This window comes from Scardinius erythrophthalmus, assembly GCF_964197995.2.
Source record: "Scardinius erythrophthalmus genome assembly, chromosome: 21".
Taxonomy (NCBI): domain Eukaryota; kingdom Metazoa; phylum Chordata; class Actinopteri; order Cypriniformes; family Leuciscidae; genus Scardinius; species Scardinius erythrophthalmus.
Window position 1 is genome coordinate 24,406,544 of NC_138241.1, and position 213,302 is coordinate 24,619,845.

General features: G+C 37.8%; 5 protein-coding genes across 14 annotated transcripts in view; 2 read left to right on the top strand and 3 right to left on the bottom strand.

Annotated features, from left to right (window-relative positions):
• Positions 1-17,485, top strand: part of prim2 (DNA primase subunit 2) — a 66,129-nt gene extending 48,644 nt beyond the window's left edge. For both annotated transcript variants that reach the window (XM_081350694.1, XM_081350693.1), the window contains exons 11-14: positions 6,024-6,150; positions 7,237-7,319; positions 12,947-13,015; positions 17,099-17,485. In XM_081350694.1, the coding sequence (XP_081206820.1) occupies positions 6,024-6,150; positions 7,237-7,319; positions 12,947-13,015; positions 17,099-17,311 (492 nt within the window). In that variant the 3' untranslated portion in view covers positions 17,312-17,485. The remainder of the gene's footprint in view (positions 1-6,023; positions 6,151-7,236; positions 7,320-12,946; positions 13,016-17,098) is intronic.
• A 36,140-nt stretch (positions 17,486-53,625) lies between these two features.
• Positions 53,626-123,349, bottom strand: khdrbs2 (KH domain containing, RNA binding, signal transduction associated 2). 4 transcript variants are annotated; one of them, XM_081350700.1, is made up of 13 exons: positions 123,078-123,326; positions 109,292-109,419; positions 95,300-95,416; positions 90,306-90,452; positions 83,362-83,489; positions 81,646-81,844; positions 73,504-73,586; positions 73,351-73,409; positions 70,794-70,893; positions 68,880-68,927; positions 63,494-63,615; positions 55,272-55,376; positions 53,626-55,040 (listed from the first exon to the last, which is right to left on the bottom strand). In XM_081350700.1, the coding sequence occupies exons 1-9, from the start codon at positions 123,166-123,168 to the stop codon at positions 70,796-70,798; spliced, it is 1,050 nt and encodes a 349-aa protein (XP_081206826.1). In that variant the 5' UTR covers positions 123,169-123,326; the 3' UTR covers positions 53,626-55,040; positions 55,272-55,376; positions 63,494-63,615; positions 68,880-68,927; positions 70,794-70,795. The 4 variants fall into 4 exon arrangements, with proteins under 4 accessions (XP_081206826.1, XP_081206825.1, XP_081206824.1 ...); XM_081350699.1 differs by having other exon boundaries at positions 53,627-55,040; positions 70,807-70,890; positions 123,078-123,349; XM_081350698.1 differs by having other exon boundaries at positions 53,627-55,040; positions 70,807-70,893; positions 123,078-123,345.
• Positions 123,350-134,859: 11,510 nt separating this feature from the next.
• On the top strand, positions 134,860-152,501 carry LOC308681784 (isoaspartyl peptidase/L-asparaginase; the record flags this gene model as incomplete). Its single annotated transcript, XM_081350900.1, has 6 exons — positions 134,860-135,046; positions 137,686-137,828; positions 141,551-141,708; positions 148,827-148,945; positions 149,150-149,260; positions 152,296-152,501. 6 exons carry the CDS (start codon positions 134,860-134,862, stop codon positions 152,499-152,501), a joined length of 924 nt encoding a protein of 307 aa, XP_081207026.1.
• A 1,068-nt stretch (positions 152,502-153,569) lies between these two features.
• LOC308682124 (zinc finger BED domain-containing protein 5-like) lies at positions 153,570-154,958 on the bottom strand (the record flags this gene model as incomplete). Its single annotated transcript, XM_081351614.1, has 1 exon — positions 153,570-154,958. One exon carries the CDS (start codon positions 154,956-154,958, stop codon positions 153,570-153,572), a length of 1,389 nt encoding a protein of 462 aa, XP_081207740.1.
• Positions 154,959-165,422: 10,464 nt separating this feature from the next.
• Positions 165,423-208,353, bottom strand: sorbs1 (sorbin and SH3 domain containing 1). Of its 6 annotated transcripts, XR_014029046.1 has the most exons (27): positions 208,330-208,353; positions 206,946-206,988; positions 206,222-206,308; positions 205,973-206,089; positions 204,996-205,114; positions 203,930-204,077; positions 202,508-202,656; positions 202,334-202,394; positions 202,097-202,171; positions 200,581-200,610; positions 200,231-200,327; positions 199,090-199,204; positions 197,157-197,240; positions 188,140-188,189; positions 185,271-185,443; positions 179,699-179,784; positions 179,017-179,181; positions 178,834-178,880; positions 178,588-178,702; positions 178,363-178,488; positions 177,600-177,794; positions 176,854-177,402; positions 175,485-175,583; positions 174,934-174,980; positions 174,796-174,848; positions 167,363-167,469; positions 167,171-167,205 (listed from the first exon to the last, which is right to left on the bottom strand). XR_014029046.1 is itself a non-coding variant. In XM_081350639.1 (26 exons), exons 1-26 carry the CDS (start codon positions 208,336-208,338, stop codon positions 167,138-167,140), a joined length of 2,967 nt encoding a protein of 988 aa, XP_081206765.1. In that variant the 5' UTR covers positions 208,339-208,353; the 3' UTR covers positions 165,423-167,137. The 6 variants fall into 6 exon arrangements, 5 of the variants coding, with proteins under 5 accessions (XP_081206765.1, XP_081206763.1, XP_081206764.1 ...); XM_081350639.1 differs by lacking the exon at positions 174,934-174,980 and having other exon boundaries at positions 165,423-167,205; XM_081350637.1 differs by having other exon boundaries at positions 167,004-167,205; positions 174,796-174,980.
• Between the last annotated feature and the right edge of the window lie 4,949 nt (positions 208,354-213,302).

Here is a 213,302-nt window from a genome sequence, read left to right on the forward strand (position 1 = left end):
ATTATTAACGCACCCGATTCAGATCATGAGGTCATTAGAAGAGAGCTCCATGAACTGCCTTACAATTGACAGGGACCCTATGCAGTGTTCACTACTCCCTATTCACTGAGCATGAGATATTAGTTGAAGTTTACTTCTCTTCACTTTACATTCACAGATTTGTGCTACAACACTGCCTGCAATATTATATTAGTAGTGTTTTTTTTAATCTTATTTAACTGTAATCATAAGATTTGCACTAGTAACTGTCACGTCTTGCACACTTTATATCCGCAAACAGGTTTTTTTCCTCCTTTATTTTATTCAAACTTCGAGTGCTGGAGTGATGCACAGTGACTGGTGTGTAAATGTCCCTCTCCACTACTTGATGTATCAATGTTCCCTATGCCATTTGCAATGCACTTTGAGCTGTCACATTCTGTTATTGTTTCAGTTCCGTTTTCATGGACATTTAGTTTGTTTCTCATTGCACTCGGTCTCCCTTTTTTGGATTATTCTGCCAGATTTTGTCAGCTATAGCACATTGTTCCTATCAAGATAATGCTTCTTAGAAATCCATCTACTAGATGGGAGCAAACTACTATGGGAAATTTAACTTGGAGAGAAGCCATTCGCATTTGTTTAGAATGTGCATATCCCTTATTGATGTCCTCAACAATGACTACCTCTGTGGCCCACTGCAGAATGAGCCTGAGCTAATGCCCACCATCCTCATCTTCCAGCATCGACAATAACTCTTCCCCAGTCTGGAATGAACGATTTCTTGATGACTTCCTCTGCCCAAGCCCTGTCTCCTCTGCTGGTTTTGTCCAGCCCCAGGTCGTCTTCATCTTCTCCATTTCTGCCAGTCCTGCCCAGCTCCAAGTCGTCTTCATCGCCACTGGCGACACTACTTTCTTTGTCGCTGATGGTCCCACCCAGCCTCCCACTCTCCTCCTCCAAGAAAGCCATGGAGTGTCTGCTCCGCTGGTCCCATCCAGCCCCTCTGCTCCTCCGCCGACTCAGCCCAGCAATGCTTCAATGCCTCGGTCCTCCTGGCCCCCAGCTCCACCTTGGTGTTTGGATCCCATGGCTCTGCCTCAGGCCTCCGAGCCCACTACTCCACCTTGTCCATCGACTAGTTGCCTCAACCTTGGCTCCTCGTTCCTTCTGCCCCACCTGGGACCGTCGTCCTTCCGGCTCTAACAGGCTCCCTGGTCCCTCCGGTTCCACCTTCGTCATTTGCCTGTCTACCTCTGCTATGGACTTATTCCTCCACACCTTCAGCTCCATCGGGCTCCTCCCTGGCTTGCAGCAGATCTTGGATTGTGTGCAGCGGAGGAATTCCTGCCTCTGTTTTGACTCCTTTACACATTTGATAAACTCTTCACGAGTTCTCAGCTGGTGAAAATACCATTATACAACGAGTGCATTTAGCCCAGAAAGTTCCGTCACAAAATGTTTTTTTTTTTTTTGTGTATCTTTAGATTCGGCCTTAAAAATGACAGTGAAGTACATTTTTATTGTAAATGAAGTACTCTAATTATAGGCTATATTAATGAAAAAAAGTTGCGTATGTCTGTCTTAAGCAAAGCGCTTGAGTCTAATGTTTTGGTTTTGGACATGCATCAATGAGAAAATAGTGCGGGATGTGCTTGATGCTTGCGCAGTGCGAACAGTTGGATTATGTTACCCAATAGTCAAAGAGCTGTTCAGACTCCCATTTAGCCCAATTTCTGTATATAGCCCACTTCCTGTATGTGCACTCTTAAACAAACAAACATTGCAAAAATATACCTTTAGGGGTACTAATGCACCTTTTAAGGGTAGATAAGGTGCAAAGTTTTCTCTTTAAGGGTACTGCACCAGTGATGAGCTATTGTATAAAGGTACAATTTCCACAAAAAAATTACTGACAGTATAACTGCCACTTTTCATCATCCAAATCCGTTCCTGACAGATAAAATCAAGTCCCGCTCTACTCATTTTCCCCCCCCATCAAATATCCTGTTTCACTCAGAAATACGTCTCATTATATAAGCAGGTTTCAAACTGCAATTCATGTTGATTTTTTTTTTTTTTTTGTAAAAAATATATGAATAGGTCATTTACTATTTAAATTTAAGTGCAAATGGGGAGTTTTTCTGCTCTGTAAAGGCAGATTAGATTTAGAGCTCACATTCAGCACAGATCAAGCATGGCTCAAACTGTAGTAATATTGAAATGTAAACCTGGATGGAATCTCAGTCAACCAAGACAAAATGTTCAGGTTAAAAATAAATTTAATTTGGACAAAACAGATCACAAGAAGAGTTGTGGGCTATGGATATATCATCAAAACCAGAGGGGCTGCCTGAATCTATAGACCCATCATGTCATTAATTTGTGATAGGGTAAGTTGATTTTATGGCCTGTTTAATTGCAGCCTTGTAGATAGTCACCTTGTCAAGTTCACAGGTTTTATTACCATGGTAATGGCATCTTAGTGCTGTGGATGATTATTACTTGCTATTTCTTTGTCTCCCCTCTTTGCTGTCTTTACTCTATCTCTCTCCATCTCTTAGCTGAGACATAACCAGCTCAGGGGGCTAGGTTACCCTTTTGGATAGTTACCAGAGTGTACATGATTGGTGTATTGAGTTCAGCCCTGAGATTGAATGCACTGACCCTCATCAAATGCAAGCAGTGTAATGGTTTCCTAAGCATACAGCATATTTCTCAAGGTGGACAGTGATGTACACAGCAGCTCTCACACAGAAAGAGCTGCGCAAAGCACAAATAAGACCCGGTAATGCTCAAAGGAGATTTCACGTCACTTTTAATTTGTATGATAATAGCCACATGAGATGTTCATATGTTTTTTTTTCTTTTCTTTTTTTTCTTGTCCTACTCAAGCATTTGTTTATGCACAGCTCTCTTAAGGTCCTGCTGCAACATTTCAGTCAGGTTGAGGTATAGACTTTGACCGGGCCAATGCATTCTGTTATAGATTTGCTGGTGTTCTTGGGATCATTGTCCTGTGGCATAACCGAATTTCTGCCAAGCTTTAGCTGTCGGACAGATGGCCTCACATTTGACTCTAGAATACCGTGGTATACAAAGGAGTTTGTGGTTGACTCAATGACTGCAAGGTGCCCAGGTCCTGTGGCAGCAAAACAAACCCAAATCATCACCCCTTCACCACCGTGCTTGACAGTTGGTATAAGGTGTTTGTGCATTATGCTGTGTTTGGTTTTCGCCAAACATGGCACTGTGGTTCAGATGCAACTTTGCAAACCTAAGCCGTGCTAACTTGTTCTTTTTAGAGAAGCTTTCTCCTGGCAACCCTTCCGAACATGCCATAATTGTCCTGTATTTTTCTAATTGAACTGCCATGAACTTTAACATTTAACATGTCAACTGAGGCCTGTAGAGTCTGAGGTGAGTCTTGGGTGTTTTGCGATTTCTCTGAGCAGTGCACGGTCTGACCTTGGGGTGAATTTGCTGGGATGTTCACTCCTGGGAAGATTGGCAACTCTCTGAATGTTTTGTTAACTTGTGAATAATCTTCCATTCTGTAGAATGATGGACTTCAAATTCTTGGCCATATAATGGGCGTACAACCCTTCTCAGATTGATGGCAGCAGTTGATTGCTCCTCAAGATCATTGCTGATGTCTTTCCTCCTTGGCATTGTGTTAACACACATCTGAATGCTCCAGACCAGCAAACTGCCAAAACATCTGCTTTTATAGACATGATCACACTCTATAAGCAGTGCCTGACTGCTACTTACCCTCTTAAATCCTATGGAATCAGTAAGGGTGTACTTAGTTTGTCACCCATGGCTTTTCCGTTTTGGCCTAGTTTTTGTTTAATAAATAATGGCATGGTGTAATATGTCATGTGTATATATGTGTGTGTGTGTGTGTGTGTGTGTGTGTGTGTGTGTGTGTGTGTGTGTGTGTGTGTAAATACTTGGGGACAATTTGGTACAATATCAGAAAGTGGTGAAAATAGCAAAGTTTAAGTATTTTTCAGATCTGATTGAAAAGAATTATCACAATCCAAGAGCATTTCTTTTTATAAATGCTGCTGTTAACCCCTCTGTTGGTCTTTTCCCAACAGAGTCTCTGGCTATGTGTGACAGATTTATAATTTTTTTGTGGATAAGATGAGGCATATTAGGCTAAATATCTCCTCTTCATCTCATGATTCTCCACTTCTCAAAAAGTCAAATTTAGACCTGATAGTTCTGGCAAATTTTAGGCAAAATAGTGTTTCACCAACTACAGAGCTTTCTGAATAAAAACAAAAATTTTGAAGTGTTCCAATCAGGTTTCAGGAAAAACCATTCCACTGAAACAGCATTGGTAAAAGTTTTAAACAATATTTTACTGACTCTCAACTCTGGCAAGTCTGCTGTGTTAGTGCTGCTAGATTTGAGTGCGGCATTTGACATGATTGACCACTCTTTCTCATTTGAGGCACTGGATGAGCATTCAGGACTTTTAAGGACTTTGAAAGGGTGATTCATGCTTTTATTTCAACTAGGCTTGACTATTGTAATTCTCGTTTGGGGCACTGGATGAGCATTCAGGGAAATGCTCTTAAATGGTTTCAATCCTATTTTAATAGTAGAAGGTTCTCTGTTAATATCGGTGAATTTACTTCGGATGCAGCTTCTTTTAAGTGTGGGGTCCCTCAAGGTTCTATTCTTGCTCCGATTTTATTCTCCTTGTAAATGCTTCCCCTGGGGTTGTTTTCCCACGTTGTGTTGTGTTTGACACGGCATCTCATTTCACTGTTACACTGATGATACCCAAATATATTTGCCCCTGGGATCAAACAACATGTTTTTTGTATTTTTTTGCCTTGTCTGGCGGATGTAAAGGTCTGGATGTCCCTAAATTTACTTCACCTCAATGAAGGCAAAACTGAGATTATAGTTTTTGAATCTTCAGAAGCTGCTATCTGTCCTTGCTTAAATTTTGGCCATTTGTCTCCATGTGTGAAACCCCTAGTGAAGAATTTGGTCGATAGTGGTCTCAAATTTGACAAACCGATTAGTACGGTAGTCAAAACCAGTTTTTTTCATCTCAGAGTCCTAGCTAAAGTAAAATAATTTCTTTCTTTTAAGGACTTTGAAAGGGTGATTCCTTTATATGGGTATTAACCAAGCATCTCTTAACCGTCTGCAGATGGTACAAAACGCAGCTGTTAGGCTCCTTACTGGTGTGTGTAAATGAGAGCACATCACTCCAGTTCTGATATCTCTGCATTGGCTCCCAATTCGTTACAGAATTGATTTTAAAGTCTTGTTGCTGGTTTTTAAATCTGTGAATGGATTATTGGTGTTAAATGTTGATGATATTTGATATAGTGTACAGCACCTTCGTCAATAATTGTTGTTTTTAGTGGTGCTATATAAATAAAGATGAGTTGAGTATATATATTTCATGATACTACTGTATTTAATAAATTCAGCCTGGGTGAGCATAAGAGATTTCTTTCAAAAACATGAAAATTCTTCCTGACCCCACACATTTAAACGGTAGTTTATTTGTAATAAAAAATGTATATACAGTATTGAAAATTGCACATTAGTATGTTATTATAAATGTTAATTCCTTTGCTCTCTAAACCTTTTACACTGTTATTTTATATTTCTGCTTGAGGTAGTAGCTCTTCAACAGAATGGCTTTCCTTTGCATGCATTAATTTGTTTAATTTGGTTTGATGGCGATGCCTCAGAGACACGAGATTTGTGTGTAGAGAGTGAAATAGAGATGGGGGATGGGAAAGATAGAGAGAGCAGCCACATTATCCATAATCCAGTCACAGCTGTCTGCGGTTTGGCGACACTGCTACAGCAGGTCCTTGCTAATAGCTCTATATTTCATAGCGGAAAACACCCTGCCACAACCCACTTGATGTACGACAATGTCTTAGTTTCACCCACAACCTCCCCACCATTCCTACCCCTCTTCTTGCATGCTTTACTGTCCTCTCTCTCAAACTCACAGTCTCTCTCTTTTTCTCTCTTGTCTTTGTCTTGCTCTGCAGTTTGATAAAGCATATGCCTACAGCGTCCGCCACATGTTTGGGAAGGAAGGCAAGCGCACTGACTACACCCCCTACAGTTGCATGAAGGTGATTTTGTCAAACCCACCCAGCCAAGGCGACTACCACGGTGAGTCATACTGAGCCAGACTGTTGGTTTTATATGCGATCGTTCCCCCGAGGCCCATGTTTAGTCCTGTAGTGAAGAGAATTAAAAGACTGTTTAGTATGCAGGTGGTCTTGAATTAGTTATTAAAAAATACCCAAGTCCACGCTGCCTAATTGATAACACCTGCTTTTCACAATGCACATAATAGGTGAAATCCATTAAAAATTGAGCATCACTATTCTGCTTACTATGAAGGCCGAAGTAACTTAATGTTGAGTACGCCAAATTGTGGATGGCATTCATTTCTAGAATACACTGTCACAAAGCTATACATCACTGGCACCTTGTTTAAAAGTGAAATGTTCCATTGATAATGTAGCATCAATTTATTTTTGTTCATAACAAAAAAAAAAATTCTAGCTGTTAAGACTGATGGAATTGTATTATTTTTTAACGTCAAATATCTTATTTCTACTTGTGTACTTCCATATGATGTTTAAAAATTATAAGCAATTATTTAAATAAAACTCAACTTTTTCCTCTATATATATTTGTGTATGTAATGTATATTTGTGTGTATGTATGTGTGTCTGTATATGTATATATATAATATAAAGATGTTAATACTTTTATTCAGCAAGGATGCGTTCATTTGATTTAAAAATGACAGGAAATACATTAAACATTTATAATTTTACAAAATATTTCTATCTCAAATAAATGTTGTTCATTGAAACTTCTATTCATGTGTGTGTATATTTCCTGCTTGTAGTCTTTGGGTGCATGAATTCAATTGAGGGTTATCAATCCCTGGAAAGATCTTACATTTTCTCAATTTTCAAAGTCAATTGCTTGGAATCTCCACCTGGGATTACATGATCATAACTGCAAAAATACTTATTTGAACCATCATACAGTATGGATAATTTACAGTATGGCTCCCTTTTTTTTGGAAACAACCCCACAAGTAGTACCCCATTTAGCAGTGGCCTTCAAGGGCACAAAAAACATGTGGGTCGTGTTCCTACTTTCCAATAGAACATATTGGTTTGGAGTGTTTGTGATGCTTGTAAACCCATTTTCTCCATCTTTTCTCCTTCCTCACAGGGTGTCCATTCCGCCACAGCGACCCTGAGCTACTGAAACAGAAGTTGCAGTCCTATAAAATCTCCCCTAGTGGGATCAGTCAGGTTTGTCCGACACCTAAAACACACTATTTAACAGGCTCAGCACAATGTGCAAAGACAGAGGGGTGTCCACTGGGTCAAGGGGGGGTCTGTTTTAAATCATAACTCTCGCCAAAATTGAACCTAGGCTCTTTTTGTTCATCTACCCGAGTCAAATTTTTTTGTAAAAGCATAATTAGTATGGAAACGCCACTTTTAAGTTTGACCGTATTTTAGTTTTAGGTCAAAATGCCTTTTGAATGGGAGTGCATGGGGCCACTTCTATGATAGCATCAAAATCGCTATTTTTAAAACACTAAGAAGGCTCGACACAACATAAAACTGTGCTCGAAGTATCACCAGGGGCTCTACACATGAACCTTGAGCATTGACTACATTGTTTGTGTACACAAAGTTTACTAAAAAGAAATGTTTTGTGCGACTCACTTTATCAGTTAGTGTTTCCGGTGGCTGGAATTTTGTCAGTCAAAAGTAGTCGATCTCCGAATGCAACGTAATGAACTGACTCCATATGAGGAAATGTCATGATAACTTAGATAAAAAAATTATCTGTGAATTTATATGGAAACGAGCTTTAGGAGCTTTCCATCTTTACTCCCCTCATGTTACGTTACACGAAAGTTTGACTCGAGTAGATTAACAAAAAGAGCTTAGGCTCAATTTTGGCGAGAGTTACCCTTTAAGCGAGGTGTCAGTGTGAGTGTAAAGGGCTTTTTAAAACAACTTGGCATTCAAAATTATTTGTGTAAATTAACCTCAACATAACCACAGACCAAACAAAATCTACCAAATATTGTGTAGAAAGGACATTACCTTGACAATTAAAATGATACGATTGTATAATAATCATAGAAAAATGGTGCAATTAATTTTTAACAAGGCATCCCTGAAAACCCCATCCTGCAGTACTTTTGGAATATTAATGAATCTGCTGTACTTCTGGAATATTAATGACGAAAAGAAATAACGCTCTGGATTCTCCAGTGTAATGACAGCTTCAGCTCTCTGTGTTGATTACTTTGACCTTTGCTGTATCCAGTGATTTGATGCGTTCTTTAAAGTACTCTTAAAAGTCATTTCAGCTGACTTTTTTTTTTTACACATTAAAGCAGCTGCAACAGGCCAGGCAGTGAAATGAGATGGACCAGCCTTGCTGTAATGTTCTCATGGAGTTATAATCCTTTGACGCTAATGTAATTAACGAGCTGGTTTTAATAAGGCCATTAAGTTCAATGTTAAAAGGCTCTTAAAAAGAATATATTCATGAAGTCAAATGTTGCGTACTATCTCTGGTTGTGCTCTTAAGATTTCTAGTGGATGACTGAAGGTAGCTATCATATTAATATGATATCAATATAAATACAATCAAAATATTCTATTTTTATATTACATATTTATTATTATTATTTTGGGGGGTGGGGTGCGTTTGAACTGAAAATTATAAAAAAATAATTGGTACTTAACATAATGTTGATGTGCTATTATATATTTTGAACTTCAGTTATATGAAGCATATAGTTTGAAGTGCATGAAAATCGTTCTTAGCTATTTGAGAATCGTTTGCATGTTTCCACTGTAAGGTGTGCTCAGTTTTTTTCTCACATGGCTCATCCACTACCACCCATCGTGCGGTTGAGGGAAATGGCTGATGGCTGCCTAATGCAGTCCGACATGCCAGCCCAAGGGTAGCACATTTCCAATCCAATTAAATTCATAATTTCATTGGAGACCCCAAGCAGTGTCCTTATACACTCTCAGTGTTCATAGTCTTAGACCTGTGGGCGTGTGAAGCAACAGCTTGATGTTCACCCCAAGAGCTCTCGCAGCACGTGGCCCTCTCGCTGCCCAGTGCGCTGGATAATTAAAAACCTCAGAAAATGTGAAAAGCCTGGGCAGTAGGGTGATTAAAATGCAGAACGTCAACCTTCTCAGTCAACCTGTCTATTGACAAAGTGACATTACAGTCAAAAGGGCGAGACTCCAGTCTGGAGGAGAGCTACTTTAGAAAACTCAGCTCTCCTCTCTCACTCTCAGTTAGCGCCCTTCACAGCGTGGCTCCTACCTCAGGAAGTGCAGATTAAAGGATCGCATGTTTGGTTCACAGTTCAAACAGTGCAAGAAGCAGTGAGAACATGTAGAGTTCACATGTAGCATGCATGTTATGAATTTAATCCCAGCATTTTTCATGCCACTTCGTAATACTTAAAAATCCCCAGAAATTATAGCCTTATGTTGTGGCTGTGTGATTGTTTGCTGTGATGTTGCTAAGTGTAATGTATGATAAAGCAGTCAGAACAAAGTCCATCTGTGTACGGTGCAGCTTTGAGTTCCAAGGTTTACATTAAGGAATTGCATTTTAAGTGTGATGATTACTTGCGTAGGTTTTTGGATGATATATTGGCTATGTGTTGAATATTCACGTTATATTAACAATGGTTTTATTAGCTATAATAAATTTAAGTAATCCTGAATATTGCCATTTTAATGTGCTTTTTTTAACATTGAAAAGCCTTTTTTGATCCACACATATAAAGTGTTGAAATGTTTTCGTATTGTTTCTGATTTAAACTTCTGTTTCAAAGAGGGTGATATGTTCAAGTCATTTATGTGAATCAGTTCAATGAAATGATTCAAAACTCTGGTTCATTTTTCTTATATTATAATGTTTGAGTTATGTTGATAAATGTTCCTGATAATAGTGGAAAACCTTGTGGGAAACAAGTTTAGTTCTTTGGTCAATCATTTTCAATCTAATTGGCAACAAGCTCTGTTTTTTAAATGTTTATTCTGATAAAGAATTAGATTTTTTTTATTTATTTTTTTATTAATTAGTTAGTTAATACTTTAATTAGATTTAAAAGTCCGAAAATCAGCTACCTTAAAAAATATACACTCACCTAAAGGATTATTAGGAACACCTGTTCAATTTCTCATTAATGCAATTATCTAATCAACCAATCACATGGCAGTTGCTTCAATACATTTAGGGGTGTGGTCCTGGTCAAGACAATCTCCTGAACTCCAAACTGAATGTCAGAATGGGAAAGAAACGTGATTTAAGCAATTTTGAGCGTGGCATGGTTGTTGGTGCCAGACGGGCCGGTCTGAGTATTTCACAATCTGCTCAGTTACTGGGATTTTCACGCACAACCATTTCTAGGGTTTACAAATAATGGTGTGAAAAGGGAAAAACATCCAGTATGCGGCAGTCCTGTGGGCGAAAATGCCTTGTTGATGCTAGAGGTCAGAGGAGAATGGGCCGACTGATTCAAGCTGATAGAAGAGCAACTTTGACTGAAATAACCACTCGTTACAATCGAGGTATGCAGCAAAGCATTTGTGAAGCCACAACACGCACAACCTTGAGGCGGATGGGCTACAACAGCAGATGACCCCACCGGGTACCACTCATCTCCACTACAAATAGGAAAAAGAGGCTACAATTTGCACGAGCTCACCAAAATTGGACAGTTGAAGACTGGAAAAATGTTGCCTGGTCTGATGAGTCTTGATTTCTGTTGAGGCATTCAGATGGTAGAGTCAGAATTTGGCGTAAACAGAATGAGAACATGGATCCATCATGCCTTGTTACCACTGTGCAGGCTGGTGGTGGTGGTGTAATGGTGTGGGGGATGTTTTCTTGGCACACTTTAGGCCCCTTAGTGCCAATTGGGCATCGTTTAAATGCCACGGCCTACCTGAGCATTGTTTCTGACCATGTCCATTCCTTTATGACCACCATGTACCCATCCTCTGATGGCTACTTCCAGCAGGATAATGCACCATGTCACAAAGCTTGAATCATTTCAAATTGGTTTCTTGAACATGACAATGAGTTCACTGTACTAAAATGGCCCCCACAGTCACCAGATCTCAACCCAATAGAGAATCTTTGGGATGTGGTGGAACGGGAGCTTCGTGCCCTGGATGTGCATCCCACAAATCTCCATCAACTGCATGATGCTATCCTATCAATATGGGCCAACATTTCTAAAGAATGCTTTCAGCACCTTGTTGAATCAATGCCACGTAGAATTAAGGCAGTTCTGAAGGCGAAAGGGGGTCAAACACAGTATTAGTATGGTGTTCCTAATAATCCTTTAGGTGAGTGTATTTTAAGACAAACTCACATATTTCCACAAGTCAAAAGAGTGCAGTTTAAAATGTGTAATGCATGTTATTAGCTATTCTTGGCTATGTTATCCGCAAGCAATATGTAAACCAGTGATTTTATCTTGTTTTTCACAGCATATGTCGAACCCCTAGCTGGTGTCTTGCTGTATATGTTACCATTGCTTCCCAGTAGTGATCGTCTCCAGAGCTTCGAGTTAGGTGTTGGATGGTGTTGTCTCTCACCTTTAAATCCATGTATTATGCATTTCTGCTCTTGCCGATTTTAGCTAAGGTGGAATGGCATACTTTACCACAGGGAATACATGGTGTTAAAAGCATCACCTGAGGGGAGGTCTGAGCAAAAAAGAAAGGAAAGAGAAGCAGATTGTATCCACTTTTCCATCTCTCTTTGATGCCATTTTGCCTCTGTTCCTCACCTGAAACCTCATAAACTTGTGCTGTCTCAGCAAAAATAGCACAATGCGTTGTTAATGGTGTTCATCTTTATTGCTCATCAAAGACTTCTTAGATATTGATTTGACATTTTGGCCAACAAAATGTAAACACTAATGTTATCTAACTACACAAGTAATATGTAATACAGACACTGTTTGTGCCACAAATAACCATTATCGCTCACTTTGATGGGCTTAGTTAAACATTTTCTGTCAGGCTGAATTTTTGTGTTATTTTAATTCTTATTAATATACCATTGATATATATTTTTTAGCATGTTTACTTTGGGGATGTTTCTGAAGTATGGAAGCACATTAGATCAGATACATTTTTTATCTGTCAGAATGGCAAAACTCATTTCGAGTTCTCCGTCATTATTTTGGTTTACACAACCTGTAGTGCAATATGTAAGTGGCTTTTTCCATTTTGTGCTGATCTCCATCTAATCATGCTAGAGACACATTAGAATGAAGGTGTAAATAAAAATCTCAGCTAAAGGATATCCAGGTATTCTCTGGATATGAAACGCATGTTAATACAGTAGCACATGTTCAATGTGCTTTTGACATTTGATGCTATTCACTGTTTGTTTGTTCTATTCTTAATATTTTGTCTTTAATAATGTAAGCAGATACCTTTTTGGAGCATACATGTAAATGTATTATAAATAATTAAGACTCTTTTTTTTCTTTAACACTGTGCTCTCGGGCCCTCAACCACTCTCTCTCTCTCTCTCTCTCTCTCTCTCTCTCTCTCTCTCTCTCTCTCTCTCTCTCTCTCTCTCTCTCTCTCTCTCTCTCTCTCTCTCTCTCTCTCTCTCTCTCTCTCTCTCTCTCTCTCTCTCTCTCTCTCTCTCTCTCTCTCTCTCTCTCTCTCTCTCTCTCTCTCTCTCTCTCTCTCTCTCTCTCTCTCTCTCTCTCTCTCTCTCTCTCTCTCTCTCTCTCTCTCTCTCTCTCTCTCTCTCTCTCTCTCTCTCTCTCTCTCTCTCTCTCTCTCTCTCTCTCTCTCTCTCTCTCTCTCTCTCTCTCTCTCTCTCTCTCTCTCTCTCTGTTTTTTCACAGGTTCTGGAGCTGGTCAAGGGAATGCACTATCAGCTGGCCTGCCAGAAGTACTTTGAGCTGACACACAGTGTAAGGATGCTTTTCATTTTGGCCTGCTGTAATTGGACCTGCTTTTGTCAGCTTAGGGATAGCCCTGAGAAGTCTTTACAGAGCCTGACCATTGTAGTCACATCTGCCTTTAGCTGACCTCTAATAAAATCTTAATTTGTAGTGTTTTGCAAAGCAATTTTAAGATTAATTTTCCCTCTGATACGTGGTGTCCACTACAATGCACAGATCTCTCTTTTTTTAAAACTATTTATGAGCAACATGGGTGATTACATTTGATACTTAGCCATAAATCTGTATGATGTCGTTTTTGGCTCTGTCCCAAATGCCGCACTTGATGTGAATTTGCAGATTTGCGGTGACCGCTGCTTGTGTCAGTGAAGTCCACAGTCCCGTAGGGTGTCCCATTTGACATTTGAGGGCTTAGGGTGGCATTTGGGACAGGGCCTTTATGTCATAGTGTTCCTTTATTTATAACATCAATTCAGCATGGCTGATGGAAATGGTAATGCACCAACAAGACTCGAAATTGCAACCATTTTGGTTGCATATGCTCTCGAAATTGAGTCTGTGCGACCTCAAAATATATTTGGGAGCATATGTGTGAGTGCAAATAATTCTTATGGTGTTTTCTAGAGATGCACCGGTCGACCCGCCATAAATCAAAACCAGCTGTTTTTTTCTCCAAACACCACTGGCAATTGGTTTTTAGTTTTATTTTGACCAATCTCTGTTCCGGAATATGTACAGTATATATATAAATACATATATTATATTATCTACATTGGACAGATGTGTAATTCTCTCAGAAACCAGACGAATTGGAATTAATTTATATTTTTTGTTGAAGTAAGAAGATACATATACAAATTGTATCATCTAAAGCTTTTTGGTGAAGACTAGAAACACATTGTCTATTCAGGGTCTTTAACATTTTCTCAGCATGTTTAAAGCTGATATTATAGTCATGTTTTCAAGGTAATGGACAGAAACTCGTTTTTAAAATCAAATGATAAATGTGCTGAATCTTTGCTTTTTCTATTTGGATTGCCCTTTCAGATTGGACTTTGGGCTTTGCAGTTTCAATATGCTTTCTTTGACAGGGGCATAATTGTGTGTCAGAGCTGAAAGCAACCAGAAAGCAAATGATTACAGCTCTATTTAAATGGTTATCTAATAGATTTCTTCTTATTTCTTCTTCCTAGTTTTAAATTGGAGGGGGTGGATAGGACTCTGGCAGCAACCTTTCTGTATTTTATTTTTGTTTATTTTTTGCCAAGCAGAGAGAAATATTTCAGAGCTATGTCAGTCAAGATTACCTGTGTGACACCTATGCCCTGTCCCTCGACTAAAAAAGCAGCCCAGCTGTCAGGTTGAGAATGAAAATGTGCACACACCAACGCCACGCAAACAGACGCTATCTGCTAGGTGACAGGTTAATGTGAAGAGGGGGAAGAGACCGTCTTGGATATGAGAGAGCTTGGTAAACCTTTCAGATGTTTGTCAGCAATGTGTAACAAGATGGATTTTAAATGGGGAAGCTTTAGTAACAGGTAAAGTCATGATGAAGCCATTTCTCAACATCTACCAGAAGCAATTTTATAGGTGTATATATATAAACACCTATAAAAATGCTTCTATATTTGTTGTTGTTGTTGTTTTACTTTTTCACTAATGTAGTTGTTAGTTTATTTAATTTCATTAATTTGTTTTTCACTTTAGTTTCATTTTCAGTAGTTTTTAATTGATCATTGTTGATTTTAGTTGTTTTTTTTTAATTAGTTTTCTAGCTCTAGTTTTAAGTTTTATTTTGTTTTTAGTATCAGTATTTTAGGTCTGTCAAAGTTAATGCGCTGGATGGTATCATAAAAAAAAAAGAATGACGTTACATTTCACGTCACACTCCAGTGTCATCTATGCCTTTTTTTTTTTTTAGATATATAATATAACATGTTTTTAATTAATTTGGGACCACATTAAATATAGACTACCATTCAAAAATTAGTGTTTGGTATGATTTTTTGTGTTTTAAAAGCATTTCTGCATCTCTGCATTTATTTGATCAAAAAACGTTAAAAACCGTAAGATTATAGATCATTTGGGAGCAGACGTCACATCATAGTTACGTCTCTTGCGGCTGTGCATTGTGGTGGCAGAAAAACAGTGGTAACAAGTGTGGGAAAACAGGCAAAATCCGTGGAATAAAATAACAAGCTTATATACATCGCAATTCTGAAAAAAATCAGAACTGTGAGATATAAGATATAAATTACCTTTTTTTTTTTTGTGGCTTCCATGCAGAACTGTCATTTTCTGCCACTAGGCTCTGCTCACAAAACACCCGAATGGTCTATTATGATTTAAAATAACGGTTTTCTATTTTAATATATTACTTCAGTCTTCAGTGTCACATGATCCTTCAGAAATCCTTCTAATATGCTGATTTCTTCTTCTTATTATTATTATTATTAACGTTGAAAACAGTCGTACTGCTTAATATTTATTTTTACAGTTTTTGTGATGAATAAAATGTTCAAAATAACAGCATTTATCTTTGTAACATTATGAATTTCTTTATTGACACTTCTGATACATTTAATGCATCCTTGCTGAATTATAGATTTATTTCAAAAAACGGTAGTAAACTGTAGTTCATTTGAGTCAGTTGTTAGATTTCATTATTTTAGTTTTTGTCTTAGTTTTCATTAATAATAACACTTTTGAGTAAAAGTCAAGTCTTCACATATGCGTAAGCACTTCAAATCTGCTGATGTTCTTGTTGTTGTTGAAGCTTTAGCTCAATGCCGAGATGAGTAAATCAAAGAGCGTGTATAAATTTCTAATCTCTTGCACGTCTAGATTTATTCCCTCAATAAGAAAGCTTTATGACAGTGTTTGTGCCTGCGCCACCCCTCTTTTAATGCAGTAATGCACTCAAAGTGTCATTGATAGGATATAATGGCTTTTAATGGCTCCCGGTGAAACGGCAGCGCCTTTGCAGTCCAAGGGCATCATTTAGCTCCTGGCCCCGGGGCGCTTGGGACTAGGGTCATTGCTGATGACTAATAGCCCCAAGCCAAACAGTGCGAACGGTTTATGATGCAGGAAAATGAATAAGATGGCTTCCTTGATGAACAGCCTGCAATAACAGGATTTGAAAGATAAACTGAAATTCATGACTCTTATTTTAGGGTCGCTGAATGATGAAACCTCTGACGTTAATAGGCACAATAAAACATTCTTGTTGGGGCATCAGTGGATCCGCACCACCTCGCCTTCCTTGCATCTGATACGCGATGGCGCAACCATCTTGGCTGCAAAAACACGCTTGTTGAACTCCAGCGTAAGAGACTTTAATCACTGCCATATGTGCCCTCCGCTTTCACATCCGCGACACATAACAAATAGACGCTCGCATTCCTCCCTCCCTGGCAGCATTTATTTAAAGGTCAAAATGTAATACTTCTCTGATGAAATATTTACACAACCGCAATAAATCAAACAATAGAGAAAAGGAAACAATAATGAAAAAGAGGAGGGGGGGCAAGAGAGGTGGACTTTAGAAGGAGAGCTTGTTGCGCATCCGCCGAATTGATCCGTCTCTAGGCCTCGGCTGGGACTGTTTCATGTTTATGCATATTTCATTTGGCACGGAGTCGCTGGGCGAGGGTAGTCCACTGTAATGTGTTAACTCTGAGATGGATCCGTGTAATGTATCTTTCTGTCCACAGCTTAACTACCGCAGAGACCCCTGTGCACTCGATTCAGAGAGATGGGTTTGAAACTTTGATTCATGAGGAGTATCAGGGGTGTGCTGTGATTGAAGCATAATTAAACAGCCATATCCTCTGCACTTAGAAACAAATGGATTGTGCAGCGTTTGAGTGCAATGCAGCTTTCAGGGATCCATCAGTGAGAGGCTTTGCCATAAACAAGGCTGAAAGAGAGGAGAGATTAAATAGAAGCTACTTAAATTTCCCTGTGTACCCTTTTAATGTTCCAGGTTCAATGCAGTTATTTAAACGTGGCTTACAAAATAAATACACATTATTACACAAATGTAACTATAGTAATTTGCATACTAAACACTGTTGCTTGTTACAGGTTGAGGATGCTGGGTTTTCTCTTAATCACCCTAACCAGTACTTCACTGAGAGTCAGAAGCTTCTGGGTGGAGGCCGGGACATCAAGAAGGAAGTTGAGATGTCACAAAGAAGCCAAGAAAATCCATCAAACATGTCCCGTCCATCTCAGGAAAGCTCCAAACAGGCCCACGAGGAGATGGGGGATTTAGATTCCTTCTTCCAGGATGAATGATTTAGTAGAACTTAAAATCTGGGATGAATACACCATAGGGCTCTTACTAGTATTCACTATATTTGACATAAATTGTTTCCAATGTTCAAAAACTTTGATCTGGTTGTATTTTCCCTATCTTTGTGGTTTTTTTAAAAATGAAGAAAATAAATAAAAGTAATTTTCATTTTTCATAAAAGCATTTTCTGTTTTTACTTTTCATTTTAATTATAACCAGCACTGATGACTCACCTCAACCTATTTAGTAATCAGTAATTATCATCTGCTCAGTCTCTTTCTTCCCGCTGGTGTCTTCATACATTATCCTTCAAAAGTTTGGGAGTCAGTTTAAAGGGACACTTCACCCATTTGCATTAAGCTTTGCATTGTTAGAAACCCAGTCATACTATTGAATGGTCGTGCAACACTCTCTCATTTTCCCCTGAGACGGGAGAAATCTGTTATTTACCTCTTACACTTCCTCCTACAATGACGCAAAAATCGTCATTTTGCGTCATTGTAGGAGGAAGTGTTAGAGGGGGGGATTTCTGTTAAGACTACAGACACTAGTTTCTCATCTTTCCCAGGGTGGGGCGCGCTCACGCTACAGACCTATTACAGATCAGTGGGTGGGACTTTACTCTCTGAAACTGAAAGCAATATCCTCCATCTTGTTTGAAGCTAAGCTAACAGGCGCTGTGGAGACAGATGTAAAGTTATGACAATAGCGGAGGAGAGTGCTCAATATGATATAGAAGAAGAGGATTTCGGAAGTCTGATGCTTGAATCAGGTGTTTGTGGCTACCTTTACAAGCCGCATTATAGCGAAGAGCAGCCGAGGCAGAAGACCTGCCTGCCGCGGACGAGGAGCCCGGACTGGCTCGAGTTAGGGCGGACTGGTGGCGCCGGTGATCTCACTATGCAATTACGAACCGCTACGAACACAGAGATAGAGTCCGTCTGCGGCAAAGAATTTCAACGATGACAATTTCTCCTGGACGAAATCTCTGAATCAGACGAGGACACGGACGTTTGTGTTGAGAACTATCCTAGTTTCGCACCGCATATGTTCTGACTGAACATCCAGGTACCATGCAATAATTCACCTTTTCGAAAGAAATACAAACGAGGAGTAATGCACTATATGAGTTCGCCAACTAACTAGACATTTTGTGTGAATGTGAAATGAATTTCAAGCTATGGTAGTAGCTAGCCTTGTAGACGGAAGAGTGATTTCTCTTATAGGCAGATATGCGCTTTCTGGATTAGTGGGAGTGGCTTGCGGAGCTGTGCAATGTGGTGCATTGTGGGAGTTGTTGTCTTTCATACAAATGCGTTCTGAAGTTATTTTTTGTCTTTTCTCGGTCACGAAGGCACCAAATTCAAAAATTATTTTACATTTCGACTACATATATGACCCACTTTAAATAAAAAACAATGTTCAAATGGGTGAAATGACCCTTTAAGAAGTTTTAAGTTTTAAAGTAATACTTTTATTTATCAAGAAAGTATTATATTAATTAAAAGTGATAGTAAATGCTGTTATAATAAGAAATGTTTCTTCAGCAGCAAACCTAAAATATTGTGATATGACACTAAATACTGGAGTAATGATGCTAAAAAAAAAATTTGCTTTGCCATAACAAGAAAAATTTACATTTTTAAAAAATACATTAAAATAGATAAGTTATTTTACATTGTAATATTTCACAATATTGCTGTTCTACTGTATTTTTGATCAAATAAATGCAACCTTGGTAAGCATAATTGACTTTTTTTTATAATTTTTTATATATATATATATATGTGCAGATTCCAAACTTTTGAACAGTAGTTTATTTCTCCAAAAGAGAATCTAAGAATTTATTTTGCAGATGTTTTGATCAGTACATTTTATCAGGATGCATTCCCTGAGAATCAAATCTTGGTGTTGTTAGGGCTATGCCGTACCAGTTAAACTACAGAGACAAAAATTGATCTACAGTGTCAAAAGTATGCAGTCACTCATATGGCCACAAGCTACTGCTTTATTTGATCGTCCGTGTAGAAAATAAAAACAATACAGTAGGCGGATGAGATGAGGTGGGCGAAATTTAGGTGCCAAATACTTTGGGTTTTTCAGACTGAACCAGCTGCACTTTTCTCATTTAAATGACAAATCTGAATGTAAAATGAAAAACCTTGATTCCTCTTCCTTGCTCATGCTGGAGGAAGAAGTACTGCAAAGTGGAGTTATATTCTATTACAGCAAATCCTCAAGGACATGAAGGATGTTGATTTTGGCCTCACAGGAGGTGCTTTCCATTCAGCGCTCACATTAAAGCTATCTGTAAATCCTTCATCCTAACTTCTGACTCTTAAACATAATTGCGCTTGAAATGAACATTTATTTTGAATGTCAAGCATCATTAAGTGGAGCAGCATTTGTTCTTTGCATGCCACAAACGATGTTTCTAAATGTCTGTTGTGGCGGTACCATTGCTATGCAGTGTCACATTGTTTTCTTCTGAAAACGTCCTTGAACATTGAAATATGTCCTTCGCATGATCAAAACCCTCCTCCTCGTATTGCCTTACTTCTCGCTCCCTCCGTAATGGGTAATTGTTCTTGCCTTCTCTTTCTTACTGTGTGCCCTGGACAAGCCAACATGCTAAATTTAGAGGCAATTAGATGCACCGTGGAGTTAGACCTGCATTGTGAATGCAAATGCGTCCCCTTGGTAGGGCAAAGACAAGTAATAGTACCATTAAGGGACAAATTTAATGAATGCTCTTACCTTTGAGTGTGCATATGGTTTCAGCCCAATTGTTATTCCCCAAATGTGTGTGCACTTCTTTGTTATTCTGGGTTGTTAATATAAAAAAATAAAAATATATATCACTAAAATGTCGCTTGGTCTCTCTATCTTGACGTAATCGTCTATTATATGAGACCAACAATCTGCTTTCAAAAAAATAACTCCCCTCCAGTTCAATGCATGTCGAACCATAATGATTAATGGTGTAACATCTTAACCCCTTTCATTTTGAATTGCAGGCAATACAAAAGCTCAAGCATTGAAAACATTGTATTGCTGCATTCACAGTCTTAAACAACAATAATGACGTTGAATGGAGGAAGCAAAAGAAATTTCATTCCCATGCTTTATGACAGACTGATTAGATATGAGGTTTATTTTATCCGACCTCGGGCCATAGTGTTGGGCTGTGAAGCATGTAGTGACAGTGGAGCTGCACTGCCGGCTTTGCTTCAATCCTTCACCACGGCACACTAGCGGAATTAAATTAGCTTTGGAGTTTAAAAATGGAGCCTGACAGACAAGGGATTAGTGCAAAATAATATGCATCTGGATATAAGCAGTGCACATCTGGGGTATTGACAGCAAGAGACCTTCATGTTTTATATTTGGTAGAGCTTGACTGCATTTGACAAAGCTATATACCCTCTTACACCAGTGCACTGGTGCTGCTTTCACTATAGCCGATGAGATTGCGGTCATTAGCCGTATTACAGCAAATTTGACCTAAATTCAAAATGTAAAAATGTATTTCCTGTTCATTGATATGCTGGAATTTGCCACGGGATGTTGAATTCAACAGTCACACAACAGAAGAATCTAATTAAAACAGGTTTTGTAAGAAGAAGAAAAAAAAGCTATTTATTTCTAATTATTAGATGCATTAATACTGACAAAACCATCCATTAAAACAAAAATATTTTCATTTTGCTACAAAACTGTCCACCATATTGTATTTAGATAAATATTGACATTGAAATGTTATCAGTTTATTGTCATAATTTACTCGCCCTCAAGTTGCCACACATTGACTTGCATAGCATTTTTGTTTCTCTGTACTATGGAAGCCAATGAGTCAATCAACTGGTTACTCACATTCTTCAAAATATCATCTTTTGTGTTCAGCAGAAGAAAGAAATTCATACAGGTTTGGAACAACCTGAGGGGGAATAAATTATGACCATTTTCATGGGTGAACTATCCCTTCAATGCATATTTGCTGTATAAAAGATAAATCTTGCTGACCCCAAACTTTTGAATATAACATGTTTGAATATGCTGTCTATAGAAAAAGAAAATAGTTACAGCAATGTATATGAATACATTTTTACATCCTGTTTGCAACCTCATTTCAACTTAATTCAAACTTAAAAGGCATTTTTAGTTTTAATTCTGAATGGTGAATGTACCCTGAACCCTGCATTATTAAGCATATATTCTGCACATAATATGCTTTGTGGAAGCGAGGCCATTTGAGGATACTGCATTTGATGGAGGAAAAGAAAGCCTAATGTATTCAATGACGTGCCTGTCCGTGCTTAGAAGCGGTGATGCTTTTTACCTGCCTGCGTATAGGGATCATTTCTGTCCATTTATCTTGGGAAAGTGAGATAAATGGGTTTCGTTGGTTTACATGTATTTAGTGTAGTGTATAGAGTGAAATGTAGCCTGCTTTTTATGCAAATTTTTTAGAAGCACATTCTTTCTCCTATGCTTTCGCATTTTTTAAGTAGGTATTTAAGTCAGTTGCCACTCATTTGGGTGCATTAGCGACGGACTTGCTGTATTTGATAGGGAACTTTCTGTAATGAACCCTGCCCAGTGGTTTATATAAAACATGACCTTGATGAGTTGAAGGGTGCAGAGCATGCGGTCCTTCTCTGTGGACACCAAATGGTCTCCTGCCACAGGATGGTAATTAGTTCCATTTGTCAGTCTTTCATGAGGTTAATATCTGAGAATGGTCAGCCTGAGACTGGGACAGATGCAACTGGCTACATGAGGTAACAGAAGTAGCCTACTTACACTAGCTCTACACATTTGGAACATGAAATGTTTCTTTAACCTTTATCTCAATAGCTTTAAAGAGATAATTTACCCCAAAATAAAAATGCTGTCATCATTTACTCACCCTCATGTCATTCCAAACCTGTATGACTTACTTCTCCAGTAGAAAGCAGAAACAAAATTCTGTAAATGATAACAGATTTTTGGGTGCAGCTGCAGCTGTCCCATTAAATATCGAAATGTATGTAGTACAAATAGTATGTAGGCTACTTACCAAGAATTTTGTTCGAAATCGTTCGAAAAACGTACGTACCTGTTGCAACATTTTTTCAAAACGCTAAATACGTTGCGTCGTGCACGTTTCGCGACAGTTTAAAAGTGAAATGTCCAGTGAGTGGCGCTAAAAGCGTGTTTAGTTTTTTTCCGGAACAGATGAGCGTGAATATGGCAAAGTTTTATTACGTCGGAGTTTGTACATTACTGCAGTTCTGAATTGAAATGCCCGGTCAGTGGCGCTAAAAGATTAATGCTCCATAACGTTTTAAAATAACATACACTACACACCCCAAAACCTACCCGATAGTGGTAACAAAAGCAAATGCGACATCATAACGTAATAGTACCATGGCATTTTAGCTTGTTTTTGAACTTTGAGCTCACATTTCACATTCTCAATTCACATTTTCAATTCTAGGCTACCAGCTGCAGCTGAGCTGGCTACTGAACAAGCTTAAGAAGTAGGCTACAACTGAACATATGGAGATGCTTAAGTGATGTAAATCCAAAATATATTCGTTTACAAATCATGCACTATATGGTAAAAAGTGTTTTGAGGTCATAACATAATTGTGATAAGAGCCGCGTGAAAAATCTGCCCCTGTAGACTAATAATTGTGTGTGAAAACGATTAAAAGTGCTTGCTGTTTTACTGACTTTAGTGTTAATTTCTTTTAGAAACTGCAGTGATATGTAGCCTATGTACTGGTACGTTGGCCTATTTTGCATTTTGCAAAAATGTAGCTACAGGAACGTTTCTCCAATGAGCCTGTGTTGCAAAATTAACTGTTAGGCCTAGGTCTCGTCTTTCTGTAAAAAGTATCTCTGCATCCAAAACTGTTAAAACTTGTGATTAGACAAAATAGTTCTGGTGTCCGTGTCTAAAAGGGAAGGAATGTACTAGCTGTGCTTGCTTTATAATCTTGTGCATGATATCAGTTAGACATTTCTGTTGACCACTGGGGTGAACATGATTTCACGAAGTACCACATGTTCCTGGATCAACATCTTTGTTGATCCTGGAACAACTTTCCAATCAACCAATCAGATTTGAGGGACAAGTTTACAGTTTATGTCAAGTTTAGGCTTAGAACCAGGGTGAGGTGCTTCAACATCAGTGTTATTCACCTATCATTTCCTCTGATTTTAGGGGAAAGTTATGGGTAGTGTTAGGTTTAGGGGTAGGGATAGGGTAAGGACTAAATTTTGGGACAGGAATGTTATTCCAGGATCAACAAAATATGTTGATCCAGGAACGTGTCTTACTTGGCAAAATCACTGTGACCTGATGACTGGGTACTTGAGCCATATAGCCTACTGACAGGACTGCGTGTTACATGAGACAAAAAGGTGACTGTTTAAGCCTAAGGGGTTTTGTCAAGTTTGGAAATGTTTAAATATTAATTTAGGTTTAGTGGAATCTCATGTTGTATTATATCATTTGAAAATACTTTTTTCTTTTCTCCAGCTCAAGAAGGGGTGTAACACTATAATGATTAAACCCGTCTGTGCATTTGTTTACTTTGACCTCATGACCACAAAGCCTCTAACTGTGGCTCCATTATTTAAAATATTATTTAGCATTCTGTTGTGTTCATGGACAAAGCCCTCAATGGTTTCCTGTGCTCTGCCAGCAGCAACCTCCCTTATCTTGATGTGTAGGACTCTTTGTGGTAGCTTTTATCGACTCGAAGTGCAATTTCTCCACCTCTAATCTTGCAGAAAGTAAGCTTGAAATGTCATAGATAAGCACTTTTTGGAAGTTGTTTGTGGCCTTGAGGGAATAATTTGGTATTCTCAGGCATTCCACCTTGGTGTTAGCGATGAAGTATAGAGACCGGCATTTGTACTGAAGTGTTTTGATTTTCTGTGCTTTAGACGTGCTCAGGTATAGGATATTCGGAAAAGGGTACAGCAGTTTATCATGTAGGTTTTTGTGTTTTTGTCTTTTGAAACAAACCGTCCTATCTATGAATAATAAATATGGGTGTGTAAACATTTCCAAATTGGAATGGGCTGGGATGTATTTGGCCCTGTTTTTCTTATCTACAGTTTCTGGGTATGGAAGGAGCAAGAAAAAAAAAACTGAACAAACAAAGACATTTTCAGATGACAGATTCAGGCCCATTTTTTGTCCTCATTACATTGGTGTATTTTCACAGCTAAATTGCTTTTACTGGTGCATGAAATTTATAGACGAATCCTGCCTTGTCAGATATGAGGCCAAATGTATCCATATATGCTGTATAGTGTTAGATTGTGGGGTGGGGGAGTCTATTAAACTGATGTGAAATATCCTGCAGCCACTTCTACACTCCACCTTGTGCCTAATCTGTCTGGACATTGACTAATTAGCACGGGCCTCCGGTGCATTTTCCAGTCTTGAATGAATTGTACGCATCACGCTGATGTTCTTTCTCTTCCTGTGGTTCCTCATAAATGTATTCACCTTTTCTCTGCTCAGAATCCATGCATAACAATAAGTGTGCTGTGAGTTGCATCTACTAATCTTTGGTTCTTTGACAGTTTCAATGTATGTGGGTGCTGGGAAGAGAAGTGTGTGTGTGTGTGTGTTTCAGGCAGCAGAGTGGAAGAGTATTTGATCATGTCTTTGACAATGCCTGTGACAGTGACAGCCTGCACTGCTGGTAGAAAAGCCAGTCAGACTAGAGCCTCTGCCAACAGTTGTCGTTGCCTGGCGTTGGGGGTGGTTGGTTAGGCGTGATGCTCTGATCTGCACGGCAGATGGATGATGAGTCTAAATCTTTGGAACGAGCTTAAATGTATTGTTGCGCATTTCCTCAGCCACACACTGAAGTCCTAACCATCCATAGAGTCTAGGTATTTAAAGTCCCCTGTAGTCAATAATTGTATCCCTTAAAACTCATCTTTGATCACCAAAATTAAATATTTAAAAAAAAAAATTACCTTAAAAAAAAAGTATTTATGCCTTAAAATTTAACTCTACACCCTTGTCTCATTTAGTATACACGGTTCTATGAATACGCAAATTAGCCCCGCCTCAACTCACTCACACCAGCTCAGAGATCCACTCGTTGACGATCACACGTTGATCTGATTGGTTACAAGGTAGTTTGTTGACGTCAGAAACACCAGCAGTTTCTGGTTCTGGTCTTTGGTTCACTGCAGTTTTAAGGAGAAAATACTCAGCAATGGTGCTGACTTATGAATTTGCACATGGTTTGTCTTAAAGCATATAAAAAACACCACATAGACATATAGACAACATTAAAAGCTTGATTTTCACCACGGGGGACTTTAAAGTGCTGGAGGTTACATCTGAACCACTATAGAGGCACTACTGAGCAAGTTACAGCTACTGCAAGTAATACAATCCAATATGTATAAGAACTTATTGTGCTGCAGTCCAATTGTTCATCTTTTCTAACTTTAGAACATCTTATTTACGAGTATGACCAAATTTTGTATTTTTGCATGCTATATAGCAATGAAATGTAATTATTGCAAAAGAAAAACAGACCCTAAAATACAGAGAAATACAAAAGAAATACAGCGATTCTCACTTAATATGTCTACTTACCAAAAAAATAAATGAATGGACATGAAATATTAATGTAACTGTTTTTTAATTTGACCTGTTTGATATCTTAAAGGTTCCAGAAAAATATAATCCGTTATGTACAAAATTGACTTTGCAACAATATTACAGTAATATTAACACTGCAGTCATTTTCACTACAATCGATAACTGGGGCACAAGATGGTGCCAGCTTCGTTTCTGAAGGTCATGCCCTGCTTTAAGGGTTAGTTCACCCAAAAATTAAAATTCTGTCAGTAATTACTCACCCTCATGTTGTTCCAACCGCGTAAGACCTTCGTTCATCTTCAGAACACAAATTAAGATATTTTTGATGAAATCTGAGCCATGTTTCACTCCTCCATAGGCTTCCAGTGTGACCGAAACTTGCTGGCCCAGAAAAGTTATTAAAGAGATCGTTAATATAGTCCAAGTGACTCCAGTGGCTCAATCTTAAGTATATCAAGCGACGAGAATACTTTTTGTGCGCAAAAACAAACAAAAATAACGACTTTATTCCACTATTCATTTCCTTCTCTCTGGATGTCTAGTTGGTTCGCGTAGTGTTTTTGCGCAGCGCGTCTGTGTTACACGTCACCACGTAGGCTCACTATTGGCCGACGCCGGTCATGTGTGTGTTGCGTGATGACGTGCAACACAGACGCGCAGCGCAAAAACACTATGAGGCCCAGAGAGAAGGAAATGAAAAGTGGAATAAAGTCGTTATTTTTGTTTGTTTTTGCGCACAAAAAGTATTCTCGTCGCATGATAAACTTAATGTAGTGCCACTGTAGTTACTTGGACTATTTTAACGATGTTTTAATAACTATTCTGGGTCGGTGAGTTTCGGTCACACTGGAAGCCTATGGAGGAGTCAAAATTCTGTCAGATTTCATCAAAAATATCTTAATTTGTGTTCTGAAGATGAACGAAAGACTTACATGGTTGGAACAACATGAGGGTGAGTAATTACTGACAGAATTTTCATTTTTGGGTGAACTAACCCTTTAAGCATGAAGGTCCACCCTTAAACCTAACCCTCAGTGGGGTGTAAGCAGATCTTTTGAAAACGTACTAATGAGATTGTACCAATTCACCAAAATGTCTAAGTTATCAACTGCCGTGAGTGTCAGCACCTGACTGCGAATGTCACACTTGGTCAATCAGTATTCCAGAGAGCTGTGGAAAAAACAAGTGATATCAAGCAATTAGAGGAATCCAGCTTCGTTTAATGTGACTACAATGGAGCAGTTTAAATGACATGCTCATACTAAGCTGCATATTACACACTTCTCTCTAATCTGTTTCCTCCTGAAGAGTGATCAGTCCTCTTCAGATCCTCCTCATTCTTTCAATAGCAGCAGCATCATCTCTCTGCCTCAAAACAAATACATGCCCAAAGAATATCCATTTACTTCGATCTACTGTATGAAGCGCATAATGAATTTTATTGTTTGGTGTGATTATCCATGGATGCACACGTATTTTTATTACCATAGTTATTGGGAGGAGATGCAGGGATTGTAATAAGCAGCTGTGTACAGTAACTGAAAAACAGAATGTGTACGTGTGAAATAATAATGCCCATTGAGAGACTGAATAGAACTGAATGAAATGCAAGCATGGCAACCGTGTCATTTTAGGATCCTTTCCGTCATTACTCATTCGTTCCTGATTCCTGAGTTCTGTCCTACTATATAAAGCAGATTGTACATTAAATTAATTTAAATAAACACTGTAAATTAATGTCAAAGGGGATCAACTGGTTCTCTACCTAATCATATCAGCTTATTCCATCGGCGGTCCTAAAGAAACGAAGTTAGATTGCAAAATCCATGCAAGGAGATTAATGGGTTCCTTCAAGCACACAATGTGTGATCTTCCCATTAGAAAACTGGGCAAGTGATAACATTCTATTTACAAGCATGCAGATTTCAGAGGGTATTGTTCTGCTTAACAAAAATCCAAGCAGAAGGTGAATTTGTTTTACCCCATTTCTTCATTTCTAAGTCTCAGTCTTCCACGAAGACAAGCAGGTGTAGTGATTTCCTTTGGATTTCTTATGTTTATGTTTCTTATCATTTTTCATCAAGTCTATAATATGGACAAGGCTTTACTGCGGCTTCTGAAAATTTCTGCTTTCGACCGTACGTATTGGTTTCATTTTGTTGTGCGTCGTTTTAAAATTGCATTGACTGACTGACTAGTCCTACATAAATTGAATGGTCCCTGAAGTTTGCTTGATGTCTTAGACCCCCATATCACATGGGAAATGGTCAACTAAATATAGTGCATTCACTCTTCATGAATTGAATTTGTCAGGGCTAGAGCTTTGGGACTTGATTCTCTTGCATGCCAACTAGCTCTCAAACATGCTTTGCAATTAAGTCCCTGTCCAAGTATGTCAACAAATGCGTGATTGCGTTTACCCCGTATTTAAACATTCCATTTAAAATGAGCTCCAAGATGTTGGTGAAAGGTTTTATTTCCCTCTCAAAAGCCATGTCTCTCAAAACCACAGTGCCGTAGCCATCCATACTCATTAATCACACTAGCTCGTGCTAATGTGGCGCCATCCCACCGGATGGGCAGTTCAAACTCTCATGAGGGAGAAAAGTGCAAATTTGCAGTCGCCCCAATTTATTAATTGTACAATGTCATGACCTTTTCCCTTTAAAGCACACTTCAGCTCAACGGACAAATGGCAGCCAAACTTTAGCGCTGCACGGACAGATTATGCGTCTCTATTTGGAGCCCAACTGTTTCTGAAAATTCGTTTTTGACCTTGTCATGTGTTTCTTTTTTAATCTAGGCCTGGACTGATAGATTATTGCACTGCCTGCCAAGAAAGGGGGTAGTGTGTTTGTTTAGAAGGGCTGAGATACGTGCCAATAGCAAAGTTCACCATCTCCCATGGCACTCCTTGTCTTTGAAAAATATGGCTGAAATTATAATGAATTATGGAATAAAGGAGGAGTAGATTTCACAAGGCCAGACTTCAAGATATGTGACCTCCATCAAACGAAGCGCAACTGAAGGTTTTATACAAAACCAACCATCCTTAGATGCATCTCTTTTTCCTCGTGTGATTTGAAGTGCATTTTTTACATGTACTGTAAAAGAATATCTGGGTGTTTTTTCAACTTTGTGCACTTTTATGTATCAGGAGTTGATTTTTACTTAAGCAAAAAGATTTCAGATTTTTTTATTTTGTTGTATGATCACATAAAATCTGTCTTAGAAATGTTTTACCATACCATTATTGGTTACCATACTTTTCAAATGCCTTTTATGTATATACTTTTTTTTACCCTATGCCAGACCCAGAATATTAACTTACTTGATTATATTATATTATATTCAGATACTTAAAATGGGTATGAATGTAGTCTTGGCAAGAGAAAACTCTGTCCTTTTATTCCAAAAATTTAACAGTGCTTGATTTCAGATGTTGTAGAAAGACTTTCAGAAAAATGTACAATCGCAACTACAGTACATTATGGTCATGCAAACTTCAGCAAAATACTTCTCCAACTACGAACAATTGTACTAAACAAAACTAAATGACTTTACAAGAGACCAGCCATTCTGGTCATTGTGAACCTGAGCATTTCTTGACTCTCAGCTGCACTTGTTTCTACTTTGTGAAGTGAATGAACGGCATGCACTCATGTAGGAAGTAGGCCATTATGGTGGATAGCTTTTTTCCCTGACAAAAAAAGCCAGTGGGAGTTTGAAGCCTTGGTAATACTTCAGTCCTCTTTGTGTATTTTTCGTTCCAAAAATGCAAATGAACTTGGGAGACAGGGGCATTGGGAACTTATTAACGCCCTGGATCCCCCCCCCCCTCTTTATGTCTCAGAGGATACAAATGAGTGGTCCAGACAGAAGAGTAGAGTGTCAGTAACCTGTACTGGTGTAAATGAGTCACTTATACGTCTAATGGGAGAGCTCTGAGCTACTGCCTCGTTCCTTCCAACTCCCTCCCGGCACCTCCAAGTAACACACTCAATTTTTCATGACATCCGGGACGATGAGTTCATCAGTTTTAAATGGGACATTTCCTCAATATTACCTAGTATATTAATATATAATATAACCGGGCTGTTTTTGGCACTCTCGCCTTTTGTGAAGAGAATGTTTGAAGAAAAAAGTTGAATCAATGAATATTCATTTTTGTAATAACTTGTGCTAAGAATGCTAATGGTAAGATTCACTGTGTTTCAGAAATAAGAAACACTGCTTAACAATTTCCAAACAAGAAAATACCAGTTTGAGAAGGCAATCTCTTACCTTTCCTGTTCAGACCGTTAAGAAATGGTGCCATTGTGATTGTCCTGTTCAGCAGGGGGTCATGGGCTTCTGGGCTAGTGTGATTTTTTTTTTTTTTTTTTAGACTAGTTTGATGACTGTGTTCACAGTGTCTTTTCTGTATGTCTATATCATTATTCCTGATTCAATTTATTTTTACTATGGAGAACTTTGCAATTACCTTTATTGCATGTAGCCTCTGCTGTCAATATGAAAATGTATTTATCTGAATAAACAACACTAAGTGTGTCATTACATGCATTAGCTTGCATACTAAACATAATGTCTTGTTGATGTATGTCATATTGCTTTAATTTTGGGCAGAATATAAGGTTAATTTGAAATCCAAAAGGTTATCTGATAGGCTAGTTTTAAAATAACATGTCACAAATACATATGTAAAATGTACTTTTATATAATGTGGCATTTAGGTCTGAAAATTTCTGCAGTGTTATGATGTACGGTGACAAATTTACTTTCTATAGCTTGTGTTTATAATTGTTAATTGCATTAATTAGCATTGTAATTTATTTATTGTTGTTCTGAACAGGCATTCATGAAGACAAACAGCATAACAATTTTATATTTTGTGTGATGAGTGACAAAAGATATATAGCAGTTATTTTTCATCACAGATAATGTTCATGTGCAACATTTAATAGGCAGCTAACACCCAATTATAAGCTCAGATATGCTAATGATGAAATAATTAGTTCCAAAATGACAGGGAGGAAGTCGTAAATTCACAGGACCAGTTGAATGGAACGATTCAGATTCTGACGGTAGTTTGTTACTTTATGATAGTGCAGATTTCAGGCACATAAAAGACTCTCATTTCATCCTCAGAGGTATATTTCAAAGTTTTCCAATAAGATTTATGTCTGAAATTACTGCTGCAATAAAATAATCAAGGGATGTAATTAGATTTCCTCATCCATAAGCCTTTATTTTCTGCATATTTTGTGCAGAGTGGCATGAGCAGAGGTCAATAGGGCACAGCGTGTATTCCTAGGAAAGAAAACAAACAGCCACAGATCCACCTACCCCCTGGCACCCACGATGCATCAGGCTGGCAGTGGTCTCCTCTCTCTATCCTCCCACTCGTTTCTTTCTAAAACTGTCTTGCAGGCTCCGAGATAGACACTGGCAATTCATTGCAGACTGGCATCATTATGCCAGTTGCATATGCCTCGAATACCTCTAATAAGTTTTGTACCAGTATCACTGTGATGTTACGTTGAGAGTTGGGGGTTTCTGTGACGGGCCTGAATCCCCAAAGATGCCCTGCTGTTGCTGCAGGAACAAGAAAACAAATGAGCTACTCAGTGTTTCCCCATTCATCAGGAGCGTGTGCTTTTCCTTTCTCTCTCTGTGTTTGTCTTTCTTTCCCTCATCTTTCTTTCTCATGAGGTTCGGTTTATGTGTCATCTCAAAACCAGGCCTGCATAGACACACTTCTCCCATGGGAGTCTTGGTTTTAACTATTTTTCATTCAGTGTGGCACAAACAAACAGGTTTTTGCATGTTTCCTGCAGTTCTAGTCTAATAAACTAAACAAACATTAGCTTGCTTTAAATGACTGAAATTACAATCACACAACCTGAACCTACAGTGTATATGCTTTAAAGTGCCTCCATTATGCTATTTTATTGCCTCCTAATTTTGTTTTAGATGCCTCCTACAATTGGTTTACATGAATCCAAGGTAAAAAAAAAACAATTGATTTTATCATAATATACATTGCAGCATCACCTCTTTTCTCACAGTGTCTGAAACGGTTCGATAAAAGATTCGGTCTCTCTAACCCCCTCCTTTCCGAGAGCCTACTCTGCTCTGATTGGCCAGACAGCCCAGTCTGTTGTGATTGGATTCCGTGTCGGAAACAAAACTCCTATTACCATATCTGAATTTCATCTACTCACCACTTGTATGTAACCAGGGCAAAAGTAGACTGTAGTCGTGCCTACTCGCCTCTGGATGGCGCCCTTGCACATATGTGTTTGCAGTTGTGAAAGGAAGAATAACTGAATATTGTTACGATAGAAATCCCCGAGCGCCCGTGAGCTGCAGTGTGTGAGTTCAGAAATAATGCAGTTTTCTGAAAGAAAAGAGTAAAGCCTCATTCAGGTGTTTGAGTCTGTTTGTGGAGCAGTTCGATCGCACGATTTTCTATTTCTCTCGAATGCAAGAGATTTCGATGTGACGAAATCGTACAGGCTGCTAGCCTGGAAATCCAGACCTAAATCTGAAAGATTAAACTCGCTGAGCAAATTCAACTAGTGCTCTCACGAGAACTCTGGATTTCCTGGGTAACAGGCAGCAGTGACAGATTGTAATTGTTCCGTGTGATCATTGAATGTTGTTTGAATCTTTGTATCGCAGTTCATGTGGTGTTGTTAAGGAGAAAATAAACAATACTTCTTTCTATTTTGATAAAATAATATCAGAGGGGAGAATGATGACACGTGAGTGCACACGTGAGTTGACAGCGTGAGAGCGCTTCATAGAGTGAGTGTCATTTATTTTATTCTTGATTGTTAATTTGTTTATATTCACTCAAAAAAATAGATTAAAGGGATAGTTCACTTTGAAATAAAATTTTGTTATGTTTTAGCTTACCTCAAGGGTATATCGTTTTTACCTCTACACAACCACGTCCAAGTGATCTGAGGGCGCGCGCGCTTCCTGGTGTGTGACGTACACACGCATTCTGGCTTAGTCTGCGCAAGCGCCGGAAAGTGTACAAGAGGTAAAAACTATATAAATACTGTTCGTTTTCTCACACAAACCGCTCGTTTCGTGTCTAAGGCCATCAATGTGTACTTACGATGGGGAATTGTTTAATTTGGACTCTGTGCATGCTCTTTGAGACAGTGACCATAGACCTGCATGATATGACTGTCAGACAAGAACGGTTTGACCGAAAAATATCTAAATTGAAACTACTGCGGAAACAAAGACACCTACATCTTGGATGCCCTTGAGGTAAGCTAAAACATACCAAAATTTAATTTCATAGTGAACTATCCCTTTAACAGCTATGTACCGTTTTTAATGTCTGTGTTCATTCAAGTTTATTAATACTCTGTCTTAAGAGATGGAAATTAATATACAGTAGTAAAATCACTGGTAATGTGAAGAGTGTAAAATGTGTTTACTTCTGATCTTACAAGTGTGTGTGGCTTATGAGAATGTATCTTTAATAATGTTTCTGCGTTTTGTCCTTTATCCAGAAAGCATAAAAAGCCACTGCCGTTGTTAATTCAGGATTTAAGTATTCTTACAGGTAGCCTAGTTTTGTATACTTTGGTTTATTTTTGTGAACATTTCTGTACATTTATTGGCAACATGTTTTCGTTTTGTGTTTTTTCGCTGTCTAAATTTTGTTCATACACCTACCCACAAACGGAAACCTCAGGTGTTAACGGCGCGTCTTTCTTATACGCTGTCGGAAATAAAGAATCCCTTTTTTAGATGTCTGGCTGTGTTTGAGTTTTTTATAGTGAACATGTTTACACGGCCACATATACACAGTGATACAAACAGTAACAATTATGTTTTACTGTATCAGTTTCAGCATGAGTCCTCATCCTTTGGAAGTGCATACAAAGCGGATTTGCTTTCAGAGCACAGAAAATAGCAACAACACAAACCAAACTCCTCCATGCCTCTGCTACAACAACAGTGTTTGACGGTGAGTCAAAGTAGACATTGTTCATGAGCAGCCAATGAAGACGATAGGATGCCATTATGCAAATGTGTAACAAACCTATATAGGTTTGTAACAGGAAGTGAGACTGGAATTACTTACGACTTGTTTCAGCAGTTCAGAATTGATTCTTTCATTTGGGAGACAATAACTTTATATACAGTATCTTTAAAACTTTGCATACCTTTTAAATGCACAAACAGCTATATTACACACTGAATGAAAGGTAATTTTTAGCATTTTAGGTGCTCTTTAAATTTTTATCCAACTTTAGGTTTTGCATGCATTAATGTGACAATGCCTTGTCTGCATTGTTCTCTGCATCAAATCAAAGTTTGCCCTCAGGTGAAGGTGTAATGTCTGGGGAAAAAAGTATTTTTAATAGAGTTCTCTGTAATACCAGAGACAGTAATCCACCAAGGTTGTGCTTATCACTTACAAATTACAACAAGGACATTCCAGGTGAAATCAGACCCAGCTACCAACAATGTCATTTTTGAAACAACAATAAAAAGGCCACTTTAATTCAGAACTCAAAGAAGCATATTTTTTAAGCTTTAGTTTTAATTGAAACAATATGTTAAAACTCAGTAATTGTGGTGCAACTGCTAAAAAAATGGCTAGCTGAATCGCATGTTGCGTGGCCTAAAATGTGATTTAAATATGCAATAACAGTATGCAGAATTGCATTTCAAATTTGAATGTAGCCAAATTAAAATTAATTGAAATTCATGACTGTAATCTTGAGTGTGAAAAGCAAATTTGAATGTTTACAGATGTCATTTAAATTCCAATTTTAATTCAGCTTGTGGTTTGGGGCCAGTTCAGTTGAAATGGGGCTGCCGATTTTAATTTAATTTTGATAATATATATAAAAAATATTTCCCAACTCTACTCAGGATGCTCAAAAGCATGCATCTACAATTAAGTACAGTTGACTAAAATACAATAGCTTTTTCAATGCCAAAATGTGACCCTGGATCACAAAACCAGTCTTATGTTGCACGGGTATATTTGTGGCAATAGCCAACAAAACATTGTATGGGTCAAAATTATAGATTTTTCTTTTATGCCAAAAATCATTAGGATATTAAGTAAACATCATGTTCCATGAAGATATTTAGTAAATTTCCCACCTTAAATATATAAAACATTTATTTTTGTGAATGGATGCAGCACAATCGCCAATAGAAATAGACAATTTTAAAGGCGATTTTCTCAATGTTTCGATTTTTCTGCACTCTCAGATTCCAGATTTTCAAATAGTTGTATCTCTGCCAAATATTGTCCTATCCTAACAAACCATACATCAATGGAAAGATTATGTATTCAGCTTTCAGATGATGTATAAATCTCAATTTTTAAAAAAAATTACACATAAGACTGGTTTTGTGGTCCAGGGTCACAAATGAGGAAATCATTTTTACAGTTGAAAAAGCCCATAGTAGTGGCATATTTCAACTTGAGGCTGTTCCTCTTGTATTATGAATAGAGTGCATTGAATGGTTATTTCAGTACAGGAGCAGAGGTCTGTTATTAATCTATTCCATCTAAAAACACAGTTTTTTGCTGAGCTTTACTGTATTCCATATCTAAAGGTTAATTATCTCTGCCCTTGATTTGATGTGCTAAAGTATGCTCGCTCATGCTGATTTATGTATGATTGTCTGCTAATCGACATCTCTGTATCGTTCATTATAGGAGCTGGTGGTGCTGTTTTAAACAGCTCTCATTTGACAGCACAATTTCCAGTCTGTGGCCTGTGGTTTAAGGAAATTTTACGCGTGTTGCAAAAATAGATCAAGCTGTCAGTATACGGCAAAGAATATACTGCATGTCAGTCGTTGTGAAACACAATAAGAGCTCATGAAGGGAGATCGTAAAGCATTTTTGGAAAACTAATAAAAGCAAAAATTATTAAATTAGGTTTTGATTTTTTTGCTAATACTTAACAGCAATTAGCAAAGAGTTTTAAAACCCAAGTAATGAACACAGCAATATAGTGTTTTAGTAAAACAAAGTGTTTTACTAGCATCAGCAACTGTGCATGCATATAACTAAGGCAGTGAAACCCTTCAGTGACCCCGAGTAAACAGTGCCTGTGAGCCGCTCTGAAGATGATCACTTCAAGCCCAACGGACCAGTAACATTGCTCATCCATTCTGCTCACCTTTAGACACTGCTCTGTGCTGTAGAGACAGACTGCTGTGATTTAACACAAAGGATAAAGGAATGAATAACTGCTCCAGCCAAAGAGCACAGCCATAATCCTCACTAGCAAAACAGATGTTTGTGCTGCATTCAGATTAATGACTGTTACTGTGTGTCCTCCTGCAAGATCACCTGCTTTTACAGTTCACCTGAGTAATCAACCTTGTTTCTTTCTTTCTTTCAAAGTTTTCGTTTATTTATTCCATTTAATTCTATCGTTTCTTTTTTGTTCTCTATAAATTTGCTGTTTTCTATCATTTTCTTTCTTTCAATCATTTTACACTTTCTAAAGTGGCTTTCTTCCTTCCTTTTAATTTCTATACTTTCGTTTCATACTTACAGTAAATTAATTCTATAATTTCTTTCTTTTGTTCTATAAATCCTGTGTATTTTCTGTCATTGTTTTTCTTTCAATTATTAAATAAATTTCAATTAGTCTCTTTCTCTCTCTCTCTCTTTCTTTCAATTATTTTGCACACGTCTTCTTTCTTTCTTTCTTTCTTTCTTTCTTTCTTTCTTTCTTTCTTTCTTTCTTTCTTTCTTTCTTTCTTTCTTTCTTTCTTTCTTTCTTTCTTTCTTTCTTTCTTTCTTTCTTTCTTTCTTTCTTTCTTTTAATATTCATTCATTCGTTCCATCCGTTCTATAAAGTCTTTCTGTTTTCTATAATTGTCTTTCTCTCAATTATTTTACACTTTCTAAAATGTCTCTTTCTTACTTTCATTTTACACTTTCTAAAATGTATTCCTTCCTTCCTTCCTTCCTTCCTTCCTTCCTCCCACATTACCGTTCAACTGGAATCTGTAAGATTTATAAAGATGTATGTATCAATGTCTGATCAACTGAATGTGTCCTTGCTGAATAAAAGTGTTCATTTCTTTCACATATGGCCTCTGTACAGGACTGCAGGAGCATCTTCATGTAGCACAGGTTTGTCCACATGTCTTCTTCCTCTTCTGTGGAATGGAAGTGCTAATTGATTGATAACAGTCCAAGGACTAAAAATCCCATTGTCACTCTCAAATTGCATGAAACGCTCATAGCACTGAAGTCCACTTGACATAATTAGAGAGGGCAGCCCGGCACTTATATCGTTTTTTATAAAAAACCCTGCTGGTAGTAAAAGTGGGAGTGGACTTCTTGAGGCTGTATGTAAACTGTTCATTATTCCGCAGGGGTTCGCTTCATTAACCTCTCAACCATATGACCTACCCGGCACATTTGATTAACTTCACTCCCTCACTCTCTCATTTCAGTGAGCCTCACCTGGAGCGCTGCTGTCAGAACCCATTAAACCTGCAGGAGGAGAAGACATCTGGAACAGAGATTTGAGAGGAATCAAACTTAAAGGAAAGGTTCAGTTTGTTTTCATAATTGGGGAAATCACAACAGTATATATCCACCTTATTATTTATGCAAGAGTGGACACGGCTAATTGTATCTTGAAAGTGCAAGGCTTCCGATGTCATTGCTTCCAGTTATCTTACCTGTACAAAACAGCTTGTTATGCTGTTAATTCTTATCATATTTTAATGTATATGTAATGTAATCATAACACTATAGAAAACATGGATATCAGTTTACATTTTCATACTCAAATGTACTTATTCAACGTTTTTTATACCAACCCCCATCAAACCCTTTACCCGTCTTCAACCCTATATTTCATTTTAAGAATTTTGGTCCCACTTTATATTAAGTGGCGTTAAGTACTATGTACTTACATCAAAAAATAAGTACAGTGTACTTATTGTGTTCATGTTGTATTGTAAAACACTTTTGCTGCTATTGAGGTGTGATACGGGTAAGGTTAGGGACAGGTGTGGTGGATTGGGTAGGTTTGAGGTGTAAGGAAAGGGTCAACTGTGTAATTACAAATGTAATTACATAAATTAATTACAGCTGTAACTATGTGCATGAATTTTTAAAATGTAGGTACAATGTAAAAACATGTAGTTACACAATAAGTACATTGTATCAAATTATTAATTTCAATGTAAGTACATAGTACTTAAAGCCACTTAATATAAAGTGGGACCAGAATTTTAATTCAGAAAGCCAAAATTGGAAAATAAAATTTCACTAAAACAACAAAAAAGTTTTAAAATGAATTTAACAAATACATTTAAGAACTAAGAATTAAAAGCATAACAGAAGGTGTGTGTGTGTGTGTGTGTGTGTGGTCACAATTATGCAAAATGTTGACTTACACACTTTTGTTCAGTCTTTGTGGGTCTACAAATGAAAGCAAATGGGCTTCCAAAGTAGTGTTAAGTAAATGTAAGGCTATATATCAAATTAAACAAGAGAATCTGCTGATTCAGGTGGTACCAGATCGGTCCTTTAACATCCATTAACCTGATCCCAAATCAGATTATAATTTTCTACCTCAGAAAGTTTTTTGTCGATTAAATCCTTTCTATTTTTGCTCCCCTGTGCCATATTGCTATCCAGTGACATTAGATTAAAATGCGCTGCTTTTTTCTTCTTTTGCCGTTGCCATATTTTGACATGAATCTGAATGAAAATGCGCTAATTTGTTACAGTCAGTCAGCAATACAACGCCACACCAAGGGAAGGTCCTTTCATTTTATAACCTGGAGTTCCACAGCTCAAGAAAGGACACGTGAAATTGATTACGTTTTCCCGTTAGTGGCTCTTTTCCCTTAAGATTCACTTTTGGGCATGTAATTAATTTTAATTGGAATGTGATGTGATGCACACAGAAATAGCAGTGGAAGAGCGGGCGATGTAGCAGTGGCCTGCCTGTCCCCGATTCTTAGCTGTTCGTTTGAATAATTCCCACCCTGATGATGATCGGCTTTTAAAGCCATTCAGTTCAAACAACTGTACACAGAGTAGATGCTTTCTCTCCGTGCACACAACGTCGCCATCCAAAACACCAGTATAGAACATTTTCTTTCCCTTTTTGTAGTGAAGTGAATACTGTCACATTTATTAATACAGGTCTACATCAGAGCGTGACATATCAAAAGGAAGAAAATGGAGGGCGGAAAGGCTCTTTTTAATAGAGTGAATTTCAAGAGTAGAGTCCTCAGAGGATGCTGGGAAGACATAATGGCTCTGACAATCAACTGGCTGAGTGCCTTCCTCGTTCTCTTTTCATCGGCTGGGATTTGGGGATGCCTGTGTCTGTGTCTGTTTGAACCCGACACAGAGCCGGGGAGTCAGCTCGACTTAAGTGGAGCAGAGATAAGCACCAGGAGGCCGTGTGGAGACCCAGTTACCCATAATCCCACCGACCGCCCTGTGACATTGATAGATTAAAAGAAGAAAAAAAGGAAATCAGTGCTGATATGTTCAGAGCTCAGCATTGAGCTTGTTGTGTCCTTAAATTAATACATCACAATATAAGTCTTTAAAAAAAAACAGTTCCATGGCAAGACGGCGACAGTCACAGCTCTGTCGGATGCAGGTGTGATTGCTTTTTTTCTCTCTCAGACCTTGCACCTTTAACAAAGTAAATAACAGATTTTTTTTTATCTCTTTGAAGGAATCTGATTGCAGTGCCCATTGCAAACGTTCAGCTTTTTCAATAGACGTCACAGCCACTGCATATAGAAGCCTCATTAAAAAAGAAAACGAACATCTCCAGCTAATTTTGTTGTGACATGTAAAACATGCTGGAACGCTCATAAACATGCCCACATCCCCCAGTTAAATGAAGGTCACCAGACATCCTACTGACAGCTTTGATATTATAATCACAGGATACAATATTGCAAATATGTGTAATGTTTATACTTAGATGGTGTTGGAAGAATGGTGAAACCAACAGTTTTAACGGAGGTGGTATCTGAGAGCATATGTTGTGATATATTATGGTATGTTTCTCTTTATTTTTATTTTTTTATTTAATTTAATTCTTTATTTGACAGGGATAATGGACAGTAAAAAACTGCCCCAGAATTAGCTACAAAGCTAAGTTTCATCTGCTGTCCCTGGGAGGGAGAGTACCAAATCACATTACATAGCAAAAGATCATTACATACGATCAAATATTTACGGCATATAATCATCACATAACAATAAAAACTGCAATCCAAAATGCTACAGAATATCTCCCAATATACTACAAGACATCACACAATGATACAAATTATGCAAATTAAATTCCCCAAAATTATAAAACCATAACAAAACACAAAAATATTCAATGATCACAAACCTGACGACTCCTCTTGATGTTTTCATATTTAAATAAAACTGTAATAAGCCCATCTGACCAACAGGTATAGGTATAGATACACTGATGAAAAGATTTCTGCTACTATATCAACCTAATTCTACCTTCCCCTCAAGGACTTATTTATAGCCAAATACCTTAGAAGTTACCTTAGTTCAATACAAGTTAAGATCAGTCCACCGTGGAAGCTTGTTTCTGCCACAGAATAAAAAATAAAATAAGGTAATTGTGACTTTTTCTCTCAAAATTCTGACTTTTTTCTCTCACAATTGTGAGTTTACATCTCGCAATTCTGACCTTTTATCTCAGAATTGCGTGATATAGCAATTGTGAGTTATAAAGTATAATAGTAATGCGCAACTCTTTTTTTAAAATTGGACTTTTATAAATTGTGATTAAAAAGTCGCAATTATCTTTTAAAATGTTTTATTCTGTGGCAGAAACAAGCTTCCATAATCCACAGTATATTATTTTGATTGATGTGTTTTTCCCTTTCTTTTCTTTTTTTCTTTAAAAAACAAAAAAAGCCAAGTCTGGGTTAAATTGAGGGAGTGTGGGTAATCCGTAAACATTAAAGAACTATTTATTTAATCACAAGTATAACCACAAGACAGTGCAACCTCAAGTAAACAATATTCATGTTAACATTATTTTAGTTATATCCAAACTTTGTTTCCATGATAACATAATGCCTAAAACCCTAAAACCACAGTAAAAAGACCTTTATGACTTTACAAAGTTTTAAAGCTCCAATATGTAACAATTTTGTAATAAAATTTCCGAAAATAACTTGCACAGTGTGATATATTTCCTCCAGTTGTGTACTTACAATATCTCAAAAGTCTCCAAAGATTTTTTATTTCAGAGAAATTCCGATTTTAAATAACTGTCCGTCCCGGAAAAGAAATGTCGCCTCTCAGTGACGCAATGTCCGCACTATCCTTTTTTTCCCGGTGTGGACCATGTGATATTACACCACATCGGAATATCACATGGTCAAATGCGGAAGTGGTGGTTAAAGCGTTATAGCCATAGACTGTATGGTTATAGCTGTTATGGATCACGATTACTCTTTGGCGAGTATTGAGGTGCCATCAAAACGAAAGCGTCCATATTCGGATACACGCAGACTGTGTGACAAACGGAGGAATAAAACCCGGATAAATATTGGCCAGGCGTTTTCGAGATGGAGAGAGCTGCGCGACAATCTTGGACTTGACAGAGACTCTGCTCTCGCCAGTGTATTGATACAGGTAAGCAAATCAAATGTTTTTTATTGTACAAGTAACGTAATAGTTACAGTAAAGATGATTTTAATAGATATGAATTAATGACAAATAGGCTAGCTGTAAGTTGTAACGGGATAATATAGCATAACATTTCACGTTCCTTGCAGTTCATTAATTATGATGACATAAAATAATACAATCAGACATACGGGTAATACAAAAACGAATAAATTACCTCATCTGTGATCATGATTCATTAATTCCATTTAGATACATCGCTAGATGGTGAAAACGCATTAAAAACGACATCTCCCATCGTCACCTCCTTCATAGCGTCATCAAGCTTCGCCTTTGTTATTGTTGGAAACTGCGCCCTCTTGTGGTGATTTTTTTTTTTTTTACATATTGGAGCTTTAACGGGCGAATTAGCGCTGAGAATAATGTAAAAAAAGTTTTTTCCATAAAACTACAAACTTTTAAAGCCTCCAAAAATTTGCCCCATTTAGTTCCATTGTGTGCCTCACAACAACCTTCATTTTAGCTTTTTTTTACTAGAAAACGAGGGACGAGTCCAATTTATTTGATAAAGTAATCAACATTATGTATCAAACCGGACTGTTTCTTTAATTCTGCTGTTTAATTCTACAGATTCAAACAAATAATTACAAGACATTTTTAGAAAAGTTTTGGAAACAGACATTGTGAGGGTGAGGAAATCAGACTTAAGAAAGCATATTGTAATGCACCAAATCTTCACTAACTGCTGTTGATTTGAAAGCTGCATATAACATTACAGATGGAGAACATCACCTTCATGACCTTTACAACAACCAATTAAAGCAGCATTACAGGCACTGCAGAAGAGAGCCAGTGCTCCAATTAACATGATAAATAACCACATTTGGATTTTGTCCCCTCGTCTAGGAGAAATGTGCACCATCTAGTTGCCAAAGTAAATGACAAAATAAATAAAAATAAAATCACTTTTATCTATGTCAAAAACAGCATCATGAAACTCGCACTAAAAAGTAAATTGACTGATTCCATATTTTTTTAGGTTGGCTAAAACAGGCTCACTAATTCAATTGTGGACTGTATTAATGCTCATCATGCTGTCAGTCTGCAGACTAATGATAATACACCTACTAACGCCGTTTCTAAACAACCGTACTGCTTTATGTGATGAAATCAGCTCATCTTTATAACATATCCATGCAGAATGACAATCGTTGTATGAAGGAACCCTATTGCTTTACTCTTGCCTATAATTTCAAATATCAGAAGCTGTATCTGAGTTGTTTTCCTTCATTATCCCTTTCTCGTTACTATGGGAACATGATCAGAGGGACTTGTGTATAGTCTGAAATGTGAATACATATTTCAAGAAATCTTTTTCGTATTAAATCTTGTTGAGAGGAAAATGACTTTTTAAAGATCTCCTTAAATATGCTCTGAATGAAGCACAGGAGTTGAGTCTAGCGGATCAAAAATCAGCGAGTCATTATATGCTTTTGTTGAACAGCAATTGTTCCTGTGCGCCGTCTGTGGTGTATATGCCGCAATGAACATTTTCTCTCCCTGGATCTCATGCTCACGTTCCCTGGGAGGTGGACTTTATCACTTCTGTCCTGACATGTGTTCTGTGTCAACACAAGGACTTCAGCGGCGCTGGTATGGAGAATTATAATGAGGAACTTGGCTAGCTAAAGAAAAGCTCGTCCTCCTGTGTAACACAAGCTGATGAAAAAGTATAACAGCTAAGAAGCTAAGACCCTCTATATCATTCTCTTTTTGGACAGACAAAAGCCTGCCATCTGTATGTTTTTCTGCACTTATCCACATCCCTCTTTCTGTCAGAATCTCTGATTGTGATTTTGCAATTTGCATATACATGTTCACTTTCTTCTCACTTTTCTCAAATCCTCATCGGCGGTTTGGATAACAGAGCAATGAGCGGTAATTGTCCTCTTGACATTGCTAGATGAATAACATTGGTAATGTCAAGAAATAGTTCAAGCAGAAATGATTACCGGTCAATTGAGTTCCATTCGCTCTGTTCAAAATGAGTCGATTATGCCCATTGCCGGGTCTCGCACAACTCTCAAGTTCTTTCACAAAACGAGACCCTCAAAGGAGCTATTGTTCACCCTTGCAGGTGTTCTTTCAGCTTTGAAGGAGACATTTCTCCATGTCATTTATTCCAAGTTGAAAATAAGAGGTATGCTGAGAAATTAAGCCACAGAATAAGGGATATACCAAGAGCACAATTTCTCACTCCAGGAGCACAAATAACTAATAAAACGTTGTTGTTGTTTTTTGTAAAAACTATTTCAGGCAAGTTTTTAGCTTGACAAATCTGAAGTCCTAACTTGCCTTAGCACCTCCTCAAGGAGCTTCAATAAAGTTATCTCCAGTGCAATCACTGGAATTTCTGCCTCAGAAAATGCTTCAACTTAATTTTAAATGGGGGGTGAAATGCTATTTCATGCATACTGAGTTTTTTACACTGTTAAAGAGTTGGATTCCCATGCTAAACATGGACAAAGTTTCAAAAATTAAATTGTACGTTTGAAGGAGTATTTCTGTGCCAAAAATGCTCCTTCCGGTTTGTCACAAGTTTCGGAAAGTTTTTTTCGAGTATGGGCCTGTGTGACGTCAGCTGGGGCATAATTTCCTTATATGGGTCCTAAGGGCACTTCTCCCGGAAGGTCGCGTTCGCGGGCGTGCGCGCACTCGTAGACCAGAGCGAGAGAGCGAAAGCAGTACGCCATCAAAGCGCTCTGCTCGGCTTTAGGGAAGTCAAAATGTCACCAAAGAAGTGGGTTTTTGGTTGCCAGGGCAAGACAACCCTGCACAGATTCCAAAATAACCCAGCGTAAAGGGACCAGTGGATGGAGTTTGTTTTTTCAGAGCATCAATGGAGTTGAGTAAGATTGTTTGTTCCCTGCATTTCGACGATGATTGTTTTATAAACAAAGCCCAGTTCGACGCCGGATTTGCAGATCGTCTAATGCTTAAGGATCGAGCAGTCGTAATGATAAAGGTTCACGGTCTGTCGTGCGTTGGAACCGCAGGCGGTGAGTAAAACTGCTTGTCTGCTTCAAATGTCTGAGTGTTGTTAGCTATCGGCGCGTCAGCACAGCTTTAGCTCCGCCCACACGGCACGCCTCCAGCCGCTCGTTTTTTTTCCGGAAAGACTCGGTACAGCCTATCTTTCTTTTATAAATATAATAAAACTAAAGACTTTTTGGAGATTTGAAGGATGCAATACTACTCTATAGGTACTCAAGTTTAACATGAGATTGACTGAAAATGAGTGTTTCACCCCCCCTTTAAGGTGAATTACATCAGTTTTGTGACAAATATTTGTCCTTTGATTTGACTCTTCAGATTAGATTTTTAAGTAAAAAAATTTAGAGATTCATGAAGGACAACTTCTTCACCAAATGGCCAACCATCAGCAGTTTCATCACACAAAGAAAACCCCCTGACCTCCTGTTCATTTATATATTGCTAAGTAAATGGGGTTTTGAGATCTGAAGTCCATGAGCAAATGGAAAGGAGAGAAGAGACGTTATAAATTGTCAAAGTGTCTCTGTCTGGAAGTCCCTGAGGTTTCACTTCTGTTCCTTGCAGAAATTGAGGTGCAGTGTTTTCAGAAGAGACAAAAGCCAAGCAAACACGGCTGCAGGGCTTGCCACGTTGATAAGGCGAGGTCAATGCAAGCTCATAATCGACTTCAACAGCTTATGGCGCTTGCCCTCTGGGAATTTCCACATATCAACAAAAGCAGCTCGGCGGAGCAAGTAATAATCTGCTGATATCTGGACTGTGGCATGGGACTACCATCGCCGGAGGCTTTCCGAAATGGTTTCCAAACAAATTCCCTCTAAAAAAAAGAGAAGAGAGTGCTTTAAGTAATTTATCTATACTTTATGAGGCCTTTGTCTACATCTTCTGGAAATGCATTTCTGCTTAACTACAGTTTTTTTTGTTTTGTTTTTCATAGTTGCAGTTGGAATGTCTGTAGTTGCGGTTATCCTGACTGGCATGGGTGCTCTTTTTGGTTTCTATGTGTGTGCACACTTCTTCATGTCACATTCAAAGCTCCATGGTCTCTAATCAAATTAAATGAATGCATTCGCAAATAATTCAAAGTGAACCTAAATGGCATGTCAATATTTGTAATGACCACTGACGTGTGTCAAATCAGCTTTGTTGTCCATGACCCATTTACTTGCTTCTATTCAGCAGTGTTGATGTCATTAAAAATGATTATATTGAAATACACTTAACAGTCTTGTGTAAACTTTTGTAATTGTAACTAAATCATAATGACTGGGCAGGAATCGCTCCAACTGAGCATTGATTGTTCAGTAAAATATGTTGCATCCTAAGCTGATTCAGTGCATGAATTCAACAATCCCACCTGCCAAACAGTAAGCAAAGGCATGTGTATCAGAGGACACTTCACTGTGATGGATCATGAACTCTGCGGTGGGACATGAGGAGTATACATCATGCTGTCATGTGTTTTGATCCCTCACGCCAGAACTCAAGTGTGACAAGGGAAAAAGTACACAACCTTCATTCTAAAGACCTCATAAAATCATTATTTTTGCCCTTCTATATATCTCATGAATTCATTTGCCCTCTATGTTTTGACACTGCAGTCCGTAGGCATTAGGATCAAACCCAGTTATGCTGCAACACACTTTTAGCTGAGACAATGTTGAAATGTTGAGAGCAGCTCCTCTGAAACAGAAGTTTTGGTGAGGGCATGGCTCTTGAAGGGTGCATGCACCCAAATCTCACAGTTTTTTGATGCTTCTGTCAACTATCTTAATCTGAAATGTGTCTCTACAAACTTTAAGCTACTTGAGTCTTCTCATTGAAGGGATAGTATGTCATTTTTTACGAAGAGTGGTATGTTCCAAACCCTTTTGCTTTTATATTTTCTGTTGAACACAAATGATTTTTTGAGCAATCTTCATGTATACAGTATAATTCATAGTGACCATGTCTATTAAAGGGATAGTTCACCCAAAAATGAAAATTCTGTCATCATATACTCATATACCCTCATTTTGTTCCAAACCCGTATTCATTTCTTTCTTCTTTCTTCTCTTCTCCACAAAATAAGATGTTTTGAAGAATATGGGTAACCAAACAGTTAATGGGACCCTTTGACTTCCAGTATTTATTTATTTTTTTCTACTATGGAAGTCAATGGGGCCTTGGGCTTGTTTGGTTACCCATATTCTTCAAAATATCTTATTTTGTGTCCAGCAGAAGAAAGAAATCCATACAGGTTTGGAACAACATGAGGGAGAGTAAATGATGACAGAATGTTCTTTTTGGGTAAACTATCCCTTTAAGCTCCATAAAATGTGTCTCATTCTCTAAATTACAAGTCAAAAACTGTGATGCATTACAGAGATTTTTCACTGTTTAAATTATTCACTCACACTCAGTCATTTTTATTCAAGTCTTTAATAGTATAAAGTGTACATTTAGCTTTTTACTTCTGGCGATTATATTTATGTTTGAAATAATCCAAAAATCACGCTTTAGACATTCTCAAAGTCTACTTTTTGTCACGGTTTAGATATTTTTTGTTTGAAATGTTGATTTGAAGTGTTGGTTTTTCCATTAACTTTACTACAGAGAAAAACAGAGAAAGACATTTAGTAGTGTGTCTATTTTGCACTCTTGATATTTTAGAGTGTCACTTTTTTTTATTTTTTTTTTTTTTTTAATAATTTTTTTGTATTTCCCATTCATTTCCAATGGTGGTCATTTCTGACCGCGAACAACATAATTTAGCTTTTTCAAATCAAGTCCACAATTTTGCTTGTGGTCACATAGCGACTGTCACAAAAGTCCCTGAGTTTTGTACAAAACGAGAGGGTTAAAATGAATGAAAGAACAATACTTTTAATTTAAAAATTCTTTTTATAATAACTGGATTGGAACTATTCATCATAGTGGATGCCCCTGAACTACAGTACAGAACCATTAATTGTTCATTAAAAATATACTGAAATAATAGAAAACAATCCAGACGGCGGACAAGTAAACTGGCTTTTAATTAGTGATGGATAAAGGCATGTTAATGAGAGATGCTTACGTGTGTGAGTGTTGGTTCATGTGGTGTTGCTATGAGAATGAATCCTTTATGATGAACAGCTGGTGAAAATCTCACTGAATCTTATTACAAGGTTCTTCTCACTTCAGACGTGCAACAGAGCAATAAACCTAAGGAAAAAGTGAAGATTTTCACATGCGGCTCTCCTAAATGTGTTAGAAAATATTCCATTCAGGAAACTTTGCAATGGCTTTAGAAGATAACAGCGTGCCTTCAAATTTAGCCAGTGTGTTGGAACACACACCAAGCTCTTTTTCAATTTTTATCTTCTTCTCACAGAAAAGTACATTGCTGGTAAGAAGGTGAGCCAAAAAATTCGAGATTTTTTTTTTAAATTACCCCTGTCAGTGACATGTTTGAAGTTCTGATTTTATGTAAATCACTGGAGTGTCCTTGACTACAGTGAGATTTGAACAGCCTATTTTTAGCAGCTGTCACCACAAACCAGAGAAGGTTTTCCTTCGTGTGCTAACTCAGAAGTGCTCTCCATATGAACAATTTGCAAGCAGCGTAGTGTTGGAAGGAAGTCCATGTTGGGGTGGCTCTAAAATGTCTCCCATTTGTGGGATTTATTATCATGTGGAAAGAAAATAACAAGACTAATATATTAATAATGGATGATGTGAAACATGTTTTGTATGCTCTGGGTTATTTAAAGGAAGAGGGGAAGTGTTGTTGTATTAAACCCCTACGTGTTCAAAAGCGGTTTAATACAACTCTGATAATAAAGTGCCATATGCATTTTTAAAACAAATCTCTGTCCTGGGTTTGAAACCTACTAAATAATTCATTTATTTGATTAACTCAAAAGGAAAAAGGCTGAGTAGATCATTATTAGAAAAGATAAATGCATGAGAGTGTGAAAGAGCTTTATGAGATTTGGAGGAGGAAATGCTAAAGCTCTGATATCTGTATTTGAGATTTAGACAAGCTTGTGGCATTAAAACTAACTAGCATTCATGTCACAAATTATAATACAATACATATTTTGAAATAAGCATTTATCTGTAGGATGTGTAGTGTGGTTATTTACACAGTGACAATAAAATGAACAAGACGCTTAAGGTGATGGAAAAAGATCTAAAGTTGCTCAGTGAGGCACTGACTGAAAATTAGTCTTTTTTTAATAGTTTTGATATTACAACCATTTCAACATTTTTATCAAATGGGATGGGAGGTTTTAAAGTGAGAGAAACAAACTTTCACTACAAAACATCATAAAATCCACTGATATACTTAATGGCATCATCCCTCAGGAAGAAGGAAGTGGATGTTGTTAATTAACCCCTTAACGGTCACCATACCGTATACGGCACGCCTAACTTTACTTCCCTATATTACTATTTAATCCTAATCTAATTATTACAAACTATATATCGTTGGAAAGTTCTAAGACTCCTAAATAGATATTTAGGACTGTTTTTTTGTTATAAATTATGTAGGAACATAAATAGATGAATTTATGACAAGAGTGCACCTCAAAAAATCTACGTAATAACAGGAGTTCTGACCTTCGTCACAAAAAGTTGACGCACACACTTTTAATAATTGATATGTTGGTTTTTATGCTAAAATTTCATTAGAAAATATATAATCTAATATTTGTCAATAAAAAAATATAAAATAATATTATCTTCTAAAAAGTATAATATATATATTATCCTCTAAAATATTGTATTATTTTTTTTATCGCTTTTTTTATTATATTACATATTTTATTAGTTATCATAAATAAGGTGTCATTTGAAAGCTTATGATCTCAGAATTCATCCTGTGAAAACTGTTTTGAAATTGGACATTGTGTTACCATAGAAACGGTACTCTAAATTATTTTATCAGGCTCCTCCCCTTTTGGGCATCCTTATGTTTCATAATTTATGATCAGAATATTTTCTAATCTTGACAAAACACATATTGTCAGAAAGGTCTGAGTCTCAAGATTCCATATTTTGTGACAGAAGTGATATTTGGACAGAAATTTATTAATTTGTTATGGTAGAATGCATACAGTAAAATTCAATGGAATTCAATGACACCCGGTGGCTATTTTTGGTAATACGCCTAAACAAAATCTCATGGGAACATTTTTTGTGATATCAACTTCAAATTTGGAACACAACTTGGTTAGATATTTGGCTTTGATTTTATAGTAATTTTTTTGTAAAACATATTTTGTAAAATATATATTTTATATAAAATAAAAATATTAAATAAATTATATTTGATTTAATGTAAATTTAAACTTCCATAACTTTTTCATACTTTAATTTTTTGAAGTGCTTTCACTTCAGCAATAATCTGCTATTTTTTTACCTTTAATACAAGACCAAACTTAGGTCTATACTCCAAAGCATTCTTGAATTACAACCATTTAAGCTTGAATAGTGCATTTTAATGTCCATTCTCAAAAAGGGGGGTGACAGCTAAGGGGTTAAAGGAATATTACATAAGATAGAAAGTGAAATTGATTATCAATTAAAACAATATTTCCCTCCAAAACTTGAAACATTGAGAAAGTATAAAATGAGGGAACACATGGAATACTTCCTAATAAATTGCCATTTCATTTTCTTTCATTTATATTGTGAACTGTAATGAAAGAAAACTCTCCAACATGATTTCCATCTTTAAAGATTGTAATAAAGTTATAGCCTATTATTCTAAATAGTCCTACAGTGTGATGGAATGTGAAACATTGCTTATAGGACGCTGCAGTCTGGAACATTATGATTTACCCTGAGCTCAACCGTTATAAATCGCTGACATTTATGCTGGTAGCAAATAGTACAAATTCTGGAAAGACAGATTTAAATTTGATACTGTCAGACCGTGTGCAGGAATGAACCTGTTTGAGCTGTCAGCTCATCCTTACATCCTCACAACAAGCCTGGTCCTTGCCAGAACCCCCAAAAGAAAATAATTTGAATTCTGATGAACTGTTTCATCATTGAAATTCTAATTTTAGACTGTTTTGAGATAAGACTACAGCTCATCAAATGACATTGACTGTTTAGCTGTCTCCATGCAGGAGGAAGTACGCTGTTTGATCTAGTGCACTGTAATCTCAGAGCTTCCACTCTCTTTCACTGCACACCCTAAAAGTTCAGTTTTTTTATCAATATTTTGAGAGCTGGATACATTTATCCTATTGCTTATGTTCTCACCTTAATCAATAAAAAATGTATTTACTAAAATGTATTATCTCCCGTCATGCCGTATACCGTAACATTAGCATTGGAGCAGTTTGCTCAAAAGCACAATGATATCAAAAAAAAAAAAAAAAAAAAAAGAGAGACATGATCAGAAACATGACTGTTTAGGCTTTTGAAGGGATCATATTCCTCACCACATTTTTGTTTCTGTTTTCAGCCCATTTTATAATGTTACAGTTTTTCTGAATTGCTAAAACACATTTTTCGAAACCAGTACCCACTTTCTCAAAAGCTTAAACACAAAACCAAATCTTCAAACTACATTCAGAGAACATCTGTCCCTCCTGGCAAAATCAAACAATTGCCTCAAACCCATTTTCGAACCCTCAAATTCAAATAATGCTTTTTACACACAGTCGGTCAAAATATAAACACTTCAGATCATTCATTAGACACAATAGAGAACGAAGAAAAAATGGAGAACACAGCATCCAATGCATTTACAGAAAAAAAAACAGTATTTTGTAACACAGTAATAACGGAAAAAAGTATGGTAATCACAACTTGCCGTAGTAAGGTGAATAAATTGTGTATAGTATAGTATAGTATCCCATCCCTACCAGAAACCTACGATTTGTAAATGAGTAACGGCTCGTGGTTCCATCACATCCGGAATGTAGAATCCTTGACAATATTCAATAGACTCTGAAATCTCTTCCTCATCATTAAAAAAATAATAATTCTATGCTAAATGAATAAATGTATCGTACTGAATATTACTGAATGTCTGTATATTCAGCACTTGTATACTGTAAAAATACAATAGTCCAAATGCAAAAGAAACTCAATGAAAAGCATGTTAGTTACACATTTAAATGAGTTGTGCAAGTGCAAAATCAAACTCAGTGAGAGATTTATTCTGCCTCAGCATCACGTCTTTGTGCTGGGTCCATCAAACGTGTTTGTGTGAGTGAGAATGATGAATGGGATAATGATTTCTTAAAACACATTTTTTTGTGTTTTTATGCGTCTAGGTAAGGAGCTCTGCGCTGTGATATGTTCCCTTTTAAATATATATACTTCTTTAATGGGACATTATTCACTTAAATGATAAGTGAAATGGTTCCTATAGCGATGGGGTTGATATTATACACTGGAAAACTCATAAATGGTGGCTGCAGTGCATATAAAGCTAAGCCATTTAAACAGCGAATATGCACTGCAATATAACTAGACATTCAGACACAGATTTCCCCCCTTGCAGTAATAATCCAGACATGATGAAAATCCCTGAACATTGCAGTTGACAGAGCACCTCTCAAAGCATCACTGATGTGTTAGCTCCAACTTGCCAGATGCCAGACATCAGACACGCTTCTTCACTGTCACAGCAACGGCCCTCATATGCGGCGTGAGACAGGGGCTTCGCGTTTTGTCCGCATCTCTGCTGCTGGGGACAGATTTGTGCAGGAAAGAACCCCTGTGACATCTGGCCCTTATGTCGACGGTGGGCCTGGCTGCCTAATGAAGGGACATGCTTGTGCTTGGCACTGCACTACACACCATTTATTACCGTCAGAGAAAGTCACACCAGGGTCTGCTGCACACTTTAATGATGGCACACTCAAGCTCACAGTGTTCGCAAGCATTTGTGTGAGAAAGCTAGTCCTGTCAGACCAGTTTACACTTCATACATGCTCCCCTGTCCTTGAGTGCTAGTATAAATGTGTTCCTAGATCTCAAAATCGTTTCAAAATATAGATCCACTGTAAGATTTCAAATTTTAATAGCAAAATTATTCAGTATTTTCAATGAATAAACAAATTTTTTGTCTCGTTCTCTGTATTCCTATATGCGAGTAAACAATTATTGTCAACTATAGTATTCTTCCATATTTTTGCATGTTAACCATTCCACTATTCAGAATTTCACTCCACTTTTAATCATTTTGAAAGTGGAGGGCTGCGTGAATGTAACGGTTTCACACAAATTGGCACACAAAACCCAGCATACATTTTCTAAACTATTAATATTAAACTTTGGATTATTTTAAACATCTGTTAATTTGTCTACACCCTTGGATACAATTTTGATCCAAAATTGAAAGTGCTGAAAACATGCATTTGCAAATATTAAATAAGGCCCTTGGGATCTGCTTTCATGCAGTTTACATCTTGCTCCAGCGCACCTGCTAGTGATTTCCATGCGAACCTGTAAAGCCTGATGGGGTTCAGGTGTGTTTTATTAGTGCTGAAGCAGAACAATGCATGATGGGAACAGTTGCGTAAAGATCCCAGCCCAAAGCCCACGTCAAGGGGGCCATTAACACGACACCGTTTTCAACTAAAAACGGAAAATGTATGGCCGTTAATTTGCACGACACCAGCGTTTTGGGGGCCTGAAAACGCAAACTTTTAAATATGGGTTTCAAAGTGCACGTTTTTTAAAACTATACCGTTATCGTCTCCGTGTAAACTACAAAACGGCACATTTGTGAAAACTGTGACATGCTTATTACATGTTCAGTCTATAGGCTCTTAGTGTTTCTTTACAAAGTGGCATGCATTACACAGCGCTTTTAGTCGTTTTCGCGGATCCGTGTGAACGGGTGATCATTTTGACAATGTTGTTGTCTGTACTGTATGTGAAAGCGCTTTTTTCCGTTTTTAGTACATCGTTGTCGTGTAAACATACTACTATAGAACTGAAATAAAGACGTCGTAAGACATTATACATGGGTGTGTTGTAAAGTTTTATTATGTACTGTGAAGTATAAAATTGTGTTGCTGGTCAGGATTTTATCAGTGTTACTTCTACGCATTACATTACATGAGATAATTCACTTTTTAATAGGACGTTCTCTCACTGTAGCATTATCATGAAGAGTTTTCATTTGATTGTGGTTCATATGAGTTCATATGCCCAATTATTGGTGGCAGAGTGACAGAGTCTGATTACCCGGTCTGCTAAGCTAAGTGATCAAAATAAATGAAATAAAATCATTTTTTATCTCTTTATTGTCTCTATCAGCACATAACAGAGATGATGAGAGAGAACTGCTAGATTTGCTGACAACAGCTGAGGGAAATTGGCAGTAAAAGGATGAAAAAGATTTGTTTATATATGACTATAAAAACAATTATAGTTTTATTGCATCAGTGGAAATGCATTTAAATCTTAAGCCTATAGACGATTCTGCTTTCCCCATTCTTCAAAATGATATTTCATTCGTAGTCATAAGAAAATTGAATTTTAAAATTCTGTCTGAGCTGTGCTGATAACCTCAAGGGCACTTAAGACGGTGTTAAAATGCCACTCAGAAAAACATGATTGGATCTTTTGACATTTTCATTGCAAGGAGAAACACATCCAGCTGAGGAACCCAAAGCATTACTTTAAGTAAGAGAATATGTGTTCGTCATTAAAGAGTTTTGGGCTGGATATTGTGTGAAATTATGTTTTGTTTAACTGTTAAATAATTTCTGAAGCCTCAGGCTTTGAAAGCACAGGTTCCGATGAGTAGTATTTCGACATTGCTAGAAGTGACATACGCAGAGCAAACTGAGTCATCTGCTCACAGATGTCACAATGGCAGAAAGCACTGAAACAAGCTGCTTCTATAACCCCAAAACAAGCAGAACTGTTTGTGTGGCATAAAGATATTTATAGGTATTCAGTTTCAAGTAGTTGTATATCTATCAAGATTTAATGCACCATGTTAAACCCTCCCATTTAGCTGTCGTTGAGGTGACATAGCGTAGACAAAATATACTCCATCTTCAACAGCCATTTAATCCAATTATGTCCTTTTTTTTTGTCCTGTGGGATAAAAAGATTAAGCGAAAAGCGGATATATGACCAAAAAATGCAAGACCTTACAGCACAACATTATGCATGAGAAAGGATTTAGCTGTTATTTAAACCTGAAAACAATGTTAGGATCAACATAGCCTTATATTACACCACAATATATGGCATGCCTTATGTTGCTATGTTAATCTTAACACTGTATTACCATATCTCTGAAGGATTTTTAGATGTGATACAGCTGAAGAAATGTAATCTTCTTGGACCTTCTACGGTGCTCTGAATGAACCAATCCAGGAGTGAGGTCAGCCTCATGAGATACTGTTCAGCTTTCATTTAGCTGTAAAAGACAATAAAAACATGCGTCTTAACTTAGTGTCACTCAAAAGACATACATGTAGATTTCTAATAGATAACACAAATAGATAAGCGCTGTATTCTACCATTCTCTATCAATACACACCAGACAGTACCTGTGCTTTCTATTTTATTTAACTGTAATTTCTTAAAGCTCTCTCATGCCGTCCTTTCCCATCTGTCACAAACCAAGTGTGTCCGTACAGTGACTTACACAAGATGGATGCGCAGTGGTCACCTGTGCCCTGCAGTGATGTTCTGTCGAGATCAGCTCTATTGAAGGGCTGTGGGATCCATAGAAGTGGGAAGTTCAACACTGCTGGGGAAAGAAAATAGAGAGAAGTAATATATTTCATGGATTCCAAACACCACTAATTCTGGTACACTTTTACACTTATGTTTTTTGACTAACACCTCCCAATAGAAGAAAATTATCACATACAAGTAAGACAGCTCGAACACTGTGGGCGGAAACACAATCTCGAGCAATGTTGGCAGTGACCTAGAGAAAGCACAGTTATATTGACAAACGTCTGTCAGTTGGAAGCAGTTTTCTACAGCCCTGCAATTATCTTTGGTTTCCAGAACAAATCCCTCAGTCGACTTGCCAAGTGTGTAGCGTTGCCATAATGGCAGAGAATAAGAGAGTGCAAGTGCACTCCTGCAAGCAGATGGTGTCATTGTATCACTGTCAAACCTCTGAATTTTCAGTCCGACTGCATTAATTGACTCTTCAATCATAACACAATCTTCACTGCTTTTGGTGCAAAAAAAAGAAGAAGAAAAAAATACCTACATGAGACTAAATTAAATTTGTTTAAGTTAATCATGAATACAAATAGTATTATTCAAGCACTTTATTCAAAGGCGCCATGGTTTGGCTGGTTAACATGTTAGGGATGCTGTAACTACCGTACCAGTGCCTGTTTAAAGTCACCATGAAATCAAAATGGACAATTCTTTTTTTTATGTAATATTGCAGTATTTATTCTAAATGATTTATTCCTGCACATCATTTGGTAACACTTTATTGTGATGGTCATCCAACAGACATTCTACTGGATTTAGGTAACTTTGCAAGTACATGTCAACTTATGGCGCTTTTCCATTGCCAGTACCAGCTCGACTCGCCTCGCCTCGCCTCGACTCAGCTCGGCTCGCTTTTCGCTCCGTTTTCCATTGCAGATAGTACCTCCACAATAGTACCTGGTCGTCATAGCGACGCCGCAGGAAACTGCCGTGACTTAATCTTTTACGCGAGACGCGCGAGACACACCCGCTACCCACACACACAGGACAATGGAGGAAATCGAGTGTATGCTGTTTTTGGATGTTTTTGTTTTTGCTGTTTTTAATTCAGGATACTGCGTCTGGCATAGTGACGATTCTCTCTGACCAATCAGCAGTCTGCCGTGATTTCACGTCACATTTTAGTATCGCCTCAGCTTGCCTCAGCCCGCTTAGAACCTCGCCGGAGGTGGTACGAAAAAAAGTACCTGGAAGCAGGTACAGGTACAACTTTTACACAGTGGAAAACCAAACAGAGCCGAGTCGAGTTGATCGATTGACCCCGTTTGGGCTGATCGATTGCTCCTGTCTGCCTCGCTGCCTGCTGTGAGTGTGTTTGTTTGATTCGGTGCGATAAGCTCCGTCTTAGCCATATATTTCATTGTTTTGAACCATCACTTTACTACCATTTCTAGTTGTTTATACTACTACATTTTACCCAACATCTCAGATTAACCTGACATCGCTAGCTTTTGTTATTAGTACTACTAGCACAAAACGCTAGTAATTCGCTAGCCTGCTAACGCGCCACCCGTGCGCTCAGCTATTTTATTTATTTATTTTTCTCTCGCGCGTCCGCGCCTTTGAGTTCATAAAAGCTCAGGTGAGTAAGAATCACTCAACAAACACGGTGAGTAATGTCTTGTCCTGTTATTGTCACTTGCACTTCATGTCACATGTTTAGTATAGGCTTCTCTGTCGACAATATAGGATTTATATGTGATAAATGTAAGGAGACAGTTAGGTTGACAGAGAAGATTTCAGAATTAGAAACACGCATCCAAACTTTAATTGAGGATAGTAAGAGTGCTAGTGCTTTAGATGTTTTGGATGCGCATAGAATAGAGAACTCTTTACATGACGCGGTTCTGGCTGAAGTAGAGCCCGTGCAGCCGGGCAAATGGGTGACAGTGAGGGATCGCTCTAGTCGCGGATCTAAAAACCACTCTTCCGTTCCGATTACCATAACAAATCGATTTGCCCCGCTCAGTGAAACACCCACTGAGAATGATTGTGCCCTAGTTATTGGAGATTCTATTACACGGAACGTGAAAATAGAGACACCAACCACCATAGTCACATGTTTGCCGGGAGCCAGAGCGCCTGACATCAAAGCAAATTTAAAAGTGCTGGCTAATGCTAATCGTAAATTCTCTAAGATCATTATTCATGTCGGCACTAATGATGTTCGACTACGCCAGTCGGAGATCACCAAAATTAATATTAAAGAGGTGTGTGAACTTGCAAGTACGATGTCAAGGACTGTAATTTGCTCTGGCCCCCTTCCTGTTCGCAGGAGTGATGAGATAGTTAGTAGATTATGTTCGCTTAACGGTTGGCTGTCTCGGTGGTGTCCGCTTAATAATATAGAATTCATAGACAATTGGAAAAGTTTTTGGGGCAAACCTGACCTGTTGAAAAGAGATGGTATTCATCCCTCCTGGGATGGTGCTGCTCTTCTCTCTAGTAATATGGCTCATAGTCTTAGAGCTCAAACATGACAATCTGGGGCTCAGGTCAGGAAGCAGACAGACTGGCTAAACCGACCGTCTGCTAGCGGCCTCGCGTCACCAAGGTCAGATAAATCCCATCACATAGAGCCTCTTTCACCTAGCTATCATCATATAGAGACTGTGTCTGTTCCCCGAATTTGGAAATCCAAAAAACGTTTAAACCCAACTAAGGTTAAAAATTTAATTGATGTTCAACAAATAAAAAACAGCTATAATACAGATGAGCAAATGCTAAAGCTTGGGTTGCTGAATATTCGATCGCTTACTTCAAAAGCACTCGTTGTTAACGATATGATTTCAGATAATAACCTAGATGTGCTGTGTTTGACAGAAACCTGGCTAAAACCAAACGATTACATTACTTTAAATGAATCAACCCCGCAAGATTACAGTTATAAACATGAGCCTCGTCTGAAACGCAAAGGGGGTGGTGTTGCTGTAATCTATAGTAATAGTTTCAAAACCACTAAGAAATCAAGTTTTAAATATAATTCTTTTGAAGCATTGGTGCTTAATGTAAAAATATATAGTGTAAACGATAAATCACGTTTGAGATTTGTGCTGGCTACTGTATACAGGCCACCAGGGCACCATACAGACTTTATCAAAGAATTTGCGGACTTTCTATCAGAATTAATATTGACTGCAGATAAAGTACTAATTGTTGGTGATTTTAATATACACATCGATAATGAAAAAGATGCATTGGGATTGGCATTTAAAGACATTGTAAATTCTATTGGAGTTAGACAACACGTGTCAGGACCTACTCATCGTCGTAATCATACTCTAGATCTAATATTATCACACGGAATAGATGTGGATGCCGTTGAAATTCTGCAGCAGAGCGATGACATCTCAGATCATTATTTAGTCTTGTGTAATTTGCATTTAGCCAAGGCTGCAAAGCCGACTCCGTGTTACAAATATGTGAGACCTATCACTTCTGCTACTAAAGATTGCTTTATTAATAATCTTCCTAATCAGTTTCATCATCTCAGCATCTCAGATAGCTTAGAAGAACTAGATATTACAACAGAAACGTTTAACTCTCTCTTTTCCAGCACTTTAGACACAGTTGCTCCGTTGCGCTTAAAGAAGATTAAAGAAAATAGTCCAACGCCGTGGTACAACGAGCACACTCGGGCCCTTAAGAGAGCAGCCAGAAAAATGGAGCGCAACTGGAAGAAAACAAAACTAGAGGTATTTCGCATTTCATGGAAAGAGAGCTCAATTACTTACAGAGAGGCTTTAAAAGCTGCTCGATCTGCTTATTTTTCAACTCTATTAGAAGAAAATAAACATAATCCTAGGTATTTATTTGAAACGGTGGCTAAACTAACGAAAAATAAAGCTTCAAGCACCGAAGTTTCCAAGAAACACAGCAGTAATGACTTTATGAACTTCTTCACTTATAAGATTGATAATATCAGGGACAAAATTATAACTATGCAACCGTCTACTACAGTATCGCATCAGGCAGTGCACTGTAGTCTCCCTGAGGAAAAATTTGATTCATTCGTTGCTATAGGAGAGGAAGAATTTACTAAACTCATTAAATCATTTAAATCTACAACATGTATGTTAGACCCTATACCGACTAAGCTACTGAAAGAAATACTTCCAGAGGTCATAGATCCTCTTCTTAATATCATTAATTCGTCTTTGTCTCTAGGATACGTACCAAAAAACTTTAAGCTGGCTTTGATTAAACCGCTTGTTAAAAAAACGCAACTTGATCCTTCAGAATTAGTCAATTACAGGCCGATCTCGAATCTACCTTTTCTGTCAAAGATATTAGAAAAGGCAGTATCCTCACAACTGTGTTCCTTTCTTGAAAGAAATGATATCTGCGAGGATTTCCAGTCCGGATTTAGACCGTACCATAGTACCGAAACAGCTCTCGTTAGAGTCACAAATGATTTGCTCTTATCATCCGATCGTGGTTGTATCTCTCTATTAGTGTTACTCGATCTTAGCGCTGCATTTGACACCATCGACCACACCGTTCTTTTAAATAGATTAGAACATTATGTTGGCATTACGGGAAATGCACTAGCATGGTTTAAATCATACTTATCTGACCGTTATCAGTTTGTAGCAGTAAATGATGAGATGTCTCATCGATCACAAGTTCAGTATGGCGTACCACAAGGCTCAGTACTAGGACCGCTGCTGTTCACTCTGTACATGCTACCCTTAGGAGATATCATTAGGAAACATGGCATTAGCTTTCACTGTTATGCCGATGATACTCAGCTCTATATTTCTTCAAAACCTAACGAAACTTATCAATTCACAAAATTAACGGAATGCATAGCGGATATAAAAAATTGGATGACTTGTAATTTCCTACTTCTAAATTCTGAAAAAACAGAGTTTCTAATTATTGGACAAAAAACTTCCTCACGTAATAACCTAGAATACTGTCTAACACTTGATGGCTGCTCTGTTAAGTCTTCGTCGTCGGTTAGGAACCTGGGTGTGCTCTTTGATACCAATCTTTCATTTGAAAGTCACGTGTCTAGTATCTGTAAAACTGCATTTTTCCATCTTAAAAATATATCTAAATTACGTCATATGCTCTCATTGACAAATGCGGAACAATTAGTTCATGCGTTCATGACCTCAAGGCTAGATTATTGTAATGCTCTACTAGGTGGTTGCCCTGCACGCTTAATAAACAAACTACAGCTGGTACAAAACGCAGCAGCTCGAGTTCTTACCAGAACCAGGAAGTATGACCATATTAGCCCAGTTCTGTCAAAACTGCATTGGCTCCCTATTAAACATCGCATAAATTTTAAAATATTGCTGATTACTTACAAAGCACTGAATGGTTTAGCTCCGCAGTACTTGAGCGAGCTCTTAACGCATTATAGTCCGTCACGTCTATTACGATCTCAAAATTCCGGCCAGTTGATTATACCTAGAATATCAAAATCGACTGCTGGCGGTAGATCCTTTTCCTATTTAGCACCAAAACTCTGGAACAGTCTTCCTACCATTGTCCGGGAAGCAGACACACTCTGTCAGTTCAAAGCCAGATTAAAGACACATCTCTTTGACCTCGCTTTCACATAATACATTATAGACTTCTATAATTTAATGTTATGCTGCATAGACTAGGTCAGCCGGAACCGGGAACACTTCCCAAAAATCCTGATGTACTCGTTACATCATGAGAAGAATGGCATCTACGCTAATTTTAGTGTCTGTGTTTATCCCAAGGTTTTTCCTGCAGCCTGCCGGATCCAGGCCGTATCCAGATCTGACGAAGGACCTTCACCTGGACCGATGACAACGCAGTGCTGAAGTGCCAACTAGTCTCTCCCTATGGAGGATCCCACTACCACTCTACAGATAAGGCGTTGTTGGGAAAATTCGTCTCGCGGTCCTACCCCAAAGCAACAAATAAAATTCCTTATCAAAATTTATAAGGAAAAACAAGTATTTTGTTTAGGCTTGGCTTGTAGGGATTTCCAAACCTGCGTATATTCAAACGCACATAACTATAGAACCCATTCTAAATGCGCATGTGACCGCCATCAGCGTTTCTCACAGGTTCGCGTTTAAAGTCTGTGTAGAGAGAATGGTGTCGTCTTAGCGGCCCCTAATTTAAACACAAATGATCAATGCGACGGAACCAAATCAATTAAAACTAACTTTAGATGGAAATAACTTAACTCTGCTGTAAAGCCGAAACAATCTCTGTTACCTTAAATTATACGCTTATCTCTGTAAAGCTGCTTTGAGACAATCTACATTGTTAAAAGCGCTATATAAATGAAGATGACTTGACTTGACTTGACTCGAGCCGAGCCGAGCCGAGGCGAGCTGGTACTGTGTAGTGGAGAAGCGCCTTTATTCTACTAAGTCTACTAACACTCAACTGATAATCTAATGAGATTTGTATATACACACGGCATGTTATAGTCAACAGAATGTCTAAAGGAAACTAATCTTTAATCAAAATGACGTGTTTGCTGGAGTGAGGGCTGTCACTCACATGAGATCACAGCAATAGCAAACAACATTGATCCGATCAATTCCTGATGGACATAATCAAGTCCTGCCCTGCATTGTTCTTGTTCGAGAAGCCGTTACACTCGGATGTACTGTACGTCACAACAGGGAAGAAAAGACTATCGCAACTTCTGTTTCATGTTAACTTTAAAATTATTAGCATTTTCTGACTAAATTAAAAAGCTGAAAGCAACATGTTGTATAGTATAACTTCATTATAGCACAGCACATGCAACTGCCTTTGAAATGCTATATGGATCGATTTCTCCGGGTATTATAGACCTTCTTGATCATTTTTCCTCAAAGATTTCACTCAATTTTAAATTAGTCTCTGATTGTCTTGTTTTCAAATGTCCTTGAATCACTGCAGAACAAATAACTTCCTAAAAAAGCTGTAATTTGCAAAGAATTAAACAGATGAAGAAATGGGTGAGTGGTAAAATGATTACAAGAAAACAGGTGAAAACGGCAAGGCTCGCTGCACTCTGAATTCATAAACAGGCGCTAGGCACTCTGGGAATGTGGCCCCTGGCTCACACAGTTATAAGCTCAGCATGAGAATGGCTTTGTGTAATGTGTCTGCCAAAACAGCACCAATAATGCTGGAATCCATTATACTCCTATAATACTAATCAGTTGAACACCAAAAATAAACAGAAGCTATGCAAACATGGCTGTATTTTCCAGGTGCTGTGTTCAAGAGGGACTTCTGGAGTGTGATTTTCACTAGAGAAGACAGGATAAGCCACAAATTCATGTCTTCCTAAAGCGTATGGAGTGTTTTATTAAATGAAGAGCAAGGTTCTCTTTAATGAGAAGAGTGGGACTACTGCTAATTGAGATTCATTAAAAACTAAAGGATAATTATATTGTGTCTAGCATGCTGAATAGAATATTTCATTAACACACCATCAAGAGTGCTGTGGTTTCGAAGCACAGCTGTGATTCGGCCGTGGGTCGCGCTGATATACAGACCGACAGAATGATTGCGGGTGTGATATTTTTACAACAATGCACAATATTGCCGGTTACTTTGTCTATTCTTGCTGCCTGCGACAACTAAAAGAGTTACACAGGAAGTCAAAGTAGTGTTTGAACAACTCACACCATTATTGCACCGAATGACAGTCTGTCTACCTGGAACATGCAAACATGGACAAATGGAGTGCTTTAAAGTCCCAGGGCTGCTGGGATGTTTATTAGCCCTTCTTGGAATGACTCTCAGCAAATCAAATCCGAAGACCGGAACTGAAGGCCCATTCATGCCAAGGACAATAACTATAACGTTTCAATTCTAATTCTTTGAGACTCAATAATGAAAACGACACAGATGAACAATATCATTGGAATCTCTTTTAGAACGATTTTTCCAGCTGATGAACTTTGACAACCAATCAGAATCCCCCTGACTGAGTTTGAGCATTTCACAGAACGTTATTGTGCATTGGTGTGGATGAACACCATAAACGATATATAAACTGTTGTATAATCTGATATACACTAGGCTATTACTACTGCTATTATCTATATAAGTAAAGGCAGTCTACTTATTTTTTACTAAGCTTTTTGTACACTTGTAAGAGGCAAGTATAAACAATACTCAACTTACCCGGCATACAGCATCTGCACACAGACTGTTTAGAAGCACTTCCTCGGCCAAATGAGACGGAGCCCCCTCACTTCTCACTGATTGGTCTTATCAATATGCTCCACATATCGACTACAAAGCGCCTGCAATGACAAGGAAGAGAATAGATGTTACTCGGGTTAAACAAACACAACGTTTAAGGGGAGGCTGAGAAGGGATATCCTACACTTGGCAGCATAAAAGGCAGAGAGCTGGATACGTGGGAGGACTCGGGTTGGGAAAGCAGCTGATGATAGTGATACCCTCCTCAGCGATAATATTTCTGGCTAAAATCTTGCCTGAAGACAACAGGAATATGACCAGTGTATTCTGACTGACATTCTGGTAGTTGTCAAAAAACGAGTAGCCTAAAACGCCTCAGAGGTCTCTTAGTCACCAACTACATCATGAGGTTGTTTCAGCTGTTTTGTTCGTAAAAGATTTTGAAACCCTGCTGTTGATTCATACTGAAGAAAAAGCTGTATCTTCTTTCACTCTCCTCCACACTGACTCTCCGAAGGTTTAAAGTAGGTAATGATTACATCTCACATAACATTCCCAGGCTTAAAATAAAAGCTACAAGCTTAATTTAAAAGAATTTAGTGGATTTATTTTCAAATCTCTACATCGTCTGCACTGATCATTGATTATGGAAAAGTAATAGAGATTGGATTAACTGATCTCTTCCCATTATCCACGTTCATTCCAAAAGGATCCTCTGAAGAGGCTTAGGCCGTGAGGCTAGCACACCCTTTCATGCCCGGGTTGTACAAGTCTTTTTAATTCTCGTACAATGGCTTTCACTGACGTTGTGGGATATCAACATCACAAGGGTATCAAATAAAATAAGACTACATTTGAAAAGATGAAAGGCCCAACAGACTGCTCATCTAACATTTCAAATTTATGAACACTGCTTAAAAATCACAGCTTGTTGATTTCTCTTTTTGCACAGTTAAAAACTCTGTGTCCTTAAAATTTGTTTGTCGGCTCTCCTGCTGTGTTAAAAACCCATAGGAATTGAATTACAGGACCAGCACGTCTTCAACATGTTCAAGCACCATGCTGCCTGACAAAGTCATTTTAACTCATCCTTGTGTTTAAGATGGTTAAATCTGCATATTTATGTGTTTGATTTAAAATGTCGGGTTAACCCTCTGGGGTCTGGGGTGTTTATGGGGTCCTTGAGATGTTCTGACATGCCCTGACATGTGCTTTTTTCAGTTGCTTATAAACATATCAATGGCAAAAAAAAATTACACTCTATTTAGCACAAACAGGACTACCATGATATGTGAGCAACATGCATGTACATGTTTTCATTTTTGAGAGAATAATGTTTATGCATGGTTATTGAAAAAAACTAAAAATGAAAGTTTCTGAAATAAGGCCACAAAACACATACTAAATATGTGGCAATAAGACTTTTGACTAATGGATGTCGTCGCCTACATCAGTTACAGTTTTGCAAAACACTTTTAGTTTGGAAAGGCAATATGCGGATGGGGCGTAAACGGTCATGCATATTTAGTAGTTCACACCTGATGAGACAATGCCCCTGCATACTTAATGAGCCATTCATTCAGGTGTGTCACCTATAGCTAACTTAAATATACAAGCTTCATAAAAATGATCATTCTAGAAGAAAATTTCAGATGGCATTTAGAGGCTTTTGCATCTGAACTCTTCATACACACACACACACACACACACACACACACACACACACACACACACACACACACATATATATATACACACACACACACACACACACACACACATATATATATGCATACACATAAATATATATATATATGTTGATATTCTTGATTTTTTTATCCTTATGCTACTGATTGTTATGCAGAATGCTAAAGGGCTACAGACAAGTTATAGAGGTTAATAAAATGTACTGTAGCTAATCTTAAAAAAAATTTTTTTAACATAATTGCCAATATAAGGAAGGTGTTTATATAGCAATTACCATTTTTGTTATTGGATTGTTGTGCAAGTGCCCTTAGTTTTTAATATCAAGGCTATATTAAAAGTTGCTGTTTGGGCCATGACTTTACACAAACAACTATGCAAAAAGAAATGTGATGACAAGTCTAAAACCTTTTTGTTCAAACGACTCTCCATCTCAGTCTCTCAACATGATGACTAACTGTCACAGAAAACAACAGTGATTTTCAACAGTGATGGAAATTCCACTAGTATTTGACAGCAAATTGAATGTGTTGTGTGTGAATTACAGTCTCCCAGCTGAAAATATCATACATTAATCTGTTATTGTCATCATAAATGCATTCTTCCTCACCTCAGAAAAAAAAATGCATTGTGCATCACACAAGACCAGATTAACAGAAAGCTTAAAAAGTCCAGTTGCTTGTTACTAACAAAGTCAGTGTCAATTCATTGCACTACAGTCAAATTATCAGACCTCCTGCACTCTCTTTCACTAGGGAACAGTGTTTCAGGACAAATGAGCTATACATTAAAGCTTCAAAATCCACTGCTGACATGTTCAAGCCGCAGGAACTACTGCAAAATCGCCACCTGTGTGCCACTGATTAGAAGACACTGCCGATTTTAATCAGCAAGCCTAAAGCCATTCCGTCAAACCTGTCCTCAAATCACAAAAAATACCATAATATTATTTAAATAATGCATAATCCATTTTTCATTATATTTAATGACATGCTACTTTACACAAATTAAATGCAGCAGCTGAATAGTTTATTTCAAGCAGACCATTAACGATCAAAAACCACAGCAGTGTTAATGCAGCTAAAACATCTCCGTCATTGTTTCCGTTCCTATCACCTTTCCATTGTAAAGTAAGCCATCTGATTTAATCATCCTTTGTTGCTTTACAAATGGTTATCTGAGTAAAAAACGCATCTGTTTGAGCATGTCCCTGTCTTGTCCTTAATTAGACTATAAAACATGGCTGACCTCTACAAAAGACTTCCATCCATCAAGAGAACCAAAATAGTGTGACGATGGTCAAAATTAATAGAATAACTAGTTCCAAGCTTTGAATCTTCGAAAACGCTAAAATGATAATGAAAAGGTTGCGTTAATTGAATTTTTTTTTTTTTTTTTTTTTTTTGATGCACATAATTGCTCTGCTCTTGCAGAAAAAAAAAATGAATCCAAAAGAACACTGTGTTTTAGTCTCTTGTTGCTGTTATGCTCCACATGTTGGGATCGCCTGCATCGTAATTAATACAAAAAGTTGTTAATTACCCAAATGTACAAAGCATTGTTCCTGAAGGCCACATTTCACTCGAGGTCATACCATCACCCTTAATATTTTAGTGGTGTGTGCAATTAATCTGTGCATAGTTTCACAAGTCTATTTCATACTGAGAGGGATTCTGTCTTCAAGCTAACCTAAAGGGATGTTTGTGTTGCTTGCTAAATGGCTTATTAATTGTACAGTCACAACAAAACATTAATACATGCTCCTAACTCTGAAATAAAATTGTTTGCTTTATTGTTTTCTCTTGCTCTAAGACAGCTCTGCACTACATATAGGTACTGTCTTGATGTTTTCCGATGAAGCATGACAGATGCTAAATGACTTCCATAATCCATATGCCCAGGGTGTTTCCCTGCCTACCCTTACAAAAAATAAGTAGGCTATACTTCAAGTTCATTTATTAAGTATACTTAGTTAGTACTTAAGTTAAAGTATATTATTAAGTATACTTTATGTACTAAGCATACTAATATCAATGTACTAGAAGTAAACGTATAAGTGTACTGTTTTAATACTATTGGCCCACTTTTTAGTATATAAAAGTACACTTTTAGTATGCTTTAAGTGTAACAGTAGTAAACTTAGAGTACACAACTTGTTTTTAATATGTACTGCAACTATACTACAAGTAAACTTATAGGTACGCTGATAGTTTACTAGTCAAATACATTTTTTAGTAAATGAAAGTACACTTTGAAGTATACTTTCAGTAAAATACTAGTTTAGTTGTGTACTGCAAGTGCACAAGTTTTTTTAAGTGAACATAACATCATATTTATAGTTTACTATTTTTATATTATTTTTGCACTTTAAGTATACTACTATGTTTCTATTTAGGTATTCATTTTTTATCCTTGAAATAAACCTTTAACTGTACTTTAACACTTTCCATTTTAAAAAACATTTTATTATAGCTTCATGCATCCTTTTTTATCACCACAAAGAAACAACATTTTAAACAAAAAGCTGAGAAAATCACATTTTTGTCAAATACTATACATCCGGATTGGATTTAGAATGATGATCAAAACACAGATGGAATAGATCGAGTTCATCAACACCCAACATCTCGTTTCCTCTTCATGGGTTCAACATTTCATTCTGTAACATTAGGCAGTTTTGATTTATTTGCTATTTAATGTTAGATGATCAGGTTATTTTACATTTAAGTAAGCAACCTTCTATCACTTGTTTCTGCTTCTTCAACTGTGTTTTTGATCAGGAGATTCTGTACTATTTCAGAAGATGCGTAATAGCGCCCCCCTACCGTATAACAGTGAAAACATGGATAGACGGAAAATTCTGTCAATGGCAGGAAAGAGTTAAGTAGATTTGACGTAAATTCCTATGTACACTACCAGTGGACTAGCCTACACATAAATATCTGTTTTCTTTATAAATCAATATTTTCAAACAATGTAAGTTTATAAGACTTGCCCTGTAAATCTAAGTGAAAAAATGTATAGTATTTAATAGGCTACTCAATCAAAAGATTAAACACAACTACAAGCCAAGTATACTTAGAATACTTTATTTTACTTTTAAGTATGTCTTGATCAAAAGGTTGAGTTCAATTATAGGCCAAATATACTTTTCTGTCAGTATAAGTCATATACTTAAAGGTATAGCGGAGGATCTTTCCGAATTTTAGATAAGACCCGCCCTCTCCACTTTTTGAAAAGTTTGATTGATTCACCAGAATGATTGACAATTAGGAGGACCAATAGTATAGGTGATCCACCCGGAAGTAAAAAATCCTCCGCTATACCTTTAAGTGCAATTTAAGGGGCATGTTTGAATGAAGCGTTTTAGGAAGGCGTGGCTGTGCCTTAACTTTTACAAAGAATATCTCTTTAGGTTTAACACCTTGAGCTTTTTAACTCTGCAGATTTTATACTTGCACTAACAGCTACATAACACACTAAAGAAAAAATAAAACAAGAAATCGCATCATATGACCCTTTTTAAGGCCCGGGACGTTGGGAAAATGGATGGACTTGTGTCAAAGCAAGAAGTTGTAATAAACCCCAGTAAAAAGCAAACATATACAACTAAACTATATTTGAATGCACTTGTCGTGTAGAGACACTTTTTGCATCTTACCTTATCTGATTCAATCCACTGTATCTCAGCTCACAGAGAGACTGGTACCTGTTGGAAGGATAAATTATATTTAAGATACAGATTTTAAGGCGCTATTAGTATAATACACAAAATGAAGAAGAGACAATGAGTGAAACTACAAGTCAAAACAAACGTACACTCGCATGCACGATTAACAGATGGATTGAAAACAGTTTGACAAAGCATATGTTACTATCAAAAAAGTAAACCAATTTGTGGGGCTGGACAAAAGCTGTCAGAGCAGAATATGATTTGAGAGCAACCATCTTTTTCAGCGTTTCTGGTTAAAAAGCTTAGTTTAGCTGGTCAGGTATTAAAGATCAGTTTTAGCTTGTTTTAAAAGATGGATTGTTAATTGCTTTTTCTTTCTTTCTTTCTTATGTGTTAGTAAGTCATTTTTGGTGTCACTAGTTAACTTTATTAGCGGATTTAGAGGGCCGAGGCATTTATTTGGGGTTAGTGAGGGCAGGTTTACTTTTTGAAGTATAAATAACTTAATTTATGACTGGCATTCGCAACATTAGAGTTATTATTAGGGTTACCTGCTTAACGTTTAGTCATCCTTTCGAAGTCTTAATACGAGTCAGCATTCAGTTCTAATAGTCACAAAAAAGAGTTTAGGTCTCTATGGGGCCTTCAATAGTGCTGATATTTAAATGCATTGGTATTACAACAAAAATGCAGCCTTCTGATGTTCATTAACATAAATAGCAGAAGAAAATATAATGTAGGTAGCAGAGATAAAGCAATTTAAATGGATCCCATTCACTCCTGTGAGTGATGAAATATGAGTGTTGCTACAGGTTAACACCAAAGGCTGAAGGCACTTAGAACATCTTATTGGAATATGGGGACGTTCTTACCTCCTGAATCTCCATATCATTCTCAGAGTGACGTTAGTGCAGACAAGTCAGTCCGACTTATTGTTTAATAAGCTGAAGCTTAAAGAGTGTGTTAAAAAAGATTCAATTTATTGATCTAAACAGTTGATTTCCATTAACATGTTAAACATTTAAATGACTAATCAAGAGTCAATGAACAATTTAGAGCTAATGTTAAAAATTATTTAACAAAGTTTAATTCTATTAATGTAGCTTATATCTATTATTACACAAAATGACTTGACAACGTCTCTACGGTTCCTTTTTGTGGCTTTCTTGGTTAAATATATATAAAAACAACATATTAGCCATTTCAGGTCAAACAGGCATTTAGTACTAGAAACAAGTACGTACCTAATCTAATTTTACAAAAAAAGGATCTCATCCTTATTAACAAATTATAGCAACACAAGTTTAACAATTATAATCACCTATTTAGAGAAGCTTGCACAAGGCGCTTTACATCCTTTTTATTACATTTTTATGTACAAATACAAGCTACACACAAAGCAAAGCACTTGGATGTGGCTACGTACATAGCCAATTGCTTTCAAACCCAATACTGATATCAAAATTAAATGTACAAACTCAGTATTTACCATCATCAAATCAAGAAGTATTAAGAAAGATGTTCTGTACAAAATGAGTCTTTTCACTGTGGTGATACACTTTTTCCTTAACGCAAAGATTCCCAAAATCCGGGAAGCACAATGTGTAGCTAGTTCCATGCTTTACATTTGGGGGACAAACAATGGAAAACTAAAGGAAGGAGCATTCAATGACAAAAGTACACTGCCAAATTCTGGCCAGAACTAATGTTCATATGATATTTTACAAAGAAGTCAACAGTTTCAGATAAGAAAAGAAGGGATCATGTATCTCCCATCCCCCCACCCAAGGTTAGGATGAGTTTAAAAACATGGTTGACCTATCACTTAAAAATCCCTTTTAATATTATTTAGGCCTAGTAAATGCGGTTTGCGTTGTATGGAGGTCACATGATCTGGAGCACCTTTAATATCTACCATAGGGGTGATCTCTGTAGCCCCCTCGATTAAGTCTTGATGCTGGAGCTTTGAGGTTGGGCCGGGATGATATCCAGTCCTCTTCTGCTAAAAGTTAGATGATTAAACAAAAAATACAAAACTAATAATCAGGTAAAACAATTTTCATTTGAAAATTGAATTTAACACAAGTGAACTGTAGAGAAGTAGAGAAGCCTCATTCAATGTCTGAAATGCAATGCTATGAAGATTCATCAAGGGATGGATATCCTAAGGCCATGTAATTCCATGTGACACTGGCAATTTTTAATGCTTTTTTTTTTTTATCTAAGCATTACAAAATGATAAACTGAGCACCAGCTGATCATCTTACACATACATTTCAATAATTAGAGCTCCGTTCCCCACATCTCATCTTGGGCTGTGTTCGCCTCGGTCCATTATCATAGATTTCAGAAATATACAATGTCACTTTGCCCTAATTATCAGTTACCAAAGGCTGAGCAGATGAGGCATGAAATCCTGGCTGAGCTCACAGCATGACCCTGCTGTCATTTAAATACAGTATGTGTTGGGAGCCGATGTTTCATTAGGTTCTCGGAGTGTGATCGCTGGGCCATTGAGGAAACAATCAGCCCGCCTTCAGGGCAAAGAACCTTAACCTTCATTGTTGCTAACTACAGTTTCACAGAGAAAGAAGGAAAAACCATTATACATCATGACAAAATCCCTTACATTCCAGTATACTGTGTAATGATCACTACCACACAAACAGCCCTCCCTTACTCACATTATGCTTAATATGTTTTCCCCTTACATCCTTCTCACTGTGAAAAACTGATCTTGCCTACTTACAATGATCCTATGGAAGCCTGCTTCCGCCTTTGAGTAAACAAAGAAAGAAAATACAACATGTAATTGTGAGATAAAGGGTTAGTTCACCCAAAAATTTTAATTCTGTCATTACTCACCCTTGTGTCGTTCCAAACCCGTAAGACTTTCGTTCATCTTCAGAACACAAATGAAGATCTTTTTGATGAAATCTGAGAGCTTTCTGTCCCTCCATTGACAGCCTACGCAAGTACCACTTTCAAGCCCCAGAAAGGTTGTAAAGACATCGTTGAAATAATCCATGTGACTCCAAAAGTTTACTCGTGACGTTTTATAAAATTGAGGTTAAACAACTGGATTCACATGGATTACTTTAACAATGTCTTTATTACATTTCATTGGGGCTTGAAAGTGGTAGTTGCGTAGGCTGTCAATGGAGGGACAGAAAGCTCTCAGATTTCATTAAAAAATCTTCATTTGTGTTCCGAAGATGAACAAAAGTCGTACGGGTTTGGAACGACAAGAGGGTGAGTAAATGATGACATAATTTTCGTTTTTGGGGTGAACTAACTCTTTAAATATTTGAAATAAAATCACATTGTGATTTATATAAAGTCACATTGCAAGAAGTCACATTTTGAAATACAGTCACACTGTGAGAAATAAAATCACATAGCAAGAAGTCACAATTACTAGAAAAAGTCACAGTTTGAGATATAAAGTCACAATTGCAATATAAAGTCACACTGCTTGAAATAATCACAATTGAGATATATAAAGACATCATGAGACATCATATTGCAAATGATGAAGTTATGAGATATAATAACACACTGAAATATATAAGGTTGCAAACAATGTCACAATTGGGAGAAACAAAGGTGCAACTGTGAGACTTAGTGACACAGTGCAATATGAAGTTACAAATGCAAGACGAATTCGCTATTGTGAGATATAAAGTCACAAGTTACCTTCTTTTTTTTTTTTACTCTGGAAGCAGAAATCCATATGATCCTAAATGCTGAACAAGCAAAACCTTTTGTAACACAATAAAATCTTGGTTTCAAGTCAAAAGGTGGCAAAATATCAAATCATTCCTTTTCACAGAGACACTCCATTGCACAATTTGACACAATGCAAAATGGATGAGCAGGTATGTATACAACGGGAAACTGGCATCAGAGGAACACAACAGTCAATGCCAAGAACAGAGGGAATCCTGCATCAAATATAATCCAGAGAGGGCATATATTCAAAGGCAAAGTATGGGCTGAAAGGCCATTCTGACTCTCTTGGTGGGCCTCAGCAACGCCTCCAGCTCTCTAACTGGCTCTGGTCCATGATTTCAAGTGCATCTTAAAACCCAGCCCTGAAGCAGACTAGTAAGGTAAGATGGCAGCTGCTGTGCTCTGGGCCTCTGTGATTTAACAACTGGCGAATGCCGCTAGGTGTTTTTCCTTACCTTTAGCTCTGAAACATTTAACAGCAATATGGAAAATGAATGAGGCAAAGAGGTTTCTCACTGGTGTGGGCAATGTGCCATGACTGAGTTTCAGCCCGCCTGCTACGCGAAATACTGCTATGCAAAGAGGATGTTTCTCTTTGTGGTGCACCATTCAAAATGGTTGACCTAAAATGCTAATAGTTTCCCTAGTGAGCAAAAAAATAAAAATAAAAGTTTCCAATGAAAGTCATGATGCTTTAGCAGAACTGTAGATCAGATAAATTCCTTACCATAATTATTATAGGTTTCATCATTATTGCCATGTCCATATTCATAATATTCTGAGACACTGTAGGAGAAAAAATATTTCTTATGAGACATTTTGATACGCATTAATTAGCTCATGTTGTGACAAAATGTCTTTGAAGAAATGAAATGTGCACCTTTTCGACTGGTTGCTGTAGTTGTCATCATAGCCCTCATAACTCTCGTCATCATATTCCCCGTCATAACCATCATCATAACCCTGAAATAAAAGAAACACAAAAGAATAATCACAGAGGGAGACGTAAGAGGTCTGAATCCATCTCATAGCAGTACTCTAATTGTTTAGGGTTGGAAAATCAATGTTTAATTACACTGCAATAGGATTTCTCTAATAAATATACTCAGAGAGTGGTGGACTGGCACAGCTGAATCATGTCCAACAGAAAATATTGATCAGCAAGCGACAATTGTCTCATTTGCCATGTCTAAAGACAAGTGGATAATGTCTAGGTCGATTCAATATTATAGACAAAAGAAACAATAAACAGATTAAAACTTCATAATAACATGTCCAAGAGATCCTACATGAGTCATGACTGGTGTTATCCATACACTTATTCTTACTCTTGATCCATCACTGATATTGAGAGGAATTATTATCATTATCATTCATATACTGAATGTGCAGATATTTTATGGTCTGCCTGTGCTTTAATTTTGGTTTGATGGAAATCCAGAATGAAGTATTCCAGAGAGTTGTGAAGTAATATACAGTAAATGATAAAACGATAATTCTGTTCCTTGTTTCTGATTTGTTAACACAGCGTTTCATTCATACACAATATTACAGCAATGACGCTATGACACTATATTGGATTGATTAAAGTAACTATCTATTAGGTAAACTCCAAATTATTCATAAACTCATAACATACAGTTTCGTGTTTCCATTTTCTTGTTCGACAGACTAACTGAAAATGCTTCCTTTTTTATTAGGCCTAATCTGTCAGAAAAAAACCTGAAAGCTATTTTGACCCAGCCTATTCCCGTTGCATTCAAATTCTGCACAACAGTCTGCTTTTATGAGTATGAAGAAGGATTAGACTAAATGAAAATCATGGATTATGCCAGGGATTAAGTTGTTCAGGAGATCTAACGCACAAGTTTCCTTCTATTAGTTTTTCCTCCTGCTAATAGGGTCAGGGTTCTGTCCTCTTCCACTATTGACCGGTTTGTTAACATTGCCTCTTGATAGAGTGCTATGCATATCTTAAGCAGCAGAGTATACAGCAGAAGAGGCAGCATGTTGTACTATTTAATAGCATATTTCAGAACATGTCAATCACACTAATACCAACAGCTCTCTGAGGAAATACATTTTAGCAGAAGAGTGAGAGGTAGAGGCTGACCTACCCGTTTAATAGGGTCATTTCATCAAGAGCAGAAGGAGTAGCTTCCATTTTAACACTCATGAAAATGAAGATGTGTCCTTTTTGTCTGCTATGACATTTAATGACCAAACGGAATAGTTCACCCAAAAATGAAAATTCGATCATAATTTACTCATCCTCATGTCATGTTACGATCTGTGCAATGAACTTTTTGTTCCAGAAAGAAAATCAGAAAAAAAGATATGAGGGTGAGTGAACTATTCCTTTAAAACCATTACTATAAAATATACGCCAAAAATAACTTGACATACTACGATATGAACACATGAAAACGCATGAAAACACCTACATGAAATTTCAGATATTAAAACTTTTGGATCTTACAGTATGCAGAGGCCTTGCACGTCTATGCAAACATTGTGTGACCAGGGTACAATTACAATATATTACTTAGTATAATAACAAAGTGCTGTTTAAAAGGTCATTGTGTCTGACCTTCCTGACTTTACCATGCACTTACAAGCCACTGCACATAATTTGAGCAAGCTCTAGTTAATGGTGCTTGATTGTTACATTTCAACACTCATTTAAAAGAGCAATTAACTCTGGTCCTATTGAGCAAGCTAACAGGAAATAAATCAAGTGGTAGAGAGCACTGAAAGAGTAATTAATACAGCAGACAGCCAAAGGTCTTCAATACTCTGCTTCATTATCAATTGACAACCACCAACACCTCTTGACAGTGACTGATCTCTGTGTGGGACGGCAACTGAATATGATTCCTCACTGGAGAGCAGCAAAAGGAAATGAATGGTTGAAAATGCTTTTTGGCTGTGGCTCCGTCTGCTTATTGAATGAAGTCTCTTTGTCTACCCCTTATTTATCAACCAATTTTTCAGGCCTACTATTTTCAGTTTGAAGTATGAGCAAACATGGGCTTAAGGCCAGAAAGGATGAAGCAGTCTGAAATATACTGACATTCAACAGGCCATATATATATATATATATATATATATATATATATATATATATATATATATATATATATATATATATATATATATATATATATATATATATATATATATATATATATATATATATATATATGAAGAGTTCAGATGCAAAAGCCTCTAAGTGCCATCTGAAATTTTCTTCTAGAATGATCATTTTTATCAAGCTTGTATATTTAAGTTCAGTAATTTCACTTAAATGGCAATGAAAATGACCTATTAATTGTCATTTAGGTGAAATTACTGAATTTAAACATACAAGCTTGATAAAAATGATCATTCTAGAAGAAAATTTCAGATGGCACTTAGAGGCTTTTGCATCTGAACTCTTCATATATACATATATATATATGTACTGTACACACACATATATATATATATATATATGTACTGTACACACACACACATATATATATATATATATATATATATATATATATATGTACTGTACACATATATATATATATATACATATATATATACATATACATATATATATATATATACATCTGATTGTTGCAAACGTTGAAAGGACACATAATTCTTTCAAACATAATCAAAATGGGATTTCATTGCACATCAATTTTATATTAAAGGGAAACTGCACATCAAATGTTTGTCCAAATATGATGTCCAACCTGCCTGTCAACGTATGTATTTCCATACCTCTGCACACCCTGCTTGCACAGACATCACATGTCATCAGCGCGTTTCATGGTATGCAGAGTTAGACAGATGTCAGCGCAAACACCAAAACTGAAACAGCCACCTGAACCAAAACAAAGAGCTTATGCTTCAGGCCATAACTACTGTAATTTGCAAGAGATGGAAACCCATGACGTTATACTTGGAGCAGTTTGTGATTCGAATTCATGTGTTTCAATGGCTACATTATCAACAGTGAAATGAATCTGCAGCAGTCAGGTGATACAGGTCAGTGCTCTTTAAGTTGCTTATGTTAATTATTATTGTAATGTTATGTGTTTTGAGACATGAGGTAGTTTAACGCAGTCTCTCGTGACTCTTTTGTTTGCCCCCTGCTGTACGCGTTCAACTCGTGTGTTTTGAAGGAGGCGTTGCTTTGGAAAGCGCTCTAAAGGAAGGGTGGGATCTTATGCTTTCAAAGCTAACTCGCTATTGCTAGCCTCTCTGAAAATTGCCTACCCTACCTTTAAGTATGTTCAGTCAACCACAGTTTATAAGAATAAGGGGAATGAAAACAGAAATACAAGTTTCCTTCTGATAGTTTTTCATCATGCTAATAGGGTCAGGGGTCTGTCCTTTTCCACTAATTGACCGGTTTGTTAATATTGCCTCTTGATAGAGTGCTATGCATATCTTAAGCAGCAGAGTATACAGCAGAAGAGGCAGCATGTTTTAATATACAACGACTCAACTAGAGCTTTGGTATTTGCTCTTATCATTGGTGTCAAATTGGGTTTGTGTTTGGATTCATGGCATTACGGTAAATATTCGCTAGTCAAAACAGCACGATCAACCATTAGGAAATATTAAGTACTATATTAAATAAACTTGGATCATGAGTATTATTGAAATTGTAAAATAACTATTATATGAACATGTGCAATGTTCAATTTAATTGCGATTTGACGACAATCTGATTGAATCGTTTTTTTTTAAACAGCTGCTCTCTGAGTTCCCCCATACATTTCCATGCAAATATGTCAATTACCATGTGTTGATCCATATGTGGAGAAATCATTACATATTCAAGAGCACAAGATTTCAAGAGAACAGATTTCACAGAACACAGTGCTTACTTTAGGCAAACAATATACCAAATAATGTAATCAAGCAAATTATTGTCTGTGTCAGGAGTCAGGTTTTAATTTAATTATTTATTTATTTTCCCCCACAGAATTAAAATATCTTACTACTTACCACCTGGAAATGCAAATAATTGATATGTCTATTCATATGATAACAGCTCACTGAATTGTTAAGACACTTTCCACCAACTCAAGAACAACCACATGAATATTTATAGAGCTAAAATAACAATTTAGAGAAGCCTGAAAGCACAGGATTTGCCTGAAAGCACAGTCGTTTGCCAGTACTAAGAAGGTGGCAGCAGAAATGTATGCAGGGAGCTCTGTAATAAACTAAGACTGTTTATTGCCAAAGATCTCACAGTAGAAATATAGGAGCACAAACTTTTACAATCACCCAAATAAAATAACTAATTCAGTAAGCTGATGACAGACTAGTAGGCTATTACTTCTAACCTTCAGATGCCGCAATTCGTGTAACTGAGCAATCTATTTCGCATTTGCGAATCATGTCGCAATAATTTTTAATAGGAGTTATTTATGCACGACAAGGAGTTCTGATTCAGTAATCACTGACCAGTAAACATAACATTGCTCATAGAATAGTGCATGATATTTGCATGCACTGTACACAACAATTTAACCACCACAGCAAGCCACATAGCTCATGCTATTTTCAGCAAAAGCAGAAGTTCTACTTTTCTGTGCTATTTTTTATGCAGCTCTTAGACCTGAAATAATATGCAGAGCCTCTAGGCATTTCACATGCTTCTCTTCAGCAGGAAATTATTAAACTTCTTCTCGAGGTGTATGTCGTACATCTGTTTTATTAAACGAGGGAGTTCTGCATGAAGAATTCCATTTCAATAATTAGTTCACCTCAAAAATGTCAAGTCAGCGGCGTAAGCGAGCCCATTGTTAAAAAACAATTACAGCCATGGTGAGAACCTTGTGAGAACTGTGCGAGCGAAGCCTTTTTGCAACATTCTATTCTGCACGTTGAATCGGCTCTTGCCATGTGAAGTGGTGTGTGATTGTGTGTCTAAGAGGTTTACTGTGATATACGAGACACTCAAAAGTCTTCTTTCACAGTCATAGACCCTTTTCATTTATTTATCCACACTGTGCTGGTTGTGATCTTAGAATGCATTCTGTATGGTTTTTAATTGGGTTTTTTTACAGTTCGTACATTTAAACAGTATATTATGAATGGAAAATTCTAGGGTGTTTTCAGGAGCGTATATAGTCCCTATTTTAAAGGGTTAGTTTAAATGAAAAAAATTCTATCATCATTTACTCTGACCCTCATGTCATTCCATGTATATCCAAATAATGGTAAACGGACAATCAAACATGCTTGCTTGACTTCCAAAGACTTAGATTAAACCGCTTGATTAATATGGATATATATTAAAAGTAGTAGTGTGCATATGCAAAATTGGGAAGGTGCTTGATCAGGAAAAAGTCCAAATCAAAGAAATGGAAAATAAAACTTTCCAGGAAACGTAAAAAAAATTCAATGTTTCAATCAAACAAGGTCTTCGTCAGGCAATAAGAACAACATATATCAAGGGATTTTAAATTAGCATAGCCTAAACCTTCACACCTGATAAAAGACAAGGGCAATCAGCAAACTAAACAAACTATCCCTGTAAACTCTAGTTTTATCCAACCGAATTGAAAAAGTAATTATTGTTCTCAAACGGTTTTCCCCATCTGCCATTGATCAAGATAAGCAGATGGCTCCACCCCCAATCTAACACCATTGGTTGAGACCCTGTTGCTATGCCTGGCTGGTCGGAATAATCAAACAAACAAAACAATGTTTGATAACCACTGATCCTCAGTGTTGACACTTTTCAGCATACTCACCTACAAATGACTTATGGCCACTCTGCATATTAAGACGGGATAGGAAAAAGTATTTTAACATCAAACAACATACAAACAACGGCAAACACATAAGAAAAACTGGATAATTGCAAATCAACAAGTAGTTTTGAACATTATTTTAAAATGTTAGAGCACAGATATCCCACTAGTTTTCTACTTAGCCACATTCAGAGGTTTGTTTATTTTGTGGTAAGAAAAGGGGCGTCAGCTCATAGAGCGTCGGACTGGTTTGTAGACGAGTGAAGAGCCCTCTGAGAAAGCACTTGTGATCTTTAAGTAAAGCTGTTGTGCTGAGAGGGAGAGGAGGATGTCTGGCACGGCTCGGCTGATGCATAGGAGCTGATTAACTGGATTTAAATGCTCACCAACAAAAAGAGCATAACATTGCCACACAGCAGTGGATATTCATGCGTCTTTCATTTTATACATTTTAAACCCGGATGACAGCAAAGTTTGTATAAAAGCAGATAGCAAATCCATTCAAAACTGCCTGACTCTTTCTATTGAACATACAGTACATAGTATATATATACACACACACACACCCATAGAATTATATTCTTTTCTCAACCTTATCTGTGATTTTTAGTCTATTAAGTTTGTGAATACATTTCTATTTCATTAAAGAATATAACTGGCAGTGCGTATTATTTTAAGGGTTTGGATAAATATCCTAGTTTGCACAGATTTAGACATTATTCTATAATGCAGTTTTTTATTTATCAAACAAAAAATCGTCTCCAAGTTTACCAAGCTTATTATTTATATATTACAATAATTATTAATATATGTTATATTTATTTATTTATTTAATATTTAAATAAAATACAGCAGAAAGTATTTATCAATGTCAAAAATGGCATTCAAATGGCATTCAAAACAAAACTCAACTTACTATTTAAAACAGGTTGGGCTTTGTGAATTTAGCTTAATGTAGAATAATTAAATAAATAAATGTATAAATTTTTATTATTATGATTATGCAATCGACAAGTGTTTTCATTATCTAGTTAGTATATCAGCACCAAACCTTCCCATGATTGTTTGATATTACTGTAATATAACTTTTCTGCTGTTGCGTTAATCGCGCACATTTAATATGATTCATAAAGATACTGAATCCTATAAAATGATTCTTATCAATGAAATGTGAATAGTTAATACAAGATGCAATTTCCAGATTCAAATCTCTCTCTATGTGTGTATTATGTATAGAAAATTATAGAAGACATGAAGATATGCATACTATTAAACACATATTTCCACAAATAACTATTGGAATTCTCAAATTTTCTAGGGAAAAATCCCTGAGGTTGAAGATGGACAAGGTTAGATTTGGAATGGTGTTCCTAGTGAACTACTCATTTCCTGGTCCACTTTCCTCCACCTGCCTACCCAAGACCCAATTACTCAGAAATATTTCCACGTTTTTCATGTCTCCAGTAATACAGAGGCTCTCCAGCAGAACTCAATTCACGTTGGTAATGAGTCTGTACTCTAACATTTCCCCATGCAGACAGACCAATCTGCCACAGTGCTGCACATATAGGACTTTTGCATTAGGCAAAAGCTCAGAGGGAATCGAATCCATGAGATATTGCTTTTTTCATTAGGTTGGAGTTTGACGTTCACTTGGCAGAGAATTCTCAAAACTAACCTTGTGCACACCTGGGTGCGAAAAGTCTGCAATGTGGAGGTGTTGTCCTACAAATGGCGAAAAGGATCCACTATTTTTTAATAATAATGATAATAATAATAATCCTAATTATAATACTGAAAGTGTTAGTCAAACTCATTGCCACCCTCAAATAATAGTCAATTGAGTGAGCAGATGCTTTCCTTTTTGTACCACATGGCTGTTCTTTACAGTATGTGAACATGTGGACTAACATCTTAAGGCATTCAATCTGTCAAAATGGGTTCTGTCTCCACTGATTCATCAACCTTTGGTAAATAGAAAGGCCATTCCTGTGAGTTTTTGCCCATTTACCTCGGTGGATTTGATTTAAGGATTCATAAACCTTTCTTCTGCCAAGCCTTTTATTTTGTGAGCGTGTTTGTGTGGGTGTATAAGCAATACTTTCAGTAATAAACATCAACTCAACTCTGGGCATATACAGTAGAACATCAGCAAATGTTCACCAATTTCTTGGTGTAGAAAATGCACCCCATTTAACTAAAACACGTAAACACTACAGAAAAAATATTTAAAGCACTGAATCTTCACTTACGTAGTCATCATATGATTTGTGTGTTGCCTGCAGTACAGAGGCTCTGTATCCAGGGGTCCCCGTAGTTCCTCTGGTCCGGGGTGCAGAGACTCCTCTGGCTAGTGTTGGTGTGGTGACGGAGGTGCGCGTGCTCACAGTTCCTCTGGGTGCTGCTGCTCCTCGTCCAGGAGGAGTGGGTGGAGCGGCCCCTCCTCGACCTCTAAAAACAAAGTAAATGGAATGATATGATTTTAAGCACAAAATAGCATTTTTCTGTTTTTTAACTGCTTATTTTATTTTTATGCAAATAAAAATATGTATGTGTGTGTGTGTGTGTGCGCGTATTTAAAATTGAGCTAAAATACAACAAAGATTATTCATGAACCAATATTCCAATAATGTCAATAATTGAATGGCATTAAAAAAAATCTCAGTTTCATATTCAAAACAGTTTGTCTATGTACAATTAGCTATAGTGTAATGTGTAACCATTTTGATTCTTCTGAATATGCAATTTACAGTGTAGCCATTATCTTAGGCACTTTAGTAAAAGTGTTAACTTGACTCCAGTCTATCACCAAATTTACCCATAATTGTTTGACATTACCGTAATATAACCGTAATGCAGAACCACATGCAGTGACAGCACTATGCGAAATTAGTGCAGCACAACTCCAGCGTTTACAGATGAAAAATTTGCATTTTGTGTGAAGTCATTTGCTGCAGTGCAATAATAGTGGGTTGCTGTTAGCTAGTGTTTTCATCACAGACAGCCTATTAAAGCCCTGTGAACCATGAGTTTTCAAAGCTATTGCGATATTCACTGCCTCAGCTCTTTTCTTTTACAGCACTGCTCTGGTTACACACTATAACAGTGGCAGTGAAGCATGGCATCAAAAACCGACCTGTAGAACACATTGTTTCATTCACTACGATGAGAGACAGCTTTATTTTGATCTGCTACTGTTTTTAGGATGAATCAAGGGGTAAAGTTGTTTGTTTCTAGAGTAATATTCGACCTGATTACAGATGCAACATGGCAGATGGAGTTGGCAACCCTGGTGAATGGCAGATGTTTTGGTCTGTCCAGATCCACATTCAGTCTATCCAAATCCAAAGACCCTACAGAGACTAATGGCCTCGTCAGAGTTGTTTTTGCCATGCTGATGTGCGGTAATGACTTCTCAGGGCACCACAAGGAGCACATCAAGTGGAAGAGGCACTTTATAGCTTTATCCGCCAGGAACGGTAAACAGAAATATCATATTTTGAATCTATTATTACTACCTGAGGTAACGCAAGCTGTCGTTGTTGTGGGAGAATCCTAAAGGGATCTTCAGAGGCTCCAGCAAGCCAGAACAAGTGCAGTGTGGAATTTATGAAATAAACATTAAAGACGGTGTAAATAATGTATGATGGTATATATAAGTTATGCTTTTGATGAGAACCATTAAAGCTTCACCTGCTAACCTGATTAATAACACTGAGCCTCAGGGCACTTTCATGATCCAACAGAGCGCAGAGTCAAAACTGAGATTATATTTTATCATACTATTTTAAATGAAATCAGATTTTTATATCTTCAAGAATCTCCAAAATTTCTTGTTTCGTGTTCCTTGGAAGAAATCGTTTTTAGAACGACATGAAGGTGAATAAATGATGTCATATTTGGGTGAGCTATAAGGTTTCTATGATTCTTCAGAGGGGTGATGGGGTGATGGGGTGAAGCGACTGTACCGGGTGGAGGCTGTGGAGGTCAGACGTAAGCCACGTCCTCGCGTGGTTCTTCCTCGGCTTGGGTCATCTGAACCATTTAAATAGGAGAGCTCACGAAGCTGCTCCTGCCTGATCTCATCATTGTAATCCTGTGGGAGGAAAAAACAAACCTGCCATAAAAAAACACATTATATACCTAGGCAAAGGTGTTGCCTGTGAATCTCATCTGGCATGCTTCTCTTCAACCACTGCAAAAAGAAATGATCCAGTTGGATGCACATCTTGCAGACACCAGCATCAAAGCAACTGAGCTTTAAATGCATTGCCAGACAACCAGAACGTTGGCCGGGAATGTTAAATATACTGCCAGAAAGTTTTGCTGACTTCAAACAAAAAATACGGGTAAAAAAAAAATGAAACCTGTTTTAGCGTGTTTTTCAGATGTGGAGGACAATAAACATTTTAGCATACATACTAACAAAATGGCACGTACTCCAACACACACTGAAAATATGGTGTGAAATGAGGCACCGTGATGCACACATATCTTTCATTTAGAGTAAGAGGAATGATAGAGGCAGGAGAAAAATAGAGCACTGGCTTATTAACTTTGTTTGACATCAGCTATCAGTGCATTGTTGTGAAAGAATAATTCCACTTTCTGCATTTATAAAGTCCCTCTCTCATTTGATTGAACATGACAGGGCCCTGAATCACAAGGACGATTACAGAGTGGATAGCGCTTATTTTATTATCATGTCGCTGCCACAGGCAGATAAACGGAGCCTCATTTCCACCAGCCACTTATTTCCCTTCCTGTTTGGCACAACTGCTGTGTACAGGCAAATATCAGACATGGCAGCTAAAGGAGAAAGGCCTTTCCACAGAGATATGCTCAACAATCAATAAAAACTGCATTAGAGCTGCTTCTGTGTCCACTGTACATTGTAATATTAAGAGTATAGTAGAAAAAAAATTAGAAATGGAGCATAAATAGAGTTTAATACTAAAGACTCTATTACACTGCAATGGTCAGAAGAACAAACTTTTGAATGCTTTGTTAGGATTTTTCGTTAACAAATATCTGACTGTGGAAAAAAATATATATATATATATATATATATATATATATATATATATATATATATATATACAGTATATATATAACGTTCATAAGTTTGTGGTCAGTAAGATTTTTTACTTAAGCTCTTATGCTAACAATGGCTGCCTTTATTTGATTATAAATACAATCAACACAGCTTTATTGTGTTTATATTATTACAATTTAAAATTAATATATTTTAAAAAGTAATTTATTCCTGTGGTGAAAAAGCTGAATTTTCAGCAGCCATTACTCCAGTCTTCAGTCACATGATCCTACAGAAATAATTATAATATTTGATGCTCAAAAAAAAAAAACATTTCTTATTATTAACAATAATGAAAACAGCTGTGCTGCTTGATATTTATGTAAACCCCATGATAAACTTTTTTCCAGGATTGTTTGATGAAAAATGAACAGCATATCTTGTCTCATTGCTGTCACTTTTGATGAATTTAATGCATCCTTGCTGAATAAACATTATTTTCTTTCATAAAAAATCATACTGACCCCACACTTTTAAACGGTAGAGCATTTACTAAAACTCTACACAAATATCCATCGACTACTGTTGACCAAGCAGCCACAGTGCTAATTGGTAAAACAGGATAAATGAGAATGATTTTTTAAGGGGGTGATCCGTCCACAGTCCTCTTAGTAGCTACAGAGACAATCACCAAAGAAATCCAAGACCCAGTGTTAGGAATTTTTATAGTTTCTATACCAGGTTGAAAGGTGGGAGGTATGGGTAAGTGAGGTGGATTTTGTGCTTGGATCAGCATTAGCTGTTGCCAGAGAAGTCCATGTCGTAGCACCTGAACAGTCTGACTGCATTCCTTGCCTTGAAAAATTAGGGCAACGCACAGACTGACAGAAATGTATTTTATACTGATCAGATGCTATGAGAATTCTGATGGAGTCCTTATGTAGAGTAGAGTGTCTCGTGGTGAAGCTGATTATGTTCTGAAGCTGATTTAATAACAGTGGTAATGCATTGATTCAGGATATAAACAGTGAGTCTTAGAAACACCAGGTCAAATTGCGTACAGTCAGAATAAAAAAGATAGAATGAACTTGTTTTTGCTTCTCAGTCTCTGTACGAGTGTCTACATCCTCTCATGTATTAATGGTAAATGAAGAAGACTTCCTCCTACAAAATCAGTTCCCCAGTTTCCTTCTTAATGAGACTACAGTCAATAGACGTACAGTGCTGCCGCTGAGGAGAACCCACTCACACCTACTAAAGATGCTGCGTTTTGCATGATTCACTCTTTTTCTGAGGCAATGTGTGAGGTTGCGTAATCGTATTCACATAATGGGCTTTCTTTAGGCCTTATCAACAAAGGTTTGGGCCTATCAGTAGTCCAGGCTGCAAAGGCATTTTGTTTGTTTGGTTTTTAAAGACATATTTATACTATGTTAACCACTGCTTAGCTGGAATTATAAAATTCATTCAATGGAACTTCACAATTCATAGTGCAATTTAATCCAGAGCTAAAGGTAATATGTGTGCAGCTTTATTGTATGAGAATGATATAGATTTACAAACAAATTAAGCGCGTGTTCGAGAAATGTCTCGGCCCTCCATAACAGCAAGTTCTTCTCTAGTGTAAATATTGAGGATGGTGTCAATTTCAAACCAATTTGAGCTGATTCAGACCCTGACAATGTTAACGAACAAGAGGATCACTTTACAAGCACGGATTTCACAGGACGTTTCAAAGTGTTATGTTTTTTGTAATTTTGTTATACATTATATAGATACGATGTTATCCACCATTTAATAGTGATATTTGTCGGAAAACTAAGGTAATACAAACAGTAATTGATCACAAAACCATGGTTAATTGTCCTAAGGAGTGGCCACCGTCTTTAAAAAAAGAGAGAGCTTTCAAAAGCAACAGAAAACAAGTTGTTCTCCATAAAATAAACGTTGGGGTTATAATGTTCGTGAAATAAGTTTTAACCAATCTAAGTTCGTCAGCCTTAGGAAGGTCAAACAAATGAGTTTTGGAAAAAACAGTGTCTCTTTGAACAATGTCTTCTCTAATGCAGCTCAACCAGGCCTCGTCCCCTTTTTTGTGTATTCCGTGGGCGGGGATTATTTAAATTAGTACAATTGTGACTTCATAAGATCCGGAAAAATCGCTTTGTAGTTCTTGAAAAGGGGATTCTGTTAATATAATAATATCTCCCTTTGGATTGGACTTTGAGCTTTGTAACCTTGCAGATCTTTTTCATGCTCAAATAGCAACATTACACACTAACTAAAGTTGAAAAAGTGGAAAAGCATAATAGGACACCTTTAAAAATCTTATTAACTGTAGTGTTGAGCATTTAATTTCATAACCATGGGCATTATTGGGGAGTTGAGTCTTCCCTTGCTTAAAAGCTTACACTTTTCTGAGAAGGTTTTCCAGTAGATGTTAAAACATGGATGCTGGGATTTTCTCCAATCCAGACACTAGAGCATCACCAATGACAGGTATTAATGTTGAGTGAGGTGTTCTGGCTCATAGTCTGTGTTCCAATTCATCCCAGTCACAGTGGCTAGGTGTTCAGGTCTGAGCTTGGTGCAGGTCAGTTAAATTCTTCCACACTACACTCAGTAAAACATTTCTTAATAGACTTTGCTTTGTGCACAAGGACATTGTGATGCTGTAAGAGAAAAGGGCTTCCTGAAACTATTGCAACAAAGTCAGAAGCACACAATTCACTAGAATGTCATGTGTGCCATAGCATTAAGGTTTGTTTTCAGTGGAATTAAGAGGCATAGCAAAATTGTTAATTACAAATGGGCCATAGTGAATTTGTAATGTCATGTCTCTATAAAACAAATGCTGTGAAATATCAAGAAATATTTTAATTCACATGGCTGCCCGGATATTATTAACACTTCAAAGTGCACCATCTTGAGATGCCAGCACAGTCCTTTAATCCTGACAGGAATCAAGCTTTCTGACAAAGATAAATGTATAAACACATTCAAAGAAGGAAAGACATAAAGACATTAGCTTCAAACCCTAATGAGCTGCCTACATACGCAGCTGCTTTTATTGCAGCATGCTAACTGAAATGGATACACACAGTTCCTTAGAATTTGGTTGAAAAAAGGAGGCATCATAATTATGTCAGAAGCGTGTCTACAGAGTTAGCTCACTATGTTTTGGAACAGAGCTATTGAGATTGAAAACTTATCTAATTGGCATTCTGCAGTGGGCATAAAGATAAAACATGGTTAACCACTGACAGAAATACATATGGAGTATGTAACCAGATCAGTGAGACCAGACCCCTTGTAGCTTTAATTGGATACCCATGCTTATAGTGCATAGACAAGGGCTGCGTTTCCCAAAAGCATCGTAAGCCTAAGTTGATCGTAAAAACGATCGTACGACTGATCTTAATATTATGGTCTGTTTCCCAAAAGCATCGTAGCTTAGTAGCACTTGAAAATCTCCGTAGATCTACGAGTGCTCTGGAGTAATCGTACATCCCCAAGTGCATCGTAAGAAGACAGATTTATGAGGACACCTGCAGGACAACTGTCAGATTACACCTTTAACTTTATTCAAATGAAATTTGATTATAATATAAGGTTTTGATTGTACTTTATTGTACACTTTATTACTCTTTTTTGTTCTTGGTTAAATTAATGTATAAATTAAATTATTAAAAAGTTCAGAAAAAAATAAATAATAATAATCTAATAATTTTAATCAAAATTAAATGAATGACCAAAAAATAAATAAAAGAAATCCTTTAAATCTGTTAAAAATGACATCTTTGTTTCGCTCTATCTCCTCTAAAAGGAAATTCATTTCATCTTTTTGAAAGGTATCTTTTTTTTTTTTTTAGTCATTTTGTCAGTGCCTCCGCCTGTAGGTGCTTTATATCGACTTGTTTTGATTGCTAATCCACAACAGATGACAATTATTAGGTTAAACGTTCAGAATACGATTCCATATAAGGTTATATTTCAGAACTTCATGAATGGACAGCGACTCTTAAGTAGCACGTAGAGCACGCGCGTTCTCGCGCGTTCATGTTAAGTGCATTTTTGGGAAACGCTCGTGGAATTGCAGCGAGCGTTCGTAACCTTGCACGTAGAAAGCGCTCTTAAGAGCTAAGATACATCGTTATCGGGAAACCTGGCCAAGGTCAGTCCTAGAGCTCTCAAAGGAGATTAATGTGTCAAATTAATATAACTAATTATTAATATTACTAACAAGTATAAGCTAGTGACTATACACTACTGTTCAAAAGTTTGGGGTCAGTATGATTTTTTATTGTTTTAGAAAGAAGTCTCATGCTCCCCAAGATTGCATTTATTTGATCAAAAATACAGTAAAAACAATAATATTGTGAAATATTATTACAATTTAAAATAATTTTCTATTTTAATATGTTTCTTGTGATGGCAAAGCAGAATTTTCAGCAACTTGCTTGATCCTTCAGAAATCATTCAAATATTCTGATTTGGTGCTCAAGAAACATTTCTTATTATTATCACAGTGGAAAACGGATGTGCTGCTTAATATTTTTGTGGAAACAATTTTGTGTAATATAATATTTTTTCAGGATTTTTGGATAAGTAGAAAGTACAAAAGAACTGCATTTATTTGAAATAGAAATCTTTTGGAAAAAACTTCAGTAAATGTCTTGACTGTCCTTTTGACCCATACTGAGCAAAACTTTAAAGGTCCCGTTGCATGCGATTCCATGTTTCAAACTTTAGTTAGTGTGTAATGTTGCTGTTAGAGTATAAATAATATCTGTAAAATTATAAAGCTCAAAGTTCAATGCCAAGCGAGATATTTTATTTAACAGAAGTTGACTACAAAAAACGGCTCGATTGGACTACACCCCTCTACATCCTGCATTAGTGACATCACCAGAACCGTTTCTTGACTAACCTCCGCCCACAGGAATGCTCCCTCAACTCTACTGGCTACTTGCACACTTCTTATAACTTAGCCTACTGTGTTTACTCAGCTCTTACGGTGATTTTCTGAAGTAAATCTGACGCTTCATCTTTTGTGTGATGTACAATAAACTTTATTAAACTCATCAGTACATGTTTGATCATCATTCAGACAGCAGACTTGTAGGTTATTAATAAATAATGGATACATAGCCTACAAGCAGATGACAAATACGTTATAATAACCGTAATTAAACTACTAAACCATACCTGTTTCATCTCTATACAGCACTCTGTCTCTGTAGGCATTATTGTCCGACTCGAAATGAACGCCGTTACTGAGAGTTTCTGATATTATCATTCCGTGAGATGAATTTTTCCTGACAGACTGAGCACGAGCTCATGAAGCTCCGCCCCCTGTGTCGTCCAGCAGCACCTCATTTGCATTTAAAGGGGACACACTGAAACGGCTCGTTTTTCTGAGCTCAAAAAATGTCAATTTAAACATGCTGTAAAAAATGATCTGTTGGGTATTTTGAGCTCAAACTTCACATACACACTCTGGGGACATCAGAGACTTATTTTACATCTTGTGAAAAGGGGCATAGAACGAGACCTTTAAACCAGTGGTAATATATACATGAAACAAAACAAAAAAACCTAAACCTATAACCTAAGCCATACCCTAAAATTAAGTTAATTTTGAAAAGATATTATCAGAAACTAGCAGTATTTTCAGCCAATTCCAACATATTCAACATCCAATTCTTTTATATATAATCATGCATAACTCTATAATCTTTTTTCCCCTTGCACTAAACATAGGCAAATTTATGCATGCAGGAGAAAGCACTAGAGTTCAGCACTGGTTAGTGTACTCATCTCATCTTGGCTTCCAGCTCCCCATCTCTTTCAAGGAATTCAAGTATATAAACTTACTGGAACAAGGAATTTCTTAATCTCCTCCAGGGCATGGCTCATGCGGGAATAGGCTTCTCCAGGTGGTGCGAAAACTTCAATTAAAACATGAAGATCGTTGCTCAAATGGCCATATTTCGCCTCTCCACTTTTTCTCAGCTCTTCCTCCTAGAGATGGAAAAACATCAAGTCAGGAATTCTGTGTGAAGAATTAATCATATCATTAATGAATTAGATAAAGAGAGCTTTTCTTCCTCCAAACCGTATTATGCATATTTTGAACTGAGAGTGAACTGGAAAGGCATTAAAGGGATAGTTCACCCAAAAATGAAAGTTCTGTCATCATTTGCTTGTACTTTTATGTCTTTTCAAACCTGTATGACTTTTGTGGAACAATTATTGACTGACTGACTGACTTATTGAAGCAACACTGGACCACATTGGTTTTCATTATGTGTGCACAAAAAAAAAAAATCTTTTTGTTCCACAAAAGAAATGAAATCATATAGGTTTGGAACAACACGAAAGTGACAGAATGGAAATTTTTAGGAGAATTATCCACTCTAAGAAGCTCTTTTTAAGATGATGATGTTCTTGTAATGTATTTCAACAAAATGTCACAGTCTTTTTTTGTGTGTGTGAACAATGGGACCTATCAACACCTTTACTCTGTAACACAGATAATGGGTACGTAGATTCAAATCATTAAGCTTAATTCTGCCCGAGGGCTTTTTGTCAGAAATACATTTACACTGTCACCTTTCTGATTAAATCCTGCCATTGGAAAAGCAAAAAAAGGTTGATATTTAACAGAGGTATTCAGTTTTTCAATTCTCTCTGATTGCTGAAGGTGTTCTGTGGCTCTTCACAAAACATGAAACTTCAGAAAGCTTGTAATTACGGCAGACAGCGTTTCTGTTTTATGTTGATTACCGTTCGGCTGTGGCTGAGACAGAAGGGTTTTGATGACATAGAAGCCTGATCACTGATACGGGCCCTTGTAGCCCCTTCAGCTTTAATAAACACTTACCAATGTCATCTCTGTATCATGTCAAAGTGACCCAAGCACTTTTTCCATCATGCTTTGCATGGACAAAAGGTCAGGAGACACTTAAGCTTTCACAACATTTCTGAGAGGCGTAATCATATTTTGTTGGGCTCCGGTATACGCCATGCAGCTGACGAATTGTGCAGATGAGATGGTTCAGACGGTAATTTTGTGAGTAGACACAAATATATGTGTGTAGGCGTTGGCACTGTGGGTGTCTCCAGATTGACTTAAAAATGGACAGACAGACAAAAGTAGAAGGCAGGAGACGGTGAAAAGGCTGCCGCCTCATTTCCAGTCCTGGAAAACTGTTCGTCAGATGACATTTGTTCGGTTTCAAGTCTGAAAGCTTTAACTTTCCTTTCATGTCAATCCACGAAGAAAATGTTCTGTTGTTTCAAAAGGTAGGCCTGTCTCCCAGGATTCATTTCAAAAGGCACTCAAGTAAGCATGTCTAAGCACAGCAGAATCCTCTTCAAATATGACAAAATGAAGGGTTCCTCATATTTATTCCCAGTAAAGTACAAATAGCGAATCTGACACTTATAAGCTTGACAGTTATCCAGTACCCCTACGGAGTTAAAGAGCTCAGTTTTGATACATTCTAACAAAATATTATAGAGCTAAATAAAATCTACTCCTAAAAGGCATCTACTTTTTCTTACATAAAAATTAAGGATATGAGTTCAATGTTTCTGCTATAACATTTGTGTCTATCCCCAGATTAAGATTTGTGATACACAAATGTCTTTTTGCATGGTGGTGAATGTAATGTCCAAATTCCTGCCAATTTGCTGCACTCAGACACATGCTGTTCATCTACCTGCCCAGGGAATGATTCCAAATGCAGTATTTTTTGCTTTGTTAAACCCTGGATGAGGAGAGTCTTTTATACGAAGACCTCAGTAGGACTCTCAGATACTGCACAGACAAATCTATGGCCATAAAGATGCAAGGCAGACTCTTAATTTCATATGTATAACAAACCTGTACTAGCTCAAGGTGACTCTTTATAATGGAATATGTTTGCATTAATGATTGCCTTTGGGATTTAAAACAATCCAACAGGCTCTTGTTTGAGTTCTGCCATAAATTTAAATAGATTTCAGACCACGGTTCATCTGCATTGTTAAGAGTGTGAAATTCCATTGAAAAGTGTGTTTAGAAAACTTAAAAAAGAACACTCTGTCTGCTTGTAGAAACCCCACACAGCTATTTGGAAAAAAACAATGCATATTCCGGTCTCATTTGTTTCTTTGGACACCTTTTTAGCATTTAACAATATAAGGCATTTGTCAATAAGATCATAAGACATTGGTCTTGTTTGTTTCTATGAAGTTATTGCAATGACGAAAATGCATAATGTATGTTTAAAGTCTGAGGGGTAATTAATTAAGAAAGCATTGAGGCTATAAAATAATCTTTTATTTGCATGCTATCTGTATTGCGTGAGAACGCAATTCATTTAATGAATTATGTAAATCAGATAATGGTAAATTTAGGGCTGTGTGCACAACGCGATTCCAGTTTGAGACGATGCAAATGTAGAAATGGACGCGAGGCCACAAATACACAGAAACACATGTATGTGTGCATGCAAAAGAGGAGATAAAAATAAGTCTGATTTTAAAAGATCAAATTTTATAGAGCTTAGTTTAAATAGAAAGGAGTTTTTTGAGCTGAAAAGAATCACAGCGCTAAAGCATACTTGCAGCACCTGGTAAAAATAGATTGCAGGTGGTATGTGAACAAGACACAGGATTTTGCACTGTATACTACATTTCATTCCTCTAACAAGTTCTGAACACTTTTCAGAGACCAAATGAGGTCAAAGCAGATTTTGTGTAAATAATTAACTGTAATTAGATAACTGTAGATGCATTGCTGATCGCACAAACAGAAATTTACTGGTGACTTTGTAGAAAACAATTCTCAAGTTTAATTCTCATCTTTGCGTCGTTAAAAAAAGTTTTGTTCTTGGTTGAACAAAATTCAACATGCACACAATGCAACCGAATGCTATAATAATATGTCACGTCTCCATGCTTCAGTTGTGCCTAACTACACCCCTTGACAGCAGTAAAAATCGCTGTAGCACACATCCTCGTTTGCTTATTGAATTATTCTATTTCATACACTATGAAAGAAAACGAATATTTGCTTGATATGAATGTTTTTAATTCAATGGAGTCACATTCAATAAAAATTAAATTAAAATGAACAATTTATTGAACTGGGGAATTCAGGATGGCCTATCATGAGATGATAGGAGCAGCAAACCGAGAACTATTAAATTTGGAACGATTCTCTGGCTAGGTTAATGATCAGCAGGTCTCTTAGGGCAGCTGTTTGGCTGAACATTTCACTCACCACCGCTCAATCCAAAGCACGTAAACTAGTTCCACTGAGAAAGATCCATATAGTGAATAGCCTCAACAGCTCCTTCATAACAAGGATATAGTTGATCCTCCAAACAAACACTGATCATTTTTTTCCAAAACAACAAACATAAGTCTGTTAGGGTTAGCTAACCCTAACCCTAAGTCTGAGGAGTTGTCATATCAACATTCAAAGACCCCATGAAATCAAAATAGGAGTTTTGTGGATTTTAATCCATGTGTATTTGCTAATTCACTGACAAAGTCATCTTTTTACAGATACATTTTTTTAAATGTAGTAAAATGCACAGGAAAATCATCAAAAAAAATGTACATGTTTCACTAACAGGCATATATCCTCATTATATCTTCATCAGCCTATCAGACACCTTACTGCAATGTCCGAACTAAAGCCCTTATATGTCCCCAACTTTCTGTTTCAATAGGAAATATATCAACACAAGAAAGAAAACTGTGCTAATCAAACCATTTCATGACAGCTTTTGAGCTGAATGAGAGAGAACAGGCTTTATTTTCAGCCAAATTACACAATTTGTGAGTCAATGTTTAATCATTTACCCACTCACTCATGGGCGAAAAACATTGACAATGAAATTAGTAAACTGCTCTTTTATGAAAATATCATTCATTTATTGTGCTAGTCCTACCATGTGCATTACTTTACACAGGTCAGTGCGCTATTATTTGTGATATTATTTGTGATGTATACTTCTCTTTTCAAGAATGTGTACAACGTCAGTAAATGCTAAAACAGCAGTTCCTCCTCTATCTAGGGGCATATGTGCAGGTAATGATCTTCGGTCTCAGCGTCCTCTCACACTTTGCTCTGTCAGCTCTGATGCTTGTTAGACTCACAGAAATGAAAGGTTTACAGGATTTAAGGGATAAAACACTCTGCTCTGGAATAAATGCAGTTGCTTTTGCCATAAGTAGTTAGCTTAGATATTTAGGGCCAGATTTACTAAACAGGGCAAATAAGCGTGAGAGCGCAATCCTACAAAAGCGCTGATGGGATGGGAATGGAAAGTTCTGTATGAGATCTACTGATGACGCACAAATTAAAGAACACAGACACAGCCGGATCATTTCCATAATGATCAATGCAATCAATCAAGAGCAGCACAAAGTAGCGTTTGGTTTAAGACATGCTTTTTTGGTCAGTAAATAATGGCGCAAATACCAGTAAATTGACCAGCAAACCTTAGGAAATGACCTTGCGTCATCCATTTAAATACGCTCCTCCCATAAATTGTGTGTCTAAATGGAAATGCATATGCAATAAGGTCAGCCGCAAAAACAACTGTCCACGCCTTTTCAGCACTAATATTTCACTGCGTGGCTTTAGTAAATCTTGACAGTATTTTTTAAAGCCAAAAGAAGGTTTGCGCTGGAGCAAGCTGTCAGTAAGTCTGGCCCTTAATATCTGGAAATATGCTGATTTAGTTATGGCATTTATTTTTAAAAAAACATATCAATGTCATTAATAACAATTCCCAAACCATTAATAAAACATTAAATTTATACAGTACACATGGCGAAAAAAAGAGAGTTGTTGCCAGTCATCTTACCTTGCCTTTATCCCTCATTGAACCCTTGCCGAGGATGGACATCTTTGCTCCTGTTTCCTCTTGTAATCTTTTCATGGAATTGCCCCTGGGCCCCAGCAGTTTCCCAACAAAATTAAACTGTAATAAGGAGAGAAAAGGCAATAGGTTGGTCTCTCACACTGCCTGCTTCTTAGATGGTTGCCTCAGTTACCTCACAGTCAATAATAAAAAAAAAACATTTGGTTTTTCTCATCATGCACAAAACCAGTTACAGTGAGAGAATGAAAAATTCTTTTCTGGTTTAAAATTAAATCTGTGGCAGTCGTCGATCAAACGTATTTTTCCGCTGTTTTCACATTTTTTTAAAAAGTTTGTCAGAAACGATTAAAAAAGATGTGAGAGTCTACACCTGTTTCTGTAGGGCACTGTAGCCACTCATGTGTCTAATCGATGTTTGGGGTCAGTGGTTGGGCTCCACTGCTTTCAGAGATATTATAACATGTACCAAATGCCAAAAGGGATCTTCAAAACGATCCAGGAGTCCATGCTTGAATGAGGCATAATGTAATGAGTTCATTTCCAATGGGGATTCAAGTAATACTACCCAGATGATGAGCTATCCAGCAACTGCCTTGAGGCAGCAACTAACATTTCGGTTGCACAGCAGATCAGCGGTCATTGAGAACACTTGGTCATCACCATTTTTTTTACTCTCTGTTATTTTACTCACATCTGCGCATCATACAACTGTATCTTCAAAGGATTACAGAGTCTTATACATTACAATCAGATTCGGGCTGCTGAGGATTGTCTACTGCCCATGATAACAACAAATCTTAAGTAGTCAATAAATGCTGCCATTGAAAGAAAAAGTGTCCTTGTATAAAATGGTGCATCAAATTCCCTTTATAACAGTGTCACTTCATCACTGTCTGCTCATGTTCAGTGTTCATCACTTTTTCTGATGCATTGCCACAATCCCCTTAGCCAGCAGCCCCTCTAAATTCACTTTAGATTTAATATGTTTTTGAGAAACCTTTTAAAAAGACATTTTTCACTGTCTTTACTAAGGACAATAAAACAGAATAAGATAGTGATCTTTTGGATGTTGAAAATGCATCTAAACAGATTGTTGTTTCTGGTCATCAGATTCTGATCACTATATCAGTTATATATATATATATATATACACATGTATCTAGTTCAGTCATAAAACTCTAGATGGTTGATAGGTACTGCAAGCAATCACATTATTACCACATGGCACAAACTGATTGGCCTCTGCTGATCCTGCAGCCAATGAGATTGTTTGTTCAACATTTAAATAGTCTGGTTCAGGTTGCTGTAGGGTAGCCCTGCAGCGAGCTATCAGAGTTCCCCTGAAACCCTCCACCACCCCCAGCTCCACCTGTCTAGATCTGCTGTGGGATTTATGTATGCATATTCATGCAGCAACAGCATTACTTACACTCACAGCAGTGTTTCAGTGTATCTTTGGGCAGTAGCAAGCCCATTGCTCTGCAGCAGCATGATGACATCAGAGCAAATACATTAACACTGTCATATTCATAGACTATTGACAAGACTATTGTTGTCATTATTTAAATATATATCACAGATATATATTCATAAGAGAGAGAGAGAGAGAGAGAGAGAGAGAGAGAGAGAGAGAGAGAGAGAGAGAGAGAGAGAGAGAGAATATACACTCTCACTATTTTTCACTATATTTTAACTTGACACACCATTTTACAAAACACACGCTAAATGGGAAAAGACATTAAGAAACAGGATAAAACATTTCCAGAAATGCCCAAAATGGGCTTCTCTGCAAGAGTTTACCGAATTTTATAGTGCAAAATGTGTACATAAATAAATATAGGTTGTGTATAACTAGTCAACAATTGTGACAATCCATAACTATAACATACATGAAGCATTCTGCGTGGAACACATGAACAGTTGCATCATTTTGGAGAAATTGCTGTTTACTAGTTGCTGTTAGTTTCCAGACCAGTAAGTCAGGCATTACTAAGGGAAGTGAATTTGCCCTTCAAATATTTGCAAAGGTTAGCTGATTTGTGGCGGCCAGAATGAAACAGTTGGGTATAACACATGTTGACATACCCTGCCTAGCACATTGCTGGAAACTCCTCAACACATGCTCTTCCCAGCCAGGCTGTAGAAGCAGCTGTAGGGAACTCTAGCTGGTGGAACGCAGAAGAACTGTCACTGAATTTGGCTGGAGCCACAAAGCAAATGCAAACAGTTTCAGGTGAAAGGGTGAGGTGTGGGTAGGGCAGTATATTTAGCAACACCGCAGCACTGCGCCAAAGCGTGCTGACCGACTCTCTCAGAGTGGAGGTGTGCTGTTTGCATCCCCTCCAGTGGGGTGTGTATGACAGGAATACTCTGCAGCTGGCTGGGTGCCTCGGAGCAGATGGTTGCCTCAGCTACAGTGTGAAGATGCTCACTGGGCGGCTGCAGTGGAGTGGCCTGTTTTCATTAAGCTAATGAATGTCCGGAGTCACTCTCCTGCTCCATGGTGGGCAATTTAGGCTTTATTAGGGGGCACAGTTCAGTGCTGGATGAGGTTTGAAGCGATGCAAGCTGTCCCTTGCAGTCCCCGGCAGAGGCAGGCCGCAGAATGATGGGCATTATGCAGCACTGACAGGCTGAGGATGATAAACCTGACAACCGGAGGCGTAAGTGTCAAACCGCATTGGCTTATTATGAGCAAATGTGACTTCTAAGAAAGTACACATGGTGTGCTGTTGTGATGGAGAATAGATCACTAACCCACACTTCTAGAGCCTGGAACAGTGTGTACGTCTGAAATCACTGCAAAAATCCTTGGAATGCATTGTGGTGTTCATTGATAACTTAAAAAGCCCAGATGGCTATTCACTGTGCTGTCATGCAGAATCACTTATTTTTGGAGCCCGCAGTGAGTTTAGTGTGTGTGTGTGTGTGTGTGGCTGGCTGAACAAATGACTTTTCACACTTGAGTCCCTTTGACAGGGACCTTCACCTGCGCTCAGCGCTCGCTGATGTGCATTACATTGATTTCTCTGTCAAAATCTTTTCAGAAGCCATTCAAGACCACTGAGCTCTTGATCAGCTTCATATTGGCATGATCGCCGCCAGACACATTTTACCATCATCACATACTGACAGACATCCCATCGGAGACATTTCTGTTGACTCGTCATGTATGCTGTAACTACACAATATGCAGGCAAAAAGCATATTTCGCCATTGAGGATTAACGTAACCATGCATGCACATGAAATTTCCTTTCTTTCTTTTTTCTTTCTGTCAAGGAACAAATATAATCACTAATATTTAATTACTCTGCATAAGCATAGATGAAATTTGGTATGTTATTTTGTAAGGAATAGAATAGAATAGAACAGAACAGAATAGAATAAAACAGAATAGAATAGAATAGAATAGAATAGAATAGAATAGAATAGAATAGAATAGAATAGAATAGAAGTTGCCATAGACATGAATGGGAATGCCAGTGGATGGCTCTCTCCAGGAATAATAGACCCTCTTTTTTTTTTTTTTTTTTGCCAGGAATTAAGCCTGCGAGATCGTCAAGTTTTCTGACGTGGAGTTTTTTAAGAATTTTGGAACTTAAAAATGGGTCACAGACCAAATAAGGTTGAGAATCCCTGCACTAAGACCAGCTTTGCTTGTTAATTCAAACTTCTTCAGAAAGAGTCTTAGGAGTTTAAAATCTGTCTCCTACCCTCTAATGCATTGTGAACTTAATGCTGAATTTCATTTTGTGGTGCACTAAGAAAGCTGTTCTAGAACATTTCTCTTCTGCCATCTCAACAGATGCAAATTAATGCAAATTGTTCCTCTAAGTCCTATTTTAATCTGCACTTTCATTCAGCAAAAGTACATATTCTTATCTGTCATGAAAAAACAATAGTATACTAATCTATTTTTGATGAACATCACATCCAAAACATTGGAACAGGAGATCTTGAGGGACACAGGTAAAGTTTCAATCTGCTGCCAATTTACAATGACTGAATATGATCAACTGAGCTAAAGAGAGATTAAAGGGGTCTAATTTTGCTAATTTACAGGTTCATACATTTTGGTTTATGCAGTCTACTAGAATATGTTTGTGTCATTTAATGTTTTGGTTTCTTTAAAACCCGCCTTCCAAAAAGCACAGTCTGTATTGACTGGTAGACCGGCCCCAGTCTGTTGTGATTGGTCTACGACCACTTACAGTGTTACAGAAGTTTCAGCTGCGGAGGCTTCCTGAGGTGCTGTAAACACTACTACGCTAATTATGGTATCAGTTTTGCCATATCAGTTCGAGTCCAAAAAATTACAGCCAAGAAGAACAAGTTGATCAACCCAAAACACTTTAACAAGCACAAATTGTGCAGGTACTTTTGGACATTGTGACAACACAGTACTAATGCAGCTTAACCAGACTTTACCCTTTTGTTTTTGCATATGCCTTGGGTGGGAATTATTTAAATGAGGGAAAAAGCATAATAGGACCCCTTTAAGCACAAGACACATGCCATCTTGTGTTATTTACGGATTTAGGTTTCAGACTGTGGCAATTAAACTTGCAATTATAGACTGCAGAAACAGCTACAGTCTGCATCGTATCCACTATAAATGACTATGATGTCTAGAGCCAATAAACTTCTAAATATCCTCAAGGCTGTTTCAGCAAAAAAATGGCACAAAACTGCTCAGGCTTCACAACAAAATGTGCTGCCAGCCAAAGCTGGCGAAGTGACCACTTAACATAACCATTAGTGCAGTTTGAGTTGGAGGCTGAAACACAGCACCCTTCCCATAAGCTGTGAAACCAGATAAGATCCGCAGATGGAGTTAGATGACTACTGCCAGTGTAAGCCAGCTGTGCTGCTAGCGAGGTCTAGCACTGGCTGATAGCAGGATTATTATTGGGGACTAGGACTGGGAGAGATGTAATAATGGCCAGGAGAGATGGCTTGGCCACAGTCAATGGACATGGGTATTAGCAGAGAATGGTTTAAACAGTGGCAGAGTGCTATGGTGTTAAATAGAGATGAGAGTCATAGAGCCAGTGTTGGGCTAATGAGCTAGCAGAAGGAGGGAGAGCTTTAATACTGGGCAATATTCATCAATATTCACCACAGAATAAGCCAAAGGGCTTTGCAATAATGACTAATATAGAATATTTGAATATTTTTACACTACTGTTCAAATGTTTTTTTTTTTTTAAAAGAAGTCTCATGCTCACTGAGGCTGAATTTATTTGATAAAAAATACAGTAATGTTAATGTTGTGAATTATTATTACAACTGAAAAGAAAAAAACTTCTCTATTGAAAAATGTAATTTACTCCTGTGATGGCAAAGCTGAATTTTCAGCAGTCATTCATCCAGTCATCAGTGTCACATGATCCTTAAGAAATCATTCTAATATGCTGATTTGATGCTAAAGAAACATTTCTTATTATTATCAATGTTGGAAACAGTTCTGCTGCTTATATATGCTTTATGATTCAAAAGTTTAAAACAATAGCATTAGTTTATAGAACTTTTTAAAGTCTTTACTGTCTCTTTTGATTAATTTAATGTGCTCTTGCTTAAAAAACTATAAATATTTGCCTGAAGGCAGAAAACTATATCTGACTTACTTTAAAACGTTATTATATAAATATTTAAGCATATTTATGCGGAAAATTAGATGCACATAAACAGAATGCATAACGAATACGTATGATATCAAACTAAAAATGCATGTTCCAACGTACTGAACATTGTGTTCAGCGCAGCTCGAGAAAAGGTAACAGCCTGAGGTCAAGTTGATGATGGATCCTCTGCATTAAAGAACCCATATTGACAGCACAGATGCAGGGTTTAAGCACCGATGCAGACGAATTAAGACCATCTCAGAGTCAGGAGGCTGACAGGTTAAAAGACTGCTACCCATACAGATGAGAAGCATCCACTCTCTTCCCCAGACTACATTTCCCATGTTCCTTTGGTGTTAGCTCTTAAAACAAACATATGCCCTGGAAAAGTCCAAAAATTGGAAAGTCACACATTTACAATTTTCCAAGTGCAAGAATATTTGTTTGCTAAAGATTATGGCACCAATATCATTCCGCTGGCTGCTTAGTGAGTGTGTTATCCCATGGGGTGTTGGTCATTTGAAACATACTGGGATAAGCCTTATAAACCGATTAGGAAAGAAGCCATATTCTCATAGGCTCAGTGTTTCTGTCCATGACTTCCTGTCTCTCCAAATCTTGAACCAACAACTGTGCACAGCAAGAAAACCATTTTTATCTGACCTCATGTTTACAATTATATAAATAACCTTCCTGAAAACAAATAAATGTGCCTCAGCAGGCTTTTAATTCATTAAGAAGATACAACTTCCTCACTATTGTTGATTTTTATGTTTCCCCTCTGTATTCGGTTTGATTTTGAATCTGTTCAGCAGCTTATCTATGTTAAACACCTTTGACAAGGTTGGTCGGCCTTTGGGACTAGGGAATTCTTTAACAAGACAACAATTCGATTATCTTTGTGTGCAGAGCTTGCCTACACCTCCATGTAAAGGTCATAAAACTGGAGACAGATAAGCCACAATCTATAGGGACAACAACCACCGGCATTACTACTCAACGGATTAGTCGTGTTTCAGAACTATAAAGGCAAACCTTAGTGGTAGATCTGTAAGCGTCTTTTCTCGTTGCTGATTGGTTTTGACGAAAGGTTTAGGTAAAGCTGGAAGTTTACCACAACAATAAAACAGCATTGTGAATTCGGAATGCAAGATTTCAATGCAATAATGCAGAAACACACTACATTTCTTGCTGTTTAATGCTTAAAAACATGTTCTCATGTAGTAGAAGGAAATCCAAGGCACTCTTCTTTAGAAATTTATAAAAAGCCTTTATTTGACTGGCTATTTCATGATAGAAAATTTAAAAGACATGGGGGAAAAAACAACCCACGCGTAGCGGCACAAACAGCCTTCTTCAGGGTAATACATGTTCTCATGTGTTCACTTTCTTTACAAAACTGTAAATGATAAGCAACACACTGTAGAATTAATGTAAAATAGAAACAAAGGCCCTGAAACCTCTGAAATTTTTAACATTGATTAGTAGATATAACAACATCTAATTTAACAGTTTGACTTTTTTAACCGAGGATGCTGGGTGGCGCATCATGTCCAAAAATGTCCCCGGTGCAGATCCTTAGAAAGAGGTTTAAAAGAGAGACGCTCTCATTCGCTCTAGACAGAGTGTTAGCTACTACACTCTTTTTTTCATTTTTGATTTATAGTCTAGTTAGTTTTGTATCATATATACAATGTGATTTTTGTTGATCAAGATCTAGCAGCAACAGCACATTTGACCTCTTGGGTGAGCGATTCAGCTTTCCCTGCGCATGAAATCCCCCATTTTCCAGCAAACCAATGAGAACGCAAGAAAATGGTGATGATGCATAACAACAGAGCATATATTAGGCGCCAAAGCTGCCATGGATCCGCTTACCTAAAACCCTCCGTAACTGGCAGATTTGAAAAAAATTACCGCAGTTCTGCAAATAAATAAATTACATACATTTACATACGTATTACCAACATTTTCAATGTAGGCTTTATGGTACACCTCAAACAATGGATTTTATAGTAATTTAAACTGTTCATATTAATTAGCATGTAAATATGAATGGCTTGGGTATGAAGAGCATCCACAGCATATGGACCGCACGCCCCTGATACACACACACACACACACACACACACACACACACACACACACACACACACGTGTAATTATGTATATGTAAACATTATTATATCCTATCTATTACCTAAATATTTCTTTAGATATTTGTCATGTTACTCCATTCAACTATGATCAACAATATTTCTAGCTTACGATTTGACCTGGGTTTGAAATAATGCAGCATAAAAATCAGAAAACAGTTGTTTTGCAATGCAGCAACCACATAGGTTTTTTTTTTTTTTTTTTGTTTGTTTTTTTTGCACCACTAGCATGTGCTGCTGCTGCCTGGACATGTGTTTGTCAATTTAATGTTCAGCCCAGTGGAATCAGATGAATGATAGCATAGCATAGCATAGCATAGCATAGCATAGCATAACTACACAACACACACTCCATACCATTTTGATTCATCAGTGTGCACTGCACCAAATAAGCATAGCATCAACTCTGCCTCTAATGAGTCTCTGCACAAACAGATGTGCCCAAAGGACATTTGCTAAGTCTTAATTACAATCCTCTGACAAATCAGACGCCAAGGCAGTCTGGCTACCTTATAAACCCTTGCAAACACAATAAAGTAGACTACAATGTAAAGCAAAATGTCCCAAATGTTTATGCACATGTCCCAGTTATACCTACTGAATATTGTTGATCAAAAAAACACTATTACCTATGGGAAAAAAATCCATGGACACTCATAAGACAAATTTGCAGTGATGTTCAGATGTGCAGATATGCCCTTTGATAGATTGCCCAAATCCATCTCTTAAATCTAAATACAGTGGTCTCCATGGCGACCGTGTCTTTGACTTTAATAGATGGTGATGCAGGTACCCCATTCATCTCTTGGGCCTCCCTTTTGGTCTCTCTCTCGCTCTCTCTCTCTCTCTCTCTCTCTCTCTCTCTCTGTGTGCGTGTGTGTGTGTGACACTCTCTTGATTTCTATCAGTGCTCACAGGTATCAGAGGTCTATGTCAGCAGGGACTATATTTCATTGCAAACCACTGACTGTGCTTTTGTGCAAAGTATGGTAAATCAAACACTTTTGCATTCAGATAACTGATGAAAAAGGAAAACAGTGTAGTTTTGTGATGTCACAATGAAATATATCCAGGTCTGTGCAAAGAGATATAAGGAAGAAGAGTTGTATGAGTAATAGTATCCAGGATAAAAATATCCAGTGATTCAACATCTGGTGGACACCATCCACATAAACTAAGCATATTTGCTGATATTTTCAAAACAGTAGCAATGTGTACGCACTAAAAGTTCTCTATCACGTGGGATGAGACTTGTCTCTCTCTAACTGAGAAAAAAGGAGTGCTCGTATTGTGAATTTTCCATATCACTGTAAAAACGAAAATAAGTTCATAAGTTCATTTCACTCACATATTGCTGAAAGTTAATTGTATTTCTTTTAAAAAGTTAACTTTTTTGAAAGTTAACTGTTTTCCCGCCATTGACTGGATTTTCCAGCAATCCATGTTTTCATTGTTATAGAGAAGGGGGCGCTATTGCGCATCTTCTGAAAGAGTACAGAATCTCCTGATAAAAACACAGGCGAAGGAAAAGCAGAAACATGCGATAGAAGTATTATCAAATTTGGGATTATCAAATTTTAAACTAGGGATGTTAACAGATGACCGTTTGACCGATGGTTGACCGTATCAACGTTAACCGATCAAAGTTGTCGGTAGTCGGTTAAAAAAAAAAAAGTGATCTCTAAATTAGGCTATTATAGACAGTGGACTAAACGCTACTACAGTTAGCCATCTCATTCCAAGATCTTTTTGTGTGAAGTGAACAAATCCCTCACACTCAGTTTTTCATAACTCGCCTGTTTGTACTTAATAAACCAATAAAAACATTTGGCGCGAGGTCACAGCGTTTGGGTTCGCGCGCTCACAAGGTTTGCGAAAAGTAAAGGCTACAGGCTAAAACCCTCAAGGTTAAAGCGGCGTCTCTTCGGAGCTGTCATTTTCTTAAATGAGCTGTGGCAACGTTTCAAATGAGCTTCTAACGCTAGACAAACATCTTTATTTTCAACGCGATCACCTTGTACCCAAACCATTTCGAAACTAAGTAGCCATTTGTCCTCCGATTACATACAAGCTCCTCGGCGCCGCGTTTGCGGGACTCATGTTTCGCGCTGTAGGGCATTTAAAAAAAGTGACGTGAGTGTGAGTGTGTGTGTGAGCTGGAGGCAGAGCGGCAGAGAGATGCGACGCGACAGAGTTGCGAAATTGCAGGAGCGGCTCGAAATGGCTGTTATTTCAAATAGCGTAGCATATTTTAAACTAATCTGTTAACCGGTTTCAACCGGCTAATGAGGCTCGGTGGTCGGTCAAGAAAATTTTTAGTTTTTGCCATCCCTACTTTAAACAGCAGAAGAAAGAAATTCATACAGGTTTAGAACAACTTGAGGGTGAGTAAATTATAGAATGTTCATTTTTGGGTGAACTATCCCTTTAACTGTGTACATGCAAAGGTATAGTGATAGTTTTTCACATTATAAATGTATTAATAGCACATTTTTTTGTTTAATATGTAAATGTTTAGTACACCCAAACAAACATTAGTAGTGATCTGAGTATTATGAAAGAAAACGTTAAAAATGTTACAATTACCCAATTCCCAATGTTTCCCAATTCCCATACATAATGTGATGTTTTAATCAGTGAGGTGCATATTCAATCAATCTATCAATCAATCAATCAATCAATCAATCAATCAATCAATCAATCAATCAATCAATCAATCAATCAATCAATCAATCAATCAATCAATCGATCAATCAATAAACATGATGCCTCTGAATTGTATAATTCATAAAGGGCATTGTGGACAATATGGCTGCAAATCATAGAAAACAAACAGTATTCTTTAATTAGAATTAAGTTTTAGCTCCCCTGTCTTATCTAACCTTGTCAAACTCTCTCAGCACAGAGAAGCCTGTGAATTTAATATTCACTGACTAAATAAAATCATTTAAACAGAGCCTGCTGTCAGTGCTTCTGTAAATGCGTGAATTGTTCTTTCATATTTCTCAATAGCTAAATAAAGTGATATGTGATAATTTGGGGGGGAAAATAACGTGCCATGAATATATATTGAACACGTCATTGCATTATAACACAACAGTGATGTGCAATTAATATCTTGTCATGTAAAACAAAGGTCTTCAAACCAATGGAGCACTGCATAAAAAGTCTCAATCTGAAATGATGCAGAGGAGTAATTACTCAGAAAAAGGAATTTATGTCAAGGTCAATATAAACATTAGAACAAAAAGGAAAAAAGAGCACAAAACAAACGGCCATTCAAGGTCCAGAAGGCCAATTCTTCATTATGCAAATATATAAACTGAAGTTAGCCTGATTTAATTTGAGGATCAAAGAAACCCAATATCGACTCCAGCTCATGCACTTATTCTGAGCTGCAGCAGAGATGCTCTTCCTTGGAGACGGTCTCATCAAGCATGATTAAACAAAACTCGGAGACAGCGCTGTCGTCACACACGGATTAATTAACTGCACGTAGATAAATCCTGGGGATTTGTAAAAGAGAGCATAACATAAAGTCTAGACTCTATAAGCTATTATCTGTTATGGTCCACAAGTTCATTGATCAACTGATTTTGAGGTGAGGTGGCTTCTGAGTGTTAAGCTAACCTTTTTTTTTTTGGCCGCGTCTACACCAGAGAAATGGCTTGTATATGCAAGCTCTATATGAAGTGCAATGACAAGTAAAAAAAAAAGAAAAAAAAAAAGTTTTCTTAAAGGTGCATTAAGCAGCCCGGTCTCACCCCAAAACGTCACATACTGACGCGTCTTGACCAAACGGCAATATACGACGAAAAGGGTACCCCTAAAACGTCCATATGAGACGAAGACATAAGCGCACCAGCAGCGCCTCTTAGCGGTACCCTAACGCATACCTAAACCTACCCATAACCCGAATAGTCACATACGGACGTTTTAGGGGTACCCTTTTCGTCGTATATTGCCGTTTGGTCAAGACGCGTCAGTATGTGACGTTTGGGGGTGAGACTGTGTTACATATATATTAAGCAAATATATAACCAAATATTAAGCAACTTTTCATGTTAAAAATACTCGTTTTCTAACCCATACATGCTTAAACAATTGCCTGATGGGCTGAATGAGCCCTTCTCTGATCACTGAGATTGTCTCTATAATCCTGTAAAGTAAAATAAATAAGAGGGATTCGGGCCGGAATTTTAGACTGGGCGTGACGTCATGCGCGTTCACGGCACGCTCACCTGGCTATGTCTGGCAGGTTTGTGTATTCGCCGCCATTCTCCGTAGAAGATGGATTCTAAGAGACCGGCTTGTAGTTCATTTCAAACACCAACGCAAACTCCACGTAAGATAAAAAAAAGAAAACTTTTGTCCGTGAGCGTGCACACTTCTGGTTGCAGTTTCGCTTGCCGCCAGAGGGGGCATAGTTCTGCAAAAACTCAGACACTTGCGCAATGCACCTTTAACAGGACTTATTTTAAGGGATGAGCCAATATTAAATGTGCTGACACAATAAGCTGATAATTATTTTGTTGTGTATTATATTTTGTTATTCGATAAATGTTATGGCAGATAACCGATATATGGCTGATATTAAAATTCTATATTTTTAAAATTCTACAAATTTTGGTCAATTTGTATTGTATTAGGGGTTAACTGCAAGTGAATTTAACATCACATCATTATAACATAAAGAAAAAATGTATTTAATCTGAGATTTGCTCAAAATAAAATAAAAAAGTGTTATTAAATTATTAGTGTTTTTAATAATTAAGTGAGTTATAATGCAAAGGTCATCTAAATGTAAAATTAGGAGAATTTTTCAGAAAATTTACATACAGATAAATAAAAAACATATACTGGCCGATAACCGATATGATACCGATATTGTGTCATGTCTCAGATCAATAATAACCTAAGATGCTAAGATTAAATTCCAAAATAAAAATATCTTGCATGCATTGACACTATTTTGTGCAGTCACGCTTCGCAACAAAACTTGCATCTGAAAATTCTAATTAACTAAAATACACCCTCTTATCATGTAACAAAAACAATATGTAAAGTAAAATCCTAAAAAATTACATAAACTACACTTAATATTAATCAATGCGATGACATTTTACAGATATTTCTCACATTCCAGGAATATCACAAAAGAACTTTCCCATAAAATTACCATAACTACAAAGCAGCCAAGATCCTCAGGAAAGAAGGATTTGGGAAAACAAAAAGCCACTGTTACAACTCGAACAAGACATGTAAAATCTAAACCTAAGGCGTGTTCTTTGTACTCTTTTTCGACAGCACAAATCTACTAAACCCATCAAACAGTCTGCGCATTTTAGTGCTCCAGGGATTCATTTCCTAAAGCAGAAACAGTAAGAACGAGAGAGCATATGAGAAGCTCAGAAGCTTTATGGATCCGTCTGTGTGATGCTCATGGGCTTTTTTCACTCATTTTCAAAGCATCATTTTAAAGCAGCACAATACTGAATAAAAGAGTGCCGTGTGCACCGAACGTGATAACGATAGAGTAGTCTGAAGTAAATATTACCAGTTCCCTAAAATACAAACCATTTCCTTTTAAAATATAGCACTGACTTTACTATTAATGGCAAAACATGTAATATTGTTTCCAGATGAATCAAACCAGTCAGTTCTGGAACTTTAATGACTGAATCACTATAATCAAACTATCAGCGGAAATCAAACTTAACCACCAAATACACTACATGTCTTATTTTATTGAGACTTGGTCTAAAACTGACCATGTTGCTAAATAAAATGCAACTCTATTGGCAAATTTCCTAATAGATGCATGAGAAGCCAGCTGGTAATAAGTAAAAAAAAAACAAGATTAATTTCCTGATTACAAGATGAGGCAGAATAATGGTTGAACAGCTAGAAGCAGTTGTGGCGTGCCTGTTACTCTGAGAAAGCCATGGAACCAGGACAGAAATATAAGGTGTAAATAACAGCAGATCTGCAGTGCAGCACAAATCAGATTCTGACACCATCTAGTTTGCTCCTGCCAGATACAGAACGCATTAAGTCATTACCAAGAGCACAGCGATCCCATAAAGCTAATGAATTGCTTTCGATCCTCTCTGATCTCCATATGACTATAACATTGATTTGGCACTCACGTCATCACTCCTTTGTACGTTGCATGGAACACCGAGGTCTTACCTTGGGATACTGCTGCACCGGGATCAGCACGCGCTCTGATAGCTTGATGTTTTTGTTGCTGATGATATCCAAGTATTTCTTCACCTCACCATCTTTCCTCAACTCGTCTCCTTCAAACTTTTCAATCTCTAAATGAAAGAAAAACAAAGTGTTGCGGTCAAATAATGTCAAGATTTGCCTTGATCGAAAAAAATCCTCATCTTCCAGTGGAACATTCAGTAACAACAATTAAATAAACACTCAGCGTAGAACGTATCAACGTAACTTGACGGCGTAAGCCTACTAAGCCCTCATTCGCATGACAAACACAAATTGAAAAGCTGCTGCGCAAAACTGTAATATTTTGTGCTTGAGGAATTTTATGGTGCTTTTGAGAATTGAGCCGGAGACTTAGCAGCCACACAACATTAAAGAGGCTTGAAATGAAGCTGTCACCTGGCTTCCTCCAGGGAACCCCTTCTGTCGCTGCTAAATTAATGCTCAGCAGAATTGAGAATTATGAACCTGTACAAGTCGTGTAAAACATGGAGCAAGAAAGGGAAGGGAAGGGAAGGGAAGTCAGCAGGTGAAGGGAGACCATTATTTTTCACCTCCCCTCTGGTGAGACTCTCAGCTGCTTATAGTTTTGAAAGATATTTCCAATATTAAGACAAAGTTGCTTGTTTTCAAACGTTTTATTGATATATTAAAATTAATTAACCAAGAAGATTCATTTTGTGGTTCCAGAAGATATGTTCTGTATAGCAGAACTGTTTTCAATAAAGAGAAAATAAAAAGAAATTTGATTTCAGTTTATCTTGATTTTATGTATTTATTTTTAGCATTTTTATTTCGATTATTTTAACATATTTAAAATAATTAGCAATTTAAATATCTGCGGGGCCCACTTGGACTCCTGGTTTCAGCCAGCCCCTGGTTAAGAACCACTGCTTTAAACCAAACCTATTTTCTCTTGAAGATCTTCTTTCTAACTCTCTAGCACTAACAAGAGGTCGTACCCTTACACTCTCAGGCGGCTGTAAGTGACTAATAGCAAAGAATCTGAAAAAAGACACAGCAAGAAAGGGTGACATTTTTATCACAAAAGTAAACAATGATGTGATTTAAGTAAAAGTCGCCTGATTCTGATGATTGATTTACGAAGCTTTTTTTTTTTTTGTCCTGAGGATGCCATTCTTACTGTCGTCTTACTCTTTTCTCTAGCTGAGAGGCATGAAAGAAATCAAACCAGGCTGAAAATGAGGCATATTTGGAAATATGGAAGCTTGTTTCCGCCACAAAACTAAAATTAAAAAGGTAATTGCAACTTTTTATCACACAATTCAGACTTTTTTTCTCACAATTGCGAGTTTGCATCTCACTATACTGACTTTTTATCTCAGAATTGCATGATATTAAGTCGCAATTGTGTGTTATAAAGTCAGAAATGCATGATTTAAAGTTGCAATTGCTTGTTAAAGTCAGAATTGTGAAATATAAACTCGCAATTGCAATTGTGAGATTTAAAATCAGAATTACATAATATAAAGTCGCAATTCCGTGTTGTAAAGTCAGAATTGTGAGCTCGCAATTCAGAGGAAAAAAGTCAAGATATAGAAACTTATAAACGTACGGAAGCGTATTGCATTCACTTGAGGAAAAAAAATCGACACTTTTTTTTTCTGAATTAACGAGTTAATTATCTCAGAATTATGAGATAATTTTTAATTTAAAAAAATTTGCTGTTTTTCTGAATTAATGACTTAATTATCTCAGAATTCTGAGATAATTAAGTCGCTAATTAAAAAAAACAGAACAAAATATTTTTTTATGAAAAATGATCTCATAATTCTGAGATAATTAAGTCATTAATTCAGAAAAACAGAGCAAAAACTTTTCATTCATGAAAAATTATCTCGTAATTCTGAGATAATTAACTCATTAATTCAGAAACACAGAGTAGATTTTTTTCCTCAAGTGAATGCAATTCCGTATAAACGAGATATAAACGAGAAAAAAAATTCTCGCAATTGTGAGTTTATATCTCACATTTCTGACTTTATAACACAAAATTGTACGTTTATATCTCACAATTCTTACTTTATAACACGCAATTGCGACTTTATATAAAGCAATTCTGAGATAAAAAGTCGAAATTGTGAGATGTAAACTTGCAATTGTGAGATAAAAAGTGGCAATTATCTGTTTAAATGTTTTATTCTGTGGCGGAAACAAGCTTAAAAGGGAGACCCAACAATATGAAATGCTGAGAAATTATGTTAGGGAAAGTGCATATGGACACCTTCCTGAAATAATATTTGATATTATAAAAATAGACATACAGTACATTGAATGTGAGGAAAGTATAAGCTCTTTGTCCTCTTTCTTATGAATATATATGCATTTGAAACATGAAAAGCACTTCAGCGCAGACTTAGTAACTGCAAATGTATCTCATTGTAATGCACAGGGAATGCTTTTTTATTTGCACAGAAAAGATCTGATCACTCAAAATACAAAGCTGCTGTATTCCTTTGACTTTTTGCATCATAAGAACTGCCAGTGAGCTGAAAAACAAACAAATTCAACATGAAACTAACAACAGTGCTGTAAGACCTCATGTGATTTTGGATTTCATTGATTTTGGATGGCCTTAAAAACTATAAAAAGACATCTCTTGAGAATGCCATGCAAGCATGCATGACAACCCTAACTAACAAAGGTCTCTGGGTGCTATTTAGGAAATGGTCATCTGATCTTATTGAGTGAGTAAAAGACCAAAAAGTCCACAAATGGGCTTTTAGTTGATTTCAAGGGTGAGTGGCCTTGTGGAATGAGTATCACAGCATAATAGGGAAGATTCAGGCTTAAATTCTGGTCTGGCATCTTTCTCTGGCATTTGTTGTTACACACTTCCAAAAACACTTCAGCCCAGTTTAAGGAGTACCCTATACGGTCACCGACGTATGAACAAAGATTAAAAATAAAATAAAAACTTCATGCATTCAAATCAAAAACAAATAAAAAAATCGATTAAAAGCTAGCAAAATGTATTCACTGCACAATTTGTTCATTTGTAAATTCCATCCTCTTGACATTTCAATAAGCAGGAAAAATGAAATGAAACATCACAGAATGAAACTTGTCAAATTTATTCACTCATCTAAGGGCTCTGTGAAGTTTCTCTATGGTTGTAGTTCACAAGAATTATACAGTATGATCCTTGTTCAGCTTTCTGAATGCTGGATCCATCCAAATAATAATGTTCTCAAAGACAAATTAAAATGTGATCTGAGGTCGATCCATTACCATAAATTGACCAAAAAAAACAGGCTGGTATGGTTTTCCGAATTTTACCGGTATTAGTGCCACAGCCCACAGGATTGTTCCCTATATAATACATTTTGCACCCCTTGATTCACCTTTTTCTTACAATCCATAAAAAAGACAACCATAGTGAACTTTGAAAATCTGAAGATAACATCCTGCTGGCTGGAAAATGAAACTTTTAACTGAAAATGACTTTCACATGGTAAAATACATCATCTGACCTCTTGATCAGGACCCTGTGGAACATGGAAATTCAAAATAATACTGCCATGAAAAAGGGAGGAAAATCACCCTTTTGTTCTAGTATACATGCATTTTTCAACCTAAAATCATTTCAAGGTTATTCGTTACAATTCCTTTGTGTTCACCTTTTCTTCTGTAATCTGTAACAGAATCAGTGCACAATTGCTTTGCGCTCTCCTGACCCAATCTTACAAAGCTTCAAAGTTGTATTTTAAGAATGATTAAATCTAGCTAAAAGTGATGACTGACAGGATATGGATGAGGCAACTGAAAATTGTGTAAACTAGTTTAGGCTAATTGTATGTTACTCAAACCAGCCTTACTGTATGTTTAATATTTCTTAAGAATGTACCATGGAAAATAATCACAGGACCAATCCCATTCAGAAAAGACAACATAAGTTTATAACGAAAATCCCACATTGAAGGATATGCTTGATCTGTAATAAAAACCCAATTTGGACACTTTCAGTCATGGAGCTGTAAAAAGTCTTTAGCTGAAAAATAAACTGGGAGATGTGGGTGCAGGTAACATGTAAAAGTGTACACAGTTCTACCGTAACAACACAAAGCTGGTTGAAAAATGTCAAAATAGGATCATATTCTGATTAATATCAATATTCTTGTGCATGTAAATGCAGTCAAGAATAACAGAGATCAAACACAGACACAAAACTATCCACCAAACACGGCATATTCAAAGAGTGAGATCTTCATGTAATATTTTGCCATTTAAAGCTTTATAATTTGACATGTTTGAACATGTCACTTCCCAGCACTAGGTATTTTACATAATATTTGTTTCAGATGAGTTTAGGAAACTCATTTCAGTTTCTGAATACAGTATTATGATGGCTCCATCTTCTGCCGATCTCAAACCCAAGACATTACTAGAAACCTCTTCTCTTTTCATTTCTATCCACATCATACATCACCTTACATCATCCATCACCCTAATTTACATTACTTAATTAACCTTACTGGCCCAGCGGGAATGTAGATATTTCTTTATAGGGTAATATTTACATGTCGTACAGCTCAACACACTGGACCATTAATCTTTTACACAAAAACTTCTACACAATTAGATGTTTCTAAGTCAAATATTAATGCAGGCATTAAGCATTCATGTCTCCGAAACAAATTTGTTGTAATGGTTGAACAACAGTTCAGGGTGAATGATAATGTTTTTTCCCAGGATGTTTCTTAGGGGGCAGGAAAAGACACCAAACGGTAATGTTTAACCTCCACAGTAAAGAACATCCTGTCTTGCTTCATAATTAGAATAAAAGTGAGCCTGACGTGTGCTGCATCACTCCTCTCCCCTGCTCTCTGAACTTCTAATAAGTAGGAAAATAAACTGTCAGGTCTAAAGGATAGCTGGTTGACATATGCCAGCACAGTTGGTTTCTGCACATTTCGGGGGGCCATAATAAAGTTAGAGTGCCGCTAAACGAATCAGGAGAGTTAATGTATTACAAAGGGTTTTTTAAATGTAATTATCATCTAATTATGTTTTAAAAATATCAGCTAAAAATAAACAGGCCTGTTTACACCAGAATGTCAAATTTCACCCAGCAGGTAGAATGTATTTTATATATACTGTATATACTCCAGTGTTCAGTGTCACATGATTCTTCAGGGCTCAACACCAAGGATTTTGTCCACTGGCCCCGACTGTTTTTTGCATCTGTCAATTTAAGATAATGCATGGAACCAATACTGATGCTGTATAAATGCGTTCCCCCACCCCCCACCCCAAACTGTTTATGTTCGCTTGAAGGGATAGTTCACTTTGAAATTAAATTTTGGTATGTTTTAGCTTACCTCAAGGGCATCCAAGATGTAGGTGTCTTTTTTTCCGCAGTAGTTTCAATTTTGATATTTTTAGGTCAAACCGTTCGTGTCTCTCAGTCATTTGATGCAGGTCTGTGGACACTGTCTCAAAGAGCATGCACAGAGTCCAAATTAAAACAATTCCCCATCGTCCAAATTAAACAATTCCCCATCGTAAGTACACATTGATGGCCTAAGACACGAAACGAGCGGTTTGTGTGAGACATGAAAGCCTTTGACATGAAAAAGAACACAATTCAGTATTGCAGTATCAAGAATTCATAATAGAAAGTTTAAAAGAACAGCATTTATTTGAAATCTTTTGTAACATTATAAATGTCTTACTGTCACTTTTGATCAATTTAATACTTCCTTGCTGAATACGACCATTAATTTCTTCCAAAAACAAAAATCTTACTGACCCCCAACTATTGAATAATATATTGCACACACACACACACACACACACACACACACACACACAGAGAGAGAGAGAGAGAGAGAGAGAGAGAGAGAGAGAGAGAGAGAGAGAGAGAGAGAGAGAGAGAGAGAGAGAGAGAGAGAGAGAGAGAGAGAGAGAGAGAACCAAAGTGTTCCGATGTTCATACATTAATTTGAGAAAAGACTGACATACATGTATGCACATATTACAGACTGCAGACAGTTGGACTGTATTCATGCAGCTTTGGACATCTCAATAACTGTAACACAGAGACAAAAACACAAACATGCCTAAAATCATTCTGCCATGCTTTTTACCAAATCTCTTTTCTCCATTACAGTTTAAATGGCTCCCCAATCATAAGAAGATTCCTTAATTGAACTTTTGCCGGGGGGCTCATATTATGCATGAATAAGAAATTGAGTGTGTGGTTGTCATGCACTAAAAGGACAAAATGATGTCTGCTCCAGCTTTGCTCAGTCTCCTTTCACACAGCACTACAGATGAGCATTGAGAAGAGCACAGGGACAGAGACTGCAAGCTTTTAGATCCCACACATTTGCTTCACCTGTGTAAAGCCCCCAATATATTTAAAAATTAAATCACACGCTTAATCCATTTTCATTTGCCAAGTGCACATTAACATCTGCCATATGTTTAATATTGAGCAAACACATGCAAATTATTCCAGGAGCACAAGGACAAGTCCATTCGAATCTGCTGTCAGCCTTCTCCCATTCTCCCCAAAGAATAGTATTTCATCAAGTCCCCGAACACGCTCGCATGAGACTGCTACTCACTGGCTCTCAGAGCAAGTGTAAAGGCATCCCATTTTTAGAATGTGTTGCTGCAACAGCAAGAAGAAAAAGAAACCTGCCATCCAGCCAGAGAAACAAAGGCACTTGGGAACCCTTTGTTCCAGCTGGAGTTTCAGGCACAATCTATACAGTGCACTTCACTGTACGTATATCTCACAGCAAGCACAAGTTGCCTGTGCCAGTTATGCTACAGAGAAATCCAAGGAAAAATAAAAATCGTGGTAAAAATATCCTGGTGGAATTTATAAAGACAATACCTTTCATAAGTAATACTTGAAAATTCCTTCTATGAGGAAATGTATTCAAACACTGAAAAGAAATTGTAAAATGAAAAATTCTGAACTATTTTCAGCCACTCCATTATTCTTTCCACCAACTGCGAACCGCACAAGACTGGGGGATATTTTAGACTGCAAAGGATCTAAATCTACACTGGCTTCAAAAACCAACTTGGATAAAGGCACTGTTACTCATTGTTCCTTGATGCCTTCTTACCTCCAAATACTGCCTCCGAAGGCATCATTATTCAGTTTTCACAGCCAACCACTCCAGGAAGCCAACATGCTAAAGAATCATGATGCTGAGGCACAAATATACAGTGAGGTGGCTGGCAATCGTTTGTTCCATCAATAAGCCTGAGAGAAGGTATGAAAAATAAAAATAAAAACTTCTAGTAGAGTCACAATTCTAGTAGCTCACAGCTACACTACAGTAGGTCTTCCTGTGGCCTCCAATGCCTACAAACCATAAAAGAGACCTGGCACGTCCCTTATTGTTTAGAACAGGGAATCAAGCCATCTATCAATTTCAGCTGTGGAACAACATCAACATATTTATCAAAATATTAAGGTAGCTGGCATTAACCTATTAGCCTGCACATGATTACTCTGTGATAGAGAGCTGTGGCCTGATAAGGTTTCAAATGGGAAGCTGTTAGGAACAGCTGATCCTATCAACATACCCATTTTAAATAGCTCGCACTCATACATACTAATGTCCGGAAGATTGCGATAGTTAGTCTATCAATGTCTGTGACTATGCAATCTGCAGGTCATATTTATTCTGCAGGAGGACTAAATCAAGTTAAAAGGCTGCTTATGAAAGTAGAAACATATCATTAAACATTCATTTTATCTTTAGACACGTTCTCTGGCCTAATGATTTCATTTTGTCAGTACAAGGTTACTGCTAGATCACACATTTGATCAACTGTATTCATTATCAGTAATTTAAGACATCTGGAAGCATTTGACCTACGATAGACGTGTGCATTAAACCTCAAACAGAAATAGATTCACTTGAATATCCTGGTTAATTCGGACTGCAAAAATGTGCAGTTACTCTACAACCACTAAACTCAAAGCAATGGGTTATAAATCTCTGTTAGACAGACAGAAGCAAAAATGGTTTATAAATTGTTGGTTAACATAGTCCCATTAGCCTATGCTGGTAGATGTTGTAACTATACCATCTGGCATTAAAAAGCACCAAAAAAAATGCAAACTCATATAAACCCCAAATCACTTTAGTACATAGTGTACTTTTTGAGGGCTCTCGAAAGCATTCTTTGACATCACACCTTAAGATACTTTCTAGTGAAGGTCTTTGGGACTGTTTGTATTCTTGTTTGAGCAAAAAACGGATTCCAAATCTCGTACTACCACTCGTGATGCACCAGCCGAGCAACTGCCATTGAGATGAATAGAAATACTAACAGATACCTTTCTGTAGATATTATGTCGTTGGTAATGAAAGAGTATGTTTTATAAATGAAATATGACACTCATGCTGTTCTATATAAGATGTAGTGGAAGAATTTTCCCTATCAGGCACAGCAATCTTTAAGAGTCGTATATTACTGTTGTTTAAACCACAATTTAATCACTACAGTTGTGGAAAAGCATAATATAATATATGTACTGTAAAAACATTCTCTGATTTAAAAAATGTTTTTTGTACCACTTTTCATTTGAGTCACCATCTACCACAAACATCTATCCAGCAATGAATAACCAGCTGTTTAAATCAAATAAAAGCACTTTGATTTAAATATTTTGTTTTCATCTCCGTATTGAAAAGTTCTTAAGGGAGGAAACATTTCCGCAAAATCCTGCCTCATCTTTAAAGCCACCTTGTAATATCCATTCCTAAAATTAGTTGCTAAGCAGATTTTTTTTGTGCCTCACTTTTTGTCCCTATGAGGCAAAAGGCTCTATTTTAGAAAAACGGACTCTGAAGTGGATGCAGTAGCAGTCTGTCCTTTTCTAAAGTAAGTAGTTTGCATCAAGTCACCTCTATAAAAGCAATTCAGCAATGTGCTTTACAAGATCAAAATGACAGACTGGAATTTGAAGCATTCTCTTTGTTCCCCCAAGAGGAACAGCTTATTCCAGGTTAGTGGTTTTCTGAAGAGGACTGTCTAACCTGGAAATCAAAGCATCTGGACGGAGACGATGCATAAACTTTAAACAGTCTCCTTCAGTCACACTTCCCCTATCTCTCTGCAGTTTCTGAGACAAACCTGTCAACTTATATCACTTATAAGTCATGATATATTATGAACTTAAAGGGGTTATGACACATATTTTTTATTATTATAAAATGTTCCTTGAGGTTCATTTATAATGATAAGTTTGTGATGTAGCTACAGTCAGATCCAATACAATTGGCTTTGTCTTTCAACAAATGTTTCTTTGCGACCTTTTCATTATACTGTGCCTCGTTTAGAAAACAATCTGCAGTCAAGTCCTACGAACCAACATATAACCCTCCGACTCAATCCAGGACGCAATTAAAACGAAACCATCCACTTGTTCCTCATGTAGGTATCCCATCTGAAGTCTATACAGAGAGGCAAACGAGCCGTTTAAACAGGACGCGTCGAAGTGAACGTTTTTTTACTCTTCCATTTTCCCTGTTGTCAGCAGACACACGTGGAGTACGTCAGAAACTGAACGGGCACCTGTATACTGAATCCAGTGTAGACAGTCAGTTATTATAATGGGTTCTATTTGCTATTGACGCGATGCTCGTGCCAGGTGTCAGTTGCACATTGACTGAATGCCAGTGGACTTGGCCAATGGTACGATGATGTAAAACTATTTGTCAGTAGCCGCGTTTCCATTACCCTTCAAATTGCGCAAATTGAAATTGCGAATTGAAAATACGCTCAATGGAAACACGTCAATTTCGCAAAAACTCCCATTTATCGCAAAAAAGTTTTTGCGCTCGCATGAGGAGGTTTTTCAGGCAATTCAAAAAACGAAAAACGCAAAACGGCAATGGAAACAGTTTTTGCGCATTTACAGGTCACCTGACTTAGAAGGCGCGGTGTGTTTGGACAGAATAACGTCTAGTGCGGTACGTGGCTGTGATATATATAAACTTACCAACGTCCGTTGCCATGATTTTTGGAATGACTTATCGCGAGAGGAAAAAATGACATTTTAGTCGCATAACATCAGTTAATGGAAACGCGTCATTTCGCAATAGTTTTTTGTCGATATTTAGAAAAAAATCGCACCTAGTGACTTGACCTTTCTTTGCCCACGTCACATCACAGATCCCACAATATTAAAACGAGCCATTTTTGGAGCTTGATTTCATAAATGCATTTTTTTTATAATGAGTAGGACATTTTAACTACTGTATTAGATACCAATATACAGATTAACTGAAAAAAGTCATCCCCTATTGTGTGATCCACAGTTATATCTGTTGCAAGGCAAATGTGACCCTGGACCACAAAACCTTATGGGTAAATTTGTTTTAATTGAGATGTATACGTCATCTGAAAGCTGAATAAATAGGCTTTCCATTGATGTGTGGTTTGTTAGGATAGGACAATATTTGGCTGGAATCTGAGGGTGCAAACAAATCTAAATATTGAGAAAATGGCTTTTAAAGTTGTCCATTTCTGTTGGCGATTTGCTGCATCCACTCACAAAAATACATTTTTGATATATTGAAGGTAGAAATTTACAAAACATCTTCATGGATCATGATATTTTCTTAATATCCAAATGATTTATTTAATATTTACTTAAAATAAAATAAAAATCTATCATTTTGACCCATACAATGCGACTTATGACTGGTTTTGTGGTCCAGGGTCACAAATGATCTCCTGGATAACAGATTATCAGATTATCAAAAGCAGCCCTTTATCATCTCTTTTTTTTTTGTAGCTCTAAAAAACTACTTTTGCTTTGTTGCACTAAAATATATGCTGATAAGTATCAGTTCTTTTTTCACATTATATAAAAAATCTAAAATTAGCTATTCTAATCATTTGTACAAGTTCTTTCACAGTGAATATACTGCACTGGAATTGTGTCTTTTCAGAGAGGTCTAGACATTAGAGTTACACAGCAGGCACGGGCCATTAGCTAAAGTGCTTAGTCGTCAGTTGTTTCCAGGCCGCCTGGTGTTTAGGATAAGTTACGCTTGTATTGATCGCTGTTGTAATATTAATCACTTCCCTCTTAAAGGGTGTGACAAATTTTGTACCAAAATAACTAAGCTGTGAGAGACTCCTTGCCTGAACTTTTCTTAAACCCAGAAACTTTGAGAGTGAAAGTATTTGATATAAATTCCTTTAATATCCCAAAATGTACAGCTAACAGAAACAGTGCAGAGTTTTAAATCTTTAACAATGAACACAAGTTAAAATGTTCCCTGAGCATGGGCCAGAATCATTTCCTACCCATGTTCTGGTCAGCTGTACTGTTCTCTGGCCCTAAAGGTACATGCAGTGCCAAGAGGCTTGACTATCATTCGACATTCTGAAATAAATAAAATATGTGCTTGGGTAAATAAACACTGGCAGGCTACCAGTAGCTCAGCATGAAATTTAACGAACCACAAGGTTTGCCTTTTTAATCCTTGCCACTATTGAAACAGTCTTACTAATGTGCTACCAAGGTGAGAGATAATACAGTCTTTTTTATATATATGTATTTTGGAGTAAATAGCATACTTTATATTATGACGCAATTATATAACTCTGAACATGACAATAGCTAAATATAACAAAGATAATCAGATTCAAATAAATACACAAACTCTTTTTCTGCATGTCTTGGGGCAAAGCACTACAAATTAAGTCTTTTAAGACAGTGGGTGTCTACTTAGATTAAATATGACCCACAGAAGTCTATGTATCTTTACTAGACAGCCACTAATTACCATTAATTCCAGTTCAATAAGCCTTTTTGTGCAGAGGCTAAATATTCAGACTGAATAATGGTGACATAAGCTATATGTAGGCTTTCACAACCATGGCCAATTTAGTTCATTTGAAAGATAGCATACAAATGACTTATTATCCCTTTTGTGAAGAGACATCTTGATTTGTTTTTAAGATTACAGCTAATTATTTTGCACCATTTTGAGGTTGTTACTGGACACATTTGTTACAGAAACCCCAGGTAGCATTTCCCTTCTTGAGAGTGCACAGCCAGATTTAGTTTCCAATTCTTCAGAACCAGAATTATCAGCTCACTCTTTTTCTAACTATCAGATGGAATAGATTACTAGCCTGATCAAATTCATCTGACTGATATGAATAATCCTTTAGACAATGCCATATCATGAGCTTGAATAATGTTTTTTGTTTCTGAAAGAAGATGAATCTAACCTTCATGAATTAATACAACACAACAGATGCATGTGCTGCGAAACAAACTAAAGTTTAGAGTTTGAAAATATTTCCAGTTTCCTGATAACCTGGACCAGTTAAAACGGTTGTCGTTTAATTATATGCATGCTTATTCAACCGCACGCACCCCACTGTGCTCCCCTGCACTTGAGATAATCTGAGCCAGTGTGAGTACTTTGTAATAGCTGTAATTGCCTCTTAATTACTCTGCTTACTATCTGATGAGCTGTCAAGGACTGCTTTTATCTTACCCAACTATAATATTTTCAGATCATAGCAATGCTACCATGTTTGGTTGTCGTCATAACCTTACACTCATGAAAAATGGGGTTGGCAATGCAATATTTAAGCAACTTCCCTGTGCTGGACATTAAATCAATAGAGATAGGCTAACATTTGATCAACAGAGCAGCATATTTATAACCTAAGAAGTGAATTAAAGCCAGAAGCTACCCCAAGGAGAGTAAAACTTATTCTTTTTTCATACAAGTTCATAGTTTTTTCATAAGAGGAAAATTGGTTTTCAAACGTATCAGTAGCTAATGATCAGAGTTTTAAATAAAATTAGGCATAGCCAAATACAACGTTAACAACAACAAAATGCAGAGGTAATCATAAAAAAACAAAACGCAGGTTTGGGCGGTAGGCTACGTGCAAAGCATTAGGCTACAAGTCGATAATTTTGTGATTGTTTTGTATTTAATGTTTTGATCAAATTGTATTAAAGATGTGATGATTTTGGTCGAGACGAACATCCAAATTACTTTTACATTTAATAATTTAGCGCGTTTCATTAAAAAAAAATGCTTTAAAATATCAGACTTCCCTGAAAGTCATGTATATAATTAGCATATTGATTAGGCAATTAAATGAAGATGAGAGATAACATCCGATAAATTGTAAAAATAATTAGTATTAGGCTACATTAACACTGTTCGTGCATCATAAACCACAAAAAATATGAGGCGGTTGTTCTTCAGTTCATGCCGTTCAAAAAGTTAATGTGATTCAACGATGTGTCGCTTTCTATTTTAGACGTTTGCCTTTGCTTCATTTCTGTGATAAATTAAGAGGCGACACATCGTTGAAGCACATTAACTTTTTGAACGGCATGAACTGAAGAACAACCGCCTAATATATTTTGTGGTTTATGGTGCTTGAAAAGAGCGGTGTTGCTTCTAATTTCTGATCGAAGTTGAGCATAGCCTACCAATAACTGGAAAACACTAACCCTACACACACAAAATATTTATAAAGACCTGTCTGTGGACAATTCCCTTATTTTACTAACTAAATGATCACCTGAAAACATAAATGAAACACCTGACACGCCTGATTCATTCTTACATGGTTCAACAACGGGCGTCCATATGATTAATGAATATTGTATACGCGATAGCGACACAAACAATGTACAGCAGCGACACCACAGCAAACAGACACGAGCCTAAAAATGATGGCAGAAGAAGGCATAGTTTACCTTCTGCGAGAAGGCGCATCGCGTGCACGAACGACGTGTCCAAGCTCTCCTTCTCGGCAATGAGCTCTGGCAGGTACTTGTCTTGATCCATCACTGGATTCCTCTCCTGAACACCGCGAGTGCAGGTGAGACGACCACAGAGGTGAGTGATGGAATGGGTGTGTGGTTGTTGAGTTTAAATAGACTGCGTAATATCTGGGAGGGATCGTGTGGTTTTCGCGCACAGCGTGGAAGATATCAATGCAGTGTACCCATCTCCTCGAGTCTCTCATGTAAAACCTCCCACCTCAGACTCCGAATCTGTACTCTCACTCCGCCCATCTACATCTGGATTGGTCATGGCAGAGAGCAAACTGCATGCAAATGTCAGATATTGTGTATAGGATTGAATTTGGGGACATTCCGTAAACTAACCGCTGATCTGTCACCCCTGTCCATGGTTCTGAACACCTATCTTCTGTGCAAATCTGTTTTTTGTTTTGTTTTTTTTACTCTCCGCCAGTAGTTACATTGGATATCCTTTGCATATTTGCTTTGGAAAGACGTCAGACAACAAATGTATGTGAACAGGATATGCAAGTATTGGTATGATTTGGCTACTGAAATGATGGGAGATCATTCTTCATGCGGTTCATAGTAAAAAAAAAAGTGGTAAAAAAAAATGGGTTAATTGGACATGCAAAATAATAAATATCCACGACAAACATAAGTTTTCCATTGCAGACGGCAGAGATGGAAGGGAAATTTGGTAACGGCCATGAATACTAATCAGTGGATTTCCCATTTGCCTCAGTTTGCCAACATGGATTAAGCTGTTGTGACAGACAGTCACAGATAGTGCAAACACTCGCAAACACACACACTAACACTTAGCCAAGCAGCTAAGCACGTATGAGGGAGAAGGAGAGATAGCCACAGAGGAGAAGGGGAGAGAAGATGCAGAGAGAGAGAGAGAGAGAGAGGCAGTGAAAGGAGGAAGAGGGACAGGACCAGCTTGCCTAATTAATAACTGAATGGATTACAGTGCTGTTGGCAAACATCTGCACCCCAAGTGTCATATTTACTGTCTGCCTGTGAACTGTGAACATAATTACAGAATCCCGGTCCACACAGAGAGAGTGTTGAGCGGTAGTGCTACAAATAAAATAAAATAAAATAAAAACATTTGGAATAAGTAATCAAAAAGTAAACAATCAAAATGTCTCATGTGAATACTGATTTATCCAAAAATAATTCATAATATAAAATGGGTTTAAATAAAGCGTGCTCATGCATATACAAAATATTTTATGTATGCACAAATAATATGTCACACAAAACAAGCTATGCAAGCTGAAAAATATATGGTCACAAAAAATAAACAAATTATATATATAAATGAAAGTGTTTCTATATAGGGGCTATTTCTAACACCAAAGAGACACTTTCTGATTAGTTATACAACTATCAGGTACTTTTTTAAAACATTTTAAATGACAAAAATGCCTGCAGACGTTTTTAGATTCTCACATCTTAGTTTCCTCAAGTGACTTCCAATTCATGTATAGCTGACAGGTCCATGTTGTATTTTTCGATTTAACACTCCGGACGGAATCAGTTTGGCAATAGGATAATCAAATGGATTTGGGGGTTTTATATATTGATTCTGAGGGTAGTGAATGGGAAGGGATTAAGGAAAAAGAAATAAGGGTTTGGGGAGGATCAACACCTTCTATACATCACTCACCACCACTCAACATAATGAAACGCTTCTGAAGGGCAAAAGCCATCAATTGCTATGGCATACGCTTCTTTTGTCGCATTTCTACAAGATGAAAAAGAGTTTATTGCTTCATCAAAAGATTGTGATACATCAAAAGTCTTTCACTTAGGCTAATTTGTTGATTGTGTCCTCGTTTTTACAAAATGAGAGTCTTTATTTTGATATAGGCTGGAGAGAACATCAGTGGATGTCAATTTATGATGATATTGTGGTATTTATTATACAGCAGCACACCATCAATCATTTCCTAGCACTTTTATGTTCATACCAGACAGAAATAAATAAATAAATGAATGCTGCTAATATTGAACTGGCAACTGGTCAAGAAAATTATCTTTCTTTAATTGTTAGATTTTTTTACATTTTGCTTAGTTTTGTGTGTGATTATTGTTTTATTGTTGTTTTAAAAAAGCCTATCTGGGGCTGCAAATAAGCCTTTGGTTAGAAGCCTGTGTGTGGAGCATTGGCTGCTTGAAATTATAGCAACGTTTCTGTATTGTCCCTGTTAAATAAACAAATAAATAAATCAATTAAATTAAATACAATTAGAGCAACCTCTGTAGTTACACTTAAGACTTAAGGCAAAATTTACTCTTTTGCATCATGTATTCAACTAATAAGAATGGCTTTCTGCAGCACTCTAGTGGCCAAAAATAACACAACAGGAGATAATACATGCTTCTAAACTGGTTTTGCTTCAAGACCAGATTCTACATTGGATGAGCAGTGACTCAACACATCACCAAAAGTGTTAATCGTATAAAAGTAAATAAATAAAACATTTATAAAAAATAAAAAAAACTTGATATTATAAGGCCAAACATTATGCAAATGTATTAAACATGGCATAAGCTGAACAGAAACCTGCTCATTTTGGATTCTAATTATCACTTGAAATTCAGAGGTTTCATCCTGTTGGCAGACAATAATTTACAGCACAAAACAAACTCTGGCCAGCACACTATTTTGTTTTTGTTCCCTTCTGTGACTTTGCCTTGTGTATCGTCAACACTAGATGTGACAGTTTTTAATTGGCAAAGTGATGCATTTAACAAATATTAGCTTTCATAAATAATCTTTTAAAAACAAAATAAAAACATCAGTCATTAAAACTTTAGAGAATGCCTTTAATATTCAAAATATGACTGTCAACCATCAAATATGTCTCCTGTGTTGTTTTTCTGCCACTTTTTTCAGAAAAAAAAGAAAAAAACATTTAAACGATCCAGTCATTCATTATGGATTGATGACACATTAAGCACTGAAGGATAATTGAAGGAAAATACATGATGAATTGCAAGGCTGTGACAGCACCATGTGTTAGGAATAATCAATCTTTATTATATATAGTCAAAATAAGTAGAGCTATGGTACATTGCCTTTACACCTCAGAGCAAGCTCCCTAACACCTAAAAACAAATCACATTTAGTAGTGAGCTGCACTTTCATGAAGCACTTTTGTGCTTCTCAAACACTTGTGAGTGAATGTAACCAGCTTTGGTATTTTAGCAGAGTCTCAGATTGTGGAAATGCAATAGCCCACAGTGTGAATTATTAAGCAGCACTATTGGGAGAGAAATCGGGAGAGGGGAGGAAACGGGGTAATGGGATATTAAGTTTTGCTCAATTTGAGGATTAAGGGTTCACATGACATCTCAGGTCCTTGTGTCACATCAACCTCCTGCTTCTTCGCTTGAGATTTATGCATTTATTTATTTTTACAAGCTCTCTGCTTCACACAAAGCAATCCATTCTACCCAGATCCATGGAGAGAGCTATTGAGACAATGCTATAAACAGCATATGCTGGTAACTGTCTTAGTTTGTAGGACATTCTGTTTGCAGTATAAAACTTTGCTGCCACTGAAATTGATAGAGGTCAGGTGACAATCTTAATAGGAGCCAATGCAATCACACATTCATCAAATTCTAAAATGAAAATAAAATTTTGGTAAGAAAAGATCTCATGACAATCTAAAGACACAAGACCAATAAGTCAAGTTAAATATTATTTGTAGAGTTTGATTCATTCTAGTTTACTTCAAAGCTGCATATGGCCCTGTGAACCCTTTGGAGGTTTTCACAAGTAAAAATATAATTTTAATATAATAAAGGTTATGACCTAAAGCAAGCAAGAATTATATCAGAATTAACTGTATGCCTGATATTATAATTCCAAATGTATATTTTGCAAATGTTAATGTGCGGCCACATTTACCGTTATTTAGTGAAATTTCACGAGCCATTCCCATACGAATCTGCACAACCGTGAGTTTCGCGTGAGGACTCATGTTCAAGTTAGTCATGCACATTCACCGCACTGACCAACAACAAAAAAACGTGACTTCTGTGTGAGAGTTGCTTCATACATCTCTATGCAATTGTTTTGACAATGGACCTTATTTTTGTGATCGCATCTTTAGTCAAGTGGCTGTCTGGCTGATAAAACTCAAATTGATGCAGGGCTGCATTGTTAACTGAACACATTCAAGCACTGTTTTATCTATCAATTTTACTAAACCTTGTTTTCCCAGGTCAAAGCCTGTGGCAGTCAGGGGCCTAAAGGCACTGGTCATACTGGTTTTTCATTTACTTACAGCACAATATGTTAGGCCTAAATCGAGCACTAGAGCATGTGTGAGTGGTGGGCACAGTTGTTCGGTAGTGTTCATTTAAAGATTATGATTCATTAAGTCCAGCGTTCAGGCAAAACGTGTTAAGAAAATGTTAGGACAGCGCACACAGGCTTGTGATAGCGAAGGCCAGAGCAGATAATGGCTGGCACTGCCCCTGGCCATAAGAGTCCACGCAGCCAGCAGGGTTAAAAAGTGAGTCTGCAGTATCCTGACAAGCCCAAACCCTTTGTCATCCACAATAATTTCCCTTATAAAGGAAAGTTTAATAAGAGCCTCTGGGCAAAAGAAAAAAAGTGGATGTAAAAGACCTTACATTACTAATTGAAATAGCTTTTTTGACCCACAGGGCATCCTAATATGAGTAGTTATTACAGTTTGCCTATTCTACTGAGGGCGCTCTCCATGATCAATTAAGATTAATTCATTTTATTGCTCCTCAGGCTACTTGTAAACAGTGCTGGACGTGTCTTGTCTTTTGAGGACCACTACTGAGAAAAAGAAAAACAGTACCCCAATAGCTGAAAGTTTGCTGTCTATGAAACAATTTGTGTTTTCAAAGAGACCTAATCATCTGTCATGGAAAAAAAGATATACACTACCATTCAAATATTTAGTGCTGGTATGATTTTTTAATTTTTAAATAGAAATCTTTTGTAATATTATAAATGTCTTTACTGTCACTCTTGATCAATTTAATCCATCTTGATTTATTTATAAAAAAATCAAATAAAAACTTACCGACCCCAAACTTTTTAATTGTAGCATACAGTTTCAAAATGTAAATTTCCAATATAAAAATATTAAAACATAAAAGGACTGATAGCTTTATGAGTATATTTACAAAATTATATAGAAAAGCATTTCCTAATAATATTAGATGTTATAATTGAGGCTGTAATAGTTGTAAAAATGGTGATAAGCAGCACATCTCTTTAGTGTGGACACCTGTTAAGATGAATGCTAGAATTAATGATACAAGTGATTATAAAACGTAGATGAACTCCATCAGACCCTTCAGCTGAGGCTTCAGGCTTCATCATCACACTAGTCATAAGTACAGTTTGTGACATATTGGGTGCTACACATGGAATAATGCCCAGGGAAAATGACGAATGGACTATACTGTAAAATAACAGTGAAATTTACTGCACGAAGAGGTCGAAAAAATGATGAATGGACATAATCAATGCAACGACATTACAAATCACAGCAGCTTAAACCAATGGAGTCAAGAAGTGGTATACGGTCAGCCATTTTTCTCATTCGCTTGTGGTGGGGGGATCTAATACATTTAATTGCCACAAATGCACAACATACAGAATGTTTGTAGAAATATGTGGCATTGATTTTAAGAAACAAATGGTTCTAATGTACAAATGAAAGTGCAAGTGGAGGAGAGCAATGCATCACATAGTGTATCCCTCCACATACATCATAGTGCAAGTCATTGGGAGTGTCTGGCATTAGTTTTGCAGTGTGGCAGGAAAGGAAATGAGCTTTCTCAGGGACAAACAACAGCTAGTATTTCGCTACTCATTAGTCGCAAACCACATCTAAATAAAGAATCCATAGCTTAAGTGTTTGATCTCCCAGTTGTCTTCTTAAATGCATGAGCAATGCTCAGATCAATATGCAAGGCCCACTAGGAGAAATATGATACATTAATTCATCATTAACCCAATGAGATTGGGTTAATACCTGCCCTTTGGCTCTAAAATGCATTTTCTTTCATTTTTTTTTCTTCACTAGAGAAATCTGTCAAGCTCAATCTGAAAGACGTGAATTGCCTGATGATTCACTTCTAGACATGAAAAATAGATCACAATAATGTTTTCGTTTTCCCCATGCCACCGCTTGTAATGAACACATCTGTTCAACTCAGTCACCATTTGTTATCATACACAATAATCTTGGATTCTTGAAGAATATTTCAGTCAGTTAAGAAATGAGTTATGGTGCATATTGTATTGGTTGAGAGATTAAAACATTATATTGAGTTCTATTTAGTAAAATACTAAAATAGTTCACTCTTTACAATAAAATGACAGGATTAACCTATAGTGTAGACATTTTATCAAATCCAAATAATGCTGCAAGGGTAAATCAGGATATGCGGTAATATTTAAATATCTGATTTAAATATCAGATGAAAACATAATATTTCCTGCTGGACTAGATTTAACAGAAAAGACATCTGATATGAGGGAATAGTTATTTTCCTTACCAGACATATTTCCACTGTTCGTAACACAAACAGTTAACATTGTTTTATTCACTGGATATTTTTAAAATGCCTGATCTCTGGGTTATTTCCAGCCTCCTTGCATTATGTTAAAAAAAAATGGTCCTTTTTAAACTTATGTAGGCTACTTATGTCTACAACAAGTATGGTGTGCCTGTGCTAAATAGAAACTCACGAATTAACAGTATTAAATGGATAAATCATTTACACCAGCCCTTTAATGAATGTCTCAGACCAGACTTGGCCTTTGTCCACAATATTATATAACACAACAGCACAATAAAAGACAAGCAGATAACGTTAAATCTGTTTGGTCATCCTAAGAACAGATAATACAAAAGACTTGCAGCCAACGAAGACCCGAACAGTGAGTATACATTTAATTAAATGTTCAAATGTTCGTAGTCTGTAAAAAATATTTGACAGCGCCACACAATTAATTCAGATTAGCCAATAGCCTATTTGAAAGGAAACTGCCCAGAACCGGTCTTTTGTTATATAACGATTAAGCGGTAGTCTGCATTTATTTAGTTTTAATGTTTTAAAAACAGCGATTGTTGAACTTTAAAGTAGCCTACTGGCAATAATAAACGAGTGTAAATAAGTTTTGTTCTAGTTTGGTCTAGTTGAAAGAGCTTGACTGATTTAGCCTACAGTCAAATGAATTGAATGGATCTTTTGTTTGAGTAAAAGCTTTTATGAAAATACAGTAGCCCATAGTACAAAGATATAAGTAGCCTACATTTATCCTGCCCTACGAAGGCAAAACACAGTGTAGGCTAAAATAAAAAAAAGTGAAGAAAACAATTGCGGGGGAAAAAGTGACACTTTTAATCATTTTGACACATTTTTCACATATTGTCTAGTTGTCACAGAACATGTGAGAGAAACCTTTGGTCATAACTCATTTTAACCTGTTGTGCTTTGCCTTACATGAAAGTGCACGAGCTGCCAACTCTCACGCATTCACCGCGAGACTTTTCACACGCTCTCACGCCACACATCCATTTTCTCACACACAGAAATATCGCGAAGCAAAGAGGACACGGAGACCGACAGACTAGACAGAGCAGGTTACTTATTATGATATTAAAAAAATCAGCTCTCAGATTCTGTCAATTTTATTTAATAAATATCGTTTTGGCGCTTGAAAATGTGACGTGACCGATCCCTAGCGGCACCTACAACCGATCATCTCTAGCTAATAGTAAATAAACACGAATATATATGAACAATGTTGAAAGAAACAGTACAACTTACCAAAATGTATATTCCTCATACATAATATCGATCAATCAGTGTTCTTCAACTGCGGAAAGGGTCAGTAAAACAGCTGGAGAAAAATTATGTCACAAAACATTTACCTCAGCCAGGAAAGCTATTTAATCACCATACCATAGTAGTTGGCTAGGAAAAAAAAAAGCTATAGAGAGTATTTTGCTAAATATGTGTAGCCTGCTATATTACATATTTATTATATTTTTAAATAAAGTTGTTATTATAATAAAAACGCATTATATTTTAGTTATTTTTAACCTTAAATAATACCCAACCCTGTAGGCCTATGTTTAAAGCATTAGGTGAGTTTTTTTTTTCTTGAGAAAAATTAACGCCTACCTTGTTGTGTACCTAATATTTATCCAACTGAGTCAATATTAAATCAAATCACAAGAATTGAATTGAAATCGTGAAATTTGTGTCAAGCAATAATAAAAAACATATATAGCTTACCAGAAATTGTACCATATAAACATTGTAACATGTTATCACTAAACCTAATAAAATTCAGTTTAGTTACTAAAATGTTTTGACAGTCACAATACACTTATTGTGATGCAAGATACATTTTTTTACATCACCCACCCCCCTCCTCAAAAAAAAAAAGTTTTTGCTTTCTGTGTAAAGTACTGGCACTAAGTCCAGAGTGAGTTTAATAAGGTAAGAAGCAGATTTTTGTGCTGGGTTTTCAAAATTTATTGAGTTCTGAGCGTTCTCATAACTCTGTCCTCATTCGTTGTTTGAGCTGTTTAATATTAGGATTTTGTTTAAAATATTCTACCACAATATCAAGCCCCGCCCCCAGCACCTCCCAGCACCCCACTGATAAAACATGCTATGTGCTTACCTGTCCGCGACGGCCTTTTGCTTCAGACGAACTGAAAGAACGTCCGTTTTCCCTTCCATTTTGGCCTAAAACACTGTGTTCGTGATAATCCAGTTTGAAATGTTGACTAGAAACACGGCCTTCGCAACAGCCTCTGCCTACAACCCGCTGGATCCTGGAAACCCGTTTACTTTTTAAAGTCTTGCAACCGGGAACAATACAAATCGACACCATTATAACTACAAGTTTGCTAAAAAGCATTTCCTACTAAAGCAAGGCGGACTGCTAACGCTAGGCTTGTTCGACTTGAACCGGCGCTAAACAGACCGATCGGTGAATGACATCAAAATACCGCGAGAGCGAATAGAGAGCAGACGGCTCCTTATGCTTTTGAATTGCTCTCGCAGTATTTTGATGTCATAAACCGATCGGTCTCTGCAGGAAGGAATTTGGCACAACACCAGTTCAGCAGACAGGTGGGAGGGGCTTTGGGCGGCAACATTCCCAGTGCAATATGGGTGTTGAAGTTTTCAACAGCCTTTTTTTCTCTGTAGCACCAAATACATTTTTTTCACCTTTCAACTGTATAGGCAGCCACCCATTTTTGTGGTGGTGGGGGGACCAAAGTTTCTTTATTTTATTATTATTATTATTATTTTAAAATGCGGGAGGGGGGATGTTATTAGTCTTTTTATTATAGGCCTTATTAAAGGGTTAAAGGGGTGGTATAATCCGTTTTTCACAAGATGTAAAATAAATCTCTGATGTCCACGGAGTGTGTATGTGAAGTTTTAGCTCAAAATACACCGCATATATTTTTATTTAGCATGTTAAAGTTGTCACTTTTTGAGGGTGAGCAAAAACGCACAGTTTTTGTGTCTGTCCCTTTAAATGCAAATGAGCTGCTGCTCCCAGCACTGAGGGCGGAGGGCACTTCATCAGCTTGTGTCCTTTTACCTCACACAGACATGCACTGAACAAACAATGTTCTCAATGCTCGAGTTCATGTGTAGAGCCCCTGGTGATACTTCCAGCAAAGTTTCATGTTGTGTCGAACCTTCTTAGTGTTTTAAAAATAGCGATTTTTGATGCTATCATAAAAATGCCCCATTCTCAAGGCATTTAACCTAAAACGAAAATACGGTCAAACTTAAAAGTGTCGTTTCCATTCTAATTATGCTTTTAAACGAACGTTTGCCTCAAGTAGATTAACAAAAAGACCCTAGGTTGCATTTTGGCGAGAGTTACCCTTTAATTATGCACTAAATTTGCTGACCAGACCAGAGCCAGTTGTGATTTTGTGCTAATAATAAAATAAAATATTAGAAGAATTAATATTTTCTTCCACATTCGTCAATTAAGTCTATAAGAGTGTTGTAACTGTTTTTCAATGGCTCTGGGCTAGGCAAGCACAGCAATACACCCATAACAAAAACCACACATGAATATTATATCTTGTAAGTTATTTTATTTTCATTATTTTTCCAGTATTTACCGCCAAAATGGCAAACAGCCCTAAACATTTTTATTTTATTTTATTTATGTTTATTTTAGTTAACTTTTTTTTTATAGTGTGCTGCAACTGTTTCTATTAACCCATTTAAACCCGCTGCCGCTGGTCATAATTGTGACCACAATTTTTCCTTGCATATTTTAGTGTAAAATTGAAAAGCACATTCATATATAATGAAAATGTAAGATGTCTATATGAGTTTATGGCAGGTCTAACATGATTGGATTGTTTGGTTATGTGACCACACACATATATTTCCTGGTGCTGCCATCTTAACGGAAGGATGACATCAAAGCTCAGAAAGGACAGGTAAGAATACTAACCAAAACTCACAATTCAAACAAGAAATATCTCAAAAAAACTTGCTGCTTCATCATCTTTATTGCCATCTTCAGATGCTACTACTGCCACCATGCCAGTGCCCTTGGCAGAAAACATCCCTGAACCTTCCTGCGGCGACCAACCAAAACTCACAATCCGAACAAGAATTGTGCCCTTGGCAGAAAGCACCCCTGCTCAGCTGATTAAAAGTTAATTTTTTTTTTTTTTTTTTTATGTTTCCTACCATAGGCTCATATTTAATCATTTGTTTATTTATTGTCATTTGTTTATTTATTTGTTTTAATTTATTATTTTATTTCTGTAAGGTTTTTTCATTTTGTAATTTGAAGTATTTTGTGTCATTTATGATTACATTCTAAGCAATTTCCTATAATTTATTATTTTATCATAATTTTATTAAAATATTTGTGCCATGCTGCTGCATAGGATTGCTATTTTGTCATTTTTGAAACTGAGCCAGATAATGTTTGCCTATTTGTTAATCAAATAAAACACTTCAACAATTTAATCCAGTCTTTAAACTAATTTCTGGAGATTTTTTTTATTTATTATATATATACGCCATAGACTCCCTGTGCTCTACCACCGGTAACAATTGTGACCAGAGATAAAACTCATTTTTTCATTATTGACATTGATTGTTTAATATACTTATAAATATATGTCATCTCTGGGAAAAAAATTGTGATTAAATTGGTTAAAATAGGTGAAAATTTTATTTTATTAAAAAAAATATACTAAGCATTCAGAATCTTTATGCATTTTTCCATTCTGATGACAGTGATGGTTGTGGCATTTTGGCAAAGACCCTGGTTATCATGGTACATTTTTGTAGTGGTGTTCATTTCAGTCATGGTGTGGTTTTGGTTAGTAGAACATGTGAAAGTTGTTTCAGGTAAACCAAATGGAATTGCTCCTTTCATCTCACAGAGTCCTCACTTTAATAGAGCTTGAGTAAACATGACAGGAGCCTGAGAACCTGGTTCCTGTAAACAACCCCAGACACCCTTCTCATGGAGATGAGCTGTGAAAGTTGCATTTACCCACTCTGTCAGTGTTCATCTGAATAAATTACACAGCTTAGTAAAGTTCAAGGGCAATATATTAAAATGTTAGCTCTCAGTAATATCCTCTCTCCTGACACCACACACGTTTGTTTCCTTTGGGCTAGAGGAAGACCGAGGATGAAGACTGTGATTGTGGTGCACGGTGGCGCGTGGGCCATCCCGGATGAGTTAGCCGAAGCATCCGTGGCTGGAGTCAAGAATGCTGTGCGGGCAGGGGATACTGTTCTGAAGAATGGGGGGAGTGCACTTGATGCTGTAGAAAAAGCTGTGAGGTCTTTGGAAGATGACCCAACGTTTGATGCAGGTATACATATACACACAATGCCCGGCCCAAAAAAAGTCACTAAGTATTTTGATTTAAAGTGTATGACTGGATCATTATTGCAGTGATTATTATGTTTCTAGCATGTTATATGTGTGGCAACAGTCCTTCTGACCCTAACTGATGGAGAGTATAGCTTTTCATTTCTTAAACAGCCATGTAGGAAGACACATCATGGCCATATTCCAAGATGACAATATCAAGATTCCTCAGGCTCAAATTGTGAAAGAATGGTTGGAAGGGAGCATGAAGAATAATTTTCACACGTGAATTGGCACCTCTGGGTCCAGACCTTAAATTCATTGAAAGTATTTGAGATGTGCTAGAGTAGACTTTACAGAGTGCTTGACTCTTGCGTCGTCAATACAAATTCTTGATCAAAAATTGATGCACCTCTTTTATTTCCATCAAGAATTTTTGGTTACACACACAAACATTTGTAATACTACAATTTTTTTTAATGTTGTTGAAAGAAGCATCTTCTGCTCACCACCAAGGCTGCATTTATTGGATAAAAAATACAATAAAACAGTAATATTGTGAAATATTAATACAATTTAAAATGTGTTTTCTATTTTTATTCAAATGTAATTATTCATGTGATGGCAAAGCTGAATTTTCAGCATCATTACTCAAGTCTCAGTGTCACATGATCCTTCAGAAATCATTCTATATGCTGATTTGGTGACATTCATATGTGTGGGATAAGTAAGATTTAAAAAAGATATTCAAAATAAATAGATAAGAAATTAATACTTTTATTCAGCAAGGATGCATTAAATTGATCAAAAGGGACATTAAAGACATTTGTAATGTTACAAAAGATTTCTATTTCATATAAAAGCTGTACTTTTTTTCAATTCATCAAAAGAAAATCCTGAAAATGTTTCTTAATACATTTAAATTAAAAAAAATATTAAGCAGCACAACTGTTTTCAGCATTGATAATAATAAGAAATGTTTCTTGAGCATCAAATCAGTATATTAGAATGATTTCTGAAGGATCATGTGAGACTGAAGACTGGAGGAATGATGCTGAAAATTCAGCTTTGATACCATAGGAGTAAATGACAGAGAACACAATATTTCACAATAGTATTTACTGTATTTGTATTCAAATAAATTCAGTATTTGTGAACATAAGAGACTTCTTTCAAAAACATTATTCCAAACTGGTAGTGTTTTTGTTTTATTTTTTACCTTGACTGACTTTTTCTATTCAAGACTTCAAGCAGAGGAAGTACAGATTCAGTAGTTTGTGAGAGACTTCATCTTGGCTCTGAATGGGACAGTATTTCAGCACATACCCTTGACACTTTGTTAATAATCACCTCGAGAGTAAGGTGAGAGGTTCTCCAATAATTATCAGATTACAAGGAGGAAAGCGAGGTAAAACAAGACACTTCATTAACACACCCGGCCTGTCGGTGCCAATCTCATTTGTGATGGCTAACTGCCACCATGAGTGAAATGGCTAATCCTCCTCATATCAGAGCTGCACATTCAGCGGCTCATCAGGATCATTTTATACACTGGGGTAGCCAGAAGCACAATCTGATCAATAGATGACTAATGCAATCCTCTTTAGAGAACTGAGAGCTAGACATAAGAGTGGATAACAGTCTGGAGTATGTCAGGGTGCCATGACAGAGATAAGAATGAGATATGTGTGTGAGAATGAGATCATGTTGAATTAAACAGGGGTATCCAATCTTGCTCTTTGACTGTCCTGCAGAGTTCAGCTCCAACCCCAATGAAACACACATAAAACAGGTAATCAAGCTCTTCCTGGGCATACTAGAAACTTCTAAGAAGTTGTGTTGAGGCAAGTTGGAGCTAAACTCTGCAGGACAGTGGAAAAAAAAACATTCACACAAAGTCAAAAGGTTATTTTTTACAAAGATCATACTTAATATTTTCTTTAGACATATATCCATTTTTTTTTGAATAAAATATTATTTAATGTAGGTCAATATAATATTTTTCTTGGCTTTTAAAAAAATATTTTCACCATAAACAAATGCTAAATCACCTTAAAGGTGACATATCATGAACATCTGAATTTTTCCGTGTTTAAGTGCTATAATTGAGTCCCCTGTGCATCTACCAACCCAGAAAATGTGAAAAGTGACAACCCAATGAACCCAGTAACTTTGTTTTGGTAAGCCTTTCTCTGCAAGCATGTCAAAAAATAAGCCGATCAGATTTTCCTCCCCTTCTGACGTAGGAATGGGATCTTATTATAATATTATTGCCCCTTAATCTACTACGTTTGTTCTACGTTTCCAACCACGGCGCCGTCATTTGGTTTTTGCATGCAAACTGTTCTGCAGCTCATTTGCATTTAAAGGGACACACAAAAACGGCGCGTTTTTGCTCACACCCAAAAAGGGGCAAATTTGACAAGCTATAATAAATGATCTGGTGGGTATTTTGTGCTGAAATTTGAGCTGAAACATCTTGTGAAAAGGGGCATAATATGTCACCGTTAATGTTTATTGTGATGTCTTTTAAAAAATGCATATTTTCTGATCTAGGCCTTTCTATCACTCTTTACGGGAAATGTGGTCTTTTCAGATATGTGGACTTCATGATGGGACTGTAAAATGTTTCATGTACAGGTCATGGTGCAGTGCTGAATTCTGATGGAGAGGTGGAGCTGGACAGTATCATCATGGATGGGGAAACACTTGCCGCTGGAGCTGTGGCCTGTGTTAGAAACATTGCTAATCCTGTTAGTCTTGCTCGTGCTGTGATGGAAAAGGTATGTTTTCTTCTCAAAATGCTTCGCTTCACAATTTGTCATTAACTATTACAGCAAATCTCAAATTCAAATATTACTTAATTTGAGTACAGTGTTCTCCTTGGTGAATATCTCTCCTCCAACCCATTTAATTCAAGCCATTTTTCTGGATACAAAAGTGAATATTTTACTGAAATGTTTGGGATGTGATACAAAAACTAAATTTCACACACATTCAGTACATTTCTATATACGGCACTGCAATACATAATTTCAAATTCAACAACCATTTCTCAATCATTAAGGCTTGTTTCATTTAGGGTTTTTTCTATTTTTTTCTGTCATAAAGACTTGTCCAACTCACTAATTCTCCAGTGTATAAGAATATCACATAGTTGCTATAAAATATGTCCGGTATACATCTGAAATTGGAATTCAAAATTATTAAGGTTAAGGAAATGATCTGAGTGCTAGTTCTTAATGCCTGCCCTTATCAAGGAGGTCTATATGTGGATCACTTTGAAGATTATTGTGAAACTCAGAATTGGGCGATTTGAATTGGACCCAATTTTTTATATTCTTGTAAAAGGATATTAGGAAAATTAGCCATAGTGTTGACTTCAAAGGTGAAATTATATGACACCATAAATTCAGGATTTTCCAATGACTGCAAAGCTTTCATTGGTCATTTCATCAGCAGCTTTGTAATGACAGGCAGGCTCAAAGGGAAATAAATGCTAGATGATTTTCTGATTGATTTCAATCAGTGCTCTTTGTAATGACATAGCAGTCTTATACAATGATTTATCTCCACATGTCTAAAAGACAAAAGCCTAGCCAGGATTTTTCTACTTATTTCTCAGGTTTAGAAGGTAGGTTTATTTTTAAAAATTAATGTAGGCACGAACCTTAAAATCTTAGCTACAAACATATAAATCCTATGTTAAACATTGAACAGCTATTATTGCCCAAATAAGGAATAGGTTATTGAACATTAACCTACTACTGCCTACTACAAACTTTACCGGCCAAAAGTCGACTACAACCTTAATACAGATATGAGCAAGACACCTTTATTCACTCTGTTTTAAGATCAGCTTAAGAGAGAAAGCAAACTGCAGTAAAACATAAATGGCGATTAGCAACGTTAGCCATTTTAGACTTCCACCAGATTTAGCTGAATTAAGGACTGTTCACATTGATAACTATAAAGATAATGGTATATAATGATAACTATATTAGCATGCACACCAACAGATGATAATGTTCAGTTTATTATAAGTGCACACTGATTGGATTCTGATTGGCTGTCAATTTTTTTTATCCTTCATCAGCTAGAAAAAAAAAATAAAATTCTAAAAGTGATTCCAACGATATCGTTCCACTGTGTGGAAATTGCTGTAGCTGTGGTGTGGACTTCTTTATTCGCATACATTTATTAAAACTTTATTGTAAAAAAATATTGTTAGTTATCATTCTTGGTGTTAAAGTAGGCATTAAATGAAAAAATGTAGGGCGGACTTGATTTTGTCCATTGCTTTGATCGTTGGATGGTTGTGGTTTGCTATTGCTGTGATATCATGTGAGCGACAGGTTGTCCCGCCCTCACGCCAGTAAACACATCATCAGAAAAAAGATGACTTTGCAAGAGCGGGGAACTTATTTTGATTAAGACTACGAGGGCCCATGAATTAAAAAAATAATAATGATGTGCACGGATAAATCATTTATAGTAGGCTAAATACTGCAATATTAAAATTTTTTAAAAAAATGATGTCCATTTTTATTTCATGGTGACTTAAACAGGCATTCAGACACCAAGTGGAGCAAAAGCTGCGGTAAAACTCGCTGTGAACACAAAATGTTTAGCAAAAATCGCCCCAAAAGGCCTCTGATTGGCTAAACAATAACAACAAAAACAACAAAAAATCTTTATTTAACTTAACAGAGAATGAGGCTGTCACTGAGATCGGCCTGATATCCCAGGTCAGTTATTTCAGAGATATCCAGGAGGTAGGATTGTTTTCTGCATACCATTTCATAAAGAAATCTTTTACAGCACATTTAACAGCATTAGATTTAAATAATGATCCACACAAAGAAAAAAATATGAATAACCACATAGCTTCGGTCATAATCTTTTAGATTGTAGACAGCCTTTATATACAAATGATATATGATAGGAGATATGCTATATCAAATAATTATTATGTCCAAGAGATTTTCCCTTTCACTGAGTTCACCTTGCAAGGCGTTGGACATGGAGGAAACAAAACCCAAAGAGAATACATGATAATCGATTAGCTGCAGCACCTGTCTTGACTGCCCCAAAAGACCTTGGCCTTACAGTGGATTGGCAGATCTCCTTAATAGCCAGTATTAAAAATTCATCAGGTCTTGATCAATGCTGCGATCAAGCTTCACTGACCTCATGCTCTTGCTTTGCAATCTAGTATTTGACAAAGAAAAATGACATTAATAACGTGTTAATATTTAAAAGTTTCCTAAGTCAGAGTTATGGTTTAATCCATTGTGATGTTGTACAGAAAGTTACACAGAGAAATAAAATTGCATTATTATTGAGACAGCAGGGTATTGTCTCAATATATTATAGCAGTTCCACATGGAGATGTGCACAGTAAATATGGAAAAGTGTACAGGTTGTAGTGCATTTTATGCTGTGATCATATCACCATGGTAAATCATTTTTGTTGTGGTGTTTATGTGGGAGATTAACACATGATGGCACACCCAAGGAAATCAGAATACAACAGAAAGACTGATTTAGTCAGCACAAAGAACTAACCATGTCAAAACATGTCACACCATGTCAAACAAGGCTAAACTCAATTTGTATCATGTGCATTAAGGCACTTCTGGACACTTACTATAGAGATGTTTTGTAGGTCAACCCTAAGGGTAATTTTCCTTGGGTTTCCTCTGGAATACTGAATGGAATTTTAGACTCAATTATGCCTTCAAAACATGATTTATGAGTCAAATAAGGTGCATGGTTACATTATATGATGACAAGACTTCGACATGAAAGTTACATTATATGACAATGTTACTTCTTATGACAAGAAGCCCTGTTCTACAACATAAGTCATACCTTAAACATGAATTTTTTATAGAGAACCCATAAATTGAAAAAGCTAGTATGTAAGCTGCTTTCTAAGTCATGACTTATTGAATACTCTTTAGAGGTCCGAGTCTCTATTCCAGTGGTTCTCAACTCTGGCCCTCGAGGTCCACTTTCCTGCAGAGTTTATCTCTAACCCTAATCAAATACACATGAACAAGCTAATCAAGGTCTTCAGGATTACAGATAGCTACAGGCTGATGAGTTCAGTCGAGGTTTGATCTAAACTCTGCAGGAAAGTGTATCTCAAGAACCCCTGCTCTACTGTTTCAACTGAGAATAATAACCCAGCAGCTGTTTATGAGCAGAAGCTTTTAAAAACTCATGGCTTCCCCGACACCAAGATTTAAACTAAAAAATGAATCATTGTCTATCCAACTGAGATTTAAGTAAGGAGATAAAGGTTAGGATCATGAATCTTCAGTAATATAGCACACTATAAGTGCATATTAGCACCATTTGTTGTATGCTTTTGGGATCTGATGCAGCATTTGGACCCAGAAATGGTGACATGTGATGTCAGACTTAACTGGATTGGTTAAAGTAAACATTTAGACTACTAATTATCTTTTTGAAACTTTTTTTTGTGCTTTTTATTCAGACAGATCATGTCATGTTGACAGACAGAGGCGCGAGCATGTTTGCAGAGCGCATTGGTACTCCAGTAGCTCATGATTTGGTGACTGAGCCAGAACGTAAAGAGTGGGAACACGGCAAAAGCTATAACGCCGGAGTCAAAATGCTTTTCAACACACAATGGTGGGTAATTTCATGTTTGTTGCCAAATTTAGTCGTTTTTCCCCCCTCTTAATGCACCAAAATGTTTTTAATTTTAATTTTGATGTCCATATAGTTACAAAGTGGTCACATAAAAGGTCTGTTTTCCATGGTCAGTAATGTATCAATGAATGAAGCTCTGCTCACAGAGCAGTCACTTTCAAACCACAGCAGCTTTATTTTGGTAATAATATTTAAATCTATAAAATTCTACATAGCATTTCAACCTATAACATTTTTATCTCACAATTCTGACTTTTTTTTCCGCACAATTGCAAGTTTATATCTCCCAATTCAGACTTTAAAACTCACAATTGAGAATTACATCTCAAATATGAAAAATAGTCAGAATTGCAGGAGAATTTGCTGCCACCATATAAAACTTCATCACTGTTTGCAAACACGCAAATGGTCTATTGGCAACAGCATCTTTGGAAAGAAGTGTTTTGTGTGCTTGGAGAGAAAGATAAAATGACTGTTTCTCTTGAATGATTCCTCTCTTGAAAACACTAAAATTAGCATGAAACGAAAGTTGCGATAGTCTTTTCTTTCCTATTTTGAAACTGCTTCTCAAACAAGAAAACGTGGTTTTGTCTAACAGGAGTCGATTGGATAGTTGAGTGACAGGTTGTCCCGCCCTCGTGCCAGTAAGCACATCATCACAGAAGAGATGAGATGTTGTTGCAGGAAGGAGGGGAAGTTTTTAGGATCACAAGGGCATATGAATTAAAAAAATAATGATGTGCATGGATACATAATGTATAATAAATCCTGCAATATTCCATGAAAAAAAATAAGAATAGTAGATTTTGATTTCATGGTGATTTTGAATGATGATTCACGAGTTCGCCTGCCCATCCAGTCTTAATAGTTAATGGTAAACGAACTTGACTTGCTGTCCAATTTACCTAATTTTGTGACCAATTTGCATGAATATATTGTGGAATGAATACTGTGATAAATCATTATCTACCCTCTTTATTCTTTTATCTTTATTTTATTATACTGATTCTAATGATGTCTTGATATATAACATTCTTAATTGTTTAGTTTTAAAGGGACAGTGGTTTTCCTTGGCATTGAGGCCATGAGTTGATAATGGCAGCATATTCTCATGCTGCACAGAGCTCAGGTCATTCACTGAGGCCTTCAGGCAGTGCAGATAGAGCTGTGTGGGCTCCAGCAAAGCAGCCTTACCTGCCACCTCCACTTCCCCAGGCTGAGTGTTGAGAAGTAGTGGAGTCAGGGCCATGCCGTGGTGTAACCTCAGCCCCTGAGGGAGTCTGTAAAAATAGTGCTGTGGAGGTGCTAAGTGACAGTTGGCTGAGCTACTGCCTTTCATCCCACCCCGCTGTGGCTTCATTATTGATAGCCTCCCTCTACTCGCCCTGTACCACCATCACTGGGCTTTTTAACATACAGGCCCTAGAATTCAATTACCCTCCACCTTTATTTAGGATTACACACCTCTGCCCTGCTGGTTTGACCAGGCTTTTATAAAACCACAGATGTGCCAATACGTATTATTCACGCCATGGTGGTGGTTACAAATGTAAATTTTTTTTGCAAATTTCTGTACTTAAAGGTAGGGTAGGCACTTTTGGAGAGGCTAGTAATAGCAAGCTAGCTTTGAAAACAGAAGATCCCGCCCTCCCTTCAAAGCGTTCTCCAAGGCAACACCGCAAAAAACATTAACGCATTCTGCAAAGTGTCACGAGAGACAGCGTTAAATTACCTCATGTCTCAAAGCACATAACATTACAATAATAATGAATGTAAACCAGGCTTGTGCAAAATTCAGAATTTCAGAATTGGTCTCCATTCAATTCATGAATTGGAATTTGAATTGAATTTACTCCGCCCCACAGGACGTTGAATTGAATTTGAATTGGAATGACAGGAAGTGGAATTAAATTCACGGCAATTCAAAGAAATTCCACACAGTCACACAACAGAAAGAATGTGTTGAGTCTCGCATGCATTCAGTGTTAGGAAGGTTACTTTGGAAATGTTATTGCTTACTGTTATTGGTTAGTTACCCATTATAAATGTGGTTTGGATTACTTTATTTGGATAACTTTATAAATGCAAAGCAATTTCGTTTTAAGTTGATTAGTAACTAATTGAATTAAACATTTTACCTCAGTAATACAACTAAATACAATTACATTAATTTTGTAAATGAGAAACAGAAATTTCATTTCACGTAACTATTTACTCCTCAACCCTGCATACATTTTGTTCTAAAATAGATATTAGATAGATTTTCTTGAAATAAAGTACCCCCTCAATGTTGTTTAAATAGTTTTGTTCCAATGTCATTTTCATTTCAAAGTAATCACACAAACACAAAGTTGTTGTAAATGCAGTTATCATTTATTCCAATGCAAAATATTAATGAAATCCTTATTTTCAACAGTACAGAGAGGGAGGAGACCATTTGCAATATATGTAACAACACTGTGAGTAAGAGCAACTTGTCGTCTATTAGTTGATGACCACTTAGAGCTGGAACTGGCTGTTTCAGAAGGATTACCATGATCTCCATTCTGGTTTGGCTGGATTGTGTAATCGCTGGTTTCACAGTACATCAAGATTTCCTGATGTTTCTTCTGTAGGAAAAAAAGTACCTCAATGTATATTACTCTTTAAGAGAACAAATATTTCTATTAATTCCACAATTGACAATAATTGTTTTCTTGATTTACAATAAGTAATAAGTAAAAAGTGTGCTTGCATGCTTTTAAACACATATGATATCCAGTGTTGGGAGTAACTCCTTACAAGGAGTAATGCCATAATAATATAATCATATTTGGCTGTAACTGAGTAATGTAGCACATTAATATTACTGTTACTGTTGTGTTGTGAGTTAAAGGTGTGTATAACCCTTTATGAGCTATATGCCAGGCTCTTGCTGTGTTGCACTACAGTAATGTAATGAGTAGAGTAATGAGTTACTATCCATAGAGAATAACAAGTAAGGTAATGCATCATGGTATTTTTAAAAGTGAATAATGTGTATTACACGTTCTTGAGTAGTGACCCCAACACTAGTTATATCAAATATCAGTTGCATAATACCATGAAGAGATGGTTTTCAAAATAGAAGACTGTCTGTCTGTTAACTTTTACTTGTAGATGCCTTTTGAAATTTGAAGTAGCCTTGACAGAGCCACAGACTGGAGCACTGCAGTGCTTATATGGCTCTGTGGTTTCCAGGTGTTCTTGATGGAATTGGTTCTTCAAAATGAGCTAGTACAGATGACCTTTTATGCCTGCTATTATTTTCCATGTCGCTGTTGTTACAGGTGTCAAATCTATCAACCTTTGTATTCTGAAGTTGTAAGGGACTTCTGAAACTTAAAAAGTCCAGTGTTGCCCATCAAATTGTGCTTTCAAACAAATGTCTACCTGAAATTGTTTAGCAGCCATTTTAAATACTTGGTTAAAGTAAAGCATTCTGGGAAATGGAGTCAAGTTCCATCATGTTCCACAAAATTACAATTACAATAAATCAAACTTAATTATTTGTTCTGTGACTAGAGCTTTTAACATTTATTGCTGGGGGAAAACATATCCTTTTAATGTAATCTGTACAAGTAGTTCAAACTAATATCATTTATAATGCAATCATATCTGACATATACTGTAAAGCTTCATTGTTAAACACTTCACTTAAAATATGTATATGAATTTCTTTGAATTTTTATTGAATTGCAATTCTGCTTCCTTTAATTCAAATTCGAATTGTAATTCTAGATCCTGTTTTTGACATCAATTCAAATTCAATTCAAATTCAAGAATTGAATTGGAATTAAGGAGTCATTCTGAATTCAATTCTGAATTGTGCACAAGCCTGATGTAAACAACATACAGAGCTTTACCTGACTGCTTCAGATTCATTCGGCGTTGATGTGATGGCATAGAAACGCAAAATCTGAGTCTGAGGACATGAACAGCTCCGAGTAGAACATCATGATGGGTTGCCATCTTGTAATTGTGGTTATGACATGGCATGAACAGCATAAGCTCGTTGTTTTGGTTTGTTAATTTGGCCCCGCCCCAAACTCGCGCTATTGGCTGAGCCAGTGTTGCTATGCTGTGCTGGGGTGATTAGTATTCTCATACAAACAGCAGATCATAATAGAGTAATGCAGGTATGGCGTCACTTTGTAGGCCAATCGGCAATAGGATTTTCCCATAGGCTTTTGGATTATCGTTAAAAACAAGCTTTGTGATCAACAAAAGTTTATGATACTTGCACGTTTTGTCCATCAAGATAATTATCACAGATGAGCACAACTTTGATGAATTCTGAAGCCTATGTTCAGTCGCCAGAAGTAAAAAGCTAAAGGTAGGGTATAAACAAACTACACCACGGTCCCACAACTTCAACGTCACCATCACTAAGCTCTAAAAACATTTTCCCAGAACTTTTGAGTTAGAATCGTTTGTAAGAGCACAATTATAAGCATAACGATGCTGTTAAAGCAGACTGAGCTTACCTTTTCGGCGTGATGGCATTTAAAGGGGGGGTGAAATGCTCATTTTCACTCAATCTCCTGTTAATCTTGAGTACCTAGAGTAATATTGCATCCTTCATATCTCCAAAAAGTCTTTTGTTTTATTATATTTTTAATTGAAAGATAGGCTGTACCGAGTCTTTCCGGAAAAAAACGAGCGGCTGGGGGCGGGCCGTGTGGGCGAAGCTTAGCTGTGCTAACGTGCCGAGCTAACAACACACAGAGACATTTGTTCAACAGTTTTACTCACCGTTCCAACGCATGACCGCGAACCTTTATCATTGTGACTGCTCGATCCTTAAGCATTAGACGATCTGCAAATCCGCCGATCTGGGCTTTGTTTATAAAACAATCATCATCGAAATGCAGGGAACAACAGTCTTACACAACTCCGTTTATGCTCAGGAAAACAAACTCCATCCACGGGTTCCTTAACGCTGGGTTCTTTGGGAATCTGTGCAGGGTTGTCTTGCCCTGGCAACCAAAAACACACTTCTTTGGTGACATTGACTTCCCAAAAGCCGGGCAGGGCGCTTTGATGGCGAACTGCTTTCACTCTCTTGCTCTAGTCTATGAGGGCGCGCGCGCCCGCGATCTTACCGGAGACATGCCCTTAGGACCCATATAAGGAAATTCCGCTCTATCTTACGCAAGACAGAGCCATACTCGAAAAAAACTTTCCAAAACTTGTGACAAACCGGAAGGAGTATTTTTGGAACAAAAATACTCCTTCAAACGTACAACTTAGTTTTTGAAACTTTGTCCATGTTTAGCATGGGAATCCAACTCTTTACCAGTGTAAAAAAACTCAGTATGCATGAAATAGCATTTCACCCCCCCTTTAATCTCCTCTGTAGTCCCATTTAGCCACTTTTTAGCAACCACCTTTTTCAAGACACATAACAGCTTCATAAAATGTTACACGAGTGGTGTAATATTGATGTATTTTATGTAGTAGAAGTGTCTTGAGCTTGTGTTCAACACAGACCTTATTTCAGCCATTTAACCAAAACTCTTTGAGTGTGTGTGTGTGTGTGTGTGTAATAATCAACATATAATGGCTTACTGATATCTCTGAATATTAACATGGGATAGATAGGAGAGTGAATTTTAATATTGAAAAACTGACAAATTTATGGAAGCCCTGTTGTATCCCTAATTTCAACTTGCGAATTTGTTTCTCACAATTTTATGTGATTTTATGTTTTGCAATATGACTTCTCAAATCTTGAAATTGTGATTTTATATCACATTGTGTATATTTTTCAACAGCGTGACTATGTCTCACGGTGTGACTTTCTTATTTGAAACTTCTAACAATTACCTTTATTTTTTACACTCAGACAGAAACTAGCTTCAATATACAAATGCATTCTGTCATTTAGTTTTAGTGATAAGCATGTAGAAAATACATTTGCAACAAAAAGTTAAGACAACCACTTGTTCTTCATAATGAGAACTCTATTGGAACTTTTGTTCCAATATCTGCACACTTCATTAGGCTGTTTATGGATGTGTGAAGATTTACTGCAAAACTCTGTGATCACTTTGAAGTGTGAAATACAGTCCTCCGTCAAGCTGATTTTAAAAGCCATTTTCACCTGAACCGATGAGCAAGATCCAGCCATCGCCGGTGATTTAAAAGAGCAATCAAGCGCCTGCCAAAAATGATTGATGCCTCGAATCTGGAGCCTGCAAGTGATTCTTCGCCAGCTGCTTCAGACAAATATTCTCCACGAGGACCATGTTTGCTCTCCCATTTCTGGGGAGAAAGACATGGAGGCTGTTTTCTTTCATTTAACCTTGAAGCATTGTCCTCCATGTGACTTCAAACTCATAACACACGCTTGTTTTCCACAGCCCTGCTGCCTTAATCAGAGTTTCATGGGATATGAAGCCTGTGAAATACAAGGGTCTCTGTTCATCCCACTTTCTGCATGCTCTCTATTCTATTTCTTTTAAAGTGATCTAGCAGCGAAGACTGATGTGCACATCATAAGAATTGTGTTTTGTTTGTTTTTTGAAGAAGAATGCATACTTTCTCATGTGTCTACAGAAATATCACGACTGATCTCCCAGCAATCTCTCTGAGTGTACTTTGCTAGACTAGCGGCTGTGATTCAGAGTGGCGAAGGCCACTTATTCTCACTCTCTTCCTTTGTTGACAGGCAGATGATGATGAGTCATTTTCAGGTGTGCTGGCACTCTTAAAAGCATGCGAGAGATTGTCATTAGCACGCTCCCTTTCAGACATCTCTCACATCACCAGAACAGAACTACATGCATTTGTTTCGGGACTGAAGTTCACAACAATAGTAATTGCTAAATTTAAAAGGGAGGGAGGCTTCTGAATCTAGCGTATTAAGTTGAATTCCGGGACAAAAGTCTGTTTGATGAAGAGGAGCTAATAGAGGCACATCTCTGAGTGTGATGAATAATAATGCTCTCTCTTCAAAGCACCTTTTTAAAATACCATGTCTGAAACCATCAAATTAAAGATCTGAGAAAAGAAAATATCAGAGCTAATCTTTATTATTTAAGGTTATAGAACTTTTTTTGTGTGTGTAATTGTAGGGGCCATGATACTGTTGGAGCGGTGGCTCTGGATTCTTTCGGTAATGTGGCGTGCGCTACATCCACTGGAGGAATCAGAAACAAAATGGTGGGAAGAGTTGGAGATTCTCCTATTATAGGTGAGTCCGATCAGAGATAGAGGACAGAGATAATCTCAGTGTCACACCAACATTCATTTTGAAGCAGTGCCTCGATTGAATGAGCCATTTCGGTTTGAAGGTGTCAGCTCTGATCAATACTCAATTGTCAGAGTGTTTTTTCCTGAGGTAACACACATTAACGTCCGACTCTCTCTGCGCTGCTGTCTTTTCCTGTGCGATAAGGATCTGGTGGATATGCAGACAATAGAAGTGGCTCGGTCTCCTGCACTGGTCATGGAGAGTCTATTCTCAAAGTCACCTTAGCCAGATTAATCCTCTTTCATATGGAGCAAGGTATGAGACTTTTACACTAATCCTGATGAGTGTGTGAGTGTGCATGCGTGCTCGTTTACCTTTAAGGGCTACAAAAGTGTCCATATTTGCTTGATTAGTTCTGTGCCTAATCCATTTTGCAAAAGAGAAAATTCAATATGCACTACCTTTCAGAAGCTTGAGGTCAGTGTGATTTAAAAAAAAGATAACTTTTATTCAGTAAGGATGAATTACGTATCATGAAAAGTGACAATAAGGATATGTATAATGATACAAAAAAATATAATTTCCAATTAAAGAATCCTGAAAAAAAAAATGTATCACAGTTTCCAAAAACAAGAAAAGAAAAGTTCTCAACATTAATAAGAGAGATTTTTGAGCACTTAATCAGCGTTTCTGAAGGATCATGTGACACTGAAGACTGGAGTAATGATGCTGAAAATGTAGCTTTGCCATCACAGGAATAAATTACATTTGTAGACAACAGTTATTTGAAATTGTAATATTGGTCAAATAAAGGAAGTATTGGTGCGCATAAGAGACTTCTTTCAAAAACATGAACAAATCTGACAGGCCTCAAACTTTTGAACAGTAAATAATTATTTTTTTTTTATATGGGTGCTAACATGTCTTTTTCTACCAATTTTAGGTTAATATTTTGTATGAATGTATAAGGGATCGTGTATAGGTCTTGTAACTAATTAGCAAGTGTCAGCATTTGTAATCTTCAATTTTTGTCTTCACTATCTATACTTTAATTAATCCTATTCACAGTATAATCATACACCTTATCAAGACAGAAGTCACAGAAGCTGTGTGCAAAACAATTGTAAAATAATTATAGTTATTAAAATCAAAATAGGTGTAGATGGAGTTTGTATTGTCACACTGATGTCAATTATAATATTTGAATACTCCAGTCAGATGCCAGGTTAATCAATATAACTTTTATTATTACATAAAATGACATAAAAAATCATTATACAACGATGGCTAAATAAGTATTCATTTTCAATATTTTGTACTTGTATATTTTGAATGAAAAATCTTGTTTTACCCCAGCTATATGTCATTCCCTTTTTAGTTTTTTTCTATAATGAAATTTGTGCATATTGTTTTGTCTTGCAAGGTCTCGATCATCTCTACTCCTTTACCCTCACCCACATGTTGCTATTATTATCAGATTGCGTATAACCAAGCAGAAAGAATGTCCAAACACACAAAAACTGGATGCTGCTGTTGCCAGTCATTTTAATTGGTTTGTGTGTGTGTGTGTGTGTGTGTGTGTGTGTGCGTGTGAGCGAGCGAGACAGGAAGGATCGGATGCGCTGCCACAGTAGGCAGATGATAATGAGGTGTGTGTTTGTCTGTAGAAAGAGTGTGAAGGGGTCAGCAGGCTATTGTTCGCTTCGGCATTCTGCGGTAATGATACTGCAAGTACAGCCACTCTGTTTATATTATATTCATTATTTTATTAATTATTAGGCTTGCCATTAGGGTCTTGACTTATTGTCCAACATTTCTGTAGTTGTTTACTGAGGTTGACAAATTTATTTAGATTTATATATATATATATATATATATATATATATATATATATATATATATATATATATATAAAATATATTTTTTAATATCAATGCAAGTTAGAATAAATAATTGGTACATTTGGCACTCATTACCATTACTTCATTATTAATAAATATAGTGAGTATAAAAGCTTTGATAGGTTGCTAGAAGCCCATGAGTCCCCAGTTAAAGCAAGAAATGAATTCACTGCTCTATAGAACAAGGAGTGAGGTGAATGAAATATTGAACTAAAAATAGATATTACATTGTAGCTAACAGTTATTTCTAGTCCATATAGTAAAAGTAATGTGCTACATAATAATGCTAGTAAAAATTTAATATGTTAATACTGTTGCATTGTTGTTGCTAGACTGATGTTAGACTTTTTTTACCGCATATTTGCAACACTAAGACTGATGGAATGAGCAAACCATGAGAGAAACATATATTGTTCACTGTGTGACCTGGACAGGGTCACCAAGGACACATACACTGTGGGTGCAGCGTTTCATTATACGGCACACAGAGATCAAATGCTCTTGATTTAGTTTTTGTCCTGTTCTGTTGGAAAATACCAAGAAAATAAGAGCACAATGGAAAATGTTGTATTGAAAAAGTATTTTTTGCTCACCATTGGTACATTTATTTGATTTTCTTTTTTGTAATATTATGAAATATACAATTTAAGACAACGTTATTCTGTTTTAATATATTTTAAAATATAATTTATTCCTGTTAAAAATTATAGTTGGTTTAACTTTAAAAAAAAAGTAAACAGAAAACTGAAGTAAACAGAAACTCAAAATATCATGATATCTGAACCACATTAATTATCTAAGTTGATTTGACAAAAGAAAATAAGTTGTGATAAATCATGAAAATATTTTTTTTTTACAGTGATGGCAAAGCTGAATTTCCAGCAGCCAATACTCAAAAATCATTCAAATGTGCTGATTTGATGCTCAGAAACGTTTTTATGATCAATATTGAAAACAGTTAATATTGCTTAATATTTTTGTGGAAATCACAATATATTTTATTTTAGGATTATTTGATGAATAGAAAGTTCAAATGAACAGCATTTATTTTAAATATATTTTTTTTGCAACCATGTGAAAGTCTTTATTGTCTTTTTTGAGCAATTTAATGCATTCTTGCTGAATATATTGATCCTTTTTTTCCCCAAAACATATTTTACTTACCTCAAACTTAAGAACGTTAGTGTAAGTGTCAGAGAATATAGTCAAACATTAGAAGGATGGAAAATAATACATTGTGTATGAAAATAGCAGGTGTTAGATTAATAGATGTTCACAGACTTGGGTAACCTTGAAGATTTTACAGTTCATCCTATTAATGCAATTCACATTGTACAACAGCATTGACAGAATTTGCTTCTGATGAAGTACAGCAAAAATAAATGTTCAGCTGATCCCAGCTAGATAAACTTGTGCCTCATACTTGAGTGTTGTCTTTGTGTGATGCAGGGAAATCCTCCACCTCAGCCGCCGCCGCCTCACTCCAGTACATGTGTGAGAGAGTGAAGGGATGTGGAGGTGCCATTGTTCTGTCCTCCACTGGGGACTGGGCCGCCAGCTTCACCACACCACGCATGGCTTGGGCCTCCATTAAAGAGGATGTCCTGCACTATGGGTTGAATCCGAAAGAAGAGTTTACAGAGATGCTGAAATAATGGCGTTTTCTTTTTCTTGTATTTTAATTATATTTTTAATTGAATTGACATTCAGCTAGTTCATTAGTTTGTCTTGTTTGCTTTGATCAGTTAGTCCGGTTTAATTTCATTTATCCTTTATATAAAGCTAAAAGTTCTTTACCTCAGTAGTAATGAGCTCTTTTTCACATCAAGGAAACATTTTTTTTTTTTTTTTTTTTGAAACAAATACTCCTTGATTCATTGATTTAAAAAAAAGTTATCTTTCACTATTGACGTATGAAAACATTTTACATTTTAGTACCATTTAGCTCCTACTCAGGGTTAGTTCACCCAAAAATGAAAATTCTGTCATCCTTTACTCCCCCTCAAGTTCCAATCCTGTATAAATGTCTTTGTTCTACTGAACAAAAAAGAAGATATTTGGGAGAATGTTTGTAACCAAGCAGATCTCTGACCCCATTGACTACCTTAGTATTTTTTTCCTAATATGGAAGTCAATGGGGCCCGAGATCTGTTTGGTTACCAACATTCTTCAAAATATCTTCATTTGTGTACAGCAGACAACAAGATATTTATACAGGTTTGGAACAAATTGAGGGGGAGTAAAGGATGACAGAATTTTCATTTTTGGGTGAACTACCCCTTTAATAACATTTATACAAGATTTGTGGATGAGTCATGTTCCCATTACGGCAGTGGTTCCCAAACTTTTTCTGCAGGGCCCCCCTTTCTGAAGATAAGAATATTTTCGAGCCCCCCCACACTGACACAAACATACAAATCCTTTGTTTCTAAACTCCACTGGACTTTACTTAACATTGTAAGTCATACAAAATGGCAACTTCTTCCTGAACAAAACTAAAAAAAAAAAATGACAAATCACCTTCACAATTATTAAAAGTGACACTGCATCATGTATCATAAAATTTTACCATGTAATGGTGTTCATGGCTTTCAACACATCTTCTTATAAACTCCATTCCTGCATGAAAGTGGCCTTTTACACTTTACCAGCTCTCTGAAGAAAATAACAAAATCCTGAACATTTAACTCTGCAAAAACTGCACCTTTAATGTCCACATCTTTTCAGTGACTGGTGTGGGCTTGCTTCATGCTGCAGATCTTCTCAAATCGGGGTTGCAGCTGTGAGACTGCTACTCTTAGTTCATTTTCAATGTCCAGCTTTGATCTGTATTTAGTCTTGATGGAGGCCACAGCAGAAAAACCTATCTCACATAGGTAAGACGTGGCAAATGGAAGGAGTGTGGCCAGAGCTCTTTTACCTAGCAGTGGGAAATCTTTCTCCACTCCAATCCAAAATGCAGCTAGTGTCTTAGACTTAAACTCAAGCCTCATTGTTGAATCAGAGGTGACATCAATGAACTGTTCATTCTCTGTAGTGCTGAATTCGGCAGGTGGTGTTGCACTGAAGGGGTCTCGGATCCAGTCATATTGTGTAGGATCCTGCACTGGGAAGTACCTCTGGAAATGCTTTTGGAGGGCAGAGATGTGAGCTTTCATGCATGGGATCACTGTGTTCTGCAGCTTGTTGACCTCAATGAATGACTTCAGGTTCTCAAACGAGTCTATATTTCCCTCTGTAACTCGCTGCTCCCACATCTCAAGCTTTCTTGTGAATGATGTGATTTTATCTGCCAGATGTGGAAGGTGTGTGTTGCTGCCCTGCATCTGCAGATTTAGCTCATTGAGTTTTTGAAACATGTCACTGAGGTACGCAAGTTTCATGAGGAACTTGTTGTTGTTAAACTTGTGGGCAAGTTCATTTTCCTCCTCCTCCAAAAAGATGCGGATCTCATCCCGCAGTTCAAAGACCCTGGATAAAACCTTCCCACGTGACAGCCATCGGGACTCGCTGTGAAACAGAACAGCTGTGTGGTCGGAGCCCATTTCCTCACACAGTGCAGAGAAAATACGTGCTTTGACAGGTCGTGTTTTAATGTAGTTCACTGTAGTGATGACATCCGTCATAACATCGTGCAGGTCGGGACTCAGCTGTTTAGACGCCAGCGCCTCTCGGTGTATCATACAGTGTGTCCACTGCACGTTAGGGGAGATGCGCTTGATGAGCGCTTGCAGCCCCCCTCTTCTCCCAGCCATGGCCTGAGCCCCGTCTGTGCAGATCCCCACACAGTCCTCCCATTTCAGATCGGCCTCTCTCAAGTAAGTGTCAATTATTTTAAACAGTTCGTCTGCAGTGGCTCTGCTCGTCACTTGTTTGCAGAAAAGCAAATCCTCCCTCAAATCATCGGCATCAATGAATCTGACGTATGTTATCAATAAGCAGTCTTTATTACTGTCAGTCGCCTCATCCATCTGCAGAGCAAAGCGTCGGTCCCGTATCTTGTCATTTAGCTGCTCTTCTATGTCTTTTGACATATCATAAATACGCCTTGAGATAGTATTGTTTGAGAGAGGAATGGCCTTTAGCTTGCTGGCATTGGCTTCGTCGATCATAGTTGAGATCGCCTCATCCACACCCCGATCTATGGTCTCTTCTGGGGGTCGTACTTCGGCTGGTGGCCAGGGTGACCTGAGGGTGACGGTGTGGACTGATTGGTTTTTGGGTGCGGCCGCTGGTCAACGCCAGCGTCCAACCCCAATGCCATTCTTCCCGGAAGTGCATGAGGAGGCCTCGAGGTCCTGGAAGGCACCACTCTCTTCCCGTGATTGCTCATCGGCCTTCTCCGCCTTTCCTCCCCTCGACGGGGCCGCTGCCAATGGGTACACTGGGGTTCCCCCGGTTGAACGTTCAGTTGCGATGCAACTGTGTCCTCAGAGCACTTCTTCTCATGGTGACCTTAAGCACCCTTCCAAAGCCTGTAGATTTTCGTCCACACTCGAGACGCGGGACAGGCAGCCGCCTCACTGCATGCCATGGCCACTCTGCAGGTCTACCAGGCCCAGATGCTCAGGGACATGCACGAGGGTAGGACTGACCCAGGGCTCTTCGATGAGCTGCGTGCTGCCACTGACCTCGCTCTCTGGGCGACTAAAGTGACCACACGCTCCCTGGGTCAGGTGATGGCCACCAACGTGGTCCAGGAGAGACACCTGTGGCTGAACCTGGCTGATATGCGGGATGCTGAGTGGACCTGGTTCCTCGACACCCCCATATCCCAGGCCGGCCTCTTTGGCGGTGCGGTTGAGGATTTCGCCCCTCACGCGTTTCCCGCCCCTCCCACACGGGCCCAGCAGCAGCCTTCACCCGGGCCGCATCGTGGAGGAAGCAGCAGGAAGGCGCCCCCACCCTCTCCAGCCCCGCACCCCGCTAAACGCCAGGCCAAGCGGCGCTCCTGAGACGGGCAGCTCAGGGATGACATTCAGTTCTTCACAGGAGGTGGTAGCAGGACCACTCCTTCCTCCGGAGGAGGGCCGGGGGAGAATCCTTTGTTCTCCACTCCCCGCTGCTCACCCCCGGGTGCGTTTCAGCCAAACGCATTTTCGAATGTGTGCGGCCACAGGATTTGTTTGGAGTGATCGACCTGAAGGACGCCAACTTCCATGTCTCCATTCTAACTCGACACAGACCGTTCCTACGGTTTGCTTTCGAGGGGCAGGCATACCAGTACGCGGTTCTCCCATTCGGGCTAGCCCTGTCTCCTCGCGTCTTTATGAAGGTCGTCGAGGCAGCCCTTGTTCCTCTACGGGAACACGGGGTTCGCATCCTGAACTATCTCGACAACTGGCTGATCCTAGCTCACTCTCGAGACCAGGTTTGCGAACACAGGGACCTAGTGCTCCGGCACCTAGCTCGTCTGGGCCTTCGGGTCAACTGGGAGAAGAGCAAACTCTGCCCCGTGCAGAGGATCTCTTTTCTCGGTATGGAAATTGCCCGCCACCTCCTCCTATGGAGTCAGAAGCATCTGAGGTCGCTTCGAGCCATTTATATTCCGGGAGACCTGAACTGTGCAGCCGACGAGCTCTCACGGCTTCAGCCTCTCCCCGGAGAATGGAGACCCCATCCCCGGTCGGTTCAGCTGATTTGGGATCAGTTCGGGGACGCACAGGTAGATCTGTTTGCATCCCACGACTCGTCCCACTGCGACCTGTTCTATTCCCTGACCGAGGGCATGCTCGGCACGGATGCACTGGCGCACAGCTATGTAAATATTCCACCTGCGGCTGGACACCCCAGAGATTCTCCATATGCAGCCCCTCCGGGTCATATGTGTATTCTGTAAGTCCCCCCCTTTCGGGCTGGGACTGATTGCATATTTCCGCAGAGATATGCTTCCCAGTGTACCTTGGTATTCCTGTGTTAAGTAGGAGTCCTTCGTCCGTGCCAGTCTCACGACAGGGATCTCAGACTTACGCGGGCACTAGAAGACAGACGAGAGGTGGTGTGATTAGACTGGGAACCCCCATTTCGTCGTCACTGACCTAACTCGCAGTGACCACGAAAGGGAACGTCTCGGTTACGTATGTAACCCTCGTTCCCTGAGTGGGAACGGAGATGTTACGTCTCCCTGCCACTTCCGCTGTACCGCTGGAAACTCCTGAGTTCAGTCTCGGCTCCTCAGCGAGAAAACATATGCCGGTGCGCTATGCCGGCGTACTTCCTTATATACCCACAAGGTAGGGCGGAGTTATGCATGCAAATCCCGCAGACCCAAGGCATTTCCATTGCCATTGGCTCGTTTTCTATATCTATCTCGAAGGTGATAGACTTTGTATGCGAAACCCCCCATTTCGTCATCACTGATGTAACCAACCCCCAAACATAGCCCCAACATAGATGTATTTGGTTAATATAATGTTGATTGTGCTGTTTTTACTTTATTAAAGATGGATATCAGCTACCCCTTCATGTCTTCAGTTGCTTCATTTCAGATTTTTATGTGAAGGGTAATTGGTGGATCTTGAAGATAAAAAAATGATAGACCTATTTATGTATGTTTTAAAAAGTTCACAATATTCCCACTGATTTGTGAATAATATGCTTGAATTTTTGTTTGCTTCTCTTTTGTTTGTGAATAAAGTATAGCGGCGATATTATGAAATGGAAATGATGCGGAAGCTGTTAAATTACTCCAGCCATGGGAACTGATGCATGAGTAATAAAATTAGAAATGTTTTTGCAACTGCTCCTAGTTAGTGTCTCCTTAGTTGTCCTCCTCTCCTTTATATATTTATTTATTTTTACATTTTGTTTCAAATTAAGGTCTGGCTGTCTAGGCCTACAGTATAAAGAACTATACAGATGCTATCCACCTTATTTTTCAACACGGAAGTGTTTACTGTGAATGTGAGAGACTATTATTAGCCGCTATGGGAACGAGAAGAATATAGTGCAGTATAATGTAAAACTGTTTGCACTACAAACCAGCGAGTTTATTAATAAGGCAATAGGCTACGTTCAAATAATATGGTAAGAAATACCAGTTCGCAATATCAAGCAGCATAAATAGCTGTTTTGTACAGCCAAAAAGAAGCAAATGAAACCGGAAGCCAGACATTAAAATTAAATGGTCGCGCCTGCTCTTACCTGAAAAATAAGCTGAATGAGTAGAAATTTGCACACTTTTAACAATTTTAAACACCATTAATTTTAAACATCATCAAAAGCTTCCAAGATTGATGTATCCTCAAATATAATAAATTAGCCTACTGTAGTTCTTCTGCATTATAAAACCGTAAAAACCCATTGTAACAAAGCAAATGGTATGGAGGAATCTCAAGGACAGAGTTTTCTGCCTCTCAAAAAAAGCAAAAGTTTCTCTCCTCTTTTTATCGTAGAGGGAGCTGATTATTTCATGGTGATACCCGAACCCCCGCTGAGTGCAGCACCTCTACAGCAATTAACATTTTGACATGTTTGATCAATCATTCAGACTACAAAAGAAAAATAAATAATTAAGTTAAGATTATTAGCCTGGATGCATTCTCTGTATTTGATCAACACAGTGCTGTTAGATCAAAGCATCCCAAAAAGTGTGGAGAGATAGCACCATAAGACAAAAGTGTGCTTCCTCAACTGAAAAAGATAAACATTATGCAGGGAGCATCCCCTCTGAGGTTTAAATGAACATTTCTGACTCCAGCAGAGCTGAAGTAGGTCAGTATTTGGGATTCCTTGTTAAAACTTGACAAGTGAACATTTTTCCAAGATGCAGAGACGTAGCCTAGGCTAGGCCATAGGTGGATTAACCATTTGGGCAATTGGGCAAGTGTCCAGGGACACCACACAAATATTTATTTCTCTTTTAAAACTAGCGATTCATTCTCAAACGTATTTCTAGCCTAGGCCTATATATACCCTGTCGCCAGAACATTCTAAATTCGTTGAATGTTTTGTTGAAAGTTTATTATTTTCATTATTTTATCAGTTTTTGTTTTGTTTTGTTTGTTTGTTTGTTTTGTGGATGCGCGGTCTACTGCCAGATTCACACTACTGCGTGAGCACGAGCGTTTCATTTCAACGCCCATATAACAATAGCGTGTCCACTGGCACGGAGCAGAGCGAGTGTTTTCAATTAATTCCAATGGAAGTTGAGCTTTAAGCTCGCACGTGAGTGTGAAGCTAAACTTCTGAACTGAAAACGCTCACTCTGCTCCGCACTAGGCTAGTGGAAACCCACCATACAGATTCTGGGAGTGTGCTGTGCAGTTTTGCGTCCTTTACTGAGTGTAAACGAGTGAGTTTTTACATTTTATTTTCAGTTCAAAACCTCACAAAACCATGTAGCTATAGAGATGTTATTGCAAGACCAGTCTAAAACCTTGGCGTGTTTGCATTTAATTTTTCAATTGTCTAGATTTAGATCAGTTTTTGGGTTTACGTCAGATTCAGTCAACATTCAATGTCAGATTGACATCAACATTTTGGTTGGAAAAGAAAGTGAACCCAACGTCAGATTGACGTAATGTCTGACGCCGGACAGATGTTGGATTTTGGTTGAAAATGAGAGTTGGGTTGACCTCAGAACCCAACTTTAGACTGACGCCAACATATATAATAGTGAAAATACAATATAGTTTTTGCTAGTTGAAATTCAGTTGTTGATATCAAGAATTAGCATTTTAACTAGAGGAAATAGTATTACAGATATCTAGAAATGTAATTTGTACAGGTAAGAATAGCTTTGGTAATGAGTTTGTGAATATTAATGAGAACTGGATTTCCCATACTCCTCTTTTAGCGCCAGTATAGGCCAAAAATGGAGGAGTTAACATCCAGTCAGAGAAACGCCTCGCTGTTTATTTATTTATTAGTTTGTTTGTTTTTGTTTTGTCAGTTTCCACAAATCCCTTCACTCGATTGGGATATTCTCTTTTATTCTGGACAGCAAGGGCAGTCACTGTAACATTTTGCAGTATTAAACACGTATTTATACCGATTTCATCAGGCTCCGAAAATTCTTCAAAAAGAACACAAAGAATGGCCTTCTCAGCTGCCATAGTTGCAGCCCTTGCGTCATCAGAACAGGAACACCCTGTTCTGATGACGCAAGGGCTGCAACTATGGCAACGCACCACTGTTTCAGTTTAAAATACGTTTTGAAACTTTTTGTTGGGGCTGAACGCATCCCAGGTCAGATAATTTGTGTTCTCGTTTTTGCCTTCAAAACGAACTTTTTTGTTTTCTTCACACTTTGTTCTAATGCATCAAATGAAAACACAATACAACCAAAACGAAAAAATAATTTTTTGGTAAACATTAGCTACCATTTGTACAGTTAAGTTCTCAAACTTTTTAGAGTATTGCTCAGTTTTAATGTTATTTTAAGATGGGGTAGAATTAAATGAACGCAAAACTCAGCATTTTGTTCGCATACCCCCTTCTGTCACCTCACGTACCCCCAGGGATAGGGGAGAGCGGAGCACAACCTAACGCGGGGCTAGTTGTAACATCCTTGTTTTAAATACTTCCAACACATGCTAGCTTGATGAAACTTAGTGTATTTACTAGATGCCATATTAACATGGTTACTACATGGTTACATACTAGATGCCATACCAAGGTCAGCCCCTTGGTATACAACAGATCTCCGGAGGATGAAAACGGCTGTCCGTGCCCTGGAGCGGAAATTCACCTCCAGTGGCTTACATGTATACAAACAGGCCTACCGGGAACACCAAAAATCATACTCCAAAGCAATTAACATAGCCAAGTCTCGATATTTTTCACATAAAATCTCAAACTGCACTGGAAATTCAGTTGTTCGCATCAATAAATTCTCTTCTCAAACCTACCACATATGCACATGCTGACACCAGTACAGACCAGTGCAATAAGTTTATGGACTTTTTCACCAACAAGGTGACTTCAATTCGGTCCAATTTCTCTGCTACAGGTTCCCTTTCCTCCAAAATCAGTCTCGCAAATCCATTTAAAACATTTTCTTTCTTTTCATGCATTTCTCAGACAGAGGTGGAGAGGATCATAAAGTGCATGAGAACCTCCACATGCTCACTGGACCCTCTCCCCACACCATTATTAAAATCCAACATTACAGCCATCAGTCCACTGATCACAGTAATCATCAACCAGTCACTCAAATCCGGTCAGGTTCCTTCAGCTCTCAAAACTGCAGTTATCCGTCCACATCTGAAAAAGCCGTCACTTGACCCGGAAATCCTGGCTCATTACAGACCCGTTGCAAACCTGCCGTTTTTGTCTAAAGTCCTGGAAAAAGTTGTTCCAGCCCAACTTCACAATCACCTTCACATCAATAACATATACGAAAAATTTCAGTCTGGTTTTCGAGCAGCACACAGTACGGAGACAGCTCTGGTACGCGTCGTGAGTGACTTATGACTGCAGACCAGGGCTCACCATCTCTCCTTCTCCTACTGGACCTGTCGGCCGCCTTTGACACCGTGGATCACAACATCTTGCTCCATCGTCTCCAGTCTGTGGTAGGACTCTCAGGGATCACACTAAGCTGGTTCCAGTCATACCTCGCAGTCCCAATCATCAACCCACACAGTCAGCTGTGGAGTGCCACAAGGGTCCGTCCTTGGTCCGACCCTTTCACCATCTGCTTACTACCCCTTGGTCACATCATCCATAAACATAAAGTTTCATTCCATTGTTACGCAGACGATACACAATTATACATAAAAATGGACTCCTCACTCCCCTCAGCGCTGCCGTCTGCTTAATACCATAAGGCGAGATAGGGGCATGGATGTCTGACAACTTTCTTCAATTAAATAGCAGCAAAACCGAAGCCATCCTGATTGGTTCCCCTCACCAAACCCAGTCCTCCCTCCTCAGTAGTATATCTATTTTTGACCATCACATCGCTCTGTCTACCTCTATTACAAACCTCGGAGTCAGACTTGACTCAAATCTCACATTGGACACCCACATCCGCCACCTCTGTAAGGTTTCCTTCCTCCACCTTAAAAACATCGCCAAACTCCGCCCTTCCCTCTCCAAACCGGATGCTGAGAGGTTGATCCATGCCTTTGTCTCCTCCAGGTTGGACTTCTGTAATGCCCTCCTCGTCGGGATCCCTGGCAGAAGCCTGCAAAAGCTCCAGCATATTCAGAACTGCGCTGCCCGGGTCCTGACGAGGAGGCGCAAATACGATCATATCACACCTGTCCTGAAATTACTACACTGGCTGCCTATTCAACATAGAATTCAGTACAAAATCTGTCTCCTTACCCATCAGTGTATACATGGAACTGCCCCTGCCTACCTTAGTGAACTCCTCATCCCACACACCGCCACACGAAACCTCCGCTCCTCTACCTCTACCTACTGCCTGTACCAACCAAGGACTAAACTCGCCTCTATGGGAGACAGGGCCTTTCAGGCAGTCGCCCCACGGCTCTGGAATGCCCTCCCAGAGACCCTAAGAGCCCCACAAACTGTGGAGGTTTTCAAGAAGGGCCTAAAGACATTTTTTTTTTCAAAAGGCTTTTTAACTCTCATGATATATTATAGGGTATATTGCTTTATTATTATTCTTGAATAACCAAACTTCAACAACATAAGGGCAGATCTTTTGAGCGCTGCTGATGACGCTGTGAAGTGACAACGTGACGTTCGAGTGATCAAGTATTCCAATGTATAAAAAAGCTTTCATTCGATTCCTCTGTCCTGTTTTTCTTTCCTTGCAGCCTTCCCTCGCATCCTGAAGGGGGTGGAGCTGAGACGGGAGGAAAGGAATTTTTTTTATTGTTGTGTTTCAAGTTGTGAAAATGTTTAAAAGAAATGTGTCAAGAACTTGATATTGAATTCTGTAATTCTGAAAATTCATACAAAAAAAAAAAAAAAAAAAGCTATAGTAGCCTACTGGGTATTATTGACATTTTGCCTGAGAGAAATTCGGCTGTTAATTTGTTGCTGTATCCGAAGCACGTGTAAAGGATCGACCATCTTGTGAACAGGGAGGGGAGCAGCAGCTCATTTGCATTTAAAGGGACACACAAAAAAAGAGTGTTTTCCCTCACACTCAAAAAGGGGCAACTTTGACAAATTATAATAAAAAATCTAGGTGGTATTTTCAGCTGAAACTTCACAGACACAATTTGGGGACAATAATATGACTGTTAGTTCAGTAGCTAACAGTTCACTAGACTAGTTTATAACCAACATACAGGTTTATACAGGTTGCCTTCTACTGTTTCGACAGAATCATTCGTTAACAAACAATAGAAACACAACTGGAGTTAAATGGCTAAATTAGACAAACAGAATTTACTTTCTGTGGTTTGGTAAAATTAGTTGCTAGTGTTTCAGTGTCACATAATCAACGTCCTACTGAGTGTTTTTTCCCTCATCTCAATTTTCTTTTTCAAGTAGATCTATAATTGCAAACATCTTAGACCGCAGGTGCTTTTACAGTATAGCACTTCACTCGTGTGTATGGTTTATTTGGATCGACTTATTGTGTTATTTTTTTTTTTTGATGGTGTTTTTTTGATTGTGCAATTATGTATAATTGATACACAATTATACATAAAAATGGACTCCTCACTCCCCTCAGCGCTGCCGTCTGCTTAATACCATAAGGCGAGATAGGGGCATGGATGTCTGACAACTTTCTTCAATTAAATAGCAGCAAAACCGAAGCCATCCTGATTGGTTCCCCTCACCAAACCCAGTCCTCCCTCCTCAGTAGTATATCTATTTTTGACCATCACATCGCTCTGTCTACCTCTATTACAAACCTCGGAGTCAGACTTGACTCAAATCTCACATTGGACACCCACATCCGCCACCTCTGTAAGGTTTCCTTCCTCCACCTTAAAAACAATTTTCTTTTTCAAGTAGATCTATAATTGCAAACATCTTAGACCGCAGGTGCTTTTACAGTATAGCACTTCACTCGTGTGTATGGTTTATTTGGATCGACTTATTGTGTTATTTTTTTTTTTTGATGGTGTTGTGTTTCTATTAGATTGTAATTTGTGTGATTTTCATTAGAATGTTTTCGCTGGCCTATATGACAGGCAGTCAGATGAGCTTGTTTTTGCACTGCTGTGCATTTTAACGAAGGACAAAAGATTTTCCCTTACCTGTGCTGCCACTTAGTGGTACTACGTGGTATTGCAATAAATGTATAAAAATAGATGGCGAGTGGAGCAAGTTAGTCTGTGGGCTTTGCACATTCATTTTTAGAAATATATTGATTGAAAGCCTGGGATTCATTTAAGTTTTATATTCATTATTATTATTTTGGAAAAACGTTCACATACATTCTAAGAAACTTTGTGACATTGACCCGGATATTCCATTTGTTAACATAAACTAACAATAAAAAAAAAATACTTCTAAAGCATTTATGAATCTTTTACTAGTACATTATTAAAATTAAAAAAGTTGTATCATTTAATATTATTTAGTGGACTTGAGCTAACATTGAACTAAGAGTTGTACTTTTATTAACTAACATTAATAAAGATGAATAAGTACTGTAACAAATGTATTGATCGTAAATGATTGTAAAGTGTTTTGTTGTGAACTGATGAGAAGATATAGGGTTAGGTAGGCCTATAACGGAAATATTAGACTATTATTTCATTAATAAATAACAGTGTCCACATGAAATGGTCACGGCTGGCATTTGCACATCATGACAATAAACAAACAGGGTCAGGCAAAAGCTGTAATATTGTTTATTAAATATTGCATAATGAGGCAATCACAGCAGTAAATAGTGTTTTAAATTTATTGTAATTGTAACAGCACTGCAAATGAACAAAAACAAACCAAAAAAAATGCAAAATTCGCCTCTGCATACAGACCACAAAGTAATAATTAAACATTACACATCTCAGGTGTCATCTCACACTCTTCAATCAATCATGTGATTGCGGTAAAGAACTCAGTAATTGTCTTGTGTGACACTTGGGCCAAAATGGTACTCTTTAAACGTCCTTAAAAAGTAACATGTTTACCTCAAGGCAAAATAATAATAATAATAATAATAATAATAATAAAATGAGGCACAGTTCAATGAAGCCATGAGACAGAAAGGCATTTCAATCCCAACACAGTGTCAGAATCACTCGTTCATTCATATGAGACGGCCTGTGTTACGCAAGTCTCTGTGCTTTCCTAATATTCTTCATTTAATATAAACTGTAATATTTATAGAGGTTGCTGTAACTTCAATCACTTTCATTCATTTATACTTTACATATTTACAACTTAGAATAGGAAAACTGTGTGTGAATTTCGACTTTGTTCACATCCAAGTTAAAAGTTTCTCAGAGCACTACATTCAGATATGCTACGCTATTTATTATATAATGGTTCAAAAGGCCAAAACATATATCTTCAAGTTCATATTCCATATAGAGATCGCATCTATTTCAATTCCTCGTCGATCTTCTATGCGATTACTTCTTGACAAAAGTTTTAGCAACAGCCACTGGTTTAAAAAATGAAAAATATGTCATCTAGATACTTTTAATTACTCATTTCTGTCCAAATGATCGTTTCCTAATTCTTGTTTTGAGGGAAGGTTGGTAAAGCGAGTCGCAGACGAGGCGACCCTCATGCTCTCTAGCAGCACGTTCTCTGGCATTATATGGAATGGACCGTATAAAACTAAAGGGGAGATTCAAAAAGACACAATTTTCATCAGAAGAAATTCCAATTTGCCGTTCTACTTCTCAAACGGAAGCAAAAGCTAGTCTACAACCTGGAGTAGATGTGAACTATATTCAGTTAAGGAAGACCACAAGCTAATGAAATGAACACAACGGTCCACGTGTAACATAGCATCCTCTACTGTGAATGGCACTTTGAAAATGAGGTACGGCAATCTTATATATGGATCATCCATTCCCAACACCTGTCATAAATGTCACTGTCAAATGGGTTAAGATGTTATCGAGGCTCATGTTAAAGGAGGTAAATACTTCGCCTCAGACTAATAATACACTCTTCAGAACAACCAATTCAAAAATGGATGACTGAAAGAGAAAAATATGCATCACTCAAGCAAATAAATAGTACATTTTGAGTCAAAGCATCAAAATAAGTTCTGATCCGTTTAGTGGGGTTTAGCTGTAGCCCTTCACCTCACCGCGAAGCGTTCAAACAAAGCTCGTTTCTTTTTCGCTTCTACCAATTAAAAAGCTTGTTAGATCTGGAGTTTCTTGAGTTGGTCACTCAATCGTAATTCTATTACCAGAAATTTTGGTAACACTTTACAATAAGGTATCATTTGTTAACAAATGATATGATAAACAATACTTCAGCGGAATTGATTAACCTTTTCATTTACTAATGCATTATTAAAATCAAAAGTTGTATCTGTTAACATTAGTTAATGCAATGTGAATTAACACGAACAAACAAAGAACGTTAATAAATACTGAAAAAATATATTGCTCAGTTAGTTCATGTTAACTAATGCATTAAGTAATGTTAACAAATTAGAGCTTATTGTAAAATGTAAAAAATCTGAGTACAGTAAGTGCTGTGAAGAAGATATCCTCCTGAACACGACTAACACTAACCTTAACATTTACATCATTTTGATGTCTACGAATGGCTTTGCAAATACTAATGTTGCTGTCTCATCGTTTAAGCCCTCATTGGATAGAAACTGAAATCACACTCTTTATAAGAGTGCTCCATGAATCAGCATTTCTTTTTAAACGAAACGGGATTGTAAATGATAATATAAACACTTTTTAAAATGGCTAAACCTAACTTTTAGGATCCTTTCACAGTTTATCTGACCCGTAACCCTTAACACGGACACCTTCGGGTGCTTTCAATAAACTGTCGTCTCTAACTGCCACACTGAAAGTCCATCGAACATTTATAGCAAAAATAAATTGTAGAATCTCATGTTTTTCAGTAATGTCAGATATGTGATGAAGTTAAAGTATTTTGCGCTGTACTTCAGTACAATTCGCAGCTGTAAACTTAAACACCTTTTCCCAGTCTGATATTATATATTAATGGCTTTTAGCATTTTCAAAAACAATGTGAAATAATAAATGGTAAAGACCTTAATTCTTCCTGTAAATCCTTCAGTGACTGCCACTGTAGTACAGCTTCACTGACATGCCTCACACCTTACTGATCACATACCTGGACATTCATCTGGGAAAGACCACATTTTGGAGGGGAGGAAAAGTCAGGCTGATCAGGCCGCTAAAGCATAGTGCTAGAATCTCTTCGTATAAACCATCATTTCTTTAACTGTATCATGTCACAAATTAACAGCTTTCACGTAATTTCCTGGGAACGTGCCGAACTGTTTCGTCCTCTTAGATGTACCTGCACAGAGAAACCAATACATGCATAAGAGTCTGGATAACTCCAGAACAACAGAGAATAGACTGATTTAGTACCGCTGTAGTTTTGTATATACTGTATGGATTTAGTATGAGAGATGACTTAATGGAGAATCAACACATTGATCAATAACACATACCCACAAACCAGCCATCGTCGCATTTCTCCATGACATTGACCAGGTCTCCTTCATGTAGCTCCAGCTCATCTTCATTCTGAGGCATGTAATTGTACAGAGCCTGAAATCTACACAAGAACACAAAACATCAATACACATGGAAGAGGAAGCGACAGCACAAATCACATTGTATCGACTAAATGTAAAAACGTATTTCAGTTCAGTTTAATGGAAATAAAGTTAATGGCCTTAACTTAAAAGCACTACACACAATTTTGTCTGTCTGACACAATTATATATGTCACACTGCACATCTGGCAGAGCACCACAGTTAGGGTTCAGTGTGCGTGCAGTCAGACACTCTCCACAGTAACATGAAATACAGTTATTGTGTGTACTGTATGAAAGCTTCATATATGCATATGAATATATATATATATATATATGTATATATACACACTGTATATACAGTTGTGTACAATTTTCAAGCTTTCTATTCCTCAAAGAATCCTGGGGAAAAAAATTGTACACAACTGTTTTCAACAATAATAATAAATGTTTCTTGAGCAGCAAATCAGCATATTAGAATGATTTCTGAAGGATCATGTGACACTGAAGGCTATGAAGTAATGATGCTGAAAATTCAGCTTTGCCATCACAGGAAGAAATTACATTTAAAAAAAGATTAAAATAGAAAACAGTTATTTTAAATTGTAAAAATATTTTGCAATATTATTGGTTTTGCCATATTTTACATCAAAGAAATGCAGCCTTGGTATGTTTAAAAACATAAAAAAATTGTATCGATCCAAAACTTTGAACGGTAGTATATATATAGATATATATTAAGCAAGGCTGCATTAAATTGATCAAAAGCGACAGTAAATAATGTTACCGAAGACTTCTATTTCAAAGAGATGCTGAACTTTCCATTAGAATCCTGAAAAAAATCCCAAAGACAGGAGTAATGACTGCTGAAAAAATTCAGCTTTGCCATCACAGGAATAAATTACATATAAAATATATGTTCCCTTTCGTGGTCACTCCGAGTTACGTCGGATGACGACGATTGGGGTTTCGCTTAGAAGCCTATCACCTTCGAGTATATAAAACGAGCCAATGGCAATGAAATGCCATGGGTCTGCGGAATTTGCATAGCGTATCTCCGCCCACCGCAGGGGGTATATAAGGAAGTACGCTGCAATATGCAGATATGTTTTCGCTTCGGAGCCAAGTTCAGTACTTCACTCCACAAGCCTTTTGAGTGTCATCTCAAATCTCTTCGAGACGAGCGGCTCTTCAGTGTGTTTGTGTGACGGCGCTTTCCAGCGAGATCGCATTTCCTGCTGCTGATTTGTGCAGTAATCTGCCGACAGTGAGTGTGTTTCTCCCTGGGCGCTTCAGCACTCTGCTGAGCTTTTCCACTCTCTAAAAGAGCTGCACGCGGCACGTCTTTTTCAAGACGGTTCGCCCGTGTATTTTCTGGATGTGTGTGCGCACTGTGCGGTCATCTGCCTAACGGTCGCGAGCGCTGTTTTGCGTGTTGGGCTTAATCACGCTTGGCAGCGCTCGTTGATGAGTCATGTTTTCATTGCAAAAAAAATAAACTAAAAAAAAAAAAAAAAGAAAAAGAAGGGAACATGACCATCGCGATGTTTATAGATCAAGACTCAATGATCTCCATGTGAGTAGAGTCCCCTCTGCCACACCCCAATTTATCTCTTCCTCGAGAAGAGATACTTTGGCTGGTGGCCAGGGTGATCTGAGGGTTTGGTGTGGCACAACAACCGACGAGTCAATTCCTCGGGCCACACCCCCCTCCACATCGCAGACCATGCACTCACAGCATCACAAGGTGGGCTTGATTCCTCTGGAAATGAAGTTTCGACTGCGTTGCCTCCCACGGGAGTGCCATCGTTGCCGGGACCGATCCAGAGCTGTCAGCCATGCTTTCCCGGGCAGCTGAAAGCATCGGCTGGAGTGGCCCCGCCCTCCCCCCGAGCGCTGTAAGCTTCTCCCGGACGTGCATCAGGACGCCTGCGCTGCGCGAGACTCCACGTGACTTTCGCGGCTCGCGGGTGTCCTCCGCCTTCGCTGCTTTCGATCGCATGGTGATCATGGTCTGTATGTTCCCCGTCACTATCGTGGCACGGTCATGCAGTACTGTGTGTCGCCTAAGCCTTCGATGCAGTGCTGTCCCGGGAGTTCTGTCGAACCGGCCGCAGTGGAACGCTAGTCCTTCCCTGGCCAACCCTGGCAGAACGCGGAAAATTTTAACCACGCCCCTATGCTGGGACGCTATGCCTCCCATGCCCGGCCTGGTTGTTCCGCCACGCACACTACTGACCTCGCTCTCGGGCGACATTGGTACCTGCGTGATCCTGGGTCAGGTGATGTCCACTATGTGGTCCAGACATGGGCTTAGTCAGGTTGATGTGGTAGGGTCTGAGAATTAATTTTCTCAGCTCCCCCATGTCCCAGGCTGAGCTCTTTGGCGGGTGGCTTCGGCCACCTGAAGCAGACTCAGGTTCTGTACCGATGGTCATCCATCCGTGCGGTCTCCTTAGTCTTCTTCCCGCCAAGGCCCCCTCCATGCGGCTGCTCCCCTCGGGCCTTCACCAGCTCTGAGTAGGAGGAAGTCGCAGGAGGGTGGCGCTGCCCGTCTCCGCCCCTTAGACTGCCACGTCAGTCTAAGCAGCACCCTTGAGGCGGGCAGCCTGGTCGGCGGTGTGGTTGAGGACTGCGCCCAACAGTCTTCGATCACTCCAGAAGCGGACTGAGGCTATGCACTGACCGTCATCCGTTGGTGTGGTCTGCTTAGTCCGCTTCCCGCCGACGCCACCTCCATGCGGCTCCTTCCCTCGAGCCTTCACCGGTCCGAGCACGAGGAGGTCGCTGGAGGCTGGCACTGCCTGTCTCTGCCCCTTAGCCGGCTAACACCTGGCTAAGCAGCACTCCTGAGATGGGCAGCTTGGAGTTAGGGCTCAGTTCTTCGGGGAGTTGGGAGCAGGACCACTCCTTCCCCCAGTGGAGGGCTGGGGGAGAATCTTGTTCTAAAGAACTGATGCTCTTTCTCTGAGCTTTAAGAGGCAGTGGATGACAGCACGCGCCGCCCACGGGCCACGCTCCTCTCATCCCCCCTCTGTCGCCAGACCCCTGCCAGAGCACGCCCCCGTGGGACGCGCGCCCTCCCCTGGCCTCCTCTGGCAGGATGCGGTTTATGACCGTGCCCCCGCACAGGGCCGCTATGCCACCCTCGCCGGTGCCGGTCATTCCGCCTCGCTGCCCCACCGACGGTACGTCTGTGGTTCGTATGACCCCGCTGGTGCACTTTCTGGAGGCCTGGCTAGAGCTTCCCAGACTGTCCCGCTGGGTCGCGAGAACCATTAGATTCGGCTACGCGATTCAGTTCGCGATATCTCCTCCCCGCTTCAGGGGAGTCCGCTTCACTATGGTCGGGGGCAATGCCCCTGTCATGAGAGCGGAGGTCGCCACCCTACTGGCGAAGGGTGCGATCGAGATTGTCCCTCCAGCCGAGATGAAGTCCGGCTTCTACAGCCCCTACTTCATTGTACCCAAGAAGTCCGGTGGGTTACGGCCAATCCTCGACCTGCGCGTCTTGAACCGCTCCCTTCACAGGCTGCCGTTCAAGATGTTAACGGCCAAACACATCCTCCAGTGTGTACGGCCGCAGGATTGGTTTGCAGCGATCGACCTGAAGGACGCCTACTTCCATGTCTCCATTTTACCGCGACACAGACCGTTTCTACGGTTTGCTTTCGAGGGGCAGGCATACCAGTACGCGGTTCTCCCTTTCGGGCTAGCCCTGTCTCCTCGCGTCTTTACGAAGGTCGTCGAGGCAGCCCTTGTTCCCCTCCGGGAACACGGGGTTCGCATCCTGAACTATCTCGACGACTGGCTAATCCTAGCTCACTCTCGAGACCAGGTTTGCGAACACAGGGACTTAGTGCTCCGGCACCTAGCTCGTCTGGGCCTTCGGGTCAACTGGGAGAAGAGCAAACTCTGCCCCGTGCAGAGGATCTCTTTTCTCGGTATGGAGATCGACTCGGTCGCCATGTGCGCGCAGCTTACGAGCGAGCGCGCGCAGTCACTGCTGACTTGTCTTCGTCAGTTTGAGGGCAAGAGTGCGGTTCCACTGAAACTTTTTCAGAGGCTCCTGGGGCATATGGCATCCGCAGCCGCAGTAACGACGCTGGGATTGCTTCATATGAGACCGCTTCAGCTTTGGCTTCGCGATCGAGTCCCGAGGTGGGCATGGCAACACGGCACGCTCCAAGTCCCAGTGACTCCAGCCTGCCGTCAGACCTTCACCCCGTGGGCGAACCTCAATTTTCTACGGGCCGGAGTGCCCTTAGAACGAGTTTCCCGGCATGTTGTTGTATCAACAGATGCCTCCAACACGGGCTGGGGCGCCATGTGCAATGGTCATGCTGCCGCGGGCTCCTGGACAGGACCCCAGCGCCTTTGGCATGTCTATTGCCTCGAGTTGCTGGCTGTACGTCTCGCCCTGCACCGCTTCCGGGCGTTGCTCAGGGGTCAGCACGTACTAGTCCGATCAGACAATACCGCAACAGTAGCGTACATCAACCATCAAGGTGGTCTACGCTCCCGCCGTATGTCGCAACTCGCTCGCCACCTCCTCATATGGAGTCAGAAGCATCTGAGGTCGCTTCGAGCCATTTATATCCCGGGACACCTGAACCAGGCGGCCGACGAGCTGTCTCGAGTTCGGCCTCTCGCTGGAGAATGGCGACTCCATCCCCGGACGGTTCAGCTGATTTGGGATCAGTTCGGCGACGCACAGGTAGACCTGTTTGCCTCCCACGACTCGTCCCACTGCGACCTGTTTTATTCCCTGACCGAGGGCACGCTCGGCACGGATGCACTGGCGCACAGCTGGCCGCGGGGCCTACGCAAATATGCGTTTCCCCCAGTGAGCCTCCTTGCGCAGACCTTGCGCAAGATCAGGGAGGACGAGGAGCAGGTCACTTTGGTTGCCCCGTATTGGCCCAACCGGACCTGGTTCTCCGAACTAGTACTCCTCGCGACAGCACCTCCCTGGCCAATTCCTCTGAGGAAGGACCTCCTTTCTCAGGGACGGGGCACCTTATGGCACCCTCGTCCCGATCTTTGGAACCTCCACGTGTGGCTCCTGGACGGGACGAGGCAGGTTTGAGTACCCTACCACCTGCGGTGGTGGCTACCTTCACTTCCGCTAGAGCATCGTCCACGAGACATGCCTATGCGTTGAAGTGGAACCTCTTCGTCAACTGGTGTTCTTCTAAACATCAAGAACCCACGAGATGCCCCATCAGTGTCGTGCTTTCCTTCCTGCAAGAAGGGTTGGAGCGAAGGCTGTCTCCCTCCACCCTGAAAGTGTATGTGGCCGCCATTGCCGCCCATCACGAAGCAGTCGATGGTAAGTCTCTGGGAAAGCACGACCTGATCGTCAGGTTCCTGAGGGGAGCCAGGAGACTAAATCCTCCTCGTCCGCCCCTCGTACCCTCTTGGGACCTCTCAGTGGTTCTAACTGCCCTGCAGAGTGCTCCATTTGAGCCTTTGCAATCAGTGGAGCTTAAGTTCCTGTCTATGTAGACAGCGCTCCTGGTTGCATTGGCCTCCAGCAAGAGGGTAGGGGACCTGCAGGCATTTTCGGTTGACGAAGCGTGCCTGGAATTCGGGCCGGCTGACTCTCACGTGATCCTGAGACCCCGGCTTGGATATGTGCCCAAGGTTCCTACCACACCCTTTCGAGACCAGGTAGTGAACCTGCAAGCGCTGCCCTTGGAGGAGGCAGACCCAGCCTTGGCACTGCTCTGTCCAGTACGCGCCCTCCGTGCTTATGTAGACAGAACGCGGTGTTTCAGGACCTCAGACCAGCTCTTTGTCTGTCATGGTGGGAAGCTGAAGGGAAAGGCTCTCTCAAAGCAAAGGTTATCACACTGGATAGTGGATACCATTGCGTTGGCATACCAGCAGCAAGGTCGTCCGTGCCCCCTTGGTGTGAAAGCCCACTCCACACGTAGTGTGGCTTCCTCTTGGGCTCTAGCGCATGGCGCCTCGCTAACAGACATTTGTAGAGCTGCAGGCTGGGCGACACCCAACACATTCGCGAGATTTTATAATCTCCGAGTAGAGCCAGTTTCTTCTCATGTACTCGCTTCAACCAGCCGGTGCTAGATTCTGCTCAGGTGTCTTCGCTTGCTCGCCATTCCCCTCCACGGACGGGATACGTGCGATATTTTCCTCAGGTGAGTCTGATAAGCTCTGAGTTCCTCCAGCACTGCTTATGTCAACGCCTGAGTTATGCCAAAATTCCATACTCAGCTTTTGCGCTTGACTAGGTGCCACCATGTGCATGGTCCCCCCTCTGGGCGACCCCCACATGTGTATCCGCTGTAAGTCTCCTTGTGAGCGTGTGTCTTTCCCTTGGCAAGCCACCTTGCCACCCCTGGGGTTTAAAATTCCACCTGCGGCTGGACACCTCAGTGATCTCTCATATGCAGCCTCTGGCCATATGTGTATTCTAAGTCCCCCCCATCAATGGCTGGGCATGATTGCATATTTCTCTCTGGAGATATGCTTCCCAGTGTACCTTGGTATCCCTGTGTTAAGTAGGACTCCTTCGTTCGTGCTAGTCTCACAACAGGGAGCTCAGACTTACGCAGGGCACTGGAAGACAGCCGAGGTGGCGTGATTAGACTGGAACCCCAATCGTCGTCATCCGACGTAACTCGGAGTGACCACGAAAGGGAACGTCTCGGTTACGGATGTAACCCTCGTTCCCTGAGTGGGAACGGAGACGTTACGTCTTCCTGCCACTTCCGCTGTACCGCTGAAAAACGCCTGAGTTCAGTCTCGGCTCCTCAGCGAAGACATATCTGCATATTGCAGCGTACTTCCTTATATACCCCCTGCGGTGGGCGGAGATACGCTATGCAAATTCCGCAGACCCATGGCATTTCATTGCCATTGGCTCGTTTTATATACTCGAAGGTGATAGGCTTCTAAGCGAAACCCCAATCGTCGTCATCCGACGTAACGTCTCCGTTCCCACTCAGGGAACGAGGGTTACATCCGTAACCGAGACGATATTTATGGTATATGGTATTTTAAAATGTAATACCGTTTCACAATATTTCTGTTTTTACTGTATTTTTGATCAAATAAATGCAACCTTGGTGAGCATAGTACAATTATTTGAGAGAATTGTATTTTTTCAATGGGAGATTAAAATTAACATCAACAAGTACTTTGAAGACCATAATGCTTAACATTTAGCATCATTCAAAACTCAGTGTTATGCATCTGTAAATATGGATTCATAGTGCAGTCATGTAAGGGATGTCCTGCCTAATTTTTAGGTGCATGTCAGTGAAAAGCACAGGTGCATCCACACAGAAATACACAGAGGTACTGTAGATCATACTTACATCCCACAGCTCATGCGTCCAGGCTCAGGACTGCTGCTCTGGGACAGGGGTTGCTGGGAAATGATGAGAGAGTGTTTACTGGGAGGAGGCAGGAGTCGGTGGGCGGAGTCTATAGGGCGTGACAAAGTGCTGCAGTACCTCACTGAGGTCTCTGCAATATTCATGATCTCATTACACACTGCCTCCTATTGGTGGAAGTGGGTCGGCACAAGATGTAGCCACAAACCAGGAAGTAGGGTCAGTCATTCAGATGGAAATTGAGTTTGAGGAAGGGGCAGTGTGGTTAGAGAAGATAGTAACAGGACAGAAAGGAGGGAATGTCCATTAATACCAGGAAAGCCGGAAGGGATGGTAGTGTCCAGAGGATAAGCATGGAAGAGTGAGACAACAGAGTGAGTGCATGTGGAAGGAGTGAAACATACGCCACAATCATATAGGACAGGTTCACTTGCAGGGTACAGAGGTGTCATGCATTATGTGGGTGAGTTTCAGGATTAGATATTACATAAAGTAAAACATAGAGGTGAGCCTAATGATTGACTGTGATGCGTCTCATAAGAGTCTGATAATCAGTGCAGAATATGAAACTGCTCATATTCACCATTCAAAATCAATACAAATGACATTTAAAAAAAAGTATGGAGCAGTATGTGCATCTAAGAGTAATTATGTCACGAAAATTAATTTACCGTAAATGAATTGGCATTCATGTTGTTGTCTTGGATGTCAAACAGCATAACAGGACTTCTTGAAGATCGCCCGTAATATTCTACATCATTTCTTAATGGCTGTGGGGGAAAAAAGAACATTGATGAAATAATCTGCCTCTTTTTAAAACATGTCAGTGCACAACGGTTCATGTTCATCCATGAGGTTTGGGTTCAAGTTTGAAGTAAGTATGCACAAACAACAGTACAGTTGGCATTTGATCAGTCCATTTATATTTTCCTCTGTGTAGAGGACGGCAGTACAACCTTACAGTACATCAAACACATAATGCACGGGAAAAAGACAGTGAGTTAGTAGCAGTGACCACATTTCCTATAAAACATCAAACAATCATTAAAACAGTGTCACATCATGCTCAGATGCTCCTTCTGTAATTCCAAACGTAACTTATACACTAGCATTCAAAAGTTTGGAGAATTGGTAAGCTTTTTTAAAATGTTGATCAATCTTTTGATAAATTTAATGTGTCCTTGCATTTCTTTAAAAAATAAAATAAAATCTCCCCAAAATTTTGAATGGTACTTTAAACATAACTTTTTATAAGCTAACACATATTTTCACTTGAACATAGATAAAAAAGTGGAATTCTTCAAGCAGTTACATAGAATTAACCAAATACTATTAATATAAATTAGGGCTGTCAATCAAAAAAAAAAAAGATTTGTCTGATTAATTACATACATTTAATCAAGTAAAACCGCAATTAATCACATATATCAATATTTGCTAAGAAAAACTTTCAAATAAATCACCAAATATACATTATAGAAAGTGGCTTTAGAAGTCAAAGTATCATTTATTTTATTATCAATGAATATAACACTTTCACTGGCCTACAGTCCACAGCAATGCATCCTTCTAAGTGTAAGGATGCATGATTAAATTCAAATTCTTTTTTATTTAATTAATTTTACTAAATTAACAAGTTACATTGACTATCTTAATAAATCTGTTATTTTTACATTTCTCTCTTAAATTTTAATAAATTTCAACATGCCGTTTGGGTTTGACAGGGTAATCAAGTCGGTATACACACTGTGTAATCTCTAGATTTGTATCAGCCATGCATCATTTGAAAAAAGAGAAAAATATCAACAAACAAGCTTCATGCTAATCATGTTAGAGGTTCATGCAGCGGTTTCTTTTTTAACTGTGTTTCTCTCAACAGTGTGAAAGCCTCAAAAGTATAACTCAATAGCTTAATCAGATGGGTCAGATATTGTCCCCTATTGCAGCCTGCTAGATCTATAACTCGTGCCAATGGAAACGGAACTTAGTCATCTTATGATGGGCACCTTGAACAAACACACCACACCATGCAGAAGATACCTCTGCTGGGCTATAGTTCCTGTTGTAAGGAGCCTTGCGGAGGCTGCCAGCCCTGTCTATTTCAGACCCATCCCCTTCCTGAAACTCCTGATCCAGCCTGTTGCCCCTAGTAAGCCAACCCTCAAGCCCAGCACCCCCACAGGGACTCAGGCTGCGGGAGAGGCGGGGAGATGGTGGAGAAAGAAGGAAGTCTTCGCTTTGAGGCGGAGTGAAGGTGAGGAACGGGGTGGCCGAGCAGGGCCGGGGTGGATAGGGCGGGGGTAAAGGAGACGAGGAAGGAGAGGCCATGGGGGAGATGCAGTAGGGGCTGCCGCTGATGGGAGGCACAGGACTGGCTGACATGGAAGGGGGCAGATATTCGCCCAAGCGGTAGGAAGTGCTTGGCAGAGGGGGGAGGGGTGGAGTGGGGGCGGCTGGGGGGCTGCTGCTGGTTCCGCCCACAGTGAGAGAAATCCACTCGTTGGAGATGGCATGGACCTCGGGGGAGATCGAGCGGCGGGGAGACCGGGGGAGAGGGAGAGGGGAGGTGGTGAGCCGATTACGAATGGGCTTTTTGGAGGGCAAGGCCGGGTGTCAGGAGGAATAAAAGGAAACAATAAAGAGGAAGGAGGAAAGGGAGAGGTGAAATGATGAAAACACTGTATGAGATAATCAATAAATAAAAACAAAAACAAATGGAAAAATGAAAGCGATTCACATAAGTTGAATAAAAATGATCTAAGGGACAGGTTTTGTCAGGTTTTTACCTGTGGAGAGGCATTTGTGCTCCGATGAGGTGACTGGCTGATAGGGGGATCAGGGTAGTCCACTCCATTTTTCACCCGGGGTCTTTTGTGCACCTCTATGTAGGTGACCGGGAAGATGCCCTGCCGGTTTGTGCCAGAAACTTTGCCTTCATACCAGTTCTCATCTACTCTGCGAATTAGTGTTATTCGCTCCCCCTACAGGCAGACAAAAGATTTTGAATTAGCTCCTGCAATCATAACAACAAACACACACACATATTTATTTATTTAAAAATAAGTTTTTTTGTTTTTCGTTTTCTGACATTCACTTTCATAATCTCTATTATTAATTTACATGTAACAAAATCGGCAAAGCAAAGTCTGATGCAGACATGCATATGTGAATCCACCTGCATCTATAATAATTTTGTTGATTAATTACTTATATTCACTGCAGTTTTTTGCAGTGTTTAAAAACCTTTTCTGCAAACTTTTCCTTAAAATGTTTTTTTTTCTGTTTTATTTTTATTTTCTTCTTCTGAAAGCTTTCTACTTGTCTTGTTTCATCACACTTTTAAGAGCGTTTGGCTTCAAATTCAGCTCATAAGTACATAAAACAGGCTGCTGGACAATGAATGATTATTCCATATTTCTAAAATAAAAAGCTAAATAAAACATATACGGTAATACTGATTTCTCTATCTCTTGTTGTTTGCATATCAACAGCGTCGACCGCTGGACTTAAGCGTAATCTTCATTAAATTACAGAAACAGTATGAACTACCTTTCTGAAAGACATTTCAACACCAGTGTCGCCAGTGAAATTAAATCGAGCCATAGCCTCTCCATATTCCAACACCTGGACCGGAGCACTTTTTTGGGGCTGAGCCTTTTCTGTTGGCGGCAAGAGCTGGAAAAACAGAATAACAGAAGAAAGACATGTTACTTCACACCTGAAAACTCTTTTAGATACAAAAAAATGTAATACTAAGTGATAAAAATAATGTACCTCAACGTAGCTGCGTGGAAAAATCCCAACCCTTCCGTGATGTTCTCCCTCAAACCAGTTCTGATCAACTTGCCGGTAGATGTATACAATATCTCCCTTTTGAAATGGTAGTTCCCTGATTAAGGGGAAACAGAATGTGGTTAGACTTGTATAATGTAGAACTCTACATGTCAAGAGACATGCTGATATTTACAAACACATGATGATCTCATTAGCATCCTTAGAACTGAATTGTGAGACACTTACTTTAAACTTTCTGCTCTGAAGTCAAATCGCGCCAAAGCAGGAGTTCTCTGCAGACAATAAGAGGCCATTAGCATAATTTCTACAGTAATGAATCTTTTATAATCACAGCAACTCTCTGTCACATAAAAAGACAGTCAGCATCAAACAAGATCGTTTGAAGCATAACGAGAGAAAATATGTCACCTCTATGGTTTTTCTCTTCTCTTTCTCATTAATAACCAGCAGGTCGCCGAAGCGGTCATTAGTAATGAACTGCTGATGAGTCACAACCAGCCCAGCGTGTCTCCGAGCGGCTGTGTCTGCCTCTTCCTGCTCTCGCTTTAACCGTCTCTGCTCTTCCAGAATTTTCTTTAAAAAGAAACAGGCTTTTAATTCACTCATTATGCCTATTACAAATTCACCACATTGTACAGCAGCAAAATAAGTCTCCAAAAAACATGCTTTAAAATCCACCATATGTCTGTTAAATTACTCATGACCAGAGGACCCACAGATCAGCACTTGTATGTACTGTATATTCAGAAGATGATATTATTTTATATTATATTATATTACATTATATTATTTCAATTTACAAATTAATAAATATGTATCTATTTTGTTCATGTTGATACATTAGGGATATACACACATTTATTTTTAGTTTTAGATATATGCTTAAAAAACTATGTCCACAGGGCAGAAAATGTAACTTATTTTAAGATATATTCTCTGAAAACAAGTCATATTATAATTTTTCCTTCTCAAGGAAATTTATCTTGTTTTAAGGATGTTTATATGTTGTTCCAGGAAAACAATATAAACATAGCAATTAAGAAAATGATTTGTTTGCAGTGTGAAGAAAATGTCAAAACAGATATGGCACCTCTTTATCTCCATAGCGTTTCCGGACAGTCTCGTCTGGGTTCTCTCCATGATCCCCGTGGCCTAATGGATGTGAGGAATCGGAGTCTGTTTGAAAAAAACATAGGATTCACTTTCTGTTGCCAAAATTACATAAAGAGTAAGAGCAATGATTCAAGTCAGTCTTGGTTCAAACATTCCACAACACTTCATATCTCTGAAATTTCTATTTATAGAGCATGTCAATGGGGATGATATAGACACATAGACATTCTGACATTCAAATATAACAAAAGATGTTATATAAAATATATAGATAAAATTACATGAACATAAAATGGCTTACACATCTTACAGTTTAACATTAGAATAGTTCATGCATAAAGCAAGTATTTTGAGATCTGCAGGATAAGCATAAGCCATGGTCAGTCAAAATTAAAAAGTTGCATGCATCAAAACTTAACATCATGAAAAAGTATGGTAAAAATACACATTTTGACATTCCTTTCAAAAATGTCTAGTGTAATGCATTAATGCATTTTTAAAAAATAGAAAATTAAGTGACAACCACATAATAATAAACAAAACAAAAAACATAATAGCCATTTGAATGCACTGGTCCTGATCCTTAAACAGAGTAAAAACCGACTCATGTTTTACACTATTCTATGAAATTGAAATAGTCTTTTAATTTCAGATCAAATCTGTGAAAGGCTTTGCAGTATGCTGAAAGTTGTATGTGCATGAAACAATTTTAAATGTCTGTTTAATGTACAAAATGCATCTGTTCAATAACATTTGAGGCCTGAAATATTTTCTCAAGCTGACAAGAAGCTAAATGACAAGTGGGTGAATCCTGCGCCAAAATTCCTCTCAGTTTCATCTCTTATCATTATATGGTAGGGTGAAAACAGAACTTCTGGTATGTAGTAATACTTGATAATGGATTAATGGAATCTGGCTTTTACAAAAGTAACATTATAGAGAACATTAAAGGGATAGTCACCCCAAAATCAAAGTTCTGTCATATTTCCTCACCCTCATGTCATTTCAAACCTTTTTGGCTTTCTTTCTTAAGTGGAACACAAAAGACAATATTTTGAACAGTGGTAACATATTTCTCAAAAACTCTTCTTTTATGCTCCAAAGAAGAAATTTTAATGAATGACATGAGGGTGAGGAAATTATGACATTTTTGGGTGAACGGTCCTTTAAATTTTTGTTATAAACTTGAATAAAATTGTTTATACTGTATATATATCTAAACTTGTTTTATATATACATGATTGTATATGTATATAATCTGACTGTAAGTCAATCATTTTATATTATACCACTGTTTATGATTCGATTAGATAATTCTCAACATTTCATGGAATGCGTAGAAGATCATTCCCTCACAAAACAACTTAAAGGAGAACTCCGGTCAATTTTAACATTGAGCTCATTTTTTTGTAAATTTGGAGTGCTGTCAGTACAGAGAACAACGACAAAAATCGGTGTTGCCTACACCGTGTTATCCTCTTTTTAAAATTTGCACCCTGTTGACTTAAATGGGGCAAGTTTTAAACCTGCTTTTAGCCTCTTAACATCCTTTGCACTCCAAATTTACAAAAAAATTAGCTCAATGTTAAAATTGACCGGAGTTCTCCTTTAAGTGCGGTACCTTTGTTGTTTTGACTTAAATTTCAAATACACTTTTGCTTAAAATTAAGCATTAAAAATAAACACATAAGAATTGCTTATACTTTATTGAAAAATCCCTTTGGAACAACAATTTCAGAACCCAGGCAGCTGAAAGGTTCAGTCACTGTTGCACTCGATGGGAGGTACTTTTTACCATGACTTTGTTCTGTTCTTTTTTTATATTTATGTCTGGTCATCGTTATCTGGACAATGTATTACAAAGGCAATAAAAAAATAATACTAAATGGCTTAAGTGAAAGTCTGAGAATAAATAAAAAAAAGTGAAATAACACACTTAAACACAACACAACAGAAATATGCCAATCTGGTTACAAACCACACAAAGTTGGCCACACAGTGCACACGGAAGAAATGGAAAAAATAAAGTCACTCAGTGATGACAGAAGAGCAGACAAGAGAGAGAAAGGCTGGAGGAAGATGAGTGATCACAGACATAGTCATGCCCGAACATGAGTGTGGACAATCTGACACTCATGACACTCTCAATATAGCCACCTTCAGAGTGATCTTTACTGGCTTCTGAGCCCTCCACATCCATGAGGTCATCCGAGTTGCACCCCTCACAGGGAGAGCTCTCTCCGTTACTGAGCCTCTCCAGCACCTCCAAAGAGGACAGGCGTTGGGGAATCACAGGCTTCGGCCTGGTCGAGAAGAGGTCTCCGGCCACAGGCTTCATGGCGGAGAGAGCGCAAGTCTTTTTGGCCTGTTGACTGTGTAAGGACCTCCGTAAGGAGAAAGGGGCTGGTCCCATCAGAAGAAAGTTTCTTGGGGGAGCACATCTCTTCTCCTGCAGGGTGTTGGCCTGTTGCCGCTCGTGCCTGAGGATTGTGGTGAATCGTGTGTAGGAAGCTGGGCAGGTGCCTTTACACTTGCTTTGTTTGGTGTGGAAGGGGAAGTGATCATGGTGATGGTTACCTGTGGGTTCTGAGGTACAGCTGGAGGGCGTCTCTTTGGCAGCATCATGAATGCAACTGGAGTTTTCCTCTGATTTGCCCTCATTTTCCAAAGGTAAGTCAATTCTTGAGGTGTTCAGGAACTCGTCTGACACAGAAGCTTCCTCTTTGGGTGTTTGGGCCTCTGTATTCATGGTTGGACAGTGCTCAGTATGTGCAGGCTCTGGCATGACTAGAGTCTCAGCTGAAAGAGCAGACTGGAGAAAGCAGGCCGGCGCAGGGCTGTGGGAAGGGCTTGGGTTACTAGGGAGTATGGGCATCGAGGCAGAGCGAGTGGGCGCACAGTTCGAACGCTGAATGATACGCTCAAACTCCATCACCCGAAAAGTGACAGCCTCCCGGGGGATGAACTCAGTCCTATCCAAGGTAATGTCGCCCCCCGGCTTCTCGAAAAATGAAGCCAGGCAGCGGACACTACCGTTGGGGCTAGAGCCCAAGGAGCTCGGCCTCTGAATGTTATGCATGTTTCGATAGAGGGCAGAGAACTCAGCAGTGCTCCTCACAGATCCCACAACAGGTCCATTTTTATGAAGGTTCCTGCTCTCAGGTGATCCATTGCCCTTGCAGGCCGAATTTAACCTGTGATCGGCATTCTGTGTATCTCCATTCTGTGAGCCACAGGCCTCCGGATGCAGATCATCGCAGCTGTGCGCTTTGGGCCGCTGTTGCGTCTGCTCGGTCCGTCTTTCCAGGCTCTCATCGGTAGAGGACGATAACTTGGGCTTAAACTTGGAAGGAAGGATTTGAGGGATGCAGGCTTTGGTGGCCGACAAGGACTTTTTAGTCTTGTATTGAGAAGCTAGTGCATTAGTGGCAAGAACTGAGTGAGTATTTACAGAAGAGCAAGGTGAAATCATACAGCCATTCCCACCTTTATAATCCACTGGCAGGCATGCAGGGTAACAGAACAAAGAGTGCATTAGATTACACTTGCAACAAGCACGAACACAACAGTATCACACAACTGGGAAATAATGTAAGAAATGTTACATTAATTACTAAATAAATACTCCAACTTAAGTCTATTTTGTCAGTTAATTTTATCTAGAGCATTCAAGCAGGTTCAACTCTGAGTTTAACTAATCTTGAAGGCAATACATTGCCTTATTATATATTTGGAGGAATCACGGCAGTACATCAAGTACTTATAAAACATCACTATTACAATGAAGCATGAAACTAAATATTTACTTTAATTAGCTAGTTTCATAATTTAACAGCTAATATATAAACTAAAAATATTAAATATAAATAATCTAATAATTTTTATCATTTATCAAATAAACTTAATTGTACTAAAAAGAACATATAAAAGAATAGTATGTTTGGAATATTTTATTGTGGTAGTTCAGATTCAAATTTATCAGTATTAAATGGTTTAAAGTCATTAATAAATCATATAACAACTAAGATATTTTACTCCTGGCAAACTGCAAAACAAAACAAAAATATTCAATGAGTCCTGTGTGAGCAAAGTTTCAAATCCATAAATGCTAGTATAGGCCTTGAAAAAAAACATTTTTTTTTTTCTGCTTTAACTTACAACTGACAATGAATCAAAATACTGTAGGCCTACCACTAAACTGCTAATTGGAACGTCTCCTCCAATATTCATGTGACATCCATAGTAATTCATTTGACCTGCTCAGTAACTCTTTTATGTTTAAAAACTGTTTTAAAGAGTCATATGCGCTGAAAGACAATGCATCTAAAATTTAGCATTTCCTTTACTTGTGTTCTGACTTCCAATACGTTTTTTGGTCCAACCAAATGCACCATTTGTTTCCTATTGTGAAAGTTTGTCCAAATGTGCCGATATGCTTTTCTTTTTGATCTATCGCAGACTCCCCCAAACCGCTCCAAGACAGGCACTTACTCACGTTGTGGTCATTAACTTATATAAGCACTACAAGTCTTGGGAATTCTCACCAAAGAAACCTCTAGTGTGCTGTGAAGTTACCAGCTGCTATCCACAGGAATTACAGGCAGAATGTTAATAGATATTTACAGTATATTGCCAAAAATGCAGCAGAAACATGGAATAGATAGTAAAGATTACTTAAAAGCAGGGGGGAAACAGGGAAACTCACATAATTTGGATTAAACAAAATTTTGCAATGTGCTTTAATTCATATTTTTGTCTTTAATGATTTCTTTATACTCAATTATGCATTTAGAAGCATAACTTTATGAAGTCACAACAAGATACACGGCATTGTATATTCTGTATGCAAAACATGTTGCCTTGGAAAGTCAAAGCAGACAGAAACAAGAGTTAAAAAAAGATCTTCACACAGTGGTCAACAAAGCCTTTGTCTAAACATGTGGGTCATGTTAACTATTAACGGATACAGTCATCATCCTCAACCCTTGTGCGTTCCGCTTTCCACCCCCTGCCGACCCGAGCGGCCCATCCTCCGGGTCAAATGTGCTAGCATTCCACTCATGACCTCACTCTGACAGCTGACCCCCTCATACCTGACCACCCCTGAACATGCTGCATGTTTATCTCCTCTGCAGGGTGAGTGTCTACCATCAGATCCCCCTATTAATCTCTACGTCCACCCCCTTTCCGCACACTATGGCCCACTTCTAAAGCAGTTGGACACCCAACTGAGCCGAACCTCATGTGCCCATTCTGTCTAACAGGCCGGCGTCAAGTGAATGACTAAAGGTCAAACCAGACATCTGTTATGTGTCAACTGTGAAAAATGGCCAGCTTTAACAAAACACAGAAAGACAAATGAGCTGTGTTATTTGTGTGGTATTGTGAAGGAAGGAATGTAGAAAATGCTGATGAAGAGGGCTCAACGGGCAACAAATGAGCCAGCTTTACAATAATGTAGTATGATTTTAGTTATATTTCGATTAGAAATCCTTAAACCAAAATCATTTCAAACCTGAATTAAACTTAAACACAGAGTGGAAGCCTACCTTTAGAGGAAGTGCTGGGGTGGCGTTTGTTAAGCGCTCTCAGGCCCTGCAGAGGGATGTCGCCGCCCTCCAGGACACTCTTGTAAGTGTGTCGATCACATTCTGGAGCTGCCTGCCCGCTGGCAGACAAGCTGTCCTTCTCCGCTTCACTGTCGCCTGCTTTACAGGTCGAGCTGGGCACAAATAGAGATGAGGCTGTGACTTACATAAATCATCATATTCACGCGACATGTTTGAACAGAATTCTAGTGTCGTGTTTATATGATTTTTTTATTATTATTAAAAGCAGATATAGAAAACATAAAATATTATGGAAAAACAATACTACAGAAAATACTTTGCCTTGGATTTCTTTTAAAAATTGTAAATTGAAGATTTATTGAGCACACTAACTAAACCTGCTCATACTTTTGAAATATCTGGTGGAAAAAACGTGTTTATTTTTGTTATTATTTTTATATGCTTTAAAGTGATAAAAAAATTATAATATTCATTTTACTTTTAATGTTGCTAAACAATTTAAAACTTGGACATTTTTAGTCAGCCAGTGTTTGCTCTTTGATATAAATGGGACAGCGCCAGCTGCTCTGGCCCTTATCAGAACATTCCTCAGAGGCCTGTGTGGCATCCTTTAAAAAACATGCTTGAAGATTTCCACATGTAGCAGTTAGTCATATAAACCTAAAGTGTGTGCTTACATGAAAGTAAGTTGTTCTTTAAGGATGCACACCTTTAATAAGTTGTCTTTTGTTAGGTCTTCCCATATAATGAGCTGTAGTCTATGTTGGTATAGGGAAAATGAAAGTATATCATGCTTTCTTATCATTATGACTCTTTGCTGTATGCAATAAAGCAATAATATTGAGTCCAGTAAGGCCATGCTATGTTTTCAGCAGACTATTCTCTGCTGAAAAACAAAAATGCATGATGGTCTTAGTTGTTTTAAATTGGTCCAGCTGGTCTGACCAGCTTGCAAGTGTCCAAAACCCCAAACCAGCCCAGTCTGACCAGAATGAGACTGTTTTTCCAACAGGGTTAACACACCAGACTCACATGGCCTACATGCTAAGTGATTTGAGAGGGAATTTATCCATGACAAGGATTTTAAATGCACAGACAATGGTCCTATACATCGACAGCTCTTTTTCGGAGGGAATCATATTAACAGTAACAGTTACAGTTACAGTTTTGGGCCGTAACAACCAACTCACCAATAAAATATTAAGGGCCCTAGAATACTTTCCTACTTTTTCATAGTTGGAAACAATAAAATACCCATTATTCAACAAAAATTATGTGTGCGTACAAGACACTGCTCTTGTGACTCCAGCTTTATGAATTATTCCATTATACTGTACACTTAATGAAGTCCCCAAGAATGACATGACCATTGGGATGCTTTCCACTGGAGAAGAAGTGAGCACACGTCATTCCAGACGCCACTGGCTCCAAACTCAGGAACCTGAGCAGCTGCCTGACAACTGCTGGAGCGGAGATGGTCTTACCAGATTTATCTGACCATCAGTAAAGCTGAAGTATTTTCATGCTGTTCAGCTCCTTTTCAAGGATCTGTTAGCCATAAGGCAAAACTATGTTTCTCTCAGGATTACACTTACACAGGGCTTGTCTCTCAGACATTCCTCAAGTCATGAGAGCATATTTTTGGTTTAGTGTTTTGGCTGAACACTAGTTGGCCTCCTGGTTTATCACTAAACCATGTGGCTTTTGATAAAACAATAAACACCACATCCAAACATCACAAAGATCCTCACACCAAAGTGAAGACCGCTAGGCTTAAAGATGCCACAGATTCTTAAGAGAGATGAAAATACCACAAAAGATTCATTCTTTTGTATGTTTTACTGTTACATTTTTGGCAAAGGAAGCATGGAAAAAATGTTAAACTGATTTAACTAATGAATACGTTTATTTACTGACGAGTTATGTTAAAGAATGCTTTTAAAGAAAGCTTACATGACATTAAATTGATTCTATTTTTGTTGCGCATGCTTTAGACGATACTTCAGATGTCTGAATCAAAATAATACAAAATCAATAAATGTGTTTTTTTTTTTATTCTTCTATGCTTACACTATATCGTATATTTCTCCCTGTTCTAGCTTGTACTATTCTGGACAGTGTTTGAAACTTTGTATCATATTGGCTCCTTAAGAAGAATCGCTTGTTGTATTCCTTATTATTTGCTTTGGATAAAAGTATCTGCTAAATCAATAAATGTAAGTTAATAAATGTTTTCTTTGAAAATTATATATATATTGTTAAGTCATATAAATAAATAAAAAATTGAAAAATGAAAAAAACATTTTGTTCAAATGTAAATGTCTTCAAATTTAAAGACATAATAGGACTGTTATGTCAGTATTGTGAAGGCATGATCACGTAAATGCCACAGTGAAAGCTGTCAGTAAAAAAAAATGACACTTTACTGTGTGCTTCACAAACAGCACATTAAAATTTGGGGGATTTCTACTAACAGAATGGGTGGATGTTCGAGGTCTCTTATCTCTCTTAAAAAGACATCCAGGCTTTATTTTCAGACACTAGTTTCAGCACGAAACAAATCATCACAACCATCCGTGGCCTCTCCTCCACGAACGCACGCACACATGCTTACAAACATACATCACACAAACGCCTACACTGGGCAGCCTGCATTGCAAATGGTCGTTGAGGAAACAGAAAAAGGAAACGAGGGAAATCTCCAGAGAGCCCCGTGACAGCTCTGCCTGATAATAGATGGCTGGAGAGCAAGACAGGCGCACAAACACACCCACATACAACAAGGCATACACCATCAGAAAATGGTGGAAAGGAACATTTGTGAGGGGAAAAAGAAGCATGGACTTACTATTGCTGGAGGTCGGAAGATGTTTCCAATGGGCTGAAAGAGGGGGCACTCTGCAACAAACCAAACAAAGAAGTCATTGATAGCTCCAAAGGCTTGACTCTCTGGCAGCTGGAAAGGGAGAAGGCGCATTAGTCAGTCAGGCTTGCGAACGTCTGCCGTGTCCAAAGCTCTGAAACTCTTAAGTCCTCTGGACGAAGCGTAGCGTGGAGAAGTAAGCAAGTATTTTGGCCTGCATGCAAGTTAGGGGGGAAAACAAGCGACTGGGAGCGAGGGGTGGGATTAGCAGGGGCTGTGAGGGGCGCCCATTTTGGGAGGGGGCTGTCAGCGCTTCCACCAATCAGCTGCTGTCTCTCACCGAGGCTCTCTTTTGTCTTCTATTGAGTCACTCTCATTACTGGCCGGCCAGACAGGGAGACAATTAACCAGCTGGTGCGGGAAGTGGGCCAAATTACATGGGCAGACACAGACACACATACACATACACAAACACAAACGGATCTACACATGTATATTAAGAATATCATGAGCATCGGATCGGACATGCTGTACAAAATCACAGGACTGATATTATTAGTACGTCAAAGGAAGTTCACATAACGTGCGTCCAGTGCTGGGTAGTAACTGATTACATGTAATCTGGATTATGTAATCAGAAGTCTTTGTAATTATAGTATATTTTAAAATGCTTTTAATCACATTAAAGTTAGCTTTTAATGAATTATATGATTAAATATTATTCACATATTATTTTAAACTAAAATATCTACTTGAAGTCTCCCTGAGTTTTTAAGGTATTATTTCATTTTAACAACACATTCACATGTTCTCACTACGCAGGCAAACAAATGAAGTTTCTAGTGTTCAGGTATTGTTTTTTTAAAAGTAATTATGTTTTCATTAAGCTTGCATTTTTATTATTTAATTAATTCGATTTCCACTCAACTCGCATATCCACTGCAGCTCCTTCACAACCCCAGTTTGGGAAACCCTGACATTTAATGCACTTAATGTTTTTGATAATAAAGAAAAGAATCAATGCGTTGCACAATGATCTAATTAAAATTGATGTGATAAACGAGTTAGGTCAAAAGTAACCTAAAAGTAATAAAAAAGTACTCAGATTAGATTCCATAAAATGTGTAATCCAATAGATTTCGTAACTAATTACCAATTTTCATCATGTAATTTGTAATCAGTAACAGACTACAACTTGTAAGTAAATACCCAGCACTGCAAGCATTGAGTCAATAAGGAGCTGTTATTGCCAGGCAGCAACTCCCGACGGCAGATCAGAAAGAGCCATTCACTGCGACGGCTTGTACCCCCCTTGCATTTGGAATGGTTTAGAGAAGTTTAATTTTAGGCTGCTGTTTCTGTTGCTTTTCCCAAAGTGCACGTCACAGATGGTAAAAATAGCATGACAGCACACCTCCAAAGAAAAAAAAAAAAGCACAAGTGGTGTTTGCAAATACGATTGCACAATCCCAGCCTGCTGCTGTCCCTTTAGAGGTATGCCACATGCGTGCCAGCACCCCACGGCCCCCTCTTCTGACCGACAGAAGAAAAGTTCAGCTCCTGACCGCAACATGCTCATCCCATTGGTTGCTGGGTAAAGAGGATCACGAATAACCTTCGCGATTGAATACAGGCTTTGTGTGAGAATATCGCTCTATTTATACAGCGTCATGTTCTAGAAGTTTTGTTTCCTGAGGAACACCCAGTGACATAAGCTGCTATTACGTCTGCAAAGCGACCTCTAGTATTTTTGTCCCTTTTTTCCATTCATACCATTTTTTTTCTCTCAAGAAAACAGCCGGCACAGCATCCCAAGAGGTTTTCGCACCAGACTTGGCTCAGATGTGAAGAATAAGCAAACAGGAAGCATGCATGAAAGCCTTATCTGAAGTGTCACGCATCTTAATCTAAATACTTGTGACAGCCAGTACAATACCTTAGTGTGATGCAGCTGTTAAAATGAGGAGATAAGAAAGTGAAATAATGCAATGAATTTAGAACACTGTTGCTGGCATTATATTATATAAGTACAGGAAGCTTTATATACTATATCTGACAGAAGAAAAAGTATATGGTGTAAAAAAATAGTGTAAACAAACTAAAAAGATGATTTTGTTATGTCTATCATTAACTGTATGTGAGAAGGACTAAAGGGCCCTTGAGTTTACAGGAAATACACTTACAAACAGCCACTGCAGTAAAGTCAGGACTGTTGTAAGTGAGATTTAAGATGGGTATATGAGATTCTTGACATGACCCATGGAGACGGTGGGTGAAAGTGACGTGCACAGTATGTCACAGAGGATACCGTTTCAAAGCCTTACGTTATATGAAATGCCAACCAATAGAATTTCTCATATAAGGTGATTAACTTTAAAGGAAATGACATCTCAGTCTTAAAAGTAATAATGCTGAGACAGTATTCCTAGAGAATTTCCCATCATCTCGTCTGGTACACGTCCATTTGTCACATCAGGGTTTACAGGGTCTAATTTCAGCACATTGAATTATTGAATTTAGACTGAATCCATTCTTAAAAGGCACAGTTTTCCCAAAAATTACAATTCTGTCATTAAACCATTATGTCATTATGTGACTTTCTTTTATTTCTGAAACAAAAATGAAGATATGAATGTTGAGGTAATAAAATAAAATAAAATAAAATAAAATAATCATCCAGGTTTGGAATGATAAGGCTGAGTAAATGATCATTTTTGGGTGAACTGTCCCTTTAAGATAAGTCACAATGTGCTAAATGCTCTTCCTAAAGAGGCCACAATAAAGATCAAGAGATGTTTACCACAGTATTTCCTAGGATGTAAATTCCTTTCCCCTGATTGTTAAGGCTAGTCAGTGGAACAGTGTGTTAATAATGTTTGCTCATTTTCATGTGCTAGTTTCCTAACAGGTGCAGGAGATGACTCAAGAAAATTTACAACTTTTCTATTATATAAATAGCATACAATGTGAGTGAGGGTGCTGTGCAACTTAACCACATGAGCAAATGGGGCTTATGTGCTTATTTACAAAAGTCTTATGAAAGTACTTTATATGCAACCTTTTTCTTTCATTCTTTGATAAACTGCTATAATCAAAAAACTGTTTCTACTGTACACAGGAACATTGTTGTCTAATTGAAACAAACACATAATGGATATGGACTGCTAGGCCAGTACATACAGTGTATGTCTCATTCCATACACAGGATATAGGAGATGGGCTGATTGTGTTTGTCACTGTCATAGAGTATGGTGTGCTAATCACTGAAGAAGCCAGGTCACATGCATTCTCCAATAACCTTCGACCCACTTAGACACGGACACACACACGCAGCTTCATACTTAAAGTTGCTCCCAGATAGGAGTCAACAAGCACAACAAGTCTATTACTGGAACTTTTTGTGACAGTCTCATAACTTAAGATGGTATATATAAGAAAAAGAAGAAGTTTTATTTATATAGCGCCTTTCCGTAGCTCAAGGACGCTTTACATTGTACATTACAATACATTTACACACCCGTACACACATTACAATCACATAAGGACACATATAGTCACATTATCCAAAATACATGTTATACGTTTTTAGCTGAGTCTTGAATGTAGCTACAGATGAGATATTACGAAGTGTAAGAGGTAGTGAATTCCATAATTTAGGAGCATTAACACTAAATGACCTTCCACCTACAGTAGACAACCGGAAACGAGGGATGGACAATAAACCAAGTTCAGCTGATCAAAGGGGCCAGGGCGGTAAGAGTAAAGTAGATCAGACAGATATGGAGGTGCAAGACCATTTAATGCCTTAAACGTTAGAAGTAATACCTTAAAGTGAATATGGGATGACACGGGTAGCCAGTGAAGGTCATGAAGCAGAGGAGTAATGTGAGCAGAACGCCTGGTGGAGGAGAGAACTCTTGCTGCTGAGTTTTGAACATACTGTAATTTTTGGTGGGGCAGACCAAGAAATAGAGCAATGCAACAATCCAGACGTGATGTGATTAATGCATGAATTAAGGTTTCAGCATCAGCTAAAGTGAGAGAAGATCGAAGACGTACAATATTACGAAAATGGAAAAAAGAGTTTTTAACAAGAGAAGAAATATGAGAACCAAGGTTACGAATAGATGACGAAGGCTTAACATGAACTCCATCAATATCAAAGAACCGGTCCATCCTTTTGACTGAGGCAGCAGAGCCAATCACCAATATCTCAGTTTTTTTATTATTTAATTTGAGGAAATTCAGGGACATCCAATGCTTGATGTCCCTTTTACGAGCAGTGAGTGAGTCAGGCAGGGATGGCCTATCGGAGCCGGTGGTAAGATAAATTTGAATGTCATCAGCATAGCAATGAAATTGAAGTCCATGCCTGCATATGATAACACCAAGTGGATATATAGATGATAAACAATAGTGGGCCAAGAACTGAACCTTGAGGAACACTCTGTGTAAGTGAAGCAGTGGCAGATCTATACCCTTGTATGGTGATATAGTACTTTCTGTCGCTGATGTAAGATATGAGTCAGGAAAGAGAGGAACCATTGATGCCGATATCAGAGAGCCGAGAGATCAGTATTTCTTGGCAAACTGTCAAATGCAGCGCTTAGATCGAGAAGCATCAAGATGTTTATTAACCCTGAATCCACGGACAAAAGAATGTTGTTAACCACCCGAAGAAGAGCAGTTTCAGTGCTATGAGATGGGCGAAATCCTGACTGAAAAGGTTCAAAAAGACCATTAACATCTAAATATGATCGCAATTGACCCTTTGCAGGGAGTTTGATTGACAGGCGATCTGACCAATCATAATCCGCCATTTTGTCCGACAAAGCAGTCAGGAGAGTTAGTAGATTAACGTTGGAGGATTTAAACTTGAAAAACGAAGTGTACTAACGTCTTTCCGCTGTTAAAACAACATTCCTTCTTATGTTTATTCATGTTTATTTGATGCTATAAATGAACTAGAAGGAAGAGATGATCGGTTCACGAGCAGCTTTAAATGGGACTCTACAGCGATCTGTCAGACACATTAAAGAGACACAAAACGGTATTTATTGTTTAAATGTCTTTAAAAAATGACCAAATTTGAAAGGTGAGACTTTGTTTCATATCAAAAGTAACCTGGTCTGTCCTGTCTGTCAGTGTGTTGTCAGTTTCTCTGCTCCGCGATGTGTGTTTCACTGCGTGAGAACGTGTGGCGCGAGAGCGGCGTCGCTTGTCGGACATAGCAACAGTAACTAAAGGGGGCGGGTCTTTGCGAACGGTCAATTGCGAAGCCACACCCTTTTCAAGGAGTTTGCTTAAGATAGATTAGATATTGGCCTATAATTGTCCATATTTAGATGGTCAAGGCGTGTTTTTTTAGGAATGGGGGTCACCGCAGCCATTTTAAATTCTGCTGGGACAATGGTGGAAGCCAAACTACAGTTTGTGTTATGAAGGGTGCAACCTCGAGGACACACGTGGAATTTCTAATGGTAGAGGAGAAATAAGAGGATATTGCATCGTTGAGGGCTGTACGGTAGTTGAGCAAATGTTCTTTGAAAGCCAGAGAGTGCACAATGAGTCCAGTTTTCCTGTATAGTCTTTCTAGGTGGCGACCCTCATTTTTCATTGTTCGAAGTTCAGGAGTGAACCAGGGTGAGGCACGAGTAGATGGAACCAGTATAGTTTTAGCAGGAGCATGACTCTCAAGTATTTGAGAAAAAGCGTTATTGTGAATACAGCAGATTTCTGACGGACAGTTAGATAGTAAACATTCTGACAAGGTTGAATCCCTTATTGAAACAGAGAAAGAAGATGGATTCACAGAATTGATTTTACGATAGGTGAGCATTTTCTTCAGTGGTGATATAGATATTGGAAAACTAAAACTGAAGTTTATGAGTTTGTGATCTGAGAAAGCAAAATCAGAGCCACTAACAAGAATATTATATAAGCCAGGTACATATGAGATCCAGTATATGACCCCTGGAGTGAGTAGCAAAAGTTACATGTTTGAGTTAAGTTGAAACAGTCCAGCACAGACATCAATTATTTGCATTGTGCAGTGTTTTCATGTATATTAAAATCACCAAGCAAAATAACAGATGAATGACTACCGAGAGTAATAACTCACTAATCTCAGAGGAAAAAGTCAGAGGGAAATTTTGGAGGTTGGTAAATTAAGATTACAGCCAGTGACGTTTGGCCAGTCATTTTCAGCAATAGATATTCAAATGCTGCAACATCATGAAACTCGATCTTGGATATTTTAATAGTCTCACAGCAAACTATAGCCAGCCCTCCACCTCTACGATGAAGACGTGGATGAGAGAAATAGATGTACCCAGGTGGTGTTAAAAGGTTCAAGTAGAAAATTGTAAAGCCATCTCGGGAAAAGTAATTTGATTATCGTCATCCAAAAACAGCACAAAAAGACCAAAAAACAAAACCTACAAGTGGATACGCAATGACATGACAAGTGATGACCAATGTGACCCATACAACAATTTATTGGTTTAACTACGTTAGCCAGAGCTATATCCGATCAACAATCCACACAATCCACAGAAGGGAAGGCTACCCAACCATACCAAGGATTGACACCACAAAAAGATAAAGAGAGTGGAGACTCGCTGTATCAGATGTCGAGAGGGATATAAGGATAGGAATGGAGAGGGCTCGCAGCCGATCTGTGTGACAGGATCACGGAGACTGCCGGGTCAGTTATCCAAAACTTTTTGAGTGTGTAAAGTAGTCCAGGAAATAATCCAAGAACGTCGATTCCCAGAAAAAACATATCCAAAAACAAATGTAACAGTCAACCATAGCAGACTGACAGGTACCAGCGTGAAGCGGCAGCACAAGCGCACCTAGCAGGTATGAATGACAGTATGCATCAGTCTACACAAAGCAGGATATATGATGGATACTGTTGTTAATATTTCTAACACTGACAAAATATCTCAACCCTTTTTGCAAGAGTGTTTACATAGCTTTAGAAATGTGTTTAATTTTACTTTTTGCATCTGACTTTTTATGGGAATCTTACTAAGCCAATGAGAATTTCACACTGGCTCCTGAAACTAGAACTCCATGAGTATTTTATCATTGCCTTATCAACAAAGCAAGAGGGACGCATCAGTTGACCCAAGACACCCGCTCTCAAGGGAGGTGACTCCTCACTTTCATCTCTAAACAAGGAAATCTGGAAAGAGACAGGAACCTTCTATTAACTGGTGCCATGACGTTGATGTTCAGATTTATGAGTCTACCCATGAGGAATGCAGCCTGTGACTCAGTGACTCATACTCAAGGGTTTGGTTTCACTGTCAGAAGAACTAATTCTAAAGACTTGTCATACACAAAAGCCATGCATGGGCAGTAAGAGTAGGACTGGGTCACATATTTAATATTTGTCATGATTTATTCTGGTGATAATTTTATTGTGCTTTTTTTCCTCTAGAAAGCATGTCATTAGACTAGTTTTGAGAAACCTTCTTGACCTGCAACAATCTTGTACGAGAAATTGCAATATATTATCATAACCTCTGATATTTTACACTTTATTATATATTATACAACCTCTGATATTATACTATATATTCACTACCAGATTTTTTATTTCTGTGATGGCAAAGCTGAATATTCTCTCCAGTGTCACATGATCCTCTAGAAATCATTCTAATATTTGCTACTCAAGAAATATTTGTTACTCAGTTTAATATTTATGTGGAAACCATGATACAGCTTTTTCAGGATTGAAAGTTCAAAAGTAGCATTTATTTAAAAGTTTTTTTGTAACAATGTCTACTTTCACTTTTGATTAATTTAATTGCTGAATACTTGCTGAATAAAAGTTTTAATTTAGCAATTTTACTACTGTTGGCTAATTTTACTACTGTCACCCATGGAAACAATCACAGTGAGTTTTGAAAAAGAAAGGTTAAACAACCGATCACCCAGGGGTGTATCATGGTACGTGTCTCTAGGAAAATAAGTGTGAACGAATGTGCTATTTACTCACAGGTGTTGAGTTGATGACAACACTGCACAGGCTCTGTGCCACTGATAACATAGTGACGGCCTTCCTATCCCTCACTGAACCTAGTGACAGGAGGCCAGTGGTACTTTACAGTGCTTAGTTAATGCGTCAAGGTCAGACAAAACAAGTTTACACTACAAAAATGTAATCGCCATGACTGGATAGCTACCAGCAGGATGTTATGCACTTTCGCATTAGTTAAGGTGGATGTAGCAAATCTGACAACCAAGAAGCGGATGATGCAGAGGCCAATTTTTCAGTCAATGTTGCCAGGCAATGCTGCTGGAAACAGGCAACAGCACAGGAGAAACAGTTTGGCCAATGTTGAGCATTATCTTTACCAAACTAGTTGCATCATCACAGCTTGCTGTCTGTTTCCAGTCTGGGCACTACATAAAAATGAATACTTTCTCAAAGTCATCTGTGTCAACACCTAGAATGAGTGGCAGATTCTCACAAAAAAAAAAGACTCAAAAAAGATGAGCGTTTTTTCGAGGCACAGACTGAAGACTTTTTTGTCAGACGAACCCCAACTACAAATCAGATGGCAATTCATTGTTTAATCACAGTGCAAAAGATAATATATTGAGATTCAAATTGAATTACAGTCAGAAAAAAACAAATATGAGATGGAAAAGTTGGTGAAAAAGGGCTTCAGAAGATGATCAGGAAGCATCTGGGAAATTGAGAGGAGGTGCTTGCACCATTTTATCACCTATCGCTCTCTGATGTGGCTTCTGATGCACATTTAGAAGAATTATTCCACTCACTGTAATGTTACTTTCTGTATTGCTTTTGTATTGCTATACACTGAGCTAAAATGGGATGGATAAGGAACATACATATGAAAGGTCAGTGCAGAAAGGAAGTGACATAACAATGGTTCTAACAGACAGACGTAAAAAATATATATTTAGGGTCCTAAACACAAAAAAAGGATGACATGCATTTTTTTAATATACTGCCAACTTACCGCTTTGCCAAAATCCATCTCGGAAAAGAACCTATACCAAGGCTCATTCACTAAATCTACATCTTCTGGACTTACGTCCTGAGTCTACAGAAATATGGCAACAAGGAAAGGAGGACAAAGAGAGAGAGAAAGAGAAAGAGAAAGAGAAAGAGAAAGAGAAAGAGAAAGAGGAAGTTTCAGCATACAAAGACAATGAGACTGAATGATGATGTTACATGAACTCTCTCTTAATGTCATGATCTCAGACAGTAAAGTAAAAAAAGGCTCCAGGCTGAGACAGCAGAGGAAACATGAATTGGATTTGTTTCCAGCTTGATGACTTGTTGCAAGAGCGTCTGGTTGATCTCAGAAAAGGAACAGGAATTAGAAAATAAAGATCTCATAAAGACAAAGTAATGATGATGGAAAGGGATCCATAGATCATAGGTCTTATAGATGAATGCATATAACAAGCGAACAAGGAAAATAAACACATATTCATATACCGGTACTCAAAATCCATAATTTCACACTTCTGATATGAATATAAATCTTTTTGCATTATTGTTTGCTTATAAAATCCTGCCAAATATTTTCTACACTGTTTTAAAAATCAATAACAATAATTATGTTATATTTAACATGATATTACACTATTGTACAAAAGTTTGGGTCGGTAAGATTTTTCTTTTAAATAAATGAATACTATTTTTGAGAAATAATTATTTCATTCAGCAGGAATGTACTAAGTTGATCAAAAGTGACAATAAAGACGTGATGTTACAAAAGATTTCTAATGAAATCTTTTTTTCCTTTTTAACTTTCTATTCTTTAAAGAATCCTGAAATATGTATCATATTCAATGCATCATATCAAAATATTAAGCTGCACAACTGTTTTCAACATTGATAAGAAATGTTTCGTGAGCAGCAAATCAGCATATTGAATGATTTCTGAAGGATCATGTGACACTAAAGACTTTTTGAAGAAAATTTCAGCTTTGCCATCACAGGAATAAATTACATTTATTTTAAATTATATTTAATTAGAAAACAATTTAAATTGTAATAATATTTTACAATATTGCTGTTTTTACTGTATATTTGATCAAATAAATGCAGTCTTCATAAGAAACTAAGAAACTTCTTTCAAAAACATTAAAAAATCTTTCCGACCCCAAACTTTTGAACAGTAGTGTACATATCATTTAAAAATAATTGAAATATTCCACGACACAAAATTTTCCAAAAGAAAAGGACTGTTTCTGCAGAGCTAAATCAATGAAGAGACACAGGCAGCACATTATCTTCTGCCCTAGATAGGACCTGACCTGGAGCCAATTTAATTACTTTCCCTAACAATTAGCAGAAAATGAAAGAACTAATGCAGCTCGCACTTTTCCTGCTTCAGTTGTTTCACTGACAGGATCCAACGTGCTTTGCTTGGCTTCTACAATAAACCTATTTCAGCGGTATGTCATCAGAAAGACATTATGTAATACCAGCAGCTCCCAGAATGAGTCATGCTAAAAAGATTGAATCACTGAATGTCATGGTAACAAACCTCCCATGAAAATGACCAGACTGCAGACACACTCAAGCCCCAGCAGGAGTCTCTATTCTTAACTGGGTCTGGACACTGCAAGTGTCACTTATTGATGATCTTTTTATAGCTGAGCAAAAGGTCCTCCTACTTTCTATCTTCTATACTTAACCTTACTGTAGTGTGTGCACTGCTATGAACACACGCTATGATCATGTCATGTATGCTATGCACAGTACAGTATATCACAACATCACTAGCACAAGTCACCTACCGAGGTCACTTAAGACTACCAAGCTGTGAGTGTGCTGTGTCCTTTTAAGTGAAACAGGCAGAAACCAGCTCTTGCAGCATCAGACGGCATGCACAGCAACAGCACTCAGAAAACATGCGTGTATAAAGAGCATCATACCTTTCTCTCCTGCTTCAGCACTGAAGACTTTCCTGGCTCGTACTCAAATATGCTCTTGGGCTCAGCACGGTACTTCCTGGTGTCTACTTTCTTGTCAGGGGGCTCCCACTCATTCCTGCAGGGATGCATGGGGGGAGAGATGGAGTGATACAGCAAGGGAGGTGGAGAGTCGCCATGGCAACCAACAAGGGCAAGTTTTAATTAAGCGTTCCCATACATTCAGCTTGAGTATATATAAAATCTCATATAAAAGCACTTTAATCATGTAATTGGAGAAGTGTATTCTGCAGTGTTATACATACATATTCAGTAACCTATTTTGCATAATTTTGATTTAATACAAATTTTTCATTACAAATTATTATAACACTTTACAATTAGGCTCAAATCTTAGACTGTAATTATCCAATTAATAATACCAACGATTTTTATAACATTTATTAATCTCCGTAAATTTATACTATTGTTATTATAATATACTATTGTTCATAGTATTAATTCATGTTCATAATAAACAAATTACCTGCATTAAAGGAAATAAAAATTCACCTGGATAGATAAATGCTGTAAGTACAGAAACTTGTTAGTTCAAGATTGCTAAGTCATTGACTATTATTAATTAATTGAAAAATGTACATTAACTTCAGTATTTCTTTATTGTGCATATCCTGATATTATCTAAAGAATCTTAAATATGTATTATTCATTAAATGTCATAATGTTTTGTTTTCAAAATTCTAAAAGTTTTCTCCAGTTTTAATTTACATTTTAAATCCCTTATTTTTAGTGTGATCTCAGTCTTTTGGGCTACAAGGATACAAAGTAAAGGCACTTAATTTTTTTTCTGCTGGTGAACACTGATGGCTGAAAAAAAAAACAGGTCTCCATTATGATTTCTAGCAGCAAACAGCAACATCTCGAACCCAACACATGCTTGTTAAGCAGCATGACAAATGCTAAAATACAGTGTTTCACATATTGAGGTCCTGTGAAGAAATGTCATCATCTCTATGTTGAGCAACACTAGCAATGTGCAAGAATTCACTCTCTAATATGAAAGTTTCAGAATTCAGTCAATAAATGTGCTAGAATCTCCTCCATAAATCATAATATTTGTTTCATTCATAGTGTCATGGCTGACCTCTGAGGTTTTAGGGAAGATGTGCGTGTTGGCACAGGCAGCTGTCCTCTTGAGCTCCCCATGTCTACTGCACTCCTGGAGCGAGGGACTGGCCGCACTTCAGGATAAATGCAAATAACAGACACTAACAGAACTGAAACACAGCTTTCCTTTAAATAAGAATGCATAATGTCGTTTTTATCCCTTAGCTAAATTAAAGGGATTGTTCACCCAAAAATGATAATTCTGTCATCATTTACTCACTCTCAAATTCTTCCAAACCTGAATTTCTTTCTTTCTTCCGGTTTAGAACAACTTAAGGGTGAGTAAATGACAGAATTTTTTTTAAAAAATTACGCACAAACACTTACCATCCTCACCACCATGTGCCGGCCTGTCATCTGAAAGAGTCAGAAAATACTTGTTAGATGCAAATAGTAAAGAATAATCAGTGATGAAGCAATACAGCTGACATATTTTTGCGAAACTATTAGAAAACAGTGGAACTTACAACATATTGCATTGATTTCACATATCAAATGTATTCATACGGTAGATGTAACCTATTTTCTTATTGTGCTCTACTTAGTGTAGCCTGTGCTCTAAAGCAGCAACTCCATGAGGGATTCTAAACATCTAATGTATAGAAGGTGAAAATTACAGGGATTAGATTAGTGTGATGTAGCAGCCATGATAAACTAAATAGCAGCTCCAAGACAGCTAACCAGTAGATGGCGCTATAACAACAGCAGTGTGTTCTTCTGATGCTGGAATATTCTACCTAGCTGGTAAGTTACAGTACAAATAAAACATTTTCACCACAATCTACAGAAATTAGGCATTTCAGTGGTTATGCAACAAATAAAAGCTGAAATAAATACTTCAGAGTCAGACCAGCCCATGGCATTGCTAACTTTGCATTCTTAAGAATCCAATGGATACACAAAGCCCATTAGTTGTGTTGTGGCTGCTTTAATAATTCAGCAGAATCGTTCGCTAAAAGCACAGCCATGAAACACATCACAGAGGTATGAAAGCTTTTAAAATGGAGGTAATCAATCTATGAGTTTTAAATACATGGTGGTGTGGTCTTGGAAATAGCTTCATTACCACAGCTCACCTTGAGTGTTAGGATTTCCTCTTTAGGACAATCAATGTGTTGACACTGTGTGCATATAAAGCAGCATCTATTGCACATTGGGATTTGTGAAAGAATTGACTGTAGATGGCGCGAACTACCCCACATATTTAACACCTTATATTATATACACTGCGGCTATACACCCGTTAAAAGTTTTGGGTCAGTAAAATCAGATTTTTTTAAAAGAAATGAATACTTTTATTCAGCGAGCATACATTAAAGTGATTTAAGTGACAGCAAAGACATTTGTATTGTTACAAAAGATTTCTATTTCAAATAAATGCTGTTCTTTTGAGCATTCATCAAAGAAAACGCACCAGCTTCCACAAAAATATTAAGCAGCACAACTGTTTTCAACATTGATAATAATAAGAAATGTTTATTGAGCAGCAAATCATCATATTAGAATGATCATGTGATGCTGAAAACTGGAGTAATGATGCTGAAAATTCAGCTTTGCATCACAGGAATAAATTACATTGTAAAATATATTAAAATAGAACCGTTATTTTGATCAAATGCAGCCTTTGTAAACATTAGAGACTTCTTTCCAAAACATTTTAAAAAAATCTTACCGACCCCAAACTTTTCATTGGTAGTGCATATCCATTTCATTTGTTATTCATGAACTGGATATAAAATGACCTAACACATACAAAAGGTTAAAAGGTGTTGCTAAAGGACAGAAAAGAGTGGCATGGAGGAATGTTTAATTAAAGATCTGATTATAACTATAACCATGGTACCTCTGGCTCTCAGTGGCCTGTCATTGCTCTCTGGAAATATGTAGGTGGGACGGTATGGATTTTCTTCGACAGTCTCTGAGTATAAGGTGGGTGAAAGACAAAACACACTGACAAAGATGAATACACACATATACTGTAGTGAGATGTGATCTGGACATATTCAGATTTGGAATCGATACACAAAAAGATGGCATAGAAAAGTGTTGAATGCATGTAATTCTCAAGCAGCATCTTTACCTGGGATTTTGTGAATCTGTTTGAACATGTTTCTGTACCAGTCCTTTGATAGCTCTGTGTTCTAGAAGAGAAAAATATGCAGATGGTCTTTTATTTGTAAGTATATTGTCTTTTATGTACTTATTTTAGTCAAAGTAAACACAGGTGAATCTTGAGAACAACCCATTTCTTTACCCGTACTGGGACTCTGGGTACCGGGACAGCTGAATATTCAGACAGTCTCATTGTCTTTCCTTCCATGTCTGCTGGACTCTCAGAGAAAGATCTATTCTGGCTGACAGCAGGGCTCCGATTAGGGCCACTGCCTTGCTCCGCAACAGCTTCTGAAACACACGACCACAAAGTCAGATCATTGAACACGAGATGAAAAACACACTGATCTGGTACTTTCAGACGACACTTATTTAGGACAATACCTTCAAAGGGATCACTGAATGATTTAATGTTTAAATTTAAATGAATAAGTCATGGCTACAGATCTATTAGAAAAGACCGTTTTCCTAGGAAGGTCAGATAGATTTGCATTTCTTGCAACACTTCTCATTTATTTTAACCATAGTTGAATACTGTAAATGTTTCTCGTGGCACTGACTGATGCACCTTTATTATGGATTTAGACCGTTTTGCCAATTTTCTGGGTAAAATGACAGTTGATGCTTCAAGTATTTCTGACAAGTACATCCTATCTGACAGAAAAAGAAAAAGTAAGTCCAATCTCAAAAGCTGCTGCTAATCTTTGTGGTAGCAGATATGCTGGTTCATATTTTTGTAGAAATGGTGATACTGTGAATATACTGTCACTTTTGATCAGTGGGTTTAATGTGTAATTTAATGTTTCTTGCTGAATAAAAGTATTTATTTCTTTAAAAAAAATCATACTAAGGTCAAACTTTTGAATGGTAGTGTCCTTTTTATATAATTAATATACACAATGCCCATAACCATACATCAGACACTCCCACTTTAAAGTGCCCCTATTATGCAATTTTTAATGTTCTTAATTTTTTGTAGGTCTCCTACAATAGGTTTACATGCATCCAAGTGTAAAAAAAACACTTTAATTTTCTCATAACATACACTGCTGCGTCACCTCTTTTCTCACAGTGTCTGAAACAGTTCGATGAAGGTTTCAGTCTCTCTAAATGAAACTATAGCAAAGTTTTGCTCTCTAAAGCAAATTTGTTATAAACCTACATAGGTTTGTTCATGAAATAAGACAATCGATTCTGGCAGTTCGGAATCGACTCTTTCTTTTTTGGGACAATAAATTAGTGTATTGTGCACTTTGATCTTTGAAACTTTGCAGACCTTTTACCTTCCCAAACAGCTATATTCCACACTACCTGAAAGGTAATACCCCAAAAAACATAACAGAGGCACTCTAAAAATGACTACTGAGATTCTGTCCAAATCAGTGCATGAGATCATAAACGTCTGATATTAATTTGAACTCTAACATAACTTTCGCATGTGAAAGTAAGAGAATATTCTATACAGTTTTTCTTTCTATATCATGAAAGCTTTTTGCTTTTTAATTAGCTTGATACTCGATTCTACTTTTGATGCCACCTGAAATATTAAGAGGCTGGCATTTACCTCTGCTGTGCTGCAGCAAGACGATTGTTGGGTTCACACTGCTGGTGCGGGGATATGAAGAGGACACTTTGGCTGATGAGGTAATAGCTCTCGGTTGATCAAGGCAGGATGTGAGCTGAGACTGACTCTCACTTACAGGCGAGTCCACCTGAGGAGAACACACAAAAGCACTGACTCTGGTGTCACATATTGGTTGTGAAATACAGACAACTTTGAATTTCTCAGAAATTTGCATGGAATTTGCATTCACTTAACATCTCTCTCAAGCAAATGATTATTGCAAAGATTCCTCTGTGATGCTGCTGAAGATAGTGACAATTACAACAATATGGCACTTTTTTTGGTTTCTTCTAATTACTGTGTGTCATTGGTCTTGAAGAGGCCATCTAAACCAGGAGTATTCAACCCATACTTTATAATAACTTTTATTAAGAATATTTATACAATGCTTGCAGTGTTTTAGTATTTTTAGGTTTGGAATTCATTTAAGTTTAAGTGTTATAATAATAATAATAATACTTGTGCATTTTTCGGTTTATTAGCTTAAAATTATTTTAGAATTTTGTTTAGCTTTAATTTATTTTATTTCAGTTTTAGTAAATTAGGTACTTCAGCTTAAACTTATTTTTAAGTTTAAGTTTTTCATCTAATATTTTTATTTCAGCTTAACAATTTTTTTTAATAGTTTTAGTTAACAATACAAAACTGGCTCAACAAATCATTAGTTAAAAATTAGTCAATAGTAAAAATGTCATACATTTTTACAGTATCTTCTCCACTGACGCCCTAGAGTACCTTCATGAATCCCTTAGATCTATATACCATTACAGAAGATAATGTAAATGTAAAACAGATCTACAAATGTCATCTTGCTTGTGAAATACTGACAACATTTCAGTCGTTACACTCATTTAAGAGTGAAGTGTTCCGAATTTTCCTCACTGTTGTCTCCAGAGATCTTAGGATCGAGCTGTTTAATTAGCACTGATATAGATCTCTAAATTATATTTTCGCAAGAAAGCAAAGCATTGCTAAAAAGTAATGAGCTTCAAACATGGTGACTCACCTTTGTTGGTGTCTCATTGACTTGAGTTGAATTTAAATCAGCAGCTCTGGTGTTGTTTACACTTCTCTCGGGCAGACTTGTTTCTGTGGCATCTCCATTGACCGCACCAAGCCATCCACCTGTAACAAATCCAAACAGTTTAGATTCTCAAAGGATCAGGGAATCTCCATGGAATTTTTTAAAACCTAAAAAGGCATAAACATGAAACAGAGCTGCAACCATTGGCAGCAGACCTGTTTGTTTCCAGCGCTAACCACAATTTATGCCACAACAGATTCCTTAATCCTCCATTAAACGAATCACCAGCCAGAATCTGTCAGAACTGAACCCCACAGAAAGTCTTCATCTACAGAGATGCTAATTTATGACTGGGAAAAAAACCATTCTCTGAACTTTGTCATGAGAACAAGGAGACCATTGAACCCACTGTAAGAAGTGTTTGTTCCAATGGCCTTTTTATTCAGGCACAACAACAATTAAGGCATCTCTCCCAAGTGCTGGCAGTTAGCCAGGATAGTTCCAACATGGAGATGGTGAAAACGTCCACGCTGAAGGTCTCCGTTTCCAGAGCTCAAAGTGGGTGTGAACAAAAGACGTCTTTGATTAACCTCTGTAAGTATGAGCATTCACTGAAAGTTATTTGAGCAATGAAGTTGACTGTCAGACAATGCTGTAAAAGTTCCTCACAAAAACATACTTTTTTTCCCTTATAATTTACTAGCAACTAACCACATCATACACATTGACGGTCAAAATAACATGTGAAGAGGAAACTCAAGAACGCACCATTCCTGTAAACAGAGATCTTTCCAGGTAATGATCGCTCAGAAAAAACAAGAACACTTTTTAGTGTACATTAGCTACACATATCATTAATAACATTATTTCAGCACACAACAATTAATCTGGCACTGTACTGCTTGGTGCAATATATTCAGAGCACTCTCCTATTGACACATCCTCCATTTCCAACTCACTTTTGGCAGAGTTCACGGATAGCTCTTGGCCCGTGCTGTCCTCATCATCGATGTGCACTAGCGTGGCCCTCAAAGTAACAGCACCCTTGCCCTTGCAAACGCGGGTAGGGTCCAACTCTGCAAAAATACAAAGCAATTAAATTGATTATCTTTTCAAAGCACTAAATAAAGTGTACATGATGCCAACAACCATATTCGTTTTACATTATTCAAACGTTAGACCCCAAATCCTAAAAATACTGGTCTTACCAGTAGGCATGAGATCAGGTGAACTTTTCATGATCCTCAATGGTGTTACTCGCACAGCAGATACAGTGCGCCGACAGGGTGGACGTGCTTCAAGACACATACAACCATAAGTGAGATGGGAGAACAGGAATAAAAAAATCTATTATAATTGCATATTTGCAGTTTTTCACATCGTCTGTGACATTTTGGGTTGTGACATACTGAGTTATTGTTAGAAATTGAGAACAACAGCACTAATAATGGTCACATAGAGACCCGAGGGCTTTTTAAATTCTAGGAAGATTATAATCACAGTGTTCTCTGTTGGCTGGCACAAATATCAAGGAAAGATGGATGAACGGAAGGAAATAGGGGGCCTGGCAGTAAGAATACTGATTCAACAATGACTCAAGCCAGAGAGGAAAACAGAGGGAGTCTGTTTGTGATTGCTTACTCATGAGCTTCCTGCATCAAGACATTAGACTGCTATTATTCCTATGTAGTATTTACTACAGTGTTTTGATTAGGCTAGGTGATTTGACAGGCTTAAACGATATCATATAGTTGTGCATTATATGAGGCTGTAAGCACAGAAAATGGGTGTGTTTTGTGGTCTATATCTGTGTTGCAATTGTTTTGTAAGTTTCATTCATACCCATGTAACTGTAAATAAAGGCTAGCCAGGCCGGTGTAACCTCAAAAAACTTGATGGAGATAGGAGATACTGAAAGTGTGGCATGCTTACCAGGGCCTGCATCAAATTTCCCTGTGCCCTCTGCTGGAGAGCCCTGCAAATGAGAATGGGTGAAAGGAGAGATAAAGGGAGATGCTAAGACATAATGTTGCTCAGCATGTCATTAGGAAAGAGAACAAAAAATAGGCAAATAGTTGGCAATCTAAGACAACTCAACAACAACACATCCTCACCTCTATTACATGTTCCTAAGCATGTTTACAACTGGTCTTTAAATTGCAAAAAAGCTGGCGCAAAAAGTAGGAGTGCGTGATAGATACAGTTACTGTGTATAGGAAATCAGTACCAGCTGATTAAAGTATAATAGAGCCTATATCTGAATAAATCCTACCATCCAACCTTAGTCACCAACATATAAGAAAAAAGAAAAACTGGCCTATTTGTTTATTTGCCTGCTTGGCTTGGCTTTGGTATAAGTATATTTAGACCTGAACTCATATTTAAGATCTGACAAAGATCTGATTAACAGGATTGTGAAATTTTGACTGGAATAATGTTACAAACAATCCTTCTAATATGGTAAGCGTGAGGGTGCTGATGCATGAGGAGACTCAATACCCCCCTAACTAACGTGTCACACCTTTGAAACAAGATACAAAGTGACCTGTTATAGAACATTGACTAAGTAAGAAAATATGGGTCAATGAAAATGTATATGTTTCAGTAGCTGCCAATGGATATCTCCCTTGAACAGATGTTTCTGCCCAGTAATAAGTAAGTCACTTTAGATAAAAGTATCTGCCAAACAGCTAATTTGATAGTGATTACCCAGCAAGCAATAGCCGTCATTTCACCGTCTAGGTTACCTATAGACCCAATATAGTCCGGCTATGAGTAACCCACTTCTAACTAAGATAACCTTGAATTTGGTTACATGATTGTTTGTGTTTGGTTTCATTTCTTTGACATATTCTATGCGTAGCCTGTGAGTCTATTCTTGGGCTAGTTAGATGTCTATTATATTTTCACTGACAGCCCAAATTTTGCCTTATTTTAGCCTAGACGTCAGGGCGGTGTTTGGACGCCTATTAGACATCTTTTAAATGCAAAATTGCGTGCTGGGTAGTATTTTAAATGCTAATTACTATTTGCAGAGTTTTCTTTAGAGATACAAAATAACATCAAAGTGGATAATTGCAGATATTTCTGTTGCATTTCTAATGGATCTCAGTGTAAACATTAACCATCTGTCTCTATGCAATGGCTCCTGTCTCATTGACTTATTTTAGCCAACAGTTACAGTCTATACAAATCAGAACCCGCTAATTAGCCAGCTAAGTAAACTTAGAACATTTAACAGAGCCTATATCTGAATTAAAGTATGTGATCTATAAATAATATTGATAAAGCACTGAAACATACACAGAAACATAACTGTTAGCATTGGATTTATCCTCTTGAAAATGGATATCCTTCTAAATTTAGAAGACTTGTGCAGTTGTGGAACGGCAATTTTGTAATTCTATAATACACAAATATGCTGTTTATAATAAACATTTATACCACATACTGAATTAGATAAGTGGGAATCATTTTCCATTGTAAAATTAAAAACAGGTCCAGTAATAACAGCTGCACGCATCAATACATCAGTCAAGAGTCACACGGTTTGAGGATCCTTAATACACTGGATTGCTCAACATGTAGCCTGTGTTGAAGTTATGCTACTAATCCTGATTTAGCTTGAGCTTTGTGGCATTTTAGTAAATACATCCAAAGCCAAATTAGTAAATAAACACATGCAACAGATTTATTTCTGCATATTAATCTTAATAATATTATACCGACTCAAATTTTGCAGCTTACCTTGTGAGGACCTTCAGCTGAGCTTAACTTGGTTTAAAGTCCTAACAAACACCTAAACAGGGAGGGTGCCCTTTTAAATGTCCTTTGTTGTGGCCTATCACGCAAATCCAGACTATCATGTCCTGTTCTCTTCAAAGAACTGAACCTTAACCATGCTTTACCTCTTTCAACTACCAAGATGGACCTGTCAGCACCAGCAACCTGGGAATGTTGCACCCACTTAGCATTGTGATGAACGAATTACACCATCCTGCTTTCCATCCACCTCTCCATCCCTGTCTGGCATGACAAGCACCTCATGAGGCTATAAACTATATTAAGATAACTAAGATAATAGACCAAATATGTTATAAATCTGGTGTCATACAAATTTGACAGACTATTGATTGTGGTTTATTTTAAGAAGTATCAGAACAGGGCATGGGCCATATGGGTTGGACCAGACACATTTTTTCTCACAGTAAACAGTCACCTGGTCTTATCATGGTCAAGGGCATGAACACTCTAGTGTATTAGAGACACTTATGATGATTACAGTCTTCTTGATCATGCTAAAAATAAAATACTTCTAACAAAGTAATTCAAAAGATCTAAATTGCATGCTAGAAATGTCCTAAGAAATAACCACAAACTTTTAAAGTTCATCAAAATTCAGCCTCAAATCCGAATTACACAAAAAAAAACAAGAAACAATAAAAATCTAAATCTTAATATTTGTCCAAGCCAGCCATGACCACACTATTAGTCAAAAATCTTCATCTTTAATCGTCTGTAATTTTGTCATTTCGTGCAGCAGTTTTGTGCAAAAAACACACACACACAAAAAACAGGCAAATCGAGTGAACAAACAAATTGCTGGAATCTTGTTGCATTGTGCCTAGTAACTGCTGTACTCAGTCCAGCAGGCCTTCTCCAGGGAAAGCTGTAAAACTGAGCAACAGTGGAAAGGCTCATGTCAGACATGGGTCCAAATCTTTGTTTCGAAATCAAAACACTTGCTTAAACCTCAGTCAAGGCCAGGCTATAAATCTCAGGTCTACAACTTTGGCTCATGTAGTGAGAAAAGGGGCCTCCTGCAGGGGCACTTGATAAATCAATTCATCCACCGAGTCTCTTACATTTCTAAACAATTTAGCTCACTGAAAGCCCAATACAAAACATTAGTGTTTCGTTTATAAAAACAAACTTTTTTGACAATAATGAAAATCCTTCTTTACAGTTATTGTACACTGTAAAAACGGCATAATTTTAACAGAAAAACATGATACGGTAAAAACATTTAATGGAATTTTGAAGTAAAATGAAATAATGTTAAATATAGCTTTTTAAAGTGAAAAACAAGTTATCTTATAATTTACAGTAAAAAGCCATAAATTGACATATCCAGAATTCCCAATAACACTTAACATTTGATGGCTTTTCATTTAAATAATATGTTTCTTCATCTTCTTTGTTATCAGTTATGTACATTAGGGTTTTATGCAACCACGGCTTCTGTTTACAGTGTAAAATGATTTAATAAAATCCCTCATGCTGTCAACACACATTTTGTTAGCTTTTTTATATTATCTATAACACACTTTATTTTAATATTATATATATCAAACTGTAATAGGTGTCAACTTATTACTCTTTCTAACTGACCTAACCCTTACATTTTTCTTTTGTAATGTATTTAGGTTAATTCAGCAATGTTAAATTATATATTATTAAATATAACATTGCATTTGCATATGTTGCATTATATATATATAAAAAAAATGACAACACAGTAAAGTAATATATAATATAAATTAAATCATAATAGCATTTATAATATATAATTCTTTAATTAATAATAAAATGTTAACAAAAACTGTATACAAAAACTGTATAAAAAGTTATGTGGTAAATTGTAACTGTTGTTGCTGGTTGATTCAGCAATGTGTGTGTGTGTGTGTGTGTGTGTGTGTGTGTGTGTGTGTGTGTGTGTGTGTGTGTGTGTGTGTGTGTGTGTGTGTGTGTGTGTGTGTGTGTGTGTGTGTGTGTGTGTGTGTGTGTGTGTGTTGCAAACTGATGATATTCACGGTTAACTACTTGGCACAAGCTGCAGCCAATGAGCTTGTTACTCAACATTTAAACGGCTGGCTAGCATTCACTATAGAAGTTTGCAGTACACTTTCAGAGTTACTCTGAAACCCTCCACCTTCCCCAGCTCCACCTGTATAGATTTACAATGGGTGATTCATTTATATGCTATTTGTACAGCAGAAGTATGTCTTACTCTCACAGCAGCGAATCAGCTTGAGTATTGGCAGTAGCAAGTTCCTGTACTTGCTCTGCAGCAGCAGCAAAAATAATCAACAGCAGCAGCATAGCAGATCTATTCCTCCAAGACCAAATACATTAACATGGTCATTTCAATTACCATGCTAAAAAATGTCAGAGTTGTCGTGATAGAAATATATATACTGTGTATATATGTATATATATACATATTAGGGCTGTGAAAAGATTAATCGCGATTAATCGCATCCAAAATAAAAGTTTGTGTTTAAATAATATATGTGTGTGTACTGTGTATAATAAAATTTGTATATATAAATACACACACATGCATGTATATATTTAAGAAAAACTGTGTTATTTATATCTAAAAAAATATATATTTATATATAATATAAATTATATATAAATATATACAGTATCTGTATGCAAATATTTCTTAAATATATACATGCATGTGTGTGTATTTATATACAAAATGATTATACCAAGTATAAACACATATATTATGTAAACACAAACTTTTATTTTGGATGCGATTAATCGCGATTAATCTTTTCACAGATTAATGTGAATTCATCTTTTATATATATATATATATATATATATATATATATATATAGACATTCCGCACATTCTTAGTTGTGTTTTTTTGTGTGTAGAAAACGTTAAAAGAATGTTCCCTTTTGGTAGGCATTGTTTACTGACTTCCCTTCCACGGTTTTCACCACAATTTTCTGCATGACAGCAATGCTGCTGGAAGCATTTGATTTAAGAACTTGGCAAAACTGAACTTGGCTACTGTGGATTTTGATGGCAGATAACTACTGGCACATAAAAGACATCTCAAATAAAATCTGTGAGAACTCTTCAACCATCAAAATATCCATAAAAGTTAAAAAGTCACAGCATTAGATTCTAAAGCACAGCAGAAGGTCATCATGTACATCCTTTGGTGCTTTCCATTCTATTATGCCAGCCCCATGAAAATAATAAAGGAGGGTGACACAAGAAAAAGTACCATGATATTCCACCCAAGAATCTCTGGGGATTGCCTAATTCTATTTCCATGACAGCTTTTAAAGAGCGCAGCTTTAATACACAAAGGAGATCTACAAGGGGCCTGCTGTAGCCGGAGCGAGGGGACTGGAGGGGAGGGGGGCCGTTACATAACACAGTTTGACTTCTGCTTTGTCAACAAATGGCAGAGGGGGGCACAGAGAGAGAGAGCTCACCAGGATCACAGCAAACAGCTCCAAACATGGCTCGAGAGCAGCGCTGTAGAAGAACAACCGTGGGTGTTTAATAGAGAATATCCCATCAGTACCGTAAACATCTTCAGCAGACATACTGGACGGAGGCCTAGACTGTCATACTCTCAACACATTTAAACAATGGCATCATAAAAGGAAATGTATTTAACTGTGGTATTTGTCTCAACCACTATTCATCTATTGTCTATGTCTTATTTCAGAGCATGACACCACTAGTGGTTTCCAACCAAAGTTGCGAATTTAACTTGCGCACAAAAATTGGAATATTGCATAAAAAACATTTGCAAATAAAGCAGTGGTTCCATCCCACGTGTTCAAGAGAACAAAATAGACACTTGCTAGGAATTTGGAGCAAAATACCTGTAATAAAAATGGAATTTGTTGTAATCTTTCTCCTATATCATAAATGACTTATGTCTCAGAGCGCACAGACTAAACACGATAAACGCTGTCATGTTATCTCATGTTCAGATGCCTGGTGTTTGTAAATGCACTTTTTTATGCTCATTTTTACAATTTATGCACACTTGGCGTTTCCATCCAGCGTTTTTATTTTATTTTTTGATATCCCAAAATGCGCGCAAAAATAGGTGGATGGAAACATACAGTAGCTACTGTCAGTGAAACCTCTCAGTTATATTCTGGGAAAGATGTCGAACAACTGAAAAGAGCATGCATTGCAGACAGGGAAATAATTACTCACAAAAAAACAAATATGGCACAAAGGGACAGTCTGTGTATGATTTACATAGTGTCTATTGGTTTCACTGTAAAATGATGCTCAGATGAAGTAAATAATGCTAAAAATAGCCAAAGATTTGTGCACTTCTTTCATTTTACTTACTATTCTGAACTCCAATGAACTTACAACTTTTAGGAACATAAGTAATGCACCTCTAATCTTCTTTTAAATTATGAAATACTTTAAAAGTTTTTTGAAGTTGCATAGATGTTGAGTTGGATTAATGCATTTCAAATAGACCATTTGCCAGTTTTATTTACG

Excerpts from the sequence above, each read along its gene's own strand:
- sorbs1 (XM_081350637.1), bottom strand. Across the intron at positions 202,395-202,507 it reads TACCCAGAGTCCCAGTACGG|AACACAGAGCTATCAAAGGA; the intron begins GTAAAGAAATGG and ends TTTCTCTTCTAG. Across the intron at positions 174,981-175,484 it reads TGAATGCCAATTCATTTACG|GAGGCAGTGTGTAATGAGAT; the intron begins GTAAATTAATTT and ends TTCCACCAATAG.
- khdrbs2 (XM_081350698.1), bottom strand. The coding sequence starts at position 123,168 with ATGGATCAAGACAAGTACCTGCCAGAGCTCATTGCCGAGAAGGAGAGC. Across the intron at positions 109,420-123,077 it reads GATGCGCCTTCTCGCAGAAG|AGATTGAAAAGTTTGAAGGA; the intron begins GTAAACTATGCC and ends TCTTTCATTTAG. Across the intron at positions 73,410-73,503 it reads TACAGCAACCAGTCGAAAAG|TGTCTCAGAATATTATGAAT; the intron begins GTGCACATTTCA and ends TTTCTCCTACAG.